The sequence below is a fragment of the Arvicanthis niloticus genome, chromosome 29 (assembly GCF_011762505.2).
Source record: "Arvicanthis niloticus isolate mArvNil1 chromosome 29, mArvNil1.pat.X, whole genome shotgun sequence".
NCBI lineage: Eukaryota > Metazoa > Chordata > Mammalia > Rodentia > Muridae > Arvicanthis > Arvicanthis niloticus.
In genome coordinates this window covers 20,898,621-21,186,978 of record NC_133437.1, presented here as the reverse complement: position 1 = coordinate 21,186,978, position 288,358 = coordinate 20,898,621, and the positions used below count along the sequence as shown (strand labels likewise).

Below are 288,358 nucleotides of genomic sequence, written 5' to 3'. Positions count from 1 at the left end.
AAGGACAAAGGCCTGTTAAGTCTTCCAGAACTGTCTGGCCATGAAAGATAAAAAGTATACAAGGACATCCTTAGAAGAACAGAGATATATCCAAATGAGTAATGGGCCATCTGGTGTTCTTCTACCCTTCCCCCTTTTGGGCCCACTCAGCCTATACAGCCTGCTGATGTTCAAAAATGTAAAACAACCAATCATGTGTACCCACGTAAAAATCTCCCACTTCCCCCACCCCTTGCCTATAAAAATTCCTAATCCTGTGAGCCTCGGGGTCAGTCCCTCTACCTCCTATGTGAGATATGGAGATATGGGCTGGCCCAGAGCTCTGATATTAAACTGCCTCATGTGTTTGCAGCAAGCTGGTCTCTCGTGAGTTTTTGGGTGGGCACCATCCTGAGACTTGAGTAGGAATCCCCCTTTGAGATTTTTCAGAAGCAGGAGTATTATTGTAAATCTGAGAACAGCCAGAATTGTGTAGCAAGACTGTTTCTCAAAACAACAGCAACAAACAAGCAAATCTCAGTTAATATACAATTAAAAACAATCACCCACAAAACTTGCACGATAAGCATGGTCTCTGAGACACAAAAGTTTCATTGCATTTGGTGCTTGGCAACTTGCTGTAATATGGCTCTCAGAGATATTTTGAATCTTGAACATCCTCCAAAAGTCCACTAGGGGTTGTAGACTATATCTCTCCTGTCTACTGTCTGTGTATCACATGTGTGCAATGCATATGGAGGCCAGAAGATGGTGTTGGGTTCCCTAGAATTGGAGTTATAGATGGTTGTGAAGCACCATGTGGGTGATGGGAATTGAACCTAGGTCCCCTGGAAGAGCAGCCAGTGATTTTCACTCTTTCAAGCCCTCTGCACTTAAGAGTTTCAAACAATGTTAAAATTGTGGACAACTTTTGAACTTTGGCTATATGTATTTTGCATTATGATAATGGCCACAAGCCCCTGGGGTTAAGGGCATGGAGTGTGGTTTGAACAAAATGTCCCCCGTAGGCTCACGCATTTGAACACTTGTTCACAGTTGGGGGTGCTTTTTGGGGAGGTTTAGACGGTGTAGCCTCGCTGGAGGAAATATGTCGCTGCTGGTGAGCTTTGAGTGTTTAAAGCCTTTGGCCACTTCCAGGTCACTCTCTGCTTCATCCGTGTGATTGAGAATAAGAGCCCTCATTTTGCTGCCTCCAGCTGCCAAGCCTGCTGCTTGCTGTCAAGGCTTTCCCTCCATGATGAACTCTCATCCCTCTGGAATCTAAGCCAAAATAAACTTGTTCCATAAGTTGCTTTTTGTCCATGGTGTTTGAGCACAGCAACACAGAGGAAACTGAGGCACCTGGTGTCATAAAGGTCGAAAGAAACAGTTAAACAAGGCCATTATACTGAACTGGACAAAGAACAGTAGGTTGTGAAGAAGCCACTGAACCGTGGGAAGAACTAAAAGAGTAACAGTTCTCGAACAAGGGCTGCACACAGTTCTCTTGGTATCAGTATCATCCTTGGTGATTAAAGTTCCTTTTTTTTTTTTTTCCAGTATAGGGAGAGTGGCTTTCGAATTGGAATGAAGCCGCAACAAAGTTCAAGATGACCTTCTCACATCTACTGTTTCTGATGTGTTTAAAAACGTAAGTTGTTGACATGTCAGAAAAACATATTTTCCTCATCCAGTGGCAGTTTCTCCCAACCACCTGCAGCCCCAAGGGCTCAGGGTACCAGAGTGCCATGCCTTGGAGTTTCAAATTCTGAGCTCAATCCTCCTCCTCCTCCACCTTCTCCTCCTCCACCTTCTCCTCCTCCTTCTCTTCCTCCTCCTCCTATTCCTCCTCCTCCTCCACCTCCTCCTCCTCCTCCTTCTTGAAATTTGTTTATTTTTTATTTTATGTGCATGTGTGTTTTTCTGCATGTATATATGTAGACCATGTGCATGCCCAGTCCATGGATGGAAGCAGAGGGCGTAGGAAGCTATAGACTGTTCTGAGTTGCCGTGTGGGTTCTGGGAATTGGACTGGGATCCTTGTAAGAGTAGAAAGAATTCTTAACCACTGAGCCATCTCTTCAGACCCAACACTTAAATGTATCGAGGTCCACTTTAAAACCTTGTGTTATTTTTTATACAAATTTAAAAATATAAACTTTAGCCAGCCATGGTGGCACACATTTTTAATCCCCAGCTCTCAGGAGGCAGAGGAAGGTGGATCTCTGTGGGTGTGAGGCCAGCCTGGTCTACATAACAAGTCCCAGCTCAGCCAATGCTCCATAAAGAGACCCTATCTCAAAAGTAAATAAGTAAATAATAACAACAAAAAAAAAGAAAACTCAGAAACTCTAAGCCTTAAAAAAATGTAATTTTTAATGACACATACTTCCTTTGAGGCAGAGAAAAGAAATATCAAAGATAAAAAACAAAGGCTGAAATATTTTAAGGAATCTTGAAAAAAATTGAAAGCATATAAAAAAGAATTGACAAACTTAATTAATTAATTTTTTTCCACGAGACGTGGTGGGAGGAGGTGGGCGGGAGCGGGCGGGATTCGAATGCGCGCACCAAGAGATGCGGGCCCTCTGCGGGCGGATGCCTTAAGGGCTGAGCCACCGCGGTTCGCTTTAATTTATTTTCAAATCATTGAAAAATCTAAGAATTTCAGAAGCTAGAATAAGATCTGGAAGACAAAGGCGACACCACAGAGGATGGAGGGAACTGGTAGTCCCAGGGTGCCCATCAACCCAGGAGGGACGGTGAGCTACTTGTAAGTCACGTTTATCGGTCTTGATCAGTATTAAAGTAAAAGAAAAAGTAAATACGCAAAAGGAGGATGAGAATCAGAATGGGAACCAAACACAGTTGGAGATCTGTGTCAAGCATGTGAAGGGGGAGTGGTGAGCCGCCACGTGTCAATCAACAGACAGCCCGCTCAGAGCTGGGGTCGGAAATGTGTCATTATCAGGGGAAGAAGCTGAAATCACACAGAGGGGACCATCAGAGACCAGAGCAAAGAGCTAATATAGACTGGAGCCCCTCCCAGATGGCGATAGTCACCCATTCAAATGGGAAGAAGAAGGCACCATTATAAGTACTCAGAACTTATGCTCAGATACCAAATGGCCATGGCAGGCTAATGGAGGTGTTTTGATCCTTGGCCCGCAGAATGCACCACGAATACTTCAGAGCCTCTTTATGCATCCTCCTTCTAAGATGCTCTCCTGCCAGCGGCTTCCCACGGGCAACTTCCAATTCTGGCAACAGTTGAAATGTTTTGTCTGGGCTTCTTATGCCTTGCAACCTTGACTGAAAACAACCTTAGGTTTAAAACCATAAATGGGTCATCCCCTAGGCTCAGCAGTTCTCTGATAATCCAACTGAGATTAAATCCCAGTGTTTAATAAAACCCAGTGTCTTATTAAAATGCACATAGCAAAAACATATGGGCTGTTGTAGATATATAGAAACACTCAGGTGAGCTACAGGGCAGAGGTCAGTGTGAGTGTAAATCACTGAGTCCTGGAGACCTCAGGTCACAGGCTGTAATCAGAGGTCCACCCTGCTGCTGTTACTAATTAATGACCAGGCCTCAGACCGCTGGCCATGTGTCAGCTATCACCCTGAGAGAGTGGCATGGCTGGGGCCAGGTGAGAAGGACAAAACGGTAAGAGTGACAGTCATCACTGTGCTACAGGTGAACTGGCCGTGGGTCTCTAAGTCACTGCAGAAAAAGAAAAGGAGACATACAAAATTCTTGTCTTCCTCAGCTTCTTCTTCATGCAAGAGCACAGGAAGGGAAGATGAGCTTTAAAAAGTACTCAAACGTGGTATTAGCCCTGTGGGGCCACAGACGGAGAGCAAATGCATTTATCTAGCGGAAATAAAAGCAGTTCAGACAGCTGAGAGTGAGACTTGGCAGCAGAGGCCTCCTTTGCAAGCTCATTTTCCTTCCTTATCTCCTTCCTGCTGGTGAGTGGGCACAGGGGAGCCCGGCTGTTGCTTGTCAAGCTCCAAATCTTGCATGTTTCTTCCCAGCATCTCTCTGTCTGGGGACACATGTACCCCGTCCTCCATTGCACTTCCAGTTCTGGGGAGGGATGCAAACTGCAGAAGCGTCTAGCATTCCTGTACAGCTCTGAGCCTGGGTAGGAAGGAGAAAGAGAGTCTACAATTCCAATGGGTGCCAGGAACCACAGATAGCACCTACCCAAATATATATATATTCTGGTTTCTTTATACATATTTTTTATATATGTGCAAAAGCTCAATTTGTAAAACAAACACGGTAAGATATTAACAACAGCTAAACAGAACAGTTATAATGATAGAAGGAGGGTCCACATTCTCTCTCTCTCTCTCTCTCTCTCTCTCTCAATATTTTGTACTCTGCTCACCTGGGCCTCCCATGGTGCTATGCTATGCAGTATCTGTGTGATGAGGTAAATGACTTAGTAATTGTGATGTAACATTAGAGTATTATTGGCCTTCTGATGTGACATCAAACTTATAAACTGTCTCTCTCTGTGTCTCAAACTATACATTTGGCCATGTGTAACTGAAACCATGGAGAAGAAAATGGAGGGTAAGGGCTGAGAGCCTCTGGGAATCGTGCCTTTCCCATCCCCCCCCCCCCCCACTATACACAGACACAGCTTTCTGATTCAAAATCGATGTCAGAAAAGGGCTAGGCTCCATAGTTCTTGACCTATGGGTCATAGGGGTCACATATCAGAAACCCTGCATATCAGCTGTTGACATTACAATTAATCAAAGTAGTAAAATTACAGTTAAGGAGTAGCAACTAAAATAATTTTACAGCTGGAGGCCACCACAACAAGAGGATTGTATCAGAGAGTCACAGAAGGGTTGACAACCACTGAGTTTCTGCTGTCTGGCCTCCGAAGTCCTTGTTTGTCATATCACTGAGTTAGAGAATTTAGAATATAAGGAATCTTAACTTGGACAGAAGCTGGATGTTTGTAAGACACATATGAAATAAAGATCAAATTCCCGTGGGGTTAAAGAACTTGGCAGTTCATACACTTTCCTGTTTGAAACATACACTTCCTGTTTGTTAGTGGTGATTTTAGTAGGTATGGTTATCTAACCCCTCCGCCCCCATTCCATCTAAGAGTTTATTCTCTTCTGTTCTTGGGCTTAAGTGAGCTACTGAACCAAAGATGAACTGACAAACTTCAGGGCACCTTAGTAACTGCACCCACAACTGCATTTACCAGGCATCCTTGTTGTCTGAGAGCACAGAACCAGCAGTCAGGGACGCTGCCTGCCCTCACTAGCGAGAAAGGCCCACAGGAGCCCAGGGCTGCAGCTAAAGTGCACACGCAGCATCCTGCTGGCCAGAGCTTCCGAGAGCTTCCAGAGCTCCGAGAACTCTTAGGTCTCAAGATGCTTTTCTCTGCAAACTGATCATTGCTGAGGTCAAATGGTTTCATCACGCGCAGGAACTCAGACACTGCACCACAAATAGAAGGTACTCTGAAACCTAGGCAGGAACTTCAAACACCACAAACCCCAGAACCAGGACGAGGGCAGCACCTGCAGAGTCCTTCCCCTGATAAAATACACTCTGAGGTCAGTGTGGTTCTGGCAGTTCGGAATGTGCCACCAACTTCCCCCAAATCCACGGCGACTCTGAGAGTGTTCCACGGGAAAACTGAAGATTTCCAGAGACCAAAACCATTTGCTCCGTGGATCTGCGTGAAGAACTAAATTCCTCGTGCATGCCGGCCCAAGCGGCCATAGTGGGAGGGGTACCAGGAGGCAGGCACCCTGATGATGAAAGGTGGCTGTTGGATTCCAAGGGTGGTTGCCTAATTGTTAGTTGGAGCTGAGGTAAAGAAACAGTAGGACACCGTGGGGGCTGAAAACACTGTGGAAGCCTGCTGCTTTCTGTCACTGTGGGCTTCTGGGCCACTTCGTTCTTTCTGTTCATTTTCCTTATCTATAAAAAGCCAATGTTAATGCACCCAGTTCTTGAAGCGACAGGTAACTGTACTATGGTGTTATCAACTCAAAGGGCCACTGGGTGATCTTTTAAAGAGATGGTTATAAACAGGAAAAGGCTGGTGACTGTTTAACAGACAAGCTCTCTGGAGAGTGAGCTCTGTGTATACTGCTGGCTGATTTCATGGGTCACATATTCCCTCCTTGGCTGAGAGCAGGCTACTAACGGGAATGCATCTGTCCTTTACCACCATTCTAATATGAAGCGCAGAAGGGAGAAAGTGGTTGCAGTTGGCACTGGAGAGCTGTGGCTGGCACACTACAGGTGACAGCGCACGGATGCTAAATGAGAGATACCTATGAAATGGGCATGGTGAGGGGACTGAAATGGAGACCAGGTCTGAAGAACCACTAAGTAGACAGAGACTTGAGAACTTAGTGACAGAGGATCTCTGGAACAAGCTGGCTGTCTAGACTAGCTGAATTTTCAAGGTTTGGAATCAATATCCAAGTGAAGGGCTACTAAGGAAGACACTGGTACCAATCTCTGGCCTCTACATGCATGAGTACCTGTATGCATGCACACTTGCACACACATGTCCACACACACATAAACATGCACAGATACATACGCCCACATCGCACACATTTGCTTGCAGAAAAAGAGAAAACGTGCAACCAATCAGAAGCAGACAACACACATAATTCTAATACTGAGGATTTCCCCAGTGAGATAAGCAGATAAAAAGCCAGTAAGTATGTCTTTACTTCTGTTTTGTTTTTGGCAGTGGGAGGCCTTTGAATCACTGGCTTTGGGGTTCCATTCTTGTAGGGTTGCTCGGTGCCCTTCCTACGGCTCCCAGCTGTGTGTGTTTGGTACTAGCAGTATCGAGGAGGCAGGTCTCCTGACAGTGCCATCCTCAGAGTTCATCCTAAGTTGTGTTGATGGCTGGCATGAGGACAGAGAGGACCAGGCCCTGGGCACTTCCTGCTCTGTCTTGAAGCCCATCCCCTTTGTCCTGTTGGGCCATGGCAATTCCAGAAAGATCAAGGATGGCAGGACAGAGATGGCAGTTACAGGGTTTGCCAGGGGTGCTTTGCAAACAGATCGGCCATGATAAGGAGGGATAACCAGCGCCTGTGGTTGGATTGAACCTGCTGGTTTTCCTTTTCCATCTTACCTCGCTGTTGATTCTTGGCTTGAGAAATATGATTTGGCTCAGATCCTGCTGGCCTTCTGCAAGCATACAATGTAAGTGATGTGATCCCTTTATCACTCCTGTTACCTGCCGGTCTCTCACTAGGCCTTGGAAACAATAAAGTGTTACGAAAAAGCTGCTTCTCTGTCTCAGTACACACAAGTGTTCCTTTGGTTTCGGGTGTCATTGTCCACACCGTCTAAGAAAGGTCTGTCAGTGAGACACTGTTTACTTGTTGACTGACGGCTTTCCCCCTTCTATCCTCTTTTCCTAGTCACTCCAAGTGGATGAGTCTGATCTGAATGACCTGGTCCCTTTACTAAGTTTACCAAAATAATTTCCAAAAGACTACATTATTTTTTTCTCCTATAACTGTAAATTTTTAGCTCTTTGAAGATGGAGGGTATCAGGAATTCTCTGGATGATGTGTTTACTCTTGTTTGTTTGTTTGTTTTTGTTTGTTTTTCGAGACAGGGTTTCTCTGTGTAGCCCTGGCTGTCCTGGAACTCACTCTGTAGACCAGGCTGGCCTCGAACTCAGAAATCCGCCTGCCTCTGCCTCCCAAGTGCTGGGATTAAAGGCATGCGCCACCACCGCCCGGCGGATGTGTTTACTCTTAAGGACATCAAACTCACCCTTGACTGAAGAAATTCTATGTACTGCCTGGCAAGTCCATTTGCATAAGATTAAATCACTTTCTGTAGCTTGTGTTTAGAGAGACCATCTCAACCCATTGCCAGGGACAGGCAATGCCAGGTGAGGAGGATGGTAGAAACTGGGAGACATAATGATTTTACCTGTCAGCCATAGGGTACCAGATATTTGGTCAGCCACTATTCAGAGTTTTATTTTTTTTTTAAATTACATTTAGTGTGTGTGTGTGTGAACACACATAACACAGTGTGTGTAGAGGCCCAAAGACCTGTAGCTTTCTTTTCCTACCATGTGGGTCCCAGGGATCAAACCCAAACCATCAAGATTGGCAGAGGTGCCTCTTTACTTGCTGTCCCTGTTCTGAGGCCTCTGTGACCATGTTTTTGAATGGGTTTAACAGTTAACTTAAAAATCCAAGTAAAGCAGGGGACCCTAATGTGGGTTCCCACTGTGTTTAGCCCTGAATAGGGCAAACAGTTGGCTCTCCCCCGAATAGGAGGGAATTCTTCCCTTTTTTGGGGCTCCTTTTCAGATGGGCTATCACTATATATATATATATATATATATATATATATATATAATTTGGATAGCTTTAGTCAGGGTTTCTATTGCTGTGACCAAAACTAACTTGTTTACATTTCCACATCAGAGTCCAACATGTAAGAGTAGAAACTCAGGGCAGGAACCTGGAGGGAGGTACTGAGGCAGAGGCCATGGGGGAGTGCTGCTTACTGGCTTACCCCCAAGCACAGGCACCACCCGCCCCCTATAGGATGGGCCCACCCACATCAATTAAAAGAGAACTTTTGAAATAGGCCGAAACTAATAATAATAACAGGGCCCTTTCCCTAACCTAAATAGTTAAAAGTGCCTGCCAGCAGGCTTGGGCCCATTTAATTAGTTACAGAGGAGGTGGAGTTACAAGACAAAGGCCTGTTAAGAACATCCCAGAAACTGACTGGCCAAGGGAAGAACTACACCCTGCCCCCATGGTATGGCCTGCTAGTGTTCAAAAAAGTAAAACAACCAATCCTGTGCGCCCGCGCGAAAGTTCGCTTTTTCCCCACCCCGCCCATATATAAGCGCTAGACCCCTGAGCCACGGGGTCAGTCCCTCTATCCCCTATGTGAGATATGGGGATATGGGCTGGCCCAGAGCTCTGATTTAATAAACCACCTCATGTGCTTTACAGCAAGACGGGGTCTCTCGTGTGTCCTTTGGGTGCGTGCTATCCTGTGACTTAAGTGGACCTCCCTTCTGGGGAGTCCTGGACCTTTCACAATCACTAATTTAAAAGTGCACGAAGAGCTTGCTGGTTGGACAATCTAGTGGGGGCACTTTCTCAATTGAGATTTGCTTTTCCCAAATGACTATCTAGTGTCAAGTTGGTGTAAAAGTTGCCAGCGCAGACTTGAACTGAAACATCAGCCATCTTGGGTCTCAAGCCTGTTGGTTTTCAGAGTAACACTCCGCCATCCACTGTCCTGGGTCTCCTTCTTGCACTGGTAGCCACAGAAGCCAACCTTATAATCTGTCTCACCCCTTCCCCCACATGATGCACTTGCATAGGTGATGAGACCATGTGGAGGAGCTGAGGAATCCCCAGGTTAAGAGCTTGCTGAACAAGCTCTTTATGGTATACCACACAGTTCTGTACATACATAACACTTATACATAACACTTGATAACGGCAATAAATGACTGTGTTAATGGTTTGCGTAGTTACCGTGCTATATCTTTATTGTTACTTAATTATACTTATTTAAAACATTGTTTGAAATCCTACACTTGGAAGCCTGAGGCAGATAGAGTGTAAATTCTAGGGCACCTGGGCTATGTAACAATAGCCTGCCTAAAAAAGAGAGAGAGAGAGAGAAAATAAAGAGGAAAAGAGTGGGAGGGAAGGGAGGACAGGTGCACCGATTTCTCTCAATCTCTGCCTTACCGTGGGTTTTCTGTTTAGATGCGTTTAGCTACTCAGATACTCTCTGCTGTGTAACAATTGCAGTATCTAGGGCAATCACATGCTGACATCTCTGTGCCACCTGGGCTTGTATAAGTACACTCTGTGATGTTCACACGATGTCAAAATGGACTAACAAGTTTTTCTTCATTCATTTTTAAGGCAGAGTCTTATAGTATAGATCAGATTGGCCTGGAATTCACTCTGCAGTGTAAGCGATCCTCCTGTTCCAGCTTCACAAGTGCAGGAATTACAGGCAATGCATCTCTCTCTCTGTCTGTCTCTCTCTTTTTCTGTCTGTCTGTCTGTCTGTCTCTCTCCCTCTCTCCCCCTCTCCCTCTCCCTCCCTCTCTCTCTCTCTCTCTCTCTGTGTATGTGTGTGTATATACACCACATATTCTAGGGAACTCTGATTCAATAGCAGCGCTGGTTCATCACACCTCACTTGAATGGGTCAAAGTTCCTGGAAATCTTGACTTATAAAAAAATACTTCTTTCTGGATAACTTCTAGAACTCCATTCTTTCCCTTTAAGTCCCAAACTTCGATTGGCTTGGTCATTTTCTCTACTCTCAGAAGACAGACTGGAGGCAGGGGGAAAGAAACAACAGAGTTGGTCTAGAACAGTCAGTTTCTCATCTGGGTGATGTACCTTGTGCCTGAGGTGAATGGCTTTCTGAATGGCAGAGTATAGGCAAGCGTGCGTCCTCTGACTCTGGACTAAACACTCAAAAAGGCACCGTTGGGCTCTAGGATCTGGTGACGTCGTCTACCTTGCCTCCTCCTCTTCTTAGCTGATGGCTTGGACTCAGCCATCCTTGACTCATTTCTAACATGAAGATAAGAAGATCCATCTTATGAGTTACTAGGATGACATCTTGAGAATAGAAATAAAATAGTCTAGCACCTAGTACATATTATGTGCAGGTTATTATTGTTAACTGCCAATAGTAGTAGTCATTCTGTTTATCCTGACCTTTATTTGACATTTGATTGTCTAGATTTCGTTATTTTATGCTAATTAACCTTTCCTTTAGACTCAGGGCAGCTGCAGATTTGATAGTCACCATGTCTATGTGTCATAAGGTCTTAAACTGAAAGTCTAGTAGAAACCAGCAGCTTGCATGGCCTGGGGAGTTTATCAAGACCATAGGGTTCAGGATACATGTAGACATTAATATTGTCTTATGATATGACCCAAGATGACAAAGTGGCAAAGAGTACAGGGTTAGGGACAGATGCCCTGTGACTCCACTGTAATTTAACCTTGGTGAAATTCATCTGGCCACCTGTGTCAGTTATGTTCGTGTTGCTGTGATCATAATGCCTGTCTGGATGACTAAAGGACACGATTTATTTTGTGTCACAGTTTCAGGTGATTTCAGCCCCATCCTGGGAAGGAAAGACATGGCCGCACGGTTCCACTCTTAGTGGCAGGAACAGGAAGCAGAGGCTCCTCCCACCAGAGTGGATGAGGAAGATAGATTGTGGACCAGAACCAGGGCTAATAATCTTCAAAGCCAGGATCCCAATGACCTTCGTACAGCAGAGAGCCACCATTCCCAAAGATTCCATAGCTGTGTCACCAACCAAATGTTCAAAACATGGGCGGATGGGCAGATATTGTAGGTTCAAACCTTACCACCCACATAGTAAAAATCAGAATTATGGAAGGATTCTGAATGGCAGAACTGGAGTTGGAGAGGACTTGGGGTAGTAATAAAAGTTCTTGGACATTCTGTGGCACTGGTCTTTGACACCCCAACTTTACCTGCCTTCTAGCCAAGTTCTCTCAATGTGTCTCAGTGTCTTCTACTCCAGCCAGTGGGCCCTGGCTAGGCTGGAATGAATACCAGGGAAGAAGCTTGGTCAGGAGCTAACCATCTGTGCTACTAAAATGACTGTGTTGCAGAAAAATATGAGTTCAGAGTTTTGCTCCCAACAGCCTTCTCAGGTGACCACTTACATGAGTCATAGAACCTGACTATACTGGGTCCTAAGTCAATGCAGAATGAGGCGTCCCAAACTTGCCTCATGGAAGACATGGAGAAGGGAAGTCTTACTCAGAAAGGAGGGGCAAGTCATTTTTAGACAAGCATGGTACATTTACCAGATTGGGTCACTATACAAGATTGCTAACACATTTGTGACTGCTCAGGGGCAATTCATTTGGAATGTCTAAGCACAGAGGATCCCCTGGGAATTTGAGTATCCTTAAAAACTATGGTCCCTGGAGGACAGAAAGCTGCCGGATCTGAAAAATGAAGCCTGTATTTTCCAAAAGGCCATATCTGGGAACCAATTTAGAATTTGGACTACAGTCATTTGAGGGAAAAGAACTATTTTTAATCTGATCCACTGTTTAGTCTTTGACAAAAAGAACGCATGTCTTAACCACCCTCAGTTTAGGAAAAAGAGTCACATTCTGGCTTAACAGGTTTAATAATTGGGAACACTGAGGCCGTATCTTTGAAAGTAGTGGTGGGTGGGTTGGTCGGTTGGTTGGTTGGTTGGTTGGGGAGTGAGTTGTTTGATTGGCTGATGATTGTTTGGCGGGTGGGTGAGTGAGTTGTTTGATTGGTTGGGCGGGTGGGTTGCTTGGTTGTTTGGTGGCTGGGGTGATTTGATTGGTTGGTTGGCTGGCTGGTGGTGGGTTGTTTGTGCCTTAGAATGTGTTCAGGTATGTACAATGCAGCCTACGAAGAACATCGAACGTTAAAAGGATTCCTGGTAAGAACAGAAGCAAGGAACTGTTCTGGAGACCACATTCTACAGAGACCACCTCATATAGAACAGAGGGCTGGGACCACGGAGGTTCCCCAGAGGGCTTTAGCAAGGATGACCATGCAGAAAAGACCGCAAAGCTTCTCCTCCACTCCTGAGGACCAGACTGTGGACATCAAGTGGAAATTATGGAGAAGGGAACTTTTCAGATAAATATAAACTAATGTCATCATTAAAAAGTAATCTCTGACCCAGAATTCCTCCCGTGGAGAAAATGCTCACGCCAGGGCAATTGCCTTGGTAAGTTCAGCTTGTGTTGGAGAGACCGCTGCAGTAGGAACGTGGCCAGGACTTAGAGAGTAAGAGGTGATGTGGGGCACATTTCAAAAGGCAAGAGGGGGCATTTTACATTTGGGTTTGTGCTTGTGTGTGTGTGTGGTTTTGTTAGAGAACAATAAAAAGTGGGGGAAGGGTGTAACCACCGGCTTTTCCACTCTCGACCTAGTTCCCCAAATAATGACTCAGAGGCTATTTATATGTGAACAAATGCCTAGGCAGTGAGCTTTGGCTTATCCCCTGACTAACTCTCAACTCAGTATCTCATTTATTCTAACCTGAGTTCGGGCACATGGTTGGTTTCTTCTCCTCAGTTTTATACATCTGACCTCCTCACAGTCCTGATGGTGAATCTCCCTCCTCTGAGTATCTCCCAGGGTTCCTCCCCACCCCCTCTCTCTGCCAGATGTCCCACTTTCTAGTCCTGCCTCAGCTTACTGGCCATCAGTTTTTTATTGATAGGCAATTCTTTCATACAGTGTATAGGAGATTATCCTTTCAGAAGGGAGGGAGAAAAACCATTAAGAAGTTGGAAGCGGGAAGGGGCAGTCATGGTGGCCTCTTTGTGACAGAAGGTACAGATCTGAAAGGACAGAACACTTCTCTCTGTGCACTCCTTTGTCAGTGTATATTTTTAAGTTCCAGGCTGAGCTAGATAGAAGGGACAATACAATGAGCAGAGGAGATGCAGTAATGGTCACTCTGGTTCGTATACACTGCAGCAGGACGACCAGATGCACACACGAATACATAGGTGTAGTTTGCAGGAAACAATTTGTGGTAAAACAGAGACAAGTGGGATGATCCCAGGTCTACTTTTGATTGGGAAACAGAATAAATTGAGTGGCTCATCACCACCTGTGTCTGTGGTTGGCTAAGAAGGTGAAGCCTTGCGGGCAGATGCAAAGCTTCACTACACTTTGCCATTTCTAGGATTAGAATCAACCTCCTCAAAAGGGCTGTACCTACATCTGGTCAATTAAATGTAGCGTTGAGTTGGCTTACAGCTCAGTGGTGGAGTGCTTACTTAGCATGTGATGCCTCAGGCTTATCCTCAACCAACCAACTAACCAATCAGCCAACCCACCCACCCACCTACTCACCAACCAACCAATCCATCACCCACCAACCAACCAATCAACCAACTCACCCACCCACCCACCAACCAACCCACTAACCAACCAACCAACCAACCAACCAACCAACTTATTCACCCACCAACCAATCAAACAACCTACCCACTCTCTCATCCAACCACCCACCCACCAACCAAACAACCAATCAAAAAACCCACCCACCCAGCTATCACCAAACAAACAAACAACAAACCATCTACCCAACAACCAACCAACCAATGGATTTTCCTCTCTAGAAGGTTCTCCAGGTACATCAAACACTTGTCGCTGAGGGGAGATTAAATTAATTGCATGTTTTTTTATGGCTAGCTTGCTGTCCGGATTTATTTGGAGACTATTTTTTTTAAATGTAAATTTCCAACTTAGCTAGGCTGTCAGGCCAGTAAGTTCCAGGACCGGCTAGTTCCACCCTACAGAGCTGGGGTTTCAGACAGCATGGCTTTTACTCATTGACTCCTGTCCTCAGGCGTGTGCAGCAGGCACTTTGCCAACTGAGCCATCACTCCATCGTGAGAATAAAGAGCCTTCTATGTCATTATTAGAGAATCACCTGGTGACTATAACTGCCTATGGTTTCATTTTATGGGTCGTAAGATCGATGACATTTGTTTCTGCTGTTGCAATCACTCCTGCAATTAAACGTCATTACCATCTACTTACTGGTATTCATTCTAAGAGTGTGTTTGGCACAAGTTCCTATGGAATTTTGAAGATGTTTTAAACACTACCAATCTATATTTGTGTCATTAATTATATACAAAACTTCCTAGTCAGGCATATTCGTTCATGTCTAAAATCCTAGCATTTTGGAGGATGAATGACCGTAAGTTCAAAGCCACCCTTGGCAACATAGTGAGACCCTATCTCACGAGGGTTCTAGGGACTGAAATCAGGTTGCAGCCCCTTTCAGGCCCCCAGTGTATGTACGTGTCTTACTACTTATACATACTTCCTTTAGAGTCTGCATAGATGTCTTAGTTTAGCCTTCTCAAATACTTGAGATTTCTCTGCAGGCACAAACATAAAAAAGGGGTGTGCCCATGTGTGTGAGCACGTGGGCATGTGTGTGTGTGTGTTTTGTGCACTGTGTATTTAAATGCTGATTTCTGCACCCAGAGACCTGGTTGTGATCCAGACTTTGGAACTGACATTATTATGAATCACCTCCTGACTCAGTATTTTGTAAAACATTCTTCTCTGTCATCCTCTGATTGGTCAAGAAAGAGCTGAACATGGGATAGCTGAGCAGAAGAGGGTAAGGTGGGACTTCTGAGCCCAGAGAGAGGGAGAGGGTGTCAGTTTGGGGACCTGGGGAGTTGCCATCAGGACACGGGTGAAGAAGGAGGTGGTAGAGACTAGGATGGCAGGTAACAATGGGACACGTGGCTGGGAAGTAGGTCAGGTCAGCACAGACGGGTTTGAATAGCTCAGAATCTGCCCAGCTATACTACCTGAAGCTTACTAATAAACATAAAGGTCTTCCTGTCATTATTCAGAGCACGGGTGGGCATAGAAAAGTCTGTACTGGTACGTATGTGTTTCTATGTGTGTATATACCTGAGTGCATGCTTGTGTGTATGTGTCTGTGTGAGTGCACATGTGTGTCTTCGTGCATGTATGTCTGCATGTGTGCACATGTGTGTGTGTGCCTATCACTGTTTGTTCTTAGTTTTGGAGTCTTTACCACAACATCCACTTTAGGGGAAAAAATCTTATAGGTAGGAAAAGTGTGATCATGTGTAGCCACCCACGGCCACAAGTAAACTGGGTACACCTGAAAGGGGGGCTGGGAATTGAAGGGGGAAGGAGGGCAAGAAGAGATGAGGCCAAGACAAAGTTCTCTGATCAAGGCTTTAATGTTCAGCTCTCAATTTAAAGGAGAAGACCCAACCCACAACCCCTCCTGGTTTCAGATGGGTGGGATAATCCATAGTCCGGTCCAGGTCACGGCCAGAGATGTCTCAAGGCAAGCCCAGGGGCAGTTCTGCTTCTGTGTTCCGGGCAGCCAAGATGGGTAACTCCACCTAGATCCTGTCACTTGACCTTGTTGTGGTAAACAAGGTCTCTCAGGCCTGCTCATGGTGGGGGGAAGGGTATAATCATGAAGGAGTTGTTTCCATGAAAGTCTAAGTTAAATAGTTCAGAAATGTACAAAACCACCCTAAGGATATGGCAGAATTTGGTGTGGACAGCTGGAGTTCTGGGGGCAGTTTTACAGATATGTAGGAACAGGTTTTTATAATTTCTTTCCCTATCAAAGAACACAAGATGGGTGACTTACAGAAGTAGAAGTGATAAAATGATAAATAGAACCTTGTTGATTTTTAATCTACTGGCTTGAATAGTTTCCAGAATAAAGGATAAGCCATGGGGAGGAAAGAAAGGCTGGGTTGCTTGCAGGCCATCAGTGGCAAGGCAAAGTCACTTGAAGGGGATCGGTGGCCTTACCACAGAAGGTGCACTTGGGAGTCTTTAGCAGATAGGGGAGGGAAGGCCTGCTATCAGAGACAAGCACAGAAACACTCAGGACAAAGTCATTTGTTGCCAGTTTTACCGGTCAGACCTGTACAACATCACTGGTCGATGTAAAGCAAATGAAGTCTTGCAAGGACACAAAACTCAGCACCAGTAGCTGGTCACCACGTTTGGAAGGTTGGAAAATGGTCACCAAACCCACCTGAAGGACCACTTGTGACTGTTTCAAATGAGAAGAGTCTCCCTGTTGTGGGTCCTTGTGAGATTTGACTTCTGGTTCTCCAGGTGCTAAGAGGCTCTCAGCGTGGAGGGGAAGTGAATGGTCTGCCTGCCAGCCTTCCTGTCTGACATCCCATTTCATTGATTGGCCTGAGTGCTCGGTGCCACTTCCCCACCGAGGAAACAGTAAATGTGTTTACCCATCCTCTCACTCTCCAGCTCTGTCAGACACGGCGCACTGTCTCAGTTCTAATTGGAAGTGAGCTCCGGGAGACGAAGCGATAATCTAATTTATTGGTTTTGCTTTTCCGGTTGCCTTTCTGAGAAGATCCATCACAGGGCGGCACAGTGAAAGCTGCTGATGAGAAGGAAACAGAGGTGAGAATGAGATTCCAGGCCAGGCTGAGGTACCATGTGAGGGGCGTCGCCCTGTCCTGATCCCACTGGTGGAACTTGAGTGGTTGCTGCTCCATATGCCTGTGGTGACTGACGGCCACATTAAGACTAGTTAATGAAGAAGCTATGACTCTGGAAGGGCTATGGTGAGGGGTGGATAAAACTGGAAGATTTTCCTTACTCATACATAGCCTCCCTTAGCGTCTCCCATAGTTTTCTGAAAAGCCTTTGGTCCATATATTATTTCCTGCTATACAGATACAGATTCATGCTCCTTTAGCCTCTCTTCTACGGTTACAGTCCCTCGCTGAGGGAGTCAGGGCAGGAACGCAGGTAGGACCCACGAGGAATACTGTTTGCTGGCCTGTTCAGACTCATGCTTAGTTAGTTTTTTTTTAATTTTTATTATTTTTTTTATTTTTTATTTTATTTTATTTTTTTATTTTAATATGTTGAAGGGACATCTGGGTATGGAATGGTGCGGACCACAGTGGATTGGATCCTCCTATGTCAATTAACAAAACATTCCCCTGGACATTTCCACAGACCCGTCTGACCTGGGAAATCCTTCAGTGGAGACTCCCTTCTCAGATGGCACTAGACTCGTTTCAAGTCGATAATAATTAAAGCTAACTGGGTCAGTGGTCATAGATAAGACAGAGAAAGCCAGGTGGCTTTGTTCTGGTGGCTAATATAGTGACACATTTTCAGCTTATGACAGACAGTGTGACTGTCCAGAGTCGTTTCGCCTAACCTCGGGAATCATAGAGAAGACCTCATGCTGAGCGATACTCATGCTGAGCGATACAGTGACCAACGCTGAGGCATCCTGGATAACTCAGCCACCCCAGGGCAACTGCCCTCGGAGTACTACCTTTCCCACAGATACGCTCCACTGCGTTAGCACCTGAGATTCAGAGGCTGGGCTGAGTGGGTGGGATCACTCAGCCAATCCTTGCTCAGACAACAAGAAGCACTCGGTGGAGCAGCTTGCCTGTTTCCCTTTGGACTTGTCTTGTGGGGGCTACATGTTACACCTGAGTTCTCAGGAAGAGCAGCCAGTGTCCTTAACCACTGAGCTATCTTTGCAGACCCGGAAGAATCTCTGTTAAACCACCTTTGCCGCGGCAGGAAGTTTTCCTGAGAATGGATCTCCTGCTGTTTTGTCATGATGAGAGACTAGGTGTTTGACAGAGTCCTTGGTAGGTGAACAGATGTGGAGAGGGGTCATGGCCAGGAGATAAAGGTAGCAAAGCCTCAAGATGGCTTCTCCCTCTCCTCCTCATATGAGGCAGAAGCCTGGCAGCTTAAAACAAAAGCACTTTGGGCTGATGAACCAGCTCACCCAGTTCAAGGCTGGATCAGGACATGTTACACAACAGTTGTGGGCCAATCCGACATCCCATCTTTCTTCAAACTGATCAACCTCAGCACTTGTCATAGACTTTAAGAACCCTTAGTCCTTGAGGAGAAACTGGATTTTTACGATTTTAGACTCTGCCCCCCTGCTCTGTGGATGATCTGGTCTTTTTCTGTGTCTGCTGCATGTGTGAGCATTTCCTCACCACCAAAAACCACCTTTCTTCTGTGGCTGCTCCTGTCTGATCCTGTCTACGCTGTATGAGACTTCTCCACGGTTACATGCTATGCTTGAGATCTGTCCTGCCTTTTAATTGTCTAACTGGCAGAGAAAATGAAGCTGATCAAATGGTAACAATGAGACAAAGGTGTCACAGCCCCATTGAGAAGTGATTTAATATCTAAGGGGCATCTGACTCTCCTCACTTAATGCACCTTTGAGAGGCAGGCCAAGTTTGTCTTTAACTATTAACCCGTATTTTCTTTTTAATATTCACACACACATACATACAAATAAATAAACAAATAAACATAGGAACATATGTGTTCACAGGTCAGAGGACGACTTGTGGAAGCTGGTTCTCTCCTCCCATCATGTGGGTTCTGGAGATCAAACTCAGGTTGTCAGGCTTGGCAGCAACTACCTTGTCTTAGTTGGGGTTTCAGTTGTTGTGAACAGACACCATGACCATGGCAACTCTTATGAAGGACAACATTTAGTTGGGGCTGGCTTACTGTTTCAGAGGTTCAGTCAGTTATCACCATGTGGGAAGCATGGCATCATGCAGGAAGACATGGTGCTGGAGCAGCTGGGAGGTCTACATCTGGATTGGCAGGCAGCAGGAAGAGAGAGAAACACTGGGCCTGGCTTAAGGTTCTGGAACATCAAAGCCTACCCCCAGTGACATACTTCCTTTAATATGGCCATACCCACTCTAACAAGGCTGTACTTTTTTTTTTTTTTTTTTTCTGAGACAGGGTTTCTCTGTATAGCCCTGGCTGTTCTGGAACTCTGTAGACCAGGCTGGCCTCGAATTCAGAAATCCACCTGCCTCTGCCTCCCAAGTGCTGGGATTAAAGGCATGCGCCACTACCGCCCAGCTAAGGCTGTACCTCTTAATCCTTTCAAATAATGTCACTCCCCATAAGCCTATAGAGGCCAGTTCCATTCTGACTACCATACATCTTTACCCACTAAGCCATCTCACCAGTCCAAGTTTGTCTTTTTTAGGTGTTTAAAAAAGAGCATTCCTTTCCCTGACATCTCTAAAGGCTAATGTAAAAGCAGTTGCTCTTTTCTGGAAAGTTAACACCTAAATACCCAAGTGCCTGAAGGCTCTGCCAGAGGTACAAACACGAAATATCAAGCACTTTCTAGAAATATGCTTCTCTCCCCAGCTACAGAAAGTGTTTGCTTTGTCTGGAAGTCATGATAGCAATCCTGGAAGGTCTCATCCACCTGCTGAAACCTCTTCATGGAAGACCTTAGCAACAAACAAACAGGATCTTCAAGTTACCTTAGCAACAAATGGGGTCTTCAAGTTACCTTAGCAACAAGCAGGATCTCCAAGTTACCTTAGCAACAAATGAGGGTCTTTAGGTTACCTTAGCAACAAACAGTAGTCTTTAGGTTACCTTAGCAACAAATGAGAGTCTTCTGGTTATTTTAGCAACAAACAGGGTCTACAGGTTAACTTAATAACAAATGGAGTCTTCATGTTAACAGTGTCAAACAGGATCTCCAAGTTGCCTTAGCAACAAACAGGGTCTCCAAGTTACCCATCACCTCTGAGAGGACTGAGCAGAATAAATATATTGATGGATACTCAGCTGTGCTTCTTATTTTAAAATGTTATTTTTGTGGTTTTTGAGAGAGAGAGAGAGAGAGAGAGAGAGAGAGAGAGAGAGAGAAAGAGAAAGTTGTCCGGTGGGGAGGGGGTGGGAAGGATCTGGGAGGAGATGGAAGAGGGGAAATGTCATGAAAATAGATTGTATGAAATTATTTTTAATTAAAAAAAAAAGAGAAATCTTCTCTAAATTTAGGTAGAGAAATAGATATTGCCTGGCTGGTGTCTGCTGACTGGTTTAATCTTACTTAGAAGCCAGGTACTCCACATAGAGGCCTCGTTGGTTTGAAGTCCAGCATATCTAACTTCAGGGATTCTCTTTTTGCCAACAAACACACTGCACATTTTTCAGATCTCTCTGCTCTTCTCTCTGCTTTGCGTTCTCATGAAGCTCACAGACACAGCAGTCACACCACAACAGAAGGCCATGCTGCTACCGGAGATTTCTTCTACCAAGCGAGTCAGTTCATTAGTTTGTAATTTACTCTGGCTCTCATTTCCAGGAAGAATGGATGCAGTCAGATTCTGCAGTCCTTATTCTGTTCTGAAACATCCCAAGTACAGTGCCCACTGTGCACATTGTCTGTCTACCACACTCCCGCCCGAATGGCATGGTTAGCGTTGTTTACAGCATCCTAAGCCTTCTCTACAGAATTCCCACCAACCCGTCCTGAAAGTCCATGATCCAATCAGTCAAGTTTACCAAAGCAATGGTCTCATTTCTTGGTACCAAATTTTTAAATATTAGCTACTGTTCTTGTTGCTGTGACCAAATACATGACAAGAAGCAGCTTTATGGAGGAAATACTTATTTGGGCTCTTGGTTTAAGGGGATACAGTCATTGTTGTGGGAAAGGCATGGGAGCAGGAGAAGCTCATGGTTGGTGCAGCAGAAATCTGCTCCTATCCAGGCAAATCAGGAAGCAGAAGAGGAGGCAGGAAGTAAAGATGAGTTATAAGCCTCAAGCCCTGTCTAGCAACCCATTCTCTCCAGCTAGGTCCTTCCTCTAAAGGCTCTTACAACTTCCTCAAACACCACCACTAGATGGGGGGAGGGGGGAATGAATGTTTGTGCATACAAGGGTCACAGGAGATTTCATATTCAAATCATAATAGAGGTTTTTCAAGAGGAAGATTGATATTCCAGTCACTTCACTGAGTTCTGTTTTTAGTCAAAATGAGATAAGAGATAGGATTTGTTGTTGTTGTTGTTAAAATAAACATAAGGACAAATTACAGGAAATGATAGTTTAAAAAAAAGACACCAAGGCATCAGATAGTGAACACCAGTGATGCCAAAGGAGCTGTTGGGGGGGGGGGGGGGGGGGGGGGGAAGGGTGAGCCCCGTGCTCCCCTGTGTCACTGCCTGATAGTCCCCAAGCTATGAGAAAAAGGGAATCCACTCAGAGCCCCCAGGACTTCCTGCAGTTCTGCATCAGAGACCAAGAGTTTAAAGAGACAGAGGCAAGGGCAGTTTCCAGGACAGAGTAAGTCCCAGAGAAGGGGCTGCTACAGGGAAAGAATGGTGGACTGCCGTGGGTGACAGAATGCTGTGGACGGCTCTCCTTGGGTTTTGGCTAACCCGCAAAGCAAGTTTGCAAAGCACCAGAGGGCAGGAAGAGAGTCTTCCAGATGGATCACAGTGTGCTGTTTGATTACGACAGAATTAAAATAGAAATTAATAACAAAAAGCTCTGGAAAGTCCCTCAAATGTTTGGGAACTAAATACTCACTCATAATAAAAGACTTTTCAAAGAAACATTTAAATAGTTTAAAGAACACACAGAGAGGATACAATGAAAACAGATCGGATACTGTGTAATGTCACTCAAACATTACCTGTAAGAAATTCACAGCACCAAACATCTATATTACCAAAAAAGAAAGTTCTTAAAGTAGATGTCTCAGCTTCTGTTTGGATTCAAGGTGCACTACCCCCAAAGTATAATAACGGGAGGTGTAAATATACCACCCCCAAGTACTCTCCTCTGATAAATTGTGAGCAGATTATTTTGAGAGACTGAAGTAACCAGTATCTCTGAAAAGCAGTGTCCCCTCCTCCACTGGCTCATGCATTTGAATGCTTGGTCTGCAGCTGGTGTAGCTTGGGAAGCCTCTGCTACACTCACGTTGTGGGGCTTGCTAGAGGAAGTGTGTCACCTAGGGCGGACTTTGGGGGTCCGCCCAAAACCTCCCTCCACTCTTATATCTCTCGCTGTTTCTGGATTGCAGATGATGTCGTCTTCCCTCAGCTTCCTGTTCTGCGGTCCTGGTAACCACCACGACATCCTTGTCACTGTGGACTCCTTTTGGAACCATTACCCCAAATAAACTCTTCCATAAGTTGTCTTTGGCCATGGTGTTTTATCTCAGCAAGAGAGAGGTAACTGATATGCTTACGGGAGAGTTTAGAGCGTCCTGTTCTTCACTGTTACAGATACGGGTAGAAGTCGGCGCACAGACATAAAGCTTTTCTCCTTTTCGGTATCTAGGAGTAGGCTGGCTGGACGGCACACCTCCCCTGAACTGTTTCTGCCATTTCACACCACGGGCAAGCAGTTGCTTTAGAGCTCCTGTTCCCCTTCTTTCTCGCGAGCCTAAAGCTGCTGAGCCGTCTCACCAGCTCTCTTTGAAAGAAAACTCCATTTCCATGAATTGAAACAGAAACCCAAAGAAGTGGAGTGACTTGCTGGTGTCCATCACCCTAAAGCCTAAAGCCTAAGTGCCGACTACCACAGCTGACGCATCCCAGTGTCCCCCAGAGGCATGCTTTATCAGTTTTTAACTGCTAACTTTTATTTCTCTCAGATAGAAGAGAGAACATGCGCAGAGTGGAATTTAATGCTTACGAGTGGAATTACCTACAGGGACTCTTGTATGTTTTATAAATGAGAAAGCAGAGCCAGAGGGCAGATACAAGAAGGGGTATTTTCTCTCAGAGTCACAAAGCCAACGTTAAACATTGATTTCTTGGAGAAAAAAAAAAATCCCTATTTGCTGTAAATAATTCTCGGATATATGAGTTATTTAATATCTGTCCTTTAAAGTCAATCACTGGCCCTCCGCATGTGTGCATGCCTGGAATATCAATCTTACTGTCCTTCCTAGAGCCTGCTAAAATAAAGTGCAAATTTTCAGTCATTTTGTGTTAACTGTCAGTTTTTAAAAATAACATGGCTTTTTAAAAATATATAACTGAAAATTGAATTTGTTTTTAGGTTAGGCTTACTCATGAGGGACTGAAGGGTTCTTTTAATTTCTGTAATTTTCCCATCTTTGAGCAACAGCCAAGCAATGAAAATTCTAGCTGAGGCACAGAATGAAAGTTAGTGTCACCGAGTCAAGGTAATGGGAGCCTTCCCAGTTCCACATGCTATTAATAGCCTATGAGTTAAACAAAGGTTAAAGATTCTTTAAAAAGTGTTACTGATGCTGCCAAAGCATGGCAGAAAGACGTGATTTGGGATCATCGCGACAGGTGCAGCCTGTTACAATGCATCTTGCATCTCTAGCGGAAGAGGGAGGTTGGGTTCAATATGAACCAATAGCAATTGTGACCAAGGAGCATGACGGGTGTCGGCAAATGGAGGAAGAAATGTAAGGGATAGGTGGAGGGACTCTAGCAAAACTGACTTGACAGATTCTTGGTGAAGACAGACATTTCCTGGGGAACATGGAAGATGAGGCAGCTGATTCACTACAGAGCATGCGCAGATGTCAAGCGGGCGAGATTTTGTTACTCGACTACCTGGCTCTTTGCAAACCCTGGATTTTTCCAAGAAGTGCTCATATTGGTGAAGAGTTTCATAAGCTTGGTGATAATCTGATGAAGATTCTGTCAGAACTTATCTTTTAGCAGGGCTCTGTGAGGGGTATCCCCAAACTTACCACATCAGACAGTGAACCGGGATCCCACGGGGAGCAGGTCATACAAATATGAGCTGTTTTTTGAATGTCACTCCACTAGTCCATGGAAGAGGAACGCAGGTGCCAGATGTCTTCATGATTTTGTTTGTATTTTGATTTTTTTTTCCCTGAGAGTTCATCAAGATTACATTACAAAGTCTTTTCTTCCTGTCCACACTGGAGTCTAGGGGAATTTTGTTCCAGCCACTGATTGTCCACCAAGCTTATTCTTTGTCTTATTTACTACCACCAAGAATGCCCTACAGTCCTGCGCTTCCGCATTCTATAAGAGTAGTGTTTGTGTGACCACCTACCCTTTCTTGGGATTTCCAACGTTGCATGGCTTCTATGCATGTGTGGACATTAATGCACGGCTATGTTTTCCTCTCCTTAATCTTCTTATTGTCTCTCTCGGTAGATCCCTGCCGGCACTTTAATTATTGCATTATGTTAACATCAGTGTCCCCGAGGCCATCCATGTGGTAGAAACAGACTGTAACAGTCTGTCACTGTGTGCATATCCTACCTGCGTCCTCAGGAATAGCTTGATGTTGGTCCCATATCAGGGTAGTATGGTTTTATGTTTCTGTTTTTATTTTTTATTTTGAGATTAGGCATTAACACGCATGCTGGTCAGAATATCAGGCAGCACCTAGAAAGTACAAGTCTATGTTTTAAATATAGCTGAGTTGATGACAGGGATTCATCTAGAATATAAAATGAAGATACAACATTTCCTCTTCGCTCACTGGCTAGCTCTGAGGATTTAAACCCTGATGAACATTTAATTACATTCAACATTTCTCAGGCTCCAACTCTGTGTTGATGTCTAACTACACGGTAGCTGGTGGTAGACTTACCTGACTTTCTTTACAGGCATATCTGGTACATGAAATTCCTAGGGCTACCCTAAGAACATGAGCTACTGGGTAGCTCAAGACAAAAGCAATGTATTCTTCCATAGTCTTGAAGGCTGGAAGTCTGCAATCATAAAGCACCAGGAGGGCCAGCCCCCCCCCCCCCCCGAGTCTGGGTAATATCCTCTCTTGCTTCATGACTCCAGATAAACACAAATGCAATTAGTCTCAACTAATTGTACTTACAATGACTGTGTTTCCAATTGAGTTTATATTCTGAGTTTCTAAGGAATACAATTTTGATCTATTATTTCTTGGTGCATAATTCACCCCATCATAACAGGCAAGCAGCCTGCTTCACGCGATGCATAAACAGTGAGTGTGTTGGAACCTACCAGAGCCTCCAAACCCAAGCTCACCTATATGGCTATATGTAATCAGGCTGGATGGCTCTGAACTCTGGATCTGGAACTCACCTTAGCCAGTCAAGAAGGAGGAGCCCAGGACTTCAAAAAGGCCTAAGATCAAACATAATTATCTCTTGTTTTGGCTGAAGATTTAAGCAAAACAATTCATAAGCTACAAATGTCAGGGGTTAGACTTTTTTTTTTTCTAGTCTGCTATAGGGCTTGAGGCATGATTTTCTAGTCCTAGGATGATATCATACCCAAGAATAAGATGCTAGTATTTATCCAACTATATAAGTATTGACATGCCAGAAATTGTCACTGCCTCCTAGACACTACCAGTGAAGGAGATGGCTGGCATAGAACCAGACGGAATTCTCCTTTCAATTCTGGCATAGAGGGGGATTAAATTTTTACTGTCTTTTCTGGGATTTATGCTTTTGATATGATGTGTTCTCCAAAAGGCTTGTGTATTAAAGGCTTAGCTCCTCCCTGGTCAGTTGTTGAGAGGTGATTTGGATTGTGAGGGCTATGCCCTAATCAATGGAGTAGTCCACCAATAGATCAGAACATGAACTTGCCTACTGGTCGGTTGTAGAAACTGTAGAACTGTAGAAGATAGGGAGGAAGTAGGTCACTAAGAGGGTGTGTGGTGATTTTCTTCAAAGAGTATACCTTGTGCCAGCCCCCTGGCCTCCATAAGGTAAAGGACTCTGTTCTACCACACATGCATGCAGTGGTTTTCTCTCTCACCACAAGCCTAGACATCGTGGTGGCAATTGGCCATGAAATGAAACTTCTAAAAACACAGGTTAAAACTGAACTTTCTCTTGGGTATTTTTCACAGCAGGGTCTAATTGCCCTTAGTAAATATTGGTGTAGCTGTCATAGTTTGGGAGCTAGTTATTTGAACTATGTATTTGTTTGGGGTGGGGTGGGGCAGGGAGTAGTCCTGGTGACTGTGCTGCCCTGAGTCACCAGGATACAGACACAGGCTAGTAGAAGCAGGTTCTCTCTCTCTCTCTCTCTCTCTCTCTCTCTCTCTCTCTCTCTCTCTCTCCTGGGTGGGTCTCGCTCCATCCCTCTGCCAATAGCTTTTTAGTGTGATGTTCATGACTACAGTGATCAGCATCTTTGCCTTTTGCTCAGACTTATGAGTAAACACCCAAAGGACCATGGAGAGTGGCCCAGGGTGGGCATTCTCTTAGATACTCAGAAGCCTATAATGCATTTCTAATGAGAAGACAATACGTTAAATATTTTTTTTTCTGGTTAAAACAACATGGCAGTAGGGCGGTGGTGGCGCTCACCTTTAATCCCAGCACTTGGGAGGCAGAGGCAGGCAGATTTCTGAGTTCAAGGTCAGCCTGGTCTACAGAGTGAGTTCCAAGACAGCCAGGGCTACACAGAGAAACTCTGTCTCAAAAACAAACAGACAGACAAACAAACAAACAAACAAACAACATAGCATGTCAGCTATCATTGTGGTTTTATGGGAGAACAAAATATACTTAGTATCGATGAGTTTGGGCAGATTTTCTTTAAAAAAAAAAAAAAAACTGGTCCATTTCACTTGGATTGTCAAGTGTGTGAGCCTAGTACCCAGTCCATCATTTTATTTAAAAATTCAATAGAAGCTCTCAAAGGTTCAAGAATAAAAATTTTGAGTAGTTGAACAAAAAAGACAAAAAAGGAAGAAAAAACAAAATCATTACCGGTTTTGATTAAGAGAATAAGGTCTTTCAATTAAAAGTATCTGTGGAAAAAGAGAATAGGAAAAAATGGAATAAAAGCTGTCATGTAAAAGGGGACTGGAGAGATTTCTCAGTGGTTAAGGGCTGCTCTGGTTGCTCTTCCAGAGATCCTGAATTCAGTTCCCAGCAACCACATGATGATTCAAAAGCATCTGCACTAGGATCTGATGCCTTCCTCTGTCGTGTAAGCATACATGCAAATAGAGCACACACACACACACACACACACACACACACCTTTAAAAAGATAGCTGTAGGAGGAAATTAAGTTTACCAAATGGAGGCTCATGTGAGCCTGTAGAATCGAAAGGATCACTGACTGTTCAGCTCTAGAAATCAAAAGAAAAAGATCCATGTAAGGTGCATCACGACAAAATTGTAGAGTGGCTGGATAAAAGCTAAGACCCCCAAAATGACAAAAACATCAGGAAGCTGTTCAGAGCACTGGCTGCTCTTGCAGGGGACAAGGATTCCGTTCCCAGAATCCACCTGATCGCTCACAACTGTTCCAGTTCTTGGGGATTCAATACCTTCTTCTGGCCTCCACAGGCACCAGGAATGCAAGTGTCATAGCAACATAGGAAGCTATAGGACAAATGCCAAATGCCTTGTGACTGATGGTCATAAACCTCTCTGTGGGAGGGGTTGTTGGAGGACTGAAACAAAGTGAAAAGAACCAGGGCCTGGGAGCAGAGCTGAACTCCTGCCGTCCGATAAAAGTTCCGGGGGTTCGAAACTCATGCTCAACCAAACACCCAGCTGCTTCTTACAGCCCCACTGCCCTACAGTAAACAGGCAGCTTTTGCAGAAATCTACCAGCCCGAGTAGTCATAGACCTTGTAAATAGGCAGCCTTGGTGGATAGCACCAACTTAGATAAGGACAAGTGAATCATAGGCAGAGTCATAGTGACCTGACCCCTGAACCTTCACCCAGCTGAGACCCTGTTCTGAAAGATATCTGTACTCCCCCTAAACACCCATGCTCCTGTGTCATCCCCTTCCCCACATCCTGCCTTTTTGTGTTTATAACCCCTGTGTGAAAAAGTAAAAATTATGATTTGATAATAAGATACAGAAAACAAACAAACAAACAAACAAAAAATTACATCCTAACACAATGTAACAACTATTTAAATAGTACATACATTGCATTTTATATGCATAATCTATAGATTACTTAAAGCATCTAAGAAGATAACTGTCAATAGATCCAAATATTTCGCCATTTTATGAAGGGATTTCATATATGCAGAGTTTAGTGTTTCTGGGAGTGCTGGAATCAATCATCCACAGACATGCAGAAGGAGGAGAACTGTCTCATTGATAGTTTAAAGGGTTTTGTTTAGCATGTTATTAGAAGTTAAACATGAAGGGTGGAGATGCCACAAATGGATGATGGCTCAGTCCCCACCATTGCCTAGAACAACCCTTTAAACACTAACAAGAAGGAACCAAGACGTGCTGAAGATGGTTTAAAGTGGGTTGTGGGAGGTCTTTGGGCAGTAGCATTTTTAAAACTCGTATCTATTTGTTTTTATTCATGTATTATTTGATTTAAAAAGTAAGACATATTAAAGATCAAAAGGCCTAGAAATGTAAGGTCACAGACACCGAAGACTCTCCTTATCTCCCACGGGATGCAATGTAACCCTCCCACGTGCTCTGACCCCATAGGGCTCAGACATTACAAGGTCATCCCAGGTCTACAGCATTGTCTTTCTACCCTGTAGATCTGGACCAGTGACAAGGGATGCTGGATGCTAAGTCTCGGGGAACTGTGTGTGTTTGTGGAACTGTACCAGAAGGTCAATTAAGTCATTTACAGGGCAAAACACCGCTGTCCAGGATGCTGGGAAATTCTTAGTAGCAAGTCGGAGGATTTCTCTTAATAAGAGAACATACTTCAGAAATACAATTACAGTTAGAGGGTTGCTTGATACAGAGGGAATCAAGACAGAGAAGAGCCTTGTAGAGTCGTTAGCACTGTTTCAACCAGACCACAATAGTCTGGGGAGGGAGTGGCTCCTTTAATAGTTCCCAAAGATGAGCAAATGTTTTCTATAAAGATATTCAATATTTGCAGCTTTGGAGGCTGTCTCTGGCAACCATTGACTATGAACCCTGTTATTTATCACAGACTGGGCACAGATGGTACGTCCTAAACAAATATGGTTTTCAGAGAAGCCTTTCTGGGTACTGTGTACCCAGGGTGAGTGCTGGCGGCCAGAGCTCTACACCCTGTGCAGTCTGGAGCCAAAGTCCACCTTTAACTTCCTTTCTCTAGATTTCGTCATTCTACAGTATTTTTAGAAATATTTATTTTTGAAAGTTTTATGTGTGTGTGTGTGCCTGAGTATCTGCATGCGTACCATGTGTGTGCAGGTGGCCGAAGAGGCTAGCGGAGGGGCGTCAGATCCCCCGGAACCAGAATTACAGTCAGTTGTAAACCACCATGTGGGTGCTGGAACTGAACCTGATTTTTGGAAAAGGCAGAAGGTGCTCTTAAATGCTGAGCCGTCAATCTACCCTCCCTCCATTATATATGTGTATAATGTGTGTATATATGCACACATTATATATGTGTATATATATACATATATATGTGTATGTATATATACATATATATGTATATATATGTGTATATATATGTGTGTATATATATCATACCTTCAGACTCAGAGACAATAATCCGTCAGATCTTAGTTCTAAATGGCAACATTTGGGTTAAAGAAAGAAAAATATTTTACAGCCCATATTACAGCCCATATAGTGGCCGAGCCTCTGGATTCACCCTGTGTGGAAACATATGTAGGGGATTTCTCAGACCAGTGATGAACTTAAGTTCTTGTGCCTTTTCAGAGAGTAGGGATTCCTCTCTCCCTCCCTTCTTTCCTGGTCACAAGCTTCTGTATTTTCAGTCATCATTACCATATCGTCTTTGTGTTTACTATAGACCAGTGGTTCCCAATCTGTGGGTCACAACCCTTTTGGGGGTCAAATGACCAACATTCTCACAGTGGTCACATATCAGATATCCTTCATATCAGATATTTACATTATGATTTATAACAACAGCAAAATCACAATTATGAAGTAGCAATGAAATAATTTTATGGTCACTACAACATGAGGAATCATATGAAAGGGTCATCTCATTAGGAAGGTTGAGAACCTCTGCTATAGATGTTATATAAAGTGGTACCCAGCTCTTTAGGAAGACACCCAGATAGACACATGGTGTTGGTACCCAGCATTCGTTTGCTGCATGTAGGAGGAAAAGGGTCCCTGGAGGAGCATCCCTGTGTGGAGCTGGGCTGCACCGCAGAGCAGCACTGAGACAGACAAGGTATTGTCTATCTGTACATCCTTGAGTGTCTGTGCCAACAGGTGCTAAATGCTCCTCAGGCTGAACCTCACCCTCACAAGAGGATGTACACTGCTTCTAGGTAATAAATTAAAGTGCTTCCATTATCCTCTAAGCATCAAAGGAGTCCATGTTCAAAGCAGGCAAGCGTTCAGAGCCAGGGTTTATGGCTGGATATCATACCGGTGGTAATTGCTTGCTTCTCATTATTTCTCAGGAGCCTCAGTATTGATTCCATGAGCCTGCTTGCCTGGGATTTTATCCTGGGATCACCCAGGATATGTTTTTGAAGCACTTACTCCCTTTCACATCATATTGATCCAGAGACCTGGCCTCTTGCATATATGTCCAGCTCCAATAAGAGGCATAAATCTGAGGGAGAAGCAGGTGGTCCAAGTGCTTATTAATGAGCCAGATACTCTGAGCAAGTGAAGTTTGTTCACTAAAAAGATAGATGTTTAAAACCTCCTACCTGTCAGGCATTGTTCTCAGTGATTGGAATCTTGCACTTAGCAGAGCAACAACTACGAACATATACTTTATTTTGATGAAGTTTAGGTTATATGATAAGAAATGCAGGATCACACAAAATAGACAAATAGAGTTAATTTGTAATAAGAACTATGGAGAGAAACAAAGTGGGCCAGAGGCTGAGGCTGTTAGAAGTCGAATGCCTGCTGGGTCAGTTAGACACGGTGGTCAGCGATGGCTATAGGGGTGAATGCCATTGGTGCTGGGACTTAAATACAGTGAAGACGGGGCATGTGGGTGTAAAAAAATACGAGGGGATTGGGGGTGGGGGTGGATTGCATTTCTGGCAGACAGAAGAGTGACCACAAATGCCCCAAGCACACAAGTCTCTCTCAGTTGCACCCTCAGGAGTTAATACATGAAGGTCACTGAAAGAGATATGGAAAAATTAATGCCATTTCACTGAAGAATATATATTACTTAAGATCCCCAGAGGAGCAGGGTACTACGTCACCCTGGGCCACACAGGAGAAGCAGGAACATGGGTCCAGAGATTTTTATTGGGATTTTTTTTTTTTTTTTTTTTTTTTTTTGTAAGAAAGGCAAGGCAAGATTCCAGTGTAGCACCATATATCCATTGTTCTAACCCTCAGGAGATGGAGGCACAAGAATCTTAGTTTTAAAACTGCTGGATTATATATAGTGAGTTCAAGGTCACTGGGCTACATAGTGAAATTCTGCCTCTCCCCCAACCCTCACCAGAAATGTCAAGGCTGACAGGGGAAATGACTTAGGGTTGGTTGCCTAGTACCTGGCCACAGGTGGTTTAGTATGGGGAGAATATTTATGTTAGACAAGATGGTATATGATACGTGTATTAGCCAGCTTTCCATTACTACAATAAAATGTCATAATAAATATGTATTAATATATTATACATGCTTACTATAAAATATAATAAAATAATCAACTTATAAAGAGAGAGGGCTTCAGTTCAGAGATTCCAGCCCATTATCAAATAAATGAACTTGCTGTTTCTGGTCCTGTGGTGAGGCAACAAATCAAGGTGGCGAGCTCATGAGATCAAAGCTCCTCATCTAGTGGACAGGAAGTGAGCCAGGAGAGGTAGGGGAGGGGTCAGTGAGGAGAGGTAGGGGAGGGGTCAGCGAAGAGAGGTAGGGGAGGGGTCAGCGAGGAGAGGTAGGGGAGGGGTCAGCGGGGAGAGGTAGGGGAGGGGTCAGTGAGGAGAGGTAAGGGAGGGGTCAGTGGGGAGAGGTAGGGGAGGGGTCAGTGAGGAGAGGTAGGGGAGGGGTCAGCATCCTGGTATCCCCAGGAGAGCAGGTTTCCAATGATCAAGGAGATTTCCCACTAAGTTTGGAGATGGTTTCTTTCCTTCTGTTTTCTTTTGTATAGAGGATTGAACGCAGGGAATCTGGTTTCCAGAGGGAACTGGAAACTGTTTTGCCCATTATGCTGGCCCTGTGGTGGTAGATGCCTAGTGGACAAACACAGACGCTGTGGACATGGGGAACTCAATCACCTACGGTATTGCAGATCACATTACAATTCCCACTGTGTAAGACTGGCTAGACCAGGGAGAGATAGGCTTGTCTGCTCACTGTAGAACGAGTCACCAGGTTCAACGACTAGCATGTAGTTTTTGTTAAGATTCCCACCTGCTTCCCGCCTTCTGCCATGCTCCACACCTATGACAGATTGTATACCTTATTAGGTTTTCTCTAATGAATCTGTTGCTCTACAGGTTATACTTTCTACTGGGCTTTGTTACTCTTCCAAAAGAAATAACAAAACTTCTAAGAAAAGACATTCTGAAAAATGACTCTTATTGGCCAAAATGTCAAAGAGAGCCTATTCATTTCTCTTTGTTACTAAACTTTCATTTACTAGAAAGAGGTCTCATGAGATCCATGCTTACTCACACACACACACACACACACACACACACACACACACACACACACACACGAGCAAATTAAGGTTTATTCTGTGACTCTACAGATGCTTTTAAAATTTGTATTTATTTATTTTGTGTGCACATGTATGTATGTGTGTGTGTGGAGGCCAGAGAACAGCTTTCAGGACTTGGTTCTATCTTTCTACCATGTGGGCATTGGGGATCAATTTCTGGGCACCGGGCTCATCAGAAATGGCCTTTACCCATGAGCCAGCTGGCACATCGCTTTAAATCACTGCCTTCCTCTCTGGTCCCCGGCCTTACATTCATCTTAGAATGTAAAACACAACTAAACCTTAAAGGCGTCCATAATGTTTAACAACTTCACAGTTTAAAAGACCAAAATCCATGCCTCATCTTAGGTCAAGGCAATCTCTTAACTGTAAGCTCCTGTAAAATCAAAAACAAGTTGTATGCTTCTAATTCACAATGGCACAGAATAATCACTCCTATAACAGAATAATTAGGGCACAGTCAAGATGATTAGACCAAATGTCTCATCTGCTTTTCTATTGCTGTAATAAAACACCATGACCAAGGCAACTTATAAAAGACAGTGTTTAATTGGTTTCCGGTGTCATGACAATGTTTTGTGAGGCAATGCCACAACCTAGACCATAAAGACATAGTTGGATTTATAGAACAGTTTTCATTACTATGCATAAAAAACAAAATGTAAATGTTTTTATTTGTAATATTCACAAAAACCCATTACTGCATTTCAGAGAGTTATACTACCTAGCACGCAGGAGTCACGCTCATGGTCCTGCTTGTTACTAAGAATGTCTTTGTACTAGTGTTTTGATGTAAAAATATGTAGTTGTATAGGGAGTCATTGGGTGAAACCAGGAAGAGACCTAAATATAATGGCAAGTGGGCATGGGTCATGTGAAATCTGAAGTGGTACAAGGTCTAAGTGACCATGCCAGGAAAGGAGGAGGGTCGTGGGAGGCTGGAAGGCTGAAGAGAATTCGAGGAGCCTCAGGCAGTTGAGATATTAACCATGCTGGGTTGAGGCCATCACACAGACGGAGAGGCAGGCAGATGCAGGAAAGCACCCAGACACAAGTCAGAACAGTTGAGCTGTGTGGATGCAGACACTCACACCTACAGAAAGAAGTACATACATAGGCAGGCTGGTGAAGGTGAAGGCCAAAGGCCTTGGGCCTGGGAAAAGTATTCATTACTTATGCACAGAGTATATGAATATATATATATATATATATATATATATATATATATATATATATATATGTACACACACATATATATACATATGTGTATATATATTGAATACACACACACACACACACACACATATATATATATATATATATATATATATATATATATATATATATCCCATTCTCAGTCATTTTGTACTGACACATAATCCCCTGGATATTCAGAGTTAGCCGTCTTGGTCCATGCTGGATATCCATATCAGCACCATATTGTCTAAACATGAACTGGCCTTTACTGCTCTCTGTTCTGTATGACATGACACCTCTTGTTTGGTTCTGTTGACATTTCTTCCCCTATTTTGAATTTAGGTTCTATACATTACATTGCTTTCTTCTCCACTGTTTCTAAGGCATGATGTTATCACATACTCGTGTGTGCTCAGGTTTGAAGACCGGCTAGTATGGACAGCAGTATGACGCCTTTCCCATTGTGGAAATTCACTGTGGGTCTGAGGAACAAAATGGTGACAAGATAGCCAGAACCTAAATGTGACACACTTTGCCAGCGATGCCTGATTAAAAGTTAAGGGTATGTGTGTTTCCATCAGGTAAAAGGATTACCTGACTTTAATTACAATTTTGGAATATAAAGAGGTTGAAGTCTTGAATAATTCCAATGTCATCTTTTTATTCTGTCCTGCCATAAAACTTCCATGTCCACATTTTTGCTTTTTGTTGTTGTTGTTGAGACAGGGTCTCATGTAGCCTAGGCTGGCCTTGAACTTGCTCCATACCTGGGAAAGCCTTGAACTCCTGATCTTCCTGCCTCCGTCTCATTAATTCTAGGATTACAGGCAGGTTCTCCAGAGTATCCATGTTCATGGTTTTAAATAACTAATGAGATTCCAGCTAATGCAAACATTGCAGGCATTGAGAGAAACTCAAGGAGGGAGGGGAGGAGAGCTTTGGGGCCTACATTCTAAACACCCTCAGATGCCCAGTGATTTCTGCTTAAACCAGTGGTTCTCAACCTGTGGGTCATCACCCCTATGAGAGTCAAATGACCCTTTCTCAGGGCTTACCTAAGCCAATACAGATATCTATATTACGATCGATAACAGTAGCAAAATTACAGTTATAAGGTAGCAACTAAAATACTTTTATGGTTGGGGGTCACCACAACATGAGGAGCTGTTTTCAAAGGTCTCAGCATTAGGAAGGGTGAGAATCACAGCGTAACCACATCTGCCACTCTAGTGAGAAGGGAGGCCAGGACTTGCATGTTGGTGACATTGTTATTTAGACTGAGACTAGGAAGTCAGGGAGAATGGAACTAGTGGCCACAAGAATGTTATCTTTTACCATTGACATATGACATTGTCATTTATGAACACGTGAGGTCATAGGTTGGACACATTGCTAGGTCGCTTTTAGAAAGGAGTCAGTTTATCAATGTTAAACCATTGAGAGCAGTATTCCAAAGCAGCTCTTCAGTAACCATGCATTAAGATACTGTCTTTGGGTTTTCAGATGAAATCTACATCCCTACTTTAGACAAATGTCTTTAATTATTTTTAGAAACAAAATAGCTATTTATCAGAATAAGCAAATTGACACTCTATTTCACAGGTCGGAGACTATAGTTGACAGACATCGATCAAGTGTACTATGTAGCTTCCAGACATGGTGATTTGTAATATATGAAAAGCAAGCAATTTGAAAATCCATTCTTTCCAGGATTGTACTTTGACTCTTAGAAATTAATAATCAGAAAGTAATAATTAAAAAGGCGAAGCTATATTTGCAAAACTGTTCACTCACATTACTGTTATCCATGGCAGCAAAGAAGGAGGGTGGTTTATAGTCCAAATAACCCACGATAACAGAGAGCCTCAATGAATTATGTCATACCATGATACAGCCGTAAAGACCATAAAGCCATGTGGCAAAGTTCTGTCAATATATGGGCAGTGGGAAGGGACATCAGAGGGCTTATTACGTGCAAGTGTCAGATTAGAAGAGCTTTCAGAGAACTAGTGATTTCACTAGCATGTTAGAACTATGGTCATAAGGTGTTTAAGTTACTCACACACACACAGAGTTGCTATGGCAACAGCACAGGTTTACTCAGGTCTCCGCCCCAGCTTCTTTTCTGCACCATTCACTCTGAGGCTCTCTCAGAAAGGCATCTTTGCTGGTGGGAATTCTGCAGGGCTAAGGTTGGCAGAGTGGCATTTCTGAGGTTCCCAAGTGCTAACCTGGGCCGCCTCTTTGGTCACATCTCTGAAGAAAAGATCAAGGTATTATGTAGAACATAAGATATCTTCTAACCATGTTAGATATCTTCTAACCCAGTTATCTTCTATTTGCTTGTGCCAGGCTTTCCTCTTAGCTGGGGTCAGGAAACTATAATTTGCTAAGTGGATGTGGATTTATGGGCAGCAAAGAGAACAAAAATGTATGGAGCTTTCCATAGGGGTCCAATCTAATAGTGCTTTTTCGTTGTGTATTTGAGATAAGGTCTCACCATCCAGTGGCCAGGCTGGCCACAGAAACTTGCAATCCTCCCACCTCTACCTTCTGAGTGCTGAGAATACAGATGGGCATCACCACTGCTAGTTTAGAGCTGACATATGATCCTGTACCCACCCAAGACCAAACACACCCAAGGTTTCCTGGAGTTCTGATGGCTGTCATGGCTCAATTTGGCAAGAGCTGGACACACCCTTAGGGGCAGAAAATGCTAATTTCTATTATGTTGATGATTCCTGAAATGATCTTACTTGTTGAAAAGGTTCCTGATCTATGTACAGGATATACATATATACACATATCTATATATGCAGATAAGGTAGGTGTGTTTCTACTATAGCATTAGGAAAGGTATTTTCCTATCATCAAAGTCTGGCAGTTACCAGCAGGTGCCCAGCCCTATTTCAGCATGACCTTTCAACAAAGAACTCTTCCAAGAGAGAAAATAACATTTTCCAAGGATTAAAGGGATAAAAAGTAGATAAAAATTCCTCTTGGGAATTTCCAGAAGGTTATCAGGCATACAAGATAATCTTAGAAACCTAGATAATTAGTCTTGGAAGAGAGGTCAAGGTGAAGACTGGTGACAGGCCAGTCCCAGAGATTCTGCGACTTCATCAAAGCAAGAATCTTGAGCCCCATTCCCGTTCTATACTCTGAGAGAGAGCATTCCAGTGAAATGGACTCTGATCACTAGGCCACTTCTACAAACAAGAACTTCAGGGGAGGCCAGCACATCCAGAGACAAAGTCCAAGCTGTTTCATTTGAGGAGAACATTTTATTTTGCAACGCTGAAGAATGAACATAATTTAAACAATAAACCACTATTTAAAACTCATACATGGGAAATTTGTTACTAAAACAGTAAGGGACAAGGAAAACACAATAAAGGAGCTGTAGAGAGTGACAAGGAAAACCCAAGACATTATACCATCGACAAAAACAATGTGTACACTTAATAATCCACTTCATATTATGCACTTAAGCCCGTATACATTCACATTCTGGAGGCCAAGAGGAAGCTTCACCTTTCAACTTATTCTACGTGTATGAGTGTTTTGCCTGCGTGTATGTCCGTTTACCGAGTGTGTGCCTGTGCCTGCAGAGACCAGAAGAGGACATCAGCTCTCCTTGAACTGGAGTTACAGATGGTTGTGAGTTGCCATGAGGATTTTGGGAATTGAACTTGGATACTCTGGAAGAGTAACCAGTACTCTTAACTGCTAAGGCATTTTTCTAGCCCTAAAATCTTTACCGTTCAATGAGATTTGTTAAAATTTAAAATAAGAAAGACAAAAAAATAACAATACTGGCTTTTCGATACACATGGTGTCTACGGTACAGTAGATTGCCCACAGCTTTCATTTTTTCTTCTAACATTTACATATAATTTGTAAACTCTCATCTTAAGTAAATTATAGAGTCTAAATGCAATAAATACTACCCAAAGAACAGTTATTAAACAGTGTTGTACATTCTGAGACTGAGGGAGGGCTCATAGCAAATGGTTTTTGCCAGAATGAATTCTAAAGACTAGCAGGACCCTGCAGGATCCCCAAGGCCAGAGCCAGTGCTTTGGAGAGCTCCCTGAAATACAAGCAGCTCACATTTCGAAGTCCAGAGAAACATGTCCATGGGGAAAGGAAGGCAATACCACTTGTTCTGCCGATCGTCCACTTGAAAACAGCAGGGCAGCATGCGGCAACTTGAGACAGTTCCTAACAGACAGAGACAAGGTCCTTTCTCTGCAGAAAGGCAGAGGACAAGGCAGATGCTACCTGCATATAGCCCCACAGTTTATTTGATGACCAAAGTCATAAAGACATTAAAAAAAAAAAAAGACCTTGTGAGTTTGACCCTGCATGGTAATCAAAGTTCCTCTAATCCTCAGTCCTCATCTAACCCGTTCAACTAGCATGTGAATACACTGTTGGCTGTAGAAGAAACTCCAAATGCCCTGACAGGGTTTTTTCTCACACTGGAATCTGATGGCAGAGTTTCCTGTGACTGCGGCCTCCTGTTGGGCTTCAAAGGCTTGTCTTTAAGCCTCACAATGGACTTGGGAACTGTGTTTATCTTATACTCTCACCAAACTTATAGTTCAAAATTTGTTTCCCCTTCATGTGACATTTCCCTTGAATCTCATAAAAAGTTTCCGAGGAAACCACCACATGCTTGGTGCAGAGAGAACGGAAGCCCATGGAGACCAATATGATGGTTTCTTTAGGACTCACCCACTGACAGACCTGGGCAGCTTCTCTGTAAACAACTCCCCAAACCTGTAATACATCTGTGGGCAGGTGCGCATGTGCAAAGCCTCTGTGTGTGTGTATGTGTGTGTGTGTGTGTGTGTGTGTGTGAACATTCGAGCATGAACGTGCATGCATGTACACATGTGTATGTGTGTGTACACAGATGGGTGTAGGTACCATTGGAGGCTGGAAGGTGGCACTGGATTCCCTACAGCTGGAGTTACAGGCAGCTGGGAGCCACCTGGTGTGGGCGCTGGGAACGGAACTTGGGTCTTCTGTAAGAGCAGCACACGTTCCTAACTGCTGAGCTACCCTGCGGTCCCTCTATAACTTATCATCTCTAGACTTGGTAACCAAAGCATCCAAAGGGTATTGAAAGAGGTGCAAGTGAGTTAAAGAACGGAGCCACAGGACAGTTAGTGCTATGAACCATTAAATACGCTAAGTGCATGGCACACGCAGAGCACACAAACGTAAAATGGTATTTACGTACTTCAGTCTTTCAACTAATCTGATTTTGGCCTCGATGACTACATAATTAAGTAGTTATTGGGGCTCATGTCAAAACACAAGGAATTTTTACCTGAGTTCCACCTGTGTCTCATCCCAGAGACAGTATAAGGCTGCAGCCTGTTCTCAGGGCTCTGGCAGCACAATACACAATACATCCGGTCCCAGTCTGCCTCGGCCCCTCCCCCATCTCTGTGTGTATGTAAAATGATTCTACGTGTGAACATTTGTAAAATAAGGGTAATAATATTCCCTTTGGTGCTCAGTTGAGAAACTGTTGTGCTGACATAGATGATGCAGTAAGAAAGCTGTAAAATCTGAGCCGTATCAAACCTGTACTGTTGTAGTTGTTTTAGTCTGTCTCTTTACACATTGGCTTCTGTTTTCTAAATGTTGTTTTCCAAGCTGTTGTATATTTGGATGGCAGAACAATTTGTAAGACAAATACTTTTTTTTTTTAAAAAAAAAATGTGCATTATTAAAATGTTCTAAGTGAAGCTAATTGTCAACTTTATTAAAGAGGATTGCTTTGTGCCCCCACCTAGTGTAAAATGAATTCAGATCATTACAATCTTAAAAAAAAAAAAAAAAAAAAAAAAAAAAAGCCATTCATGACACTACTGTATAACAAATGCAAAGCTGAATAGAGCTGGGCGTTCCTCTTCCCAGTCCACCCCCAGCTGCCCCCTCTACTTCTCAATCAATCAAACCCTACAAACACCACACCACCAGCACTCCTTCTGCCCTGAATCAGAGAAGTGAGGCACCGAAAGGTAAATTATACTTTGGCAAGCAGACGATCGGACAATTCTTTGAGCTTCTCTGAGGTAGTGGAATCTCTCCTCCTGATACTCTAACAGAAACGTCTGTCTCAGTGGCTGAACTGAGAAAAGGGGAGGGCTGGCTTCAGACTCCCATGCTTTTCAGAGGGAGTGGCTCGTGTGATTAACACACACTCCAAAGTCGCCTTCGGTAGCACAGAAGTAAGAAACAGACAGTTACCACGTTAGGAAGATAAACGCTGTCTCCCAAGGGCACAAGTCATTGCAACTTAGATTTAACTCCTTCATGTATTCTGATAAAGTGCCTGGTGCACTGTTAGGTGTTCAATAAATGTGATATCACGGAGCATTTAGCATCTCTGATTCAGCAAGACGACAAGTGAATCCGGCACTTAAACACCAGCCAACTGTGGGCTGGAAGTCCAGGCATGGAAATCTGTAGAAGTTTCAACCTTGGAAACTATTAAATTCAGATGCTGTTGGGCAAAGCATGTGTGCACAATTCTCTCTCACTTAACTCTTTGTAACAGATACCCTCAGGCCCCTAGTCATCTTAAGATGTGTGGCTTTGGGGTTTCCCTTTGTAATGAACTTCTCTGAAGAGAAAGCAATCAACTTTCTCTGTTGTTCTTCAAGCTTTTCTGCCAGACATTTAATCAAGACAGGGTCTACTTTAGAATCAAACTTATTAGCAAACCAGTGCCCTTCCTTGATGAGCCACCGTAATTCTGCAGCTCCATAAATGCACACACTTCGAAGGTGAGAGCCAGTGCAGTTGGGGTAAAAAAGACCTTCGTAGTAACTCCATTTGACCAGGCGGGTCTTACTCTGCAGGTCAGACACGTCCTGGGATGACCTGGAAACTCCTCCTGGGATTCCTGGTATCCTGATTAAGGTGGCCCAAAAGTGTTCATCAGGAGAGTATGTATCTTTAGACCAGGCAAAAAAGTCTTCAACGAGGGAGCTGTTGAAAATATATTTAACAAATGCTTGACTTAAAACAAAATAGGCACTGCCTACAAAGACCTCAATGTTATGAGGGGGTGCCCCCTTGGAGATGTTTGTCTTTATCGGCAGCTTCATATATTCATAAGGCACCTGTCTGAGCTCATGGTGATAGGTGAACCTCTCCATCTTACTGCTGGGAGGCCTCACTGTCTCTAACATATTCCTTCCTTGGAGTTTTTTCAGCTCTGTCACTAATTCAAAATTTGACTTTAGGGGAAAGTCTTGCCCACATAGGTTGATGACATACTTCCACTGAACGGAAGACTTGAGAAGATCTGATAAGCAATTCCAGTCAGCTTGGAGCCGGGAAATGTGAGCGTACTCCACAGCCTCTAATTTGGAAGCGATGAAGATGTTGGAGAAGCACTTAGCTAGGTTGTTCATGGCAGCTTTGAACGAGTCTGGTGACTTCAGGTCGTAATGGATACAGTAAAGGTTGTGCCGGTTGTAAATAGCACGGATTAGCCGCTCAACCATGATGGCGTCTTTGTGGACGACCAGGGAGTAGGCTATGGGGAAGTCCTCCTCCTCTCTAGAAACCAGCTTCTCGTGGTACTGTCTTAGGGTCTGATAGACGTCACAGTCACTTGTCATCGCCACGACATCACTGTCCTCCAAGTCGATGATTTTCCGCCTTCTGATTTCCAGACTCTTGCCGATTTCCAAAGGCTCGTGCTCGTAGACCCCTGAGCAGTTAACTTCATCCCTGGCTGCATCCTCTGTCTCAGGAAACCTGTTCCTTACAAATGGGGAGGTACTTAGGGAGTATTCGACCAGGTAAATGTCTCTCTGAGGGAAGAGGAGTCTGTCCACATTTAGAAGCTTTAACAAGGAGAACAGCCATAGGGTTAAGAGGAGGATGAAGAGTTTCTGCTGGAGAGTGTGTTTAAAGCAATATCTGAATATCTTCATTCTGCAGAGGAGACAGGGATAGTAACTGTTAATTATCTGATACAAAGAGAAAAATCAATTCAGATTATCCAAAGTTTTACTGGGCAGCACCTACTGCACACCCCACAGAGTGCTGAATGCAAAGATATAGGAAGCGAAGTCCTTGAACAAATACTGAAATGCTGAAATAAAAACAGAGTAAGCCGTGGCACCTTGCGATAGTCAGTGTTAAGTAATGGTAGCTCACTTTGAGAGATGTTGGTTATAAAACATAGGAGATAATAATAACAATCACAGTTGTTTCCTAGTATGGTTGAGGGCTGGTCCCAGGACCTCCAGGAGATGACCAAGATCCACAGATGCCTGCGTTCCTGACATAAAATGGCTTAATATTTGCATATAACCTTTATATCATGTCCTATCTTCCCCTTCTGTTTCTGGGTAATTTATAATACTACTGTACTACTCACACAATACTTGTCTGCATGGATTTATTATAGCACCCGAGGCGGGGAAAATTCAAGTTTTGTTTCTAGGAACTTCCCAGAAGTTTGTTTTTCAGGTTTTTCAAATGAGAGTTTTGCTGAATTTGCAGACAAGTAACCCACAGGTGCAGAAGGCTGGCTACACAATGTGTCACTTGCAGTCTGCATTAGTCTTAGTGTATGTGAGGGACAGTGACTGTGGTTTGGGCAGAAGAGAACTAGGTGACCAAGATGTCCTCAGAAATGCACTTGAGGTCCCCCAAATCATCTAACTTTGGCTTCAGATGCTTCTCCGGTGGAGGCCTGAAGTCTGTCCAGCACTCATTAAGAGTAGAGTTATAAAAACGTCCTTGGGCTTACAGTGTGTGGCCTTGCCTGTGGAAAAGTCAGTGTTCCACAGCTTGAAACAAGAAACCTTGGCCTTGAGCCTCAGTGGCCAAGACTCACTCTGGGTTTGACAGAGCAAAAGCAAAGACCCAACAGTGTACCAAGACCCCTGAACTGGGGCTGCCATTCAACAAAGGTGGGGTGTGGACCTGGCAGCGGGGTGGAGAAGGCAGGTCACATGGAGCGGCCCAGGTCTGCCCACACTGAGCTGAGGGCCTTGAGGATCCTCACCTGGAAACGTCCACCAGGGAACCAGAAAGGCCACCACTCAAGCTTGGGTGAGAGGCAATGGCTGCAGAAAAAATGTCAGCAACATAAACGTGGAACTGCAAATCCTGATGCTTGGGTGAGGACGGAGAAGATGGTGGTGAGCTGAGAAAAGCACACCAGGCAACTACAGAGGGTAGGCTGAGATGTGAGGGTCGGCTGAGATGTGAGGGTCGGCTGAGATGTGAGGGTCGGCTGAGATGTGAGGGTCGGCTGAGATGTGAGGGTCGGCTGAGATATGAGGGTCGGCTGAGATGTTAGGGTCGGCTGAGATGTTAGGGTCGGCTGAGATGTTAGGGTCGGCTGAGATGTGGTCTCAGGGAATAAGATTTGGCAGCACAGGCCAAGGGCGCCATGCCACAGGCTTAGACGCCTGAGCATTCATGTACAGAGGCACTGAGATAAAACAAGGGATGAGAAGTCCACTTCAAGCACACTTTATAGGTCAGGGATCTTAACGGACATCAGTTATCTGTCCCTGTTTTAGTGGGAAGACATTTAAGAAGACCAACACAAGGTTCCTGGAGTCCTTGGGCCATGGTTAACCTAATTTCACATTCACATAAAGAGATAAGGGCCAGCTCTGCCCCTTGCCAGGGCCTCAGCATGCCATCCCTTCCCTTCACGGGTCCCCAGCCCTGGGCTTGGAGAGTCTGAGCTGTTAGGAAGTCAGGACTAGCTGCTCCAAACAGGCCAGTCCCAGAGGACTGCACTAGAGTAGGGGAGGCGCTGGGAGAAGCCCTCTGGAACAGGCTGTGACTCCCTGCTCTGGCTTATTCTGGGGAGGGACAAAGGTGAGTTTCAAAAGACAAAGGGGAGGTGCTGGGACAGCCCAGGCCTGACCCCGAACATCTATCCTGCTCCCAAGGATCTTTTAGGAGGAAAGATTGTCTGGCTGGGGGCGGCCTTTGATTTGAAAGAAGTACCTTCCAGTAGGAGTATCCTGTCCCAAGTCACAATAAAGACACCCGACCTATCCCCAGCACAGCCCTTTAGCTAAAAGCATCCCAGTGTTGGGAAAGGCAAAGTTGGGTGGCCAGGAAAGGGGGGCAGAAGGTGAATACAATCAAAGCACATTGTATAAAATTCACAAAGAACAAGGAAGGGGGTTGCAAAAGTGGAATAAAAAAAAAAAAAAAAAAACAACGGAAAGGAGGCAGGTGGCATGCCCTCTGGTTTTAGTGAGTTCCTGCCAATTACTAAACAGGGGTGTTGGCCTCCTTCCAAGCTGCTGGCCACGCTGAGAAATCAGTTCTGTATCCTGGGTATTACAGAGGGGAAGCTCCCTCAGGAGGTCCCAGACTAAAATCTCCAGCCTTACATGGCACCCTTGTACCTATACACTGGGTTCTGCAGAGACCAGCATGGCCCAAAGAACCACAAGCTTCATGGGTGAAGGTGGCCAGGACAACACCTACAAATTATAGCCCCTTCTATCTTCCTGTCGCCTGCACTGTAGACCTGAGGAAATTCCTGCCACCTCAGGCACAGAGGATGTAAAAGAACCCTGAGGCCCCACACAGGTCAGAAGGGTAGGCTAGGCTAAGCTGGACCTCAAGCTGGCCACACTGTTCCTAGGAGTCCAGCCTATCTCCTCCTGTAAACACGCCAGTGGCTACTTTTCTCTCTAGGCTTATGGGCAGGCAAGCAGTCTGCTGTCTGGGAGTATATAACAGTTACATTATCAATGGCTTCCAATAGAAGAAGGGGATCTCCCCTCTCACCTGGGTGGACTGCGAAGTTGCTTTGGGGAGTCTAGACCACACAGACACAGGTTCCTAGCTATGACAATCACGCCGGAAGAAGATAGTTAAGGCAAGGTTTGACAGCTATAGCTCACACAAATAAGGTCTATAACGATTCAAGCAAAGACCATTCCTCACTAAAGCCCCAACAAGGAAGACACAAGCACTTCCCTATCCACGCTCTTCCCAGGTCTCCCAGGCATCCTAGAGCTCCGAGACAGCAACAATGAATGCCAAGATCCACAGCGACTGAGTGCCGATACCCGCACGCAGGGCCAACGGCAGCAGTCGCCAGCAGCTGTACAACCATCTTTTAAGTCCAGGGCCATCAGAGCAAGAGGGTGCCCCTTTTTCCAGAGAAGAAAGGGGACCTGTAAATCAGGAATAAAAGTACGAAGACTGGGGAGAAAATTAATGAAATTAATTTTCATTAATTAATGAAATTAATTAATTAATTTTCATTAATTAATTAATTCATAAATTAATTAATAAAATTGAGTTTCAGCTGAAGGCTGATGGGATGGCTCACTGGTGAAGAGCACTAGCCGCTCTTCCGGAGGGTGCAGGTAGATTCCTACCACCCATTTGGAAGCTTACAACTCTCTGTTACTCCATGTCCAGAGGATCCAATGTCCTCTTTGGGCCTCAGAGGGCACTGCACACATGTGATGCACAGACCTACATGTAGGAAAAACACCCATACACATAAAATAAAGATAAAATCTCAAAAAAGAAAAAAAAAAAAGAATTTCACCTGTATAGTGCACTCTGGGAACTTACAGAGCTTGCCAGACACTGGAGAGAAAGAGATGGAAGTGGTGGGCTTTAGGATGCCACAGAGCTGGGCTTGAGGACCCTGGAAGAACACTCAGTAGCTGTGTCTAGGTGACCTCTCTGAAGGTCAGTGTTTTATTCAATATGGGATTCAGAAAGCCAGTCTCTCTCCCCCCCCACCTAGTGCCCGGCATCTTAAATTGTATGCTGCATATGAGGTCACATAGCTGATTATGGAGTTCATGAAAAATTTAGTTACAATAAAAGATTTATGAAACCTTCCCTTACTTATAAGGCCCTTTCTTACCCATGGCTAGCTTGCTTAACACATCCTGAAACTTTTTCAGTGCACTAATTATACAGGATTCACTGAGTTTATCTATCTTAAAAGATTGACTTCTACTTTGTATATATATATATATATATATATATATATATATATATATATATATATATATATGAATAGGGTTATGTACACAGGAATGCCAAGTGCCCACAGAGGCCAGAAGAGGGCCCGCATCTCTTGGAGCTGGAGTTACAAGAAGTTGTGAGCAGCCTGATGGTGGGTTCTGGGAACTGAACTCAGGTTCTCTGCAAGGGCAGTATTTGCTCTTAACCACGGAGCCATCTTACTCCAAACTAGCTTTTAAATAGAGAATCTGTAAGGTTTAAAGCTAGGTTTTATGTAGACAATGTTAAGAACATGGCTGTCCTAGCCCTCTTCTGATCAAGATAGGAGGTAGCAATGTTCTGAGGACGGATGGCAAGCACTTCTTTAAGCCCAGACTTGTTTATTGCCTTTGTTTTCTAGCACTGGAGATGCAGCCCAGGACCTCAGGTAAGCTAGGCCCAGCTCTACTGCGTCCAGCTCCACTGCCCATCTTCCCACTCTACCCCTCAAGCCTCAGTACAAATCCAGTATTTTACAATCAGTGCCTGACAGCCTCCATCCCGAACTCTGTGCTAACTTAATAGCACTGTTGTGGACATGGACTTACTCAGAACGCTGTTCCAACTCAGTCCCTTCAATAGACTAATGAGTTGGTAACTGCCGATGTCTCTTATGAGAGAAGAGACTGTGGTACATGAGACAAATAAACTCTTACCCAAGAGCAAGGGCAGAAATCTCTCCTTAGGGAGACTTCTCCATGATGGTGAGCCCGAAGCTTCATGGGGCCCTACCAGCACCTCCCTGGGTATTTTTCCTTTAGTGTGTTCAAGTCCTGGCAGGTGAGCAGGGATGCCTGATCCTCATGAGTAATGAGCTTTCTTCTTACTCCAAGTCTTTCCAACTTTAAATTCATTTTTACCAGGGTCTCAATTTAAAAAGAAAATCTGCAAAAACCTTAAACTGTTCAAGGTTCTGATGTGAAAAATGCTGGAGCTTGGCGCCAGAAAGTCTTGCTCTCAGACCTCCTACTGTACAGCCTCCTGTGTAACCCCATTGCTTGGCTATACGAAGAAAAATTCTCCATATTTCCCATAATGGTTTAGGTCTTGACTGATGCTCCCATTAGAAGTCTTACATAACTGTATTGAAACAGAGACAAATGAATTCCACTCATGACAAACCATACCAGTCTGAGAAAGAATCTGCATTGGAGAATTAACCTATGGGGTCCTAGGTGATTTGTCACATTTCCCTCCAAGGCCCCAGGCCCAGGTCAATCAATGGGCTGACTGAGAGATAAACCAATATTCAGCAGTAGGATCCTTCAGAGGAGGAGGAACAAGCTAATTTTAGGGATCCAGTCACCAGTGATGCCTGGCTCACAGCTTGTCGCTATGCAGTTGGGGCTGAGAATTCCTAAATATTTTAGAAAACTTTCTGGATGTTCCCTTGAGGCAGAGAGCATTCCCTCAAGGCACCCACCCTTGTTTTATTATGTGTCAACTTGAAAAATAGGATATGAAAAGCTTATTAACTTGGGAATGTCAGAATATTTTTCTAAAGCCTTACAAAGGAGAGTCATTATTTATCACATAAGGACAGGAATATAAAGATGAATATACTAAAAAGAGAAACAAAAATGAATAAAAACCCAAATCTCCTCCTAGACAGAGGGACCCTGATGGCCAGTAGCTGTAGAAGCTATTTTGCTACCACAGAACCCAGCCTCAGTGAGACCACGGATTCTCCATGAAGGCTTGCTCATGTGCAAACACAGAAACATTCTGGCCTGGGACCATTAGGTGGGAGGGTGACTCAGCTCTGGTGTAGTTCCGTAACGCCTCCACAGTACCACAAGAGCTGTGCTAAAGAGTCTAAAGAGTCAGCAGACAAGGTTCTCCATGGACTTTCACTCTTTGTTCTAGTCTAGAAGGAATATTGTCGAGGCAAATAGCTGTCACAGTGTGAAGCAGGTAAACACAGCACCTATATGAAATACAAGAGCCTCATGGCCAGGCTGATAATGCAATGTGAAGACAGCCAGCCCTGGAGAGGCAAGTAATTACAGTCTTTACAAGGAAAAGACAAGGGGTTTTCATTCTCATTCATAAAACAAACAAACAACAAAACAACCAAACTCAAAAAGTCAGAGAAGCTGGTAGTGAAAAACAGAGCTCGCACTGCGGTGCTCCATACCTTAGCAAGACCTTCCATGGACAGCATGTCCTTCATGCCCGCCTCTTAACGGCAGCCTCACTGTGCAGGCTCTGTCCTACACAACATTCTATGTGACCAGTCCCAGTCTCACCCGACTCTGTAAAATGTTAAAGGCTCACTGACAGCGGCAAACATGCTTCCCAACAGAACACCACCACTATTTAAATAAAAGAGTTCCTTCTTCTAGGTCCTTTCCTGTTGGGCCTTGGATGAGGTAACTCCATTTAACCTGTTACCTTCAGTCACGTAGGACACAGGTAGAGGGCGTGATTAACAAGTCTCTACCTCCAGAGATTTAAATATTAATGAATTATCAAAAGGCCAGGGGCGTAGCTAATTAAGTTATTCCCTCCCCTTTTTCCTTCCCTATAAAATGAGACTCCCCTGGCCTTTGGCGGGGGAAGCGCGTGCCACTTATATCCATTTACCATGTCATGAACAATAAAGCTTTGGAAAACCGGACTCCACGTGTCGCCTGATCTGCCACTGCCAGGTTCCCAGCCTTTGGAAACTTGAGCCATCCACCACCAGCCCGCTGAGGTTGTATCAATGTGGGATCCTCCGCTGGCGGCGTGGGAAGCCCGCCCGGGACCCTGATGCCAGACCACCGCGGGACCGGCTGCCGGACTCCCTCCCCCCACCCCCCTGTGAGATTTCTTCCCCACACTTTCCACCAACACTTAGTTACACCTACAATCCCCAAAGAACTAAATGTAGAGTCTTAAACCCGAAAGGGGTTTAATGGTGACTAGGTTCACAGCCCTCCCTGAAAGAAGCCAGAGCTTCACGTCAGTCCTGGGAATGTTGGGAACACATTTTCTCCATTACATATGTGTCTTAGTCTGCTCCTGTTGCTATGACAAAATACCATAAAATGGGGAGTTTATCGATAACAGAATGTTTCTCATGGTCCTGAAAGCTGGGAAGCCATGATCAAAGTTCAGACTCACATCTAGTGATGACACTTTACTGTTGTGCTCTCCCATGGCAGAGTCAGAAGGGCGCACATGTGGGAGTTGTGAACAGCTTCCCCACACCTCTTACAAGGTCACTAATTTTGTGTGACACTGCCCTAAGGCGTTACTAGCCTCCTATACCTCTTAATTCTATCACATTGGCAGTTAAGTTTCAACATGACTTTAGGAAGGACACATTCAGATTTTAGAGATATACATCCAGCCAATTGTTGTCCATCAAGGGACTCAATAGTGGGTAGGATCCCCAGTCCCTTATAAGGGTTCTTCATGGTGGCATCCAGCACAACCTGGGTCCCTATTCCTCGCTACTAAGATAGTTTTGACCAAAGTCAACAAAATTCTCCATGTTGTCAGTATTGCACGATATTTGGTCATATTGTGAACCCCAAGTCTGTGAACTGGGAAAATATTGTTGTGGTATGGTTCAGCCCTAGCGCACACCTTTAACTCAAGAGCTTTCTGTAAACAAGAGCTAAATAAAGTCAAAGATGGGTCAAGAGGCAGATGGCTGCTTAACCATCTGACAGGCAGTGAACATAAGAAAACCTAGGAAAGAGAAGGAGGGTCTTTGAGTTGAAGGGTATTTAAGACAGCGTGGAGAAGGAGCCTTTTCCTTCTGTGATGTCGGTGAAGCAGGAAGGTCAGTTAGGCGCTTTCTCTATCTCTCTCTAGAAGGTTTTCACCCCAGCGTCTGACTCCTGAGTCTGCATGGGTAAAATGGAACAGTTGGGATTTTGTTTTTTTAAAACAATATGTTGGAATCCCTGGAGACACCTTTGTCCCTTCTTATTGGTCTAGAATGTCAGTATTATTTGCCTTTTCTTTTCTTTTTTTTTTTTCTTTTTGGTTTTTCGAGACAGGGTTTCTCTGTGTAGTCCTGGCTGTCCTGGAACTCACTCTGTAGACCAGGCTAGCCTCGAACTCAAAAATCTGCCTGCCTCTGCCTCCCAAGTGCTGGGATTAAAGGCGTGTGCCACCACCGCCTGGCTAATTTGCCTTTTCTTACTTATACTATTCAGAAAATCATTATTCCTGTTTTTCAAGATGAGAAAATGAGTCACAGGAAATATGTAATGTACTTTAGTTTGTAATATATAGAAGCGCCAGGAATTTCAACTATGGCCCATTTATCATCATCCACAGCTCAGCCCCGCCCTTCCAGTCTCTCAGTGATCTGAAGGCACCCAGAGTCATGAATGATGTTACAAGGATGTACTAAGCCTGCTTAAGAAATACTAAGTTACACAAAGTAGAATTTAGTTAATGGAACACCCCTGGTTTTCTTATCAGGAAAAGCTAATTCTGCCTTGGCTAACAGCCGTGTGGGAAAAACATCCCTGGTCTGTTGTTGGTGGAACAATATTTTACATTTTAAATCTCTCCATTCATCCAAAAAACCCCAAACTTTCAGATTTCTGTCCCCGTGAAACATGTTTAATTGCTCCAAGACTAACCTGGACCATGTAACTGTATAAGGTGACGGCGGTTTCTGTTCAGGGCTGGCTCCTTTCTGTGCATTAGCCAGAGACAGATGTGTGCTTATATTAAAGAGTCTTTATTAATCTCTAGGTGGTGGAGAGGTTTCATACTGGGAAGGCATACTAACCCTATACTGTAGGAATATGGGTCCATACCCAAAATGAATTTCTGAGCCATACCCCATTTCCCGCTCTGTCGGGGCCACTCCAATCCAAGCCACATCAACTTCGGCTGCATGAGAAACAGTCTCCCACACAGTTCCCTTGTTTTTTTCTAGTCCATTCCTTAGGAGTAAATAAGCCACGGCCCTCCACACCTGCTCCCTATTGGCCAAACCCTTCCATGAGAACGAATCAGCAGCCTTTTTTGTGCAAGCACGACTTGTCCTTCCACGCTCTCATGAGCTCTGGGTGACTCCGGTCTTCTGAAGCCTTCTAGAGAACTCCAGTCTCTTCTTGGCCTCAGGATCTGTGTTCTGGTTGCTCCTCAATGTGAGCTACTTTTCCCTAGACCCTGGCCTGCTAGGGTTCTCAAGCTGTAGAAAACAAAGATTCCATTTCCTTGTGTTCTCTCTGATTACCCTTTTCAGCTCTCTCCAGCCTACCCACACTCCTGTCCTCTAACCCCTGCTCCCAGGGGTTAATGGCTCCCAGCCATTGCCACAGCCCATTTGTGCTGGTTTATAATCCGTCTTCAGATAGGAACACGAGGTCCTGGATGGGTTACTCTTCCATCTCCAGCACCAAGCACATTCATTCCTGGTACACTGCAGTTGTTTGGCCGTACAACGCCAAAAGACCCACATTCAAGTCTGGGTCTGCTATCTAAAGCTTCCCCAAGAGACCAGCATGGTATTAATCACGGGCAAGTCTTTATGCCCCAAGTATTAAGCAGGATAATAGTCTTTCTGTCCTACAATGCTATCGTGACGACCCCATGACACAACGCCTGTGAAAGACCTATAGGAGAAAGAGGGTGGTCTGCAAATGTCAGGTTTTAGGACCGCCATAAGAAGAATGGTTTCCTGGGGAAACCCAGAGCCAATTCTTTGTTCGTTTTTATTTTCCCCTGTACTTAACATTCTAAATCATTATTCATTCTTTACTCTTTTGGCAACATTGTTTTTGTTGACAGTAATCTTCAACTGAAGGCTTGGAATTCTCCCTGGGGGCTTCAGAGTTATGAAGACCCAGACCTTCCCCGATTGTGAGAGACAGGAAGATCGTTGCTGTAGTTAATGTTTAGAGGTGGTTCCTCATTTCTTTTGAAAGAATGTGTGCCAAAGAATCTCACCCAAAGGTGCCTGGGAGTACACTTAACCCCTCACCAGCAGAGGCCCAGCAGCACCAGTGCCCCATGTGGCAGTGCCAGTGCCAGATGTTCTGTGTAGCTAGCAGAAGCTACAGACCTCTCCTCTCAGTGCCCAATCTTTTAGGGGTGACTCTCTGTGGTGGCTCTGTATTGATCTCAGTTTGGAAATGTCACTCCAAAGGAGCACAGAACCAGCAAAGCCATCCTGAGGTTTTTACAGCCATGTGAACACAGAAAACATCCCCAGCCAGGGTCTTTGCAGAACCCTGTCACAAAGCTCATATGTCCAGTGACACTGTCTCAGCATGGTTAACTAGGCTCTATTTGAGGCCAGGGTGTGTTACTACTGACAGGTTTCTTGCTCAGTAGTTTGCTTCAGAATGAGTATATGAAGGGTCTGACTGTTATCTTTTAAAAATAGTTACTCTACCTGCAAAACAGCAAGAACAGAGGCCTCAATGGAAACACAGGACATGAAAGTCACTCTCCACACTGATTCTTTAGATCTATTCTGCCTGCAGTGCCTTTTTCAGAGTCTTTTGGGTCTAGGGAGAGTTACAAGGTGTGTAAGATTACATGGGAAATATGTGACTCCTATCAAGACGCTTTGACCAGACCGAGTGGTCCCTCAAGGTCATGCGAAATCTGGGTCATAGCAGCGTAACAAAGGTGCACAGAAATCAGCTGCTGTTCTGCAGTTACAGCAATCTGGGCGGTCAGCTTGACTCTTGGTTTCCTCTTATGTCTCAAGGTAAGGAGCAGAAGAAGCTGCTTACCACCCAGCCAGCAAGGTCACCTCGATGCCAAGAACTCTAGCAGGAGCTAAGATGCCAGAGACCACGAAGCCAGTGAAATTTCCAGTTCTTAACACTTGAGACCCTTATGAAGTAAAATGTTGAGTTTTTCTCTAAATATTTTTTTAGAAAGGATTCCCCAAATACCTATGCCCTCAAATGTCAGTTGGATGGCAGCCTGCATGCCATGCTATGCCTGCCTGGCACAAAAGACTGAAGAAGAGGGGCTGGTCAAAACCCAGACCTTCGCCCTGAGTTTCTTTCTTTCCTCACCTTCTGTCCTCCTCACTGAGGTTAGGAACAATGAAAACCAAGCTGCCTTTGAAGTTCCATGTTCTAACCTTAAAATGTGGGTCAAAATTTGTTGCTGCTGCTGCTGCTGCTGCTGCTGCTGCTGCTGTTGTGAATGTATGCATTCTTGCATGTGCATGCAAAGGCCACAGGATAGCAGGTGTTCTCCATGGGTCTGATTGTAACTGATTTGATGCAGGATCTCTCACTGAAATGGAAGCCTGCTATTTCAACTAATGCTGGCCATTGAGCACTGGGGTCCAGCTCTCTGTGCCGCCCAGTGCTGGTTACAGGTGCATACAGTCATGCCTGGCTTATTTGGTTTCACATGAATAGTGGGGATTTGAACTCAGGTCCTCAGGTCTACCTGCTCTTACCCACTTAGCCACCCACCCCAAGCCCTTGTCTATTTTTTTTTTTAAATGAACTTTACTGTGTCAGAAAGAAAAGACCTTTCCTCATCCAAGGTGTGCAGATGTGAGCCTCTCTGTCCCCATAGATCTCTGGAAGCATTTATTTTGGTATCATAGAGTCAACTCCATATTTTACTCCCCTAAATTACCTCCTTAAAGACTCTGCAGCCAGCTGAAGATGTGTGAATAACTCATTTCCACGTGTGCATTTATGCCCTTAAATAACGGTATGGTGGAGGAAGGTGTGTGTGTGCACATGTGTGTGTATACACTTGTGCTGCTGCACATGTGCAAATGAGTATTGTAAATATGCATGGGGTGTCTGTGCATGTTACATGTGGCACACACACATGCACACACACAGACATGTGAGCGTACACACATATCCCCCCAATACAACCCCCCCAATACACACACACACACACACACACACACACACACACACACACACACGTGTAGGCATGTGCCAAGGCTCATACGGCAGCAAGGCTTGGGCCTCTGCCATTTCTGACAATGATTCCCTGATTCATATCTTTTTGTTCCCAAGCTTTCTTTATAATGCAGTTATTTACAGGCATAAATGCACATGTGAAAACCTGTATGTGTGTCATGCACACATGTGCATAGACATTCACACACACATACTCCCAGGCATTTGCACATATGCATATGCACAGAGGCAGACACGTGTGTGCACACACATACCTCCACACGCACACATGTGTGTGCTAAGGTGGGCACCTCTGTCATGATTGCACGGTTCAGCCAAAGATCTGCTGGCTTAAAATATGCAAACTGCCCTGAAATCCTGTACATAAGTTCCATAAATACTAAGTTCAAATCCAGGAACTCAAAACTAAGTGGGGAGGGATAGAAGAAAATCCACGGTGCGTGGGTCAGTATGGCCAAGATAGAAAGTTCCAAAGCAGAGCTTTTAACCTTTGCAGACGCCCAATCCAGAAAATCCCATGGCAACTGTGCAACAGGCATCCCTGGCAAGGCAGCACGGGAACCACAGTTCCCACAGGTTACAGCAGGCTGTAACACACAGGTGACATGGTAGAGAAACACAAGGCTTGCTTAGCCTACTGAATGTTTAAGCATGTAGTTGTACACAAAGCAGAAGCCAACACCCCGAGCAGATTTCCTGACAGACAGTGATGTGGTCAGTGCCACAACAGAGACATGATAACATTCAGAGCCAGCACAATAGGGAAGACTCTGGCAGGCCGCCAAACCCTCAACAGTTATCCCCCCTTCTTCTCTCAGAGTGTCCCTTTACTGCTGGCCACAGAAATGGACAACTCTGAAAACATTCTTCCTACCTCTCATATAGAAGAGCCAGTGTTGTAAAGAATCTGAGGTTGGGGGGAACATGGTCCTCAGCAGGAAGAATGCCTTGCTTCTCCCATTTTCTCTCTTCTATCTTTCTGCTTGGAACTCTAGCAAGATGCTAAAGCCATTCTGACAGAGATAGTATAGACCAAGAGACGACTGGTCTCTCAGTCTCCAGCTCCTCAAGCCTCTGAGCCGACAGTAGCAGAGACACCCCTGAGCTTTGGCTAGATGAGAAATACAAGCCCTCACACATTTAGGAAACTTGCACTCTGAAAGATGAACACAGGAAGAGGGTAACGATGCTTCTTCTCTCTTTCTCAAATGAACTTTAAACGAGGTCGAAGTGAGAACTTGCTCAGCAGCACGGTCCTGTAGATAGTCAAGTGCAAAAATATGTCTCAAATATGCTGAACTTCTCATCCGTCTAAATTTGGAGGTAGATGGAGGCTTTAGGTAAACATCTGAAGGAAGACAGCCTGCAAGATTTACCAAATTAACTCCAGCGCTGGCAAGAACTGCAGTTGGCTGCCGAGGCTTCCTTAAACACCCGCCAGCACAGGGCGAGCCGGCTCTGTATGGCTGTTAGTCACTGGTAATAGTCCACACAGTGTCCAGCATCACCCAGTATGTGGGCTCCCTTCTTGAGAGGTTCTTATCTCACAGGGACTTTCAAGGCAGGTTTTCAATAAAAGATGTGAGTACCAGGTGGCTCAAGAATACTCCGAGTAGTATTCTTGTACACCCCTCTTCCCTCTGGCCCCGTCTCCCAATTTGCCACATATTTTGCCCCCTCCAGTTGACCTTGGGCACATCCTATAAGCTTGAAATTGAGAACTAGTGCTTCTAATCTGAGCCCCAAGTCTACCACCAATGAGATGTCCTGATGACCTGGCCTCTACCTTCTGGTCTAGGAAGAGCAATTCGAACTCTGACTCCTATGGTGGTGAAACACGTAGTTGAATTAATGCCCTGAGCATGCTGTGGCAGGACAATTAGAAAGCTGGTTGTCAGTTCATGTACACACACACACACAGACACAGACACCAAACACACACACACACTACACTAAATGTAATAATTTTTAAAAGATATCCTTTTTTCTAATTATGGTGGTAATATAAAGGGAACACAAGATGTAACCACTTTAATCTTTTAAAAATATAAATTTATATGTATTAACTGTCTATATCAATGGGGCTTCCACAAGTACGTGACTTCCACACATACACTGAGCATGCAAGGGTCACTTTAGCTGTCCCCAAGAGTCTGTGTCTGTAGCATTAAAGACTCTCATGTCACTGTGATCAGCACTATCTGTTTTCTGAACTGGGTCTTTGCCAGCTGGACTCTGTTCTGATAACAGCTACTGATAACAGCTCCCAGTTCTGCTGTATGCCCAGCCCATGGCAACTGTGACTTTGACTACTCAGGAATCCACACAATAGGAGTCACACAGTATTTGCCCAGTGTTTGGCCTACTGTAACATCTCCGTGACTCATCCATATTGTAGCACGTGCCAAAACTTTATGGCTGCATAATGTTCCACTGTGGGATATGCCATATTTGGCTAACTCGTTCCTTTGTCAGTAAATATTTGGGTGTGCTCCCATGTTGCTGTGAACTAGTAACTTGATGGGAGCATAGATAAGTTGTGTTACTGCCTCACTTCTTTAGAATATATACTTTATTCTCTGCTTATTCTAAGGGAATTTTTAATCAATGAGAATTTAGAATTTTATGCCATGCGTTTTGATTTATTTACCCCTGCCCCAGATCCATCCTCACCTACTTGTCCAGATTTTGCATCTAAAAAAAAAAAAAAAAAAAAAAACCCATCAAGTCCCCTATGTGCTGCTCATATATTCCTGGATCAGTGGTTTCCCACTGCAGTGTGGTAGAATTACCAGGGGCCACGCTCTTAAAACTAACCTTCCCTCGCCTGGCAGTAACCCACTGCAAATCGCTACTCTAGTTCTTCAAGAAACAAGAACTATCATTGCCCACCCATCCATCCGAGATATACGTGCTGTGTGTCGTCCACATGGCTGGAAGCACTATGTAGACACACTGACCACTGTGTCGCCTTGAGGAAACTGACATGGAATTGAGGTCCTCAGTTACTAATGGGCAGGGTTCTCCAGAAAACCAGAAGATGCACATGCACATGTGCACACACACACACTCATACACACACACACACATATGCACACACAACCAGACACACACACACTATATAAAAGGTGTATAAAATTGCCACACACAGTAGGGGTGGAGTTAACGACGGCTATTTACACGTTAGAGAGGCAGACAGCCTAGGAGCTTCCCAGTCCTGCAAACTGAGCCCTTCAACAGTCCGGGTCTGGCACTGAAGCTGGATGCTCCCTAGAGAGCCACTAGTATAGCATTCACATTAGAACGCCCAGGAAGCTGGGGTCTGACAACAACAGATGCAGCACAAGAGCGGTACTTATTTGGAAATAGGAACAGACAGAGGGACCCTTTCTCTGGGAGGCTCAATGGAAAGGTGTTGTCCACCCTGAAAATACATCGTTGCCCCAAAGGTCAGTCCTCTCTGGAGACACCATTTCCCCAGTTCAGACAACCTCCTTAATTCAGTCCAGCGGTTGATGAGGACCAGTTGTCACAGTGTGTAGAGAGACAATGTCTTAGACAAGTGGGTAGCTAGCACTTGCAAATGTCTCTTTCGTGGTTTGGCGGTTTGAATATGCTTGTCCCAGGGAAGGGAACTATTATGAGGTGTGGCCTTGTTGGTGTGGAAGAGATGTGTCACTGTGGTGGTGGGCTTCAAGGTCCTCCTCTTAGCTGCCTGGGGGACAGTTCTTTCCTGGCTGCAGTTGGATCAAAATGCAGAACTCTCAGCTCCTTCTCCAGCGCCGTGCCTGCCTGGATGCTGCCATGCTTCCTGCCTTGATCATAATGGGCTGAACCTCTGAACCTGTAAGCCAGCTCCAATTAAATGTTGACCTGTATAAAAGTTGCCTCAGTCATGGTGTCTGTTCACAGCAATGGAAACCCTAACTAAGACACCTGGATTTCTTTTCTTGCTATGGTGGTGGCTTTCTTACGATCCTTTCTTAGGCTCTCTTGTCCCATCCCACACTCTTTCCTTCAGCTGTGCAAACTCCTTACCATTCCAGCCATGGCCCTCCTGCGGCCTAACTCGTGGCCATTCTGTGTATCATCCCACATCTTTCTCCTGACCCATCTGCTGCAAGTCTCTGAATCTGGCAGCTGAGGGAAGGCAGGATGACGGCTGGGAAGGCGACTGCAGAAGAAGCCTGGTGGGCCATCGTGACTACACAGAGCCAGGTCCTCACTCTGCCGAGGTGGAGTGTGGGGGTGGATGGACTTGCCCTGGTCTTTCAGATATTCATACAGGCGAGTGACAGGATGGGAGAAGAGTCTGGTGCTCTTTTTGTGCCATTGCTACGGGCCCTCCAGAGTGTTCCTCCACCGCCACTGCCATGTGCTGCCCAGTCCTGGGCCCTCTCCATCTTGGAGGACACCAGGAGAAGTGGAAAGGCTTACTGACCCTTGGAGACAAACCTAAGCTGTGTATATATTTCTGGGATGGACGACTATACCAAACTCTTCTAGCCACCGAACAAGGCTGCTCTCTCAGTATAGGCTTGGGCTCAGAGCAAGATCCCTGCTGCCTCTGTGCAGCACTAGAAAGAGTTAACTTCAACAAGTACATTAGCTGCAATCCATTTTAGAGCTTCACAAGGCAAGGCAAGGCAGAGAATTCCAGGCTTTAATGAGCAGCTCAGCCCATCAGGAGTCTGACCCTTAGTGACTCATGCTGCATTGCACAGACAGCCAATTCCATGGAGACTTAACTCACACTAGAAAACTTATTCCTCAGCAAAGTAACGACACCTCTGCCTAACCAGATAAGAGCCCTGCACAGACATCTATCTGATAAGCACACTGACACTGACACGCTGCCTTGAGTAGAACTCCCTACAACTGCAGCCCCCACAATGCCCTTGGGCAGGTGGTTTACCTTGCTGGAGCTATACTAGATGGATTTAATAAAGTCTGGTTCTGTCCTTTGTTTTGCCTTGATTTCTTTTACTACCTACATGTCACCACAGTTCCTACGAAGCATAACCCATCCGAGACGAGACGGGCTGATGGGCCATGCCTAAACACAATTAGATCTTGATCACATTTAGTCTCCCCTTACTAGATTAGAAGAAATGAACCCTGGGTAGCAGAGAAAGTGACAAGCAAAGTCACAGTGGAGTGGAGTGTATTCATGTTCAGGACACAATATGCTGCCATTAAACATGTCACCCCCCCCCTTTTTTTTTTTTTTTTTTTTGACCTAATACACTTGGCAATCAGAAGAGCAAGATCGCTCTAGCCCTCACATCCTTGAAAGCAGGAGACGGGGCTGAAGAGGCAGCTCAGGGGTAAGAGCATTGGTTGTTCTTGCAGAGGATCTGGGTTCAGTTCCTGGCACCTACATGGTGGTGTATAAGCACCCGTAACTACAGTTGAGGGATCTGGATCCCTCTTCTGGCCTCTGTGAGCATCGGGCATGTGTGCGGTGCATATACGTGCAAGTCGGCATACACAACACAAAATAAAGATTACTCCATTCTTTTTTAATTAAGAGACAATGTCTTCACACAAAATGAGCAAGTACCCTGCGTATTATGGAAACTACAAAGCTTGTAGTGCTTGCCTTGTTCTTCTTGGTCTTTTTCCTTCTCCACCCACCTGAGGCCAAGTCTCTTGCCTGTGTCCCATTTTCATAGCGTTCCATCGAATACACCTCTAGTCTTTATTTTCTTATGAGAACTCCCCTGTCCCTAAGACTCATTGCATCTACCCATAGGCTACTAATCATTCTTAGAGAGATGGCATCAATCTTTAGGTCCTGCAATTAACCCTAAGAGAATAGAGGTGACAGCCCCCTCCTCCCACCCCGCACAGGAGACTCCAGCAGGAAATGAGGCAGAGAGGAATTTTAATGTGCAAATTTTACTTCCTGAATTCACTTTTGTGATTCTACACCATCCCTCCCCCACAGGCCCCAAGCCAAGGATACAAACACCCCCAAGAGAAGCAAGGAACCCTCACTGGTGGTTGCTGACCACTGTGACCAGAGGCTGCTTGCTCGGACAGGATTACATAAGCAGGGCTGATATTAAAAGAAGACTTTTAGAATAGCAGAGACTCAAAGGCGACCACTGCCAGGAACCACTGACCAGGGTCATTCTCATGCTGGCTCCACAGGGCTACAAAAGAGGCTCCAGTTTTGTGCCTCATTAGCTTCGAGAAGGGCCACTAACAAAGAAACTCACATGTCATTAATTCATTGGCCTGGACCTTAATGACCCAACTGGCCAAATAGTTTTGTCACACTTGGATCCGGGATGATGACATCTAAATTCAGAGTGAACGCATTGGCCCCAAACATCAACTGCACGCCCACCACTGACCAATGCTCACTGCAGGGCATCCCTGGAGAAAGGTTCTTCGTTTTGGCTGACAGCACTTGGCAAGAGTCACTGTTCAGAAGGAAGTTGCCAAAGGAGAAAAAAGGAAAAGGCAGCAGTACAAAGCCACCCTGCCCTGGATGGCTGAGAACCACAGGACTGCAGAAGGCTGAGGCCCTAAGAGATCTGAGGGAGCATTTATCCTGAGGTTAGACCTAGCCACAAGGAAGGGACAGCTGACAACTTAAGGAGTGGCTCTGTGTCTCTCAGTACACCCCTCCCCAAGGATGGTAAGGGAGGGATCTGAGGCAGCCTGGCATGAAGATGGTGACCCTCGTGAGGGAAACTGTGAGGTGAGGGACCAATGAGCAAAGCCATCAAGAGAAACAAACGCTGCTCTGAGGATCTAGAGAATGAATGAGAGCTGCTGGCTGGCCCGCATCTCCAGAGGTTCTCACACAGGCCCCTGGGCTGGCCGTCTCAGAAGCAGCACTTCTAAGTTCCCAGGTGACACTGAAGCAGCTGGTCTAGGGACATACAGGAACACTGCTCCAACCAACAAAACTATCAGCTGTTTCTTGGGCTTATTTTCTTTATCACTCTAATTAATTATCTATTTAATGAATTAACTTATTTATACAGTTTCATATACTCTAGGCTAGCCTTGAACTGACTACATGGCTACAGATTACCTTGAACTGGTCATCTTCCAACTTTTATATGCTAGGATTGCATTCGTGCACCATGCGGGCTGCCTGGTTTTTGATACCCTGTATTTCTAATATTTGCCTAAGGCATAATGGCCTGTTTTCGAGTAAATCCAAATTTGGGGGGAATTAGTTTTAAAATTTTATATGTGTTTTTTGTTTGTTTGTTTGTTTGTTTGTTTTGAGACAGTTTCTCTGTGTAGCTCTGGCTGGCCTGGAATTCACTTTGTAGACCAGGCTGCCCTCAAACTCAGAGATCCACCTGTCTCTGCTTCCCAAGTGCAGGGACTAAAGGCGTGCGCCATCAGACCCAGCAAAATCCTCACACATTTGTATGTAAGATTATACATTTTCTAAAAATTCAGACTGCTTAGTAGAGGTCCAGTCTTTCCCTTCTGACCACCGTAGGCTCTGCTCAGCCTCTTAAAGCTGCTCTCTGGCATTTTATATAACCGAGCTCCTCACTGCACTTCTGTTTTCCTATATTTTCTCACTGTGTGCTCAGCAGAACAAAGTGGCCCGCTTTTATCAAATGATATCTGGCTTCCCTACCTTCTGAAGAGTAAATACAGATCTAACCCTGTCCTCCTCCACCTCCTGTCTATTAGGACAGGACAGGACAGGACAGGACAGGACAGGACAGGACAGGACAGCTGCATTTAATTCCTGATTACTCTTGTTTTTCTCTTATCTTTGAAGTTTCAGACTTTAGGCCCTAGTAGGAAAATTACCAGTATAAGGGAATGCATATCAAATGACACGCAAAGCAATGCAAATTAACACGTTTAAAAAAAAACAAACAACTGGGCTTGGGCCAAGTTTGCAGCCTCACTAAAGCCGATGCTACCTGTTCTGTCACCACACACTCTGGCAAGCGGTAGATCCTGTGCTGCTTTCATTCTTTCCTTCTTTCTCTCTCCTCCTCCTCTCCCTTCTCTTCCTCTTCAATTATTCTAAACTATTCTGAATCTATGTAGCCCAAGCTGGTTATGAATCCTCCTGCCTCAGCCTCTTGAGCCTTGGAATTCCAGATGAGTGTACCACGTATGGCTTCTTAGAGTCTCTTATTTTGGTTAGTCTCCAGGCACAGTCAGCATTTGACAGACATGCTAGGGAGAGCAGCCCTTACTCAGAAGTTATCCAAAGTAACACGGCTTTAAACTTGCTTCTTGTTGGTTCTATGGGCTTTGCCATCTCAACATTCTCTAGGTCTCAGATTATGTATTTGGAAATGATAGATATGACACCACAGAAATTATATTATTATTATATTCAAATCAATAGCATAGGGCTTAGTGTTTGCTATATGTCAGGCAACACCACACACACACACACACACACACACACACACACACACACACGCATCTATATACATAGAAACATGAAATCCTTGCAAACAGCCCACTCGGAAGAAGAGCCCTTAGCTGTAGGGTCGCTTCAGAGACCAGGTCAAGTTACAAAGGCCAGGCAACCTGAGCTGGGACTCAAGCATTGGAAGTAGCAGAGCCAAGAAACAAGCTGTCAGAGCCTTGTCCCTAATCAAAGTGCAACTGATATCACCCTCTGTATTCCTGACATCGCTAAACTTGTGTCATCTACAAAGTAAAACTCAAACTGCAGCCATACTCAAAACACTATCTGTAAGGCATTGACATCAAATTACCACCACCAACAACAAACTTTTTTTTTTTGACTTGCTATCCTGAGGGAGGGATTTCTGCTCTTCTGGTTGTCTTCTCCTTCCACAGCTCCTCCGGCTCCGTGTCATTCACTTTTAAATAGCCATAAAAGGACATTCCTCCAGCTTCCTCTCACCCTGAAAGCAGCCACCAGGCCTGGCCACCACCTCTGGAAGCTCTGCCCTATGATCTACTTTCCCACCTCCTAATCTCCATCCCTCCTCTTTCACCCTTCACACCTCACCCCTACTGCAGGTGGCAGGCAGCTTTGGAAAAGCATCGGAGCTGATCTATTGGCCAGAGGGACCACACTTCTCCCTGGGTGCCTCAAGGGCTGCTTAGACTAAACCCAACATGTCCTTCTTCCTGGAACGGGCTCCATCTCTACTGCTCCGACTCCAGTGCTCCCTGTTTCTGGGAATAGCAGCACCCACACTTACGGAACCTTTCTGCACTCATGTCCTCTGCAAAATGATTTCCACGTCATGACGCCAGTCTATGCACCAACTCATCTCTGCTCAGACCCAGCCTTGTATACTCTATGCCATTCTCCGGTCAGCAGCCAAGGTGAGTGCTTATTGTTTGAGCTCAAGAGATTCTCCTACACCAGCCTCCCAATAGCTAGGCCTGGGAGCCTCGTGCACCTGTACCTGGCTTTTTTTTTTTTTTTTTTTTTAAATTACAACCACATGAGGATACTCACTGGTGTGAAGCTGTTTCAAAGGCCCACCCACGCCATGTCACTGGCTCCACCTCCAACCATTCCTCAGTAACACCTTCTCCATTGTCCTCTCAGGCTCGGAGTGTGGGACCTGGCCCTGACTGCTTCTGTTCTCTGCTCTTAGCACAGGCCAGTCTCTTTACTCCCCAAATCCCTCAGTTTAAACTGTCCCTATTAACCCTTAGCCCACCTTCCGTTTTTTTTAGTAAAGGGCTTGCACCCCAAAAAGGTGAGCTTCGGCCCATCTGTGCCCCGCAGCAAGGGCGCAGCTCACTGTAACCACATAACACATTGGTTTGCCCAGTTGACTTTTGGACCCCGGGTTGCTCAATTTTATTGTCTCCAGGTGGTGCTCCTGCTGCACAAATCTAAGGACAATCTCTGAAGCTTATTCAACTGAACTCACACTATGTAGTGCTAATGATAAGCCCCAGGGAACCCGGTCACTCCCATCACCTGTGGGTCAGGGCAGAAAAGGCAGTGTCATTCAGCCTCCCCAGCCCCTACTGAAAGTTTATTCCACAACCATTTTCAGCCGGCCTTACCCGCATATGCAGCGCATATGCAGTGTTTAGCTAATGACTCTAGTCCTGGCCTCTCAAAGGAAAGAGTATACACCTTCCCAAGAGAGTTCTCCTTCCGGTCTTCCCAGTGCCACACACCTCTGCCCATCTCTCTAATACCAGTAAAAGATAATTCAGCAACACTCAAGCCCAGCGTTTCTCATAGATCTGGACACTTATTAAGTGCAATACAGACAGTTCTCCTCAATAACTCACTTTTAAAGACCTTACTTCTTCCAGGCACTATTAACAAAAGCTGCCAAAACAGACTATTAGTTTCTAGATTTAGGCTTAATAAATAACAAGGGCATGCTTTATGGGTTTAAAATTTTTAAAAAGCGCTTTCTCTGACTGAGAAGTCATACAAGAGACTCAGTATTATTCCAGCTCTTTTACACTTCTTCTTTATTGCTCTTAAGTTTTAAACGTTAAACAAAGGTGTGGGGTATGGACCCCCAAAGTGGTATCATCCCTCCACCTGCCCAGCACTGGATACTACTCTACCTGGAAGCTTGGCGCTTTCATTTTCACCCCACGCTCACCTTGGAGGCACGCCCACGTCTGTAAGGGGTTTCTGCGGTCCCTTCCCTTGGGCTGGGATTCCCCTGAGTTTCCCAGCCTCCAGGGGGAGATGCCACCACTTCACAGCGGGGGACGGCTTCTGGCGAGCTCTGCGGCAGGAAAACTCGACCTTAAAACGCAAGAAGCTTGTCCCTGCAGAGGCCACGGGCTGGGACACACGACCTGAAGCTTGACTCTCCCAGGACTTCTGTCCTCGCCACTCTCTAGAGAAATCCCGCGTGGAGCCGAAGCCAGGGAGGGCTCTCACGCGGGCTCCGGGAACTTTGCGGGGCCCCACTCACAGCTGCGGCTACTGCGTGGGGCTGCGAAGCGGCGGCATCTGCTGGGCGCTCACTGCGGTCGCCCTGACGTCCTCTCCACCTCCCGGGGACCCGTGGGCTCTGCTGCCAAGAAGCCTAGATCCAATTAGTTCCGGATCGCGCCGCCCCCGCCCCCGCCCCCGCCCCAGCCCCATAGCTACTGGGACTCGGCTTGCAAGTTTTCCCCCGAGGGAAAGCAAAAGTGGCGGGCGGGAGAGGGGTCGCACGCGGCCACCCAGCGCCCCTCCTTGCCTACATGGCCAAGCCGACCTACCGGGGAACTGGGAATCCGGGGCGCGAGGTCCCCGCCGCTGCGATACACGCGCCGCCCCGAAGTCGTTCTCCCTCGGCCGGGAGTGGGACAGCACCGAGTGCGGCCGGTGATGCTGGAGGATGGAGGGGCGCGCCACCGTGCTCCCGCAGGGAGTCCCCGCACCGCGCTGGAGACCGAAGTTTCGTGGCGCGAACGCCGGTAGGTCGCGCGGCTCTCCGCCCGGCTACCCGTTTCTCTGCAGCTGCCCCGCCCGCAAGACACAACCATGCATCGGAGGAAAAGGATTGCTAAGTGATTTGCCCAAAGTACTCGAGAGGGCGGTGACAAAGCAACTCACGTCTGTTATTCCCGGCTGTCCCCCGCACGCCAGGCTCGCGGGCGCCAGGACTCACTGTTGGTCCGATGCAGCGGGTTCTCCAGGGCCAGCATCCGCCTGAGTTGCCTGGCGAGGCGTTATCAGCGGCGTAGGAAGGTGTGTTGCAGACTAATTAGGGTACAAAGTTGTATTTTTAATCAGTGCCTACATGCGGAATGCGCTTCTTTTTCCCCTCCAGCGGGGGTGAGGGTGGCAGGGAGTGATGCTGCATCCGGCCGGGCCGGAGTTCTCAGACTGCTGGAAAAAAGATACACGCCCATTAAACCAACTGGGCAGCATCTGACTCCAGGGGTCCTTGTTAAAGAGCCTTGTGTGTTTGCTTACGTAAAGCAGGCACTGTAGGTGTGTAAGTGCTTCACCCCAAAGTATCTTCCGAGTGGGTGGGAGTGGGAGACTGTTCCTGGAATCTGCCTGCAGAAAAAGAGTAGCACTAAGCAAGTCAGTCGCAGTTGACTTGTTCTTTACTGTTCATCTTTTAAAAATGGACTGGAAGGCTATAGGATTCTTGGCCGGTTGTTGAGGAGCAGGGAGCCCCAGTTTCCCTACATTGGCTTTAACAAGTGTCCATTGTGCAAGTGTCTTCATGCCCATTTTACACACTTATTGAGAGGCAAGTAGGGGCTGGCTTTGCCCACATCTCCTTTCCAGTGGGATCTCTACTCTCTGGAAATGTCATTAAATTAGCTCCATAATTCACCTAAGATGGGATCATCTACACACGAGGTGGAGAAGAAAACCAATGTTTTGAATCATCCTCCATGCTGTGCACTGTTCTAAGGATTAATGCAGTATAAACAGACCCCCGAAGAACCTAGGCCAAAGGGTCTGGAATTCATAGGAACCAGCAGCCATCATGAGCCCCAGCTTACGTCAAGGGAGCCTCCAGTTATCTCAAGCAAGGCAGACTGGGAAACATCCACACCTTCCCTTCCACACATGTCTGCTTTATTATTTTGAACATAACAAAATGGATCTCCACCACTACACTTCCTCAGTTGAGGCTCCTTGTAGGACTGTCAAGTGACAATCAAAATTAGCCATTATCCTTTTAGAAAATATCACCGACCTCATGATCTTGGGTCATTCTTATCTCTACTCAGATTATGCCCAGGTTGTCTTTCTCTCCGTCAATGGTCAGTGACTGTCCTTGTTCTCTTAAAGCCACGCAGTTTCTCCAGATCTTCTGAAAGTAAGTTGCTCAAGGCCAGATTGTGACCCCCCCAAGGAGCATCCCTTCAGTATGGCTCTCATATGCAGCATCCCTACAAATGAGGTGCCGTAACAATCCACAAGTGTTTTATAGGAGGGGTGTGACTCCTCTGAAGTTCTAGGTGGAGAATCCTCTGCCTCCTGGTGGCCAGCCATCCTTGTGGTGCTTGGATTCCAGCTATGTCACTCCTGTGGTGCCTCCCCTATGCTCTGCCCTTCTTTCCTCTTCTTTCCGAATTCCTCTTTGCTTTAAGGGTAGCAGGCATTGGATTTAGAGCCCACTCTAACCCAGTATTACCCCATGTTAACTGGATTGTATCTGCGGGTTCTCTTTCCAAGTGATGGGTCACTTACAGGGTTCTAGTGGCCTTGAAGTTGGGAAAATGCTAACCTGGTACGATTTCCAAAAAGTTAATGATATACTGCGTGAACTGAGGATGCGGAGAGGTATAAACTCAAGTGCCTGCTGCCTTCGAAGAAGCTGGCTACAAATGTCGGCCTTGCACTAACATACATAACCAAGAAAGGAATATTAAGAGCCAAGGAATTGGGGTCAGATGGCTGTCCATGGGCCAGATAAGAGCTGTGGACAGTGGCTGGGCACCTCGCTAGGGGATCTTATCCTAAAGCAGTAGTGGTCCAAGCATATCCTCCAAGGAAAGAAGCAAAACAGTCAAGGGAGGATATTGGTAAGTTTTGTAAAACGTGGTATGATGTGGCAGGAGAGGGGCCTTAGCAGCCTCAAGGTGAGGCATCCCTCCCCACTCCACCCCCACCCCCCACCCCACCAGGTACCAGTCATATGACTGGCCTAGTATAAAATGAAGTTTATTTGGGGCATGAGAAGGGAGTAGAGGCAGAGAAAGAGGGGACAGAAAAGGTCAGAGAAGGAGAGAGAGGGGTCAGAGAACAAGGGAGAGATCAGTCTTTTTATAGCAAGCCAGGGTCTTGTACTTGGCCATTGCTAGGTAACTGTGGGGCGGAGCCTAGAAGAATTGCTAACATGCTAACATATATGCCTGTCAGCAGGCCACACCTGAAGTGTTTCCAGAAGGCAGAGGCTGACGGAATCCAAGCATTTACCATACCACATGTAAGAACACCATGAATTACTCCCTGCCACAACAGCTTGTCAGAGCATTTAGTGTCGGGTCCGAAGGAACTTCCAATTCCCCATACTCCAAAGGCAGCTGAAATATCCAGAAATGAACTCAACCTCGACTATAGGGTTTCTGGTGGTTGTGAAGCCAGTTCCTGCCCATCAGAGGGAGTCATTTCCTTTACCTCCAACAAAGGGACACGCGGCTCTCCAATTAGCATATAGCTGAGGTGCCTACCAGCAGATCAAGGCCCATGCTAGCCTCCAGGCTTCGGGGTCTTTTTGCACAAGTACTTGTTCTAGTTTTCTTTCTCATTGTTTTAATTTATTTCTCTCTCATACAATACATTGGGACCACGGTTTCCCCTCCCTCCATTCTCACTCCAGCCTCTTCTCTCCCCCAGATCCACTCCTCCTCCAAATCCCTTCAGACAAAAAAGCAGGCCTCTCAGGGATATCAACTGAACACGACATACTTGTTATGCATTTGAGAGTCCACTTCCAGCTCAGAGGTTTCTCTCGCACCAGCTACTCACCCCACACCATACACAACCCCTGCTCTCCTCAGTATGCTGTTCTCTGCTCTCTATTCTCCATCTGTGGCAATCCTCCCTTCTCTCTCTCACACAGCCCCGGCCTTGCCCAATCTACCTTGTTTTCTCTCTGCTCTGGATTCTTCCAGATGTCTCCAGCTGTTCTCTCCTATTTATAATACAACTCTAACCATATCATGGAGTGGTCATGTCGGCAGCTTTTGCTGCACCCCCTTGCATATGTTAAGCATGCACTTGACCCTTCAGGCTAAGAGTGCAGCTCAGTGGTAGAGTGTTTGCTTAGACTCACAAGGTCCTGGGTTCAATCCCCAGGACAGGGGTGGGGGGGTGGGGGGGTACCCTCAGTACTTTGATCTTTCAAAATGTCCTGAGTATCACCAGAGAGAGAGTAATACCATGCCTTATGATTAAGCAGCCTGAAGCTTAAAGGAGTTTCATAACTTGGTTAAAACACAGACTGGTCATAGAGTTAGTAGATGGCACCATTCTTGAGATTGCTTGTTCAGGAACTGTGCCACACTTCCCTGCCCACACAGAATGATATTGTTTTTCCACCACTGACAGCACTGCTCTCCCCCTGAGGAAAGTACCCAAGGAAAACACAGCCTCCTTAAAGTGGTACTAGTTCCAGCTGAGGAATAAAACGGGCCTTCCTAGATACCTGAACAGGCTTCACCTAAGTGTATTGGAGACTCTCCATTGACATTCCGAGACTTGACCGAATGGTTTTTGCAGAATTTAGCTAGTTACCTTAAGGAAATAGGGGCCAAAGGCACACAGAGACAAGGGTTAGAACGTGAGCAAGGAGGATGAGAAAATAAGTACCTTTCAGCAGCTCCACGTGATCTTTCTGAATCTTCAGCCCACTATCAGAGGATCACCATGTCTTGTAATCCAGGGTCCCAAGGCTCAAAGGAGTCAGCTGACCAGCCCCACTTGAATTCCAGATGAGTCAGATCAGAGGTGGTATCAAACATACTGGTCTGGACAATTCTTGTTCAGGGCCCTCTACTGGTCAGGATGATGGGAAGTCCCCCAGAACTCAGTGTTCACATCTCAGTGTCTAACCTAACCAAGGTGAAGCAGCACTTATACAACCAGATCTTGGCAACTTTTGAAGATTTTGTGGGGTGAGAATCTGCAACTATGACAAGCAGCTGTAGATAAGCAGAAAGTCTAGCCTTAGGTTGAGGGTCTCACATGTTTTTATGTTTTCCTGGATTTTTCTTTATTTATTGATCTGAGCAACAAGCTGATGGAACATTTTAGCAAAGAGACATAGCAGAAAGTCTAAGTCTCTTCTGGGGAAGTGTAGGAAAATAAGGGTAGGGGTGACTCCATTGGGGGCTGGAAGATCTTGCCCTGTATATGGATTGAAGGGCTCCGTTTAAACCATTCTACTTGGCTTCTAAGGGCAAGGACTCCATGTGGATAGGGGTTTTCTGGGTTTGCACTGTTGAGAACATATCTTTTGTGCATAGAGCTGGCATCTTGCAAACTTGGCCAATATTTTCTTTAACTATTTCATTTTGTCACCAGTATATTTCTTTTGGACACACACACACACACACACACACACACACACACACAGACTTCTGGTTTGTTCTGTTGGCTCATTTCACAGCAGTTATTGTGTCAGCCGAAGTGACAGAGAAGCTCTGTTGTGCAATGATAGGTGACTGGCTAGGTTCACCTACTAGCCTTACCACTTGACTTGCCTCACAAGTCCCCTGCCTTCAGCTTTGAAGGACATGACCCAACTTGAGATCACAGACAAACCATCCAGACGTCATGGAACTTTAAGGTGTTTTGTGCTGAAAACACAAATATCAACTGCTTTTGCCACTTACAAATACTTTATTGACATTATAGCATCTTAAGTGTGCACCTGCTGGTCTTCCCTTAACACTCCTAGAAAAGGAGGGCTGGGCTTACAGCTCAGTTGATAAGCGTGTTTACTGGCATGCACCCCATCACCACATAAACGGGGGGGGGGCGAGGGGGAGATGCTGTGGCACATGTGTAATGTCAGCATTTGGGAGGTGGAGGAAGGAGGATCAGATATTCAAGGTCATGGCGATTTCAAGGTCAGCCTATCTCAAAAGCAAAACAAAAACCTCCTGGTAAAGTAGTAATAAATGAAAGAATATACACTTCCAGGTATGTCTAAGGAGTTTAGTAGTTAACCACAGTCCCTGTACTTGGGGATTGAATGCACTCAGACAAACTGACTTGGCATGGCCTCCAATGCTGATCCTCTTATTTAGGTAGTAAAGAATTAAGACTTGAGAACACTCTGGATTCAACTGGATGAAATCACAGTTCTTGGCTTTTACATGCTTAAGAATAAGGTTCCTTCTGTAAAATAGGCTTTAACATGTAAACAGGAAAAACAAAGCAACAACAAAAAGAACCAGGATCAGAATCCAAAAATACATTTTCGGTTAGCTAAGGGCTGTTCGCTCGCAATAGATAAAAAGTCCAAAGTCCCTTGCAAGCCAGGGCCTGTGGCTCATGCAGTTATTCAAAGCAGCAAGATAGTTCTCCTATGCAAAATTAGCTCAGTCATATTTAGAGCCTTCCAGGGAAAATAAAGAACCTTAATAATAGATACCAATGTGTTTATATTAGAACTGGTCAGCTGGACTGCTGCATTTCCTTGGCTACCAGAGAGAATCCGTTTGCCCTACCACAGTGAGCAAATTGACTTCTTTAAAATGTGTAGGTAGCAGGAGCCTGAGTCACCATCATGAGGCTGACACTGTTCCAATAGCTTAATATACATTCTGAAGTAGGTAACCGGCTGAGAGAGAGAAAAAAATACACAGCATCTACTCCAAAGCCAGACTCCTAGTTTTGATTTCTATCTCTGCCACTTGGTAACTGCTCTGTAACTCTGGGCCAAGTTACCTCATCCTTTCCTCAGATCACTCATCTTAAAATGAATGATAGCTTTTCCTAGTACATCTGGTGTGGTGAGGTTTGCATGTATTATACATCAGAAGTGCTTGTGATGACAACTGGGATGGGTTATTGAAGACATTAGTTCTTATTCTGGCCCCTTACACATACTACCTACTTCACTTCTTTTTCTTTCCTTCTTCCCTCCCCTTTCTTGTCCTTACCTGTTTCCTGACTGACCCTGTGGGTGATTTGTGCCTGCTGTCCTACACGTGGGCATGCAATTCTTTCAGCAAATGAAGGCAATGCCATGTCTCCAGAGTAACCTACTGAGGAATGGCAGGTGATTCACCATGGCCAAAGAAAAAACAACTTTCTTTAAGCAATTAAAAACAAATTTATTTAAGTGTAAGAGAAATGCCCACACCCATGCATTGTGGGCGCCTGCTGAAGAAACCCAGAGACACTCCAGGGGTGGGGAGAAGACACCCAGAGGTGCCATGTGGTGCCTTTGAGAGGCTTGCCCACCCACCGGCAGGGGAGCCACTACCTTGGACATGTGTGTGTTGGAGAGCTGGGAGAGAAGTGGAATGGTTTGAGCACTATGAAGAGAGACACAAGGGTGGAAAGGAATAGCCTGATGTAAGCAACCTGGGTTGCCTGTGGTCATGATGAGGTGTTTGACTGTGTTGCCACTGAGGGCCATAACTCAGTACATGTCCCTGCAACAGGAGGGTTTGTATTGATTTCCATGGCCCATGTTACCACAAAAGGCCATGCAGATATCTCCAGTCTGGGCCACATTGATGTCTGAGGGCTATGGAGAGCTGACCATGTCCCTTGCTTGGGCAGCATGGGAGAGCTGGCCCCAAGGGTGTGAGAGAAGAGCTTGTCCCACTCCTGACTGGATCCTGCACTTAGGAGAATGGGCCTTACACCTCACCTGGGCAGCATAGGAGAGCTGGCCCTGCAGGTGTGGGCATGGGAAAGCTGTCCCCACTCCTATTTGAATTAGTGCTGGAGAGCTGGCCATGGTGGCATGAGTGCTTGCCTGATGCCACAGACAGCTGTCCTCACCCCTCGCCTGGGCAAAGCAGGCCCTGGTGGTTTGGGCAAAGGAGAGCTGGTGGGCTGAAAACCACAGCTATCTCCAGGCTCAGATCAGGACTTAGAGTTGGCCTACTTCAACATCTATGCCATCTCTGAACTGCTGGAGCACACAAAGGGGCCCATCCTGCAGAACCAAGGCTGCAGGACCTCCATGACACAGGGCAATAAAAGGATGTCTCAGAAGAGTCCCAGTGAGGACACAGTATTTGAGAGTGTAGCAGAAGCCAGAGTTCTTGAACCAGACCAATGACTCACTGCAATTAACATATGCTAGTAAAACTGTCTGGGCAAAAGGGTGTGTGACATACCATAAGACACTGCAGCTTCCACAGTGAGATTTTTTTTAATGTTTTTTTTTTCTTTTTTCTTTTTTTTTTTTTGGGGGGGGGTGGCAAGGTTGTAGTGGCAGAGAGTGGATATGGTGGGGGAAAGATGAGTGGGACTGAGGTACATGATGCGAAATTCATAGAGAATCAAAACATATTAGAAAATGTGTTTCTGTGTGTTTGAGTGTGTGAGCACATGTCATGAGAGGATGATCTGTGGTACTCTGCTTTCTCCATCCCGAGCCTCTAACTCAGGTTGCCAGGCTTGTTGCCAAGCACATTTCCCTGCTGAGCCATCTTGCCAGACTGTAACACAACTTTCTTGTGAATGGAAGTGTTTAGGAAAGCTACTTCCCCAAAGAAGTCCATTGGAAGAAAGCTATCTCATTTCTAATGATATTCTTCATACTGTAAAATCCCTGCGGGGCATGGAGACGAAGCAATGGCAGCACTGCTCAACTGAAGTATAGCCTTTGCTAAGTCCCTGTGTCTTGGCATGTCAAAGTGACACTGAAGCCATTCTTTAGTAAGATTTTATGTTACTGACCTCAAAGCACTGTATGTAATTGACAGGAATCTGTAAGCATTTACTGTACTTGAGGTACTTAATAGGAAACACTAACTATAGAGCCACGGACTAGACTCTTAATACGGTTTTTTTAAATGCTTCAGGGAGACAAACTATGAAAACTAAAGTTAGGAATAGCAGGCACCAAATATTAAGGGCTTGAATTGAGAGGACCTGATGAGGCAACATAAGAGGTCATATATGAGGGTGGCCTCATTTATAACTATATGATAAAAGGTATGAGAACTATAAACGAGTAGGGCAGAGAGGTATAGGGAGTGAGGGAAGCCCTCAGTGAAGCTTTGAGCAAATGTGTGCTGTTGACATAGCCGGCTGTGTCGAGGACCCCAGAGTCCATGAATCATGGAAAAATGACAAAACCTCCCTGCCACCTGGGGGTGAGGGTCAGAAGGAAATGGCAGGGACTGTGTATTACACTGGGTATAGCTTGAGCACATATCACCTCAAAGTCCCCCTCCCCCACAGTGACATGTTTCCTCCAACAAGGTCCTACCTCCTGATAGTGCCATTCCTTATGGGTGGGGCATTCAAATACATGAGTCTATGGGGCCCATACTTATCCAAACCACCACAATACCAAGAAACCCCACGTCCTTGTCTGGCTTTGCAATAACCCTGCCTCTCTGTTCAACTCTGTACAATAAACATGCTGAGCTTCTTGGATGCTGGAACGTTCCCACCCATGAGCTCAGACCACCCGATCCCAGCTTTTCTGTATTTCTTCATTAACTCACTACCCTGAGTTAGATCCACGTCCCAGAAACCATACTGGACGAAGCAGAGAGAGGATGTTATAGGTGGGGAAATGGTGTAAAGAAGGGACAGGGTGTCAGGTTGCATTCATTTGCTAGATCACCGTAATGAAAACCCCACATACTAGGTGGCTTTAAACAGAGACATCCTCAAGATTCGGGTTTACAGTTATTATCACTGTGGTTTATTCCCTGCTGTGGCCGTTTGCTTGTAGATGAACGCCTATCACTGTATTCCTACATCTCTTTTGTCCCTATGTGTCCAAGCCTCCACTTTTCTGATTCAGGAAGACCGAGTCATACAGAGCCTGCTGTTTTAATGACTTTATCTTGACTTAACCAAGGCCTTTATCTTTCTTTAAAGGCCCTATCTTCCAAATATACTCATAATTGAGAAACTGGAGATTAGAAATTTAACACATAAATTTTGAGGGACACAATTCAGTTCATAACAGGGACCAAGAAATATGTTTAGGAGTTATGAGATTACTGGAAGATAATATTAGGAGTAGACAAGTAATTAAACTTTTTGGCCTAGATTTTGTTGTGAGGTATCCACCAGAGAAGACCAATTGGACATGAGTTCAAGCCAACAGAAAGCCTTTATTAGCCAGCTTGTAACTATTGGATTCGTGGCACCTAAGTGCAGTCCCAAGTCTTTCTGAGGGTGGATTTTTAAGCACAAATTCATAACCTGCCTTGACGTATCTCAGTTAGCAAGAACAGTTAGCTAGAAGTGAAACTTCAGAAGCTATAAAGCAACGTTAGTACATTTAGGGGCTTTTTGAGAGCTATGGACTTTGAATGGATTAGGTCTTTGTTTTTGTTTCGGCAGATGTTCCTACCTATGCAGTGGGTTCCAAGGCCTGATGGGATTTTCTATCACACTGTCAGTCCTGCTAAGGTCTGGAGACCTGTTACAGTCTCACTTTTGTAGTAGCAAAGGGGACAGTGTAGGTATTTGAAAACAAGTAGGTAGTAGTATGCCACGGTGCTCAACCAACAAGTAAGCTACAGTAAGCTTCAGGAACTGGCCAGAATTGCTGTTGTATAACCAGTCTGCCCTGGTACTGATGAGGGTTGAACTGAGGAGAATGAAGGACTCAGGCCAATGGGTCATAAAAATACTTGTACATCAATTCTTGTTGTACAGCAGTGTTCATAAAGGCAGGTGCCCAACAACAGATGGGTAAAGAAATGTGGTGCACAGAAACAACAAAATTGTTCTCAGATACAAAGAGCGAAGTTATGCCATTGCTGGTGAATGATTTAAGTAAAGAACGCTAAGGAAACCATGCCAGTCTCAGGAACAGACACCTTGTTTTCTCTCATGAATAGTTCCCATATTTCAAATAGGTAAAATCATGCATGTATATATGAAACTAGAGGCAAGACTGTCTAGGAAAAAGGGGACTAATGGGAGAGGGGAAGTGGATGAAAGGGTAAGAGGTGCATACGAGGGAATATACTCAATGTGTAATATATGCTTGTATGAAAATATCCTCATGTAATACAGCACCACATATTACAGTGAATACATGCAGAGCATTTAAAAAAACTAGTTTCACAGAGAGGACACAAAAGTCAAGTAGATTGGATCAATGGACATTCTTCAAGGTCCTGTGTGTGGCTGAGGGTCAGAAGCTTAAAAGGTTCACTGAGAACTCAGAATAGACAAGCATCTTATAAATACCTTCCAGACTGCCCGGAGATCTTAGAGAAGAACCATGGCAGAGCAGCTCTCTCTAGCTTTGGCTGGAACAGCCTTCCTTTCTTCTCAATTGCCCAGATCTGTAACCCTAATCCCCCAAAGTCAGCTCTCAACTATATATTCTAAAGATATTTTCTAAATATTTTATACATTTGAAGTAAGACATCCAAATACTCAAAGCCAATACCATATTCCCCACAGAAAATGTTCTACTGATTGAAAATGTTAGACCACTACTTTGTGTGTATTGGTGTTTTGTCTACATGCATGCCCGTGTGTATGCATGCCCAGTGCCCACAGAGGCCAGAGGAGGGCACTGAGTTTCCTGGAACTGGAACTGTAGATAGAGGGCTGTGAGCTGCACATGGGTACTAGGTCTCTGCTGAACCATCTCTCCAGCCTCCTAGTGATTTGTATTGCCATTTTCACCTTTCTACACAATAACAGACAAGTGACAGAATAAGGATGTGAGACCAAAGCTTACTTGGGAGTCAGAGATAATGGAGGATAAGAATAATTCAGTTATCAAAACATTAAGGAGTTTGAGAAAACTGACAAAGCTCTTGAGTATCTTACAAATGCTCATGACAGTGTGTAGAAGTAAATGGTTCAACGTTCGAAAGCAGTCAGCCCCAGTCAACACGTGGTTAGCTCTCTGTTCTAAGATTTAGCACTACCTATACTAATCTTATATAAAACTCAATTTCCATTGTAATTTTACAGTTTTTATTTTAAGCTACATATCAGAGTAAGTGGGGGAAAACATTCCAGGGACTCTCCAGGGATACTTACCTGTTAATTGTGTGTGTGTGTGTCTTCACTTCCCTAACAGGAACTGTCACTCACACACAGGTAGAAGTACTGAATGTAAGATTAGTTTTAAGTTGATGACAATAAAAGTAAAGTGGGAGACTCAATACAGTTTTATTCAGAAGTGCCTTGATTTCAGAGGCAAAAAGCACGAAACTGACCATAGCAGTTTTCTTATCACAGTAAATAACTCACAGTGCAGGTTCAAATATGCCCGCCATACAAGATGGAGATGAAGGGCTGATGATTCTAACAACAAATGCTAAACAAGCTACCAAGAAAGCAAGGCTTCAGAACGTTAGCTTCTTACACTCCACATAGAACTTCCAATGCTGCTCCATTACATGGCATGGCAGAAGCTCTTGATCGCTGATTAGAAGTATTTCTTTTATCTGTAGATAATGAGGGATGGTTTGTATTGACTCTCTGGAAGTGCCTGCTAAAATATGCATCAAAATTAAAACAAGCCTTTTATAATGTAAGATTTAAACAGTCATTTCATATCCTAGGATCCACTCAGTCCATATCAGAGCACACTTGATAGGTTTTCTGACCAGGACATTCAACACTCTGTGCCTGAGACAAACCTATAGACCAAGAACTGGCTGAGTTCTGAGAGAGAGAGAGAGAGAGAGAGAGAGAGAGAGAGAGAGAGAGAGAGAGAGAGAGAGAGAGAGAGAGAAAGAGAGAGAGAGAGAGAGAGAACGAGAAAGAGAGAGAACTGGGTGGGATGGGGGAGAAGGGATGTACAAAGGAGAGAACTGTTTGTAGTTTACAATTATAGAAGAAAAGCATGAAGAAAGCTTCTAAAGGTGGTTGAGTTAAGGCATACCATATAGGCCATTAATGTTATCCATATCCTATGGATATAAATGTTTCATGAAATAAGGTATTTTAAGGGCAGGGGTAGTTTCAATGACCAGACCTATTTATATTTCCCACAATAACTTGCCTCTCTATGACTATTCGTTTCACCTTACTTGGCTTATGTTCTTTGGGCTACTTATTCTCAACTTCTTGATTCATTTACATCTGTGTCAGTTAGTAGGCACTGACCCACTGATAGGAACACATCCATTCAGAGGGAGGTGAGAGGCAATGAGATTTCAGTTGAATCTTTGGGGAAAGTCACAGTAAATCTTCCTTCCTAAGCCCTGAATCAATAAGCAAACAGCCGTGGGTAGTGAGGGCTATTAGGAAGGAACTAAAATGTGGAAGTGGGAAATGCAGTGGCCTTTTCCCTTTCTTTAAAGACGGAGTTTCATGCATCTCAGCCTAGCACCAAATTCATTATAAAACAGAGGATGGCCCTCCACTTCTGAATCCCCTGTCCTAAACCTCTTCAGTGGTAGGATTACAGACATGCATCACTATACCAGGTTCATGGGATTAGAATGTAGAAGCTGGAAGAGGAGAAACTTTATGTTTAGTTATGCTGTTTGAATCTTAGAAAAAGCCTTAGATCCTTCCCCGGCCTTTATTGACATGCAGATATCAATAAAATGCCATTTTCAGTGTTTTAAGTTAGTCTGAGTGGACTTTCAACTGTAATATACAGAATGGGGTAATCACATAGTCAGTAAAGCACTCACTTGATTGCAACCATAAAGAACTAAGTTTAATTTCTCAGAACTCAGGGAGAAAAAAACAGAGAAGAAAGAAAGAAAGAAAGAGAGAGAGAGAGAGAGAGAGAGAGAGAGAGGGAGGGAGGGAGGGAGGGAGGGAGGGAGGAAGGAAGGAAGGAAAGAGGGAAGGAAGGAAGGAGAAAACAGCAGGATAGAGGGTAGTGGTATATCTTTGCACTCCCAGCACAGAGGAGGCACTAACGCTAGGTGGGTCCCTAGGGCTCACTGGCCACCCAACCTAGCTTTCTTGACAAGTTCTGGGCCAATGAGACCTTACTTCAAAAAACAAAGCAAAATCAAAAACAAGGTAGATTGCACATGGAGAACAGTCCAGGTTGTCAACTCCACCACACGTGTATGCACACGTACATATGCACATTCCTAAGCACACGCAAGCCTGTGACTGTAATTGAATACTTTTTACATTTTGAAATATATAGCTTAAATAAAAATATATTTAAATAAAATATATTTTATTTAAATATATTTATAATATATATTTCCACATATAAACATATCCCCGTATTAACTGCAGAGGGCAAAAGTACTTGTACACACAGAAAAGCACTGGAGAAGCCAGGAAAGTTACACTGGCAAGCATCCGTCAAAGGAATGAGATGTTTAACCTGTCCTCCTGGAATGCTGGGAACGGTTGTAGTTTCAAACTGGTGATTTTTTATTGTCTGATGAGCCAGGCTCTGCCTCTGTTCTCAGAATTTATGTTTTACTTATCCCAGACCCGTTCTCCCTAAACCTTGAGCACTACGACTGGGCCATAAAATTCAACTTGTGAGAGATGTCACTTGTACTTTACAACAGCCCAAGTGACTTGTATCCTGACTCCCACAGGGATCATGCTTACCGGCCATTCTGTCTCCCCCATTATCCTGAGCACTGTTTCTAGGTTAGTAAGACCCATCTCCCAGGTGAAGCCGTATGCACTTCGCACAGACAAAAGAGCTTCAACAGGAATATCTCTTAAGCTTTGTAGCACTCACGGGGCTGAGTTAATTGTTAACAAAACTTCTTTCTAAAATTTTGCTATACTTAAATTTGGCAAAAATTATATAAGCTGACATGAGACTCTCAAGGTCTTGGCCCAGCACTGGTGATCTGAGCTTCATTCTTCCCTCACCCAGACTGTTTCCCCACAGTTAATAGCTGTGTTCGAGTTTTTCAAAGCTCTTGAACTGAACTGATGGCCTTTGGTAATCCTTCTGTTTCAACATCCTAAGTATTTGGGACTGTGGACACGTATCACCACACCCTGTTTTAAAAAGCAAGGTGTTCCACAAATGTTAGGGGTAGGAGAGATTGCTCAGGCAAACCCCACAACAACAAGGCTCGCACTACCCGTCTTTCTTTACCTCCGTAAGACACTGCACTTACTTTGGTTATGTTCTGAGTGCTTAATCTCTCTGTGACAGTTTCTGAATTACATGTTACATGTCCAAATACTTCTGTAGGACTGTTCCTTGTAAGCAAAGTGCCGAGGCTGAGGGTGTGTGCATACTGCACATCTCAGACACGTGTGCCAGGGTCCACTGAAAGCCCTCCTCTACACTGCCAGCATGTGAACGCCTATGATGATGCCTAGTTTCCCGTCCACATTTACTGACACTGCACGGCACACATTTTCACAAGCACTCCCACTCTGGCTATACAAGATAAAGCCACTGTTCTCATCGATACCTTCCTGATTACTACCTAGCATGCACGTCTTGCATACAGACTTACTGCCCTTTACAATATCTAGACCTAAGAGTTACCTATTAAAGAGTGTGTTGGCAATGATGTATCAGTTAGCAGCCCAGAGTATGGTGTTGATTAGGTCAGGAATTTAATCTGTATATGGATCAAAATTCTTCTTTCAAACTGTATTCTATTCCTCAGCTCACTGGGCATGAGAGTCCAATGCTCAGTTAACTCTGGTGCTCCAGTAGGGGAAGTTTGTTGTATGTCTTGCTAACCAGAGACTCACAGAAGCTTCACTACAGGACAGTTTCTGAGAATCTCTGTCTATAGTTCCTATTCTACGGAAACTAAAATAAAAAGGATTTTTACCTGTTTATTTTGAAGTAAGATCTCATTATATTGTTCAGGCTGATCTTGAACTTAGGGTTCAATTGAGATTCCTGCCTTAGTCTGCCAAGTAGCTGGGATTATGGACATGAACTACTCACAACCGGTTTATAATAGGTTCTGAGATGCTTCATTGCTATTACTATGTACTGGTGAATGCTTTGATAATAGCACATACATAATTACTTAGCAGTGCACAGAAATAAATGCTAGGAGCAGATTTAGGTTTTCATTATTGGTTCCTACAATATTATGTAAAACCACAAAGTCAAATCCACAAGTCCTGCAGAGGAGTCAGGCCAAGACTCATTTACAGACTCAAGTTCTTCACAACTGGTCCAACTTGTAACATCCTAGGCTTGTTTGTTTGTTTATTTATTTTTAAAATTCAGTTCTTAGAAAGGCCTACAGCTTCAATTTTCAGTGTAAAATTCCTTGTAATTTGTGAAATTATCCAACATAATTTACTGTGTCTAAACTTTTATTTTCTCTGTATACAGTGTATGAACTAATATGAAATGCTCGCCACAGGCTCATAGTTTGACTAGTTGGTTGAAAGCTGGTAGTGACAGCCTGCAATGCTGTAGATACATCAGTGGGTGACTATGGTGAGAAGTCCTTGGGCATGTGTTATCCCTGAGGGCAGGTCCTTGGGCATGTGTTATCCCTGAGGGCAGGTCCTTGGGCATGTGTTATCCCTGAGGGTAGGTCCTTGGGCATGTGTTATCCCTGAGGGCAGGTCCTTGGGCATGTGTTATCCCTGAGGGCAGGTCCTTGGGTATGTGTTATCCCTGGTCACCTCCTCTCCTCCTTGTTGTTTTCTGCTCACCAAAAATTAACATTTCTTGCAACGTGGTGTTTTTGCTAAAACAAGGGAATCAAATAACCATAGACTTTGAGACCGAATCAAAAGAAAACTTTCCTTTCCTGAGTTGTTTCTTTCAGGTATATTAATTCAGTGACATTAAAAGCAACTGACACATTTTACTGCCTAAAAAGGACTTTTGGCAGAAATCATCGGTTACTTTTTGGCCCTTTCTTCTGTCAGCTGACCAAACCCTTGCTGTATCTTTAGGTAAGCTCATGACCCCACATTGTAATATATCTAGCCATCACACTTGAACGCTAGTCATCAGGCTGGAAAGCGGGAGGAACACTTAGGTCCTGTGCCTAAAGTCTCACCCAGAACTACGGCATACATTTCATTGGCTAGAATTTAGTCAAATGCCACACATAGCTTCAAGGAAAGTTTTCCATATAACATATTGGCAAGTGTTACAGTGATGTTCTAAAATGTCTCGGACAATATTCTTTTTTAATATGATTAGCTTAATGCTGACGTAGTTTGAATACCTTGGTACTATACTGGCAGGAGACATAAATATGTATAAAAAACCATCTCCACTGTTTTGAGACAAGATCTCATTATGTAGTCCAGCCTGGTTTTGAGTTTGCAATCCTCAAACTCAAGTTTCCTAAGTGCTGGAATTATAGGTATGCACCATTATATCTGGCTTGAAGAAGTCTTAAAATGGCCAGATTAAAAACTCTAAGTCATATTATTTTGGTGATTAAGATTCTCCTGATACTATGAGTCAAATATGATACATGTATACATGCATGCATATGACATGTATACATGCATGTGACATGTATACATGCATGCATGTGACATTAAGGAAGCTGCTGTTTGTTGTTTAAAGTGTTATAGATGTCATCTGATTTTGTAAGTTTAGGAAAAATGATGAACAAAGCTGAATAGACTTCATGCTTTCTTCTCACGAAGAGGGAGAGAGACTGTGACAGTGAATGTGAGCACTCTCTAATTTCTGGCTGAGAAACAGGAAAGGGCTACTACCTTTATCTACTGCACAATTAGAAGCAGCAATCCTAGATGAAAGAGATGATACTAACTGGGCAGGCAAGATGGGCCAGTAGGTAAAGGTGCTGAGTCTGAGCACCTGAATCTGATCCTCTCAGTCACAGGGAAGATGGACTGAACTGTGCTGCAAGTTGCCCACTGACCGCCATATGCACACTGTGGCATGCATGTATGTGCACACACATGATGAATAAATGTTTTAAAAGAGGTAATATTAATTAACTAATGTTGCATTTATCATTTGTTGAATTCCTTACCTCAAATTCTATTATAGTCTTTGAGCTTTTGACATTCCTATGAATTAAGGCCATTGAACTAAATACAATTTTAAAACAGAGTCCTTGGGATCATATTCATGCTTATATTAATTTACTCATACATCCAGTGGATATTATTTAGTAGATATTTATTGGAAACTATGGTATGGTAAACACTGGAGATTGTAGGAAATAAGACCTATAAAATTTCTGAACTCAAAGACCTCTTCAACCTCTTACAAGTATAAAAGCAGTTATTTGTAGGGAATGATAGGTACAGGGCCTAACGTTCTATCTGAAGTGTTAAACTCTATGTACACTTCTAAAAGGTACAAAATCAGTCTCGGCTTTCCCTCTTCCAGATTTTCTTTTCTTTTTCTTTATATATATAAAATTTCTTTAAAATACATTTCAGATTTTATCCCCTTACTCCATTCCCCCCACCACCCAGGAATCTCCTATCCCATCCCCCCTCCTGCCTCCACAAGGGTGTGCCCCCACCTACCCTCCCCTCCCCACTCCCCAGATTTTATTTTCTTAAACACCAGTTGACTTGGCTTTTATACTGAGTCACAACACACTTCTAAAATTAAAGGCAAGGAATGTTAGTTTTTCTAGATTAAATATTGCTTTGCTCATACCTAAATACATGGCCTTTCTATCAGTAACAAGTATAAATTGCTTTCTTTTTTCCATATTTTTATTGGTTAATTTATTTATTTACATTTCAAACATTATCCCCCTTCCCATTTTCCCCTTTACAAACCCTCTGCCTCAATGAGGGTCCTCCCCCACCTGCCCACCCACTCCTACCTCAGCGCCCTAGCATTTCCCTACACTGGGTCATTGAGCCTCCACAGGACCAAAATTCCCACTTTTCTGCCTCTATCTGAAAAACACTCTTCAAAGCCTTGTCACTGGAAACATAGGAGGACAGATTTTGCTTATGATCTGAGGTAGGCTCATGAAGCCCCCACAAGGGTTGGTCTGGTCTTCTCTACAACGTCCTGTCTTTATTTCCTAACTTATTGTGATTTGAAAGGGAGGAGAAAGATTCTCTCATGAATGCTTCTCTTGTAGTTGGGTTAAGGTATTTTATATTTTTCTAATTTATACCATTAGCTACCCTAAAACAGGGACATACTAATCCTAATCACCAAAGCTCAAAGGAAACTGCCACAGCAGCCTATAGAGCATGCCAGCAAGGGTCCCTGTGGGTTTATAGGCTTACACCAGGTAGCAAAAAGTTGGATGGCACCTGGTACCTCTATAACTTTTAAATTAGCATACAATCATTGAAGGTATCTGAAGGAAAGAAAAATCAGGATTTTTGGAGGGGAAAAGCTTTCATGACAGAAGGAAGAATATACAGCTCTTCTTTGACTTCCAGTTAGAAACTAGGAGGTGAATGGATTGCTAGACTTTCCTGGAAATGGTGATGGGCATGATGTATGTTTATATGTGGGGTAGGGTAGACGGGTGGAGAGAGGGGGAGGGAAGACGAGAAAGCACATGCACAAGAGAGACATGGGTATGGACATAGCACTTTCACCCTTAAGGAGTTCTGAAATTATCTTTTGCATAAGAAATGAAATACTACTACTCATCCAAGATATACAGTCAGAATGTGATATGAGTCATTAAAAATGTTGACATTACTAGGCCTGACTCCATGGTTTGATTAAATGGATCTACTGTCATCAGGGTGAGTGTGCTGGTTATTTTCTGTCTACTTGACAAAAACTAGAGTCACCTCAAAAGAAAGAACCTCAGCTGAGAAATTACTTCCGTTACACTGGCCTGGAGGCATGTCTTAGGGCACTTTCTTCATTGTTCACTGATGTGGGAGGGTCTTGCCCACTGTGAACCATGCCCCTTGTGGGGCATGGTGGTCTGAGACTGTATAAGAAAGCAAGCTGAGGCCAGGCAGTGGTGGTGCACGCCTTTAATCCCAGCACTTGGGAGGCAGAGGCAGACGGATTTCCGAGTTCGAGGTCAGCCTGGTCTACAGAGTAAGTTCCAGGACAACCAGGGCTATCCAGAGAAACCTTGTCTCAAAAAGCAAAAAAAAAAAAAAAAAAAAAAAGCAGGCTGAGCCAGTTATGGGAAACAAGCCAGTAAACTTCCTCTTTGGTCTCTTTTTCAGTTCTTGCCTCTAGGTTTTTGTCTTGGGTTGCCTGGTAGAGGACTAAGCTGAACTAAACTAAACTAAACTAAACCAAACCAAATCCTTTCCTCTCCTGTACTGCTTTTGCTCATTATTTTAATCACTGCAGCAGAGAAGCAAATTAGAACAATTTAGAACCAAACACCATGAATTACTGTAAGAACTCCTAGTTTCTTAAGCCTTTAACTTCCCCATGTTCACTGATCTGATCTCCCACACCAAGATTCTCCCAAATGATGAAAGCTGTCATTACAAAACTGGAAGAAGGTATCTACTATGATGAAGGTACTTGTCTTAGTTGGGTTTCTATTGCTGTGATAAAACACCATGACCAAAATGCAAGTTGGGGAGGAAAGGGTTTGTTTGGCTTACACGTCCACAGCACAGTTCATCATTCAAGGAAGTCAGGACAGGAACTCAAGCACAACAGGAACCTGGAGGCAGGAGCTAAGGCAGAGGCCATGGAGAGGTGATGCTTATTGGCTTGCTTCTCATGGCTTGTTCAGCTTGTTTTCTTATAAAACCCAGGACCACCAGCCCAAGGATATCACCACATAAAATGGGCTGGGTCATCCCCCATCAATTGCTAATTAAGAATGTGCCCTACAGGCTTGTTAACAGCATGATTTTATGGAGGCATTTTTTTTTCTCAATTGAGGATCCCTCTTCTCAGATGACTTTTGCTTGTGTCAAATTTACACAAGAGTATCCAGCCCAGTATTTTTTTGAGACAGGATCCTAAGCAGTTCAGGTGGATTAAGCATAAGTCAGGAAAGAGAAGTAGTTGGAATTATGGAGCTCTAGTCCTGGTAGGACAACAGGAGTCCTGTTTGGTTCCTGACCTTACTCATCACAGTATCATCATTTTCTGGGTAGCACCCTCTGCCTAGATCGTCACTAACTGGCATGGGAGATACACTGGGATATAAGGAGGAGTACTGTAACAGTGGAGGGAAAGAAATGTTGGTTATATTTGATTTTCAGGATTGTGTTGACTTGACAATCAAGTCAAGATGTGACATTTATGAGGCCAAATCTTTAGGTTTTTCAGGATAATATTATTTCCATTTCATAAGGAGTATTAGCTTAATAAGCAAAGATTCATTTTGGTGCAAATTTTCAGAAAATATATGAACATACCAAGTCTTTGTGTGATACTTATAAACCATTCAGTGATTTTAGAATAAATTCAGATAAAGGAATTAGCGATAAAAGATGATATCATTTAAAATTCCCTAGAAACAACTGTGTCTAGGACAGTAAGACAACATAACTATTACTGAGAACATGGAGAACTTGGAATCTATCATCACTGTGGGGATGTAAAGTGGTCCTGATGCTGTGGAACAGTCCAGGCATTCTTCACAAGAATAAAACCCAGAGTCACTTTACAGCAAACCAATTCCATTCCTAGCTGTGCAGCCACAAGAACCTAGGACATGGACTCAGACACTGAAATGTGTGTGCATGCTCATCAACAGCACTGTTCACAGTATCCCTGAAGTGGGAACAGCTCATGTGCCCAAATGCTGAATAAATAAGTTGTGGCACTCTCTTAGAACAGATTATTATTCAGCCAGGAAAAGGAACAAGGTACAAGCACATGCTACGATATGGATAATCCTCAAAACCACTGTGCTGGTAACAGGAGGCCCTGAGGCTACAGTGCATTATCTCACTTCTATGACATATTTAGAAGAACACATCCATCCAGAGAGAAAGAAACTCCTGGGGACTGTGGAAACTATAGGATGGGGAGCAATAGCTGATGACTACAGAATTCTTTGGAAGTCAAAACAGCATTCTGAAGCTACACAGTAGTGTTGCACAACACTGAGAATATACTAAATGCCACCGGACTCTTATGTTAACATGGTTAATTATAATGACCAATTATGAATTTTACCTAATTGGGGGAAAAAGAAGCTAGTTCTTTCTCGTTAGGCTTGGGTCCACCTGCCCAACAAGTAAGCAGTAGGTCTGGGGCCACACTCACCTGAGAGGCAAGGCTGCTGTTGCTGAGGTGTGTTACATGGTTCTGCAGAAATAGGCGCTTCTTCAGAAACATACTTCAGAAGTTCCTTCCCAAGGTATGTTACCTGTCATTTAAAAAGCATACATTTTGTAAGAGGCAAATATACTTATTTTCTAAAAAATTGATTTTTATAAACAATTTGCTTAATAAAACTGCAGACCACAGCCATGTCTAACCTGCCACCTTTATTTTTATAAAAGTATTTTGTTGGAATACAGTTATATTCATCTACTTAACATGTCTGACTGCTTTGGGGCTAGAGGAGGATTAAGTTCTTGTGACAGAAATCATGTATCAGTGACATCCAAACTAATTTACTATCGGCACCTGTACAGAAAAACCTCTACGTCTTTGTTTCCCATTACTGCCACACACCCAACAACTGTTAATCTAGTACCTGCTGCTTTGTAACTTAAAAATGAACATTACAACAAAAGTAAGGCATACAAGCAGTAGCACTTTTCAAGAAATGACATATCTAACAAGTCACATCGATCACCTAATATTTAGATCTGTATATAAAAATTTAAAAGTGTGCTTATGAATTTAGATACTATTATCAGCTCAAAATCTCACAGCTTAAAAATAAAAGCTATCTTCTCTCAGCTACAGACATTCTAATAAAACATTCCCAGGGGATAGGTCCATGTGGACAATGTGTCAAGTTTCTTTAGAGCATCTTTTTGTAACCTCTAAATGTAAGGATGATACCCACAATCGGCTCCTGTTTCTCACAGCATTTGTCTCACTAAAATGATGTAATGTGTCTTGCTTCCATTAAATCATGAGCTTTCTGGGAACATGATCTGTGCCACACACATTTTTTATATCCTTAGATGTCACCGACTGCCTGTCATTATGGAATGAAAGACTTGGAAGTCCAGCTCCTAAGTAAGGCTCTTAAATTCCATGTTGCAGTTTGTGTGTTTTTATCTTAAAGAATTACCCCCAGCTTATTAAGCTAGGATTGAAAGAGATAACATCCAAAAAACAGTTGACACAGTTGTCTAGTATATTCTGAGTATTTAATAAATTCTTGCTAAACTGAACAGAGTGACCAAGTAATAGGAAATCTGTAAGATGAAGGCACCCTTTGGGCTCAAATCATAGACCAAAGTCTGAAGGAAAAAATGGGGTATAAGTAGGCTTCTCCAGTGTGCCAATCCCTTCTTCCTTGTCACAGAATGGAAAGGCCCCTAAATATTATCTGTCAGTTTCCAAAGAACCAACATTAGAAATGATGGGTTTGTATATGTTGTCTTTAAAGAGTGCAGGCTAAGTATGGTTGTGCTTGTACCTCAGATTTCACCACCATATTTCTACCAGGAAGTGCTGGGTAATTTTAAGGTGGTAACTACTGTAAGGTGGTGTAAGTAAATCATTGGAAGTGATTTGCACACACAGCTTTAATATACTGGACTGGATGTAACACACCTATTTATCCTATTATCCAGGCCTTCAGAGGCAGAGGAGAAGGATCACCATCAAGTTCAAAGACGGTCTGGCCTACATAATGGTTTTCAGTCCAGCCTAGGTTACAGAGTGAGAGATTGTTTAAACACACAAACACACACTCCCACGCAATGAAAAGCAATTAGAAAACACACTGAGTTAAAAAATCTATTTTTAAAAACAGTACATCATACATTTTATACATATTAAATAAACTAGATCTTGTGGTTCTTCAAACATTCCTGACCGGATAGAGGAGTTAATAAAGACAGAACATAACAAGCATTGACACAAGTGGTCTGAGACTTGCTGGTTGATTTCTCTTTAATAACAACTTGTGTAATCTCTATTTATAAAATACTTGTCCATCTAAGCCCACCAGATCCTTTTAAGACCAAGACAAAGTATGCTTCATTACAATGTAAGTGCCACAAAACAGAGCTTTATAAATTTATTTCATGTGTATGAGTCTTTTGCCTGTGTGTTTGTGTGTGTTTGTGTGTATGTGAGTGTGTCAGTATGTGACAGTGTGTGTGTTTTGTGTGAGTGTGTGTTTGTGTGTGTGTACTTACGTAAGGCACCACTTTTGAGCTCATACCTTCAAAAGTTAGAGGAGGAACATTGGATCCCCTGGACCTGTAATCACAGACTGTTGTGAGCTAGCCTGTAAATGCTAAGAACAGCCAGTGTGCTCTTAACTGCTGACCCATCTCTCCAGTCTTCAAACAAGATTTTTTTAAAGCTGTAAATCTTTTCTTTTTAAAGCCCTGAATTTTAAAAATCATTTTATTGCAACAAACTTACAAATAAAAAAACCACATAGCTAGATTATGGGAACCACTCAAACAAACATTTGTCTAGTTCCAAACTCTATGTACCTCAGTAAACTTCCGTACATTCAGAATGGCCGTTCTGAATAAAGGAACTTTGCTCAGGGTTTCAAGCTTTCACTATCAGTTAGATTTCCATGGGCTTATCCACAACAATAAAGGAAGTAAAACCCTTTGATGTAGTTGAAATTAGAAAAATCAGCTTTATAACATCTTTTACAACTCATGTACCCTTTTGCTTGCATCCTATAGCATCACTGAAGATTACGCTATTTTAGTCTCTTGGGATAGCATTTTTTTTCCTTTCTGAGTCTGGTTGAGCTCAAATAATATGTATATTCCAAGTCTATCAACTTTGCTGCCAATTTCCTAATTCATTTGTCTTTCCAGGTGAATAAAACTCCCTTTTGTATAAGTACCACATTTCCATTATTGAGTCATTTGTTGATTGTCTTGTGAGATAATTCCACTTGCTTGCTATCATAAGTCATGGAGCAGTAAACATGAATATACAAGTATCTCTACCAGTGGAGAGTGCTCAGAGCAGAGGCCCAGAAGATAGCTGGGATGTATGGCATTCTTTTAATTTTTTGAGGAACCTCCAAATTGATTTCCACAATGGCTGTATTAACTTGAACTCTCACCAGCAGAGAATAAGATTCCTCTTTCTTACCTCCTCTCCAAGATTGACTGTCAGATTTCTTGATAACAGTATTCTGATGGAGTAAGGCAGCATCTCAAAGTAGTTGATTTGAGATTTCCTGATGATTAGGGATGTCAAATACTTTTTAAAAGACAGTACTGGTCATTTGTGTTTCTTCTTTTGAAAACTGTGTTTATTTCACGAGTCCATTTGTTAACCGACAGTTTGAAGGTTTTGCTTCAGTGTTTCTTGCCTACCCCAATGTCTTGAAGAGCATGCTCTATGTTTTCCTCTAATAGTTTCTGCATTTCAGGTGTTAAATTAAGATTTTTAAAAATTCATTTCAAATTGACTTCTGTACCAGGTGAAAGATATGTGCCTAATTTCATTAGATATGTATCTAATCCAGTTTTGTTAATATCATACATTGAACAGACATTTTTCCCACTGCATGTTTTGACTCAGTTAACAAAAATTAGATGGCCATAACTTTGTTTGTGTCAAAGTTTATTTTAAATAAGGAAGTAAACAAAGGGAAGAAAGGTGAAGAGAGACGTAAAGCTCAAGGAGATGTGGCTGCTGGCTTGAAGGATGTTTGGGAATTCTTATACTAGTGCTGCCATTTACCAAATAAGTCTGTCTGTCTGTCTGTCTATCTACCTACCTACCTACCAACTGACCGGCCCTCTCTTTAAATTGCCTGGGCTGTTCCAGAACTCCCTAAGTAGGCCAGTCTGGCCTTGAAGTCACAGAGATTTACCTGCATGTGCCTCTTGAGTGCTGGGATTAAAGGTGTGCACCACCTCTTAGTAGGGACCAATCAAGTCTTTAGGTTGCTCAACACTATCCCTTACCCAGCCTCCAAATCTAGAGGATATATTCAAAGCAATAGATGAGTAATTCTGCAGCACAAAAATGCAAGAAATGTAAAATGGAAGAGAAAATGCTCATCCCCCAATATTAACTGGTCAACCACAGGACTTCAACATTATTCAAATAGTAAAATGCCACAAAATTCCAAAAATTTTCTGGTAAGAATGGTCAATGATTTGCAGAAAAACAAAACATGAATTAATCTAGCACCTAAATAGAAAATTCAGCAACATAAAGAAAAATGTTAGAAACACAGATGAGCAATGTAGCAAGGACACTGATATTTTGAAAAGAAACAAAGAAAAATAGAAACACTGCACATTAAAACTCCAATAAATTTGACAGAAAAATATAGTACAAAGTGTTAGCAATAGATTTGAACAAACAGAACAAGCATGAGGGGAGAGATTGGATGGGAGGAAATGGAGGGTGGACTTGATCAAACATATTATAAGCTGCCCCCTCTGCACTACATTGCCTGGAGGTCTGCTAAAGCAACCAGGTGAGATCCCAACACTCCAATTCCCTGCCCACTGGGTCACCCAGCAAGCACAGAAACCGTGAGGTCTGCCTAGTCCCTTCTGTGCTCCATCTTCTGGTCCACACCTCCAGCCATCATGGACCATCAGCTCTGCCTGCATCCCTGGAAGCCTGTTGCCAGCAGGGACTTTCAGCTCTGCTTGAATCACCAGAGGTCTATTGCTATCCAGGACAACCAGTTCTATCTCCAATTCCAGGGGCCTGCTGCTATAACCAGCTCTGCCTGTAGTCCCAGAGGCTTGCTGACATCAAGGACTACCAGCTCTGCCAATACCAGGAACAACTAGATGGCTAAAGGCCAGTGTAAGAACACAATCACTAAAAGCCAGGTCAATATGGCACCACCAGAACACAGCAATACTACAACAGCTAAGCCCCGGATATCTTAACACACCCAAGGGGCAAGAAAACAACCTAAAATCTAATCTTATGAAGAAGACAGAGGCCTTTAATGAGGAAATGAATAAATATCTTAACTAAATACAGGAAAATACAATCAACTGTGTAGAGGTTCTTAAAGAGGAAGCAAATACATATAAAGAGATACAGGAAAATATAATCAAACAGGTAAAGGAAATGAATAAAACTGGTCAAGGCCTGCAAGTTGAAATAAAAACAATAAAGAAAACATAAACTGAGGCAATTTTGGAGATAGAAAACCTAGGAAAGAGAACAGGAACTACAGAGACAAGCATCACCAACAGAATACAAGAGATGTAAGAAAGAATCTCAGGCTTAGAAGATACAATAGAAGAAATTGATACATTGGTCAAAAAAATGCTAAATCTAAGAAGTTTTTATCACAAAAGATCTAGAAAATTGGGGGCACTGTGAAAACACCAAACCTAACAATAAAAGGGATAGAAGAACATTCCTAGCTCAAAGGTCCAGAAAATATTTTCAACAAAATCATAGAAGAAAAATTTCCTTACCAAAAGAAAGAGATGCCTATAAACATATAAAAATCTTGCAAAACTTCACATAGACTGGACCAGAAAAGAAAATCTTCTGGCCACATAATAATCAAAACACTAAATGTACAGAACAAAGAACATTAAAAGCTGCAAGGGAGAAAAGCCAAGTAATATATAAAGTCAGACTTACCAGAATTACACTTGACTTCTCAAGACGCTAAAAGCCAGAAGGGCCTAGGCGAAGTGTTGCAGACCCTAAGAGACCACAGATGTCAGCCCAGACTACTTTATCCAGCAAAACTTTCAATCACCATAAATGAAGAAAACAAGATATTCTATGACAAGATCAATTTAAATAATATCTTTCCACTAAGCCAGCCCTACAGAGCACACTAGAAGGAAACTCCACCCAAGAAAACAAATTTCACACTAGCAAAACCAAAAGATGAGAATGAATCCCTCTTCCTATCCCCCCCCCCACTATCACAAACATCAAAATAACAGGAACTAGTAATCATTGGTCATTAATATCTCTTAACATTGATGGACTAAATTCCCCAATAAAAATACACAGGCTAACAGAGTTGATTCATAAACAGGATCCATCATTCTGTTGCATATAAGAAAGATATCTTAGCAACAAAGATACATACAATCTCAGAGAAAAGGGCAGGGAAAAGGTTTTCCCAGCAAATGGACCCAAGAAACAAGCTAGAGTAGCCATTCTAATATTTAGTATTTAAGATAAGATAATATCTAATATCTAAAATAGTTGTTCAAGCAAAAATAACCAAAATATTGGGGAAGGACATTTCATACTCTTCAAAGGAAAAATCCACCAGATGACATCTCAATGTACATCTATGCCCTAAATGCAAGAGAACTCACATTCATAAAAGAAACATTACTAAAGTTAAAATCACACATCAAACCCCACAGATTACTAGGGGGAGACTTCAACACCCCACTCTTACCAATAGACAGATCATTGAAACAGAAACTAAACAGAGAAATAATGAAACTAAGAGACATTATAAATCAAATGGACCTAACAGATATCTACAGAATATTTCACCCAAACACAAAAGAATCTATCTTCTTCTCAGCATCTAATAGAACCTTCTCCAAATTTGACCACATGGGCACAAAGCAAATCCCAACAGATAAAAGAAGACTGAAGTAACCCCTTGTATCTTATTGGATCATCATGGATTAAAGCTAGACTTCAACAACAACAGAAACAATAGAAAGCCTACAAGCTCCAGGAAAATGAAAAATTATCTTCTCAATGACTACTGGGTAAAAGAAGAAATTAAAGACTTCAAGAATTCAATGAAAATGAAGGCAAAACAATACCCAAACCTACAGGACACAATGAAAGAAGTGTCAAAAGGAAAGTGAAGTGGAAATTTATGGTTTTTTTTTTTTTCAATGACTCAGTTATGTCACATGATGTTTTTCTGGAAGCTGCCTTGTGAGAGGGCATGTGATGTTTTTGCTGAAAACAGATACTCGAGAGGACAAGTGATGTTTAGAAAGAATCTAAATAGAACCCCACAAGAGGATGCTCTTGCACTGCTACACTGTGAAATACTTTGCTGGATTTCACTTTGTAGAAAGAAATTTCTCATGGTAATCTAGCTGATTCTGGCTGCTTCTGTGGAATCAGCAGAACCTTGCTGTTTCTGCTAGATAGTGCTGTTGCTACTGATTCGTATCTGGTGTTTGCTATTGAACTTGTTATCCTGACAATGATGAGTGGAATTGCCCTGAAGAACTACTTCTAAACAGGTCCACAACTTCCTTTGCCTATTAACCTTTTTTTCTCCCCTGCTTCTGATCAGTTGGCTAGAAGGGAGGTCAAAGCATTTAAGAACCTGAAATAAAGTAGGTTTTGAAAAATCTAAGCTTACAGGAAAGTTGATAGCACTCAGTGCCTTCATAAAGAAACTGGAGGGATCTCATACTAGCAACCTAACAGCACATCTGAAAGTTCAAGAATAAAAAGAAGCAAACCACCCAAGAGGAGTAGATGGCAGGAAATAATCAAATTCAGGGCTAAAATCAATCAATAGAAACAAAGAGAACATACAAAGAATCAATGAAGCCAAGAGCTGGTTCTTTGAGAAAATCAAGAAGATAGACAAACCCTTAGCTAAGCTAATTAAAAGGCAGAGAGATAATATTCAAATTAATGAAATCAGAAATGAAAGGTGTACTAACAGACACTGAGGAAATCCAGAGTCATTCGGTCTTACTTCAAAAGCCTGGACTCCACAACATTGGAAAATCTAAAAGGAACGGACAATTTTCTGGATGGACTCCACTTACCAAAGTTAAATCAAGATTAGATAAACAGTCTAAATAGTCCTACAACCCCTAAGGAAATAGAAGCAGTAATTAAACGTCTCTAAACAAACGAACAGCCCGGGCCAGATGGTTTTAGTGAAGAATTCTAGAAGATTTCAAAAAAGAGCTAAGACCAATACTCCTCAAACTATTCCACAAAATAGAAACAGAAGGAACACTGCCAAACTCATTCTATGAGGCCATAGTTGCCCTGATATCTAAACCATAAAGAGACTCACAAAGAAAGAGAATTTCAGATCAATTTCCCTTAGGAACATTGATGCAAAAATACTCAATGAAATACTCGCAAACCAAATCCAAGAACACATCAAAGACATCATCCAAAATGATCAACTAGGCTTCATCCCAGGGATGAGGGATAGTTCAATGTACAAAAATCCATCAATGTAATCCACCATATAAACAAACTGAAAGACCCCCCCCATATGATTATCTCAGTAGATGTTTAAAAAGCCTTTGACAAAATCTAACACCCCTTCATATTAAAAGTCTTGGAGAGATCAGGGATACAAGGAGTGTACTTGAACATAATAAAAGTAATATACAGCAAGCTGATATCCAACATCAAACTAAATGGAGAGAAACTTAAAGTGATTCCATTAAAATCAGGGACTAGACAAGGCTGCCCACTCTCTCCCTATCTATTCAATATAGTATTTGAAGTTCTAGCCAGAGTAACAAGACAACTAAAGGAGATCAAGAAGATACAAATAGGAAAAGAAGTCAAAGTATCATTACTTGCAAGTGATATGATAGTATAAATAAGAGAACCCCAAAATTCTACCAGAGAACTCCTAAAGCTGATAAACAGTTCCAGCAAAGTGGTTGGATACAAAATTAACTCAAAACAAAACCAGTATCCCTCCTTTATGTAAATGATAAATAGGCTAGGAAATAAATTATGGAAACAACACACTTTACAATAGTCACAAATAATTTAAATTACCTTGGTGTAACTCTAACCAAGCAAGTGAAAGACCTGTATGACAAGAACTTCAAGTCTCTGAAGAAAGAAACTGATAACAGTATCAGAAGATAGAAAGATCTCCCATGCTCATGGATCAGTAGGTAGGATTAACATAGTGAAAAAGGCCATCTTATAAGCAGAAGCAATCTACAGATTCAATTCTATCCCCATCAAAATTCCAACTCAATTCTTAACAGATTGTGAAAGAACAATTCTCAATTTCATATGGAAAAACAACAAACCCAGGATAGCTAAAACAATCCTGTCCAATAAAAGAACCTGCAGAGGTACCACAATCTCTGATTTCAAGCTGTCCTTCAGAGCAATAGTAATAAAAAATTGCATGCTATTGGTACAAAAACAGAAAGGTTGATCAATGTAATTGAATCAGAGACCCAGAAATAAACCCACACACCCACGGACACTTGATTTTTAACAAAGAAGCCAAAACCATACAATGGAAAAAAAAAAAAAAAAGCATCTTCAAGAAACAATGCTAGTTTAACTAGATGTCTGCATGTACAAGAATGAAAATAGATCCATACTTACATTTCTGGACAAAACTCAAGTGGATCAAAGACCTCAACATAAAAGCAGATATATAAAATCTAACAGAAGAAAAAGTGGGGAATAGCCTTGAATGCATTGGTACGGGCGACAACATACTGAACTGCTCAGGCAGTAAGATCAACAATTAATAATCGGACCTTATGAAACCTGAAAAGCTTCTGTATGGCCAAGGACACCATCAACAGGAAAAAATTATAGCTTACAAATTGGGAAAAGATATTCAATAACCCTACATGGATTACATGGATGGAGATAGAGGGCTAATACCCAAAATCTCTGAAGAATTTAAGAAATTAGACACCAACAACCCAAATACCCCAATTACAAAATTGGGCACAGAACTAAACAGAAAATTCTCAACAGAGGAATCTCTAATGGCAGAGAAACACTTAAAGAAATGTTTAGGGCTGGAGAGATGGCTCAGTGGTTAAGAGCACTGACTGCTCTTCCAGAGGTCCTGAGTTCAATTCCCAGCAACCACATGGTGGCTCACAACCATCTGTAATGGTTGAGGGAATGGCCACCCAATACTGGCCCAAGTTTAGAGCCATCCTACAGGCAAGCACCAATCCTTGACACTATTAATGATACTCTGCTATGCTTGCAGATAGGAGTCTAGCAGAATTGTCTTCTGAGAGGCTCCACCCAGAAGCTGACCAACATAGATATAGACACCCACAGCTAAACATTAGAAGGGGTCCAGGAAGTCTTCTAAGAGTTGGCAGATGGACTGAGGGACCTGAAAGGGATAGGGACTCCACAAGAAAACCAACAGTCAACTAACCCGGATCCCTGGGGGCTCCCAAAGATGGAACCACCAACCAAAGAGCATATATGGCTACATCTAGGGCCCCTGCACATAAGTAGCAGATGTGCAACTTGGTCTTCATGTGAGTCCCCCAGTTGTTGTGGAGACAACTGGAGCAGGGGGGCTGTCCTTGATTCTGTTGCCTGCCTGTAGATCCTGTTCCCCTAATTGGGGACTGAGTCTTCTGAATGCTGACATCCATATGTCACCATGTTTGAATTCACTCCATTTTTGCTGTCTTCAGAAAAGCCACTTGTAGTGAAAACTGTCTTACGAAACCCATTTCTTTGTATCAGGACTTAACAAACAAGTAAAAAGGCCCAAGTCATTGTCAGTGTTGGCTAATAATAACCTGCCCATGGACGATCAAATTACTGGCTTTAAGAAGCAAGTCTAGTAAATTTTCAGTATCCCAACAGAGAAGAGGATAATTGGTTTTTTTTTTTTTTTTATTTAGGGGTGGGGAAAAAGGTAAAAAACAGACAAACCAAAAAACCCCCAAACCAACCAACCAACCAACCAACAAACAAGACATAGAAAGGTTTCTTTTTAGGTTCACTGTAGTACAAAAGACTTTTCAAGAAAACATTTCTTAGATAAAATATTTTAGGAGGTTCAAAATACAGGGCAGAAATCCCATCAAAGTATAATTATGATTCTCTAGGGAAATGATGATGTAGGTGAAGTCCACTTCCAAAACCAAACCCGCTCACCATCCCAGTGCCCATGTTCCCAACACTTTAGCAAGAGGCAGGAGAAAGCCTCATAGTATGCCTTCCTTCCCTTGTCTGATGTGCTCCAGTAGAAGCAGTTCACTGCAGATCCATGAACACACTGTGAGATAAACTGACTGAGGGAGTCCATCCAATTTGTTATTTCTTTCTGTGACCTTGACCCAAACTTCTAAGCCTTGATAGTCCTAATCATGGTGGATGGAGGAATGTGTTTATAAAACAAATTCATTTTCTCTCCTTCCTACCTCCCTCTCCCTCTCTGTATGCATATTTATGTGTGTGTGTAAGCACACATATATACATGTATGTATGTTGGCCATGGAAAGCATAGAGAAAACTCAATGATAAATCAATTACAGTAAGATGGTTACGAAAGCAGTGAAATCAAAATGGGCTTGCAATTCAGAAGCCAGGACTGAGCAGGAGGCTGCTCAGTCTAAGAGGTCTACATGAAAAGCAGAAAAAGAACTCTTTGAGTGACTTGACATTAGTGCCATGCTCAAAAATGAAAGTGTAATATAATGCCGTAAGCCTTAGGATTCTTGTCCATTCCTTTTGTACTTAGGGGAATGTTTGGGCTTTATTTTATTAGAATAATAACAACATAGCTACTTCAATGATCCTGAATTTTCCATATGGATTCATAAACCTAAAATTGCTTCAAAGAAAAAAAAGAGGTGCATAGGTGCACTGAAGTTTCTGACAGTAGATAAAAAACAAGAATCAGTGCAGTCAACTGTACTACATGCCCTCAGGAATTCTGGGAAATAGATATGTAGAAAAGGAGACATGGCTTACCACAGCAGACACATTCAGGGATACAAACCAAACCAGCAATCTTTCAAATTTCTTTTAGAGATGTTTGACACTGAAAAAAAGTTAAATTTAAAAATAACTCACCTTATTCCAAGCATAATTCCAGGTCACGTAATTGCCACCTCCAAGGAGATCCTTGAGCCAGCTGACTGGGCTCTGGTAAATCCGACCATTTTCTACCTTAAGTTTACCACTCAGTAAAACACTGGCTTTGTGGGTAGTCTCCTGAAGTGAAAAACAGTGTAGGGTAAGCAAATGCTGAACTGTGTGAACTTCTGTTTCTGGCCATAACATAACACCTGATGATCCCTATCCAACACCATGCAAACAAACAAACAAACAAACAGCAACAAAAACCCCCAAACAACAACCTCAAAGCTAATAAAATTAACAAAATATATAGAGCAATGTTTTGTAAGATGCTGAGTATCAGGCAAAACAACTACACTGAACACTGAGATGTAAGACCTTAATGTGGGGCGGCTTCCACCGCCTCAGCCCACTGCCCCATATCCAGATCACAGAGGAAGAAAGGGAATCTAGGTGACAACCTAGAGTTAAAGAGGCCAGAGCAGGACAGCACTGCAGTGTTGTAAGAGAAATCTTCAGCTCTTCACAGGGTCTTCTTGAAGGACTCAGCTAAGTAGTGATTGATGTTTATAGAAGAGGACAGTATCAAATTGGCTTAGAATGGAAAACAAAAGATCCACATGAAAGAATTAGAGGTAATGAATGATACCTAGCATTCTCATTGGACAGGAACTAATGCTTTTTCTTCACCATAAAACTAGAAAAACCTCAAGATTAAGGGTATCATCAAAAAATTTCATCAAAAACTTGATTCATAAGAAAAAAGTAACTACTCCTAAATTTGACACTGCTCCAACAAAACTTTAAAAATACTCAAAGGGTCAAAGAGTTTCTAAGCAACCTAACTGTAATTAACAACAAATTCTCCAAATAATGTAAAAATATAAAAATATCCAGCATTCACAAAACAAGTTTCAATATGGGATCCGATAAAAATAAACAGGTGTAAATTCAACATTAATAACAACATTAACTTGTTTAAATAACTCATCAAAAGGCAGGTATTGTCAGTCTAGGTTAAATAAATAAGACACAACTACATAATATTTAAAAAAGACAAGCCATATTAAAAGACATGAATGAATTGAAAATTAAAAGATGAATAAGTGTCTCATACCAACAAAAGCTCAAGAATAATGGAACAGCTATATTAATATCAGAAATACTTTAAACCTCAAATTACTAGCAATAGAGAGACATTATATACTGCTGAGAGGGTTACTATATCAGGCAGACAGAACAACTATAGACACACATGTGCTTAAATTCAAAAGAGCTCCAAAACACAGGAAGCAAAACTTAAGGCAAAAACAGACAGATCAATAAAAATGGATGTTGGGGATTTCAATGTCTTACATTTAACAAGGAGGTATAAAGATCAAATAGGCAGAATACCAATTAGAGAGATTATACTCAACTTTTATAAAGTTGAACACTAGACTTAGCAAGAATATACAGAAATCTCTACCTAAGTGGGTTATAGGTAAAAACCTATAATTTCAGTACTCGAGAGGCTGAGGAAGAGGACTGTGAGTTTAAGACTAGCCTCAGCTAAAATAAAAATAGTAAGATCGTGTGTTAAAAACACCAAAGGATGGAGAACCACTCCCCTTCTGCCTCTGGCCTGGATACCGGTGGCTTGAGCAGTCTCCTAGCCGATCTGCTCCCCTCTGGAAACTGAGTTCGGAGCCACCCTAGGGAGGGCACGGATCACAGAGCAGAAGGTAGGAGAACCCGCCCACAGCCCTAGGCCTTAGAAGCACATCTGGCAGTAGAGAGCCTCCCAGAGGGCACCTGGCTGCCAGACCCTGCCCCTGCAGAGAACCACTTCCTGGTGGCTGGTGGCTCAAGCAGTCTCCCAGCCGATCTGCTCCCTTCTGGAAACTGAGTTCGGAGGCACAGACCGCAGAGCTACAGGCATCCTAGAGAGGACACGGCCCACAGAGCAGCAGAGCAGGGGACACCATATCCAGAAGCATCCTAGAGGAGCAACTACATTCAGAACAGCAAACACCTAGCTGGTCTACCACTGTGGAGACTCCATATCCTGAAATACCCTAGAAGAGCCACTGAACCCAGAGCAGCTGGAGCTCAGGATCATAGAGTCATCCATACCCCGAGGAGTTCTGATACAACCAAGATAACTGGAAAGGCAGACTCCAGTCAGAACCAGTGAGTGAGAGTAGAACTACAGCTAACCAAATGGCTAAAGGCAAGCGCAGGAATGTAAACAACAGAAACCAAAGCTACTTGGCATCACCAGAACCCAGTTCCCCCATCATAACAAGTCCTGAATACCACAGCACACCAGAAAAGCAGGACACAGAATTAAAATCACTTCTCATGATGATGTTAGAGGACTTTAAGAAGGTCATAAATAACACTCTCAAAGAATTTGAGGAGAACACAGGTAAACAGGTAGAAGCCCTTAAAGAAATGCAAGAAAACACAACCAAACAGATGAAGGAATTAAACAAAACTGTCCAGGATCTAAAAATGGAAGTAGAAGCAATAAAGAAATCTCAAAAGGCGACTACTCTGGAGATAGAAAACCTAAGAAAAAGACCAGAGGTCATAGATACAAGCATTACCAACAGAATACTAGAGATAGAAGAGAGAATCTCATGTGCAGAAGACACCCTGGAAAACATTGACACAACTGTCAAAGAAAATGCAAAATGCAAAAAGCTACTAACCCAAAACATACAGGAAATCCGGGACACAATGAGAAGACTAAACCTAAGGATAATAGGTATAGATGAGGGTGAAGACTCCCAACTTAAAGGGCCAGTAAATATCTTCAACAAAATTACAGAGGAAAACTTCCCTAACCTAAAGAAAGAGATGTCCTTAAATATACAAGAAGCCTATAGAACCCCAAATAGACTAGACCAGAAAAGAAATACCTCTCGTCACATAATAATCAAAACATCAAATATACAAGACAAAGAAAAAATACTAAAAGCAGTAAGGGAAAAAGGTAAAGTAACATATAAAGGCAGACCTATAAGAATTACACCAGACTTCTCACCAGAGACTATAAAAGCCAGAAGATCCTGGACTGATATCATACAGAACCTAAGAGAACACAAATGCCAGCCCAGACTACTACACCCAGTAAAACTCTCAATCAATATTGATGGAGAAACCAAATTATTCCATGACAAATCCAAATTTACACAATATCTTACCACAAATCCAGCCCTGCAAAGGATAATTGGTGGAAAATTCCAACACAAAGAGGGAAACTACAACCTAGAAAAAGCAAGAAAGTAATCTAACAACCCTAAAAGAAGGTAGCTATACAAACATAACACAACCGCCAATAACAAAAATAACAGAAAACAACATTCATTTTTCCTCAATATCTCTTAATATCAATGGACTCAATTCTCCAACAAAAAGACATAGACTACCAGATTGGATACATAAACAGGACCCAACATTTTGCTGCATACAGGAAGCACACCTTTGTGAAAAAGAGAGACACTACCTCAGAGTAAAGGTTGGAAAACAATCTTCCAAGCAAATGGTCCCAAGAAACAAGCTGGAATAGCAATTTTAGTATCAAACAAAATCGTTTTTCAACCAAAAGTAATCAAAAAAGATAAAGAAGGACACTTCATATTCATCAAAGGAAAAATGTACCAAGAGGAACTTGCAATTCTGAAATCTATGCTCCAAATGCAAGGGCACCCACATACATAAAAGAAACTTTACTAAAGCTTAAAGCATACATTGCACCTCACACAATAATAGTGGGAGATTTCAACACCCCACTCTCAGCTATGGACAGATTGTGGAAACAGAAACTAAACAGAGACACAATGAAACTAACAGAAGTGATGAACCAATTGGACTTAACTGACATCTATAGAACATTCCATCCTAAAACAAAAGAATATACTTTTTTCTCAGCACCTCATGGTACCTTCTCCAAAATAGACCATATAATTGGTCACAAAACAGGCCTCAACAGATACAAAAAGATTGAAATAATCCCTTGTACCCTATCAGACCACCATGGACTAAGACTTGTCTTTGACTTGGACAGAAACAACGGAAAGCCCACATACATGTGGAAACTGAACAATGCTCTACTCAATGATAACTTGGTCAAGGAAGAAATAAAGAAAGAAATTAAAGACTTTTTAGACTTAAATGAAAATGAGGACACATCATATCAAAATTTGTGGGACTCCATGAAAGCAGTACTAAGAGGAAAACTCATAGCTCTAAGTGCCCACAAAAAGAAAACGGAAAGAACGTACATTAATAAATTGACAGCACACCTGAAAGAGTTAGAACAAAAAGAAGCTAATATACCCAAGAGGAGTAGACGGCAGGAAATAATCAAACTCAGGGCTGAAATCAACCAAGTTGAAACAAAAAGAATTATAAAAAATATCAACAAAACCAGGAGCTGGTTCTTTGAGAAAATCAACAAGATAGACAAACCCTTAGCCAGACTAACCAAAGGGCACAGAGACAGTACTCAAATTAATAAAATCAGAACTGAAAAGGGAGACATAACAACAGAAACAGAGGAAATTTAAAAAAATTGTCAGATCCTACTACAAAGGCCTATACTCAACAAAATTGGAAAATCTGGATGAAATGGACATTTTTCTAGATAGATACCAGGTACCAAAGTTAAAGGAGGAGCAGATAAATCATCTAAACAGTCACATAACCCCTAAAGAAATAGAAGCAGTCATTAAAAATCTCCCACCAAAAAAAGTCCGGGACCAGATGGTTTTAGTGCAGAATTCTATCAGACCTTCCAGGAAGACCTAATACCAATTCTCTTCAAACTATTCCACAGAATAGAAACAGAAGGAAAAATACCCAATTTGTTCTATGAAGCTACAATTACGCTCATACCTAAGCCTCACAAAGACCCAACAAAGAAGGAGAACTACAGACCAATCTCTCTTATGAATATCGAAGCAAAAATACTCAATAAAATTCTCGAAAACCGAATCCAAGAACACATCAAAGCAATCATCCATCGTGATCACATAGGCTTTATTCCAGGAATGCAGGGATGGTTCAATATTCGGAAATCCATCAATGTAATCCACTACATAAATAAACTCAAAGAAAAAAACCACATGATCATCTCACTAGATGCTGAGAAAGCATTTGACAAAATACAACATCCCTTCATGTTAAAAGTCTTGGAAAGATTAGGAATTCAAGGTCCATACCTAAACATAGTAAAAGCAATATACAGCAAGCCAGTAGCCAACATCAAACTAAATGGAGAGAAACTTGAAGCAATCCCACTAAGATCAGGGACCAGACAAGGCTGCCCACTCTCACTCTACCTATTCAATATAGTACTGGAAGTCCTAGCTAGAGTGATTAGACAACAAAAGGAAGTCAAAGGGCTATAAGTAGGAGAGGAAGAAGTCAAAATTTCACTATTTGCAGATGATATGATAGTATACTTAAGTGACCCTAAAACTTCCACCAGAGAACTCCTAAAGCTGATAAACAACTTCAGTAAAGTGGCTGGATATAAAATCAACTCAAACAAATCAGTAGCCTTCCTATACTCAAAAGATAAACAGGCTGAGAAAGAAATTAGGGAAATGACACCCTTCACAATAGTCACAAATAATATAAAATATCTTGGAGTGAATCTAACTAAGCAAGTGAAAGATCTGTATGACAAGAACTTCAAGTCTCTGAAGAAAGAAATAGAAGAAGATCTCAGAAGATGGAAAGATCTCCCATGCTCCTGGATTGGCAGGATTAATATAGTAAAAATGGCCATCTTGCCAAAAGCAATCTATAGATTCAATGCAATCCCCATTAAAATTCCAAATCAATTCTTCATAGAGATAGAAAGAGCAATTTGCAAATTTATTTGGAACAACAAAAAACCCAGGATAGCAAGAACTATTCTCAACAACAAGAGAACTTCTAGGGGAATCACCATCCCTGACCTCAACCTATACTACAGGGCAATAGTAATAAAAACTGCATGGTATTAGTACAGAAACAGGCAGGAAGATCAATGGAATAGAATTGAAGATCCAGAAATGAGCCCACATACCTATGGTCACTTGATCTTTGACCAAGGAGCTAAAACCATCCAGTGGAAAAAGGACAGCATCTTCAGCAAATGGCGTTGGTTCAACTGGAGGTCAACATGTAGAAGGATGCAAATCAATCCATTCATATCTCCTTGTACAAAGCTCAAATCCAAGTGGATAAAAGAGCTTCACTTAAAACCAGATACACTGAAACTAATAGAAGAGAAGTTGGGGAAGACCCTCGAATACCTAGGCACAGGGGAAAAGTTCCTGAACAGAACATCAATGGCTTATGCTCTAAGATCAAGATTGACAAATGGGGCGGCATCAAATTGCAAAGCTTCTGTAAAGCAAAGGACATTGTCAATAAGACAAATCGGCAACCAACAGATTGGGAAAAGATCCTAACCAATCCTACATCTGATAGAGGGCTAATATCCAAGATATACAAAGAACTCAAGAAATTATACTCCAGACAACCATATAACCCTATTAAAAATGGGGTACAGAGCTAAACAAAGAATTCTCAACAGAGGAAACTTGAATGGCTGAGAAGCACCTTAAGAAATGCTCCATATCCTTAGTCATCAGGGAAATGCAAATCAAAACAACCCTGAGATACCACCTCACACCAATCAGAATGGCTAAGATCAAAAACTCAGGTGATGGTAGATGCTGTCGAGGATGTGGAGAAAGAGGAATACTCCTCCATTGTTGGTGGGATTGCAAGCTGGTACAACCACTCTGGAAATCAGTCTGGCGGTTCCTCAGAAAACTGGACATAGCATTACCTGAGGATCCAGCTATACCACTCCTGGGCATATACCCAGAAGATGCTCCAACATATAATAAAGACATATGCTCCACTATGTTCATAGCAGCCTTATTTATAATAGCCAGAAGCTGGAAAGAACCAAGATGTCCCTCAACAGAGGAATGGATACAAAAAATGTGGTACATCTACACAATGGAGTATTACTCAGCTATTAAAAATGAATGAATTCGAGAAATTTTTAGGTAAATGGATGGATCTAGAAATTATCATCTTGAATGAGTTAACCCAATCACAAAAGAACACAAATGGTATTTACTCACTGTTAAGCGGATGTTAGCCCAAAAGCTAGGATTAGCAAAGACTTAACCAGCAGACCACATGAAGCTCATGAAGAAGGAAGACCAAGAGGGGATGACTCAGTTCTACTTAGAACAAATAACAAAAATGCTCAAGGGAGCAAATATGGAAACAAAACACGGGACAGAAACTGAAGGATAATTTAGTATAAAATTTAATTAAAATTGTGGATTACATCATTTGAGAAATGAAATCTATGAAGCCACAAAATCATGTGCAGTCACAATAAAGATACCTAAGTCCCACCATCACAACCCCACAACTGCAACTACTTAATAAACTCACTAACTTTGCTTTAAGAAAAACCTGTCAGAATTCTATGAGAAAAAAATCATTGTCATTTTGAGTTGGACAATTTTTTTTTCAGTTTCATTCTGAATATAAGGTTTTTTTTTTTTTTTTTACATTTTAAATTGAAATATAATTACATCATTTCCTCCCTCCAACCTCGTCCCTGTCCTCTCCCTCCATCTTCTTCCACGTCTCCTCCCTTTATTCCCTCTCAGATTCATGGCTTTGTTTTCTTACATGTATATGAATGATAACTAATCTTCATTGTCAACCTGATGACATCTGGAATCAACTAAAACCCAAGATAATGGACATGCCTGTGAGGGGTTTTCTTAATTTGATTAAGATTTAAAAAATCTTACCAACTCATCCTAATCAAGTTATTATTTAATTAAAAATAATTTGAGGTAGGAAGACCCACTCTGGCCACACCCTCTAATGGCAGCGCACATGAAGGACAGGAAGGAGCTTTAATTCTGCCTGCTTGCTTTCACTGTAACTGGGAAGTTTGTCTCTTCCTCTATTGCTGCGGGAAGTATTAAATCCAACTTCCTCAGGACTCCAAAGTAGACTGAAAACCACAAGTTCTCCAGAAATCCTCTGGAACGCAAGCACAAGATTGGGACTGCAGAGACATCAAGTTTAGCGGACTGAACAACTACTGAATTTCTGGCCTTTTCATTATAAGGCAGCCATTGCTGGACTATCTGGACTGCATCCTGTAGATCAGTCTAATAAATCCCTTTAATGTAATTTCATCAGTTCTACACCTCTCAAGAACCCTTAGTACTACAAATGTATAAATATATAAATGCAACCCGCTGAATCTGTTTAGTGTTGCTTTTAAGTACACAATTTCAGTGCTGACCATTTGGTACCAATTGCGGGGACTCATTCTTGGGAAGACTAATCTCCCTGTTTGCAAACTGATAAGTCACTCTGGAAATCAGAGTATTTTAAAAAGCTAAAAGTAAATCTACCATCTGACCCAGTTATACTACTTCTTGGCATATACTCAAAGGACTGCACTTCCTGCTCCACAGACACTTGCTCAGCCTTGAGCAGAACTGCTCTACTCACACTAGCTAGGGAACGGAAACCGCAGACGCGTGCTTCATCTGATTAATGCAAATGAAAATGTGGTACACATACTGTGGAATACTATTCAGCTACAGAAAGAAATTAAATCGTGAAACTTGCAGATAAATATATACAACTAGAAAATACTGAGTGAGGTAACTCAGACCCAGAAACACAGACAAACATTACACGTTCTTTCTCATTGGTGGTTTCTAGCTTTAAATCTTTACAAGTGAATATATAACCAGAGTAACTGCAGAAACCAGAAAAGTAAAAAAAGGACCATGGGGAGGGCTTGCTAGAGAGGGAATAGCAGGATATAAGTTATATGAAGAAGAAATATAGACAATTGGGAGGTGGCCTTTAGTTAGGAAGCAGGGAGGGAGGTCAATACAGAAAGGAGTGGGAACGGATCTCTCTCTCTCTCTCTCTCTCTCTCTCTCTCTCTCTCTCTCTCTCTCTCACACACACACACACACACACACACACACACACACAGATACACAGACACACAAACACACAGACACACACCCTTTGAATGAAGCCTCTTTTGGTCAGGGAAGTTCAAGAGATTCCCTAAACAACACAGACTATTGTTCCCCTTAGTGTCTCCAAGAGGTAGAAGGTTATGTCCCTAAAACACCATGTACTTTGGACACAGGACTTGGAAGATTTGACCTGGATCTGACCTGAAAGCATCTTTGCTGAAGGCTAGCTTTCAGAGAGAAGGTGCTATGCAGGCTGACAAGGCAAGAAAACAACCAACGGTCCTACCTAGCTGTGATGTTTATGAATCACAAAATGACCAACCCTGAAAGATGCTCCTAAAGGTGCAAATGGCAGCAATACCTTGGCACTAATCGAGAGCTGCCGGACAACAGGAGCCAAACCACGCTGGCACTGGAAACTTAACTGACTACTGAGACCACTAAGGCCATGGATCTCAGACGAGAACCTACTTACACAAACAATTCTTAAGTATCATACTTGAAGCAATCCTACTAAAATCAGGGACTAGACAAGGATGTTCACTCTCCCCACATCTATTCAACATAGTACTCAAAGGTCTAGCCAGAGCAGTGAGACAACAAAAAGAGATCAAGGGGATACAAATTGGCAAAGAAGAAGTAAAGGTATCACTATTTGTAGATGACATGACAGTATATATAAGTGACCCCAAAAATTCTATGAGAGAACTTCTACAGCTGATAAACAACTTCAGCAAAGTGGCTGGATATAAAATTAACTCAAACAAATCAGCAGCCTTCCTCTACTGAAAGAATAAATGGGCTGAGAAAGAAATTAGGAAAACAACACTCTTCACAACAGTCACAAATAACATAAAATATCTTGGTGTGACTCTAACCAAGCAAGTGAAAGATTTGTATGACAAGAACTCCAAATCCCTGAAGAAAGAAATTGAAGACCTCAGAAGATGGAAAGATCTCCCATGTTCATGGATTAGCAGGATTAATGTAGTAAAAATGGCCATCTTGCTGAAAGCAATCTATAGGTTCAATGCAATCACCATCAAAATTCCAACTCAATTCTTCATAGAGTTAGAGCAATTTGCAAATTCATTTGGAATAACAAAAAACCCAGGATAGCAAAAACTATTCTTAACAATGAAAAAACTTCCAGGGGAATCACCATCCCTGACCTCAAGCTGTACTACAGAGCAATAGTGATAAAAACTGCATGGTATTGGTACAGAGACAGGCAGGAAGATCAATGGAATAGAACTGAAGACCCAGAAATGAACCCACACACTTATGGCCACTTGATCTTTGACAAAGAAGCTAAAATCATACAACGGAGAAATGACAGCATTTTCAACAAAATGTGCTGGTTCAACTAGAGGTCAGTATGTAGAAGAATGCAAATTGATCCATTCTTATCTCCTTGTACAAAGCTCAAGTCCAAGTGGATCAAAGACCTCAATATATAACCAGATACACTGAATCTAATAGAAGAGAAAGTGGGAAAGAATCTTGAATTCATTGGCAGGGGAAATTTCCTAAACAAAACTCTAATGGCTCATGAGCTCTAAGATCAAGAATTGATAAATGAGACCTCATGAAACTGGAAAACTTCTGTAAGGCAAAGGACACGGTCATTAGGACAAATTGGCAACTTACAGATTGGGAAAAAATCCTCACTAACACCAATCTGATAAAGGGTTACTATCCAAAATATATAACAACTCAAAAAACTAACCACCAAGAAACCAAACAACCCAATTAAAAAAAAATGGGGCAGAGAACAAAACAGAATTCACAACAGAGGAATCTCAAATGGCTGAGCACTTAAAGAAATGTTTAAAGTCCCTAGTGATCAGGAAAATGCAAATCAAAATGACCCTGAGATTCCACCTTACATCAATCAGAATGGCTAAGATCAAAAAATCAGGTGACAACACATGTTGGCGAGGATGTGGAGAAAGAGAAACACTCCTCCATTGCTGGTGGGATTGCAAACTGGTACAACCACTCTGGAAATCAATTTGGAGATTCCTCAGAAAATTGAAAACAGATGTACCTGAAGATCCAGCTATACCACTCTTAGGAATATACCCAAAAGATGCTCCACCCACCATGCCATAGGGGCAAGTGTTCCACTATTTTCATATTTGTGATATTTCTTATTTGTGATAGCCAGAAGCTGGAAACAACTCAGATGTCCCACAGTGGAAGATTGGGTACAGAAAATGTGGGTCATTTATAAATAGAATACTACACAGCTATTAAGAATGAGGACATCCTGAGTTTTGCAAGCAAATGGATGAAACTAGAAAATATCATCCTGAGTGAGGTAACTTAGACCCAAAAGGACATACATGATATGTACTCACTAATAAGCAGATATTAGCTAAAAAACTACAGAATACCCAGAATACAATCCACAGAACTCAAAAAGGTTAACAAGTCGAAGGGCTCAAGTGCAGATGCTTCAATCCCACTTGGGAGGGAGAAGAAAGCAATCACAGGATGGGGGAGGGAGGGAGGTACCTGGGTGTGAAAGGGGGCAGGGAGGGGAAGAGGGGAAAATGATCAGCTATTGGGGAGGGGGAAACAGGACTGAAGCCCTGAAGGCCAGCAGAAAGAATGGAGACAGGCAATCTCGGGAGGTAAGAGGTGGGGGGAATCCTCCAGAATGCACCAGAGACCTGGGAGGTGAAAGTCTCTCAGGACTCAAAGGGAGGGACCTCAGATGAAATGCCCTATAATGAAGAGAGGGAACATGTAGAGTCCACCTCCAGCAGAAAGACAGGGCATCAAGTGGAGGGATGGGGTTGCCATCCCACAGTTGAAAACTCTGACCCAGAATTGTTCTTGTCTGAAAGAACTGCAGAGACAAAAGTGGAGAAGCGCCTGAGGAAGAGGAGGTTCATCCAGGCCCAAAGTGGGATCCAGCTCAAGGGGAGGTCCCAAGGCCTGACACTGTTACTGAGGCTATGGAACACTCACAGAAAGGGCCTATCATGACTGCCCTCCAAAAGACCCAACAAGCAGCTGAAAGAGTCAGATGCAGGTATTTACACCCAACCAATGGACAGAAGCTGCTGACCCCTGTGGTTGAATTAGGGAAAAGTTGGAAAAAGCTTAGGAGGAGGGTGACCCTGTTTGAAGGACTAGCAGTCTTAACTAACTTGAACCCGAGATCTCTCAAACACTGGACCACCAACCAGGAAGCATACTCCAGCTGGTATGAGGCCCCCAACACATATACAGCAGAGGACTGCCTGGTCTAGACTCAGTCAGAGAAGATGCACCTAACTCTCAAGAGACTGGAGGCCTCAGGGAGTGGGGAGGTCTAGTGGGGTTGGGGGGGTGTCAGGTGAGGACATCCTCAAGGAGATGGGGGGGGGTAGGTATGGGATGAGGAACGGTCAGAAGGTAGAATGGGAGGGGTATAAAATCTGGACTGTAAAAAAATATTAAATAAAATTTTTAAAAAAAAGAAAAAAGAAAAATGAGCAATGGATCTGCACCAACCAATACCTGAACCAAAAAGTAAATATGGATGGGCAATAGCACAAGAAAATATGTTCAATATCATTAATTTTGAACATGCAAATTAAAACCACAAGATGAAGCAGGGTGAACATGCACACGCATGCACGCGCGCGTGCGTGCGTGCACGCACACACACACACACACACACACACACACACAAACACACACACACAATACACCCTAACACACACACACACACACACACACACACACACACACACAACCTAACACACACTACATCCACACTATCTGTTAGCAAGGCCATACTAAGCACTGGTGATAAAGTGGAGCAACTAAACTTTCATGCACAAATGGTGCCTGCGTCAGATTTTATAAATAACTTTGGCAATTTCCTTAAAGGTTAAATGTATACCTAGCTTAGGATTCAGTAACTCTGTTCATAAGTATTTACCCAAGAAAAATGAAAGTCCATCTCATACCAAAACTTGCATAAGAAAATTCATACCAGCTTTATATGTCATAGCCAACAGCTGGAAACAACATAAATATTTATGAGTTCTTGTCCAGACTTCTTTCAATGACAGACTATTCTAGAAGTATGAGCCAAATAAACCCTTTCCTCTCTAACTTGCCTTCCTAACTTGAGTTTGGTCAAGGTGTTTTGTCCACATCAATAGAAACCCTGACTAAGACACTATGGTATCACATAAAACAAACCACTACCTAGAAATTAAAAGGGAATGAAAAAGGTGCATCTTAAATAATTAGACTACAAGAAAAGAGTGGACAAAAATTACTATGTAAAGTATGATTCCCACAATTCAAATTCTTAGAGATGCAAATTAGAAGCACAAAGCACAACAGCAATTGTCTGAGGCAGGGGAAGAAGAGACAGATATAAAGCAGGCCCCAAGAAGCATGGGGAGCAGATGGAGAGTATTGTTTGTGGACAGAATTTCATAGGTACATACATGTGTCAGATTTGTCAGATAGTATACTTTGAATATACACAGTGTACTGTATACAAATTATACCCCACTATACTCTACCTAAGATTTATTAAGCTGACCTAGACAAGTAGCCACAACTGTCAAAACCAGAATAACTATAACTAATCTGCTAAAAATTGATGTGCTCTGGTTAATGTAGTTATTACTTATCAAACTGGTTCTCAAGAAAACTACAACATTGAAAGAAATGAGATCAAACCATAATGTGATCCCAGAACTGTAATTTTAAACTTTAATATTAAATTGTTTTGTTCTTAGCTTGTAAGTAAAGCTTCTGAAGTAAGTCTTTGTCTAGGAATGAGAAGAGTAGGAAACAGCCATTCAGGTTAAATTCTGGTTAGGCAGGGTTGATTTCTCAAAGAGCAGTCCAAAGCAAAGAAGCATATTCAAAGACTTGGTAATCTTTTTCATGCTAAATTCCTCTTTCAAAAAGTAAGAAGAAACTAAAATTTTTTTTTAATAGGTACATCTAACAGAATTTTTTCTCACCATCCACTTTTATGCATATATTATATTTTTATTTGCGTTTCTTACTGAAATTTCAAGTGTGGCCTTAAACTGAGCCTTTATGGCAGAAAAATGAACATATACCTGGGAATGGCTTAGCAGTGTTGAACCTGGTTTGGAACTAATAACAACAATTTCCTATCTTTGCTCATAAATTCTTCCTGCTACAGTATAATTGATTGTAGTTGTGAACCAAAGGTGCTTATGAGTAAATTCTATCAGGGCAAACAAGACTAGGATATGGCTTTTCTTCTTAAGGATTTAATAGGTATATCCCTCCATTCAGAAAGCACAGCCACGTCCTATTTCCTATATGTCTACACTATGCTAGACCAACACTACTTATAAAATCTGCAAGACTTTAAAGAAAAAAAATACCTGTGTTTTAAATTCCAGAATGTTATTTCCTGGATTAATTTTTCCAAGTACTATCAAGTCTTTGAGCTGCACAGTTTTCTTTCTGGGAGTCGTGTTGTGGTGTGGAGCCCTTTTGGTAGAATGCTGCTGGGCAGACATAGAGGAAGGAGAGATCTGAATACTATCTGTATGTGAGACAACAGAAGCTGACTTGTTAAGACATGGCATTGTCTGATGCACAGTATAGGTGTCTAAGACAGCAATGGCCTGAGCCAGAGGCTCTGATGTTCCCTCAGATGGTTGTTGGGAAGCTGTTTTCTGCTTTCTTCTTTTTGGATTACAACGGAAAAGCTCTTGATTCTGAGAAACAGCTGGTAGACAAGCATCATTTTGGGAAAATATACTTTTATCTTCTGAAATATTTATAGTGCCAGTTAGTACAGAACTATCACATCCATAGCCTTTTACTGTAGTTTCTGTAAAAATATTTTCTGCTGGTGAATTTTCTGCTTGAGGAATAAGAGCAGTAGGTTGGGATGATGACATAATTTTCTCAGTGTCCTCTGGGGGTTTGGATCTTAATAACCCACCCAAGGCACAATCCTGGACATTTTGTTTAGAATTTGTGTCATTTCCAGAGAATTCTTTTCTTCTTATTGCCTGTGCACTTAAGCAAATGTTAATATTCTGGCTGTCACTCTGTGGTTCCGGAGACAATGGTACTTCTTGCATGCTTCTGTATGCATGATTGACAGGAGCAAGTGAGCCTGACTGGGCATGTGCTGAGTTTCCCATACTAGGAGGCTCTTGGCTCTTCTTGTCACTAGAGATGTCTGAGTTACATGGCGGCTTCCTTAAACTAACACCAGATGATGGTGTGGTATTCTTATAGGTTTGAATTTTCAGTCTTATCTTTTTCTGTTTTTTTGCAACAACTAAAAGACTCTTTTGTCTTGTGGCCAGGTTAGCCAGTTGTTCTCTCAGGGGCCCATGCTTAAATGACTCCATAGACACCCTATAAGTAAAAGAAAAAAATATTAACATAGAAGATATTCTTCACAGACTGTTGTTTATAAAAGATACTCCTTCCCTCTCCTAATGTGCATCATCTTTAAGTATAATAAAATCTATATTTGAGATACATTTTCCCTTATAAGGAAACTGACACTTATTTGAGTTTGACTTTAAGACATTTTTAAATTTACTTCTTTTACTATTTTATGTATATGAGTATTTTGCCTGAATGATGTATGTGCACCACATGCATGCCTGGTGCCAGAGATCCTAAGGCGGCTTTGGATGCCCTGGATTAGAGTTACAGATGGTTGTGAGTCAGCATGTAAGTACTGGGAATTGAACCCCTATCCTCTGAAAGTGCAACAAGTGCTCCTAGCCTCTGAGACAGCTCTGCGGCTCCAGATGGCCTTTTATTAAAAACAGAATATAACATTATTTCAGTGAACTTAAAAATGAAAACAGAACTTGGGTAATCTACAGTATACTGGATGGCAGGTAGTGACTGGCAGCTGAGTAAGTACTACTGTTACTAAATTTTCACTTTATCTGGTTTAAAGAAGAAATGGTTCGTTTAAAATTACAAATGGGAGTAAGCTTTACTCGGGTTCCCTAATTATAGAGTACAAGATTGTTTTTTGAATAATAATACTTCAGTGAGACCTGAAAATATAGTTAATTCATTTGTATTCTGACTCTGTCTTGAGGCATTTTCAAGTTGAGAAAAATCTCCCAGACAAAATACTAACCCAAGCATCTCCAACTCCAAGATCTCAGAATCTTAAAGACTAAGCTAGAGGAAGAGACTCATCACACCTGCACATTTGTCTTTTGGTTAAGGACGAGTTCTTGGATTCACTGGCTCTGAAACTTTTTGGCCTTAGAACCTATACATACTCTTGAGGAACCAAACAGTTTTTGTTTGTACAGGTGATATCTACCACTACTTATTATTTTAGAATTAAAACAGCAAAATTCTAAAGAAGGATATAATATATAGATAATAATAAAAACACTAAATGTACAGAACAACAATGAAAAAGGATATTAAAAGCTACAAGGGAAAAAGACCAAGTAACATACAAAAGCAGAATCATTAGAAAAACACTTGACTTCTCAATGGAGACTCTAAAAGCCAGGAGGACCTAGACAAACGTTCTATAAACTCTGAGAGACCATAGGTGCCAGTCCAGACTACATGCAGCAAAAATATTAGTTATAATTAATGGAGAAAGAAATATATTGCAGAAGAGAGCCAAATTTAAGCAATTTCTTGTAGGAGGAGCTAAGGTGGGAGGAGTAAAGAGAGGAAGAGGAGGAGGAAGGAGAGGAAGAGAAGGAAGAAGAGGAGCTAGGAGAGAGAGAGAGGGGGACATGGAGGCTGATGTTCTCTTGTATATAGCAGTCAAAGGTAGTTGGTATATCTAGGTTGGGTATTGGATTACACCTCTGATTGTAAGGGTATCTTGTTATTGATCAGTACTAAATATATAAGGCTTTGGATAATCTAAGCATTAGAGTCTCATCTGTACTGAGCCCAGGTGGTTGGCAGGATGGTCCAGGCACTGACCAGCCTTGTGGAGACATCGTGGAAGATAGTCAGAACCATCTTCCACACTGGCATCTTGTGGGTGGCAGGGCTAGTGTCTCTGGTTGGCTGTTTCTAGCTGCGGCACGCACGTGGCCTCTGGCTACTGAACATAGCGGCTGAGCCAGGCAGAGCCGCTGCAGCTTAGATAGTCGGCTTTGCTGGCAGCCATTTTTAAAATAATTACTTCAACAAAGTGGGCAACCAAGTTCAGGCACAAATTCACTAGAAATTTAAGTCTATTCACCTGAGAGTAGAAGTGGTATTTTTTTTTTTAAAAAAAGGAAGTGAGTGAGTGATTGGCGCTGATAGGAGTCATGTGACTTCAGCTCAGGACCTGTGAACAAAAAACTGTTGGCAGACAGGTCCTCTGCTGAGAGAAAATGTAGCTGCTCTGAGCCAAGATAGTCAAATAAATAAGCCTCCGTTGTGGAGGTTTCTGACCATGGCGGCTGTTTTAGGCAGAGCTGCTGCAGCTTAGATAGTTAGTATGACCGAGGCCATTTTAAAATAATTACTACAACAATTTTCAGCTACCATTCTAGCTCAAAAAGGCAGTAGAAGGAAAACTTCAGTTTAAAGAGGTTACCATAGTCAAAAAGACACACCAGAATAGTGAGTGAAGAAGAATAATGAATTCATACCATAACAAGAAAATGACAGGAATCAATAAACACTGCTTATCAGTAACTCTCAATATCACTGGTATCAATTCCTCAATAAAAAGACAGACTAATAGGCTGGACTAGAGAACAGGATGTGTCCTGCTGTACCCATGAGACACTATACAACCAAGGACAGACCTCACCTAGGATAAAAAGATAAAAAAAAAAAAAAAGGTATTCCAAGCAAATAGAACAAAGAAGCAGGAGGATGTTGCTATTTTAACATTTGACAAAATAAACTTCACACCAAAATTAATCAGAAGAGATTTAGGACACTGCACACTCATAGAAAAATAATGCACCAAGAGAATACTGCTATTGAAAACATTCATACATCAAATACAAGGGCACCCAACGGTATACAAGAAGCACTACTATACGTAAAAATCACATTTACCCTCACAAAGTGATTTGGCTGACTTTAATACGCTCTTACCAATAGACAGGTCACCCAGACAAAAAGCTAACTAGAGAAATGCTAACATCAAATAACATCACAAATCAGGCAGATCTAGCACATATCTACAGAACATTTCACCAAAAACACAGAATATATTTTCTTCTCAGTAGCTCATGGAATTTTCTCCAAAGTTGACCACATACTTGGACACAAGCAAGTCTCAAAAGATGTAAGAAAATTGAAGTATTCTATCTGATCATTGTTGATTAAGCTGGATATCATCAACAGAAAATATAAATATTCATGGAAAATGAGCAACTCACCACTTAATGAAACACAGGTCAAGACAGAAATCAGAAAAATTAAAAATACTTATTTGCCTTCAAGTTTTATGATGTCTTTGTTTCTAATAGGTGAGTAGGATTCCATTGTGTAGATGTACCTCATTGTCTTTATTCTTCAGTTGAGGGACATTTAGGTTGTTTCTAGTTTCTGGCTATTATGAATAAAACTGCTATGAACAGAGTTGACCAAGTGTCCTTGTTGTGTAGTGTGACATCTCTGAGTAAGGTAACCCAGGCCCAGAAAGACATGCCTAGTACATACTCACTTATAAGTGGACATTAGCCATGAAGTACAGGATAACCATGCTACAATCCACAGACCCAAAGAAACTAAGTAACAAGGAGGGTCCAAGGGAGGATGCTTGATTCTCACTCAGAAAGGGAAACAAAACAGACATTTAAGGTGGACAGAGAGAGGATGGAAGATAGGGTGAGGATGGTAACTAGGATGGGATTCAGGTGTGAGAGACGGGAAACAGGAGAGGAGAGGAGAGGAGAGGAGAGGAGAGGAGAGGAGAGGAGAGGAGAGGAGAGGAGAGGAGAGGAGAGGAGAGAGAGAACAAACAAAAATTGGTGGGGTACATCTCTGGTACTAGCTGAAGACCTAGGATGGAGGAGGCTCCTGGGAGTCAACAGAGGTGACCCTAGGTGAGACTACCAGCAGTGGGGGATATGGAGACTGAAGTGGTCATTTCCTGTAGCCAGGCAGGTCTTCTAGTGGAGGAGAGGGATACCAACCCTTCAGTGAAACTTTCAACCCAAAATTTGTCCTGCCTACAAGATGTGCAGGGATAAAGATAGAGCAGAGACTGAGGAAATGGCCAACCACTGACTGGCCCAACTTGAGAGACCAATCCCATGGGAGAGAGCTGACCTCTAACACTTTTGATACTCTGCTATTCTTGCAGATAGGAGCCTAGCATAACTGTCTCCTTAGAGGCTTCATCCTATAGTGGATGGAAACAGATGCAGATACCCACAGCTGAATATTAGGCAGAGCTGTGGGTGGGGGTTGGGGTTTGTGTGGAAGAGTGAGGGATAGGATTGAACAGTTGGAGGGTTCAAAGACACCCCCAAGAAGACCTACAGAGACTGAACCACCAACCAAAGAGCACTATAGGCCCACTATACATTTGTAGCAGATGTGCAGCTTGGTCTTCATGTGGGTCCCCTAACAATTAGAGTGAGGGCCGTCTCCAGCTCTGTTGCCTGGCATTGGATCCCCTTCCCCTAGCTGGACTGCCTAGGAGGGTCTCATTGTGAGAGGATGTGCTTATTCCTGCTGTGACTTGATGTTCCAAGGCAGGGTGGTACCCAAGGGGAGTTCTCCTTCTCTGAGGAGAAGGGAAAGGGGTAATTCAGGAGGAATTTGGAGATGGGACTGGGAGGAGAGGGAGGTGGGACTGCTATCGAGATGTAAAGTGAATAAATTAATGGCAAAAAAAAAAAGAAAAATTAAAAAACATTTTAGAATAGAATGAGAATACAAAAACAATATACCCAGACAAATGGGACATAACAAAGGCAGTTTTAAGAGACAAATTCATAGCTCTAAGTGCCTACATCAAAAACATTAGAAAGACCTCATATTAGCAAATAAATGACTCACCTGAAAACTCTAGAAAAACAACAACAACAACAACAACAACAAAAACCCAACAGCCTAAAAGACTAGATGGCAAGAAATAATCAAACTTGAGGCTGAAATCAATAAAATAGAAACAAAAAAGAGCAATATTTTTTAAAAAAAAATCAATGAAATGTAGCATTAATTCTTTGAGAAAATCAACAAGATTGACAAACTATTCGCCAAATTAACTAACAGAGAGGAAATCCAAATTAATAAAATTACAGATGAAAAGAGGATACACTTAAAAATCTATAATGCACCAAGTTAGAAAAAAAGAAATAGATTAATTTCTTTTGGTATATATGACATACCAAAGTTATCAGCCACCATGTGGTTGCTGGGAATTGAACTCAGGAGCCCTAGAAGAATAGGCAGTACTCTTAACTTCTGAACATACCAGGCAACATACCAAAGTTAAATCAGATAAAATCAGTAATTTAAAAAGGCCTACAATTCCTAGCGAAATAGAAGTAGTAATTAAAAGTCTCCCAACCACACATATACCAAAAGGCCAGTGCCAGACAGATTAGGTGAAGAATTCTACCAGATCTTCAGAGAATTAATGCCAACACTCCCTAAATGACTGCACAAAATAGAAACGGAAGAAAAAGTTCCTAATTTTTTTTTTTTTAATGAGACCACTATTATAAGGATATCAAGATCACACAAAGGCCCAATAAAAAGAAAAAAATTATAAACCAATATACCATATGAACATGAACACCCCTTCATGATAAAAATTCCTATAGAGTCTAGGGATACAAAAAACATACCTCAATACAATGAAGGCAATTTATAGTAAACCCATAGCCAAAATTAACAAACAGAGAGAAACTCAAGCATTTCCATTAAACTGAGGGACAAGACAAGGATGTCCACTCTCTCCATACCTACTTAATACAGTGTTTGAAGTCTTAACTAGAGCAGTAAGACAACAGAAGGCGATCCAGGGGCTATGAATAGGCAAGGAAGAAGTAGTACCTTTAATCAAAGTATCTTTATTTGCAGATGATACATAATAGACCCTAAAAAAATCCATCAGGAAACGTCTACAGCTGATACTTTTAGTTAAGTAGCAGGATACAAAATTAATACAAATCAGTAGCTTTCCTATACTCAAATGACAAACAGACTGAGGAAAAAAAAAAACAGAGAAACAGCATCTTTCACATTAGCATATAGGAAAAAAGTCTTGGGGTAACTCTACCCAGCAAGTGAAATACTTGCATGAAAAAAAGTTTAAGACACTGAAGAAGACACTAAAAGATTCAAAGATTTCTCATGCTCACAGATTGGTATCTTTGATATTATAAAAATGGCCATTCAACCATAAATATTCAACACATTCAACACGATCTCTATCAAAATTTCAATATAATTCTTCACAGAAATTTAAAAAAATCAACTTCATATGGAAACAGAGAAAACTCAAGATAATTAAAATAGTCCTAAATAATAAAAAAAACCCTGCTAGCATTAGCACCACCCCAAATTTCAAGTTATACTACAGAGCTATAATAACAAAAGAACATGGCATTGGCAAAAACAGACACTTTGTCAATGGACTTGAACTAAAGATCCAGATGTAAGTCTACATATTCATGAACGCCCGATTTTAACCAAGAAGACAAAAATACTGAAGAAAAGACAGTATCCTCAGCAAATGGTGCTGTCAAACTCGATGGCTGCATGTAGAAGAGAAAAAAATAGATCCATTATCTAGCCAGCGGCCTAAAACTCAACTCCAGATGCCTCAAAGACCTCTGCATAAAACCAGGTGCCCCAAATCTGCTATAGGAGAATGTGGGGAATAGGCTTGAACTTGGTATAGGAAAGAACTTCCTGAACAGGACACCAATTTGCATAGGCATTAAGATCAACAATCAATAATTCATGAAGCTGAAAATCTTCTGTAAGGCAAAAGACACCATCATTCAGGCAAAGCAGCAGCCTATAGGATGGGAAAATATCTTTACTAATTATATATCCTATAAAAGTTAGCATTCAAAATTTAAAAGAACTAAAAAAAACCTAAACATCAAGAGAATAAATTATTTAAAATGGGGCACAAAAATAAATAGTTCTCAAAAGATGAAGCATTAGTGGTTGAGAAACACTTAAAGAAATGTTCAACATCCTTAACATTGGGGAAATGTACAGTAAAACTACTTTGAGATTTCACCTTATACCAGTTAGAACGACCAAGATCAATACAGTGTGCTAGTGAAGATATGGAGAAAGGGGAACACTTATCCATTGCTGGTGGGAGTGCAAACTTACACAGCTACTATGGAAGTCAGTGTGGTGGTTTTTCAGGAAGCTGGAAGTTGATCTACCTCAAGATATACCTTGAGTTCCAGCTATACTACTCGCGGGCATATACCCCAAAGAGTCTACACCCACAGAGTCATTTGTTCATCCACGTTCATCGCTGTTCTATTTATAACAGCCAGAAACTAGAAAGAGCCTAGATGTCCATCAACTGAAAAATGAGAACGTTGTACTATACATTACAAATTGAATATTACTCAACTATTAAGAAAAGTGAAATTTGCAGGTAAATAGATGGAATTAGAAAAAAAATAATTGTGAGTCAAGTAACCCAGACTCCCTCCAAAATAAATATTGTATATTTTCTCTTACATGTGGATATTATCTTCCAGGCCTTTGATAATATGTGTTCTACAATCCAAATAAGCACAGAGGTTAGGTACCTGGTAAGGAACTAGGGCTAAGAAGAACATTTCCCAAGGAAGGGGAAACAACATGTCATTATGGAGAGAGAAATGGGAAACCAGAATAGGTGACTTAAACAGGGAGGAGAATGGAAGAGAAGTATAAGGAGGGAACATGGGGAGGGACAAGTAACAGTAAAAGCAATCTGAAAATCCATATAGAAAACTACCACCATAAAAGCTTCTTAAAATATACACACATAGACAAAAGGAAACTAAATGGGGTCACCAAAGAACAGGGGATACAACTAGATATCTTATGCTAGTAAGTAAAACCTCCAGTGTCAGGAATAGGTTAATGACTTGTTGAATCACTGGCCAAAGAGGACCCAATGGAAACTCCCAAATACACAGGCTATTGTCATTGTCAAGGATACTGTTTATTTTCTACAACCTGAAGGTAAGGCCCTGATGCTGAGGATACCACTTACTTATGTCATGGAACACAAAGAAGTTGAACTGGTATCTGAACAGAAACGTCACCCCTACTGACTAGTGTATTTGGTACTGGAAGGTACTGTGGACACCACCAGAGGAGGAAAGTAATTATTAGTATGTCCCAGTTACAATCCCTGTAACCTACAACAGTGACATGCTTATAAAACACACTGGTGCAATAGTGGCACAAATATGATGGGAGTAACCACCAACTCTCTGATTGGATTTAAGGACCATTCTAGGAGATGGAACCCTACCTGATCCTGCTAAAGCATGACTAGACAAGTCACGGGCCAAGAGGAAAACCCAATACCATCACTCTGCTAAAGGACATAGTGACAAAATGACTCCTAACAACACACTCCTTTGAGTGAGTAAGGGAGGGAGGGAGGGAGGGAGGGAGTGTATGCCTCACTCAGCCCTCAGAGAAGCTTCTTCTTGCAGCAGATAGAAGCTAATACAGAGACCCACAACTAGACAATGCAGAGAGTGATAGACTTTGGGGGCACAAAGTCCTGGAAAGAATTTGGAGACTTTGGCAGCATGAACAGGACCCATACAGGTTCAAGCAAAATGGGGGTTCCAGTACTGAGGTGGGGAAGTGGACAGGGGCTCCCACCTGGAGCCAAGAAGCTATCTACAAAGAGGAAAAAAAAAAATCTGTTTTCTCCAGTGAAATCTCACTGGCCATATTAACCACATTTCAGGGCAGACCCCAAGCACAGACAAAATGACTCATTTTGCTCTGTTTGGGCATTTGTGTGTGTTTCTTGGGTTTTGTTTTTTAAGGGTACTTGAGAGAGAATGAACATAAAATTGGGTGGGTAGGATCTGGGAAGAATTGGGGTAGGGGAAAAAGTTGATGAAAATGTACAGTATGAAAAATGTCAATAAAAATAAAACAAGAAATACTACACAATTAATTCAACAAGTGGGTATTTGTATACATAGCTAAAAGCAATTAAGCCAGTATGACATATAAAAAAATGAAAATAAAAGATTTATAACTAAAGTTTTAAGAGCTGATTTTTAATAAGTCCAGAAAAGGTGGATATATAATAAATGTCAAATGGTTATAAGGTAAAACATGTAAATAAAATATTTAGAAATTTTGAACATAAAGAGGACATTCAAGAGAAACTAATTTTAAAATACGCTCAAAGGAAAAAAGCTACAGAATATTTTCTGAAAAAGTCACAAGAAATATATTATCAATATATTAGCATCATACAGTTCATTAATGGCATTAAGAAATTAGAAGTACCAGGCCTCTGATCCGGGAGACAGGCGGAAGGCGGATCAGAGGCCTGGTACAGATCTGCGCCCGGTCCGCTCCTGGGTGGACACTGGACTCCTCCAGAGACAACCCAGAGGGTTCACTGAACCCAGAGCGGTAGGTAAGAAGACCCACACAGCGCCCTACGCCCACAGCTGAGTGTGGGGAGCGCTCAGATTCCAGCAGAAACCCAACCCCCCGCCCCTGCGGAGTGGCTCTCCCTTTCCACCTCTCTCCTGGATCAGAGGCCTGGTGCACACCCGTGCTCGGTCAGCTCCTGGTTGGACGCCGGACTCCTCTCGAGACAACCTAGAGGATCCACTGAACCCAGAGTGATAGAGGGTCCTCTGAATCTAGAGCAGCAGAGGTACTACTGAACTCAGAGTGGCAGAGGAACAACTGAACTCAGAGCAACAGACAACATATCCCAAGACATCCTAGAGGAACCACTGCACTCAGAGCAGTGGAAGCCTTATCCTGAGACATCCTAGAGGAGACACTGCACTTGGAGGAGTGGGCACCTGTTCCTGAGACATCCTAGAGGAGACATTGCACCCAGAACAGCAGACACCTAGCTGGTTTGCTACCCTGGAGGCACCACATCCTAAGGCATCCTAGAGGTACCACTGTACTCAGAGTAGCAGGAGAAGATCACAGAGACATCTGGACCCCAAGGAGATCAGACACAAGCAAGATAACTGGAAAGACAGGCTTCAGTCAGACAGCGAGTACAGGCAGCACTAGAGTCAACCAGATGGCGAAAGGCAAGCACAAGAATGTAAGCAACAGAATCCAAAGTTACATGGCATCATCAGAACACAGTTCCCCCATCATAGCAAGCCCTGAACACCCCATCACACCGGAAAAGCAGGATTCAGAATTAAAATCACTTCTCATGATGATGATAGAGGACTTTAAGAAAAAGATAAATAACACTCTCAAAGAATTTAAGGAGAACACTGGTAGACAGATAGAAGCCTTTAAAGAGGAAACACAAAAATCCCTTAAGGAATTGCAAGAAAACACAACCAAACAGAAGAAGGAATTAAACAAAACCATCCAAGATCTAAAATTGAAAGTAAAAACAATAAAGAAATCACAAAGGGACAATACCCTGGAGATAGAAAACCTAAAAAAAAGATCAGGAGTCATAGACACAAGTATCACCAACAGAATACAAGAGATAGAAGAGAGAATCTCATGTGCAGAAGATACCATGGAAAACATTGACGCAACTGTCAAAGAAAATGCAAAATACAAAAAGCTACTAACCCAAAACATACAGGAAACCCAAGACTCAATGAGAAGGCCAAACCTAAGGATAATAGGTATAGATGGGGAAGACTCCCAACTTAAAGGACCAGTAAATATCCTCAACAAAATTATAGAGGAAAACTTCCCTAACCTAAAGAAAGAGATGTCCATAAATATACAACAAGCCTACAGAACTCCAAATAGTTTAGACAAGAAAAGAAATACTTCCCGCCACATAATAATCAAAACACCAAATGTACAAGACAAAGAAAAAATACTAAAAGCAGTAAGGGAAAAAGGTAAAGTAACATATAAAGGCAGACCTATAAGAATTACACCAGACTTCTCACCAGAGACCATAAAAGCCAGAAGATCCTGGACCCATATCATACAGACCCTAAGAGAACACAAATGCCAGCCCAGACTACTATACCCAGCAAAACTCTCAATCAATATTGATGGAGAAGCCAAAATATTCCATGACAAATCCAAATTTACACAGTATCTTACCACAAATCCAGCACTTCAAAGGATAATTGGTGGAAAACTCCAACACAAGGAGGGAAACTACAACCTAGAAAAAGCAAGAAAGTAATCTTCCAACAACCCTAAAAGAAGGTAGCTATACAAACATTTCTCCACTGCCAATAACAAAAATAACAGGAAACAACATTCATTTTTCCTTAATATCTCTTAATATCAATGGACTCAACTCTCCAATAAAAAGACATAGACTATCAGACTGGATACATAAACAGGACCCAACAATTTGCTGTATACAGGAAATGCACCTTTGTGAAAAAGACAGACACTACCTCAGAGTAAAAGGTTGGAAAACAATCTTCCAAGCAAATGGTCCCAAGAAACAAGCTGGAATAGTGATTCTAACATCAAATAAAATCGTTTTTCAACCAAAAGTAATCAAAAAAGATAAAGAAGGACACTTCATATTCATCAAAGGAAAAATGTACCAAGAGGAACTCGAAATTCTGAACATCTATGCCCCAAATGCAAGGGTACCCACATACATAAAAGAAACTTTACTAAAGCTTAAAGCATACATTGCACCTCACACAATAATAGTGGGAGATTTCAACACCCCACTCTCAGCTATGGACAGATTGTGGAAACAGAAACTAAACAGAGACACAATGAAACTAACAGAAGTTATGGACCAATTGGACTTAACTGACATCTACAGAACATTTCATCCTAAAACAAAAGAATATTCCTTTTTTTCAGCACCTCATGGTACTTCTCCAAAATAGACCATATAACTTTTCACAAAACAGGCCTCAACAGATACAAAAAGATTGAAATAATCCCTTGTACCCTATCAGACCACCATGGACTAAGACTCGTTTTTGACATGGACAAAAACGACAGAAAGCCCACATACACGTGGAAACTGAACAATGTTCTACTCAATGATAACTTGGTTAAGGAAGAAATAAAGAAAGAAATTAAAGACTTTTTAGAATTAAATGAAAATGGGGACACATCATATCAAAACTTGTGGGACTCCATGAAAGCAGTGCTAAGAGGAAAACTCATAGCTCTAAGTGCCCACAAAAAGAAAGTGGAAAGAGCATGCATTAACAACTTGACAGCAAACCTGAAAGCGTTAGAACAAAAAGAAGCTAATATACCCAAGAGGAGTAGACGGCAGGAAATAATCAAACTCAGGGCTGAAATCAACCAAGTTGAAACAGAAAGAATTATAAAAAATATCAACAAAACCAGGAGCTGGTTCTTTGAGAAAATCAACAAGATAGACAAACCCTTAGCCAGACTAACCAAAGGGTGCAGAGACAGTACTCAAATTAATAAAATCAGAACTGAAAAGGGAGACATAACAACAGAAACAGAAGAAATTTAAAAAATCATCAGATCCTACTACAAAGGCCTATACTCAACAAAATTGGAAAATCTGGATAAAATGGACAATTTTCTAGATAGATACCAGGTACCAAAGTTAAACGAGGAGCAGATAAACCATCTAAACAGTCACATAACCCCTAAAGAAATAGAAGCAGTTATTAAAAATCTGCCCACCAAAAAAGTCCGGGGCCAGATGGTTTTAGTGCAGAATTCTATCAGACCTTCCAGGAAGACCTAATACCAATTCTCTCCAAACTGTTCCACAGAATAAAGCGGGGCAGTGGTGGTGCATGCCTTTAATCCCAGCACTTGGGAGGCAGAGGCAGGTGGATTTCTGAGTTCGAGGCTAGCCTGGTCTACAGAGTAAGTTCCAGGACAGCCAGGACTACTCAGAGTAACCCTGTCTCAAAAAAACAAATAAAAAAAAGAAAAAAAAAAGAATAAAAACAGAAGGAACAATACCCAATTCGTTCTATGAAGCTACAATTATGCTCATACCTAAGCCTCCCAAAGACCCAACAAAGAAAGAGAAATACAGACCAATCTCTCTTATGAATATTGATGCAAAAATACTCAATAAAATTCTCACAAACTGAATCCAAGAACACATCAAAGCAATCATCCATCATGATCAAGTAGGCTTTATCCCAGGAATGCAGGGATGGTTCAATATTCAGAAATCCATCAACGTAATCCACTACATAAATAAACTCAAAGAAAAAAAACACATGATCATCTCACTAGATGCTGAGAAAGCATTTGAAAAAATTCAACATCCCTTCATGTTAAAAGTCTTGGAAAGATCAGGAATTCAAGGCCCATACCTAAACATAGTAAAAGCAATATACAGCAAGCCAGTGGCCAACATCAAATTAAATGGAGAGAAACTTGAAGCAATCCCACTAAGATCAGGGACCAGACAAGGCTGCCCACTCTCTTCCTACCTATTCAATATAGTACTAGAAGTCTTAGCCAGAGCGATTAGACAACAAAAGGAAGTCAAAGGGATACAAATAGGAAGAGAAGAAGTCAAAATTTCACTATTTGCAGATGATATGATAGTATACTTAGGTGACCCTAAAACTTCCACCAGAGAACTCCTAAAGCTGATAAACAACTTCAGTAAAGTGGCTGGATATAAAATCAAATCAAACAAATCAGTAGCCTTTCTCTACTCAAAGGATAAACAGGCTGAGAAAGAAATTAGGGAAATGACACCCTTCACAATAGTTACAAATAATATAAAGTATCTCGGAGTGAATCTAACCAAGCAAGTGAAAGATATGTATGACAAGAACTTCAAGTCTCTGAAGAAAGAAATCAAAGCAGATCTCAGAAGATGGAAAGATCTCCCATGCTCCTGGATTGGCAGGATTAATTTAGTAAAAATGGTCATCTTGTCAAAAACAATCTATAGATTCAATGCAATCCCCATTAAAATTCCAAATCAATTCTTCATAGAGATAGAAAGAGCAATTTGCAAATTTATTTGGAACAACAAAAAACCCAGGATAGCGAGAACTATTCTCAACAACAGAACTTCTGGGGGAATCACCATCCCTGACCTCAACCTATACTACAGGGCAATAGTAATAAAAACTGCATGGTATTGGTACAGAAACAGGCAGGAAGATCAATGGAATAGAATTGAAGATCCAGAAATGAGCCCACATACCTATGGTCACTTGATCTTTGACAAAGGAGCTAAAACCATCCAGTGGAAAAGGGACAGCATTTTCAGCAAATGGTGCTGGTTCAACTGGAGGTCAACATGTAGAAGGATGCAAATCAATCCATTCATATCTCCTTGTACAAAGCTCAAATCCAAGTGGATAAAAGACCTTCACTTAAGACCAGATGCACTGAAACTAATAGAAGAGAAGGTGGGGGAAGACCCTCGAATACCTAGGCACAGGGGAAAAGTTCCTGAACAGAACATCAATGGCTTATGCTCTAAGATCAAGAATCGACAAATGGGACCTCATCAAATTGCAGAGCTTCTGTAAGGCAAAGGACACTGTCAACAAGATAAAACGGCAATTATACCCCAGACAACCAAATAACCCTATTAAAAAATGGGGTACAGAGCTAAACAAAGAATTCTCAACAGAGGAAACTCGAATGGCTGAGAAGCACCTTAAGAAATGCTCAACATCCTTAGTGATCAGGGAAATACAAATCAAAACAATCCTGAGATACCACCTCACACCAGTCAGAATGGTTAAGATCAAAAACTCAGGTGATAGTAGATGCTGGTGAGGATGCGGAGAAAGAGGAACACTCCTCCATTGTTGGTGGGATTTCAAGCTGGTACAACCACTCTGGAAATCAGTCTGGCGGTTCCTCAGAAAATTGGACATAGCATTAACTGAGGATCCAGCTATACCACTCCTGGGCATATACCCAGAAGATGCTCCAACATATAATAAGGACATATACTCCACTATGTTCATAGCAGCCTTATTTATAATAGCCAGAAACTGGAAAGAACCAAGATGTCCCTCAACAGAGGAATGGATACAAAAAATGTGGTACATTTACACAATGGAGTATTACTCAGCTATTAAAAATAATGAATTCGAGAAATTCTTAGGTAAATGGATAGATCTAGAAATTATCATCCTGAGTGAGTTAACCCAATCACAAAAGAACACACATGGTATTTACTCACTGTTAAGCAGATGTTAGCCCAAAAGCTTGGAATAGCGAAGACTCAACACATGAAGTTCATGAAGAAGGAAGACCAAGAGGGGATGCCTCAGTTCTACTTAGAACGAGTAACAAAAATACTCAAGGGAGCAAATATGTCAACAAAACATGGGACAGAAACTGAAGGAGGGGCCATCAGGAGACCATTCCACCTGGGTATCCATCCCATGCACAGTCACCTAAGCTAGACACTGATGTGGATGGCTGGAAGTCCATGCTATCAAGAACATGATATAGCTGTCTCCTTAGAGGTCTGCCAAAGACTAACACATTCAGAGGACGATGCTCACAGTTAACCACTGATATGATCAAGGGTTTCCCAATGGAGAACTTAGAGAGAAGACTGAAGGAGCAGAAAGGGTTTGTGACCCCAGGAGGAAAGCAACAATACCTAAGAACCAGAGCCCCCCAGGGTCTAAACCACCAGCCTGGGAGCACATAGGGAGGGACCCATGACTCCAGGAAGAGATGAAGTAAGGAGAGGAGAAGATGAAGGAGAGGAGAAGCTAGGTGATGAGAGAGAGAAAGAGATCGAAAGAGAGAGGGGCATGAAGGCAGATGTTCACGTGTCTCCACCAGTCAAAGATAGTTGATATATCTAGGTTGGGTATTGGGTTACACTTCTGATTGAGCATTATGAAACTTATAAAGCCTTTGATTAACATTTTAAAAAATTGTATAAAAGCAAAAAGGAAAGGGGGGCATGGGATGGGGGTTTTCTAGGGAGGGGAAATGGGGAAAGGGGATGGCATCTGAAATGTAAATAAAATACCCAATTAAAAAAAAGAAATTAGGAGTACACAAAACCACAAAAGCAACTAACTTATTGGTCGACTCTGAATGACAGTTGTGATAAAAGTTCATGCATGCGTCAATCTGATAGGAACACTGCAGTGGTGAGTAGAGACAGGGGCTGTTAGGTGTGAGATGAAAGCTGAAAGGGGTGGAAAGCCATGAAGGAAGGGCATTAAACAGAATGCAGTACAGAGAAAAAGAAAATGACACATGAAAGCTCATAAAATCCAAAACTTCTGTCCAGCAGAGGAAACTAAGTGAAGAGGCAGCTCAGAAAATGAGAAATTTCTGCCATCTACACATCCATCAGAGGATATGTTCTACAATATACAGGAAATAAATAAACTAAGCATCAAGACAACAACCCAGAGCTTGACATGGTCGCGCACGCCTTTAATCCGACACTCAGGAGGAGAGTTAGATGGATCTCTGAGTTTGAGGCCAGCCTGGTCTATAGAGTGAGTTCCAGGAAGACCAGGGTCACACAGGGAAACCATGGGGTCGGGGGGAGAGGGGTGTCAAAAAAAAAAAAAAAAAGAAAACAGTTTAAGATGTGCCATGTGTTAGAACAGAGAATACTCAACAGAAGAAAGAAATGAAATGACTAATAATCATTTAAAAGAATGTTCAACATCATCAGCTATCAGGTGATGCAAATTAGTTACGCTAGATTCCATCTCACCCTAGTCAGAATAACAATCTTCCAAAGTGACAACAAAAACAGGAGAAGATGAAGGGAACGGGGAGCCTGAATGCACTACTGTTGGGAGTGAATCTGGTACAAGCTGTGGAAATCAGTGAGGAGGTACCTCAGAAGCTAGAAGTCAGACAGAGAAACCATACTGTCAGTCTTATGCAGCATGCAGAGAATACATTTAATAAGAAATTTCAAAAAATAAATGTTTAGAAAACTAGAAATACCACACAGCTTTCAGTGACTGTAACAAATCCTTGAATTTTATTTGGGGGGGGGGATCATGCTTTCGGAGGGTTCAGTCATTGCTAGCTTACTGCTCTATATCTCATGTTGTGAGACATCATGATAATAGTATGTGACAAAAGAAAGCTGTTTACTTCATGGTCAAGATGCAAAAAGTGGAAGGAGAAGCTAGGGTTTCATTAACTCTTCTGGTGTTTGTCTCGCAACAACTGGAAAACTTCCATTGGACCCCACTTTAATATTTACACCACCTCCAACACTGCCAAGCTGGAAACCAAGCTTTTAATACACAGGCCTTTGGGAAATATTCCAAGTCTAATCTCTGGCATCATAATAATTGAATTAAGTCCTTTCCCTACTCACCTGTATTTTTTAGCTAGATCATCCCTTTCTGTTTTCTGCTGAGCAAGTATATTATCCATAACTTCTTTTATCTCTAACATCTTTTCAATGTATTGTTCTAGAAACACAGTGATAAAATAAAAGGTCAGGTAATTGAAGACTGGAAAATGCTGCATCTATTCACATAAATTTAGACTTATTGTCCTTTATTTTTTGAGATGGGGCTTAAATCTTCACTATTAGCCCAGCGGTGGTGTCGCACGCCTTTAATCCAAGCACTTGGGAGGCAGAGGCAGGTGGATTTCTGAGTTCGAGGCCAGCCTGGTCTACAGAGTGAGTTCCAGGACAGCCAGGGCTACACAGAGAAACCCTGTCTCGAAAAACAAAACAAACAAACAAACAAAACAAAACAACCTCACTATTCCTGCCCACTTTCCAATATAAGTGGCCCAGATACTTAAATCAAAGCTTAATTACATCATCCTAATGAAATGCCTGAGGTACTCAGATAAGAACACTGTACCAAGAAAGAACAGTCCATCTTAAATTCTAATTATGCTATCCCATTGACCTAGGTCTAGGGGCTGGGATTCATCTGCTCTAACTCTATGATCAGCTTTCTTTTCTTCTTGTCTGTGGTGGTGTATATTTGTAACGTATGCACATGTCTGTCTATGTGTAGACAAATGCATGTACCACACACAGGCATGTGGCATCCAGGCCTGTGCAGCAGTTCTGAGGCGTCTCACAGGCTCCCCACCTTATTTTCTGAAATACAATTCCTCACTGAAACTAAAGCTCATTATTTTGGCCAAAATGATTGGACATTTATTTTCCTTAGAGAAAAATGTTACCCACTGTAATTTAATCTTTTTGACACTAGTTTTCAAAAGTATATCAACTTCACAAAACAAGGTGTTCTCAAGTGGTCCTAGAGCAAAGCATATATGGTGAAAGGACAAGATGTTCAGAATTTACAGATGTAAGTGGTGCATGATATCAATATATCAGTTTTATTATTTCCAGAACAAAGAACATGATATCTAAAAAGAAAATAATAAGCATTTACACCTTTCAAATTAAGATGGAAAGCAACTTTCTTTCTAGTCTCTGCAAAAAGACTGAGTTTACCCATCAGCCTCAGTTTAACATTGTTTAAACTAAAGAGCAAAGTCCCATCATTCTTTGTTAATTCTTCAAGTATTTAATTTTTCTTCAAAGTTTCGAAGATAATTCCACTAACTCCTTTTTAATTTTTAAAATTTGCTTCTGTATGTTTGTTTTTATGTATGTTTTTATGTATGTTTGCTGACCATGAAAGAGGAGAAAACTATCCTGGGTCTATGTCTTCTTATCTCATGCATGCTTCATGGTCTATGCCTGCCTGAGCACACACATGTACACCACTACACCCACACACATGCACACTCATGCACACTCTCTGCTTTTAGCTATTCTGAATGTTGAAATAAGAAGTACATATTTACCTTCATCTTCAGGGTTTCTTATTTCAAACTTTAATAAATTTTCTTGTTTTTCTTCTATATCTTGTAGAATGGCACTGATGGTCTGATGCTGCCAGATAGAAATGTCAAGGATTCCATTATAAGAGGGAAGATATGCATTTGATAGTCTGACAAATACAAAGAATATGCAGCTTAAAATTTCATCTCTCAGTGTTCTCAAAATGCATTCATGTTTTATGTGACTTTAACTGAATGAATGTTGAAGATGTATAAAGATTGATTTAAATGTACGTTGCCTTATATAGTGATCTATTGAAAAACAGAAGAAAAGGAGTAACCATACAAGAAACTTTAACTTCTGACTTCATTTGAAACTGTAAGATGGGAGGAAAAAACCTCACATATACTATTTCATGACCACATATGCAAAGTTTACTTTAAGACTGTATGATTATCGCTGCACATTATTAAAATCCTATGCACAACTCTAGAAATATGAAACACTACCCTCAGAAAGCACATAAAGGGGCTTCACTGGGCTGCTCTGTGCCCTTGGCACTGCTAAGTTTCCTACCGGAAGTGCACTCCTAGTTTCTGTTCCTTCTTTTAAGGAGTGCTTCAGAGGCAGAGTCCCTGTGCGAGCTCCTGGCTCCACTTCTTCCCAGCTTACTGACTGCTGCAAGTTAGTTTCCCTCTTGTGCCCGAGCCAAGAGAAAATACTCATGTAAAATGTTCAGAACAGCACTAGTATAAGGTATTGTTCTATAAAATCCATCTCAAACATAAAACCTCTGCCTAACATAATCCCTACTGACTTATCTTTCAGTAAATTCATAATTTTACAGCCATATAATGCTTTTTACAAAATATTTCTTCAATTCTTATAAGCAGGAACATGTGTTTTATTTTTGTGTATGCTTTCCAAAATGATGCAAGCATAACTCTCATGCAATAAATGATTAATGGACTAATATCTATCTTCTCATAAATTCTTAATATATATTTATTATTTTAATTATATGTCAAAGCCTAGAAAAATGTTTTACATTTATTTAGTGTGTATGTACACACTGGAAGACAGAAGACAAGTTTTGGAAGTTGGTTCTTTCCTACCATCTGGATTCTAGGGCTGGAACTCAGGTCGTCATGCTTGGTGGCACGTGCCTTTACCTGGTGAGCTGTCTTATTAGAGGTGGCAAAGCAACCTTTGTACTGCCATTTATTAAACGTATCATAGTAAAAATACAAAATATGAAACTGCAAAACAAATAAAAATCCAAGGCCTATCTATTCACATAGTAAATCACTTATGATTACAAAAGCAAAAAGAAGGTCCATATTTGTGCTCAGGCTAAACCTCTACCTTTAGATTCCACTAAAGATACTACTTTTGTGTCAACTTTCCTGTCTCGCTTATATTGTAGATCTTGATTATATACGTATAGATCTTCAACAATGGACTATGGCATATTCAAAATTATATTGAAGATGGTACCTTACTTAAGTTTGTGTCTAATAAACTTAGTAGTTTTTAACTGAAAATATCACCTATCAAATCAACCTATCCATATGTAAATGATATTTATTGAGCGATACTGAAGTCCACCACAAATTCTAACATTAGATGTTGGGACTCAAGGCAGTTAAGCCAGTAACATTGCTGTCCTCTATGTGGGCTCTAGAGTCTTCTATGAACTGCATATCCTCCAGTGTGAATGAAGATATAACAGGACGGTAGCAGCGTCTGCAGGAAAGGTATTCAAAGGCTCAAGGAGGCTAGAAAGGACAGTGGCTAATGTGTACTTCCTTGGTCAGTGCGGACAACTGAGAGTTAATCACACATCATATCTTCTTGACTCATTTTGTTCAACTGACACTGTCATGAAAACACATGTTCAATCCATGCCCATATCCGTGTGATTTGAAGGGATGGTATTCTCCAGGCTGAAGAAGGAATGGACCTCATCACCACTTACTGCACATGTCACCTACCGCAGGAAGGCTCTCACTCCTCATCGCTTTATACGAGGGGACAGGAGAACTAACTGCTTTGTCATTGTCACAGATAAACTGCTTATATCTTTTTGGCTGAACAGCAGGAAATTTTACTAAAAAAATAAATTAGAAAAATAAAATTAGAAAATAAGAATGTTCAAAAGCGTCTTCTTTTATCAGTTTTAATTGAAAAGGATGAAAAGAATAAGATTACAATTATTGTTTTAATGCTAGGTGCTTCTCATTATTATTAACTATGACAACATTTTATGAGCACTTATCACATACTAGATTATTTGCTGGTGTATCATTTTATTTAATATTAAAATATCCACAAAAACCTCTTGAAATAGGTAGTTAGGAGAACTGAAATGTCAAGAGTTCAGGAAACTTGGCACACAGTAATTCTGAAACTAGATGTTGTAATCTGAATCCAAGCACACACTGGTAATGCCTGTGGCTCACTGCTCTGTAGCTCTTTGGTCGTTTTCCCCTTTGCCCATATTATCACTTGCTCTACGTTCCCAGCCCTCTGAGCACATGACTAAATATACATTCAGCAATCAGTAGATACAGGAGTCCCAGGGTCCAAATGCCAAGATTCCCCAGTGTGCTAAACTCAGTCAAATTATAGAGTCGAATCTTCAAGTACGGCTGTAGAAGAGGAGAGAAAACTCCATGGGGCTCCAAGAAAGAGAAGAGTTTTAGCAGTCCTGACCCTGATCTACATGTGATCTAGATCACTAATAGTTACATATTGAGTATTTTTGGTTGTGACCAGTCACAATGAAATTCATCCACCTGTGAAAACCAACAGCTGGTGATAAGCACATTAAGCTAGAAGAGATCGCTCCTGTCTCCTCCACTCTCCACATCAAGAGCAGACGCATTCCTGAGTGTCTTCTGAGTCAAGGTTCAATCATGAGGAAAAGCAAAACAATCAATTCTCTTTAAACACTTTATAAAGTAGAAAGTATTTCAAAATATTTGATAAATTTTTGCCTAGCTATACATTTTCTTGAAACATTCTTCTTACTATGAATCTAATAACTTCAGGAAACATTCACTATACATTTTAACAGAATGAAATCTTAGCTGCAAAGACTTCAGTATAATGTTACCCTTTTCCTGTCCTTCCACAGATAAATCACCAGCTTGGTTTCAATTATATCTCTATGTCAAAACAAAGGTAGGGAGATTAATGTTCGATTAGCAGATGGTATATGTTTCACCTCAGTAACTCCAATCCAATAGCACCTTCCAGGCTTGGTGTCACAGCTTAGTAACAATAGAGGTTTCCTAAGAGTCGCAATCCCTGGGCTGGATCCCTCACACTACACTATGTCTCCAGGTTCATGGGAATTGTGGGAGAGAAAACGTATCTATGGGAGGGATGATTTCAAACGTGTAAGACTTGACAATGGGTAAACCTGCCTGTCACTGAAACACTCTATTGCCCCTTTCTCTTTGTTGCTCACATAGCACACATCACAGCTCATCCGTCCTGAGCCACTAGCACTCACAACTTGCTCACACTTTCCTTGTATCCACAGAGTTTCTCCCTGACTTCCTCTTCCCACACACAGGTTCTATATACCTTTCAATCCTCAACATCCACACACTTTCTAAATCTCCAACTTCTCCCAGAATTGAACACTACTACTTTATACCCTCTGGGCAATACAAATGTTAAGAGCTGCCCACTACCCATTGTTATTTAGACAATATATTACAGTTATGGTGCCACTTATCTCCACATAGACAGGTACTCCATACTCAGCAACGTTTTAGTTTGCATTTTTCAGCTTTAAGATGGATCGAGAGTAATGCACATTTTGTAGAAACCTATGTGGATTTAGGGGCCTCCCCTAGCAGTCAGTATCTGCTGATCCTCTCCCTTGATGTACAGGCTATAGACCGCAACTTCCGGTCAGCCAAGCAACCCTAAAGTGAACAACTGGTGCTCTTCAGGGTTCTATGTTATTAGGCTGTGTCCAATGGCCAGTTGGTGTCTTCCAGCTGGTGCAAGAACACAGAAGTACATAACCTCCAGAAGGTTCCATAACCATCCGAACAGGAGGTTTCTAGAGGACGAGTAACAATAGATGGAACCCTCCAGTGGACCATAGCAGAGTTCATGGACTCAGAGACTGGGCTTCCAAAAAAACTAAAACATTCAGGCATTAGGTAAGTGCCTGACTGCATTGCCCCTCAGGGAAATTTCTATACAAAGTAAAATATTTAAAATATTTTTAGATAAAACATTATGACAATCTCATTAAAATAGCATCCTTTGTATTAAAAAATTTAAAAGGTTGTAAAGGAAAAATTAATATTAATATATGATCTGTGATTTTTATTATATTTAGAGATTTATTTTTATTTTATGTATATAGATGTTTTGCCTCCATATATGTCACTGTGCCCAGTACATGCAGTGCCTGCAAAGGTCTAAAGAGCACCAGAGACCATGGAACTGGAGTTATTGATCACTGTGAGCCATCATGTGAGTGCTGGGAATCAAACCTGGGTCCTCTGGAAGACCAGCTAGAACTTTTAACTGCTGAGCCATTGCTCTAGCCCCTAAATCAAATGGTAAAATACTAATTTCTAAAAATCATGCATTTTTATGAGCTTAATAACAGAGGGAAACACCAACCCCCCAGTTAGGAAATAACACTATACTATATATGCGAAGATTTTACTTTGCTAAGCAGAGACATATTCCTGTATAAATAGAAAGCAATACTGATATGCATACCCAGAACTGCAGAGTTCCTCTCAACAGCACCATAGGATTTTAGTAGTTCTTTCATTTTTTCATCACCTGCTTCATCCAAAGCAGTCCTCTGCTTCTCATCTTTCTGACTAGGGTTTGCTCCATGTTCTAGGAGTATTTCAGCTGCCTGAAAAGTAATTTTTCAAAGTTATATCTACATATATCTGCTTTTACCTTAAAACATCACCACTAAGCACATATCTTCAAGGTATGGACAAGAAACATTTTGACTAAATTTGATACAGTAACAGTAACTTTGATTGGGCTTGACTGACCCCAGAGAACACACAAAATAGCATTACCCATAGCATGCTGCTTCCCTGGTAGAGTGGCACAGATAATGCCACTTCTAGTCACTTCTGCCCAGAATTATTTCTGTATCAGCTATTCCCAAAAAGTAGCTGCAAACCATGTGCCCTTGCTGAATATCTGAGCCACAGTGAAAATGACTAAGTAACAGAATTCTTTATTAAATTAATTCAAATAGTAAAATGTGGCTCACAGCTACTGTACTGGACAGCACAGGTATACATAGTACAGATTCAGTCATTTGTGTGAAAATGTGAAGTCGCTGATACAGTCCCATTGCACAGCTCCACCGGCAGGGGGATGGAGTAAAGAAGATGGTAAGCCTTGCTTCTAGACTACATACAGTACATTTATACTGCAAGTTACCAACCCACTGTAGTTAATGAAGCTCTATTTGGTTGAGCATTTCAGGTAAATTAATCTACCAACCTAATATCCATTCTAAAATTCTCTCTATAAAAAAGCATACTCTGGTAGTTATGACCGTGATATCAAAGATGGTGACAGTGCTTACAATGATCTATTCTAACCCCATCATTTTACAGAAAAAAACGAATGACCAAGCATTTCAAACATAAGTAAGGTTATTCTGAGTTACTCAAAGTTGGGTGTTAGAAGGGCTAGAGAATTGGCTCAGTGGATAATGGTGCTTGCTGCTAAGCCTAGCAACCTGAGTTTGATACCTAGAATCCACATGGTAGAAGAAAATCTACTACAGGTTATCTCTGAACTTCTATGCATGCCATGGGCACCCCACATGTGCCCACACATACATGCCCCACCACAAATGAATGTAATAAAAATTAAACTAAATTAAACAAGAAGTTGCATGTTAACATGGAGGTGGATCACAACTGGTTGTAGCTCTAGTTCCAAGGAATCCAGCACATCTTCTGATCTCAAGAGGCTCCTGCACACATGTGGCACACAAATACACTCAAGCACACACACATATAAGATAAAATAAAAAATAAAGTTAGAAGTTTATAATTTAACAAAATTAAGAACAGCTAACAATTAGAATATATTATAAGTGAATCAGGCCAAGAGCCAGAGATCCTACTTGCACAGAGAAGCCAGAGATTCCAAACTATGGAAACATCTGATAGCAAAAATATGATCAGAATTTGAGTAAAATGGATACATACTATGTGATGATATATTTTATCTTTCTGCTTATACAAAGATATAGAGACAACAGAGACATTTAAAAGTCACTGAGCCAATAGAAATTACTATTTATCATAAATATGACTTAGGAAATACAGCTTCTAATCTGAGTCATGTTCTTTTATTTTACTCACTTCTTTGAAGATTTTTTTTTTAAATTTTCATAGTCTAACTTACCAGAGTCAGTAATTAAAGCTCATGCCTATTAGATTCTATTTAAGAAATGTTTGCCTATTTAAAACATCATGAAATTCTCTTCTGTTTTCCTTTAAGAGGTTCTCTTAATGAACTCTTTCAGGCCCATGATCCATTTTAAGTTATTTTTTATATATAGTAAAAAAAATTCTAAAATTTGCAAATAAAAACCTAAAAATTTCAACTCTATCTAACTCACCTTTGTATCACTGTCAAAAATCAACTGATCAGATATAAGGGTCTATTTCTACATGCTGCTTTCTGTCTAATTTGTATACAAAGCTCAGTGGTCCTTAATTGGGGTGGGGTTTTTCCCCACAGGATATATTCAGCAGAATGTATTCATCAATGTGTGGAGACACTCTGGTTCTCCCAGGCAGAGGCTGTGGAAGCTGCTGGCACTGAGTAGGTAGAGATCAGCAGTGCGGTTAAACATACTGTTTTTGTACATGGTAGCACTCCACAACAAAGGAATATTCAGTTCCAAATGTCAGTGGTGCTTTTGTTGAGATGTGCTGGCCCAATGTGCTTTCCTTTATTATTACAGGTATAGAATAAGTATCTACAACTCTATAAATGGTAGGAACTATCTAAGATTGCATTTTCAAAACTGCCTCAACTATTTCACACTCTTTTCGGTTCCATATAAATTTCAAAACCAGCTTATTAATTTCTATTAAAATCTCTGTTGAGATTTTGAATTTCACTGAATATATATGCTAATTTAGTAAGAACAAACTTATAAGCAATAGTAAGTATTTTAAATCCATGGACACTGTTTATCTTTCCAAATAATCAGGCATTTTCTATGTTTACAGTCTGTTAATTTGATAAATTACATTGACTTTCAAACAGACTAATCTCATATCCCTGATATAAATTGCTTGGTCATGTTATAGTTGTATACATTTTTAGAGTCAACATTTAATTTTAACAATTTTTCCATTACAGTCTGTTAATTTGATAAATTACATTGACTTTCAAACAGACTAATCGCATATCCCTGATATAAATTCTGTTTGGTCATGTTAAAGTTGTATCCATTATATTTTAACAACATTATATATCAATATAATGTGTCAACATTATATTTTAACAATTTTTCCAAATAAGTTCTTTTTATTAGCTTAAGTTTGTTTAATTATAACTTAATTGTATTTAAAATACAGCATTACTTTTTATAAGAGACATTTCTCTATTAAAATTATGTTTTAATTTTTAGGTATGTCTATTATAGTTTCAGACAAGTTCTTGTTCATTGGGCTTAGAATTTTATTGCTTTCCTAATTTTAAAATTGTAATTCAATTTTTTAGTTACAATACAAAATAATGGGTTTCATTATGAAATTTTCATGCATGTATATTTTTGAGCCTTGCTCTTACACACACACACACACACACACACACACACACTTCCTTTCCTCATCCCTCCTCCTCTCTGGTTGGTTTCCTTCTTGCCCTAATGGTCCCACATATATACAATAAAATCTAGATTCTGGATATGAGAGAAAATATGATTATTTTTATTTCTTTCCCACGACCTTCCTTTGTTCCCTCTTCCTTCCTCTCTTAACAAGTCTTCTCTCCTTTGACCTTTTACTTTCACGTGCTAGGTATATATGTACACACATATACACATATATGCAAACACATATACAATCATGTATATCATATATATATTAAATCTAGAGTCTATATATGACATAAAAGATGCAGTATTTATCCTTCTGAATGTGGCAGTTTCTATTTTTCTGCCAACAACATCTCATTCTTTGCAGCTGACTAAAATTCCACTGGGTGTATATAGCACATCATCTCTATCCCTCCTCCATGGATGAATATGCAGGCTGCTTTCCTCTTTTGCTTTGTTGAACCATGTGCTTTCTGCCATTATTCTATACACCACATGCCTAAAGCAATAGAGCCAATCAACCACAGACTAAATCACTGATACCATGAACCAAATATAAAAATTTTCTCTTTATAAGGTAATTTATTCAAGTATGTATTACAGTTACACAAAGCTGACTATCAGAGACTGGATCATTTATATTGGAAATTATAATTAGTAAGGCTGGGTTTATTCATTTACTTGTGTTTTTTGACACAGGGTCTTAGCTGAAGAGAAACAGAACTGCATATAACTAAATACCAGAGCACTCTGGGATAGCACAGTCTGCCTTCCTCTACCTCTGCACACATTCTCTCACTCCCTCTTTATCTTCCTTTCAATAACAGGTAGATGAAGGGATCAGGAGTCACCATGCCTTGGTGCTTATTCAATGATACTTTTTTTTTTTTTTTTTTTTTCGAGACAGGGTTTCTCTGTGTAGTCCTGGCTGTCCTGGAACTCAGTCTGTAGACCAGGCTGGCCTCGAACTCAGAAATCCGCCTGCCTCTGCCTCCCAAATGCTGGGATTAAAGGCGTGCGCCACCACCGCCCGGCTTCAATGATACATTTTTAACTTGTCACATATTTCTTCAAGTAAATAATTTTATTACATGAATTTTACAATAGACTGTTTCAATTCTCACAACCCACTTATTTTGGCCACTCTTACCTTTCATTTTACTTGAATACATGAGTCCCACAGTACAAATTTATTTTCTTCCAAGCATTTAACTTTTTCTTTTGAAGATAATTACGTGAAATTCTTTAAGTCTATATAATTATCACATCTAGAATTTTGTTGGGAGCCGACTTTAGTAGAAAGCGGCTAGATCAACTTTGCAGCCATCTGGAACCATATACTCTGATGAAAGACTTGGTTGTCAAAAGCCTGTAACAGCTGAAGCACACTCTGATAAATATATTGTTTATCCCACATAGCTTGTTTTGCTGTTTAGTGACCTCAGCTGTATGGTGCACATGGTAAAGTGTTTTCACCTGTGTTCTCCTGCTTGTGTATATAAATACCTCAGAATTCCCTTCAATAGGAGAGACTTGATCACACCCTGTCTGGTCTTCATTCTTCGCGTCGCTTGCCCCAAGAGCCCCACTCTCTCTCTTGACCAGAGCACTTAGCTCAACTAAAGCGTTGAGGCAGAAGCGTTGAGGAAGAGTACGGGTTCTCAACAGAATTTCATCCTTTATAATCTAAGTCTCCTTGTAGTACAGTCTTTCTTCCGACTAAAGAACTCTGACATTAGGAAATTATTTTATTGTGCGTATATGGGTATTTTGCTGCTTATTATTTTTATGTGTATTAGCATTTTGTTCTCTATACACCATGAGTATGCAGTGCCCTCAGAGAACATCTGAGCATCTGAAGGTGGAGTTACAGATAGCTGTGAGCTGCCATGTGGTGCTCAGATCCTTTGGAAGTTAGAGTCAGTGCTCTTAACCACTGAGCCATTCAAAATATACAGTATTTTGAATGCAACAAATTAGGAAATGAATTATTAGCCCTTGTTTATTCAAAAGGTCTGTGTTCCATATTAACTGATTTAAAAATTAGGATAGGGTGCAGACATGGCTCAGCCATTAAAAGACTAGGTCCACATCCAAAACGATTAAAGTAAAATACACTTCCATCCATAACCCAGTTCTAAAGGATCCGATGCTCTCTTCTGGCCTCCTTGGGTACTACATGTATATGATGCACAGACACATGCAGGGAAAACACTAATACTCATAAAATAAATACAATCTCAAAAAGGGAGGGTGGTAATAAGGATTCCTGTGGTACTCTTGCCAGCCACTTTAGCTCAGTCAGTAAACTATAGATCCACTGAGAAAGTTTGTCTCAAAACTAAAATGGAGAGTGAATGAGAAGGAAACTTGCTGTTGACCTACCTCTGGGTTCCATAGGTATGCAAATTCGCTTACACATAGACCTACACACACACACACACACATACAAAAAAAAAAACAATAAAAATACTGGGTACTAAGTCACTTTAAATAGCTTCACTAAGCAGAAACACTGGATATATATTTGTACTTTTGTTTAGGAAGAGAAAGATGTCTTGTGAGGAACAGAACATAAGACGATATACTCACACAGATATCACCATATTCCACCTGTCTTTTTCTTTTATGGTTCATAGCTATATCATTAATATAGTGATGTGATTAATCTTAGATATGACTATAACTATATACTAAGTTCTATAAGTTTTTTAAAAATATATCTCCAGTTGTCCAATAAAAATACTAATGATTGAATTAATTTTTTTAAATGTACTCTTTTTATTTTTAGGATAATAGTCTAAAATTGATTTCTCCACTATTAAATGTTGAAATTTGTTTATGCAGCTGAGAATATCACCATGTATTATTTATACCCATAACAATAATCCCCCATCCAGTTAATCGATCAGATAATAAGTTTTTCCCACTCAGTTACAACCCACCAATTTGTGCTACTAGCCAGATCTTGTAAAACAACATTTTCTTAAGAATTTGTTTATTCTTTCTTATTCTTAAATACATGAAAGTCCAAAGAGTTCCTCAAAAGAACCCTTCTTACCTTGGTCTTAATGTTAGTCCATGTCCCCTATCTCTGTAACTATAAATTCAGTAGCATAAGACTGTACTTAGGCTGAAATAGCATGGGAAAATTTATAGTTATTACTGTGCTCTTAAAGCTATACACATATAAATAACTATTCAAGAGAGTTTCAAAAAATCTAGTGTCCGTGTCCATGTACAGGTATGTGTGTGTACATGTAGATATGGTTGAGTGTGAGGGCACATGTGTGCATGTGAATATGAAGGCCAGAGGTCATCCTCGGATGTCATTCATTGGAAGTCTTGGACCTTGCTTTTTGAGACAGGGTCTCTGGTCTCTGAGACATGGACAGTGGAGTCTGGTGTGTCCTGATTAGGCCAGGGAGTCTGGACAGTGGGCCCTAGAGAACTGCCTACTTCCACTTCCTCAACATTGGGTTTTTCCTTATGTGAGTTCTAGGGATGGAACTCAGGCCCTCATGTTTGTCTTCTGAGTCATGACCTCAGCCCTATGTTATTTTTTATACTATGATTAATACTAAGATTCCTCCTCCCTAGATTCATTAAAAAGAAAAGAGGAAGAAAAAAAGGAGGAGGAAAAAGGATATTGGTGATGAGTTCTGGGACAGGAGAGATGACTCAGTGGTTAAGAGCACTGGCTACTCTTTTAGGAAGATCCAGGTAGGATTCCAACCAACCACAGGGCAGTTAACAACCATCTGTTAACTCCTGTTCCAAGGAATCTGATGTCCTCTTCTGGCCTCTGAGGGTACTGCATGGATGTGGTACACACATTAAATGCAGGCAAAACACACAACACACACACACACACACACACACACACACACAATAATGATGATGATGATGATAATAATATTAATAATTTTCTTTTTAAAACCTAGAAACAAAACTCTTGAGTTTAAAGTTCAACATTTGAAATAGCGTATTATTGAGACAATGGCTTTTTAGTTTCCTGTGCATGTTTACTGAACAACTGCTTGGTAGAGAAAAGGAAACAACAACATACGTCCAAAGAGGAATTACTTCATGCTTCTCCTCACAACTCTTGAGAACGTGTAGGTTAAAAAGAATGCCTCAGGTGGGCGTTGGGCTCATGTGTCTCCCAGCAGGCAGGCAGTTGAGACAGAAGCATTCTAAGTTTGAGGCCAGCAATGGTTGCACATTAAGATCTTGTCTCAAAAATCAAAATATCTATCACGTGAATCATCATTAATATTAGACCTTTTGTTTTTTTAAAACAATTTATTTTTTAAAGATTTATTTATTTATGTAAATGAGTATACTGTAGTTGTCTTCAGACACACCAGAAAAAGGTGTCAGATCACATTGCAGATGGTTGTGTGACACCACATGGTGGCTGGGAATTGAACTCAGAACCTTTGGAAGAGCAGTGTTCTTAACCACTGAGCCATCTCTCCAGCCCAGACCTTTTGTGGAAATCATTTTAGACAATTAAAAATGAGATTCATAGAATGTTTTCTTCTGACTTACATGACATATGACAGACAATGGAAAAATAATTCATTAACATATGTACTGATTCTCTAATTCCCACACAATATTGTATTTCCACTCATAATTTTAGCAGGCTTTAAGATTGTTCATTAGTATAAACAATCACTTTAGTTCTCACTTTAAATATTTTCATTTTTTTCACTCATTTTCCTAAGAAAATAGAAATCTAATTTGACAAGCACCATTACCTTTAAATGATTCCCTGCAGAAGCACCATGTAAAGGCAAAATTCCATGTATATTTTCACAGTTTACATTTGCACCAGCTTTTAGTAACTCTACAATTACATCATCAAATCCCCCACTAGATGCCTTGTGAAGGGGTGTCCAACCTGAAAAAGAAGAGAGAATAAAGCTGCTCCGTAACTATTAAGAGGCATGCAGCATCTTTATTTTGAGGGTGAACTTATTATGTTGGTGAACTCAGTAACTTTATTAAAATACATGTAAATGTACTAAGTATTGAATAAGAAATAACTTTAGAAGCATTGTTTCAAAACATATGAGCTTCATTTTGGGAAAAAGGGTAATGTCTTCCTAAATACTGTTGATAAAGGTGCCAAACCAGAAAGCGGGTAAATGCTCATCATTCCAGCTCAGTTTTGATAATATCTAGCTTTCATATCTCAGATCTGTGCTGCTACATTCCTATTTAAAGTGGCACCTGACTCAGTAAACCTTTGACTTTTCCTCTTTATGTACACAAGATTATTTTCTGTATAAGCATAATGCCACAAAAATGATTTTTGAAATAGGTTTAGAATAAGAAAGACAAAACAGGAAAAGAGGGCGTCACATAAAGGGAGCAGAGAGTAGGCAGCAGTTGGGACATTTTGCATTTCCTTCTGAGTCAGAGAATGGGATTAGAGCTTCCCAGGAGGAGCCGAACTCCCTGCCCTTCTCACTCTGTGCAGCCTTCTGAACGTCCTCAATTATAAGAACTGTTTCAAAGGAGACAGGCATTGAAACAATGACAAATCTTATTATTCACCAAACTAAAATGTGGTATAAAAATACAGTTCAAACTTAGCTAAGTATCACCCAGTATCAAAATTAGGGGCAAAAGGAAAAAAAAAAACAGTATTTCGGTGAGTTCAAATTAAAAAAACAAACAAACAATTAAAAGGACCCAAACCTTCATTGTCTTTTAGATTCACATCTGCTCCAGATTCTATCAGCACTTTCACTAGGGAAATATTTCCTCCTCTTGAAGCCACATGGAGCCGGCTTTCTCCTTTGGCATTCCTCTTATTGAGTCCACCTGTGTTCACTTCTGTAATTATGTCAAGAAAATCTGAGCCTTATTTTCTGCAAAATGCTCATTGTTTATAAAGGACCTTTTGGATTCTATTTTCTTTCATAGAAAATTCAGTACAAAATCAACTTCCAAAGAGCCCCCTTCTAAAGTCTTTTCTTTGCAGTGTACGTTAGAGAGATTAAGTTGGAACTAAAAACAATGAACAGGCCATGGTTTTCTCATTTCCTCCCCATATTCTGCCACATTACAGTAACTTTTTTGTTGTTTTTTTGTTATTTTTTTTTTAACTATCAAAGAAAATACAGAAGAACTGAGGGTAGACTTGAACAATTTTGGGTAAGGGGAATTGGAATGTCACTGCTAAAAAGTGAAATGCCTCAGCAGAATGTGGGATGTGCCAGTTCAAGTGTCGGCAGGAAGAATCATGGGAAAAAGCCTACCTGATCCCAAGCAGTGAGCACCTGGGGTCATCAGTTATGTTTGGACACAGGAAAACTGACTGAAAGCTGATATAAAGTTGGGACTCTGAGTTCCCTTTTCCAACTCAAATTGAATGGCAACCACTCACTTTATCTTATACTAAAACCCTCCTGAAACCCAGGAACCAAGAGGGTTGTTTTCTGCATGAACCTCATTAGAGAAGATAGAGACTGACAAGAAGGCAAAACAGAGGGCTAGGGCAAGGATCAGAAGAACACCCATCACACCAACAGCGTGAGCACTACCGAGTGAGTCCTTCACAAATGCAGACTCTCCAGCTCACAGCTATTCTAGAGAGCAAACCCTAAAGAATTCCAACTTCTGATGCTTGTGGTTTATGTACTCTTCTACCACTTGAATACTTCAACACTGAGTGAATTTAACTTCTTTGGTTAGGTCACTGCAGATTACAACACTTGCTATCTACCCACAGACTCATTTTCTTACCTTCAGCTTGTATTTCCTGAAGGCAAAACAGCTATATTGGAGAAGTCCATTCAGCAACAAATTTAAGACCACCAGTCCATAGGCACTGAGGCCTTTAGTACAATCACATCCAAGAACTGATCTCTGCAGTCACATGATCTTAAAGCCCTCCCTAGTCCAGCCTTTAGGTGAGAGCCAGTCCCAAATAACGCCTATATTGAAACCTATTAAAATTACTGTTAAAGAACCTGGTGAATTAGTGCTCAATTCCTGATCTACTGAAGACAAATGTGCATGTTGCTTTTAAGAACTATTAAGTTTGTGATAATCTGTTCTTAACAACAGAGGCAGCTAGTATACTTAACTGAAGCAGAGTCTGAGGGTAGGACTAGGCAATCTGTATTTTAACAAGCTAACCAGGTGATGCTGACACAAGCTAAGGTTAGAGAACCACAGGATTAAGTATGATACACTTCCTGCTCCATTTATTAAATACCAGCCACCTAACATGTTAAGGTACCAGATAAAAGAGTATTGTCTATAAAATGGATTCTTGAGTTAACATGAATTACAATACCTTCAGGGCTATTTTCTTGTGTGCGCATGTGTGTGTTTGTGTTGCATGCAAGCTGGTGTGCAGATGTGCACAAGTGGACATATGCCTACAGTACAGAGCGGGACACTGGGTATTTGCCTCTAACAGTTTTTGCCTTCTCGCCTTTACAGGGTTTCTCATCAAACAACTGGTTAGACTGGCTGACCAGTAAGTTCTTGGGATCTGCATCTCTATGCTTAATGACAGGATTACAGACAGGTGAGGTCATGCTCAGTTTTTACACTGGTGCTGGTGCTTCAACTCACGTATCAATGCTTGCAAAGCATGTGCTCTTACTGAGGTATGTACGCACATCCCCATTCTTTAACAGACAATGTCCTAATGACATTCAGACAAAAATAAAACATAGTATTTTTTGTACACTCATTATTCTATACTGGAAAAATACAAAGAGAAAGACAGAGGGAGGGAGGGAGAGAGAGAGAGAGAGAGAGAGAGAGAGAGAGAGAGAGAGAGAGAGAGACTAAATTATTAAGTACAAAGCATTCAAGGGCATTCAAACTGAAAATCCAAAGTGAAAAATCTCTTTCAACAGTTCTTACTGTAGATGGTACAAGTTCTATTACCTTGTTCATGGTGTATACAAACACAGAAAAGAAGGTATCAACCAGTGGTGATGCCTATGGACTGACTACAACACTGACCAGAAAGGCAAAATATCCTTGAAGGTACAATAGTGATACTTCTATCCTGGTGGTAACCAAGAGCTGTCTAATTGGACTTAAGGTCCACTCAATAGAAGGGGTTCATATCTAGTACTGTAAACCTAGACAACTAACCATGACTGGTGAGGCCATAGACCTAGAGGTTAACCTACTATGGCCACTTTCTCAAACTATTATAAACCCTGTCATCTTTAATTTATTGTTATACTCATAGGTTAGTGTAGCTTTCACCCCTCATCAAAGAAGCTCCTTTTTGCAGCAGACAGAAACTATGCCTGATCAAAATATAAAGAGCAAATGACATATCTACAATACAATTCCAATATCTAAGGTCCAGGGAATAGCACAGAAGAGGGAGAAAAAAGACTGTAAGAGCCAGAGAACCAGGACCTTCCTATGTGTGACACAGAAGCTCCATCCATGAAATCTCCATAATATGGTTACCTAAACAAGAGCAATACTAGGTATCCTTATAGGTTATGTTTATATATTTATTTGCCACATATGAAGTAACAATAATTAGTAAAAAGAAGTCATGAATTCAAGAGGAAGGTATATGGGAAGGACTGGAGGGAGAATGATATAATACAATAAAGATGTAAAATCTTAAACATTAAAAAATTGAAGTAAAAATTATTCAGTGTTACTATTGCTTTACATTTTTACAACATTTAACTGAAATTTTAAAAGAATATGGCACAAATTCTAAGGATACAGATGGTACTATTATACTAAACATCTCCTTAAGACTTGGAGTAGTCTGAAGGGGCGTTACTATTAGTAAGTCCTCTGCCTTCCTTTCTTGTCCTTTGTAGCAGTGCGCCATAAACATTTTTACTTAATGACCCATTTCTGCCAAAGAAATGTTTGGATGATCTGGTATACAGATGAACCAATCAATTACAGATAACTCATAGAGATTATTTTTAAATAATATTTTGGTATACATATAAATCTGCATTAACTAAAGATGAAATCAAATTTGTATATTAAGGAGATATATATATTTGTTATATAAAAATTATATAACAAATTATATCTCTGCTGAGTATTTTACACTGTAGGATGTATGGCATCTTTAACATTTGTGATAGTTAAGAGTCATTCTCAACTTGACAGGATCTAGAATTATATAGGAGACAAGCTTCTGGGCATGTCTGTTAAGGGAATTTCTAGATTGAATTAATTAAGGCGAGGAGAGCTATTCTAATATTATTTCATGAGCTGGAATCTGGGTAGGATAGGAGAAAGCAAGCAGAGTACCAGCATGTATAGCTTTCTGCTTCCTTACTGTGGATACAATGTGACCAGCTGCCTCATGCTTGTTTTGCTATGCCTTCCTCTACTATGATAGATATAGATGATAGATAGATAGATATAAATAGATGATAAATGGATGGACAAGATATATCTTTATCTTTGAACTATAAGCCCAGAAAATTGTTCCACCTTTAAGTTGCATCTCTATAGGTATTAGTTCAACAATTAGAATATTAACTAGTATAACAAATTTTCAGAGCTGATTGATATTTCAATGTTATATTCATCAATACAAAGAATGCTACTTCACATAAATAAAAAGTACAAATGGCCATCTAGAAATTGTTGGAAGTTCTGTCCTAATCCCAAGTCAAAATTCATTCAGTTGTTTCTTTTATGCAAGTCAAGTCAGCAATTCAAACAGCAATTTTTCAGATCAAACAGTCTAATACAATACAATTTAAAGATACACTAAATTAATACTTAGTACACGTTGAGTACTTATGGTAGGAAATTATTGTCTTCATTTATCATAATTAAACCATTACATTTCTATAAGAATAATGAACTTTGTATGTGTAGTAAGAAGAAAAAAACCAAAACACTGGAATTCATACTATACAACAGTGTCAAATCTGACCTGTCAGACATTGCTCACTGCCTCTCTGTGGCATGAAGGGATGGAGAACATGTACGGGTTAAAGACAAAAGGCATGTTTTGTGCTCAGAACTAAGGCTGCACTGAACTTGCATGGCATAACACCTTCAAGTAACACCTTCAATTCATTAACCTTTAATTTCAGGCATGTGACTCTTTTGAGGTACCAGCCCAGGTATAAAAGTGTGCTTCACAGATTTGTGAAGCTTTATCAACTACCCTCCATCTAGATCTACTTTATGCAGTACAGCATCTATATATCCTTTCCCTTTTTATGCTGTTTTCTATAGGGTGTCACTAGGTGGCCTGGACAGCTGGAACTCAGTGTATAGAACTGTATCCCCTGCAACTCAGAGATAACTGCCACTACATTTTCAGCATCTAAAAACTCTGTATTATTCTCTGTGTGTCCTTTTTTTTTTTTTTTTTTTTTTTTTTTTTTTTTTTTTTACTTAAAAAAATAGGAAATATTCTTGAATTCTGTTTCTTCTGGGTGTCTCTGATCTAAGTAGTTTACTTTGATATCTTTCATACTGGAGCATTTCATAAATAGCTGTTGATTTTTCTATTTAAATGAGGGAAAGTAAAATGAGAATCAAAAATCTGTGCCTGGAAGGAGGAGGTCAGTAGAACTGAGGGCAAGGTTAAATTCACTGCTGCCATGGTTGGGAGACAAACTAGTATAACAGAACAAGGGAACCTCCTGATGTCAACACCTATAATTCTCAATCCCCTGTTCGAGTTGCCTACAGTTTGGAGGAATGGCATGCATACACAAAGTCACACTTAAATATAATTAAGTGCTAGCAGGGATGTATGGTGGTTTCTTGGGTCAGCTCTAAAAACTTATAAGCTAGTTGGGTTTAAACAACAGAAATGTATTTTGCTACCTGAAATCTCAAATGCAGACACCACCAGTAGGGATGTGCACTGGAAGCTTTAGGGTACAGATCTTCCCTGTCTCTTCCAGGGGCTGGTGGCTGTTGACTTCTTTGGCTTCACCAGCTTGAGGCTACATGAACTCCTTTATTCTATCTTCTATGTCTCAAATTCCTCTCTATCTTTCTATTATAAAGAAACTTCCTTAGATTTAGGTTTCTTCTAGATAATTGAGAATGGTCTCCTGCAAAGACCATAATTTGATTATTTATGTAAATATTCATTTTCTAAAGAATATTCAATTGTTTACCACAGAGGTGTTATTCACAAGTTCCAGAGAAATAGACTCCTTATGAAAGGACTATCATACACTCCACTGTAGGAAGCATGACTATAAAGGTCTTCAATTTATATAAATGGAGAAATTTGGGCTCACACAGAAAATGCCTTATCCAGTATCTTCTCTCCCTTATAACTACACATAAATTGACTTTTTTAGTGCTTAATATTTAATCTGAGGTGATATGGGTTGTTGTTCATCACAGGATTAGTTCTAAGAAGCACCAAAGGAGAATTAGCTCATTAGACAAATATAAGACAGCTGATTAATGGCAAAAAATAGTGTCCATGTTTCTTTAATATTCCTTAAATTAAAAGGGCAAAATGTGTGTGTCTTAAGAATCAGAGAGTTATACAATTCTAATCCTCCCAGCAAATATTCTTGATGATTGTGTTGTTTATCTACTCTAATGTAAGAAACCGAAAGCCACAGACAGCGATATGACAAAACAGTATCTGGAGACTACTGGGTATTCTCAAGTGGAGCTTAACAACGAACGTAACTGAATTAATCTCATGGCTAAATGAATGTGCTCCAGCAGAAACAACAAACAAAACTCCCCACTAGTCTAACTAAACGTTTAAAAATTATTTGAAGTACAGTTGATAACAAGGCTTAATTACAAAACTTTGATATAAACATTTATACAAACCTTGGCTGCAGGAAGCTTTCAAGGAACTTTTTCTTTTTCTGAAATTCTTGTCTTTTTTGTGATCTTCGATATCACAAGGACTGTGAGTTTCAGAGTCCATGTTTTCCCTTTTCTCCTCACAACCTTTTAAAGTTCTTTCAGCTGTGCCAGCATCATTAGTTAACTCTGCATCTGAAACACAACCATATTATAGATTTGCAGCTCCTTTTACTGCTGGTATGACAAGAATATAAAACTGTTCTTCCAGAGTTTTGGTTTCAAGAACTACTTATGAGGAGCCCTTAAAACACTTCTACAGATCATAGCCCAGATGATAGAGCATAGGCCTCTTAATTGCAAGTCAAGCACAAACACCTACTATGCTTATCAGCTTCCCAAGTCATGACCCACATGATGGCCTCGTGCTTTTCAGCTGGGCTAAAGGATAAATAGGATTCAGTTGTAAATTTCAACAGAGGGAGATCTATAAGAAATGTACAAATTGAGAAATATTGATACCTGATTTATGAACAATTTCCCTCTCCTTTCCTTGGCTAAGTTGTGAGGAATTGGCCAATTCTTTGTTCACACTGTCAGTGGAATAAAAATCTCTATTCTGCATGGGCTCATTTCCTGGAAGGGCTTCTCCGCTGTTCTCAGCTTTAGTTATGCCTATTACTTGAGAATGAACAGCTGTTGGTAGAGAGCTACTTGAAGAACCTGGGCTTTGACCTTTCTTGGGATGATCCCTGTCAGTGTCTCGCTTCTTTTCCACATTAGGTATATCAGCTTGATTGACTAAAAGACTTGAGTCTCTGTGGGCTAGAAAATCCTGGGATCCTTTTAATAGCTCCACCTCAACAGACAATGGTGAAAGTTTCTGTGTTGAAGGTGGTCTTGTACAAGATATAGAACTTTGCTCAGTCTTGCTATATGTGTGATCAAAAGTTCCATGTATACACTTTTTATAATTTGGAATATGTTGTGCAGAAATTAATGTACTACTTGAATCACAAGAATTAACAGGTTCCTCTTGAGGGTGTATAGTTAGGGTACCAACTTTTAGGTCATTTTCTTGTGAAAAATAGTTTTCAGAAGATAGAAGCTGTTGAGAATCTACTTCTTTATCTGTCATTATCTCTTTGTGATGACAGTGGCCCATGCCCTCTTTTGGAGATGCTATGGACTTGTCGGAGGTGTGGCTATTTCTGTCAGCAAAGCTTCCCCTTATGAAGGAGAGGAAAGAATCTTCCCATTTATTAATCATCTTCTTACCTTTTTCATCTGAGGTATTGTTTCCAGGGGACTTATATGGGCCACTGTATTGATCTTGGTTAGCATGAGGTTGTTGATCTGTAGTTACAGGTAATAATTTTATTTCTTTATATGATGAAAGTTCAGAGACAGAAGCGGTTTCAGTTTGATCAATGGACCCTAAGAACTGCGTTTCCTGACTATCTGATGGATCCAGGACGTGAGTATCTGACTTTCTGGAAACCAAACAAGCCTCATTGTTCCCAATGCCATTTTCCAAGCTTGATAGAGTTGGGGCAGAAAGTTCACACGACTCTTCTGGAAGGTCCCTGACAGTCTGGACAGCATGCTGCTGCTGAGTGAGTAATTCATTCATTCTCCTCAAAGAATAAATAGCTATTTCCGGACTTAAATTGTAGTCTTGATCATCGATTTGAGTCTTTTTTTGTTGTAGATTTTTTTGTCCTTTAGTTTTAGACACATTAGTTTGGCTACCTTTCACACTGTTTAGATTACTCCTTCTGAATCCTGTATAGTCCATTTGGTTAATAGTTGACTGCCAAGGCTTGGAATTGCCAAATTTTGTGGTATTGAAGTTTTCCTGGCAATGTTCAAATACATATTCTTTATTCATAAATAAATTGTTGCTTCCTTTATTGATTTCTAAATGTCCTGGTTCTTGCCTATTAAAAATTTCATCACAAATAAACTCAGTATAGTTATTAGAATTTAATTTTGGTTTCTATAAAAGAAAGAAAAACAAACAAAAACATGGTTAGCTTTAATTCCAGCTGCAGATCTATGGATCGATCTGCATGAGATCTACGTAAGACACTGTAAAGGGAGCGTTACAGAAATATTTTCAAGACATTATCGTCTTCCAACTATCACACAGCAAAAGAAGTCACTTCCTTTGCCATCTAGAAGAAATATAGATAAGGCAGTGGAAGTTAAGATTTTAAAACCCAAGAAGATGACTTCTATAATGGGCTCTCTGGAAACCTGACTGTAAGATGCTAAGAGTAAAGCAAGAGCATCGCTTCTGACTGGCCATGACTCTACACCAGGTGAAGAGTGGCCTCCCACACTAGCAAATCTGTACCAGTCCCCATAAAGAGCAACAGAAAGGAAACGGCTTATAGTATGTTCCCCTAGAATATTCACTTACTTAAGTACTTCTCAGACTAAGAACCTTCTGCTATCTCATGCAATTATTTAAAGCGCCTTAAACCAAAAGTGAACTCACTACCTGATCATGTTTCCCAGTCTTTCTTTCCCTCTGGTAACCTATAGAAATAACCAGCAGGTACAGACCTACAAAAGCATTCATTACTAAATACAGTTATACCTTGTTCTGAAACATATCTTCTACATGTGCTGTGTCAGTATTGTTCCTTTGAGCTGCAAACAAAACAAGAAAATAAAGAGAAACAGTTTCCAGTAGTTATACTTTAGACTTCTAGCCCTGAATTTTTTTGGCATGAAAAAAAGAAAAACAAAAAACAAAAAACAACAACAAAAAAAACCACCTGGAGTGTGTGGCCAGCAGGTTTGTACTCAGGCCTGAAGATGTGAAGTCAAGCCCTAGATCCCACAGGTAGCAGGACTAATTTCCCAGAGGTGTCCTTTCCCTTCTACATATCCACCTAGCATGCTCACACCTGGGCTCACATACATGAACACACATAAACACACAGGCATACTCAAAGTAAATAATTTTAAAATAGAGGGAATATGTGAAATCATGAAAACATTTTAAATTAAAGTTGGCACACACAGCATGACTATATAGTTTCCAATATTTATTCTAAGCTTAGAGGAAGAGTGCCGACCTAAGATACAAACGCGCTTTCATTTGATCAGCTTGGGGAGGGGTGCCGACCTAAGATACAAACGCGCTTTCATTTGATCACTAGCATTTCAAATCAAAGTTGAAACAAAGCCCCCTTCAACTAAAATTTAAAAACAAATGTCTTCTACAAGTATATATATTTCTTAAGACAAAAATTCCCATTATGTTGGAAAATAGAATGCTAATTAATGACAGAATTCAAATGTTCTGGCTTCAGAAATAGTCAAACCACCTGCTGAAGCAGACAAAATTGATACATTCTCTCACAAAGAAAGAATGAAGTCCAAGTCCTAAGGAGAAAGAGTAGAAATTCCTTTGCATGAAGGAAATTCTTCATGAATTAGGCAGCACTCTTTTGGCTCTGGGTTAGAGAACTGGGAATTAGATTAGAGGAGGAGAAATAGTGATCAAGGTTCCAGGATTTGGAGAAAGTTAGAATTCTTGAGAAAACACTGCCAGGAAAGAAAAAAGTCTCTTTTATTACAAAATAAAGAAGTCAAGTAAGTAAGTACATCATCAAAGCAAATTTTATACTTGATAAACTTTTGATTCTAGCTGATATTTATTTGCAATTTTTATATGCCTTGAAATGACTGTTTTACGCATCTATGTCAATATGCTTTTATCAAGTTATTGCTTGTCTCTTCTAATGTGATTAGGTTTCTAAGAGTGAGCTCTGCTCTAAAGAACTTGATTTGCTGCTTTGTGGCTGTTAGGAATCAGTGAAAGCAGCCCCAGGTCATATGTCTATAGTCCCAGACACTGAGGAGGCTGAGGCAGGATGATGGCTTGAACTCATGGGCTCAAGAACAATCTAAGTAATATAAATCACATTTTAAAAATTCAGTAATGTTTTCTCTTTATTATTATAAAAATGAGACATGTTGGTCTAGGTCTCAGGCCATAGTCAATAGCACTTAAATAATTACATGCCCTAAACATTTTTTGATCCATTTTTTTAAAGGGAAAAGTTTTAAATTAAAATTGTAGACATAAAATTCTGGTGGAAACATCCTCTTGGATATGGGGAAAGAGGAATGGGATGAGGAACTGTTGGAGGGTGGACTGGGAAGGGGATAATGACTAGACTGCAAAAAATATTAAAGAATGATAATAATTTTAAAAAGAAAAAATTTTTAAAAGGCTATAATGTAATGGAAAAATAATAAAATACATCTATAAAGAAGAATCAATCTCATGACCAAGAATCATAATGGTATGTATGTGTGTGTGTATATCTCTCTATATAAACACACACATATATATGTGTATATATATGTATATATATGTGTGTATATATATAATCCCCTTATATACACTCAACATTAATCAGAAAAACTGCCTTATATTAAATATGATCCAGTTGGGAAGGAAGTATGCTTTCAATATTATGGGAAACAACTTAGATCAAGAAAAGAGCTTTCCTAGCAGAGTTATCAAAAGGCTTCTAATAACAATCACTAAACATGATGTTTTGAAGAAGCCCGAGTACTGCCATTTTAATAATGTAGTCTCACAGGATCTAGTCATTTCTTTATCACATTCTTCACTATAATTGTTTGCAACCCATTTATTTTAAATTCATTTTGAATTATTAGGTGTTATGTATGTAATTCGTACATAATGTATAGTAAGCCATGAATAAAAGAATAAATCAAAGAGAGGGAGGGAAAAAAGAAAAAAGGAGGAAAGAAGGAGGGAGGGAGGAATGAAGGGAGTAAGTAAGTTTCTACAGAAAACAGATTCTTTCAAAGATGGTGGTGCTCAGTGTTTGGTTGTCCAGCACGTGTCTGCTGGGCAGCACTCTGAAGTGAGACTACAGATCCTGGCTGCCTGGGTCACTGGAACTGCCTTTCCTCCTCATCTTTTCCAAAGCCTGGATCCTCAGCTTTTCTTTTCATTACTGCGCTATTCTGCCAAAACCCCTCCATTTTTAGCCTTAAAATAATTGTCTACCATGAAAGAATTCTTACAGAAAAACTGTTATGCTATCACAGAACTGATACAACAAGCATAGTTGCCTTTCTCGCCTCCAGAGAGAGGCAGAGCTTTAGCAGAGATTAGATTCCCACTGTCAGTTTAAGATTCCTTCAGATTAGAGAGAAAGGAATTGTACTAGAAGAATTCTCACATTCATTTTCCTGTACACAAAGAGAAATTCTGAAAAGATAAGCTTTAGTTACTAAAGGTAATAATACTCAATATCTTCGAGAGAATTATCTCTTGGAAATTTTTTAAATTAAAATTGTAGGTTAAGAACCAAGAGGCAGTGCTGAAGAGATGGCTCAGTGGTTAAGGGCACTGACTGCTTTTCCAGAGGTCCTGAGTTCAATTCCCAGCAACCACATGGTGGATCATGGCCATCTGTAATGGGATCTGGTGCCCTCTTCTGGTGTGTCTGAAGAGAGCAATGGTGTACTCATATGCATAAAATAAATAAATAAATCTTAAAAAAAAAAAAAAAAAAAGAAAGAAAGAAAGAAAAGAAAAGAACTAAGAGGCAACTCTGGGTTAAGGTAATTGCTACCAAGCAAGAAGTTTAGTTCAATCCCTAGGACACAAATGATAGAAGGAGGGAGTCAATTCCCATAGGTTGTCTGACCTCCACACACACATGCTATGGTACATGTGTCCATGAACACATACAATAAACAAACAACTAAATGTAATAAAACACATAGAAATGGGAGTGCTGGTTGAGAAAACTGGGTGTTCAGGTACATCTTCTGAGTGGAAACACAGTTTTTGTTTCAGGCACGCTATTCAAAATGTATTTGCCCAATGGATACTGTGTACAAAGCCAATTCTATATTCATAAGGAGATAAAGATTCCTTTCTTCATGGAGCTTAGATTCTATATAAAGATGACATAAATAAAACAATATATAAAGAGCCTCCTGTGCCAGCACATTATGTGCTACAGAGAAAGCCTCAGTAGAACAATGTAAGCAGTACTAGAATGAATGCAAATATTCCAAAATAAATATAAAAACAAAATCTTCTCTCCTTGAGTGTGGGTGAACTTAGTGACTCATTTCATTTATGTATTGTTCACAAAGAAAACATAGTAAAAGTTATTGCATAAGATAATATTATGAAAAGAATGGAAGGCCAACTCCCTTTAGCCAAGGAATGTTATAATGTTACCCCCAAAAAATCTCATGGATACATTAAGGAGAGTATAAAAATACGTCATGAGCCTGGAGGTGGTGACAACACAGCTTTAATCTCAGAATTTAGGAGGCAGAGGCAGGCTTTGAGTTCAAGCCAAGCCTCATCTACAGAGCAAGTTCTAGGACAGCTGGGATGACTCAAAGAAGCCCTGTCTCGGGGGGGGGGGGGGAGTGAGGAGGAAGGGAGGAAGGGAGAGAGACAGACAGACAGACAGACAAGACAGACAGACAGACAGACAGACAGACAGACACAGAGAGCACAAACAAAATGCCATGTATTTAAAGTATTTTAAAATAATATTTTATTGATAATCACAGATCAAATTATCTTGTCATCCAACTTGATAGTATAACAAATAGAAAATCAAATTATGTCCATAAGAAAAGCCTCTTAGGGAATAGATAATGGATACACACACACACACACACACACACACACATTTTTCCATCCACATCACTAAGGTGGCTAGAACTAATTGTAATTTCTATCATACCAAAAATCTGTTGGAAATAAAGCAGCAACTTGTAAACAGTTTCATATTTGTGTATTTATTATTTATGTATTATTTTTTGTGGTAGGGTCTCGCTATACAACACTGGCTGTCCTGGAACTCACTATATAGAACACAAACAAACCTCAAACTCAGAGATCTGCTTGTCTCTGCCTCCCAAGTGTTGGGATTAAAGGTGTGCACCACTACACCTGGTCTGCAAAAGGGTTCTTACCTATTTACAATGCCACAGCTGGAGGAAAACCAGGATCTTTCTTTTTCTTTTAGGGTTCTTTTCTTATGTACAATTGCAAACACGCAGTGAGTTTTAATAAAAGAGTGGAACAAAGAAATCATTGAATGTACTTTTTCAAAAGTTGTAGGAGGAATGAATTCAGTTCCCACAATTCTAAGTTCAGTTTCTGTAATTCTATCAACATGAGAAACTATAACAGAGACTTCAGTCTTACCTGATAGGTGACATTTTGTATGTTGAGGAATATATCTCATAAGGAGATTCTCCATAAATGAATCTTTGGCCTCATCCAAAGCACACCTTCCATAGTCACATTTAAGTAATGGATCAGCTCCATTCATAAGAAGTAATTCTGCCACCTAGCAAAAGATTGTTCATGTAACAGAGCCAGACAAAGGGTATATTATTATAAATGTGCTAGCACATAACTTTAAACACCACCAAACACTCAGTTCCAAAACACTGGGGTTATCTGTAAAATCTCTGCCCAATAAGCATAAGTGGTAACTGTACTAAGTCATAATTTGTTTAAATAGAAATCCTTATTCTTATAAAGAACTAAAAAGAAACGAGAAAAGGGGAGAAAAGAGAAGAAAGGAGAAAGAAAGGAGAAAGAAAGGAGAAGTAGTGGCGTGCTTTGTGAGGAAATGCTGGTTTACTTTGTCTTCCTCCCTAAAGCCTACAACTTTGGTCTCATCCTGAGACAAATGGCAGATAATGATTCCCTAGAATTGGAAGACTTGGGGGTCAAAAAGAAGTGCCAGTTAAAAAAAAATAAAGGTTTTTCTTTAGTATTAAAAACATATAGAAAAACATAACACAGTGATAGTTACCAAATTTGTTACTAGACCAAATCCAGTTAATTGTACACTTAATGAGTCAATTTTATCACATATCAATTATGTCAATAAATATGATTTTAAAATGAATCCTACTAGTTTTTCTTCACAAATATTTTTCCTAATATTTTACTTCAAAAACTTTCAATCATGCAAAACACTGAAACAGGAATGCAATGGAAGTCTGGCATGTTGGCACACACCTTTAATCCCAGCATTCAGGAGGTAGAGGCAGGGGGATCTTTGAGTTTGAGGCTACCCTGGTCTACACAATGAGTTCCAGGACAATCAGGGCTATGTAGAAAAACCCTGGGTCAAAAACAAACAAATAAACAAGAATACAATGGACACATATATCCTTTTTTGATCAAAAATGGATATTCCCCCACTTCATATATATGTATAAGTCCAACCAGAAATGAATAGCTTTTAAAATAAGTGGTTGTAAACACAGTGACATTTCACCTCTAAGTATTTAAGCGTGATCTTCTAAGAACTCTCACATGACCATGATTGTAGTGTTACATGGCTTAGAAAATAACCAACCACATATCGCTAGTATCATTCATCCAGTATCTAGTGCATATGCATTCATGTGCTCCAAAGTGTCCCAAAACACATGTTCCAACAGCGGCTCACACATCCCTTTCCACTTCTTTTTCTTTTAAGTACTCACTTTTTTGTAATGATTACATTTGTTCTTACAGATGTCCTGATAAGTTCATCTTAAAGTGATGAAAACACTCAATATCTTATAGTGATGAAAACACTTAACTATTCTATGATTCCTTAAACTGAAAGTTTGCTTAGATGGAGTGATTTGAGATATGTGATCTATAGCTAATATTTTATATGTTTCATACTTTTATCTTTAGCTGTGAGGCAGAAGGGTGCACGGTGCCTGTAATTATTAAACATGAATTCAATAAAAGAAAAGAAAAAAAACCAAGTCCTAGAACCTTAATTTACAAAGACAGAAGGACTATAGTAACAGCCTGTTCAGCCTACACATACATGGTTTCAGAGTATCAGAAATAATGGCGCAATGAGACTCACATAAACATTCTAAGTGACACAGATGATGGCAGCAGCAGCACTGCTGACCATCCTTGGAGACAGAGATGACCACAGTGCAGTAACATTCCTGGCACTAGACACTGTCACTAACCCCAAGCTTCTGCTAATGTTACTCATTACTACTACTGTAATCATCTAAAGATTTGATTTCAAGTGGTCTGTTCTGACTCCATTTTGTATTCTTAGCTCTCAGCCCACTACCTCCCGCTTCCCTCAACAGACCCACCTGTCTTGGTAACACATCTGAGCTTTTTATGGCCTTGACCATGGTCCAGATGTATTCACCAAAAATAATACGTACATTATGTCTAAAATAACTACGATGCTCTGCCAAGAATGAATGTTTCAAGGTTATTCTGAACCTCATCTAAGTTGGATGTAAATGATGGTCTTCGTGGGTTCTCCTTTAAAAACTCTGCACCCCTGAGCATGGACTCCAAGAAACTCTTCAGAGACACGAGTTTGCTCTGGGTCTGGCCATCAATAAAAAAAAAAAAAAAAAAAAACTTAAACCTTTTAATTAGCTTAATCAGCATGCATGTCAACAAATATCTCATGTGGGTCATTACAGTCTATACAATAAAAAAAAAAAAGAGGTAACATGAAGGAGAAAAACAAATCCTTTAAAAATTACTAAGAATCAGCAATATGACGAGCCTTTTAAAAAACTACAATGGTGTCTTAGGGTTTCCATTGCTGTGAAGAGACACCATGACAAAGGTAACTTTTATAAAGGACATTTAATTGGGGCAGCTTACACTTACAGAGGTTCAGTCCATTATCATTATGGCAGGAAGCATGGCAGCATGCAGGGAGACATGATGCAGGAGAAGCAGACATTTTGATCCAACTACAGCAAGAAAAGGACTGTCTCCCAGGCAACTAGAAAGAAGGTCTCAAAGTCCACCCCTATAGTAACACACTTCCTCTAACAAGGATATACCTTCTCCAATAAGGCTACACCCCCTAACAGTGCTACTTTCCATGGGCCAGGCATATTCAAACCACCACAAATGGGGATTTAATGATAGCTATAAAGACAGAGCAATAGTAGTATGAAGTTTACACATAAGCCAGTCATAGGAGGAAGCCACAGAATTTATATCTGGATCTTCACATGTTGTTCAGATAAAAACTCCAGATAGAAACTTTGAAGGGTGACAAATTAAGAAAACTTTCCCTGAATGTTCTTACTATTTTAAACCTATATTTGGATTGTCTATTCAATAACTGATGCTACAAAAAAAAAATCACCTCAATGTTTAGTGGCTTAACCTAACAGTGAAGACTTACAATCTCAGAGTATCTGAATCAGGAATTTGAGAGTGGCCTGGGTAGTCGGGCTGTTGGCTGGATATATAGTCATATAAACCTTGACTGGGACTGAAGGATGTTTTTCTAAAATGTCTGGGTAACCTGTTTATAGGCAGAAGCAATAATCACTGCCAAGTGGGCTGCTCCAAACAGCTGCTTATGTAATAGCCTTCTCTAGTCAGTGAGTCAAGAGAGAATCATAAGAAAGTTACAGCATCTTAACATAATCATAGAAACCACATATTGCCATTACTGCCATGTCTTGTGTGCTAGAAGCAGGTCATTAAAAATAATGACTAATAATGGTAATCCTTCATTCCTTGGAGGGGCACTGGGAATCTTCTGAGGGAATATTAAAGAATTTGTGGACTTATCTTAAAACTTTCCTATGGATTTTTACCATCTGTCATCTTAGTTTTGAACACTGACAGCAGTTTTACTTATAATAGCCAAATCCACAATTCAGGTAAACTTGGAGTGGAATATTACTCAGGAATAAAGACTTATCAACTATTTAACAAAATACAACATGAATGAATGCTAAAAAGCATTATGTTATGTTTTAAAAGGGGAACATAAAAGAAAATATACTGTCTGACATTCGGAAAAAGTTAGAACTAAATAATAGTAATCAGATAAACAATTGTGAAAGACTCAGTTGGGAGAAAGGACATTGGTTGGCAGCCATCTTTGAAAAAAGGGTGAAGGACAGGGACTGCCATACTGTCCCTCTTTGAACCATTAAACTATATCCCATGTGGAATTCCCTTTCCCCAGTTTTCTACAAATGGTGTATATTATCAAAATAAGCAAAACTCTAAATTCTCCTTAAGTACTATGAATAAATATGCCTATGACTCCCATAAGCCTCTTCCACCTCTCTCTGGTATTTGTTCTAAAAATATGAAGAAAAGATTGTGCCACAGTCAGCTGATTAAATCCTTTTCTTATCCTAGAAGTTTTAAACCCAGAAATAACTTTTTTAAAAAAAGATAATTTCACCGGCTATTTATTTTTTAAATTGGGTATTATATTTACATTTCAGATTTTATCCCCTTACCCCACTTCCTCCCACCACCTAGAAGGTAGCTTCAGAGAGTGGGGTGTAGCTCAATGGTACAGTTCTTTATTAGCATGGCCAAGGCCCTAGATTGGATGCATAACATTACAAAAAGGAGGAGGAAGAAGAGGAAGAGGAGGAAGGAGAGAAGGAGGAAAAAGAGGAAGAGGCAGCAAAGAAGCAGAGGAAGAAGGGAGGAAGAAGACAAGAAGGGCAAAAAGGAAGAGCAGGAGGATGTGAAACAGACATCTTCAGCAATATCTTAATCCTTTACTATAGTTCCTGGAGTTTCTGAAATAAACCACAAATACTAGAATCATTATCTTGCTTAATATTTTCACTTACTACAATGAATTTTTTTTTTTTTTTTTTTTTTTGGTATTTGGCTTTAAACAATGGTATAACCACACAGGTGATTACGACTAACTCTTGGGATTCACCTGGCCTGTGATGATTTTGAACGTTCCACTAGAGTCCATGAGGCTATATTGGTTTTCTAGTAGCCAATCACTGAACACTGAACATCACTGTGATACTTTATAGAAAAAAATTCTTTGAAAATCTTTGTATCATTGTTTGAAGAGCTTTAAAGGAATACTCAGTGAAAACATACTACATAACAAAAAATGTTCTGTCTGGTTATATATAAATAGTATGCTAAAATGACATGTTTCTCTAATCTAAGCTATATAGTAGGCTGAGGCAGGAAGATCCCTTGAGCTAAGGAGCTCAAGGCCAGCCTGGACAATAATATCAAGACTGTATTTCAAACAAACAAGTAAAAAAAAAATCACTGAAAAAGTATAAAATGGCTTTTACCATATTGGTCATAATGATAAGTATCACAAAGTAAATTTTATTACAAATTCAGAGTATTCATGAGTAAATGAATCAAAATTGAAACTTGCTTTCCTATTGTATAGTAACAGGGATTGTCTGTATACACATTGTGTATACTCTATAAACAAAAACAGTAAAGTACCTTGTAATGGCTGTTCTTCACTGCATCATGCAGGGGAGTAATCTGGTATTTTCCTTTGGCATTCACATCTGCTCCACCCTTTAATAGTTCACTTACTGTTCCATAGTATCCTCCTACACTAGCTTCATGAAGTGCTGTCCACCCTATTATACAAGAAAGACATTTTGTATTTGATATCTTAATAGTATTTCAAGCCTTCTCTTTTAAAAAAGCAAAACAATTCTAGGAGCCTGAGAGTTGCCTCAGTGGTCAAGATCACATATACCACTCTTGCAGAAGACTTGGGTTTGGTTCCCAGCACTCACACTGAGCAGCTCACAGCTCCCTATAACACTAGTTCTCAGGAGTCCACTGCCCTCATCTGGTCTTTATGAGCATTTAACACCTACATGCATTTACCATTTGCACAGACACACACACATATACAATAAAAACTAATATGTATTTTTAAACTAATTTTAGATAGTTTCTTTAAAAGTAGTCTAATTACATAAAATCATATAACATCTCTATAAGAGAATTTTATATTATTTAGTGGATTCAAGGATGGTTGGGAATGTGGCTGAGTTTATATTGTGTGCCTGGCATGCACAATGACCTGGGTTCAAGCTCTGATACTACATAAAGCCAGACATGGTTGTGGATGTCTGTAATCCCTGAACATGGGAGGTAAGGACAAAGGAATATAAAGTTTCAAAGTCACCCTCTGATACATAATGAGTTTGAGGCCAAACTGATACATGAAAGTATTAAGTCTTAAGAGGGAGGGGGAGGAGAGAAGAAAAGAAAAGAAGAAAATAAAATTCTTAACCCTCAACTCTGCTATGGCAAAATATTAAGAGGAGAAAAAATACCTTATTTTTATATATTTACTTTTATTTTTAATTATGTATGTGTACTTATCTCTATGTGGGTATGCACATGTGAATACTGTGCCCATAGAAATCAAAGGCACTAAATATACCTGGACCTTAAGTTATAGGTGGTTATGAACTGCCTGACTTGGGTGCTAGGAATTGAACTTGGGTCCTCTGTAAGAGCAACATGTACTCTTAACTATTAAAGTCACTTTTCCAACCCAAGAAAGCAAGTATTTCCCAAGATGGCAAATATTTTAAAGCATTCTTAATTTTACAAAATAAAAACAATCCTTACAGGTCAATTATCAACTAATAGAGAATATTGGTTATAGGCTACTTTCTGCAGGAAGAGAGAAAAGGCTTTACTTCTAATCCAATGTATAACTATTAAAGTATCTCATCCAGCAGACCATACATGTGAGTTAAATGTGAGTTAAGAGGCATATTTTCCTGCTTACATATAAAATAACTATCTATATTTATAGTAATTCAACTAACAAACCACATAGCACATCTTTATATAAATGTCATCTTCTTTGTTAGTCAGAGGTAATACTATGCTATTGGTAATTATCAAACTCTAATAAGTCATCTAATAAATTCAATAAAATCCAAAAACTCATGTTAAAAATCATACTTAACTTACACCTTAGGTCTCAATCTAGCACTGACATTTTACGCTAGAAATTTTGTTTTTGTTGAATTTTCTGACCTCAGTCTCTTAGACTGAAGAGATATCTCCTATTTCAGTAATAATTATTAATGTTTGCAATGACCATAGTTAAGCAATTGTCCTTGTAGGATGATGGAACATCTTTTGGGTATATGCCCAGGAGTGAGACTTTTAGTATTCCCAGGCAAGAAATGCAGGGAGAGAGAAGAAAGGGCATAGGACGGCCCACACTGGGAAGGTGAAAAAGAGTGAGAGGGCCAAAAAGAAGATACAAAAAGAAAGCAACCTCAAGAAAGGTCCATGGACAACAAAGATAAAATATAGATTTAGTAAGTATTAACTCAGGATTATTAGTGTGCTAGCCATGTGAAGCTTCAGGAGTGGCCTAGCCATTGAGCTAGCTTAGGGCATAGTAAAAATAAGCTGGTGTGTGTGTATGTGTGTGTGTGTGTGTCGTATGTGTGTTTCTTTCATTCGTGAATCCAGAGGAGGCACATGTACCCACCTGGAATCTGTTTTAAATATCAAGCATTACAGATGGTGTTCCAACCTGGGGCAAGAACTTTTAAAAATTAATTAGAAAATAGGTGCTGTGATGTGATGTTAGCAGGCTGAGGGTTTTGCCTGAGCCATGTGGTTCTAGAACTAGAACAAAGAGCTTGAACTCAGAGGTGCTAGGAACACCTGCTGTGCAAACAGGCTGCTGAGAAGGGAGACAGAGGCAGACAAGAGAGACTGCTTACCTCCAACAAGTAGATAATCAAAGAATAGAGATGAATGACTTTTTTAAGGATAGAAGGGAGTATAGTGGTAATTGTTTAAGTGCTTTTAAGTACTTAAAGTAGAAGGGAAGTTAATTGAAGTTAAACACATAGAAAAGAATGCTAATTCAAGTTATATAAAGAGAAAAGTGATATGTATATATATCCACATATATATTAATCTTAATAGAATAGAATGAATAAGAGAAATGCTTTAAACATTTTTGAAAAGGTCTATGCCAGGGCAAGCAGCTGGATTCTTTGAACATGTCTGCATGGAAATTTCGGGATTGCTTAGCCTGGTATGACAAATTACTAGCCTAAAACAGGCTCATACAGAAATATAGAAAGGAATTTAATTAAAGTTAAATACATAGGAAAGGTTGTTAATTCAAGTTATATAAAGAGAAAGGGGACATATATACCGACAGAGATATTAATTTCCATAAAAGAAAGAATTTAAGTATACATAGCTGAATAAATAATTTGAGGCTTTTAATCTTAAATTGTAGGTCAAGAGCAGGGGATAAGTAGAAAAAAACTTATCTTCCACAGATAGTAGAAACTTTCTTAATTTGAGAAAAGTGACATACATGCCCACAGGTATATTAATCTCCATAGAAGAAAGAATTTAAGTAAACAGATGAATAAATAACATAGGCCTTAATCTGATGAGGTAGGGGAGCACAGCTCAACAGGTAATAGTATTTGTTTAGATTGCTTTAATTGCTTAGAATTGTTTTAGTTATCAAAATGTGTGTGGTTTTAAGTTTTGTGATTATGATCTTAAAAATCACCTGGGAGAGAGGCAAAGCTACTAAATTGAATCAATCTATACCTTTGATGATGTCCGGTTGCTCAACCAAGGACATAGTATTTTGGGAGAGAGGCTGTGTGTGTTAACCGAAAGACATAAAGGCTTTGGACCCCTTCTAGAGAGTGACATGGATCAGATATGACAGGGGAAGACCATCCTGAAGATCTTGACTACAGAAAAGAAAACTTCGAGAAAAATCAACCTGACAGGTGACTTGATCTGAGCAGGCCCGAACGCCTTGGCTCCCTGCAATCTACTACAGGAGCTAGAAGAATGGAGAGCCTGCTGAGCTAGCCTTGACACCTTCGGCTACTATCTCCTCACCCAGACCCTGGGCTGAACCGAGAAGAGACTCTGGGGGGTCCCCTTTATATGTGAAAGCAAAATATTAAACTTCGGGCCTTGATCAGAATACGTTGTCTTGGCCCCATGCTTCTCTTGCCCTCCATTCCCCTTTTATTCCCAGCCTTCCTCTCAGGTGAACCCGGTTACTGTAGCCGATGGTGGCTACAGCTGAGTCCTTGACATGGGAACAGGCCAGTAACTGGCTTAGACATAAAAATGTCCCTACACAAAACCTCAGCTAAAGTGAGACAAATAAATCTTGTTGGTGAGGAATCCTTAAGATTTTTCATGCCATCCACTATATGGCATACATGAAGATTTATAACAATTGGAATTGATCAAATTAACTCATAAAAAATAGTTGTCTTTCACCTGCTCAAATAAGGAGCAAAAAATTCATCCTTAACTGATCTGTACATCGTTCATAATCCATACAAGTATCTTAATAGTACTAAAATTCTGGTTGTGAGATTCATAAAAAATGCAGTTTTGGCACAGCTTATCCTTGTGGATGCTGATATGACCTGCTGTTCCAGCTCCTGCCTCCTGAAGCTGTTTCCAGAGAATTGCTTCCAGAACAGCTTCAGGAATGGCTGGTGATTCCAGATGACCTTGTTTCATTCAAACTTTCAGACAGATCCAGTCAAATACTTCAGTCAAGCTCTAAGTCTTCTAAGCATACAGAGACTGGATAACAGATACTAAAGCTAGCTTTCTTGAGTCTAACCAGCTTTTCTAATTTTCCTGCTCCTCCCTACCTCTTTAAAGAATTTTTCATTGCCTCTATTCAGCAGGAAGAAGTTGTGAAGAGTCGTCATCTTGATCCCTTGGGTTTGGATATCTGGTTATAGTTATTTTATAAGTTATAGATAGGTTGTCATTTAAAGAGATAATTTGGAAATGGTCATAATTTTGAACATGGAGGAAATATATGGGATAGATTATTAAGTTTATTCTTGAAGAAACATAACCATAATCCTTCATTGATAGAAATCTTTATAATTGATGCAAAATTGAAGTTATAACTTCTTACATTGGTACAGAATTTATATATTGAAATAGATTTAATGTTTTAATTGGTATAAATTTTTGCATATTGATACAAAATTTGAAATATTGCTACTCTTAGATAGATACTGTGCCTATACAACTCATTTAAGAATACAAGGCTTCAACTCAGTTATTACAAACTGTTTAGGATGATTAAGTAACACAAGTTAAGGGCCAGATTGTAAACTTATGGTTATATTAGATTCTGATCTAACTATAATAACATGTTTTCAATATTACTTAAATAGAAATAGTTAAGAGTACTTAAGGCTTAACAGTTCAGATATACCTTACATAGATAGATAGCCTTCAAAAACATCAGAAATACAGAGAATATGATATTTAATGTTATTTCATTACTAAAGATCACTTGACTATGAGACATTTCTGCTCCTGACAGTACCCCGTTTAGAGTTTAAAGAAAATACTGAGCATCATTACCTCCAGGTAAAGGTGCTTATTGTGGTAACATGGCCACTGATTAGAAACTGCCCTAATTCATCTTCAGACAAAGAATACTGTACAGGAAAGGACACACATGCAGGATAGTCGACAGCTTAGCTCTGCCAGATGGTTCTGGGCCAGAAGGCTGAAGACAGATGCTCCAACATTATATGACATTAAGGGACTATCCAGCAGCTAGTTGTCTCTCCAAATTGTATAATTTGGGAAGCTTTGTTTTTATGCTTCCTATATATTCAGGTAATATTTATTCTTTGATCTCTGATGGGGTTGAAGACTAGTTATAGTCTCATAATTAAACTTAAGTTTAACATTGAGGAAGGTGATACGGTTTTGAAAGGATGATTTTCAGATAGTAATGCAAGTTAAAATCAAAACATAATTCAGGCATAGAACTGTAGACTCTTTCAGTTAGGACAGATGATAGAATAAGTATCTAAATAACAAAATTGATGGACTGGATTTGAGAGCTGTTGAGCAAGCAGTAAATGTAACTGAGCAACTAAGCTGAGGGCAGATTTAGGGATGTTGAGCTAGGAATGAAGGCAAGGGCAAGGTAGCCATGAAAAACATAGACAAGCCCAGCCTCAGAGTCAATAAGCCAGTTTAAAATGAGCTAATGTTAACCTCTAAAAACTCAATAAAAAACTGGAGTACAAAAGAATTTGAGGAAATTCGAATAGCCAAGAAGCAATTAAAGAAATGCTCAAAGTCCCTAGTCATCAGGGAAAAGCAAGTCAAAACAACCCTGATATTCCATCTTACACAAATCAGAATGGCTAAGATCAAAAACTCAGGTGATAGCACATGTTGGCGAGGATGTGGAGAAAGAACACTCCTCCTTTGCTGGTGGGATTACAACCTGGTGCAGCCACTCTGGAAATCCATCTGGAGGTTCCTTAGGAAACTGGAAATAGATCTACCTGAAGACCTAGCTATACCACTCTTGAGCATATACCCAAAAGACACCCCACCATGCCACAGGGGCACATGTTCCATTATGCTTATAGTGGCCTTATTTGTGATAGGCAGAAGCTGGAGACAACTCAGATGTTCCACAATGGAAGAATGGATACAGAAAATGTGGTTCATTTACACAACGTAATTCAGCTATTAAAAATGAAGACATCATGAATTTTGCAGGCAAGTGGATGGAACTAGAAAATATTATCCTGAGTGAGGTAACTCAGACACAAAATGACATGTATGCTATGTACTCACTAATAAGTGGATAGTAGCCAAAAAAGTACAGAATACCCAGGATACAAGCCACAGAACTCAAGAAGGTTAACAAGCTGAAGGGCTCAAGTGAGAATGCCTGAATCCCACTTGAGGGGGAGAAATAAGCAATCATGGGGGTTGAGGGTCAGAGGGAGAGAGGAGATGGGTGGGAGAGGAGACAAGGAGGGGAAGAGGGAAACATGATCAGGTATGGGGGGGGGGAGGACTGAAGCCCTGAGAGTCAGCAGAAAGAATGGAAACAGGCAACTTTGGGAGGTAGGAAGTAAAGGGACCCTCCAGAATGTACCAGTGACCTGGGAAGTGAGAGACTCAAGGGAGGAGGGACCTTAGATGAAATGCCCAACAGTGGGGAGAGGGAACAGTCAAAAACTCTGACCCAGAATTGTTCCTGTCTAAAAAAACTGCAGGGACAAAAACGGAGAAGAGACTAAGGGAAAGGAGGTTCAGTGACTGGCCCAAATTGGCATCCAGCTCAAGGCAAGGCTCCAAGGCTTGACTTTATTCCTGTGTGCTTACAGACAGGAGCCTAGCGTGACCGTCCTCCGAGAGGTCCAACAAGCTGCTGACTAAGACAGATGCAGATAGTTACACCCAATCATTGGACCACTGTGAAGTTAGGGACCACTGTGGTTGAATTAGGGAAAAACTGGAAGAAGCTGAGGAGGAGGGTGACCCCATAGGAAGACCAGCAGTCTCAACTGACCTGGATCCCGAGATCTCTCAGACACTGAGCAGCACACACTAACTGATATGAGGCCCCCTACACATATAAAGCAGAGGACTGCCTGGTCTGGCCTCAGTGAGAGAAGATGCACCTAACTCTAGAGATACTTGAAGCCCTAGGGAATGAGGAGGTCTGATGGGGTGAGGGGTGGGAAGGTGGGGTGGGGACATCCTCCTGGAGACAGGGGAGGAGGAATGGGATGAGAAACTGTTGGGGGCAAACCAGGAGTGGGTAACAACTGGACTATAAAAAAGATTTAATAATAATAATAATGATAATAATAAGATGTACATTTGGAAAAGAAAAAAATGAGCTAATATGTGTGTCTTTTATCTCCTGTGTTTGCGACTCACTGGGAATTTAAACCGATGTAGACAAAACTTTACATTATACTGGACACTTACTGTATATCATACCTCATAGTTTACATGACTGGCATAATAATGTTTAGTGTATATTGAAAAGAAAAGGCCTTTTAGTAGACAAAGGGGTGGGGGATATAGCGGCTTGTGTTCTCATGCTAATCAGGTTACCCCAAAACCTGTTTGCAGTGTCCTGCACATAGGCTAAAGGAAGCCTCCCCACAGTTGGCTCTGGTTGAGAAATAAAGATGCCAGCAACCAATGGCTGGGCATAGAGACAGAGGCTGGACTTTTAGGATTCCTGGGCAATAAATGCAGAGAGAAAGGGCATAGGATGGACTACACTGGGAAGGTGCAGGAGGGTGAGAAAGCCTAAATGTAGGTGCAAGAGAAAAGAGACCCCAAGAAGGGTCCATGGACAACAAAGATAAAATATAGATTTAGTAAGTATTTACCTGGAAATATTGGAGGGGAATGTGTGAGCCACATGGAGGTTGAGGAATGGCCCAGTCATTGAGCTAGCTTAAGACATATTAAAAATAAGCTGGTTGTGTGTGTGTGTGCATATGTGTATGTGTGTGTATTGTGTGTTTCTTTTACTCATGAATCCAGAGCCCTTGGGTGGGTGCAGAGGAGGCACTTGCTGACAGGAGCCTGATATGGCTGTTCTTTGAGATGTTCTACCAGCACCTGACCAATACAGATGCAGATACTCATAGCCAACCATCAGACTGAGCCCAAGGACCCCAATGGAAGAGCTAGGAGAAGGACTGAAGGAGCTGAAGGTGATTGCAACTCCATATGAAGAACAACAATATCGACTAACTGGACCACCCAGAGCTCATAGGGACTAAATCACAAACCAAAGAGTACACAGGGAGGAAGCCAGGACTCCAGATAAATATGTAGCAGAGGATGGCCTTATCTGACATCAGTCAGAGGGGAGGGAGGCTTTATGCCCCAGTGTAGGGGCATGCTAGAGAGCTGAGGCAGGAGTGGATGGAGGAGCACCCTCATAGAGGCAAATGGGAGGGGAGAGGAGATGAGCTGGGGGTCTCTGTAGGTATAACCGGGAAGAGGGATATCATTTGAAATGTAAACGAATAAAATGCTTAACTATAAAAAAAGAAATAAAAACTAAATTAATTTAAAAGCAAACCCCGAGAGGTACCTTGCCTGGGTATAAAACTGTAATTCAGGTTTCAAGCAATACACAAATACCAACAAACCCTTCATCCTTGCTGCCAGAATAGTGTACTCACCCGATCAAAGTGAGCCAACCGCAGATCGACCCATTATACTGTTTTCAAAAGTGACATGCAGCTTTCCTATGCTGCCGTGAACAGCCATATCCAGAAGCACCACTAACAAACACTGCCTACGACATCTACATTCCTAAACACAATGTAGGTAATTCCACTTTTAGTTTTAAGGTATCCTAAACTGATTTATATAGTGTTGTGCTAATAGTTCCTGTTTCATAAGCATAAAAATAACTGGGTCAATTTGCTAAACTACAGATGTCTATGTTAACACACACACATACACACACACACACACACACACACACACACACACACACACACACACGGGGCGGGGGGGAGGTGTCCAGGCAGGCAGGCAGACAGATAGACAGACAGAGACAGGTTGCATTTTTAAGCAAATACTATAGGTAATTTCTGATAAAAATGGCTTGCAAACTACCCTTGTGGAAACACTGCTCTCTCTGACTGAAGAATATGACAGCAAGGAATAAAAACAGGTATGTACGATATAAAGTAGAAGGGAAAATGAATAATAAGAATTCAAAAGGCCTAGAAAATAAAATAAGGATAAGTAATTCATAAAGGTCATGAAGTACTTGGGGCAGTGAGGTAATTGGCTGAAGACACAGAAGGTACAACCAGCAAGGATGGCAGTGACACAAGAAAAAAGACAATAAAAAATAAATTAAGACATAATTGGGAAATCCATAAAGCCAAACCTGGCTGCGTCAAGAGCTATGCTTGAACTGCAGAAACAGTAAGTACAGAAGAAAGAACTAAAATCTCTTAAAATTAAGAGAGTAAATGGTCCTGCAAGTAGATGAGTAAGGTTTACAGAATCCTGGTTATTAATCTGAGTGTAAGATTTAAGGACTAGAGACATGATTCAGCAGGTAAAGATGCTGCTAATGACCCAAGTTCAATCCTAGGGTCTCACACAGTAGGAGAAAAATAACAGCCACGATTTTCCCTCTGATGTCTACTTATTTGCTGCTACAAGTGAAGTGTGCACATGCGTTATTTTATATGCACATGTGCCCACACTCATGCATATATACACACTGAATCAATATATAAATCTAATAAAAAACTTTCAAACTATCGTTGAACTATGACTACATTGCAAACCCAGGCCTTATTATTCTGCTGGAGGAGCATCTTCTTGACCATGGGCTGTACTATTCCATCACTCATGACTACAGAGTTTGTACTGTTTAATAAATAGAAAAATCCATAAAAAATAAGGACAGTATAAATACTCCAAAACATGCCGAGTCTGGCCCAATGTGCTCAGTTCACTAACACACAAGTATCTTTCCAGTCACTCTTATTCTTAGCCCACTGCTATTCAGTGCACCCACACACGTAGCATGTAAGATTATCTCCAGAAGGAAGGCTGCACTACAGCCAGCCACAAGGAAGGACTGTTTTCTTTCTGAGCAACCTATCCACCCTCTACTTTATAATCTATCTATTTCTCTGGCCATTACTCCTTCTGTATCCATGCCATTATTATGGATTTTCCCTTGAGATTTAGTTAACATCAGTCTCTCCCAGTTTTGATCTCATCTTACCTCCATTCATGGTTAAGTTTCATACGAGGCCTGGCCTTGCAGCGCTAGCCTCAGGAACCACCCCTCCTTCTGTAGAACTTGACATCTTTAATAAGAAATGTAATATTCTTCCAGCTCTCATCTCATTCTGTTCCTTGGGAGGTACTGGAGAGCTAGATAATTACTGGAGAGCGTGCTGCCTTTGGCTCACTTTGTCACTCTCTTACCTGGGTGATTCACCTAAGATTACAAATGGCTCTCCGGACAACTGTGGACGGGTGAGGACCCTCACTTACCAGCATAACTCGGCTGATTGACATTTCCGCCATTTGTTATGCAACGGTGAACTAAATCAACATCATTATGGAGAGCAGCTTTATATACTAAATTCTCTCCAAAGACGTTTCTCCGGTTTATGGTACTACGACTTAGTTTATTCATCTCTTTTGTCTCTAAAATAAGAGAAAGAACAAAGATGCACACCTTTAATCATAGCACTCAGGAGACAGAGGCAGACAAAATTTCTGAGTTCAAGGGCAGCCTGGTCTACAGAGTAAGTTCCAGGACAGCCAGGACTATACAGAGAAACCCCATCTTGAAAACTAACAAGCAAAACAACAACAAATTTGGATGGAACAGAATACGGTAAATCTAGTCAATATTAGAAGTGGTTGTATTATGTTATTAAAGAGTATTTTATTCATTAGTCTTATTGTAATGTCATCTAAATATAAAATATTTAAAGATGTGTTAGTTTTTAAATATAGTAAACTAAAACTCCTGATGCATAACATATATTAATAAAAACCTTATAAAAGTGCTCACAAAAGATGACAGATTTTCCTAAAAATTCTGGGAAAATAATTATTTAAATCTAGAATTATTTAATATCTGCTCTATTATCTAGCTGCACATCCCCAAAGGACCTTAGTTACCAAGATGGTAGAGCACTTGAAAAGTGGTCAGAATACTGGAGGCATGTCTTCATGTCTGCAAAGGGCACAGTGGGACCCTCTCTTCTGCTTCCAGCCCACGATATAAAACAGATGTGTTCCACCAGGTGCTCCTGCTATGGTGTGCTGCCTCATCATGGGTCTAATCATTCATGGACTGTACCCTCCAAATCTATGGGCCAAAACAATCCTTTTTTTCTATAGGCTATTATCTTACAAATCTACTAAAGTGATACATTATCACACTTAATGTTACTGTACAACATGTCTTATAAGACTATCTCTGTGCCACGAGGAAGATAGAAAAACTAACCCCAGGAACAGAATAGCTAAATTTTATAATTGCTAAATTATCTTTCTGGTGTTTTATTTGTACTTATATGGGTGTTTTGCCACCATGTATGTGTGTGTACCACTTATGTGCCTGGTATCTACAGAGGCTAGAAGAGAGAACTGGATCCTGAGACTGGAGTTACAGACAACTGTAAACTGACTTATGGGTGCTAGGAATGTAATCTGGGTCCTCTGGAAGTGCAGTCAGTATTCTTAACCACTCAGCCATCTCTCTGGCCTTGTTAAATTTTCTCTTTAATGACAACAACTAACCTCAGATTAAGGAAAGAATGATGATCTCCATTTTTGCAATAGTTTTTATTTACTAAGTCATGATAGACATGTTTAAAATCATTTCCAATGACACAAAACAACTACTAATTCTCAACTGTGCCTCTTAGAATACTAAAACTAACTCTTACCATGTATTCTTCAAACCCAGTCATTGCTTGGGGATGACACTCAATGGATTTCCTGATTTCAAGAAACTTTCAATGATAGCTTTTCTAATTTTGATCTAGTTAACTGCTCTGCCCACTCCACCCCATATAAGAACATGATAATGAAGAAGCAGAAATGGTCACAGTCCTGTAACACAGCAGGAAGAAAAGCTGAAAAAGAACTACAAGCTCCAAGCTAGCTTAAATTTACAGCACATTCCAGACCATCCTGTGCTACCTAGCAAGGCCCTGTTTGAAAATCAAAACAAGCAAACAAACAAACAAAAAAAAACCTTATAAAGGTAAGTGACTACTAGAAGAGTTTGGTCTTAATTAAAAATTAATCTAAAATTAATTTCATTAATTTGCCTTTTATTTTGCTGCCTCTATTAGGAATTAGTGTAAGAGAGGGAAATAATAGAGAAAGAAAGACTAAAAACACCAACCTAATTGCTAACATTAGAGACTACTGTACTGTTCTTACATTGAAATATAAACATCCTTCCACATATAATATGTATGGCTACACTGGCCAGTAGGTTAGCAGAACCACACAGTTCCAGGTTCAGTAAAAATGTAAGGACCAATAGGAAAAAATATGCACCATTAGCCTTTGGTTTTTATGTGTATACACACATACCTGCATAGACACATGCACATATGCATATACTCCCATATAAACACAAAGGAACCTCATCCAATAAGGCTGGGATAAAAAAATTAATAAGTAAAAAATTGCCAACTCTCATACTGGACTAGGAGATTTTTGCATGTATCTTCCAGATGGCATTTTATTTCCTTGATCTATTTCCCATTCCTGATGCAAACATTATGCTGCTACTACTACTATAGCTACATAATTCTTCAAGTCTGATCATGTTAGCTCTCAAACTTTATTTTCAATCATTTTGCTGTTGCAGGTCCTTTGTATTTGAAAACAAATAGACTCATAGTAATTTAATGAAAGGAAAGGAAATGAGGGAGGGGAGTGAAGGGGCCAGGAGAGAGGGCTGGAAAGATGGTTCTGTCAGCCAGGTTAATTTTGGCTTACAGATCTAGAGGTAACAAGCTTTTATTATAGATTCTATCAAATTTGTGACATAGATGAATGTGGTGTTGTAACTAATACACTCTTCTTTCTAATACTATAGTATTTTTGTTTTTCTACATAATAATTAGCTAGAACTTCACAATGTTCAAATGAAGAGGTGAGAATAGATATTTTTATTAGTGGTATTAGAGGGTATCCTGTTATTTTATTTTATATAACTTGCCATAAGTTAAGTCATTTGGGAAGACGGAATCTCAGTCAAGAACATGCACACACCAGATTGCCCTATGAGCAAGTCTGCAGGACATCTTCTTGACTGATGATTGATGTAGGGGGGGGGGTCTAGCTCACTGTGGATGATGCCCTTGGGTAGGTGGTATTGAACTACATAAGAAAGCAGGCTAAACACATCATGGGAACAAGAAACTAAGCAGCATTTTCTCAAGGCTTCTGCTTCAGTTCTGCTTATGATTCTGAGTTCCTGCCTTGTCCCTTGGTAAAAGATTGTGGCCTGAGAATTATAACGTAAGAAAACAAAGCAAAACAAGACTAAAAGCCTTCTCTCCCCAAGCTGCTTTTAGTCATAGTGCTTTGTCCCAACAAAAGAAATTCGAACCAAGACAAGGGGAAAACATTTATTATTTCATCAATGAATACAATAGTTCATACGATTTTTGTAGGTACCCATTGTCAGGTTGGGGAAACTCTCATTTATCCATCCATCTTTACTAGAATTTTTAACTAGAAGAGAATTATGTTACCAAATGCCTTTTTTACATTTGTTGAAATAATTTATATAGTTTTTCCTTTTGAGACTGTTAACATAGTAATTTGCAGTGAGTAATTCTTAAACTTAAAGCCAGTATCAGTAGTAAAAATTTTTAGGTATTAGAATTTTTTTAAATTGGATATTTTCTAGGTCTCCCCTCTGGAAATATCTAATCCCATTCCCTCTTTCCCAGGTTCTATGAGGGTATTCCCCCACCCATTTACCCACTTCCACCTTCTTGCCCTAGCATTCCCCTACATTGGGGCATCAAACCACCACTGGACCAAGGGCTACTCCTTCCACTGATGTCCAACAAGGCCATCCTCTGCCACATACCGGCCAGAGGCATGGGTCCCTCCATGTGTACTCTTTGGTTGGTAGTCCAGTTCCCAGGAGCTTTGGGGGGGTCTGGCCAGTTGACACTGATGCTCCCCCCATGGGGCTGCAAATCCTTTCAGCTCCTTCAGTCCCTTCTCCAACTCCTCCATCTGGGACCCCATGCTCAGTCCAATGGTTGACTTCGAGCATCTGCCTCTGTATTTGTCAGGCCCTGGCAGAGCCTCTCAGGAGACAGCCATATCAGGCTTCTATCAGCAAGCACTTCCCAACACCCACAATAGCACTGTATATGGGATGGATCTCCAGGTGAGGCAGTCTCTGATGGCCTTTCATTTAATATCTGCTCCACATTTTGTCTCCATATTTCATCCTGTGAATATTTTGTTCCCCCTTCCAAGAAGCACTGAAGCATCCAACATTGGTCTTCTTTCTTCTTGAGCTTTGTATGGTCTGTGAATTGTATCTTGGGTATTCTGAGATTTTGGGTTCATATCCACCGACCAGTGAGTACATACCATGTGTGTTCTTTTGTAACTGGGTTACTTCATTAAGGATGAAATTCCATCCATTTACCTGGAAATTTCATGAAGTCATTGTTTTTAATAGCTAAGTAGTATTCCATTGTGTAAATGTACCATATTTTCTTTATCCATTCCTCTGTTGAAGGACATCTGAGTTGCTTCCAGCTTATGGCTATTATAAATAAGGCAACTATGAACATAGTGGAGCATGTGTCCTTATTACATGTTGGAGCATCTTCTGGGTAAACGCCCAGGAGTGGTATAGCTGGGTCCTCAGGTAGTACAATGTCCAATTTTCTGAGAAACTGCCACACTGATTTCCAGAGCGGTTGTAACAGCTTGCAATCACACCAGCAATGGAGGAGTGTTCCTCTTTTTTCTACATCTTTGCCAGCATCTGCTGTCACATGAGTTTCTTAACTTGGCCATTCTGATTGGTGTGAGGTAGAATCTCAAGGTCATTTTGATTTGCATTTCCCTGATGACTAAGGATGTTGAACATTTTTTTTTTTTTAGGTGCTTTTTGACCATTTGAGTTTCCTCCATTGAGAATTTTCTGCTTAGGTCTGTTCCCCATTTTTTAATAGGATTATTTGGTTCTCTGGAGTCTAACTTCTTGAGTTCTTTGTATATACTGGATATTAGCCCTCTTTGTATATATTGATATTAGCCCTCTTATCAGATGTAGGGTTGGTAAAGATCTTTTCTCAATCTATTGGTTGCTGTTTTGTCCTATTGACTATGTCCTTTGCATTACAGAAACTCTACAATTTTATGAGGTCTCATTAGTTGTTTCTTGATCTTAGAGCATAAACCATTGGTGTTCTGTTCAGGAACTTTTCCCCTGTGCCCATGTGTTGGAGATTCTTCTCCACTTTCTCTTCTATTAGTTTCTGTGTATCTGGTCTTACGTGGAGGTCCTTGATCCACTTGGACTTGAGCTTTATACAAGGAGGTAAGAATGGATCGATTTGCATTCTTATACAAGTTGACCACCAGTTGAACCTGCCCCATTTGTTGAAAATACTGTCTTCTTTCCATGGGATGGTTTTAGTTTGTCAAAGATCAAGTGACCATAGGTGTGTTGGATTCATTTCTCGGTCTTCAATTTTATTCCATTGATCTACCTGCGTTATCTCTATACCAATACCATGCAGTTTTTATCACTTCTGCTCTGTAGTATAGCTTGAGGTCAGGGTGAGAATAGTTTTAGCTATCCTAGGTTTTTTGCCATTCCAAATGAATTTGCAAATTGCTCTTTCTAACTCTATGAAGAATTGAGTGGGAATTTTGATGAGGATTGCACTGAATCTGTAGACTGCTTTCAGTAAGATGGCCATTTTTACTATATTAATCCTGCCAGTTTATGAGCATGGGAGATCTTTCTATTTTCTGAGGTCTTCTTCAATTTCTTTCTTCAGAAACTTGAAGTTCTGGTCATACAGATCTTGTATTTGCTTGGTTAGAGTCACACCAAGGGTATTTTATATTATTATATTGTGACTATTGTAAAGGGTGTCATTTCCCTAATTTCTTTCTCAGCCTGTTTATCCTTTGAGTAGAGATTTGTTTGAGTTAATTTTATATCCAGCCACTTTGCTGAAGTTGTTTATCAGGTTTAGGAGTTCTCTGGTGGGACTTTTTGGGTCACTTAAGTATACTCTCATATCATCTGCAAATAGTGATATTTTGACTTCTTTCCAATTTGTATTCCTTTGACCTCCTTTTGTTTTTTAATTGCTCTAGCTAGAACTCAAGTACTATATTGGATAGGGAGAGAGGGGACAGCCTTGTCTACTCCCTGATTTTAGTTTCTCTCTATTTAGTTGGTGTTGGCTACTGGTTTGTTATACATTCCTTTTACTAAGTTTAGGTATGGCCCTTGAATTCCTTATCTTTCCAAGATGTTAAACATGAAGGGATATTGAATTTGGTCAAACGCCTTTTTCAGCATCTAATAAAATGATGGTTTGTTTTTTTCCCTGAGGTTGTTTATATAGTGGATTATGTTGATTTCTGTATATTGAACCATCCCTGAATCCCTGGGATGACGCCTACTTGATCACGGTGAATGACCATTTTGATGTGTTCTTGGATTCGGTTTGCAAGAATTTTATTGGGTATTTTTGCATTGATATTCATTAGGGAAACTGATCTGAAGTTCTCTTTCTTTGTTGGGTCTTTGTGTGGTTTTGGTATGAGTGTAACTGTGGCTTCATAGAACAAATTAGGTAGTGCTCCTTCTTCTATTTTGTGGAATAGTTTGAAGAGTATTGGTGTTAGGTCTTCTTTGAAGGTCTGATAAAATTCTGCACTAAAAGCTGGTCTTGGGCTTTTTTTAGTTGGGAGACTTTTAATGAGTGCTTCCATTTCTTTAGGGGGTATGGTACTATTTAGATGGTTTATCTGATCCTGATTTAATTTTAGTACCTGATATCTGTCTAGAAAATTGTCCATTTCATCCAGATTTTCCAGTTTTGTTGAGTATAGGTTTTTGTAGTAGGGTCTGATGATTTTTTTTTTTTTTTGAATTTCCTCAGTTTCTGTTGTTATATCTTCCTTTACATTTCTGATTTTGCTAACTTAGATACTGTATCTGTGTCCTCTGGTTAGTCCGTGTAAGGGTTCATCTATGGTGATTTTCTCAAAGAATCAGCTCCTGGTCTTGGTGATACTTTGTATAGTTCTTTTTGTTTTTACTTGGTTGATTTCAGCCCTTTGATTATTTCCTGCCTTTTACTCCTTTTGCCTGTGTTTGCATCTTTTTATTCTAGAGCTTTCAGGTGTGCAGTTAAGCTGATAATGTATCCTCTCTCCAGTTTCTCTTTGTAGACACTGAGAGCTATGAGTTTTCCTCTTAGCACTGATTTCATTGTGTCCCATAAATTTTGAGTATGTTGTGCCTTCCTTTTCATCAAATTCTAATGAGTCTTTTATTTCTTTCTTCATTTCTTCCTTGACCAAGTTATCATTGAGTACAACATTGTTCAGCTCACATGCGTATGTGGGCTGTTGTTTTTGTTGTTATTAAAGACCAGCCTCAGTCCATGGTGATCTGATAGGATGCAAGAGATTATTTCAATCCTCTTGTATCTGTTGAGGCCTGTTTTTTGATGGACTATATGGTCAATTCTGGAGAAGGTACCATGAGGTGCTGAGAAGAAGGTGTATTATTTTGTTTGAGAATGAAATGTTCTATAGATATTTGTTAAATCCATTTGGTTCATACCTTCTGTTAGTTTCACTGTGTCTATGTTTAGTTTCTGTTTCAATGATCTGTCCATTGCTGAGAGTGGGGTGTTGAAGTCTCCCACTATTATTGTGTGAGGTGCAATGTATGATTTGAGCTTTAGTAAAGTTTCTTTTATGAATGTGGGTGCCCTTGTATTTGGAGCACAGATGTCAGAATTGAGAGTTCATCTTGGTAGATCTTTTTCTTTAATGAGTATAAAGTGTCCTTCCTTTTTGATAACTTTCTTTGAAAGCCAATTCTATTCATTATTAGAATAGCTACTCCAGCTTATTTCTTAGGACCATTTGCTTGAAAAACTGTTTTCCAGCCCTTTAGTCTGAGGTAGTGTCTGTCTTTGTCACTGAGGTGGGTTTCCTGTATTCAGCAAAATGCTGAGTCCTATTTATGTATCCAGTCTGTTAGTCTATGCCTTTTTATTGGGGAATTGTGTGCATTTATGTTAAGAGGTATTAAGGAAAAGTGATTGTTGCTTCCTGTTATTTCTGTTGTTAGAGGTGGAATTATGTCTGTGTGGCTATCTTCTTTTGGATTTGTGGAAAGATTACTTTCTTGCTTTTTCTACAGTGTAGTTTCCCTTCTTGTGTTAGTGTTTTTGATCTACTATCCTTTGTATGACTAGATTTGCGGAAAGATATTGTGTAAATTTGGTTTTGTCATAGAATATCTTGCTTTCTCCATCTATGGTAATTGTGTTTTGTTGGTTATAGTAGCCTGGGCTGACATTTGTGTTCTCTTGTGGTCTGTATGACATCTTCCCAGGATCTTCTAGCTTGACTATGAATAGTCTCTGGTGAGAAGTCTGGTGTAATTCTGATAGGTCTGCCATTGACTTTTTCCTCTTAATGCTTTTAATATATTTTCTTTCTTTTGTGCATTTGGTGTTTTGAGTATGTGATGAGAGAAATTTCTTTTCTGGTCCAGCCTATTTGAAGTTCTGTAGGCTTCTTGTATGTTCACAGGCATCTCTTTCTTTAGGTTAGGGAAGTTTTCTTCTATAATTTTGTTGAAGATATTTACTGGCCCTTTAAGTTGGGAATGTTCACTCTATACCTATTAATCTTAGGTTTGGTCTTCTCATTATGTCCTGGATTTCCTGGATGTTTTGTGTTAGGAGCTTTTTGCATTTTGCATTTTCTTTGATTATTTTATCAATATTTTCTCTGGTATCTTCTGCACCTGAGAATTTCTCTTCTATCTCTTGTATTTTGTTGGTGATGCTTGCATCTATGACTCCTGATCTCTTTCCTAGGATTTCTATCTCCAGGGTTATCTCCCTTCATGATTTTATTGTTTCCATTTCCATTTTTAGATACTGGATGGTTTTGTTCAATTCCTTCACCTGTTTGGTTGTATTTTCCCATAATTCTTTAAGGCATTTTTGTGTAGCCTCTTTAAGGTCTTCTACCTTTTTAACTGTGTTCTCCTGCATTTCTTTAAGAAAGTTATTTATGGCCGGGTGGTGGTGGCGCACGCCCTTAATCCCAGCACTTGGGAGGCAGGCAGAGGCAGGTGGATTTCTGAGTTCGAGGCCAGCCTGGTCTACAGAGTGAGTTCCAGGACAGCCAGGGCTATACAGAGAAACTATTCCAAAAGGGCCACATTTCCTAATCCTTCTAATCTTTTCAAGCACTTTTCATCTCTGGTGACTAAACATTCAAATATATGATCCTATGAGGACCACTCTTATTCAAACCACTGCAGTACTGAAAATTAAATTCAGGTCCTGGTATTTGTATGGCAATTACTTTACTGACTGAGCTAATGCTTCAGCTCCCCACTGAGCCCCCAACCTACTTTTAATAGAGGTCCTATGCACTTATGAAGTAACTGAGAGAGAAGAAAGCTTCCAAATCTAATTTTCCAATCTAAAGTTCCAAATCTAATTGAGAACCAGTTCCTTGTTTCCATTTGTTCAAGTCTCCTTTTAATCCCTCAGAAGGAAAAATCCTCTTCTTATGGGTATGACATGTTTATTGTAGTAAGTGATATTTACCTTCTTTTGATAGCACTATAATTATTATAAATATATATATGTATATATATATTACATTGTTTATCCAGTTAATATATAAGATGAAATATACTATTTGGAGAGGGTTTTTTTGGTTTATTCAATTTGTCTATATTTTATTGTGAAATAATTCAGATTATCAAAAAAAGTATGTAAAGAGACTAATGTTCTAAGAATATAGCCAAGTGGTAGAGTGTTTGCCTAGTAAGTGTGAAGCCCTGAATTTGATCTGAGTAGAAAAGAAAAATAAGCAAAGGAAATAATGTTAATATTTTGCCACAACTTTAAATCATTTTTATCTATCCTATCTGTTTGTCCATTCCTCCCTCTGTCCATCCACCCATGAACTCAACCACTCACCTATCTGTCTGTTCGTTTGTCCATCCCTCCATCATCTGCTATGTACAGATAGATGGGATGGTAGTGTGTTAATTATTATACAATATACCTTTTATCACTAATACTTAAGAAGTATTTTCTAATAAAATAATCATTCTCTTATACAATCAAGAGTATTATTTTCAAATCCAAAAAAACTCAAAACAGATGCAATCTATAGTCCATGTTTCAAGTTTGTCAACTCAACTATTACTTTTAACCAGCGTTTCTATGTTATTTTATTGTAACAAATTTTAGTTCAATATTATGGGTTATATAGAAACAGAACTTGTTAATTAATAATTTGGTCTCTTCTTTTCTCTACTAGTATTTTTGGTATGCACTGTCAGTCTTTTGCTGTGTTAGCCATACTCACAAATGTAAAAGTACCCTCTAGCTGCTTTCCACAGTACAAAGTATGAAAAATACTCCCACCCTGGAAGCCGTTAAGCTCAATCCCACTTATGCTACAGCATCACTGAAACTGTTAACTCATCAGTAAAGCTGAGATTATATTGTATATTGCTCTTATTCAGTTCTGTTTCTATAAGCTATTTAAAGAAATGAAATATTTAAAACATGTCTCACCATTCTTTATTCTAAGTTGGCCATTGTTCCTTATCTGTTCATTCTTTAATCTTGATGAATGCATATTCTTCCTTTTACTGTCAATCATTAAAACAGAATCCTTGATTTTTTTTTTTAAAAAATGGACTCATTAAATAACTGCAATGTTTTCTACAAGCACTCATGGAAAATCACATGAAATTTTAACAAAAAATTGAAACCTCAAAGATAGTTACTGAGTTATTCTCAACTGATAAAACAACTTACACATGGAGGTAGAACCTAAGTAAGCTGTAGATAATTCTGAGAGACAGCCCATAGCAGGCTCTTAGTTCCATTACATTAGGTGTAGCTACTTACAAATGTGGGGATTCTGAGCCCTATCCTTTACTCTCCAAGAAGGCATGTCACTATACATTGTATTCACCTTGTAAGGAAAAGAGGCAGGTCCTCTATAGGGGTGTGAGGAGTAAAGGGACTTGCTGTGTAATAGGGCACTAATTAAAACTACAAAATAAAAACCAGCAACACAAAAATGCTTTTTACTTAAGAGTAAGTTGACACTGCCTCTAACATCCTCCAGCACCCAATTACTGATTAGATTTGTAGCATATCTGGTGAAAAAGATATAATTCACTAGCATACCTGAAATTCTCAGTTGTAAATATGCTATTTATTCGATCCTTACAGCTAAGTGCCTTTGATAAAATCCTTTTTGGGTTCTTCAATATAACATCTGTATACACCACATCTCTGCTTGCTTTCAGCTTTTCCAGTCTAGATGATCTTCTTAGTACATGAGGTGTTTCCTGGGTAGAGGTGTTTTTCATGGGATCCGAATTTTCCTTTTTGTTTAGTTGCTCATAAGAGGTGGCATTTTCATGAGACAATATTTGTAATCTAAATGGTTTTGGGTCTTCTATATTCTATAAAGATATATACCCATAAATAGTTACAACATTAAAAGAAAAAGTTAAATTTATCTTCTCCTCTATTAATTTATAAGCATATATGAAGACAATGAAAAATCTATAGTCGTATTTTAAAAGAACATAGATTGTAAGCTTATAAAAACATAAGCAGCTAGTCTTGGTGACACAGCACTTGGAAAACTAAGGCAAGAGAATGTTAAGTTTAAGAGCAGCTTGGACTTCATAGGGAGACCTGGGGCAATGGAAAGAAAGAAAAAAATCAAAGACTTTAAAATCACTTTCATCGATATTAAACTTTAAATTTCGAAGGAAAATATTAGGTCCCTTTGGTGCTTAATTTGGTAGAAAATAAGTCATATAGAATATGACACCTATATAAGAACATAACAAAGACCAGATTAATAGTCTGTGTGCTTCCTTGACAGAAGCAAAGACATTTAAAGGGACAAAGTGATACATAACTTCCATATTTCAAAGCTCAATGGTATGTCATGAATTCTTCTAATTTCTCCTTGAAAACCTACTATCGATCTAACGTCTATGAAGATATTTACATTTTACATGTACCTCATAAACCTTGAGCTCATTTATGTATCCAGATGCAAAGCTTCTCAAATAAAGTACTGAACATTTTAATCACAGCTGAGTAAGAGTATTTGATGTGATTTGTTCTACATAAATTTCCTTTTTACTATTTAAAATGTTTCTCATCTTACACTTGAAGACTTGCTAAAAATTGTGTTTACTTTACCAATATTAATCATATTTTCTATATTTTAGTCATAGTCCTTATATTAGAACAAGGAAATGTCTAATCATCTTTATCTCCTTAATTAATGTTTGTTTTCATTTCTTAATCCTATAGTGTCTATCTGAGAAGTGACAGCCAGACTACATTGTTATTACTCCAGGTTTATATGCTGCAACAAAAACTCATCTTCTCTAAATCTTCCTGGGTATGTACATGGAATATTCTGTTAATAGCTAAGAGGAAATAAAGGGAATCTAAGTTTATATTATTATTAATTGATTAAATTATATTTATATAATACATTTATATATCATTTCATAAAAGGTTTCAAAGTGCTAAATTTCTTCACACTAAAAATATGAGCAACATATTTAAAAATAAGTTGCAATGTATCTTGTATTATATTGTGTCATTTCAATAAAATAAAGTTACATGGAACAGAAGTCATTGAAGATGCACCAAACTGTTATAAATGTTTAAAGAGTAAATCTATAGAAGATTTTTGTTACTATACTGTTAAACAGTCTTGCAATGCACGATATGTTCTTTTTGGTTTTGATTGATCTGAGACTGGGTGTTACTACAGCTCCATGCTGGCCTTGAACTCCTGCTGTTGACCCTGCTTCTTCAGCCTCTCTAATTACAAGTATGTACCACCATACTTGCCTTTAAGTAATTTTCTAATAATGAGAATACAAACTGTCAACACGAAAAGGAAACTTGGCACCTGTCACACATCTACAACGCCTCCAGGCATAACACTGTAGGAATTCTAAAACCACAAGCTATGGCATTTTACTCGTATTCCATATAGGGCTTAAAGAAGGTTTAATTCTTCCCTCCACATTTAGTAGCCCAAATTACTCCCAATTACAGGTCTCAGTATCTACTTCATACTCAGGTAAATATAGTGGTATTCTAAACAAAGAGAAATTTCTGGTAAGAAATTCTTTCCTATTATACTAAAAAATTAATGGTATGCCTTCTTATGGAAGTTGGGGAGAAAATAATTTTAACTTAACTCCTTGTAAACTCTACCCAGTACTTCTAAATGGGACAATCTATATATGAAAGTTATCTTTCACCAATATCTTCTAGATGTTGGTAATTGGTGAGATGTTTAAAATTTAATACATTAAAGATTATTACAGGTCACTACAAAAATTAGCTTCAGATATTTATATTTTATATAACCATCTGTCCTACTGATAGATGGTTGTTCTACAACCTGGATAATCTGAACTATTTAAATAATTAGTAAGGCAGCAAATTCACCTGTGCTATCTGTGTACAATCTTCATCAATATGAGACATGGTGGACTGCACTTCTAAACATCCATTTCCACCACTAACACTGCTGCTTTTCTCTTGTCCTTGACAGATGGGTGCCACATTAGCACCTGGCAATGTGTTAACAGTTGCCAGCAATTTAGCTGGCAATGCAGCATCAGCCTTGTTTTCTAGTACATCTCTATCATGTGCTGACAAGGCATCCAAAGGGTCAGATACAGAACTCAATGTGTTCAACAACTCTTGAAGATTGAAGTCATTCATTTTTTCAAGCAGCCTTTCCTCTTGGGTACATTCTGGTGATTCTAGTAACTTTTCTAAAGTAGACACAAATGTTTCAAGAGAGCTTTCTTCATCTTTGGTTTCTTTAGATGTCATGGTCTGTGTTACTTCCTTTCCAGGCTCAGAAAACATGTTTGGTACCGCTAAGGTCTTCACTGGCTCTGTTAATTTCTCCTTTAACGCAAGCAAATCAGATGCAGTAAGAGAAGTCCCTGAGAGAAGACTAACTTCAGGGGAATCTGAGTTTTCACTTAGTTCCTGTGAGTTACATAAAACAAAGCAATATTTAAAATTAAAGTTAGATTTAGAGCTCATTTTGATATTAATTTATTTTTACCAACTTTTGACTTCATCTGTATTATTTCCCTGTATGAAATTAATAATGCCTAAATACATGGCAAACTATTCAACCAAGAGTGGTTAAATGGACCAAGAGCAACATTGGCTGGATCACAGAAGACAAATAATCTCTTCAACAAAGCTTTAATTATCTGTTCCAACAAAAGAGACAGATGTTCTAGTTAGTTAAATTAACAAATGACCTCAATATTTCACAGCTTAAGTAATGCTATAAAACTCTCACCAAATATTTCTATCAGTCATAAAATTATAAAATTGATACCACTTCACCTTCTGAATGAATGTGCAAATGTGAAATGAGAAAAGAACGGGAAATCAGAAAGGAAAATAGAAGAAATGAAGATGCAAGTGTACATAATTTTATAAATCCTGATTCTAAATTAACAAGCCAAGGTTCTGTTTTAAACAACAAAAACATACAACACAGCTCTCCCAGGGAGTTATTTTCAAGAGCAATACCCTAACAGGTTGCATTTGTTCTTACAAAGCTTTGAATGTCCAATATTAAAATTACTTTTAAAGTTGCTATCCTAATTAGCTACTATGTTCCTCAGGAAAACAATGTACTTTATAGGTATTGAAATTTATGGTTTTCAATCACTTTGGCTGTCCTCCCACAACATCTCTGGCAGTATGCATTATCATCTCCTAAGACTGCTAATAATTTGTTCTAAGTTGAACAAAAGAAGTAAAAAAATTAATATATTCTATGTAGTACCATTTTATCCCATGTCTATAGCATACAGAACCTAATAAGATATCTTTATTTATCTGTAATGCTAACTATAATTTTCTTTAAGATAAGAAATCTAAGAAATGATTCCTACTCATAATTTGAGTCACATCTCAAGGGTTCCCTGCTATTTAGTCATTTCATATTTTTAAAATCCAAGACACTAAGGTGTACCAGGAACAATATGTAACAGTAACCTTCATGGAAGGGGGCGCAATAAAGGGTTTTTACTAGTTTTTCTGAAAATATTTTGGTGAGAGAAAATTAATCAAGTTTCTTTGTACAAATTTTTCAAAACATGTAAAGATCTAAGATACAATGCTCTCCAAAGGTTTTAAAAGTTTTTTTTTTTTCTAGATGATCTGTTGGGAAATATTGATATAACCTGTGAAAAATATCAGAGAAGAAGCAATTACTTTTTAGAAGAAGCAATTTTACCAGTTACCTGCCACGGATCCAAAGGAAAGGAAACTTGAAGGATGAATGAATGAGTTGTGAAGAAGGGAAATAATAACAACATACATTTATTCAAACACAATAAGGTGCCAGGCCAGAAGTCATTGCTCCTGGCTCTCACAGTAACTCTTTGAAACATCTATTTGTCAGTACTTTTTGAAGCCACATTCACTCAAAATGTTATCCCTACTTCCCTGCCCTCTGGCTTGAAAGTTCAGCAAAAAAGCTTGGTAACTGGAGGCACACTGAGATGATGTAGCCAGATAAGATAGGGTGTGCCTGGGAGGGCCAAAGCTACTTGGTATCTTGAAAAAGGATTTGAGTTCACTGTGGGCAGAGCCAATTCACAGCTCCAAGTAGAAAACAAAGACAAAGCAGGCCCTTGAAAAACATTAGCAACAAGACAATGAGAATGCAAGCCTTAAATATTAGAGAAATGAGGTTAACCTTAAAAACAAAAAGGTTATGCATCATCATCTGGGCACACAAATAATCTAAACAAAGTATAAGAGACTTGTCATAGTGGGTAAGGAACACACATCAGAAAATTACCAAAATTATTAAAGATCAGGAAGAATATAGACATGAACAAATTTTTAGGCAAACTTTCTCCTTGCAAGGAATATCTTTCAGGGCACCAGAAGGCACCATACAAGGTTACAAGGCAGGGAAGGAACTACTAATCCTACCCAGCAATGACAGCTATGAACTACAACAATGACCAGCATGGCACAGCAGTCCTACGGCATTCATACACTGGTGGCAACCAATAGCTCTCTAGTTGGATATAAGACCTGTTCAACAAGAGTTCTAGACAAATATCCAGAGCTAATGAGTTATGGATCTTAAACAAGACACTACATGTGCCACTTCACTAAACCAGCATAATTCCTAAAATTTTGATATTAAAATTTTAAGTGTAATTTTCACCCCTCATCAAAAATTTCTCTTTGCAACAAAAGGAGAAAAATTACAGAAAAACAAAACTGATTAAAATGTGGAGAACAAGAGATTGTGTAAACCTAATCCCAATCAATAGATCTACATGCTAACAGCTGCACTTAAGGCTCAGGGATCATTGCAGAAGAGAGGGAAGAAAGATTATAAAGGTAGAAAATCAAAAGTTTCCTGTGAGATTGTCTCCTAGGAATGTCAGAGAGGCTACTCCCAGAAAGTCTCACTGAGAAGATCTGAGCAATGATGACGGCACTGAGCATGTTAACATGGAAGGAGATAGTTTGTGGGTTCTCAGCACTAAACAAGGAACTACAGACAACTGGGAAATGCAAGAGAGGAAGAAATGGTCTTCCCTAGGGAGTCAGCTCTGAGGTCATACACATTCTGGTAACATTACACAAACCGAGCAATAGAAACACATACACAGGAACTCATACATACCTATGACTTTGAACTTTGAATTTCTGACCCTTCTGAGAGTTGGGGATTATAGGCCTACATATATGCAGGGTAAAAACAATTTTTTAAAAAGGCCATGAATTTGAGAGAGAGCAAGTAGAGTGCATGGGGGAGGTTGGAGGCAGGAAAGGGTAGGAGAAATGATGTAATTATATTATAGTTTCAAATATATTATAGCCGAATAGTGGGAGTGCATGCCTTTAATCCCAGCACTCTGGGGGCAGAGGTAAGTGGATCAAAGCCACTCTGGTCTACAGAGCAAAGTCTAGGACATCCAGGGCTATAAAGAAAGATCCTGTATCAACATCCCCCCCCCCCAAAAAAAAACGTACAAAAAGCAATAGATTTCTAGCTATTAATGTGATCTAGTCCTAGAAGAGAGTCTAAATCCACTTGAAACTTTAATCAAGATGGTTTTTAAAAATCTAAATTCACAATCTACAAAGCCAATCTTGGTTACATAAACCAACCTTTTCTGAATGTGGCAAATCTTCACAATTTTCAGCTTCAGGCCCTAGAACAGAACAATATGTATTTATTCAACCTTTATTAAAACACAAAGTATACTCTCTTTGATCAGCACTTTCTAGCAATAAAACTTGAGCTTTCTTAAATACTTCAACAGATATATCAAGCATGTTATAAATAAATTTGTTGATATAAACTTATTGTTTAGAAAATAATAAAACTCTCCACTTCTTGGGCTAGTGATATAGCAAAACTGGTAGACTGCTTGCCCTGGATTCTATGCCTGGGACTCCACGAACCCTTAACCTGGGAGTAGTGGTGCAGCCCAGGCCTATAACCCAGCACTGAGGAGAGAGGTCCGAAGTCTGAAGTCATCCTAGGCTACACAATGAGATCAAGACTAACCAGGGTTCTATCAGACACTTTGGTTCTTTATTTCAAAGAGGAAGGGGAGGAGTGGGAAATTATGTGGTGTTGGAACAGGGTCCATGGATGAATGGAATTGGAGTTGTGCAAAGAAAATTCTGAGTGCTTATGAGAAAACTCCAAGAAAACAAGACAAGAGTCTTGTGAACTTGAAAAGAGTCATGTTTCTTCAAAAAATGAACATGGAATTGTTCTTGGAACCTGCTTTCTAGTTCCTCCCAGGTGTCGTGGATGGAAGTGAGTTTAGTTTAGATTATTCATTATAATTGGCTATTGATATTTGTTTATATTCCTCTATGGAAAAACATGTTTTGCCATATGAAACTTGTTCTTGTGATTATATATAGTTTGAACTCATGAGAACTTTACTCATGTGACCTGTCTTAATCCTCGGGGTATAAACTATCTGATACTCTGAATAACATTGGCTATTGCATGAGACTTTAGTCTGCCTCATTTTTAGGCTTCACTCTCCCAGGTCTAACGGCCAATTAGAGTGATAAACAATGTGAATCCAACCAGAATTGTAACTATTTGGAATTAGTTTAGCTAAAACCAAACCTCTCTATTTCTGTTGGATTATAATTATAGAGGGAGGATTTATAACTAGTTTCTTAGAGTTACCATTTCCTCTATGGTAGGTAATAGAGCGTAAATGAATTCTAGCTATCTGGAGTTAAATGTGAATACCTCATGTGGGGGCAAAAGGAATTAGGGGATCACACCCAACCCCCACCAAATCCACCCAGCATTGACCCTCTAGTGGCACTAGATACTGTGGTTAGAGTGTAAGTCTTACAGCTCTGAGGGGAAAGGTATCCTGGCAATCAGAAGCCAAGGAATACCACAAAGTCACACTGTACAACAAACCCCACATAAGAGATTTACTGGAAAAGACACAAGAGGGAGACTGGCTGCCTCTGCTTGTGAGCTCAGGCTCTTTGACAACAGCACTGTTTGCTTCATCATCACCAACACCACTAAGCTAGTCAGAACTGGAGACATCACCACCTTCATCAACAACCATATTCACAGCAATAGCATCAATGAATGAAGCAATCATACCAACAACTACAATAACAAATAAACCAAGAGTTAAGTATGATATTGTAATTACATTACTTTAGATGGATTCCTACCAGAATACTGGGTCCATGAACACTTCATTCAAAACCTTACATATACCACAAATGCATTCTATGCTCAATGTTCTCACAGTAAAGCTATTGGCAATACAGTTTGGCACAGTTGTTGTGATGAATGAAGAACGGTAACACCCATCCATTTTACACCAATTCTGCAAGCTGTAGTCACCAATGACCAGGAGAAAGCTGAAAACACCAATTTTAAGAAAAGAAGCCCACTGAAATGCCATTTAACACAGAAATATCACAAAAGCATTAGCCATATACAACTTTCACTGGAGAATATTATCTCTTACATCATCCTTCCATTTTACAATGAAGAACAAGAAGAGAATAAGATTTAAAATGACAGACGTAGAAGACTCCATGTTTGACTATAAAATAGCAGCAAACAAAAATTCCTTTCGGCATTCTTCACCCCATACACATGGCAGATTAACCCTGTGTTTGGCTATAAGTACAATAAAACTACTCAGAGCACAAATGAAATTGCATATGATTATAAAGATTAGAATCAGAATGAGGAGCCAGGTTACTTGACTGAGGTAATGTCAACACCAATCACAACAAACCAGTGTGAACCCATGATTTTGCATAACTATACCTTTGACCCACACAATGATAGAAGAACACCATGGAAACATTTTTTCTCTCTTGGAATACAATGCCACCACCATATGGATTCAAATGCCCAAATTCACTTTTTAGACTATACCAACAACTGAACAGGCCAAATGTGACTGTATTGTTGTTTGGCTGAGTCTCCCAACCTACTCTACTATGGTAGATTGGCTATATGAAATAGCTAGCTACCTGATATGGAAGGCAGAAAATTGTTGGGATAATCCACTCCCATGCATTGTAAGGTATTCCTCTGTATTCTCAATTGTTAATTGCTGGGCTTGCAGGATTGATCTGTTTCCTCACCTGCCCCAAAAGAAAGGCAAACTGCTCTGGGGAAGGTCACCTAGTCCCTAATGCAGACTGGATGAGTAAGGAGTTTGACTTTTTGCATAAGAAAGAGCTGGCAGCTGGAGCTGGGGCAGAAGGACCCGCAAAAGACCAGGCAGGGCAGAGGCAGAGAGAAAGGAGGTAGAACAATGAGAGCCACTTGGAGAGACGCAATGTCAGAAGTTGGGTTAATTTAGAAGACTTAGACAATACTGAGACTGCCTCAGCAAACAGGCCAACAGCCTTATATTATACAGATGTCTCCATGTCTTTATTATTAAACCTCATGCATGTTCCCAAAAGACCCACAATAGAAAATGATTTATTTCAACCTATGATGACTGGCTGAACATTGAAGTACTAGAGACAAAACATTACAGATTTCCATTGATCATAACCGACCTAATGCCACAACTCTTTGCATCTTACGATAATGAAGTCCCACCACCCGGGGAGACACCAGGCACTCTGCATGGTACTCTACAGAACTCAGATTATATAGCCAGTCATATTTTGTATAGACACAGCCTATATACTACCACAATTTTTGATGCAAAAAGGCTCAGCCCCCATCACAGAATCTCTGGGATGGGTATTAACCAACACAAATCGGATTAACATATTGACTACTGTCACCTCTTGCATATGGGACAACTTCTCAATGCTTCCTGCCATGATGCTAATGGACTAACCCTCTGAAACTATAGTCAGACCTAATTAAATGTCTTCTTTTATAAGAGTTGACTTGGTCATGGTGTCTCTTCACAGCAATAAAATCCTAAGACAGAAGTTAACTATGAAATTTACTGGACTCTTATTTGCTCTTTCCATTAATAAAAGAAGAAATACCTGGCCCTGATCATGACTCACATGCTCCTACTGACCAAGTTAGGATGATGTTCTAGTAGCTCAGGTTCTACAGCTCCAAACCTGCTATGCCCCCTTTTGCTCTGCAACATTTTGCTTGAAAGCAATTGTACCACTTCTTATTTCTGAATGTGTTTTTCAACTTGGTGCATACCAAACATAAAGAAAATATGAATTTGGGAAAATATGTATATGCCACAACAATATCCTGTGATCGATCTCTATTGCTTTGATCATTTTTGCTTAATAACTGTATGTTTTAGTGCCTGAGATTTATTTTCCTGCATTTGTTTAATCAATGTTTGGAATATTTGTTGTATGATTTCTTCTTTACCTATTATAGCCAGAATTTGCAAATTGCTGTGAAATTGTTAATAACTCTTATATGTGGTCCTCATTGGTACTGTGTATGCCTCAGGGAGCAGGGAGTGTAAAGAGCATAATAAAAATGCCTTTTAGGCATGTAAAAATAGCATAATCAGGAACCCCACTATACACCCAAGGCTGCACCTGATAACTAGAACCCAGTGACATCACTTACTCAAAATAACCAGACACAGCCCTAGAACCCCATGATACCCTTTGGACAGTATATAAGCAGAGACCAAGAGGAATGGTCTGCTTTCCATATCTCCATACCTTGATCTGCAGCCAATGAGTTGTTTTCTGATAGTTTAAGCTTCAAAAGGATTTTTTTTGTAACTTTTTATTTTTCTCCAGAATATCATCTATGAAGTTGTACTTGGTCAATGTTAGAAAAATTTCTCTTGTTACTATGTATTGACTTAAGAATATTAGTGTAAAGTCACCCCTTCCTTCTATTAGCACATGATAATATAGGTCCTTTAAAACTTTTACTTCTAATAATAGAAGAATCTGAATGGCAAAGTCTCCTTAATTGTCTTTCAATTATCTGTTACCTTGAGGCATTAAGATTCATTTCTTACATGATTTCATGTGTCCCACTGGTAATATGTAAGTGGTCCTTCCCTTTCTTGGCGTAATTCTTACTTTCTCCAAGGGTACCTGACTTACTCAGTTCTCTTCTTTTTCTACTTACAGTGACAAAAATATATTACACTTTATGAACATACTTAATAAATAAAGTGGTCTGGAGTGTAGTTCAATGCCTGGTCAGCATATATGAGGCTCTGAATTCAATCCCTAAATATTAAAAGATGAAAAAGAAAACAGCATGTGTATTAATAGGTCCCTACTGTCACAGAAACTTTAAAGTGCCTTAGTATAATCACTCTTGTATTCAGACAGCCATTTGTATATTTAATGTTTTTAAGTATTATTAAGAACTCCAGAAAATTACTTCCATGCACTAAAATTTACTGGTTTTCCCCTGTATTTAAGTTGTCATAGCATAGCTAATAGAAGCAAGAACAGATTAAGCTTTTATTCTTTCAGCTTTTAGCAATGGCATCCTTCAGACATGACTGTTGTCTTCATGCTTTAAGACAGGAAAGTGACCCTGTATTTAACATTCATACAGCACTTATCCAGCATTCAACACACGTTTATTAGAAACTTGAAAAAGTAACATAGATTAAAAACTAGGTACTAGAAATACCTGTTTGGGTAGGTAGTAGCAAAAATAGTAATATAGTAATATAAAGTACAAGTTTATAAATGTTAACAGTATTTTTTTTTTTATCATGTCCTTGTACCTGGTCCTTATAATACAAGGTATCATTTGTTGAGGGTTTGTTTTGTGCTTACATGGAAATTCACAAGTCCACTGCAGGTCCCTGACATCAGTTGGATTTTTGATGGGTCAATAAAGAGCCAGTGGCCAATGGCTGGGCAGAGTGAAAGAGGTGGGACTTTTAGGATTCCTGGGCAAGAAATGCAGGGGAGGAGAAGGGATTTGGTCATGAGAGGGGAGTAGGACGGGCCAGAAGGAAACAGGGCAGCAAAGATAAAATAGAGATTAGAAAGTGTTCACTCAGGAATATCGGAGGGGAGTGTGTGCTAGCCACGGGGAGGTTTGGAAGTGTCCAAACATTAAGATAGCTAGGCATATTAAAATCTAAAGCTCATGGGCAGGTGTGGTACACCTGATGGGAGCACAGAGCGACTTAACAATTCACTACTACAATCACAGACCACACTATGCATATTTACTCCACTGTGAAACTGTAGGCAAAATATCACTAGCAAGATACCTCAATATCAAAGGGAAAAAATGGCTAAATGGGTCTAGGTGAGGCATACATAAATTTAAATAAGGTCATGAACAGACAAAGCAATTATTATTTTCAAATATACTTCCTCAAAATCAAAAGTGAAGAGTATACATTTATAACAATACATACAGGCTGCAACTGCCCTGTTTCTCCAATGGGCAGTCTACACACAATTAAAGGTGAGCAAAAACTTGATTTCAAACTTAAACACAAACCTAACTGTAAATAAAGCCATATTTAATGAGGTCTTCTACTCTTTTTTTCTTACTCATTTATTTATTTGTTTATTCATTCATTCATTTATTTGTTTTTATTCACTTTACATCCTGCTTTCTGCCCCCCTCCTGGTCACTCCCTCCCATAATCCTTCCCTCCCTCCCCTTCTCCTCTGAAAGCATGGGCCCCACCTGGGTAACAGCCCCCACAATTGGCCCATCAAGTCTCTGCAAGGCTAGGCACATCCTCTCCCACTGAGGCCAGACAAGGAAATCCAGCTAGAAGAACATAACCCACACACAGACAACAGCTTTTGGGGTAGCCCCTCTCCGCCCACTCCAGTTGTTTGGGGACCTACATGAAGGACATCTACTCTTAAAGACTCTCGTACGTATTGATGTTCATGAAAGCTTACCTCCAGTGTTTTGGTGACTCCATGAAACTTCAGGGTAAGGAAATGACCCAGTGAATGCTGGGAATTCTTTTCTAGGTCTAAAAAAAAATAAATGAACTAATTAACAAAAATACTTTTAAATGCAAAGAAAACAATTTTGGTTACATCATTCTAATGACTGTCTACCAAATAAGGGTGACAAACTTAAGAGAAAATTGTTCTATCTTCAAATGATGGTGTGGCATTAGAGTTTTGATATAAGTGGATGTCATGTGAGAAATTTCTCAGCTATTACTTCCTACTTTTGTATTTCATAGCAAATATAAAGGGGGAGTAAAAATATTGAAAGAGGATTAAAACTAAATAAACGTCATGTCTAATCTGTAATTTTGACCCTCTATTTTGGAGTAATTAAAAACTGACTGAAAAAAAGCAATCAGCCTGCCATTTTATTTCTTCATAGCAATTTATTGCATAAATACAAAAATCATTTTCCTGTTTAAAATAAAAAAAAATCCTCTTGGTTCAGGTGTTTTAACAATAGTTTTAATGTGTTAGGCATTGTTATTTAGATCCTATGCAAGAATAAAACATAGAATATTTTCTCTTGTCTAGAAGTGACCAACAGAAATTAGGTTGAAAATGTTGATTAAGCCTTTCAAACAGAATGATAATTTCTGTGAAGCCAATAGGAAATAATGCCATACTTGAGAAGAATAAAATGACTGTAAACAAGATAAATCCACAGGTTTTAATCAACAAACAAACTTCCTTCTCTAATGTCAAGAATTGTATTAAGAGTATTAAGACATACTCTGAATAAACAAAGGCCTCTTTTAAATATTAAAAATAGTTAAGATAAGCAAGATCACAAACAAGATAAATGTCCAATTTAGAAGAGTAATTCAACAAATTATAACTTATACAATAAAATATTATATCCTTCAAAGCACTTTAATTGCATAACATGGTAAATAATTTTGTGTACATCATTTAAAACAATCCAAATAAACAGATACCATTTTATTTGTAAAATAAAAAAGTTATACTAAAGAATTAACAATATAAGAAAGTAACTATGATAAATTGTTTATTTAAAATTTAAAAACATATCTATAAAATAATCTCATCTATGAAAATTTAAAACATGCATAGATATGTATAGATATGGATATATATATATATGTAAAACATAAAATTAGATGCTCCAAGATGATTCCCTAAGTTTTAAATTACTTCATATATTAGTCTTGCTTACTTTTTTCTTTTTCTTTTTTTTTTTTTTTTTTTTTTGGTTTTTTTCGAGACAGGGTTTCTCTGTGTAGTCCTGGCTGTCCTGGAACTCACTTTGTAGACCAGGCTAGCCTCGAACTCAGAAATCCGCTTGCCTCTGCCTCCCAAGTGCTGGGATTAAAGGCGTGCGCCACCACCGCCCAGCTTCTTTTTCATTTTTATACATGAAATTATATTACTAATATTTGGGTAAAATGATAATTTTACAAAAATGGTTCTCAAATGTTTGAATCTTTGCACTCATTCTTTAGGATCTCAAAGAACTTTTGTTTATGTGGCTTATATAGACTTATATTTAAATATAAACATTACAATTTAATATTTATTAAACTTTAAATGACAGTAATAATTTAGAAATATATTGGAATATTTAAATGAAAATTATATTGTCTAAAATGAAAGAAATGAGTAAGAAGAACTGTAACGCTTGGCAGATGGAGGCTCAACAGTTAAAACACTTGGTGCACAAGCTTGATGACCCATGTGTATCCCTAAAATCTATAAGGATTGCTCAGAGAGTGTGGTGGCCTGCCTATGATTATAGCCTCCCAAGGTGGAAACATAGAATCCCCAAAATGAACTGGATACCAAGACTCCCTCCATCAGTGAACTCTGGTTTTGACTGCGAGTCCATGCCTCGATGAATACAGTGAAAGAGTCACTGGGGATGTCTGTAGAGGAATTTTAGTCCTACAACATGGTTCTTCTGATCAAAGCCCAAAACTCTGTAGATCTGTGTGACTCAACTGGAATGCTGACACATCATTAGTATATACTTTTAATCACAAACAGTGACATCTAACTGAAGGGCAGACAAAGTGACAAATTAGAGAAAATTTTGACAAACCGAATCAGAGAGGATGAGTCAAAAACTCAGGAGAAGAGCTATTTAAGAGCAGTACAGGGAGAAAGAGTTCAGTTCTGTCAGTGAGTTGAGAACTGAGGCATTTGGAAATCACTACAGTGATTCCAACAGTGAGTACAGTGCAGTAGAGTTGAGTTCATTCATGAGTTCACAGTAGTTCAGTGTAGGTCAGCAGAGGCAGTTGAAGCCTAAGACTAAGATGGTGCCAAAAGATAAGAAAAAAATTGCCAGAGTTAATTTGAGGCCAAGCAGAGCAATGCAGTGAGAAACTCAGAGAAGCCAGATTTAACCAGTCAGCTTAAAAAAGAGTTTGACCTTGAATGGTGGGGTCATACCAGCCAGGTTTCAGAAAGAGCTAGAAAGGGTGAGCTTATTCAGCAGTAAGCCTCTGAGATAGCAATTAAATCAGACAAATAAAAGTTACTTTTATACCTGACATCAACCACAGGCCTCCATATGCTGGCATACACACATATGCATGAGTACCTATACATGAGCACTCACATGCAAAACCAAACACACACATACACACACATGTGCACATACATAAAATAGAAAAAGAAAGCAAACATTGCAGGGTTTCACATTTCTGTGTGTACACTCGTGCATGCCCATAAGCAGAGGTCAGAGGATGTTGAGTGTTTTCTTCTATCACTCTCCTCCTAAATGTACTGGAAATAGAGTTTCCCTGACCACTGAGCCATTTCCACAGCTCCAGTGTTTCACAGTTTTTTAAAGAAAAATCTCTTTATTGTATGTAAGAGATCTACCACCTTATATATGGTCCTATGTTTATCTGTTTGTTTGAAATACATAACAAAAATCCAGCCTCACAAAGGTATGTACTGCAAATGGAGAAATGTTTTAGCAATTTAGTTTAAATATGCTTGGCCACAAGAGTGGTACTATTTGGAGGTGTGACATTGTTGGAAGAAGTGTGTCACACTGGGTATGGCTTTAAGACTCTCATCCTAGCTGCCTGGAAGACAGTCTTCTCCTAGCAGCCTTCAGATGAAGATATAGAATTCTCAGCTCTTCCTGCACCATGCCTGCCTGGATGCTGCCATGCTCCCACCTTGATGATACTGGACTGAATCTCTGAACCTGAAAACCAGCCTCAATTAAATGTTGGTCTTATAAGAGTTGCCTTGACCGAGGTCTCTGTTCAAAGCAGTAAAACCCTAACTAAGACAGTTGCCTTAAGAAAAATGTGGATAGTCCTTCTGGTCTGTGCCTGAGCACTGAGCAGATCTTGGGCTTCAGTCTGCAACCAATCCCACAAAATCCAGAGGGGGCAGGGCTCCCAGGAGCTCTAACTCCTGCAGTATCTTAGATAAGGAGACAGCAACACCCACGCCAAACAGGGAGTAACTGTATGGGGACCCAGGAATTCACTCCTAGCCTGGGACACTGGTTCATTCCAGTCTGTGCCAGAGCAGATCTTAGGCCTCAGCTCTAACCCCAGCAGCAACACCCAACCCAAACAGTTCTGACACAACCAAGATAATAGGAAAGACAGGCTCCAGTAAGAGACAGGGCAAGTAGCATTAAAAAGATCCACATGGCAAAGGCAAGCGCAAGAACATAAGCATCAGCAACCCAGGGTGATTGGCATCATCAGAACCTAGTTCACCACAACAGAAAGTTCTGAATTCCCCATATCACCAGCAAAGCAAGATTCATATTTAAAATCACTTCTAATGATGATGATAGATGACTTTAAGAAGGACATAAATAACACTCTCAAAGAACTTGAGAAAACAGTTAAACAGATAGAATCCCTTAAAGAGGAAACACAAAAATCCCTTAAAGAATTACAAAAAAACACAACCAAACAAGTGAAGGAATTGAACAAAACCATCCAGGACATAAAAATGGAAGTAGAAACAATAAAGAAATCACAAAGGGAAACTACCCTGGAGATAGAAAACCTAGGAAAGAAATCAGGAGTCATAGACACAAGCATCACCAACAGAATATGAGAGATAAAAGAGAGAATCTCATGTGCAGAAGATACCATAGAAAATATTGACACAACTGTCAAAGAAAACGCAAAGTGCAAAAAGTTCCTAACCCAAAACACCCAGGAAATCCAGAACACAATGAGAAGACCAAACCTAAGGATAATAGGTATAGAAGAGAGTAAAGATTCCCAAGTTAGGGGAGGAATTTGAGGGGGGTGGGGGTGGGGGTAGGTGAAGGCACACCTTTGTGGAGGGAGGCAGGAGGGGGGGATGGAATAGGGGGTTCCTGGGAGGTGGGGGGAATGGGGTAAGGGGATAAAATCTGAAATGTAAATATAACATCCAATAAAAAATATGAAAAAAAAAAAGAAAAAAAAAGATTCCCAATTAAAGGGCCAATAAATAACTTCAACAACATTATAGAAGAAAACTTCCCTAATCTAAAGAACAAGATGCCCATAATCATACAAGCCTACAGAATGCCAAATAGACTAGACTAGAAAAGAAATACCTCCTGTCACATAATACTCAAAACACCAAATGCAGGAAACAAAGAAACAATATTAAGAGCAGAAAGGGGAAAAGGTCAAGTAACTTATAAAATCGGACCTATCAAAAGTATACCAGACTTCTCACCAGAGACTATAAAAGCCAGAAGATCCTGGACAGATGTCATACAGACCCTAAGAGAACACAAATGCCAGCCTAGGCTACCATACCCAGCAAAACTCTCAATTACCATGGATGGAAAAACCAAGATATTCCATGACAAAACCAAATTTACACAATATCTTTCTACAAACCCAGCACTACAAAGGATAATAGAGGTAAAGCTGCAAAACAAGGAGGGAAACTATACCCTAGAAAGAGCAAGAAAGTAATCTTCCAACAAATCCAAAAGAAGATAGCCATACAAACAATGCCACCACTAATAACAAAAATAGCAGGAAGCAACAATCTCCTCTCCTTAATATCTCTTAACATCAATGTACTCAATTCCCCAATAAAAAGACATAGACTGGATATTCAAACAGGACCCAGCATTTTGCTGCATATAGAAAACCCACCTCAGTGACAAAGACAGACACTACCTTATAGTAAAAGCTGGAAAACAATTTTTCAAGCAAATGGTCCTAAAAAAAAAAAAAAGCTGGAGTAACCATTCTAATATTGAATAAAATCGACTTTCAGGTGAAAGCTTTCAAAAAGGATAAGGAAGGACATTTCATACTCATCAAAGGAAAAGTCAACCATCATGAACTCTTAATTCTGAACAGCTATGCGCCAAATGCAAGAGCACCCACTTTCATAAAAGAAACCTTACTAAAGCTCAAAGCATACATTGCACCTCACACAATAATAGTGGGAGACTTCCAAACCCTACTCTCAGCAATAGACAGATCATGGAAACAGAAACTAAACAGAGATACACTGAAACTAACAGAAGTTATGAACCAAATGGATTTAAGAGATTATCTATACAACATTTCATCCTAAAAACAAAAGAATATATCTTTTTCTCAACACCTCATGGTACCTTCTCCAAAACAGACCATATAATTGGTCACAAAACAGGCCTCAACAGATACAAGAAAATTGAAATAATGGCATGCATCCTATCAGATCACTGTGGACTAAGTCTGGTCTTCAATAACGACAAAAACAATGGAAAGCCCACATTCATGTGGAAACTGAACAACATTCTACTCAATGATAATGTGGTCAGGGAATAAATAAAGAAACAAAGACTCATTAGAATTTAATGAAAATGAAGTCACATCATACCAAAACTTATGGAACACAATGAAAGCAGTACTAAGAGGAAAACTCATAGCTCTAAGTGCTTACAAAAAGAAACTGGAGAGAGCATACACTAGCAGCTTGACAACACACCTGAAAGCTCTAGAACAAAAGGAAGCAACACACCAAAGAGGATAGTCAGCAGGAAATCGTCAAACTCCAGGCTGAAATCAACCAAGGAGAAACAAAGAGAACTATACAAAAGATCAATAAAACCAGGAGCTGGCTCTTTGAGAAAATCAACAAGATAGACAAACCCTTAGCCAGACTGATCAGAGGGCAGAGAAACAGTATCCAAATTAATAAAATCAGAACTGAAAAGGGAGACATAACAACAGAAACCGAGGACATTTCAAAAAATCATCAGATCCTACCACAAAAGCCTATACTCAACAAAATTGGAAAATCTGGATGAAATGGACAATTTTCTGGACAAATACCAGTTACAAAAGTTAAATCAGGCCCAGATAAACTATTTAAACAGTCCCACAATCCCGAAAGAAATAGAAGCAGTCATTAAAAGTCTCCCCACCAAAAAAAGTATGGGATCAGATAGTTTTAGTGCAGAGTTCTGTCAGACCTTCAAAGAAGACTTAATACCAATTCTCTATAAACTGTTCCACAAAATAGAAACAAAAGGAACACTACCCAATTTCATTCTATAAAGCCACAATTACAATCATACCTAAACCACACAAAGACCCAACAAAGAAAGAAAACTTCAGACCAATCTCCCTTATAAATATCGATGCAAAAATACTCAATAAAATTCTTGCAAGAACACATCAAAACAATCATGTATCATGATCAAGTAGGCTTTATCCCAGGAATGCAGGGAGGGATGGTTCAATATACGGAAATCCATCAATGTAATCCACTACATAAACAAACTCAAAGAAAAAAACCACATGATTATCTCATTAGATGCTGAGAAACCATTCGACAAAATTCAACATCCCTTCATGGTAAAAGTCTTGGAAATCAGGAATCCAAGGCCCATTCCTAAACATAGTAAAAGCAATATACAGCAAACCAGTAGCCAACATCAAACTAAATGGAGAGAAACTTGAAGCAATTTCGCTAACATCAGGGACTAGACAAGGCTGCCCACTCCCTCCCTACCTATTCAATTATAGTATTGGAAGTCCTAGCCAGAGCAATTAGGCAACAAAAGGAAGTCAAAGGGATACAAATTGGAAAGGAAGAAGTCAAAATTTCACATTTAGAGATGATATGATAGTATACTTAAGTGACCCCAAAACTTCTACCAGAGAACTCCTAAACCTGATAAACAACTTCACCAAAGTGGCTGGATATAAAATTAACTCAAACAAATCACTAGCCTTCTTCTACTCAAAAGATAAACAGGCTGAGAAAGAAATTAGGGAAATGACACCCTTCACAATAGTCACAAATAATATAAAATACCTTGGTATGAATCTAACTAAGCAAGTAAAAGATCTGTATGACAAGAATTTTAAGTCCCTGAAGAAAGAAATCCAGGCAGATCTCAGAAAATGGAAAGATCTCCCATGCTTATGGATTAGAAGGATTAATATAGTAAAATTAGCTATCTTGCCAAGAGCAATATACAGATTTAATGCAATCCCCATCAAAATTACCACTTAATTCTTCACAGAGATAGAAAGAGCAATTCTCAAATTCATCTGGAATAACAAAAAAAACCCACGATAGAGAAGATTATTCTCAACAATAAAAGATCATCTGGGGGAATCACCATCCCTGACTTCAAGCTGTACTACAGGGCAACAGTGATAAAAACTGCATGGTATTGGTACAGAGACAGGCAGGAAGATCAATGGAATAGAATAGGAGACCCAGAAATAAACCCCCATGCCTATGGTCACTTGATCTTTGACAAAGGAGCTAAAACCATCCACTGGTAAAAAGACAGCATTTTCAACAAGTGGCGCTGGTTCAACTGGAAGTCAGCATGTAGAAGAATGCAAATCGACCCATTCTTATCTCCTTGTATGAAGCTCAAGTCCAAGTGGATCAAGGACTTCCACATAAAACCAGACACACTGAAACTAATAGAAGAGAAAATAGGGAAAAAACGTCGAACACATGGGCACAGGGGAAAAGTTCCTGAACAGAACACCAATGGCTTATGCTCTAAGATCACAAATTGACAAATGGGACCTCATAAAACTGCAAAGCTTCTGTAAAGCAAAGAACATCTTCAATATGACAAAGCAGCAACCAACAGACTGGGAAAAGATCTTTACCAATTCTACATCTGATAGAGGGCTAATATCCAAGATATACAAAGAACTCAAGAAATTAGACTCTAGACAATCAAATAACCCTATTTTAAAAATGGGGTACAGAGCTAAACAAAGAATTCTCAACTGAGGAAACTCAAATGGTCCAGAAGCACCTAAAGAAGTGTTCAACATCCTTAGTCATCAGGGAAATGCAAATCAAAACAACCCTGAGATACCACCTCACACCAGTCAGAATGGATAAGATCAAAAACTCAGGTGACAGCAGATGCTGGCAAAGATGTGGAGAAAGAGGAACACTCCTCCATTGTTGGTGGGAATGTAAGCTGGTACAACCACTATGGAAAGCAGTCTGGCGAAACCTCAGAAAATTAAACACAGTATTAGCTGAGGACCCAGCTCTACCACTCCTGGGCATATACCCAAAAGATGCTCCAACATACAACAGGGACACATGCTTCACTATGTTCATAGCAGCCTTATTTATAATAGCCAGAAGCTGGAAACAACCCAGATGTCCTTCAATGGAGCAATGGATACAGAAAATATGATACATTTATACAATGGAGTACTACTCAGCTATTAAAAACAATGAGTTCATGAAATTCTTAGGCAAATGGATAGAACTGGAAAATATTATCCTGAATGAGGTAATCCAATCACAAAAGAACACACATGATATGCATTCACTGATAAGTGGATATTAGCCCAAAAGCTCACAATACCTACAATACAATGCATAGACCATATGAAGCTCAAGAAGAAGAAGGAAAACCAAAGTATGGCTGTCTTGGTCTTTCTTGGAGTATCAAAATACTCAACCAGAGCTCCCAGGGTCTAAACTTCCAGCCTGGGAACACGAGGGGAGGGACTCATGGCTCCAATTGTATATGGGTAGTTGAGGATGGCCTTGTCAGGCATCAGTGGAAGAGGAGGCCCTTGGTCCCTGAAAGTTTGGATGCCTTAGTGTTAGAGAATTTGAGAGCAGAGAGGTGGGAATGGGTAGATGGGTGGAGGCACACCCTCATAAAAATAGGAGGAAGGGGGATAGGATAAGGGGTTTTGGGGGGGGGAATGGGAGAGGGGATAACATTGAAAGGTAAATAAATAAATAAATAAATAAAATATCCAATAATTAAAAAAAAATAATGGAGGTGGCAATTGTAGTTGAACAGTTGAGACTTTTTGTCAACAATTTATTATGGGAATTTCGTATACTCCTCAAAAGACAAGGTACTGTGGAAGAGGCCCATGGAACTTTAAAAAGATTGGTGAGACATGCTGTTGCTGAGACAAAGAATGATGCCGACCTGAGAGCTTGCTGAGTGCCCTGACAAGGGTGACTGGGGAGTTGTATTGGACATATGTTCCTGACCCATCTTTGCTTGCCTATATCCCAGATGGGACAAGCTGCCTTGCCTCAAGTTTTTAGACTTTGTGGGACAGAGAATCAAAAAGAGAAATTATAATGTCTCTTGTAATTTTCTTAAAGGTGACCAGCTATTAGGACTCAATCATGTACTGGTCTAGAAATCAATCCAATATTGGAAATGACAGTCTTCATTTGGAAGGCTGGATCTGGACATTGTCAGAGACATATTTGGAAGTTAGCTGCAGTTCACTATGATGTTATGATAGCAAGAGATAAAGTTGGGACAGGATCTGAATTTCAATCAAGGGTTAGTGCATGTTTTAAGGCTCCTTTAATTGTCAAGTTAAAATTACTTTTGTCTCTTCTACAGCATTTATTGTAAGTTGCATTCACTGTATAATTTCCAATTGTATTAGTGTGTTGAAACCTGGCATGTCTGTTATGGGGGTCTATCAACCAGCTTTTGTCTTACTGCCCCGAGTATTAGAAAACCTTGATTCTCTGAAAAAAAGCTTAAAAGTGCCCGAAGAAGTGAGTTAGGCTTTGAGCAGAAGCAAGAGAGCAGCAGACTTGATTACTGCTGGTATAAAACCTTTAGTTTCATTAATTGCTAGCACCACTGCTTCTGCAATAGCATTGACACAAGGAGTTAAGACAACTATTTTTGTTAACCATCTAGCAAAAAAAATATTATTAATGTATTGAGTATACAAAAGGATTTATATAGGTATCTGGAACAAAAAATGATGCTCTATAACCTATTCAAACTATATAAAGGAGGTTCAGGGTTCAAGAGTTAGCAGCCATCCCAAGTGTCATGACAAATATCACTGGAGTAGTGTTACTTCTAAAGTTTACAATGATTGTCAGTATAATTAGAAAAAAGTTTTAAGACACCTGTAGGGTATTTAGCATAATCCTAACACCTCTCTTGGTGTCTTAACTTTGCATAGTGAGATTATGAATTTAAAGAATGCTGCTCTGTTGAGCTTTGATGCTGCAGATAATCCCGATAAAATTATCCATAGCCTGAGTTCAGTATTTCCATTTTAGTCAAATCTCAGGAATGGTATATATAGCTTGATCAGGCTAGCCCTTCTTGTCCTGGGAATACTTTTATTCCTGCCCATCATGTTAAAGCTTGTCTCTAACTATATCAACAGGCTGGCAGCCAAAGTACATGACTTGAAACTGATAATGGACCCCCAGACAGAGATATTAATTTAACAGGCTGGCAAGCCAAGGACAGGTAAGATTCTGCAGAGCCTTACCAACCTAAGACATAAATGCATTGCTTATCATAATGCATATTCCACGATGGATAAGAAAGGCTTTCTTGTCAGAAAGACCTAAAACAGGCTCAGTCTGGTTTATGCAATAAAAAGAGGGAGATGTAGAGAGCTTTTGGGGCTGCCTGGCAGGAATCTGTCATTGGCCAAGGACAGGGAAATGGGCTGCTTGTAAGGAATCTGACATAGGCCAAGGACAAGGAAATGAACTGTAGGCAGGAATCTGACATTGGGCTGGAACAAAGAAGTAATTTCAGGCAGAAATCTAAAGTCTAGGCTAGAACAAAGAAGAAATTTCAGGTAGGAATCTAAATCTTAGGCTAGAACAAAGAAGTAATTATAGGCAGAAATCTAAATCTTAAGCTAAAACAAAGAAGTAGGCTTCAGGCATGAAATTGACTTTGGGCTAGGACAGGGAAGTATGCTCAGATATTTTGATCATCCTGATAAGCCCTTACAAATAGTGATCACAGGAGTGATCACGGGACTATGTTTATTGTCCTGCATGTTCTTTGATTATCTGGGTTTACTGTCTTCCTTTTTTCTGGACTATTTTCATCTATTGTATTGCTAGTTCCTCAACCTAGAACTGACCTTAATACTTTCATTTAAACAGGAGGAGGAGGGATGGGATAGGGGACTAATGGGTGGGAGAATAGGGAAAGGGGGATGACATCTGAAATGCAAATAAATAAAATATCAAATAAAAAAAAGAAATAAAAAATGTGCATAATGCTTATCACTGAAGGAAATCTTCCATTAAGAATACTTCATAGAGATGCAGAATTAATAAAGAATAAACCTACAAAAAAAGATAAATGTGGATGTTCTTAATAAATGTTCTTAAGACTTAACACATTGGTACAGGAGGGAACTTCCTATAGAATGGAAAAAGATCTTTGCCAACCCTACATCCAATAGAGGGCTAATATCCAAAAGAATTCAAAGAAGTTAATCACTAATAACCTAAATAACCCAATTTTAAAATGGTTAACAAGTTGAAGGATCCAAATGAGGATGCTTCAATCCCACTTGAGACAGAGAAGAAAGCAATCACTGGGGACAGCAGGAGGGAGGGACTTGGGTGAGATAGGGGAAGTAGAGGGGAACAAGATCAGGTATTGGGGGGAGGGGAACAGGAGTGAAGCCCTGAAGACCAACAGAATGAATTGAAAACAGGCAACCTAGGGAGGTGAGAGGTTGGGGGACCCTCTAGAATATACCAGAGACCTGGAAGGTGAGAGACTCTCAGGACTCAAAAGGAGGGACTTTAGATGAAATGCCCAGCAGTGGGGAGAGGGAACTTGTAGAGTCCACCTCCAACAGAAAGACAGGGCATCAAGTGGAAGGATGGGGTTGCCATCCCACAATCAAAAACTTTGACCCAGAATTGTTCCTATCTAAAAGAACTGCAGGGACAAAAATGGAGAAGAAAATGAGGGAAAGGAGGTCCAGTGACCACCTCAAATTGGCATCCAGCTCAAGGCAAGGCTCCAAGGCCTAACACTATTCCTGTGTGCTTACAGACAGGAGCCTAGCATGGCTGCCCTCTGAGAGGCACAACAAGCTGCTGACTAAGTCAGATGCAGATACTTACACCCAACCATTGGACTGAAGTCAGGGACCCCTATGGTTAAACTAGGGAAAGGCTGGAAGAAGCTGAGGAAGAGGGCAACCCCATAGGAAGACCAGCAGTCTCAACTAACATGGACCAACAAGGCAGCATATACTAGCTGATATGAGGCCCCTGACACACATACAGCAAAGGACTGCCTGGTCTGGCCTCAGTGAGAGATGATGCACCTAATCCTCAAGAGACTTGAGACCCAGGGAAGAGGAAGCCTGACAGGCTGGATTGGGGTTTGGGGAGTAGGAACTAGGAAACAGGGGGTGACAGAATGGGAGGAGGAACTTTTGGAGGTCAGACTGGGAGGCGGATAATGACTGGACTGTAAAAATAAAAAATTAAAGATAAAAAAAATGAGGTATAGAATTAAACAGAGAATTCTCAACAGGGGAATCTTGAATTAAAGAAATGTTTAATGTCCTTAATCATCAGGGAAATGCAAGTCAAAACAACTCAGAGAGTCCACCTTATACCCATCAAAATGGCTAAGATCAAAAACTCAAGTGGCAGCACATGCTGGTGAGGATGTGGAGCAAGGGGAACACTCCTCCAGTGCTGGTGGGAGATCAACTTGTACAACCACTCTGAAAATCAATTTGGTAGTTTCTTAGAAAACTGGAAATAGTCCTAGCTTAAGACCAAGGTATACCATTTTTGGGAATATACCCAAAAGATGCTCCACTGTGCCACAGTGACCGTTGCTCAACTATGTTCAAAGCAGCTTTAAAGCCAGAAACTGGAAACAACCTATAAGTCCCTCAAATTAAGAATAAATAAAGAAAACGTAGTTTATTTGCACAATGAAATACTACTTAGCTATTAAAAACAAGGACATCATGAAATCTGCAGGCAAATGAATGAAACTAGAAAGTATCATACTGAGTGAAGTAACCCAGACCCAAAAGGACTTGTAAGTGGACCTTAGCCATAAAGTACAGGATAATCATGCTATAATCCATAGACCAAATGAAGCCAAGTAACAAGGAGAGCCCAAGAGAGGATGGTTGAATCTTTCTCAGAAGGGAAAACAAAATAAATATTGGAGGTCGATGGAAGGAGGGAACTGAGTAGAAGAGGGGATGAGAGAGGAATGGGATGTGTGGGGTGGGAGATCATGTGTAGGACAGTAGGGGAGAGAGAATGGAAATCCACAGAGGCAGGTGTCTCTAGAATGTGCCAGAGACTCAGGATGGGGGAGCCTCTAGGGATGGTATGGAGGTGATTCTAACTGAGACTCCTAGCATTGGGATATATGGAACCAGAAGTGGCTACCTCCCATAGCCAGGCACGACTCCCAATGGAGGGACAGGGACACCAACCCACCCACAAAACTTTCTACCTAAATTCTGTCCTGCCTACAAAAAGTTCAGGGACAGAAATGGAGCAGAGACTGAGGGAATGGCCAACCAATGATTGGAGATCCATCCCATGGGCAAGGACCAAGCCCTGACACTATTAAGGATACTTTGTTATGCTTGAAGATAAAAACCTAGCATAACTGTCCTTTGAGAGGCTTCATCCAGCATCTGATGTAAACAGATACAGAGACCTAGAGCTGAACATTAGAGAAACTCTGGGAGTCTTGTTAAAGAGTTGGGGGCAGGTTTGAGGGATGGAGGGGATAGAGATTCTACAAGAAGATCAACAGAGTCAACTAACCTGGCCCCTTGAAGGGTCCCAGAGACCAAACCACTAGCTGAAGAGCAAGCATGAGCTGAACCTAGGCCCCAGCACATATATAACTGATGTGCAGCTTGGTGTTCATGTGTAATCTCAACACTGGAGGGAGACTGTCCAACTCTGTTGCCTGCCTGTGGATTCTGTTCTCCTAACTGGGCCAATTTGTCTGGCCTAGGTGGAAGAGATGTGTCTAGTCCTGCAATGACTTGATGTCAGTAGGTATGAACAAGATAGGCTGACACCCAGGGGGTGCCTCCTGGGGATGGGGAGAGGGGCTGTTGAGTGGAAAGGACCAGGAGGTGGTAGGGCCTGTGACAGGCACATAAAGTAAATAAATAAAATAAATTAATGGAAGGAAAAAGAATTAAGAAGGTATGCTATTTCTACAAGCAGTAAGATTCCTTTATGTTTAAGAAACGCTTTTCTATCTGTTAATATTTTAGCAGTTATTTAAATAAGTCTAAAAGGCAGAAAGACTAGTATAGGCTTTAATGTAACAAACAGAGTATACAATTAAATTATTCCACAGATCTATGGGATTTACTAAATAGCTACAAGGCCCAGAAAACAAATTAAATTTGAAAGATTAAGTCCAATATTAGCACCCCCAATATCTCTAAAAATTAAACTTTTAACTGTTCCATCCATTCCTCTTATTTCTTAACTTTCTCTCAAACACAGTACTATCAAACCCCTAAAAGAAGGACAGTAAGAAATTTCAATCTTAAGAGCAGAGAGATGCAAAAATTCACCTGAATTTTCAAGTTTAAAAAGAGGAGTAGACAGCAGGAAATTGTCAAACTCAGGGCCAAAATCAACCAAATACAAACAAAGAGAACTATAAAAAGAATCAACAAAACCAAAAACTGGTTCTTTGAGAAAAATCAACAAGATAGATAAACCTCTAGCCAAACTAACTAAAGGACACAGAAAGAGTATCCAAATCAACAAAAATCAGAATGAAAAGGAAGACCAAACAACAGACACTGAGGAAATTCAAAGAATAACAGATCCTACTACAAAAGCCTATACTCAACAAACTGGAAAATCTAGATGAAATGGATGATTTTCTAGACAGATACCCAAGTATGAAAGTTAAATCAAGAGTAGGTAAACTAACTAAACAGGCCCATATCCCCTAAGGAAATAGAAGTCATTAAAAATCTCCCAACTAGAGAACTCCTAGGGCCAGATGGCTTTAGTGTGGAATTCTACCAGACCTTCAAAGGAGAGCTAATACCAACACTCCTCAAACTATTCCATAAAATAGAAACAGAAGGAATACTACCTAATTCACTCTATGAAGCCACAATTACTCTGATACCTAAACCACACAAAGATCCAACAAAGAAAGAGAACTTCAGACCAATTTCCCTTATGAATATCAATGCAAAAATACTCAAAATTCTCATAAATCAAATCCAAGAATACATCAAAACCATCATTCACCACAATCAAGTAGGCTTTATCCCAGGGATGCAAGGTTGGTTCACTATATGAAAATCCATTAACATAGTCCATTATATAAACAAACTCAAAGGAAAAAAAATCACATGATCATCATTAGATGCTGAAAAAGTATTTGACAAAATATAACACCCCTTCATGTTAAAGGTATTGGAGAGATCAGGAATTCAGGGACCATACCTAAGCAAGTTTAAATTTTAAAGCCAAACTTAAGTTTACTTGAGTCAGTCAAAAGATTTCTGTGCACTGAATTCGGGGAAGAGTCAGTGAACCACAGTTTTCCAGTGGGTGAAAATTAATGACATACAACATTATTCCTACCAACTTATCCTTCTATGTTATGTTTGTAACAAAACTAAAGCTCAATGTTTTGGACACTTGCTTATTACACGCTGGGGAATTTCTGATGGCTGAGCATTAAGTAAGCTCATAGTTATTGTGCTAACTTACCTGTGTAATAAACAAGCAATACACATAACATCTTCTCAATATTTCAAGTCAATAAATATTAATATAAATGTTTTCAAAGAAAATAACTTGAACTATGTTAAATACTGATTCAAAAATAACTGTAATACTAAAACAAATAACCTACGTTATTATTTCAAGGAGCTTCAGTTTCTGAAACTGAACTGCAGAAATCAATCTTAAGATCTGCAGCACATCAAAGCTGGCAACCTGGGGGATCTGGGCAGTAGCATTAGCAGAACCACAGGTACCACACACCCTCAAAGCCCATTTCTGATCCAAGGGAAGACCTGCGCTAAGACCTGTGGAATTATAAAGCCACCTAGGAAACTGGCCAATGGAGTGAAGAGAGCCAGTGATACTGGTGTCAGAGACCAACTGCGTATTTTATTAAATGGCTTTGAATTTTTAAAAAGTAAAATGCTTCCTTTTTTTGGAAACAAATCTAAAGATTACAAAGTCCTATACACACAATCTGGAGACACAAAGTAGACGCTGAATGACTCCAGTTGTGGCACCATGGCTTTGACAGCAGATACTAGAAAATGACACTCTGTAGGAGAGGTAGGGAGACTCTGTCATCATCAAGTAGGTGGGTGAGGGCCCAGCTGGAAGTGGGATCTTTAATATAAGGTTTACCTTCCTCTACTCACATCTGTTTTCAGAGATGGTTTTTCAATAACTTGGAGTCCTCCTCAACATGGTCTGTTAGGAAGAGGCCTTGGGGAGCACATACCTTCTCATTGTGATTTTCAATGCATTTGGGACTTTCTTCAGAACCTTCTGATAGCGAGTTCCCAAACATAAGTTGGTAAATACTGTTTAAACAAGCCTTTTAATATAAGCCTTTAATATAAGACTAGCTCCCAAGCTTCTCTCCTTCTGCATAAAGATTTTTCAGAGTTCAAATCATTTTCTTCAAACTGCTGCTCATGACTTCTGTTCTCCAGCTCTACGGGGAACTTGCTCTGGAAGCATTCTGAAATCGGTACAGTCTTTCAGAATGGACCAATTCCCAGACACTGCCAGCACCTGCTGCAGCCTCATAGCATGGACAGGATCTACTGCTCCACCTCCTCAACCCTCCAACAGTGGTTGCACCATCAGTGATAAAATTTTTATAAATGACTTAAATATACAAAGTGAAAGACAATGAACTTTTTGGTCTACACCAAAACTAATTGGGTCATCTTACAATTTGAACAGATCTGTTATCTGGGCATGATTCTATAACATTATGCATTAATCTTTGTCCTGCTTAGCTTTAGATGTCAGTTTACACAACTGAGGCCCTCCTCAACTTGGGGATTATCCAAATCAAACTGGTTAAGGCCATATGTGTGAGAGGTTGTTTAATTGTCTTAACTGATGTAGGAGTGCCCACCTCACTGTGGGCAGAGTCATTTCCAAGGCAGGACGTTCTAGACTGTGTAAGAAAGCTAGCTAGTTATAAACTTGTGAGTGAGCCAAAAAGCAAGGAGCATTTCTTCACGGTTTCTGGTTCAGGTTCCTGGGGTGAATTCCTGCTCCAAATGCCCTCATTGCTCACTTATGATCTGGAAGAGTAAGATAAAATAAACCCTTTCCTTCTCTAAGTTGCTTTTGGTCAAAGTACATTATCATAGTCAACAGAAAGTAACTAGACCAGACTTTTTAGGAAATACTGAGTTATTATGTTATATGAATCTGACATATTTCATTATAAAGTATCAAAAATAATAAAAAAATTTTACTAGTAGTTCTGAGAAGGGAAAATACAGAATAGACATCATGGATGGACAAGGAAAAGGGACTTACGGGGGCGGGGTGGAAAGAGGTGGTGAAGATGTGAACAGGAGGGATCAGGTGGTGGAAGGACAGAGGGAGAGAGTACTGAGAAACAGAATCAGGGCACATGTGGTGGTCTGAATATGCTTGGCCCATGGAAAGTGGCAGTATTATGAAAGTGTGGCCTTGTTGGAATAGATGTTACCTTGTTGGAGGAAATGTGTCACAGGGTGGGCAGGCTTTGATGTCTGATGCTCAGGCTCCAGGCAATGCAGATGACACCCTTCTCCTGGCTGCCTGCGGAAGACAGTCTTCTTCCTGGTTGCCTTCTGTTCAAGATGTAGAACTCAGCTCCTCCAGCACTATGTCTGTCTGCATGCTACCATGCTTCCTGCCATGATGATAATGGACTAAACTTCTAAAATTGCAAGCCAGCCCCAATCAAATGTTGTCTTTTATAATAGTTTCCTTGGCCATGGTGTCACTTCACAGCAATGTAAAGCAGCCTAACAATGGAAACTCCTAGGAATCTATGAGGGTGACCCTAGCTAAGACTCCTAGCAATATGGATGCAGAACTTGAACTGGCCATCTCCTGTAAAAAGGCAAGACTTTTAATGGAGGTACTGGGACACCAACCCAGCTGCAAAACCTTCCACTTACAATATGTGCTACTTATAAGATGTGCAGGAGTAAAGATAGATCAGAAATTGAAAAAATGGCCAATCAATGACTGGTCCAGCTTGAGACCCATGCCATGAGAAGGAACCCACCCTGACACTATTAATGATATTCTTTCTGCTGGATTTGCAGACAGGAGCCTAGCAGAAACGTCATCAGGGAGGCTTGACCTAGCAACTTAAGGAAACAGATGCAGAGACCCACAGCCAAATATTAGGCAGAGCTTGGGGAATCCTGCAGAAGAGGGAGAAGATTGTAGGAGCCAGAAGGGTCAAGGACACCAGAAGAAAGTCTACAGAATCAATTAACCTGGGCCCATAGGGGCTCACAAGAGACTGAACTGACAATCAGAAAGCTCACATAAACTAACTTAGACCCTCTTCACGTATGTAACAGTTGTGTAGTTTGGTCTTCATGTGGGATTCCTAACAGCAGGAGCAAGGGCTGTCACTGACTCTGTTGCCTTTAGAACTCTTTCCCATACTGGGCTGCTTCATCTAGCCTCAATAGGAGAAGATGAGCCTAGTCCTACTGCAATTTGGTATGTCAATGCTGGTTGATATCCATGGGAGACCTTCCCTTTCCTGAAGAGAAAGGAAAGAGGAGTGGATACAGGGAGAGGAATAGTGAGAAAAGGACTGGGAGGAAAGGAAGCAGGGCAAACTGCAATCAGGATATAAAGTTAACTAATTAATTAATTAACTAAAAAGATGTGGGAACAATATAAAAATGTTTACCAGTATTTCCATCAGAAAAACTAAAGTCATCAAGATCAAGGGAAAGGAGTCCACTGAGTTCCACAGAGACAGTACTGGGCAAGTGAGAGCTAGAGAGACACTGGGCAACTATGTGCCTCATGGAGGAAAATCAACAAAACATAGTAAAGAAGATCCTAAGAAGTCAAGAGAAAAAATGTCCTCATATGCATCATTTGTTCAAACTTGCCAAAAGGAACACAAGAAGAAGAACCCTGATGTTTCTGTCAACTTCTCAGAGTTCTGTACAAAGTGCTCAAAGAGGCAGAACACCATGTCTGCTAAAGGAGAGGGGACATTGGAAGACCTGGTAAAGGCTGACAAGGCTCGTTACGAAAAACAAATGAAAACCTTTATCTTCCCCAAAGAAGAGACAAAAAAAGAACTTCGAGGATTCAATGCACTTAAGAGGCCTCTTTTTGTTTTCTTGTTCTGTTCTGAGTACCACCTAAAAATCAAAGACGAACATCCTGGCTGGGTCATTGGTGGTGTTGCAAAACAACAACAACAAAAACCAAAACACCAAAACCCCAAAAAACTAGAAGAGAAGTGGAACAGCACTGCTGCAGGTGACAAGCAGCCCTAAGAAAAGAAGGCTGCCATGCTGAAGAAACTATAAAAAGGATATTGCTGCCTATAGAGAACCTGATGCAGAGAAAAAGAGGGGTCGTCAAGGTGGAAAAGAGCAAGAAAAAAAGTAAAAGGAAGAGAAGGAGGATGAAGAGGATGAGGAAGAATAAGAAGATAAATGTGATGATATGGATAAGTTGGTTCTAGAGCACTTTTGTTCATAAAGTACTTAATCATTCTGTGTACAACTCCTTTTAAGGAAAAACATTGAAATATAAAGCTATGTGAGATTTGTCTTTAAACAGTACAGTGTCACTTTTCACAGAGCTAGCATACTAAATGTGTCCTGGTGGTATTTTCTATAGTCACTAACCTTGCCTAGTCGAGTCTGGGAGTTGTAAACTGACATGAAAATTTAAAGCAGGTTCATTTTGGTGCACTGCATGAATTAATTATATGTGAGGATGGTAGTTGTTTGGTTTTTTTTTGTCTGCTTTTAATCTTCAGCTGTCTCTGATATAGCTAATACAAAGATAATTCTTCTGTTAACTGAATAGAACTCTTTAATTGAAAAAAATATAAATTGTAGTTGTTTTATTGACATTCTGAATGTTTCTAAGTCAATATAATTTTTTATTATTAAAAAAAGAGCAAGGAAAAGGAGGACACATTTTTCTGAAGCTTCTAACTGCAGTGGGTAGTGATTAATGCAGGGACACATCACTGTTCAAAATGCTGGCAATAAGCAACTGTGAGAGCTCAGCCATAGACAGGAAGGACATCTCTATCAACACCCCCACTGAGGCTCAGGGTATATCAAACACTGACATGCTGTCCTTTGGATATGAAATGACTATTGCACACATGAACCCACAGCATAGGTGGGTACCTACATAAAACTTGCACAAGATGAAGACAATTTAAAATTCTAGCATGGAGGGAGGAGGGCTACTGAGTCTTATCCCTATGGAGGGAGGAGGGACTACTGAGTCTTATCCCTATTTGGGGAGCTATAGGTGGTGCTGGCTGCTGGAAGAGAGTCACTTTTGTTTAGGAGTGTGGCCACTGGAAGGCTGCCCATGCCCAGCTGATGACCACAAACACATGAGCACATGGGCAGCACTAATTGCTCTCAGTGGGTTCAAAGTTTTTAAATTATAAGCAGAGGACATGAAACTGGGAGGGAGATGGAGGACTGAGGGTGGGTATGATCAAGACACATTATATACATGCATAAAGTTTTCATGGAACAAATATAAAACCTCGAGTTTTTTCATTAGCAATAATAATTATTAGTTGTTTTACTTGAAATGGCTAGCTTACTTTATTCATTTTAAATACTTTTAATTAAGTTATGCATTTGTGTGTATGTACACATGAGTGCTGATCGCCACAAAGGCAGAGAAGTCGGATCCCTTGGCCCTGTCTTTATAGGCAGTCATGGACAACCCATGACTGGGAACTAAATGTGGCTTCTCTGCAAAAGCAGTATCTTAACCACTGAAACATATAAGTAATTATGAATAACTAGTTTGTCAATTATTCTCTTGAGCTTTTTAAGTGGGTTTTATGACGTTTACAACTAAAGCAACATTCACATTGCACAGAAGTGCTTTATGCCTACAGCAAGTTTTACCACAGAACACTGAAAAGGTGTACACTTAAAAGTAGCCATCTCATAAAAACCAGCAACTTTTCTATCTCATCAGACACATTCTTAAGTAAATTTAGCATCACATCCTTTTACAGTCAGCACACAGCACTAAAAGTACCACGATGACCGCTAGCATTGTTTGGCACTGCTGCCGTGGCTCCTGCTAAGGCCCCTCCTTCAGCATGTCACTTACTACTGCTTGGCACTATTGGTGCAGATGTAAACCCCACGGAAAGGGGAGCAATGTTATATTATTAAGAAAGTAGTTTTCCCAGGTCACCTGAAAGAACCTCAGGAACTACTAGGGAGCCTCAAGCTGTATTTTGAGAACCATTGTTTTTAAAGGACTGAGAGAATATGAAGTTTCATTACTACAACGACTCTACAAGCTCTTCCTTAATGCTATTCTATAAACTCATTTTAAAATAAGATTAGCAGACAGAATCAAGTTAGTTTAATGTAATTTAAGTTTTCATATGAAATTAAATTTATCTTGAATACTTACTTATAAAACCACCTATATTTACCCCTACTAACATTCCAGAACATATAATTTTAAAAATCTCACAAAAACAAAGACTCTGCTGTGAAAACAATAACAAAATAGATACCCTTAAATGTAACTACAAGTCATCATACTTAACTGTAACAGAACTTGATTTTGTGTTGTTTCATCCTGAGGATCCTAAGGGGGGAAAGAGTAGGGTTATTTTGTTTGTTTGTTTTTTCAAACTAAGAAATTATAATCTAATGAAACAAACCAAGAACGTAAAATTTCAGAGATTTCTTACATTAGTGTTTCTTAGCTTTTTTTCATTTTTCAAATATAGTTATATCATATCCCCCTTATCTTTGCTCCTTTTAAACCTTCCCTTATATTCCATAGCTCTTCTAAATTGAGGGTCTCTTCTCTTTTTCATTAATTGTCGTTATGTAAATGCAAGTGTGTGCATGCATGCATATGTGTGAATGTGTACTGTGTGCATGTGTGAGTGTGTATGTAAGTGTGTGTTCCTAAAGATATAACTATAACCTGCTCAGTCTGTATAATGCCACCATTTTGTTTTGAACAACTGATCAGTGTGCTCATTCCTAGGGAAGACTACCTCTCCCACTCTCATCATTCCTCATTTGCCTGTAGTTCTTTGAATAGGGCTGGAGCCTTGTAAGCTTTTTTTATAGTGGAAAATAGAGATAACATGTACCATCGTAGCCACTTTAAAGTGCATAGTTCTAGGGCACTGAGTAACTTACATCTTGTACAGCCATTATCGCCACGAATTTCCAGACCTTTCTCCTCTTAAACTCCTTAGCTGAAATTCTGTGCCTTTAAACACAAATTCCATCTACTCTCACCCATGGCAACCTACTTTCTGTCTCTATGAATCTGGCTTCTCTAGGAATATCCTGCAATAGGAACCACTCAGTGCTGCATTCTTCTCCAGGGGTCCCCTGCCTATGTCTATGATCTATAGATATAGCTTTCTGAAAATAAAGCCACTACTCTTAATGTACAAACATTTTGGCAATCACACTAATAGAATTTTATCTTTTCAAAAAACACACACTCACACATAAATCATGGTATATGAGAACTTCTCTATCTTTTCCAATTAGTGTTCAGTATGTATGTATACATATGTATATAGCTTAAATGAAGTTATGTCACTTAAGCTAATAGTATTCCTCCATATAGTCATAGACTATCTAAATAAAACTCAAATATCAGGCACAAGAAATCTTTGGAGTTATTGGTCAGGGGACTGCAAGAAACTCCTAAAACAATACAAGCTACTGTTGCTATCCTCGTTTGTCTCTTGTGGGCTAAAGGTAAGTCCCTACTGCACTACACAAGACCTAGAGGCTAAGCAGGATCTGAGCTGAAAGCCTTTTCCCTAAGGACAAGCTTTCATAGTATCAGGAGGGGCAATGGAAGCTTTCATTGGGAGGGAAGCAACCAACAGTCCTACCCAGCTGCAATACCTATAAACTGTAATAACCAGCATGGCAGGATAGGCTAAGAGTACAATGGGGGCATTCACATCTTGGGGGTAACAAACAGCTCTCTAACTGAACCTATAGCTCCTTAACAGGAAGGAAACCATGCCTGATAATGAAACCTAGCCAACCACCTAGGGCTTGTGAGTTCGTGGATCTGAAAGGAGAATCTACTACTCCCATTTTGCAAAAACAGTAGAAATCCTAACTACATTCTAAATATCTATCCTTATAACTACAGATAAGTGTGACTTGTCCCTTCAACAGAAGAAAACCATTACAGAAAAGTACAATTGATTAAAATACAGAGAAACAATTGATCGTAGAGTGCCCAGGCACACTTGATACATCTGCAATACTACTCCTACATCTAAGGCTTGAGGAAAATCACAGAAGAAATGACAGGAAGATTTTAAGAGGCAGAGGAGCAGGATAGTTGCTGTGAGATCATATCTCCTAGATATAACAAGGATGTTTCACTCACGACACCTCAACAATACAGGTATCTAAATAAGGCCTGAAGCAGCTCACCAACAGATGTACTAACATGGAAGGGAGAAATCTCATGGGACTCTACCCACAACAAACAACTACAGGTAACTAAGGCAAGCTGAGAAAAGGAGAGACAGTTCTCTCAGGGAAGTGGGAAGTGATGTGTGTACTTTTTATAAATTTTAATAAATTAAAAATAAATCTTTTAATTTAAAAATAAAATGAAATTTTAACTTAAAAAAAAAAAAACACTTGAGATAATACAATTAGAAACATAATATAGCTACCCAAAGGGAACTGAAATAAAATCTCTTCCCCTCTGTTTGATAATTTTTTTATTACTTCAAATAAAATTTGAATAAAAATTTAATAAAATTCAAATTCAAAATTTGAAAAAAAATCATCTTTATCTTCTCCAAATAATATTCAGTGCTATTTGTTGATTATTTAGCCAACAGACATCAAAGTTATCAACATAGGTCCCATGTGTATGTATGTCCTTCTACACAGGGTTTATAAAACCCAAAGATTAGAAGACAAAACTAGCCTCACCCAAGAATCTGTTTACTAAGAATGTACCTATAGGCTTACTGGATACTGAGGCAATTAGAGCGCCTTCTTGTAGTTCTTAGTGTAACTAATAAAACAATTTAAGAATGGACTCAAATGGAAACGTGAGAAAATTTATATTAGCATTTTAAAAAAACAGGGCAGACAAGCTGTAAATCTCAGCAGCTGACAAGAATATGGAAAAGCAGGTAAGGTTATGTATGAGGTAAGTTAGCATGGAGATCAGTCACACAGCATAACGGAGCTTTAGAGAAGTAAGTTCAGAGTGACTGACTGAGTGAGTGAGTGAGTAAGTAAATAAGCCAGCCAGCCAGCCAGCAAACAAGCATACCTAGGCTCTGAAAGAAAAAAGAAGAGAAGAAAAGTTACAACTTTCTAAGTCAGTCAGATCCAGACAAACTGCATGGAACTTCACAAGGGCTGTGCCACAAAGATAATTCTTGGAAGGAAAAGTACAGTATTTCATTAAAGGGATAATTTACTATCCGGCTCACTTCTAGCATGGTTTGAGGTGAGCCCACCCTCCTATTGATGGTCACATGCCAGAGCCTGGCCCAATTTGGGTAAGCTTTTATGTTTTTGTTTGCTTGCTTGCTTGCTTGCTCCCTCCCTTCCTCCCTTCCTCCCTTCTTTCCTTTCTTTCTTTTCTCTTTCTTTCTTTCTTTCTTTCTTGCTTGCTTGCTTGCTTGCTTGCTTGCTTTCTTATTATTTTTTCTTCTAGATAGGGTTTCTCTGTGTAGCCCTAACTGTCCTGAAACTCTCTCTATAGACCAGGCTGGCCTCAAACTCACAGAGATCCGCCTGCCTGTCTGCCTCTCAAGAGCTGGGATTAATAGTGTGCACATACCTACCCACACATACCCCAGCTCTTATATTTTGAGTAGTTTTGAATGTTAGACCTCCTCACAGGCTAGACAAAGAGTTTCCCTATTGGGCCCTACAGAGCCTAGATCAAGGCTATTTTTATCAAGGCTAATATTTCTGCATCTCCACAAATAATTCATTCAAATGCTTATCTTGCCCAGTTCACTTATCTTTATAAAAGGCAGTAAGTTTTCCTGTGGAGGGCAAGTATTCATGATCATTCCTACAAGAAGTAAATATAACGACAACTATCGTTTCCTTTTTTTTTTTTACCTCCCCAAATATTAATTGCACTCAAGAGCTAAAGCCACAAAATACAATGATGGCTGGTGTTACTCATGTATCAGTTAACAAGCTAGAAGAATACATTTCCATCAGTTTTTTCACAACATGCTTCAATTGCTATCTATCTCTTTTATACAGATGACTACACTTTTTTCTTACCCCTACTTCCTCATATTTTGAGCAGGCATTTAAATATTTAGATATCTTGTTTAATTTGTTGAAAGTAAAATGTAAGTAATTCAGTTAACTGAATTAATTTGGAGGATCTAAAAAGAACCAAATCTGTTTTTGTCTTCAAGAAATTATCCTTTACTATGTTAAGTTACTCTTTAGGTACATGATGGATTACTGATATTTGCAGAACTGACCCTGGTGGTGGGGACAAGAGTGCAGGAGAGTTGACTTCACCACTCCTCTGGTGGAAGGTGACAAAGGTGTGAGGGTGATCCCTTCTCACCACCAGCAGCAGTCTGGAGAACTGGCTCTGGGATCATCAGAGTAGGCGAGCTGGACCTGACCCTCACTTGGAACATCCGGCCCTGCACCTCCTCTGGGCAGCACAGATAGTAGAGCTGGCCCTGATAGACGAAGCACAGGTGAGCAGGCCCCAAGGGCAAGAGCACTGAAGAGCTGACCCACTATTCCTCTGTAGTGAATGGTGTGGGTGCTGGGGTGATGCCCACCCTCAGTAATCCTCACCACTGGGGCAGTCAGAAGAACTGGCCCCAGAGTCATAAGAGTAGAAATGTTGGCTGGCCCATTTCCAGCTGCAGCATTGAAAAGAGTGCCCTGTACCTTGCCTAGACAGAACAGTAGGGCTGACACTGGTTGAGACAAAGTGGGTGAGCCAGCCCTGAAGGCAACAGTCCAGGAGAGCTGACATCATCACTCTTTTGACTTGAGGTAACAGGCGTAAGATATCCTCCCCCCCACCCCCTTGGCCCTTACCACCTGCAGCAGTAGGCCCTGAGGTCATGAGAGCAGGTGGGCTGGCCCTGCCCCTTCACTGGCTGTAGCAATCAGAGGAGAGCAGTTCCTGCATCTCATCTAGTCAGCACAGTAGAACTGGCCCTGGTGGAGTGGGCACAGGTAAAAAGGCCCTGAAGGTGACAGCAAGAGAGCTTGCCCAGACACTCATCTGGCATGAAGTGGTGAGTGGATACAGGGATGATGCACTTCCCCTCCTCCTTCACCACCTTCAATAGCTGAGAACTGTTCTGCTCCCTCACTGGCTATAGCACATGGAACAGCAGGCCCTGTACTTTGCCTGGGTAACACTGTGGGGCTGGTCCTGATGGCCAAGTCCCCAGTGAGCCAGCCCTGAGGGTATAGGATCAGGAGAGCTGGCCCAGCCCTTCACAGGCTGCAGCACTTGAAAGACTAGGCCCTGCACCTTAACTGGACAGCACAGTGGAGCTGGCTCAGGAGGCATGGGTGCAGGTGAGCCAGCCCTGAGGACATGAGAGCAGGAGAGATGACCCCGCTTCATGCTGATGGTGACACTGGGTAGCCTAGCCAGAGCACTGCTGGAGAGCTCACCCTGGTGGTGCTGATAAGGGACAGACAGCAAGCTGACAAGCTCAGTTACCAACCAGGCCCAGATCCACAGCTCTGAATTGGCCCACCCCAAAATCTGTATCATCTGTGAATGGCTGGGACACATGAAAGGGCCTGTCCTGCTGTTCCAAAGATGCAGGATCTCCATGACACAGGGCAACAGCAAGTAACTGGGTGGAGTCTGGATGAGGATACGATATTGATGGTGTCACAGAAGCCAGAGCATTTGAACCAGACCAATGGCTCATTGAAATGAACAATATACTCAAAATACTCAACGCAAAAATATTCAATAAAATTCTTGCAAACCGACAAGAATCCATCAAAATGATCATTCACCATGATCAAGTAGGCTTCATCCCAGGGATGCAGGGATGGCTCAATACATGGAAATCTATCAACATAATCCACTATATAAACAAACACAAAGGAAAAAAACACATGATCATCTCAATAGATGCTGAAAAAGCATTTGACAAAAAACAACACCCCTTCACGTTAAAAGTCGTGGAAAGGTCAGGAATTCAAGACACATACCTAAACATAATAAAAGCAATATATAGCAAACCAATAGCCAACCTCAAATTAAATGAAGAGAAACTTGAAGAAATCGCACTAAAATCAGGGACAAGGCTGCCCACTCTCTCAATATTTATTTATTCAATATAGTACTTGAAGTTCTAGCTAGAACAATTAGACAACAAAAGGAGATCAAAGGATACAAATTGGAAAGGAGGAAACCAATATATCACTATTTGCAGATATGATAGTATATTTAAGTGACCCCAAAAAATCCACCAGAGAACTCCTAAACCTGATAAACAACTTCAGCAAAGTGGCTAAATATAAAATTAATTCAAACAAATCAGTAGTCTTCCTCTTCTCAAAGGATAAACAGGCTGAGAAAAAAATTAGGGCAATGACACCCTTCAAAATAGTCACAAATAATATAAAATACCTTGGTGTGAATCTAACCAAGCAAGTGAAAGATCTGTATGACAAGAACTTCAAATCTTGGAAGAAATAAATTGAAGAAACATCTCAGAGGATGGAAAGATCTTCCATGCTATGGATCAGCAGGATTAACATAATAAAAATGGCCATCTTACCAAAAGCAATCTACAGGTTCAATGCAATCTCCATCAAAATTCCAACTTAATTCTTCAGAGATAGAAAGAGCAATTCTCAAATTCAACTGGAATAACAAAAAACCCAGGATAGCAAAAACAATTCTCAACAATAAAAGGACTTCTGGGAGAATCACCATCCCTGACATCAAACTGTACTACAGAGCAATCATGTTGAAAAAAAAAAAAAACCCACATGGTATTAGTAAACATGAAAAGATCTGTCAGTGGAATAGAATTGAAGACCCAAAAATAAACCCACAAACCTAAAGTCACTTGATCTTTGACAAAGAAGCCAAAACTATCCAGTGGAAAAAAGACAGCATTTTTAACAAATGGTGCTGGTTCAACTTGAGGTCGACATGTAGAAGAATGTAAATTGATTCCTTTTTATCTCCTTGTACAAAGCTGAAGACCAAGTAGATCAAGGACTTCCACATAAAACCAGAAATACTGAGTCTAATAGAAGACAAAGTGGGAAAGAGCCTGAAACACATCAGCACAGAAAAAAACTTCCTGAACAAAACACCAATGGCTCTGGCCATTGTCAACAACTGACAAATGGAACCTGATAAAATTGAAAAGCTTCTGTAAGGCAAAGGACACTGTCAATAGGATAAAATGGCAACCCACAGATTGGGAAAAGATCTTTACCAACCCTATATCTGATAGATGGTTAATATCTAAAATATACAAAGAACTCAAGATGTTAGACTACAGAGAACCAAGTAACCCTATTAAAAATGGGGTACAGAGCTAAACAAAGAATTCTCAACTGAGGAATCTTGAATAGCTAAGAAGCACCTAAAGAAATGTTCAACATCCTTAGTCATCAGGGAAATGCAAATCAAATGACCCTGAGATTCTACCTCACATTAAGCAGGATGGCTAAAATAAAAAACTCAGGTGAGAGCAGATACTGGCAAGGATGTGGAGAAAGAGGAACACTTCACCACTGCTGGTGGGATTGCAAGCTGATACAACCACTATGGAAATCAATCTGCAGTTCCTCAAAAAAATTGGAAAACATTCTATCTGAAGACACAGCTATACTATAAATCCTGGCCTTTGATCTCAATACTTGGGAGACAAACACAGAGACAGATAGGTTCCTTGTGGGTTCAAAGCCAGCCTAACCTACAGAACAAATCCAAGTCAGCCCAGGCTACACACACACACACACACACACACACACACAAACACACAAAAACCTGTGTCAATAAATAGTAACTGTTTTAATTATTTTAAATTATCAAAATGAAGGTGGTTATAAGTTTTATGGTTGTGATGTTTTACAAATTCTCTATGAGAGAGGTCAAAATAGAACACACCTAAATAAAAGGGGGCTGTTAAATTAAATTGACCCATACTTTTGATTACTTTGGGCTGCTGGACCAAGGACATGCTATTTTGGGAGAACAGTTCTAAGTCTGTTGACAGGAAAGAAGAAAAGGCTTTGAATTTCTTCCAAAGTAACAAGACTCAGATTTTACAGAGGAAGACACTCCTGAAGATCTTTACTGCAGACAAGAAATCAAGAACACCAAACAAGAGAGGTAACATGATTTGCTAATCCCACTACATGGGAACAAACATGAAACTGGCTGAGACATAAAAATGTCTCTAGCCAGAACTTCAGCTACACACAGACAATGAGTCTTAGTGGCTGCAGAGTCCTAAAGATTCATCTATCGTGCCATCTTTTCATATGATATGAATGGCGATTTATATTATAGTTTGATTATATGATCAAACTAACTTCTAAATACAGTTGTCTTTCAGTTGCTCAAAGACCAGGAAATCATCTTTAATTGATCTGTGCATCCTGCACATTTCATTCAAATATCTTTATAGAATTATGTATTGTTTGTAAGATTTGTATATTGCAGAATGGAAGACTAGGAGGGGCAAGCATGACAGGATTCAGCCTCGAGGATACTGAGATGCTGAGACCTGCTGCTCCAGCTCCATGATTGATCCTGCCTCAAAGTGATGCTATTTCCAAAAATTGCTTCTAGAACAGCTTCTGGAAGGGCTGCTAATCCCAGATGACCTTAGTTCATACAGCCTTTCAGACTGATCCAATCAGGACTTCAGTTAAGCCCCGAAATTAATCAACACATAGACACTGAACAATAAATGAGCTTTCTTTTGACTTAATCATTTTTCCAATTTCCTTTAAGTTGGGGTAGATGGTTTTTGTTATTTTATGAATAACAGATATGTTGTCATGTTAGATGATGATTACAAATAATTATGGTCTTGAACAAGGAGGAAACAAAACAGGGAGCTTAGACTCAGGGATTTATAATTTTCCTTTCCTCTTTTCTATCCTTTGTTTCTTAGATAAGGGTAGGGAGTTAAAAAGAAAAGGGGGAATACAGAAATATTATAAGAAATTAGATAAATAGGGATAGATTACTGAATCTACTCTTAAACCAAAAAACAAGATTATAGTTTGATGCAGAATTGAGGTTACATTTTCTTAAGTTGGTACACAATTTTATATATTTATACAGGTTTCAGGTTTTCATTAATATAAATCTTTGTATATTGATACAAATTTAAGATTATTTTTGTTACAACATAATATATGTATATTTCAACTCTTAGATAGGCATTGTGCTTATATAATTCATTTAAATATACACGGTTTAGTCCCAGTCCTCTTAATAGCTATTACAAACTGTTTAGGATGATTAAGTTAATACCAGTTAATAGTCAGTCAATCAAACTCATGGTCGTGTTAGATTCTACTCTGGATTATCACAGAAATATACATTCTGGGTTGCAGAGATAATAGGTAGATGGAGACAAGCAGTGTTTGCTTGTTCAAATATAATATGAATAAATACATGGTCTTCAAAAATCTCAGTGACTCACAGAATATGGCATTTAAACATAATTTTATTAATATAAGATCTTTTTGAGATTGAGACATGTCAACTCCTTGCACTCCCCATTCAACTTGGAAAAGGATGATGAGCATTGAAAGACCTCCAGATGGAGCTGCTTCATTTGCAGCAAACTAGCCACTGGGCAAAGAAAATTCCTAACTCTATCTGCACACAGAATGCTGTCCAGAAAGGACACACAGATGCAGGGAAGTCGACTGCTAAGCTCTCCCAATACAGGGTAAGCGAGTCCTTCATAATTCCTGCTTCACACAGATATCCTGGGACAGAAGGCTGAAGACAGATGCTCCAACATTACAGAGAATACTGGGGACTGTCCAGGCAGTCAGCCGTCTCTGTCATTTCTATAATCTTTGGAAGCTGTATCCCTGTGCTTCCTGCACACTCAGGTAATATTTATTCCTTCTCAGGTCTCTGATGGGGTTGGAGACTAGATAGTCAAGAGTCTTATTATAAGCTTAAATTGTTTAGTTCTAAGAAGTTTTTTAGGATGATAATACAAGTTAGGATAAAATTTGAGTTAGGTACAAAACTTTAAATACACCAAGATAGGATAGATAATAGAAATTTTTCCTTAATAGCAAAATACTATGGATTAGATATCAAAATGCATTATCATATCTTATAGTTTTCATAATTGTTATAATTGTATTAAATTATATTTGAAAGAAAAGGAGTCTTTTATTGGACTAAAAAGGGGAACTGTAGAGAGAATATCTTGTGTATTGTATGTATGTACCACCTGTTAATTAAACAGCCTATGGCCTATGGCTTAGACAGGAAATAGAGATAGGACATCCAGTAGAGAGAAAGGATTCTGAGCAGAGGTAACTAGCCACATGGCAAAATGTAGGTTAAAATAAATGGGTTATTGTAAGTTATGATTCTAGCCAATAGAGCCTAGCTATATGGTCAAGGTATCTGTAAATATATTTTGAGTCTGAGTCTTATTTCTGGGAACATGGGGCTAGGAAGAAATAGGACCTAACTTCTACAATAAAGATTTTAAAGGTTATTACAAATTTTTGCAAAAATTAATAAGAATGAACTACTGCAAAGCCTGTTTGTCTGTATTTTTAAATTAGCATGGTGTATAGACATCAACCCACAGATCATCCTTCCCAGTTTGTCCTCATCTAAAACAGCTTGTTACACCCGAAACAGGCCTCCTTGGAAGTATAGCTGCTGCCTAGTGTTTGCCCATTTAGGTAGAATTTATTTAGAAGTCTGACTCAAGTTAAAAAATAATTTAAAAAAAACTCTGAAACATCTTTTCAGGTCTTTCCATATTTTTATTTCTGATATATTAAATCCTCAGATAGTTAAATTTTAAAGGCTTCTTTTCATAGCAAAAGCTAGATGAAAGTAGCAACATATGTCAATTTGGAAAATAATTTAATAAACATGCTACAGATGTTTAAATGATTCCATTCATTGTCTACTGTTTACTGTAACCCAAAACAAATGGGGTATAAAGAAAAGTTAAAAGATATTTTTAGTTTTCCAACGAAAAAAATTAAAAACAGGGACAAATATCAAGTATCTGATTTATCTTTCACATCCTAATTTTAAAACAAACATATGGCTAACTCAGTATCTTATGACAATCTTTGGAAGACATATCCACTAACTCAGAAGTATCTAAGGCAATTGCACCCAAATTGTTGATCTTCAGAAATTACCTGAGAGACTCCAACTTTGAATGTGTCTAGGTTCTACCCAGTACAGGTCTGGTAATCTATATTTTTAAAAAAAACTACTCTAAGTACTATGGTAATAAATATTTCAAAGTCATACTCTTTAAAGGTACAAGTGGAAGCCTGGGACAAAGTTGCATAGTAAATGCTTATAAAATAAATAGGAATTTTTTCTTAAGGGTGAGAAACATAATCTACTGCAAAGTACTTACCTAGAGGGTAAGGGCTCAATCTCCAGAACCACAAGGGAAAAGATACAAACATACATACATTACATACACATACATACATACTTATTTCAGTTATAGAAGCTAGATAAAAAGTTATTTTTTTCTTAACTCAGAAATCACAAAAGGAAATGTTAAACAAAGTATTAAAAGCCAAATGTAGTTATTTCAGTTTCAAGGAAGAATATCTAGCATTGAATTTCCTCTTTTTATCAAAAATAATTCATAAAATAAACCTTCCTAGCTGTGGTATTGTAGAAACTTAAAATTAATAAAAAGCTCTGCTGGGTGTTGGTGGTGCACGCCTTTAATCCCAGCACTTGGGAGGCAGAGGCAGGTGGATTTCTGAGTTCGAGGCCAGCCTGGTCTACAGAGTGAGTTCCAGGACAGCCAGGGCTACACAGAGAAACCCTGTCTCGAAAAACCAAAAAAAAAAAAAGGCTCTGATTTTGGTTTTAAACTCAAACATTAACTTCCCCCAAGGACACATCCCGGGAGAAGCACATTTCAAAGGCTCAACAAACATTCCAGAGGAAGAAAGACCCAAGATAAGAGTTTATGAGCCCTTAGCACAGTAAAACCTGGGTAAACAGAAGCTACTTAAACTGAATCTCTGTTTGTTGTAAAAGATAAGGTACAAATTTGAGTTACTTAGCAACCGAGCTTGGGAATGGCTGTTGAAGTCAGCCTTTGTAGTTATTGATTAAGAGGTAAAACTGCCTTTATGAGCCCTGTGAATATTGGTATAAAAATTGCCTCCGACTCTAACTCGGGGCTCTTTTGTCTGTATATAAGGGAGCCCTGGTGCACCATTATCAATAAACCTCATGCGATTGCAGCGAGTCCTGTCCGTGTGTATTTCTGGGGGAGGGTGTCCCTTGGTTTTGGATACTTAGAATCCAATAGTCACCATTGGAACTCCTGCCATTCCTGCTACTGAAACAGAGACTAAAGAGATGGCTCAGTCACTAAGTGCTTGACCTGCAAGCATGAGGGCCTGATTTCTATCCACAGCATCCTCGTAAAAGCCAGGTGCAGTTGTTTGTACCTGTAAGACCAGTGGTGGAGAGGCAGAAACAGGAAGATCCCTGAGGCTTTTTGGCCAGTCGACCTATCAGAATTAGTTAACTCCAGATTTATGAAAGATCTTACCTCAAAAAATATGGTGGCAAAGGACTAAAATACCAGATGTCAACCCTCACATACAAATGCATGTGCATCCCTTTAGACACACACACACACACACACACACACACACACACACACACACCTCTGAGTCAGGTGTAGTGGTTCATGTCTGTAGTCTCAGCACTGAAGAGACAAAGGCAGCTTTCCTACCATGATAGATCTTAGTAACTGTAAAGCAGAATAAATCCTTCCCTTCTTAAATTGCTTGACAGTATTTTGCCCCAGCAAAGAACAGTCTCACTGTTCTTTGAAAACAAAAATTCCCTGCAGTGAGCAACCTTTAGAACTGTTAACAGTCCAATAACAATTCAATAGGCAAAATAGTGCCATGAGAGTCCTAGGTTGACCATCTAGGAAAAACAAAAGAAACAAACAAAAAAAGGCCCCTCCTTTTCAAGTGGAAGAGATGTCTTCCAGAAAACTAAATATAGTTCCCCAATTCCCAGGAGAAAAGACCCTAATAAAAATCCAGACTGCATAAGCCTCCATCCAGGGCTCATTCTCTAGCTTGTTGGTTATTTGTGCCTGGACAACAGCACACTTTTGCTCTGTTCAAGTTTTTCTAATAAATCTCTGTTTGTTTTTAAAAAAGAAAAAGAGAAAAGTAGGCAGAAGCCTGCCCTAAATTCAAGGTCAGTCTGAGCTCTGTAGTGAGTCACAGATAAGCCTGTACTACAAAGTAAAATCCTGTCTTGCAAAACAAACAGGAACATGTATCTTCACTTCCAATTCCTTAAGACTTTAGAGGTAGGTATCCCTAGCTGGCTAGTTTAATCAAGCCAGAGTGCTAACTAATACATGACTTCTCCTAATAATTTTTGCACTAAGGAGAAACAAATAACTATATATACACAAATATGTACTAACACACATAAAACAACAAAAGGCCTTTAATACTATGTATCTCAAATTATACTACAAAGATTGATATTTCTTCACAAATTTTAAAATGAGCTCTGACACAAACTAGAAATGAAAATCCTAATTAGTATATCCTATTTCTAACTTCTTTTCCTTTAACTTTGTCTCCACTGAAAAAAGATAACTGGAAAAAGAGAGAAAAAGAAAATATTTTAAGTCCCCCTCCTGAAACAAATGACCTTCATCAAATTTACAACAATGAAATTAAATGATTGTTTTAAAAAGGTATAATAACCGAACAATGAAAAAGAACCAAAATATGAGTAGACAAACAAACAAACAAACAAACAAACCCAAACCCTTGTAATTAGTAATTTGCCACAGACAGCAGTTCCAGTTTTTGATAGGTATATGTTCAAACCACACTGGCATACCTGTAACACTAGGTCCTCACTAAGAGCCGGCAACACCTTATTTTTATTATTTTGCTCTTGTGAGTCCTTTCTGAGTTTGAGTCCAAGCTGAATCTCAGGAGATTGCATGCCTGTAATGAAATGTAATTAATCAATACCTTTCAATAGCTTTATTATTCTACTTTCAGAAGAATTCAAGAATTTTATAAATACTATAAAATATCCCTAAAAATTATTTGACAGGAGACTAACATTATATATTATTAAGTGGTAGGGTATATGCTTAGCATATATGAAGCCTGGGTTTAAATCCTAGCACAGTCCAAAAAATTATACATCATATTTCCTTAATTGTCACTTTTATATGTCAATATTTTTAAATTATTACATAGTAGGGGTAATGCTGCATTGATAAAAACAATGCTTGATATTTCTTCGCCTCAGGATGAAGGAATACAGTGAGTATGTATAGAAATTTTTATACACTGGTCCTGGGGATATGTCTTGGTAGGTGAATACTTGTCATTTGGTTAAAGCAGCCCTAACTAAAACACACTTTGTCATTCAAAATCAGTTGCCTCGGAAATAACTCTATGATTTCTTCAAAATACACTAATAGCTTAGGATACAAATGTACTAATGGCACAGAAAGTCACACAGATGAATGGCAGTGAAAAACAGACATTTACATAGAAATTTACATTTAAATGCATATAGAATTTAATGTGCCAAGGCCCAGCTAGATGGCTCAGTGGGTAAAGCTGCATCCTGCCAAGCCTGAACACTTAAGTTCAATCCCTAGGACACACATGGTAGAAGGAGTGAACCAACGCCTACAAGTTGTCTTCTGGCTAATACACACACATAGTGTGGCACATGCCTTCCACACACACACACACACATAAGTAAACAACTTATATTAGTTTACTATAACCATAGTGTTTTAAACAAAATGAAATACTCAATAAATTATATTAAGACAATTAGTTTACTTGAAAGAATAAATTAGACACTGACAATATCTAGTAAAAGGTTTTTCTCACCTTTCTGCATTCCATTTATACCAGAATGAAAACAGAACTCAGATCTAAAAGTTGTGTCTTGATTCAAGAGCAACCTTTTGAATGCAAAAAATAAAACAGATTAATTACATATTTCAAAAATAGAGTAACATTTTAACTGTTGTTTTTATAATTTAAATTGCTAAAATTCTCTTATACTACTATAAATATTTATATTTCAAAACACTATTTAAGAAACATATACTTTGGGGAAACTCTACAGGATCCGAAGCCCTGAGCATCTGAGCTATGAACTCTTCAAGTCTCTGATTAAATTTTTAAGATGACCTCCAATAAAACTGCATTGCAAAAAATGGGAAAGAAACAGAATGGAAAGAGTAAAAAAGTTGAAGAGGCAGAGCCTGAAGAATTTGTTGTAAAAAGTACTGGACCGTCGTGTAGTGAATGGGAAGGTAGAGTATTTCCTGAAGTGGAAGGGGTTCACAGATGCTGATAATACTTGGGAATCAGAAGAAAATTTAGATTGTCCCGAATTAATTGAAGCATTTCTTAATTCTTAAAAGCTGGTAAAGAAAAAGATGGTACAAAAAGGAAATCTTTATCTGACAGTGAATCTGATGATAGCAAATCAAAGAAGAGAGATGCTGCTGACAAACCAAGGGGCTTTGCCAGAAGTCTTGATCCTGAACGAATAATTGGTGCCACAGACAGCAGTGGAGAATTAATGTTTCTCATGAAATGGAAGGACTCAGAAGAGGCTGACTTGGTGCTGGCAAAGGAGGCAAATATGAAGTATCCTCAGATTGTCATTGCTTTCTATAAGGAAAGGCTGACTTGGCATTCTTGTCCCGAAGATGAGGCACAATAATTACAAAAAATTACAAAAAAAGTAGTATTCTAATGAAAATCAAGTGTGATATGCTGGTTTTGAAAGTATTGACGGTAGTTGGGGTAGTTTTGGTTTTTGTTCTGCATCAAAGGTACTGATTGCTTTGAGCAAGTGAGAGCTTTCTGTAGCTGCTTCCTTTAACAAAAGAATATTTGATACCATATTGTATTTCCTCAGCTTTGAAGAACAGCTTTTCTTAAACGCTGGGGATATTTTACAGCCATTACTCTGTCTGAATTTATTTTTAACTGGGACAAAAAGGACCATAATGGGTTTTTGTTTGTTTGTTTGTATGCGGTGTATGCATAAAACACAATGACTTGTTTGTTTTGTCTTGTTTTTAATACTTAAAAGAACTGAAGATGAAAACACAAGTTGATGAGATTCCCTTATTGCGAACATTTTTCTGAATCTATAATCTTTCAGATTAAGCAGATTCTGTAATTTATTGGATAGTTTAAAAGCAACCACATCAGAATTGATGTATTATCGCATAAATGTAGTAGTTTATTTACAGAATGTTGTCCATAGCAACTCCACCTTCAGAAAATGGAATTAAACAAAGTAGCAGTGTGATTTAATAAAAAGACTTGGGCCTAGTGTGGTGGCACACGCCCTTAGCCCCAGTGCTCTAGAGGTAGGTCCAGGTCAGCCAGTCTGCCTAAAGGTTCCTCTGGTGAGCCATTCCTTTGTAGAAAGTTAAAATCTGTACTAACAGGTTATTTATTATTCATGGAACCTGTTTGATGTGGAAATAGAATCATGGTTGGAGCTAATGATGGCAATTTAAGCCTGCTGACTAAGAGAACAAAATTTGCAAAGACCAATTAATGACTTGCATGCTTTTTCTTTACCCTGACTAATTCCTTACTGGTAGGATCAATCTTTTCAGTATTTGCCTTCTGGTTCAATGAGCCAGAAAAGTAACTTTGTAGTATTAGAATGTCATCCAACTGTATATTTACTTTATTGTAAATAACGGTGAACAGTGGTCAATAAATAGTTTTATATTCCTTTAAAAAAGAAACATATACTTTAATATAGAATTAATGCAAGAAGAAAAATGTTCACCTAGTCATATTCATTTTTTCAAATATTTTGTCATTATGTTTGATTTAGGGGACAAGGGATAGATAGGAACAGTACTTGATTGCCTTAAGACTGTCTTAGCTATTGCTGTGATAAAATACCATAATCAAATGCAACTTTCACAAGAAAAAATTTATTTTATCATCAAAGGAAGTCAGGGCAGGAACTCAAGCAGGACAGGAACCTCAAGGTAGGATCCAAACCAAAGACCATGGAGGAGTGCCACTTACTGGCTTGCTATGTATGGCTCAGCCTGCTTTCTTATACTGTTAAGGACTACATGCCCAGAGGCGTTGCTGCCCACAATGGGCTTGACCCTCCTACAGTCTTCTAAGGGTGCATCCACATTAATACACACAAGCATATATACAAATGTTTAAGAGATGTCATTTCAAACAGTGAGCACAAAATTCGAGTTTTGAAAAAAAAATCTAGGGGCAAGGAGGACATATGAAGGACTCTTATTACTGTGATTGAATGAAAGCCTTCTAAATTATGAGACAAACTTAAAAATTTCAGTTATCAAAAATCACAGCTGTATGCTATGGCTCATGCCTATAATCTCAGCACTTGGGACACTAACATAGGAGGAATCATGATTATTCAAAGCTAACCTGGGCTAATATATATATATATTACAATATTATATTGTAATATTGGGCTATTACAATGAAGGACTCTTATTACTGTGATTGAATGAAAGCCTTCTAAATTATGAGACAAACTTAAAAATTTCAGTTATCAAAAATCACAGCTGTATGCTATGGCGGATTTCTGAGTTCGAGGCCAGCCTGGTCTACAGAGTGAGTTCCAGGACAGTATTACAATTATATTGTAATATTGGGCTATTATAATATATATATATATATATATATATATATATATATTACAAATATATATATATATATATTACAAATATATATATATTTGTAAAGCCCTAGTCTAAAACATGCAGAGTAAGCAGAAATCTGATCAGAATACTCCTCCACTTAAAACAGCCAGAGCAACAGAGAGAAACCCTGAATCAAAAAACAAAACAAAACCAGAGAGCAGCATCAGTATGCCAGTGAGGTCTACACAGGATGTACATGGTCTAACAATTTCACCAGTTCCCTTTCATCACGCCACGTCTATTCCACAATTCTGAAAGATTTAACTGCTTATACATTCCAAAACACATAACTCAGTGCTCTTCCATCTCTCCATCTGCACCCTTCCACTTCCGTATTCAAGAACACCACCTTCTCTTTCTATGGTTAATTCCTAGACCACCTTTATGCTTCTGATCAGAAGCAAACTCTGACAACGACGCATTATTGTGTGATGTAAAAGTTCCCCTGGGTATCCAACCCCACATCCCTGGACTCCACACAGAAAACTGAAATGCTTCTCCATGCCGAGTTTTCACAAAGGTTATTTCAACCTTTTTTTTTATTATTATTATTATTAAATACGTGTGTCTAACTCTGAGAATACACTCAAAAAGAGCTCTGATAAGATGAAATACCTTTTCTCTTTAAAAATATTTTAATTTATTATTTTTTATGTGCACTGGTGTTTTGTCTGAATGTGTGTCTATGCGATGGTGTCAGTTCCCCTGGAACAGGAGTTACAGACAGTTGTGAGCTGCCATGTGGGTGCTGGGAATTGAATTCGGGTCCTCTGGAAGACCAGTGGCTCTTAACCACTGAGCCATCTCTCTAGCCCCATTCTTTCTTATAACACTTTTCTAGTTAGATACAAACCTGTCTCCCCAGTATAGTTCTTAAATCCTGTGAGGCAGGCAGTGGTGGCGCACGCCTTTACTCCCAGCACTTGGGAGGCAGAGGCAGGCGGATTTCTGAGTTCGAGGCCAGCCTGGTCTACAGAGTGAGTTCCAGGACAGCCAGGACTACGCAGAGAAACCCTGTCTCGAAAAAACCCCAAAAAAAAAAAAAAAAGAAGAAGAAGAAGAAGAGGAGGAGGAGGAGGAGGAGGAGGAGGAGGAGGAGGAGGAGAAGGAGAAGGAGAAGAAGAAGAAGAAGAAGAAGGAAAGAAAGAGAGAGAGAGAGAAATCAATCAATCAAAGAAAGAAAGAGAGAAATCAATCAATCAATCCTGTGAACCACTTCCTAGATCAATGCTTAAGTTTGGGTAAAGTGGTCCTAGTACTTAAGACCCAGTATGAGACATACGACATTTTAAGATGCCATAAAATGACCACCGCCATCATATTGTTTCTAGCTGGGTTTGGGGATCTGACAGCGGTTGCTATTTTTAAATTCCTTGCAAAGCTGTCCCCGAAAGCTCTAATCTCACCTACAAGCTCAGTCCGGTTGGCGGCCATTTCTACTCAAAAACCACCAAAAGCCTAGACCGACAGCGGTGCGAGAGTTCAGTACTCAAGCCCCAATGGCGTTCACCTTCTCCAGGGAAGCTCCTCATCTTCCAGTTCGTTCTCTGTCACCGACCCCTCAATCATCGTCTCATCACTGTCGGAGTCTGAGGCCTGGGCACCTTTCTCCATCTTCGGCCCTCACGCAAGGGTTATTACTCTCTTCCTCTTGTTCCCTCTTGGCAAGCAAAAGGACGCTTCGTGGGAAGGGGGGAACTGAGAATTTACAATAAAATAAAATAAAATAAAATAAAATAAAATAAAAACTAACAAAGGGAAGGCCTCTCTGGGCGCCCAGGACGCCAAAATCTGCACAGGCTGTGCAGCATGGTCGTCGACGCGCCACCAGAGCGCAGCCGAGCACCACACGTCAGTGCTGCGCGCGCAATCCCAGGAACCCGCCAGGCCCAGGCCCCGCCCCCAGTGCGCCGAGGCCCCGCCCCTAGCTCCTGAAGCTCCTCCCCGGCTCCCCCTCCCTACTCACGACTGACCAGGATGTATAAAGACCACAAAGGTAGCCTTGTGAGTCTGCTTTGCTCTGAGATTCTGGTATACCAGGATGTGGTCGGACCCCCAAGGCTGGTTTGCTGCATTTTGCTAATACTTCTGATTCGATTATCTACACCTTCCTGCATGTCCCAGAGGCCCTGGCTCCAGAACATTCTGAAGGCAGAATCTTAGACTCAGCGGGTTTTACAGCCCACCAAGTGGCGTCTTACTTTTTAATCCCTTAAGATAATACGTCCCTAAATGTTCCCCTAAAAGAAATGTTTATCAAAGGTTTTCTGGTCCCCTAATCCAATAGATATACATTTTGTATAATTTTCTCACAACTATAAATTACTCTGAAATACAGATTATAAATGAAAAGAAGTAAAAATGCTTTTCCTCTTTATCAAATGTTAGAACAGTGGTGGTGCCTAGCAACGCCGAAAAATGATTATTTTCTCAGTGACGATCTAGGTTGTTGTTTTTTTTTAAATTCATTTGATGACTTTTAAAAATGTTCCCTCCCTCTCTCCCTCTCTCCCTCTCTCCCTCTCTCCCTCTGTCCCTCTCTCCCTCTCTCCCTCTGTCCCTCTCTCCCTCTCTCCCTCTCTCCCTCTCTCCCTCTGTCCCTCTCTCCCTCTCTCCCTCTCTCCCTCTCTCCCTCTCTCCCTCTCTCCCTCTCTCCCTCTCTCCCTCTCTCCCTCTCTCCCTCTCTCCCTCCCTCCTCCCTGGGATCAAACTTGGGTTATCAAGCTTGGGAAGTACTTTGCCACCCCACTCACCCCCTGAAGTGTCTTTTACAAACTACCTGAAAGTTGTTTATGGTTCTGAAGAGTGACCTTGGGGCCTGCTGTTCTCTAGACAAGTGTCTAACACTCAGCCCTGTCTCCAGAATTCTTTTGACTTTTTAAGTCAAGGTGTCACAGAGTTCCCTAGGCTGGCCTTCATCTAAGTTGTAGCCCAGGTTGGCTTTGAATTTGGCATCCCCCTGCCTCAGTCTTCTGAATTAAAAGCCTGCACTCCCAAGCTGAGCTTTATTTGAAGGTTTTAAAATCAAACTACAATTGTACAAGACATGTAGACAATTCAGCCAATAAAGACTCTGATTGCCTGGTCATGTCCGAAGTCTTAGTTTGTGTGAGCACAATCAGTGATGTCAGTCCAGCCGCACAAGTGTTCAAGAGACACATCACAGAGAGTGTCCATGTGCCATGTGAGGGCTTAAAGAATTTGTGTGTGTGTGTGTGTGTGTGTGTGTGTGTGTGTGTGTGTGTGTGTGTGTTGTCAAGTAAGTGAGTTTTGTAAGAACTAGGCTTTCCTGATGCCCTTTCCACTCCTTTTTGGTTGTTTTTTTTTTTTTTTTTTCCGGGAATAAACTCTTAGCAGAAAACGGCTATCATCTTTGCAGCCATCTGGGGCCATATATTTGCAGGTTGATACTTTTCCACCCTGACAAGAGACTTGTTTTTCTAGCATGATGTTTTTGCAAGCAGCCTACAACAACTGAGCACACGCTGATAAACATCTTGTTTTTCTCAGACATATCCTGGACTTGTTTAGTGTCCCCAGCTGCAAGGCACTTGTGGTAAAGTGTCTCCAGCTGCACTCCCCTGCTTGTGCTTATATACCCATGATTTTCTTTCAGTGAACAAGCCTTGATCAGAAAGCTTTGTCTTGGCTCCATTCTTCGAATCTCTTGCCCCTCCATCCCCACTCTCTTGCAGACCCCCTAGGGCAGAGTCAGTTTTTCTAATGAGAATTAGCAATATTTGAAACACAATGAAGAGGAGGCAGAGACAAACCTCCAGAAGGCCAGTAATATTACAAAGAAAAATAGTAACTGTAAAAATAAAGTTCAGAGTTTCAGTTGCAAGACGAGACAGAATAAGCAAGGCTTCAGTCCAAGAACCTATCCAGCTTCACAGTGCAAGCCGCTTCAGGGAGGGTGAGCTGAGTCAGAGAACTGAACCCTCCCGGGAAAGCCAAGCATTTCAGGGATGATGGGAGCCAGATACCCAAACAGCATCTGGGAAGAAATGGAACCCAGCTTTTTTAAAAATTAGTTTAGATTAAAATTTTTCATTGAAATACATCAAATACACAAAATCTGAGATTCACAATAATTGACTACTCTTAGAAGTCGCTAGGTACTGTTTATTATAAAATTAATAAAGCATCTATTCTGCCTTTCCTGCCGACTATCCTTTCCAATCCTCTATTTTAGGGTAACCATAGTTGATGAAGGGAAAGTATTCTTTATTTATAAAAATATATATTTTATTTTTTTGGAGAAAAGGTCTTGTTAAGAAATAAAATCTGATGGTTCATTTTCAAAGGTGTCTTGAACCAGCGTGTGTCTAGCTACAAATGAACAGAAAACACTAGGCTCCTGTAAATGCCTGTTAGTCTAGTTATTCGGGGTGGCAGCTTGCCTGTGATCCCACTGCTCAGGAGATACAGATAGAGAGAATTCCACCTAGCTTAGCTGAATCAGTGAGCTCTAGATTAAGTGAGAGACCCTGCCTTGGGAAATAAAGTGGAGTAAGGTTAAGGAGGATACCAGACATCAACTTCTAGCTTAACATGAACATACACACACATACACACACACCCTGTGTATGCCCACAGACATGCAAACATACATGCACATGCATGAGTATCACATATATGCACATACATCCACAAAACAAGCAAAAGACCTTTTCTCAAATAAGAAGAAAAAAAAAAAAAAAAACCCACTGGAAGGTAGGTCTGACTAACTGACTGACTTCGGAGAGGGAGATTTAGACCAGGGGGAGGGAAGGGAGAGGAAACTGCAGTCTAGATATAATATATGAGAGAAGAATAAAGAAAAAGAAAACTGGACACCACCACTAAGATAAATAGAATGGCTTTTTTAAATGCTGAAATTTAAAAATAGAAGAGGCCATGATAGACTGTCAGAGAATTAAAGAATAAAATGCAACATTCTGATGAAGCTAATACAGATTTTTGTCAACTAATCTGGAAAGTTTGACAAATTCTCCTTGCTGGTCTGTCCAAGCAAGCAACACTCACTGACAGCCTCGAAGCTGAGAAGTTTGTATTTCTGTCTCTTCTAGTCTCTTTTCTCTCCACAGCTATTTTCCTCACTTTATAGGAAGGACTAATTAAGAAACACATGCATTGTTTTTTTTTTTTAAGACACTAATGCAACTCAGGAAAGAAATATTTATTAAAATATCTTACAGGGTGTTTGTCGACTGACTTATTTAATCTATTTGCTTGGGTGGAAAGACCAACCATGTACAGATGATAACATGATGACTTTAAAATAAGTGTTTTCATATACTCTCAGGAAGAAATTTGATTCTGTGTGTATGTGTGCATGTGTGAGTGTGTGTGTGCGAGCATGCATGCATGTGTGTGTGTGTGAATATCAGCAGTGCCTACCAATGCCTTCCATATGATAACACCCTGCTCTCAGGAATTCATTCCTATACTGTCATTACAGTCACTAACTTTGGTTTTAAAAAACCAAAGAAACATCCGTAAAGTCCATCTTCAATAGAGGGTTCCTTATGAGAGTATCCCACTGACATCGGAGCAGGCTAGCCACAGCTCTACCCATGAACACACAGTTGTGTTACTTTGTTTATAAATGAAGAACAGCGACAGCTCTGGGACTTCATGTAAAAAGGCTCAAGCAAACTCTCCTGAGAATGGTGGCCATAATAGATTAACAAACACAGGTTTTAGCTTTGGATTATAGAGCACATCCATGGCTTGATTTGTGGGTTGCTTAGAAAGGCTAAGCGAATAATAGGGTGTAATAAGACCCTCCACACATAACATTCTACATCCAACCCTGCTGTTGCAGAAAAGCATAATCTTTTCCATATTAGAATAATTTATATATAAACAAATACACAACCTTTAGTGATCAGCTCAGTGTGTGCTTAAGTCATATATTTCTGTATGTATTTCTTAACACAATACATATAAACCTACAGGGATTTTTAGGTAAAGAAAAGCAGTATACAATCATTTTTAGCCTTAAAAATAGAGTTGGTCAAGCATGCCAGAACACACCTATAAATCCAGCACTCAAAAGTAGAGGCAGGGTGGGGTGGTAGCACTGGAGATGACACTGGTTAAAAGCACTTAGAGCTCTCCCTGAGGACCTAAGTTCAGTTCCCAGCATCCACATCAGGCAACTTAAAACCATATATAATTCTACATCTAGTGGTATCTGATGAATCTGGCTTCCTTGGGCACCTGCACTCACAAGCACACCATCACATACGTACACACATAATTAAAATAATAATAATAGCCTTCCTTTCTGCACCAGTGCCCAGAGCAGACTTTGAGAACCAGCTGTGCACCCAATCCCACAAAACCTAAAGGAGGCTATTCACATCCAGGAACTTAGTCACACCAGGATTTCAGGATCCCAGAGGCAGCATGACACCCAGGAGCTCTTGCACCCAGGATTTCAGGATCACAAGCTCAAAAAGGCAACTGGACTCTGCGGAGTTCTGAAGCAACCAAGATTGCGACGCGCTACCTCGCCGATAAGGAGCACGCCACACTCAGGATTCTTCTGACAGCATTTATTGAACAGCTCTTCAAGATGGTGAGGTGGAGGGAAGGACGCCAAGCTCAGAAAGCCCGCTGCTTAAATAGAGCTTTGGGAGACGTGCAGATCCTTCATTGGCTCAAATCTTTCATCCAATTGTCATACTCGGTTTTCGTGCCATGCGCAGGCGCATTCTCAAGTAAAGCTTCCGTGAAGAACCAGGAAGCAGAAGCCTGCGCCATCTTTTAATGGCAAATGCGGCTCCTCACATCTCCCCCTTCCTTATTAAACTGCAACAACAATCGAGGATTGTTAGGTTGCCGATCTAGCCCACCGTTCTACCGATAGGCGTTCAAGGCAGTTAAACAGTACGAGACCCTCCACACCTTTTATCCCGTGCAATGGGAACCTGAGCCACGGGAAGTGTGGAGGACCACCACTAGGATACCTGGTGCAATGGGAACATGAGCCCTCAGGATATCCTATTACGTGATGGTGTCTCATTGTTTAAGCAGATTCAACCAGGCTTGAGGGGATGTTCCCTGCTCCACGGCAAGCAATGCTTGCGTGATCACCACCTTATCCTTTTGATGTTGTTGTTTGAATTTTCAGAGCAACCAGAGGGTAAGCAGCACTCCCCCAAAGATCATGCAGCCAAATAACCCTACCCCCACCCATTCCTTAAAGTAAGAAAAGTATTTATATACACAAGCAGGAGAACACAGGTGAAAACACTTTACCACATGCACCATACAGCTGAGGTCACTAAATAGCAAAACAAGCTATGTGGGATAAACAATATATTTATCAGAGTGTGCTTCAGCTGTTATAGGCTTTTGACAACCAAGTCTTTCATCAGGGTATATGGTTCCAGATGGCTGCAAAGTTGATCTAGCTGCTTTTATCTGTTGCCATACCAAAGCCATCAGTTTGTTGAACAGCATGAACCCGAGAGACAAAAGACTTAATATCTAAACTGTTGATATAAAAGCAACACTCTTTAAGGCAACACACAACTTCCCCTGTTGGAGAAGTGAAAGGTCTAAGCCTTGTACCCACAAATTTATACCAATGAAATCCTTGAATTTTGCATCAGCTTAGTAACAATTATACAGATTAAGACAGCCTAATATTAACCACCTCAGTCCCCAAGTCCAGGGAATTGGGGCGCCGACTCCTCATTAACTTCTTCAAGCTGAACATGGGCGTTGACTTTTAGAAGAGGAATGAGGGGAAGGGTAAATTGATAAGCATCTGAAGTCTGTCTTAACTGCATCCAGCTGAAGTTCAGGGCATCAGTGAACATGCAGGTGATAAGATTCATTCTCCAAAGCTGTGTATTCTGCAATATACAAATCTCAAAACAAGTTTTAGTATCAAGATAATTATTTTGATTCTCTGGAATCTAGTGTTCTGGAGGCCTACCTCTGTCATGTCTGATCCATATAATTCTGGAAGACATAACCACTACCTTAATGACCTCATCAGAAAACACATAGAAAAACCTTTTTTTCCAAATTAACCTTTCCTTAAGCCAGTAACTAGAAAAACCTTTACATTGAGTTTTTATCCAGAAAAATATTATACAACTCAGAATCACACCCATTTTGAAAGTTAAATCAATTAACATTATCATTCTGCTTAGCTCTCTGTCTAGAGCAGCCTTCTATTTATTCCTCGTGTCTTTAAAGCCTTTTTCATCTGTTTTTACTCACTTATTTCTTGCCCCATTTTTGTTACTATAACATTTATCTGTTTGGCTCTCTTGACTCAGAGCAGCCTGCAATTTACTCCTTGCATCTTTAAATCCTTTTTCATCTGTTTCTATTTACTTATTTCTTGCCCCGTTTTTGTTACTATGCAATCACCTTTGTTTCACTTCCGAATTCAACCAGCTCCGTCAGTTGACTGGTTCTCCAGCGCAGGGTGTCTTCCACTGTATCCCGCTTACTGGAGTTCTTGCAGAAAAGTGTCTAGACTCTCCGCGCCGCCAGTTCTGAATCCTCTGCGAGCCAACAGGGTCCTTCCTGACTGGTCAAAACTCCGAGATGTTTGGCTTCATCCCGGGTTTCGGTTCCACTTGCTACGCGCTACCTCGCCGATAAGGTGCACGCCACACTCAGGATTCTTCTGACAGCATTTATTGAACAGCTCTTCAATATGGTGAGGTGGAGGGAAGGACTCCGAGCTCAGAAAGCCCGCTGCTTAAATAGAGCTTTGGGAGACGTGCAGATCCCTCATTGGCTCAAATCTTTCATCCAATTGTCATACTCGGTTTTCACGCCATGTGCAGGCGCATTCTCAAGTAAAGCTTCCGTGAAGAACCAGGAAGCAGAAGCCTGCGCCATCTTTTAATGGCAAATGCGGCTCCTCACACAAGATAACAGGAAAGAAAGGCTCCAGTCAGGGACAGTGAGTGCAGGTAGCACTAGAGATAACCAGATGGCAAAAGGCAAGAAAAGAACATAAACAACAGAAACCAAGGTTACTTGGCAGCATCAGAACCTAGATCTCCCACCTGAGCAAGTCCTGAATACCCCATGACACTGGAAAAGCAAGATTCAGATTTAAAATATCGTCTCATAATGATGATAGAGGACTTTAAGAAGGACATAAATAACCCCTCAAAGAAATATGGATAATAAAGATAAACAGGTAGAAGCCCTTAAAGAGGAAACACAAAAAATCCCTTAAAGAATTACAAAAAAACACAAACAGGTGAAGAAAATGAACAAAACCATCCAGGACATAAAAATGGAAGTAGAAACAATAAAGAAATCACAAAGTGAGGCTACCCTGGAGATAGAAAACCTAGAAAAGAGATCAGGAGTCATAGACACAAGCATCACCAACAGAATATGAGAGATAAAAGAGAGAATCTCATGTGCAGAAGATACCATAGAAAATATTGACACAAATGTCAAAGAAAACGCAAGTGCAAAACGTTCCTAACCCAAAACATCCAGAAATCTAGAACACAATGAGAAGACCAAACCTAAGGATAATAAGTATAGATGAGAGTGAAAATTCCCAAGTTAAAGGGCCAATAAATATCTTCAACAAAATTATAGAAGAAAACTTCCCTAACCTAAAGAAAGAGATGCCTGTGAACATACAAGAAGCCTACAGAACACCAAATAGACTAGACCAGAAAACAAATACTCCCTGTCACATAATAATCAAAACCCCAAATGCACAAAAAAAGAAAGAATATTAAAAGCAGTAATGGGAAACGGTCAAGTAACTTATAAAGGCAGACCTATAAGAATTACACCAGAATTATCACCAGAGATTATGAAAGCTAGAAGATCCTGGGCAGATGTCATACAGACCCTAAGAGAACACAAATGCCAGCCCAGGCTAGTATACCCAGCAAAACTCTCAATTACCATAGATAGAGAAACCAAGATATTTCATGACAAAACCAAGTTTACACAATGTATTTCCACAAATCCAACCCTACAAAGGATAATAGAGGGAAAACTCGACCACAAGGAAGGGAATTATACACTAGAAAAAGCAAGAAAGTAATCTTCTTTCAACAAAACCAAAAGAAGATAACCATACAAACATAATTTCACCTCTAATAACAAAAATAATAAGAAGAAACAATCAGTATTCCTTAATATCTCTTAACATCAATGGACTCAATTCCCCCAATAAAAAGACATAGACCAGCATACTGAATACATAAACAGGACCTAGAATTTTGCTACATACAGGAAATGTATCTCATTGATAAAGACAGACACTACCTCAGAGTAAAAGGCTGGAAAACAATTTTCTAAGCAAATGGTCCCAAGAAACAAGCTGGAGTAGCCATTCTAATATCGAATAAAATGGACTTTCAACCTAAAGTTATCAAAAAAGATGAGGAAAGACACTTCATACTTGTCAAAGTAAAAATCAACCAAGATGACCTCTCAATTCTGAATATCTATGCTCCAAATGCAAGGGCACCCACATTCATAAAAGAAATTTTATTAAAGCTCAAAGCACACATTGCACCTCACACAATAATAGTGGGAAACTTCAATATCCCACTCTCAGCAACGGACAGATCATAGAAACAGAAACTAAACAGACACAGTGAAACTAACAAAAGTTATGAATAAAATGTATTTAACAGATACCTATAGAACATTTCACCCTAAAACAAAAGAATATACCTTCTTCTCAGCACCTCATGCTACCTTCTCCAAAATGGCCCATGTAACTGGTCACAAAACAGGCCTCAACACATACCAGAAAATTAAAATAATCCCATTCATTCTAACAGATCACCACGGACTAAGACTAGTCTTCAATAATGGCAAAAACAACGGAAAGCCCACATACACATGGAAACTGAACAACACTCTACTCAATGATAACTTGGTCAGGGAAGAAAGAAGAATGAAATTAAAGACTTTTTAGAATTTAATGATAATGAAGGCTCGTCATACGGAAACTTGTGGAACACAATGAAAGCAGTGTTAAGAGGAAAACTCATAGCTCTAAGTGCCTACAAAAAGAAACTGGAGAGAGCACACACTAGCAGCTTGACAGCTGACCTGGAAGCTCTAGAATAGAAGTAAATACACCCAAGGGGAAATGAAGACAGGAAATAATCAAACTCAGGGCTGAAATCAACCAAGTAGAAACAAAAAGAACTATACAAAGAATCAACAAAATCAGGAGCTGGTTCTTTGAGAAAAATCAACAAGATAAACACTAGATGCTGAGAAAGCATTTGACAAAATTCAACACCCCTTCATGGTAAAATCTTCGAAAAGATCATGAATCCAACACCCATACCTAAACATAGTAAAAGCAATATACAGCAAACCAGTAGCCAACATCAAACTAAATGGAGAGAAACTTGAAGCAATCACAAAGATCAGGCACTAGACAACACTGCCCACTCTCTTCCTACCTATTCAATACAGTACTGGAAGACCTAGCTAGAGCAATTAGACAACAAAAGGGGGTCAAAGGGATACAAACTTGAAAGGAAGAAGTCAAAGTATCACTGTTTGTAAAACGTCCACCAGAGAACTCCTAAACCTGATAAACAACTTCAGCAAAGTGGCTGGATATAAAATTAACTCAAACAAATCAGTAGCCTTCCTCTACTCAAATTATAAACAGACTCAGAAAGAAATTAGGGAAATGACACCCTTCACAATAGTCACAAATAACATAAAATACCTGGGTGTGAATCTAACCAAGCAAGTGAAAGATCTTTATGACAAGAAGTTCAAGTCCCTGAGGAAAGAAATCGAAAAAGATCTCAGAAGATGGAAAGATCTCCCATGCTCATGGATTGGTAGGATTCATATAGTAAAAAATGGCCATCTTGCAAAAAGCAATTTACAGATTCAATGCAATCCTCATCAAAATTCCAACTCATTTTTTTCATAGTTAGAAAGGTCAATTTGCAAATCCATTTTAATAAGAATGGATCAATTTGCATTCTTCTATAAACTGACCTCCAGTTGAACCAGCAACATTCGTTGAAAATGCTGTCTTCTATTCCCCTATAACAAAACCCAGGATAGTGAAAACTGTTCTCAACAATAGAAGATCTTCTGGGAAATCACCATCCCTGACCTTAAGCTCTACTACAGAGCAATAGTGATAAAAACTGCATGGTATTGATACAGAGACAGGCAGGAATATCAATGGAATAGAATTGAAGACCCAGAGATGAACCCATACACCTATGGTCACTTGACCTTTGACAAATGAGCTAAAACCATCCAGTGAAAAAAAGACAGCATTTTCAACAAATGTTGCTAGTTCAACTGGAGGTCAGCTTGTAGAAAAATGCAAATTGATCCATTCTTATCTCATTGTACAGAGCTCAAGTCCAAGTGGATCAAGGACCTCCACATAAAACCAGTCACACTGAAACTAATAGAAGAGAAAGTCGGGAAGAGTCTCCAATACATGGGCACAGGGGAAAAGTTCCTGAACAGAACACCAGTGGCTTGTGCTCTAAGATCAAGAATTGACAAATGGGACCTCATAAAATTTCAAAACTTCTGTAAGGCAAAGGACACTATCAATAGGACAAAACAGCAACAAACAGACTCGGAAAAGATCTTTACCAATCCTACATCTGATAGAGGGCTAATATCCAATATATACAAAGAACTCAAGAAATTAGATTCCAGACAATCAAATAACCCTATTAAAAATGGGGTGCAGAGCTAAACAAAGAATTCTCAACTGAGGAAATTCGAATGGTCAAAAAGCACCTAAAGAAATGTTCAACATCCTTCGTCATAAGGGAAATGCAAATCAAAGAGATTCCACCTCACACCAGTCAGAATGGCTAAGATCAAAAACTCAGGTGACAGCAGATGCTGGCAAAGATGTGGAGAAAGAGGAACACTCCTCCATTGTTGGTGGGATTGTAAGCTGGTACAACCACTCTGGAAATCAGTCTGGTGCTCCCTCAGAAAACTGGACATAGTATTACCTGAGGGACCAGCTATACTACTCCTAGGCATATACCCAAAAAATTCTCCAACACAAAACAAGGACACCTGTTCCACTATGTTCATAGCAGCCTTATTTATAATAGCTAGAAGCTGGAAACAACCCAGATGTCCTTCAACAGAAAAATCTATACTACATTTACACAATGGAGTACTATTCAGCTATTAAAAAACATGAATTCATGAAATTCTTAAGCTAATAAATGGAGCTAGAACATATCATCCTGAGAGAGGTAACCCAATCACAAACGAACACTCATGGTATGCACTCACTGAAAAGTGGATATTAGCCCAAAAGCTCACAATACCTAAAATACAACACACAGACCACATGAAACTCAAGAAAAAGGAAGACCAAAGTGTAGGTGCTTTGGTCCTTCTTAGAAGGAGTAACAAAATACTCATGGGAACAAAAAAGGAGACAAAGTTTGAAGCAGAGACTGGAGAATGCCTCACCTGGGGATTCATCCCAGGTGCAATCACCAAATGCAAACACTGTTGTTGATGCCAGGAAGTGCATGCCAACAGCAGCCTGATAAACCTGTCTCCTAAAAGGCTCTGCCAGAGCCTGACATATACAGAGGCAGATGCTTGGAGCTAACCATTGAACTGATAACTGGGCCCCCAATGGAGGAGTTAAAGAGACTGAAGGAGCTGAAGGGGCTTGTGGAGCCCCATTGGAGACCAACAATAACAATATCAAAACCAACCAGAGCTCCCAGGGTCTGAAGCGCCAGCCTGGGAACACACATGAAGGTACCCATGTCTCTAGCTGTATATGTAGTGAAGGATGGCCTTGTCGGGTATCAGTGGGAGAGGAGATCCTTGGTTCTGTGAAGGTTGGATGCCCCAGCATGGGGAAATTTTATGGCTGGGAGGTGGGAGTGAGCAGATGAGTGGGGCCATACCCTCATAGAAGTAGGAGTAGGAGGGATGGGATAAGAGGTTTCTGGGGTGGGGGGTGGGGGGTGGAGAAAGGGTATAACATCTGAAATGTAAATAAATAAAATATCCAATAATAATAATAAAAACACAGATAATGGAACTGGCTATTACAGTCTTTTGAGACTTTTTGTAAGCAATTTAATATTACTCATATTACTGGGATTCATTATAATCGTCGAGGACAAGGTATTGTAGAAGGGGTCCATGGAAATTTAAAACAATATCTTCATAAAATAAAAAAGGGAGGTATATCCCCATATAACACAAATTTATTTAAATCATGTTATTTTTATTTTAAATTTTTAAAAAATTTGGATGACACGGAACTTTCTGCTGAGTGTCTATGGCATCCTACAACTAGGCATACTTATGCATAGGTGAAAAGGAAGGATCCACTTACTGGCATATGGCACGATCCCGATCAGGTGTCTAATATGGGGAAGAGGGCATGTTTATGTTTTTTCTGCAGGATGCTGAAGGAGCATGGTGGCTGCCAGAATGATGGCTGAGACATACTGATACCAGGACAAAGATTGATGCTGACATGTGAGCTTGCTGAGTTCCCTGACAATGGTGACTGGGAAGCTGTTTTGGACATATGTTCCTGACCTACCCTTGCTTTTCTACATCCCAGATGAGACAGGCGGTCTTGCCTCAAGTTTTTAGACCTTGTGGAACAGAGAATGAAAAAGAGAAATTATAATGACTCTTGTATTTTTCTTAAATGTGACAAGTTATTTGGACTCAATCACAGACTGGTCTAGAAATCAATCCAATATTGGAAATAACAATCTTCATTTGGAAGGCTGGATCTGGACATTTTCAGAGACATATTTGGAAGTTAGCTGCAGTTCTCTATGATGTTATGTTAGCAGGAGATAAAGTTAGGACAGGATATGGATTTCAAACAAGTGTTAGTACATGTGTTAAGAATCTTTTAATTGTCAAGTTAAAATTACTTTTGTTTCTTCTACAGTATTTAATGTAAGTTGCATTGATTGTACACTTTCTAGTTGTGTTAGTGTGTTGAAACCTGTCATGTCTGTTATGAGGGGTCTATCAACCAGTTTTTGTTTTATTGCCCTGAGTATTACAGAACCTTGGTTTTCTGAAAAAAAGCTTGCAAGTACTGGAAGAAATGAGTCAGGCTTTAAGCAGAAGCAAGAGGGTAGTGGGCTTGATTATTGCTGGTATAACAGCTTTAATTACATTAATTGCTAGCACCACTGCTTCTGCAGTTGCTTTGACACAAGAATTTAAGACAGCTACTTTTGTTAATCATTTAGCAAAACAATGTTACTAATGTGTTGAGTTTACACGAGGATTTATATAGCCGTTTGGACCAATGGATTGATGCTCTTTGTCCTATTCAAATTATTGGAAGGAGGTTCAGAGCTTGAGAGTAAGGAACCATCTCGAGTGCCATATCAAATACCAATGGAGTTGTGTTACTTCTAGCATTTATAATGATAGTCATTATAATTAGGAAAAAGTTTAAAGACACTTGCAGGGTATCTGGCATAAGTTCAGCACCTCTCTGGATGTTTTAACTTTGCATGGTGAGATTATGAATTTAAAGAAGGCTGCTCTGCTGAGCAGATACTGCTGATAAAATTATCCATGGCTTGAGGTCAGTATTTCTATTTTGGTCAAGCTTCAAGAATGGCATATATAGTTTGAGCATGCTAGCCCTTTTTGTCCTGGGAATACTTTTATTCCCGCCCATCGAGTTAAAACTTGTCTTTAACAACATCAATATGCTGGCAGCCAAAGTACAAGGATGGCTTGAACCTAAAAATGGGCCCCCAGACAGAGTTATTAATTTAACAGGCTGGCAAGCCAAGGACAGGTAAGATTCTATACAGAGCCTTACCAATGTAAGACAGAAATGCATTGCTTTTCATAATGCATATTCCACGAAGGGTAACAAAGGCATTCTTGTCAGAATGACCTAAGATAGGCTCAGTCATATTTATGAAATAAAAAAGGGGGAGATGTGAAGAGCTTTTGGGGCTGCTTGGCAAGAATCTAACATTGGCCAAGGACAAGGAAATGGGCTTCAGGCAGGAATCTGACATTAGGCTAGAAGAAAGAAGTAATTGTAAACAGGAATTTAAATCTTAGGCTAGAACAAAGAAGTAATTTCAGGTAGGAATCTAAATTTTAGGTTAGAACAAAGAAGAAGGGTTCAGGGCTGGAGAGATGGCTCAGTGGTTAAAGAGCACTGACTGCACTTCCAGAGGTCCTGAGTTCAAATCCCACCAACCACATGGTGGCTCACAACCATCTGTAATGAGATCTGATGCCCTCTTCTGGTATGTCTGAAGACAGCTACAGTGTACTCATATATAATAAATAAATAAATCTTAAAAAAAAAAAAAAAGAAGTAGGGTTCAAGCATGAAAATGACTTTGGGCTAGGACAAGGAAGTAGTCTCAGATATTTTGGTCATTCTGATAAGCCCTTAGAAACAGTGATCATGGGACTTTGTTTATTGTCTTACTTGTTCCTTGACTGTGTGCATCTATCGTATTGCTAGTTCCTCAACCTAGAACTGAACTTAATACTTGCGTGTAATTAAAATGGTATAAAAGCAATAAATCAATAAATAAATATTTTAAAAATTAAAACACACATACAAACAAACAAAACCATGAAGACTGAGTACAAGTGATAGTTGAAATCATCAGAGCTGGTAGGGTTAAAATTGAACATGTGAAACAAAATAAATAACTAGCCAAGAACAACCAGAAAAATTAAAATAGCATTTATATACTGGAAAAATAATAATCATAAATTGTTCTTTAAAGGTGGACAAAGGTAAATTATAAATAAAAAAATAAAAAATAAATAAATAAATAAATTCAAGGTCACCCCTGGCTACATAGAAAATTTTTACTGAGCCTGGATCACATGAGCCTTGTCTAAATAAAGAAGGAAGAGAAAGGTAAAACTAATAAAAATAAGCAACATAATAAAATCATCAAATGTAATCGTTTCTGGACCAATACCATTGTCAAATAGACAACCTTCAGTATATAACTAAATCAACTGTGTAAATATATTTAAATTAATATAATTGTGTGCCTACTGATACAGGAAAAGAAACAAAACCAAAAGAGCTTAATGACTGTTTTGATGCCAGGCAATGCAATGCAATGGGTTTTTTTTTTTTTTTTTCAATAGTACAGTCATGTGTCATCCAAGGACAGACAGTACTGAGAATGTTCTGCTAGGAGATTGTTTCATCACTTTGCAAACATCATAGAATGTCCTTGTACAATCTGAAATGACACAGGTCAGTCCCTGCACATGGGCTCTTGATGCAATGAAGGCTGAGCAATGAGCAGATGTAAGTGGTGTCTGGCTCCCAGAGAGGTTACCAGCAATTCTCGGTACTCCTTTGCATGAAGGTGCATGAGGTTCTGTCTTCATGAGATAATGGCGTTGTCTCTGTGTCTTTTCTAAGGGAACCAAATATATTAAATTAGAGCCCACGCTACCTTCCTTTAGGCCTCCTTATAACCACAACAAGAGGAAACACTCTGCTTCTCAAAGAGATGTCATCTGAAGTGCTGGGAAGAACACTAAGCAAGCCAGCAGATTGCTCCTTGTTTTAACATGGAAGCACTTAAGCCAAAGTCATGAAGATGCTATTTTCTCAATCCCAGCACTCTGGAGGCAGAGGCTGGCAGATTTCTGTGAGATTGAGAATAGTCTGATCTACACAGTGAAGCACTGTCTCAAAAAAATGTACAGTAACTGATAATATCTAGACATTCATGTTCACTCGCCTGTCATCCGTTGACTCAAGCAGGGCAACTTGTAGACCTAGAGAATCCTTCTGTGTGAATGCACCACACAGATATGCTATTTTGTGCCTTTATATTTTCTATTTTTTTACTGCACTTTTCTACGTTTAGGAACACAAATGCATTGCTTAAAGTAGTCAATACTATCACACACTATACAGGTTTAAGGTCTTGACATACACTGTGGCATAAAAATCTAGGTTTTAGTACAGACACTGTGATATTTGTACAAGGATGAAATAACCTGCAGGTGCTTTTCTTAGTCTGTATCTCCATCATTAAGTCATGTATAGATTGCCCATTGTGGTACAGGCACTAAAAGTCGTAAGGTCAAAACTGGTTCTCAGTGCTCCTAGCAAAGAGTAATGTGAGGTTTCTCTTTTTTCTTTTTAATGGAAGGTCAAAGTTGAAACTTAGTTAATCAGCTACAGGCTAGTTTCATGAGTTAAGATCAAACAGTCAATCAATGTTGGCAGGCCTTGACTGGGACAGATAAAACACAAGGCATGCAATTATGATGACTACAAACCCAACTAACGTGGGCATGATGGTCCAATGAGTCATCCTTCCCTCTAACATTCAATTCACCTACTGGTTTTCTTTTTACCTGGACTGCTTCAGCCTTCCAGCTTGTATGCATTCCCTCTAAAGTAATGCCAGTGTTGTTGGATGGTGCAATACCCCATCTTCCTCTCCGAGAATTGAGATGTTTTATTTCCAGGTTCTCTTCACTCTCGTAATTAAACGCAGCCTCTGACCTGTAGTGGTGAGTGGGAAGGACAGAGAAAGAAAGGCTGGAAAGGCCATGCCGTGGTGCCAGCTTGTGACAAGTGTTAGATTTGAAAGGCGTTTCAATAACAAACGTAACATCATAAAGTCAGTTCTACATATATTTCTTAAAGTCTACAAGCTTATAATTAAGTAAATCATATTAAACATGATTGCAATGTGCATAAACACTCATTAATTTTTAGTTCTTTTGACACATTTTACTTCAGAGTAGAAATAAGGAATCAAGAGGCCATAATGTATAGAACACATCTGCTATATAAATTAAATATAACGTATACTATGACAGACTCTTCTAATGCTGCAGATCCTAGATTTCCCCCTCACAAAGACTCTGTGCTTGGCCAAATTTCAATCCGGCTTCTCAATCCTAGTTCTAGAATATATTCCATTCAAACCTGTAGCTTTCCCAAAGGTCGCTGATAAACCAGCATAGCAAAAAAAAAATCTCCAACCCTAAGTACCTGACTACCATATCTAGTTCCTCTTCCTCCGTCTCCCCGCAGAGATGTCCTATCACACTGGCCTATATATTCAGAAAGAATCCTATTAGGCCTGTTGCATCATCATCATCATCATCACCACCACCATTATCATCATCTCCCTACTCCTACTATTTTAGCCCTTAATAACATTCCATTCACTGAGTCCCCACACCTGGCTACCAATTCCCACTGTCCATACTAAATGCTCATCTGAGCCCAGTTTCTGTTCTCCACTATCAGAACCTGGTACAAAGACTCTGGTGCCTATCAGGAAAAAAAAAAAGAAAAGGTCTTCGTTGCACAATCTCGTAGCAAGTGTGATTAATGATTTTTTTTTTTTAAACACAGTCCACCTCCACCTGGAGACGACTGGCAATCCAACAGTACCAATGAACTGCTGAGTACTTTTATCAGGAGGCATCTGTGTACCTCTGGGATCTGTCATTACTTTCAAGTTGATTCTCTCATAAGTGGTCTTGTAAGAATTTTGGAGGCTTGACTCACCACTGGTCAATAACTGTGGTGACATATACTTCTGTGCATTTCATCTGAGAGGATGTATCCTATTCAAGTGGTTCCTTAATCTTTGGACCACAGAGTATGAAAGTCTATTTCTTCTTTGCTAAGGCCTGTTCACCCTTTGTTGCCTCTAGTCTGTGTTTTACCAGGCTGGCTCCTAGCCTATACCTACTCCATGAGAAACCCTTTTTGCCTGAACAAACTCTCATAGTACACGCTGACCATTCCTCCTGTTCTGTCACCAGAGCCAATCCCTTTGCACTCTTTCATTTTCCCAACTGTGAACCAGATGTCAGCCTTCTGTGACCCTAAGTGCGAAGACCATGTGGCAAGTCTTCAAGAAGTCCCTCTGAAGTGCTTTCTAGATTTAGTCAGCGGAAAGAAGTGAGTCACAACCCACCAGCTGCTCTCTCCAAAGAAGCCATCAAATGATAAGTCGCCTGCATGGTGTCCTTTTCTTTGACATTTAACATCCTGGCTGTGGTGGTGACTGCTGGCCATATAGTATTAAATGCCTATGGGAGGGTTGATACACAATTGATTGTCGAATATTAGCTATTGTTCTCACCTTAGTAAAAACTTTGAGTCTGACATAAGGAGATACTTGTATAAATTCAGGATAAGAAAAGAATCCTTGTGGTCAGCAAGATAACTCTGCTGGTAAAGATGCCTGCTGCTAACACCCACATGGTGCGAGGAGAACTGAGTCCAGCAAGTTGTCCTCTGACCTGCACAAGCATGCACAGGCATGTGCAAGCCTCGTCTGCTAGTAAGTAAGTAAGTAAATTAATTAATAAATGTAAACTTTAAGAAAGAAATATTTCCTGAGACATCAAATTACCACACCGAAAAGATGGAAGTAAAGTGACAAAATTAAGAATTTACACTAATCCAAAGACACAATCTTCTTTTTCAATTACAAGATGCTTAAATCATGTACAGATAGGAAAAGATTAAAATCTAGAATATAAAAAAAAACCCTCAAATGTCAATAAAAAATAGATTAGCGATCCAATTTAGAAGTGTTTACACAGGCATTTTGAAGAAGAAAATAAGACTGGAATCATATTTAAAAAGGAGCAAGGGTGTGGGGCTGGAGAGATGGCTCAGCAGTTGAGGCCACTGGCTGCTCTCCCAGTGGATCCAGGTTCAATTTCTAATACTTATAGTGAGTGACACACAGCTGTCTATAACTCCAGTTCCAGGGCATCTGACACCCTTCTCTGGCCTTTTCCAGGAGCAGGCATGTAAGTGGTGCACAGGTGTTACATGCAGGCAAAACACCTATATACATAAAATCAATTATTTTAAAGGCCCAAGGCTGTAGAGTAACTTAACGCCATCACAAGATGCAATCCCATACTCAGCAGATTTGAAAACACGTAGAACTTAGGAACCACCAGGTTTTCATGAAGAAAAATGCAAGAGGAACTGGTGTGTTTCACTAGGAAGAATCTATGTTGATACAAGCACTGTGAGAACAAGGTTGTCAGTGGTTCCTAAATAAGACACACATCCTGTACTCCAGTAATCCTGCTTCTAAAGAGTTGCCTACACATCATCACCAGGATACACACATAACATTGAATCCAGTTATCTTGCTACAAGGAAATAAGTCTAACTGCTCATTAAGAGAATTCCGACCACTGAATTATTTTTTGTGTAGTCTATCTCATTAACTAAGAAAATGGATGAAGATATCAACATCAGTGAGTTTTAGAAAATGTTTTAACAAAAATCTCAGAAATGCAGGACTCTAAACAGTGTATTACTTAAAACCTATTTGTATATGGCAAAACTTGAACTATAACAAGTTAAAAAAACAAACTTCATGGTAGGAAGTACCTCTCTGGAAGAAGGAGATGAGAAAGCAGTATGCAGAAGACTTCTCAAGGACTCAGAAACTTTGGTGATGCCCATGTCTTGAGCTGTGTAGTACATTATAAGTGTTTGTTTTGAAACTATCTTCATAGCTTACACAAAATGAAGTTATATAGGTATAATATGTAATTACTGTCCTTGCTACACATGTTATTTATGTATCATAAATTTATAATCATTATCAGTATAGAACATATTAACTACTACTACATATCTCTAAATTGTACATAGTATGTATTATATTTACTGATGTATTTTCTATAATACTCTATATAATATGTAGTTTATAATAGTATATGTAATATATTATGCGCAAAACTCCTTAAGAGGTAGTAATGTCGATACTTTTATTGGTTGTAATTTTCTACACTTTCCTAATTGCCTAAAGGTAATGTAAAACAATTGATACTTGATCAATTCCCCTATCAAGTCCTCTAGATAAAATGTCATTCACTGTGTTGCATAAACTATACATATCTTCCTTTCTGTTTTAACTCAGTATCTGCATATAACTATATACATCTTCCTTTATACTTTAACTTCTCATATGACATTCATATATATATATGTGTGTGTATATATATGTATATACGTGTGTATATATTCATATATATGTATATATACGTATATTATATATATATACACACACACATACACATATAAATATGCAAGTCTACTCTCATCCATCCTGGTCCCTTCCCTCCCTTCAAATAGTAATACACCTTCTGATTTCATGGTGTGTGTGTGTGTTTGTGTATGAGAGAGAGAGAGAGAGGGAGAGAGAGAGAGAGAGAGAGAGAGCTTCTAGATTCTACATATGAGAGGAACATGGATAGATGTGATGGTTTGGCTTTCTTGTTCCACCCATTACCCTCTCTTTGTTCTCTTTTTCACTCTGTCCTTTAGATGTCTTCCCCTCCCCCCAAGAACCCCTCTACTTTTCCATTATATGTACATAGATACTTGTATTTATATTCTTTATATAAGAGAAATCATACTTTTTTTTTATAAGTCTGGCTCATTTCATTTAACATGATGATCATAGGTTTTATCCATTTTCCTGCAAATGACATATTCTTACTCTTTATGGCTGCATAAAAGTCCATTGTGTATTTACACTACATTTTCTCTGTCCGGTCATGTGTCAATGGGCATCTAGTCTGGTTTCACATCTTTGCTACAGTGAATGATTCATCAGGTGCTTACTTCCAGTGTAGTTTCTGACGATGTGGGAGAGGTACTCTCTAAAGATTTGTCATTTTTATTTATCTGACAAATAGGTATCAAAATTCTAATAGGACCTTTGTCTATGCCAACATCTCCTCTAAATATTCAGCCATCTTCAGTACTACTTTCATGCTGATTCTGTAGGATGTTTTTTCCTGTGTGTGTGTATGTATGTATAGACTGTAATGTTGGTAATTCCGCTGGATGTACCCTTAAATTCTAATCCAATAATTCAGCAGTCTTAGATAAAACAAACCAAAACAAAAGCAAACCTCCACAACCCATTAGCAGCATCGGTGGTCGTTTCCAGACAAGATATTTTTCTGCATAAAGCAACACTTGAGTGGCCAATCTGAATGACCAGGAGAAAGGTCTCCTTAAGTCTTCAATCAAAGGATTCCTGTGAATAATTTTACACCCACAGGAGTGTGTGTCAGCACCTAAACACGGCTGACTATTTCCTCATACCGTTTGCTATGAATATACACTATTGTTATTACATCATCAGAGAACCTTCACCTTTTGCCTATTTGAGGTACTTGCTTCCTCAGACTTTCTCAGCCCCCTTTAGTGCACTAAATCTGCCCTCTCACTATTATTTTTACTGCACCTTCTGGTTCTACTGGAGGTGGGTGTTTCCTGATTAGGGAGAGAAAGGGAATTCCCAGTCTTTGCTTTAGATAGTTAAAGAACCCTAGTTAAAACCCCTTCTGTCCCCACCAGACCTCTACTTCTTCCTTTTTAAAAAAATTATTTTATTTATTTATATTTCAAATATTGTCCCCCTTTCTGGTCCCCCTCCCAGAGTTCTTCACCCCATCTCCCCTCCCCTTCTAAGAGCATCTCCTCTGAGGCATCAAGCCTCCACAGGACCAAGTGCCTCCCTGCCCACTGAAGCCAGATAAGGCAGTCCTCTGCTACATATGTAGCAGGAGCCACAGACCAGCCCATGTATTCTCTTTGGTTGGTAGTTTTGTCTTTGGGAGCTCTGGGGTGTCTGGTTGGTTGATATTGTTGTTCTTTCTATGGAGTTGCAATCCTTTTCAGCTTCTTCAGTCCTTCCTCTAACTCTTCTATAGGGGTACCTGAGCTCAGTCAAATGGTGTTGCTGTAAAAATCTCCAACCCAAATAAACTCATGCAAAGAAAACACAACTCAATATGAATACAAGCTGTGCGCCTAGATTGGGCAGATCTATTGTAGAGTGAAAAATTATAAGACCACTTTATGAAATATATGTAGACTTTTTCTTTGCCTTTAGACCTGAGCAGAAAAAGTGCAGGTTCCAGAATGCGGAACTGAAAATAAGATTTCAGGCCTTCACTGCCCCGGAACACATTCCGCATGGAGGACATTATCCCTGAATCAGAGGACACTTGCTGGATTACATTCCTCAAGCCTCAGGGAGTAGACCCACCTGTGGGTGGGAAAGCCCAAAGCAGGAAGATAGATTCCTGACCACAAAAAAGATACAAGTCATCTAGGTGGGGCTGTGACTGGAGAAAGTGAGATATATTTAACCTGAAATAGTTGGTAATGACAGGGTAGGGCACAGTGACATGGTAAAACTACATTTTTGAGAAGAATGAATATGCAGAGTAATTTTCACGTGGCTCTAAATCATTTAGGGTGGAGTGGATTCCTCTGAAATGTTCCACTGTTCTTGGTTGCCCCCCCCCCCGAGGTTTTATGTTCAAAATTTGTAAAACAACCAATCATGTGTAAACACACAAAAATTCCTTCCTTTCCCCACCCCATGCTAAAAAAACAAACAAAAAACAAAAACAAAAACAAAAAAAAAACAAAAACAAAAAACAAAAACAAAAAAAAAACTCAGCTTGTTGGCCTTTTGTCAAAATTCTGTTCCTGCGTGGACGAGCAGTTTGACCATTGGCTAGCCAACTCTCCCCAATAAACCTCTGCTGATTGCATCCAGGTATGGTTTCTTGTGATTTTTGGGTGGTCGTGATTTCCTGAGATTTGAGGAAGGGTCTCCAGAGTTTGGGGGTCTTCATTATCACTACTCTATTCCCCAGCTATGAGATCCCTTATAACTTGCAGTTCCTCCAGGCACCACCTGCTTCATTTTCCTCCCACCTCCTCTTCAGTCACCCTCTCTTCTTCCCCCTTCCTTTTTCTCCCTAAAACATTTTAGCTTCACCTTCCCTTCCGCTGCCCAATCACCGACTCTAGCCATTATTTTACAAGTAAAAATGGGGAGAAGGTCACCTGAGTACATGATTTACTCCTCATCCCAGGCAGCCCCTCTTGGGGAAGCAGAATTAGCATCAAAATACAAACAGCACCAGGGCTATCCACAACACAATGGTTGCCTGTGAGTATCTGCATTTGTCTCAGTCTAGTAGAGCCTCTCGAAGGATAGCCATGCCAGGCTCCTGTCTGCAAGCACAACATGAATGGCATCAGTATTAGAGTTGGTTGTGCATGAGATGGATCCCAAGTTAGGGTTATTTCTGGATGGCCTTTTCTTCAGTCTCTGCTCCAAGTTTTTGTCCCTGCCTTTCCTTTAGACAAGAATAATTATAGATCAAAATTTTTGAGATGGCTAGGTGGCCCCATCCTTCAACTGAGGGCCATGTTTATCTACTGGAGGTGGTCTCTTCAGGTTCCATCTCCCCACCATTGGGCATTTCAGCCAAAATCATCCCCATTGGATCCTGGGAGCCTCTCACATCCCTGGTGTTTTCGACTTTCTAGAGGTCCCCCCCCCTACCCCTCCCCACACTGCTGCATATTTCTATGCATTCTTCGGGCCCTCTGGGCTTCTCTCCTGTTTCCCACCATACCTGATTCTGTCCCCCTTTTTTCCTTCCCCTACCCCTTCCACCCAGGTCCCTCCCTTCCTCTGCCTGAGAATTTTCAACTGAGGAATCTCTAGTGGCTGGGAAGCACTTAAAGAAATGTTAAACATTCTTAGTCATTAGGAAAATGCAAATGAAAACGACCCTAAGATTCCACCTTACACCAATTAGAATGGCTAAGATCAAAAACTCAGGTGGCAACAGATGCTGGTGTGGATGTAGAGAAAGAGGAACACTATTCCATTGCTGGTGGGATTGAAAACTGGTATGGCCACTCTGGAAATCAATCTGGGGGTTCCTCAGTAAATTGGAAATAGTTCTACCTGAAGACCCAGTTATACCACTTCTGGGCATATACCCAAAAGATGCTCCAACATACCACAAAGACACATGGTTCACTATGCTCATAGCAGCCTTATTTGTAAGAGCCAGAAGCTGGAAACAACCCAGATGTCCCACAACAGAAGAATGGATACAGAAAATGCGGCTCATATACACAATGGAACGCTACTCAGCTATTAAAAACGAGGACATCATGAATTTTGCAGGCAAATGGATGAAACTAGAAAATATCATCCTGGGTGAGGTAACCCAGACATAAAAGGACATAACATGATATGCACTCACTGATAGTGGATATTAGCCCAAAATTTCAGAATACCTATGATACAACTCACAGACTATATGAAGCTTAACAAGAAGAAAGAACCAAGTGTGGATACTTCAATCTCATTTAGAAGGGGGAGCAAAATAATCAAGGCAGTGTTCTTCTTAAAAGCCACAAGTTCGTTTCTAAAGAGAACCTGAGTATCTGTAAGATATAAGAGAAAGTCCTTTCATCATTATTCCCGAATGAGGAGGGGGTAGCCTGAGAATCAGGTGCTTCTACCTCATAACTTCTTGACCTTCTTAGCATCTTTCTCTAACTCCTCTGTTCCTTAACCTCTCCATCTGCAGTTAGATATGATTGCTCCTGTTCCTGCGACCTCCATAGATTGTTCTCTATAGTTATTTATAAAAATGTTTTTACTTGCAGAAAAATCAATAAAGCTTACATTATAGATAAATTTGGGCCCACAGCTCTGCAAGCAGTGAAGTTCAAGGACAGGCTGCATCATAACATGGTGATAACATGGGTATTAGTCAGGTTTTCATCATCACACACTGTACATGTGAGATTGACAAGCTCGTGCATACAGAAGAGACCCAGGCAAAAGGAAGATGAGATCTGTTATTAACAATCCTCTCTGGAAGTAACCCAACCTTTCACACACTAAACTTCTCCTGAGAGATGGATACTAACCACAACCAAAAGTGGTACCCTATGATTTAGTCTCGGCTGCCTAGATATCTGATAATCCTACCACTTAGAGAAGCTACGCTTAAATGCTCAGTAGTAGGGACAAACTCTTACCAACCATAGGGTGGCATCTTTTTTGCTCTACCCAGATATAAATCATAAGTTGACATGGAGCTTCTCTATGAAGGCAGTCCTGGGTCTTTCATTGCCTGAGGCATAGGGGCTGAACTTACAAACCCAGAGGTTTACAGCATCAAGTCCTGAGAGCTAAAGGCACACTGCACTAGCCTTTAGAAGTCAGAGTTACAGCTTTAGGCACTCAGGTTGGAGACATATAATGCTACACTTTAACCACCAGTTGTTGCAGAAGCAGCTGGCTCTTTTAATGCCTGGGTTCCAGCAGCAGTGAATGGAGCCAGCTGGTAACATGAGGCAGTGTTTACTGGAGTTACAGTTCCTGAATAGGTCTCAAGGGTTTAGACCCTCAGCTCAGATGTTAGCGTTATAGAACTTACAGTCTGGGGTGTTGAGACCCTTTACCTTTGATAGCAGCTATCATTGTGTCTTCTGGGGTCAGAATGTAAGACACTTGACCTTTAAGACATGGCAGTTCCCAGGAACTCGGTTAGTGACCAGAGCCTAGAGTGTCTTATCTTCAGTGATTCACAGCCTTCTTTGTGTCTGCTAAATGTGCTTCCTGCCTCAGTTTCTCTCTGTGCTCCCTGCCTCAGTGGCTCTCTATGCTCCCTGCCTCAGTGGCTCTCTGTGCTCCCTGCCTCAGTGGCTCTCTGTGCTCCCTGCCTCAGTTGCCCTCTGGAGCTCTTCAGCCGCTCTTTTGCTATGATAACCACCTTCACTGCTGCCAACCCTTCATTGCTGTGTCTGTCATCTTCTTGTGTTTCTAGGTCAGCCCACTTTAGTGACATCTACTAATGATAAAGATCACTCAAGAGAAGCTTTTTAATGGGTCTAATGGTGGTACATGCTTGTAATCCAAGCACTGGGGAGGTAGAGACAAGAAGACCAGGAGTTCAAAGTCATTCTTGGATATATCAGAGACTAGCACCGAATAACATCTTGTCTCAACCACATCCCTTCCTACAACCACATAATAATATAATAATGGGCTTAGTATTTTGCAACACCGGGAATGGCAGAGAGAGGTATCTCCTAGCTAACTAGAAAAGTGAGCTGGATGGTCTAATTACACAGCCAGAAAGTGGCAATTATGGTACAGTCATTTGTACAAATAAAAGACTGTTTGAACTAATCACAGACATCCTTTTGGGAATGCTACCCTTCTGACCTGACAGAGACTAGCAATGGCTAATCAGGTTTATCTAGCATTCCCCATATCTCATTCTCCTTAGCATGTGCTCCCCGAGGCAGTCACAGGTTACTTATAGTGGTCATGACTGGGGCATGCCTTCATTCATGCTTGTGATGATAAGGTATCTATCCTCCATAGTGGAGGGGTTTGTCAAAAGGCTCACTCTTAGCAGTTTTATTAATCCACAGAAAGTATTAAAAGGGTTTTTACCTCAAAGACTTGTTGAAAATTAAGAATTAAGTCCCTAGAGAGTTCATCTGGTCTTTTTGTTTATGTGCCTGTGGTCATTCAGGTCATTATTTTTCTAGGTCTGATCCACTGATCATGTGTGCCCAAATTACTGAGTATTTTGTTAAAAATGAAAATGACTGAAACCTCCTCTTAGATCTGTTCAGCTGGCCTCTGGGAAGAGGACAGAGGACTGTACGCATTAAACAGCTGCTCCCCCGGCATGTCATTGGCTACACTAGGCTCTACTCTTTCTTCTCATTCTCTTCTACCTGTAGGGACCAGATTCGATGCCTCACACATACTCTGTTTTGAGCAATCCCTAACCCAAGGCCTGCCAATTTCAGCATGACCTACTTCTACGTCAACATGAGTGTAGGCACCATTAGATGCAAAACTAAGATGTATCTGCAACAGATAGAAGAAGATAGGAAAATTGATCGGGGTAGGGTGGGAGTGGGAGGGTCTATATATGATGTTCTTCTAATTCAAGGTTTGGCTCTCACAGTTTTACACTGAATCCTGGTCATGCCAGACCAAAAAAGTTGGGGAAGTTTTTGTTTTGTTTTGTTTTGTTTTGTTTTGTTTTAAGCAGTGGCTCCAAATAATGAAGATTAATTTTCCCATTTGTTCCGAAATAAATGTACTTACAGATACCCTGATATAATATCCATGCATTTGACAGTTTCAAGGATGGGGTCCTGTGGCAATCCCATGCCCTGAGTCTGAAAGAAATAGTGGTTCAAGTGGTCGGTTTGGAAATATCAACTAATTTTTTTTTTTATTCAAGTAAAAATGTAAGAAATACAGGGCAATCCCAGCCTGAGACCAAAGTAGAAGAGAAGCAATCTCTCTCCCTTTCCTCCCCTATTAAGATACGATGTGACTGCATGTAATTTTGAGTCTTTGAGAGAGGGTGAAGGTAGGGGAGACAGTCGTTCTCTAGAGTGTTTCCATTGAGTTTCTGGTGGATCTTCATCACTGTAGCTTGAATAACCCCTTTAGCCATGTACAAAGATTGGATCTAAAGAAAGCACCTAAAAATATGGAATTAGCTCTTCTCCCTCAATAAATCCTAATTCAGTACCTGGGGGCAGGGGTTGGGGAGAGACGTCCCTTTGTGGTTTTCACAAGCATTCCATGTGACTTTTTTTTTTTTTTTTAAATAATCAAACACTTTAAGAAAATGTGTGGAAAAAAAACTAATGAAGAAAATAGCAATTTAAATAATAACTTCACTTCTACATGTATTCAGGTAAGAGTGAAGGCAAGCGTCCAAGTTTCCATTGCAACATAGATTTGCACATCTGTGAGACGCCTGCGAGTCAGATTTCAGCTTGATAAAGAAAGTAGCATGATGAGGCTGTTTGTACTTGTTTTCATCTGCTATTGGCTAGTGGTGAAACCCACCTTTCCCCAAGTCGCGCCAGGTAGGAGAAAGGCTGATTGGCTTTAGCTAGGAGCACTTCACTTAACTCCCTCTGGTAAACGGTGTGGATTATTCTCTGTCTGTTTGAATCCCTTTCAAGTGATACAGAAAGTCACCTAGGGTGCCTTGATCTGCCTTGGATGGAGACTGAAGGGTCCCGGGACAACCTCGACATTTTCTATTACTACATGGCTGCAATTCAGATTTCCGAGGACGTCTCAGCTTCCTGCTGTTATCTTTACAGATGTGCCAACCACATCTGGCCTGTCTTTCCCACTCGGAGCTATCCTTTCACCTTAGCTGTGCTTTCCAGATTAGGGAGTGGAGGTGAAATCAGTCAGACCTCTGTTCCTTTACCCTTCTCCCACAATTCCTCCGGTGCGATCAAGTTAGCATATTTGCTGACTTCCGAATGACCTCTTTCTAAAAAACTAGAACCTTTCTGACCAAGTTCTAAAGTCCCAATTCCTTAGGCTGAGGGTTTGTTGTTTGTTTGTTTGTTTGTTTGTTTTGCAAATCAAACCTGTCCACTTGAGGCTCCACCCAACAGGGTTGCACTTGAACCTGCAAATCAATCGATCAGCTTAGCTCTCTCGCTCTGGCTCTGGCTCTGCATAGACTATCTTGAAGACACCGAGGCAAACGAGTGCAAACACCGCTTGTTTAAAGGTTGTCGAATGTCTGGATTATAGAAGTTCTAAGATACAGTTACAGATTTATTGAGCACCGACTGACCTGTCAGTTACTTTACACGTATCTTATGACACCGTTGCGAGGTACACTGTTAAGCATATCACGTGGCTTTGCAGATGAGGAAAGGGGCTAAGACAAATTAAGCAACTTGCCCCAAATCAGAGGTAGTAAGGGAGAGGGGACTAGGTTTCCCTAGGGTTAGGAACGGTGACTAAATCCCACTTTGAAGCTCCTGTCTTTAGAAACTCAGTACTGTCAGATTAAGACCTTCAGAAGTGAAAGCGCTCGCTCCGACTGGAACAAAGCAAGTGAGAACTCAGCAGATCACAGTGAACTTTACTGTCTTTTAGGAGAGAAACAGAGAAGAGACTAGAGGACGTTTAAAGGCCGCAGAGACGCATGAAACGTTCTTTTCTGAACCCCAATACCCCATACAATTTTAAAATCTGACACTGCATTGTTTTAGAAATAAGTGCACGGGGTTGTTGAGACGGCTCAGTGATTAAGAGTGCTTGCTGCTGTAGCAGAGCGACAGCGTTCAGTTTGCCACACCCACGCGGTGGCTCAAAACCAGCTGTAACTTCAGTTTCAGGAAAACCAATGCTCTCTTCTAACCTCCTGGGACACCGGGCTTGCATGTGGTGCACATACATGTATGTGAGAAAACGTTCAGACACATAGATACAGAAGCAAAAGAAGCAAAGTTCTGATGTCACCCAAGCAACTTTTATATTTTCTCTAGAAATTCCCTTATTTGGTGACTTAAGAGTGAGCGGTAGAATGTGTCGTGTCAGAGTCTGTAGAGTGGGAAGAAATTGATTCAGGCATCTATCCAGTCCCAGGGTTTTTCTACTGTTTTATTTATAATGTGTTCTTCAGTAGTTTGGGTCATAACATAGTGTCACACACAGTACTGACCTGGTGCTTCCAGTCCTAGCTCTCCCCAGCAGCGTTCTCCCATGATCATTGTCTGACGACTTACTGCCTGTCTGGTTCTATGGGAAAAAAGCCATATCTATTAGATCATGAACTTTACCTTCAAGTCGCCATTTTATCCTCTATGAGTTGAATATTTTTGACTAAAAATATCCGAGAGGACTGTGAGACCAAAACAAATAAGCAAACAAGCAAATAATAACAACAACAACAAAACTTCACAGTGGCATTTGAGGAAGCCCCCCCCTCAAAAAGAAAGTTTTGATTTCTTTAATTATATTCTGAATATTTGAAGAATAAGACTTAGAAATAGGTCAGAAAACTTCAGTTATCACACAAACACCCCTATTGTGTGGTGCTGGGGACCAAACCCAAGGTCTTATGTCAATCAGGCACTTAAGTACAGAGCTATAACCCTAGCTTGGTGCCAGATTTTTCTGGTGATAAAAGTAAGACTGGAAAAAAAAAAAAAAAAAAAAAAAACCCTGCTTATTTCTGCTACCAAAAGAATTCCAAACAAAGAACCAGAGAATTTAAAAGGAGCACCAATGGAACCCACCACACCCAGCCACTCTCCCCAAGCTCTGTCCCAGCAAACATGTGGTTTGGGAAAAACATTATTTATGCTTCAGATGGGTGGTCTCTGCACATATGTAAAGAAGAATTGATTACAGCCAGTTTATGCTTCCTTGTCCTATCAAGTTATTGGGTCATTCCATCTTCCCTGGGAAAAGTCAAGGGGTGGGCTGAAAGACACGTCACACTGATAAAACTGTCTAGACAAGAACATTTCAGAACTGAGGAAAAGCAGTTCTCTCCCCTCTCTACCACCTATTTCAATACAAACACATGTGAAAGTGCATGCAAAAGCTACATGCTTAAAGCAACTTAGTAAACATAATAGAAAAATATGAGAATCATTGTTTTTCTGGGTGATGAGGATAAAAAAAAAGAATCAAAATTTTTTATATTTTTTTCTCATAAGAGAATAGAGATGAGAATTATTTTCCTTTGTAGAAACAAATTGGTAGATTTCCACAATCTAACTCTATGATTTAATGTATGGATTATTTAGAGAGGTTGTTGCATGCTGTATATTGACAGATAAAAGCCTCATTCTGTACACCAAATTGTTGAAATAGGGCCTGTCATAAAAGAAACAGACAATATTGACTTCTTTTTAAAATTTTTTTACTTTATTGGATATTTTCTTTATTTATGTTTCAAATGTTATCCTCTTTCCCGGTTTCCCCCTCCTGAAACCCCATATTCCGTTCCCCCTCCCCTGCTTCTATGAGGATGTTCTCCCACCCACCCACCCACTCCCGCTTTCCTGACCTTGAATTCCCCTACACTGGGCATCGAGCCTTCACAGGACCAAGGGCCTCTCATGGATGTCCAACAAGGCCATCCTCTGCTACATATGTGGCTAGAGCCATGGATCCCTCTATGTGTACTCTGTGGTTGGTGGTTTAGTTCCTGGGAGCTCTGGGGAGTCTGGTTGGTTGATATTGTTGTTCTTCCTATAGGGTTGCAAACCCCATCAGCTTCTTCAGTCCTTTCTCTCATTCCTCCATTGGGGAACCTGTGCTCAGTCCAATGGTTAGCTGTGAGCATCCCCTCTGTATATGCCAGGCTCTGGCAGAGCCTCTCAGGAGACAGCTCTATCAGGTTCCTGTCAGCATGCACTTCTTAGCATCCACAACAGTGTCTGGGTTTGGTGACTGTATGTGGGATGGATCCTCAGGTGAGGCAGTCTTTGGACTTCTATGTACATATATAGGTGCCACAAAACAATGTTCACACTAAAAATACTGAAAGCATCGGACATGAGCAGTCTGAGCAGTAATCACACTCTTTAGCCTTTATAATAGTGAGGCATAACCAAGAGCAATTTACTCAAGAGTCTGATAATCAGTATCATTTTTATGAAATGAAACTTGATATTCTGATTATTTGTTGTCTGTCAGTTCCTGACAGTCAACTATTGGCAACAGTTATTCATCACTACTGATGCATGGGAAGGAATGTAGTACCAACCTTTTCATGCTCAGAGTGGTAGACTCTGTTTCTTTCCACTTTTTTTTTTTTAAACATTAGTCTCCTTATATATCCAAAGGCTAGTCTGGAATTCACCATGTCGCCCAGGATAGCCTCAAGCTCATGATCTTTCTTCTTCAACCTTCTGAGTCCTGGAATTACAGGTATTACAGGTGCCAGAGCAGGCACCTAGGCAGACAGTTCAGAATACCCACATTGGTGCTAATGTTCCTGTCCTTGAATATGCCCTCCATGGTATGTGAGTAGAACCTACTTGGAGACTGTTTCCTGGGTGAATTAATGCCAAAGTATAAGCAAGCCACTTTCGCAAGCTGGCTTTGTCCTTACCTATGTAACTTGCCATGCTACTTGCTGTCTCTGATGGCACCAGTGTCCTGTTATGTAATACTCCATGAAAGACTCACATGGCAAGGGATCAAAGAAAGCCTCTGCATGCAGCTGATGAGAAACAAGCCTCAGACAGTTATCAAAGAGAACCCAAACTCTACCAGCAACACAAATGCACAAGTGTCTCCTTCCATCCAAGCCTTGGAATGACTGTATCCAGCTGACACTTTGGTTGAGCTGAAATAAAAGCCATAATACACTTGATACACTTGCAATGACTTTGTCAGTGTGGCTAGCTGCACCCAGTGTAAGATCTCCTTTACAAAGCATTTTCTTATTTCCAACACGGCATATTTTAAGTGAAGTAACAGTTTAGCTGTACGAGTTGGGTGTGAAATTGCTTGTGTTAAAGAATTAAAGACTGGATACAAAGAGCTTAAGTCAGAACCCAGCTTAGAGTAGACATCTCTGAGCAAATCCAAGTCAGGTGACTGCAAACCTCCAAGGACCTATATCAACCAATATAAACACAGACTCATCTTTACAAAAGCACTCTGCCATGGGTAAACACAGTGAATTCTATTATTTACCTGAGATATTTGAATAATATCAATAGGACTCAACTCAATTTGTAATATTCTTAGTTCTTTCTACTCTGTAATTTCTTGCATCCTGAGAAAGTGCCAGAACCCCTTACCCACTTAACTTTTAAATATGTTCTTCAAGCCTGCTCCTGAATAGTTTAAATATTTCCTCACCCTACTGCATCAGTCCCCGCCACTCCCCTTCCTTTTATAACCTTAGCCTCATTGCCAGCCAAGAAACTCATATAATATAAATCTGAGCAATATTTCTATTTTATGCACGTATATTGTATACCAGTCTGTTGGTGATGCTATACAATTTATTAATGTGCCTTTAATCTATGGTCTATTATATAAGGTTGGGTGTGAATTGCTTAACTTTGGAGCACTTCACATTTCAGGTTTTGATATTAAGGATATTCAACCTGTATGCATGAAAGGAATATGCAAATGGCCTAGTAACATATTCCTTTAGGAAAAACTACAGGTATGGTAACCAGGGACCCAATTTGGGTCACTGTAATGGGACAACATCACCTCTCATCTACTCTGAAGACCAAATCTAGTTTATAGCTCAGAACTCCTGGGTAGAAGTATGAGCTAGCTTCCTTTAAGGAAGGAAACTGCAGAAGCACAACCATGGAAACATGTTCTAAGTCTTCCACCAAACCTTTCCCAAAAAGAACTGTGCCCCAAGTGTCAGCACCCAACATCTCTACACAGCTTGATCTCTTATATCCTTCTCTAAGGTCTAGTCCACTGGGTGTCCCTGACCCTTGCCATCCATTCATCCTCCCCAGCCTGCCAGATTACTCTGGGTCCCATATCCAGTGCCCCACCCTAGTATGGCCTCCCTGTCTTGAGCTTCAACTGATCCCTCTGCTTTTGCCAGAACCCTGTCTACCTATCCTCTTCTATCCCACAGGCCCCTCTCACACCATATCCAACCTTTATATTCTATCAGACATACCTTCACACTCTAGGCTTGGAGGAGAGGTACATCTGGTATACCAGACTAGTTCTCTCTGTCCACCTGACTTTATTTCATCCCAGTCATTTTCTAGATCCAACATCTCTAGGCCCGACCTACCCACACATCCTCCCTTCTGCTCCAAATTGCTCTGTCCACACCAGAGTTAGAACCAACAAAAGAAGACCACATGCCCAGATCTCCTTTCAAGAATACCAATAATATGAAAGAGCAAGCTGGTACTTTTTCTCCAATATTTACCTGTCCTGTAGAAATGTTTGCCAGTGAAAATTGCCTAAATGAGCCCCAGGACACAGAATTTAAAAGAACAATCATAAATCTCATCAATGAATTCAGTGAGTTTAAAGAAGACACACACACAAAAATAATGAAGTTAAGGAGGATAAACACCTGAATGACACCAAGAAAACACAAACACAAGGCTGACAGAAATGATGAAGACAACCCAACCCTTTAGAACAGAATTCAATCAGAAGATAGAAACATTGCTGAGGACTCAAACTGAAATGAGGATCCAGTTGAAAAAACCCAATAGCTCAACTAGAAAACTCACAGAAAAGCCTTGTGAATAGACTGAATCAAGCAGAAAATAAAATATCAGATCTCAGTGATAAAGTAGAGGATCTAAACCAAATAACCAAAGAATATGAAGATTTTAAACAGAAAAGGAACATACAGGAAATGTGAGACAGCATGAAAAAAAATTCTAATTATGCACATAGATGAGGGAGAAGAATCCTAAGTCAAGTTCTTCAAGAAAATCATAGAAGAAACTTCCCTAAACTAAGAAAAGACATGTCTGTGCAGATACAGGAAGCACACAGAACACAGAATGACAAGACCAGAAAAAAGTCTCCATAGTATATCATAGTAAAAACACTAAGCATACATAAGAAAGAAAGTATATTGAAAGCTTCAAGAGAAATAACTCAAGTCGCATATAAAGAAAAACCCAACAGAATAAGAGCTGATTTCTCAATGCAAACATTGAAAGGCAGAAAGTAGTTGGAACAATGCATTCCAACTACTATAAGACTATGGTAGGCAGGTTAGACTATTATACCCAGCAAAACTAGCTGCCATAATTGGGAAAAAAAAAAAAAAAAAAAAAAAAAAAAAAAAAAAAAAAAACTTTCCATGAAGGAAACAGACTAAAAAAATGAGTTCAACAAACCAAATCTAAAGAAAGTACAGCAAGCAATATTTTGTCCTGAACAGAAGAATGAGCATAACATAGAGACTATGGAAAGGAATAAGAAACCATGATCATTAAAACATGAAGTACCACTTAGAACACAAACAATACCAAAAGTCAACAACAAATGACCACAACTAACACACACACACTTTAATAATAGGTTTAAATATCCATGACCTCAATTCTCCAGTCAAAAGTCATAGGCTGACTGAATGGATCAAGAAACAAAATTCATGTATCTGTATCTACAAGAAACACATCTTAGCTTTAAAGATAGGAAACACCTCTCTTATGTATGCTTAGAACAAAAAAATAGACAAAAGTACTCAAATTAAATGGGAACAGGAAGCAAGAAGGCATCACTGTCCTAATATCTGACACAAATGGACACTTCACTCTGATCAAGGAACAGCTAACCAAGAAGACATTACTATTCTAACACATATGCACCAAACTCTGGGACACTCAGTTTCATTTTTAAAAAGACTGGATTTAAAGATACAGATCAACATTGATACACTAATATTAGTTATTATTGATATACTAATATTAGGTAATTTCAATATTCTATTTTTCCAGTAGACAGATTATCTGAAAAAAATAAATATCAGAATTAATTGACATTGTGCATCAATCATTGGATATCTACAAAATATTCCACCCAAACAATATACATTTCATTCAGCTGCAGGTAAAGCAATAACAATAAACAAACAAACAACAAACAAGCAAGCAAACGAAAAAACCCTACATGTCAATGCCCCTGATGAATATAAACTCAAAAATGCTCAATAAAATGCTTGCAAACAGAAAGAATACAGACATACATCAAAAACATTATTCACCATAACCAAAGTGGCTTTATCCTCAAATGCAATGATGGTTCAACACATTTAAGTCAATAAATGTAACGAACCACACAACGAAACTTCAAGACAAAAGTCACATGTCCATCCCAATAGATGCAGGAAAACTCTTTTACCCAATCTGACATGTCTTCGTGATAAAAGTCCTAGATAGTGTAACTTAGAAGGAACATACATACATATAATAAAAGTTACATATAAGAGGCCCACAGATAGTATCATCCTAAATGGAGAAAAGCTTGTAGCAATCCTACTAAAGTTGAGAGTGAGACAGGGATGTCCACTATCCCCACATCTCTTCCATATTGTGCTCAAGGAACTAGATGGAGCAGTAAGAGAAGGAAGTTGACAGGCTACAAATAGAGACAGAAGTCAAACTATCCCTATTTTCAGATAATATTTAAAAAAAAAAAAACTTCTAGAAATGGTAGACAAATTCAGCAATGTGGCAGGATACAGAATCAATTTGCACAAATCAATAGCTTATCTATGCACCACCAGGTGTCTATCTATATACCAATAGGTGGTGAGGGGCAAGTGGGGAACACATCACCCCTGCATCCAGGCCACCTCATGGAAAATGATGGCAAGGCCAGTTCTCTCAGGCTCTCATCCTCAGGGCCAACTCACTTATGTCCCTGCTACCAGGGTCAGCTCTGCTGTGCTGTCCAGGTGAGGTACAGGACCTGACCTCGTGAGTACTGCAGCTGGTAAAGGGCAGGGCCAGCTCTCCTGACCTCAGGACCCTGTGGGCAGCTTTTCTAATGGTTGGAGGTGGTTAGAGGTGCTGGCGCGCGCGCACACACACACACACACACACACACACACACACACACAAACACGTACACACACACAAGCACACACATGCATGACTGCACATGTTATCATCATCATTGCCGTCATCATATCTGTGACCTTTCTATCAATAGCAGATGAATAACGGGGCTAGCTCTCCCATCCCCATGCCCTCAGGGCCAGCTCACCCACATTTCTACCACCAATGCCAGCTCTACTGTGCTGCCTGGGAAAGGTGCAGGGCCACTCTCCTGAGTACTGCCACTGGTGAAAGATGGGACAAGCTCTCCAGAGTGTCACATCTAATCAGGGATGGAGCCAGTTATGCACAGCCCCTGAACATCCACTTGGACTCTGGTGGCTGCCCCATCAAGGAAAATTCAAGTGTTCTCAAGTGGTAATATGAGCCATGGTCATTGATCATGACCTCTGCAGCTGCATAGCCATAACTCAGACATGGCCCTCAGTGGCAGCTCGGGCTGGGACCTCAGCATGGCTTCATGTGGTAAGGTTCTCACAACAGGATACTCCTATCTACCCTCAAGTCTCCAGTTCCATCTCTCTTCATAATATTCAAGCTGCTTCTCTTCTCTTTCTCTTCCACCTGACTGCCACATGCTTGCACATTGTGATGGCTCTTGTTGCAGGTTGGCCACATGGCTGGTGGGCCTCTGCATGACGTCCTCCATCTATGCTGAGTGACATGACAGCAAGCAGGTATCTATGGCCCATCTGTGCTGTGCGCTGGAGGGCAGGTCTGTGGGTGGCATGGCGATCCGGAGATCTCTATCTGTCTTCCTCCTCCTAGGTTGCCTGGATTTGATCTGATTTGATTTTTGAGTCCCAGGTATAAGACAGCTTTGGCCACCAAGCCAGGAATTAAGCTAGAAATAAAGAACTGCCATCTGCTCTGCCCCTGACTGATATAAGAATGATACCACCAACAAGGTGTTTCTTTGTCCATTGCCAGGAGGGGGACTCCAAACATTTTAATAAAGCTAGTATTACCCTGTTATCAAAACCAGATAAAGATCTAACAAAAAAATAAAAATATTCCAGATGACTCGAGAAATGAAAACTCCTAGTAAAAATACTTGTAAACCATATTCAAGAACACACACACACACACACACAAAAGATCATGATCAAGTAGACTTTATTTGATTTATTTGATTTTTCAACACACATAAATAATAAAAAAATATAATTTATCTTGTATATGGACTTAAGAGCAGAAATCACACGGCCATTTCAGCTGCTGCAGAAAAGATCTCTGGCAAAATTCAATATCCCTTTATGATAAAAGCCCTCCCACTAGGCAGCTATGAGAGGTCATCTCCATGCTGGGCACAGTTTCGCCAGTGGCTGCTGTAAGGCTGCCCGTGTTCCTCCCTGTAACTCCTCATTCACTGCTCTGTAAGGACGAAGAAACCCGTTTGTTCCCTAGGCTAAAATTTTGTAGAATTGTACCTGGGTTTGCCATTAGGACCTGAGAGGAGGTTTACACCTCCTCCTAGTGAAGACATTTTAGTGACAGAGCCCCTAGTGGTCTACAGCTATTGACATGAAAAATGCTTTTTTCTTAACCACTGAGGGCTGCAAGGAATTCTTTGTTCTTGTTTGGCAGGACCTGCAGTACACCTCAGTCTTGCCTCATGGTTATATCCTGTTCTCTGCCAAAATTAGTAGAAATCTTGGTTGTCTTAGATCCCATGAAACCTCACACTGTCCCACCATGCTAATTATTTGTTACCTGGCGCACAGGACACAGACATTCTTTAGGAACCTTGAGAAGGCAGCTTTGACCTGGAGGATGAGTAACATGCTAAGAAGATCTATTTGCTAAATAACTGGGAAGATTTCCATTTAAGATTTTTTTTTTGTCACTATAATTTAAGCTGACTGAGTTTTCAACTGCCCATTTCTACTGGGAATAAAAGACTTATTTAATTTATGGAGCCAAGCTATTTTTAGCATCCTATAGACTGAATTCTGAAGGATACTAAGATAAGAAGCAAGGTACAAGGCTCTTATTTTTCCTGGTTCATCTAGTTTTCTGGGATGTTTTATTTATTTATTTATTTATTTATTTATTTATTTATTTATGGGGATGGAGGGGTGAGTAGAAAGTGTCTTAGTTACTTTTCTATTGCTGTAATAAACACCATAGTCAAAAGCAACTTGAGGAGGAGAGAGTTTATTTCAACTTACTGTTCCACATCACAGTCCATCACTGAGGGAAGTCGGGGCAAAAGTCTGGAGGCAGAAACTAAAGCAGAGACCCAAGGAGAGTACTGCTTACTGCCCTGCTCCTCGTGGCTTTCTCAATCTGCTCTCTTATAAAACTCAGGACCACCAGTCTAGGGGTGACACTGACCACAGTGAGCTGGGTCCTCCCACACTAATTATCAATTAAGAAAATGCCCCGTACGCTTGCCAACAAGCCAGTCTCCTATAGGAATTTTCTCAGTTAAGGTTCCCTCTTCCAAAATGACTCCTTTTGTGTCAAGTTGACATAAAAACTAGTCAGCATAGGGGATGTATGCTTTTTGTACATTATCTGTCACTTTTGAGTAAGTTGTGAAGGTTAACTTGGGTTACCTATGTGAGACTACCTTAGTTAATTGATGTGAGAAGACCTAGTCCACTGTGGGAGACATCATTCCCTAGGAAGAGGGTCTCAAACTATATAAGATGGGACAAATCTATGAGAAGAAGTAAGCAAATAAGCATCCAAGTGTTTGTTTCTCTCTGATTTTAACTGTGGATATAATGCGACTAGCTGTTTTAAATTCCTGTCTTGACTTGCCCTTGATGGTGGACTGTGACCTAGAATTATAAGCCAAAATAAACCTGATGCTCCCCTAAGTTAATTTTCATGGTGTTTTAGGACAACAGGACTGAATCTAAAACATAGGTGATAAATATATTTTACACTACAAGTTTCTCTTTCACTTAGGCCTCATGAACTTGGTGCTAATGACCATGACACTCAAAGTGTCCATTAGAGTCTCTTTCAGGTGCCAAGAGATTTGGAAAACATTTTTGAAAATGAGAAGTAAATCCATGTCCTCTATTGTGTATATGATCCTTTTGAGAAATAGCTTCTTGGCTTGCTACTGGATCCTGCAAAAGGCTAACTGCTTATAGGTCAAGTGATTTTGAAATCTGAGTCTTACCACCAGAAACTAGATGTTATCTTGCCCATAAAAGCTAGGCATACAGCAGCAATCTACCATTAAGTGAAATTACATATAACAGATAGGAGTCAATAAAGTATCACAGCCTAATAAAACTGTAGTCCTGAGTTTCTGGTTGTACTGGGAGCCTCATGTGTTCCAGACTGAGATACTTTACTTGGGGAGATTTTACTTTGAGGTGATGAGATTTAAACCATCACATTAATAATACTTTGCTGATATGATACTCCTAGGCAACTTCAGAAAGGTGGAGAATATATATATATATATATATATATATATATATATATATATATATATATATATATCCCTATCCCCCAGCTCCCACACCACTAAACCTCTAAACTCCCTGGGGCCACCAGTCTCTTGAGGGTTAGGTGCATCTTCTCTGACTGAACCCAGACCTGGTAGTCCTCTGCTGTATGTGTTGGGGATCTTCTACCAGCTGGTATATGCTGCCTGGTTGGTGGTCCAGTGTTTGAGAGATCTTGGGGTTCCAGGTTAATTGAGACTGCTGGTCTTTCTAACCTAGAGATAATGAAGGGGGTCCCACACTTCAGTAAGAACCCAACAATTCCTGACTCTTTAATTTTAGTCTTGTGAGACCCCCAAGGAGAGACTCCAGTTGGACCTGACCCAGACTTCTGACCTATAGAGCTGTGACACAATAAATGAGCTATAAAGTCTGTGTTGGTTTATTATATAGAAACAGAAAATTGATGTAAATTCCTAATGAAATTTGGGGATTTTAATGCAAGAGATCATACAGATGTCAGTCTTAATACTTTATTATCCTTACTTCAGTATTTGTAATGGCAAGGGATGTAGTTAGGTACCAGCTAAATAACATGTAAAAAGAAAAAAAACTATGCCTACATCAGGTTGACAAAGAAGGAGGGAGGGAAGGAAGGGAAGAAGTGAGGGAGGAAGGGAGTAAAGGAGGGAGAGAGGGAGGGAGGAAGGGAAGGAGGGAGTATGGGAGATGAGAGTCAAGTAGCTTAAGAAGACACAGCCAGGGCTGGAGAGATGGCTCAGAGGTTAAGAGCACTCGCTGCTCTTCTAGAGGTCATGAGTTCAATTCCCAGCAACCACATGGTAGCTCACAACCATCTGTAATTGGATTTGATGCTTTCTTCACAATAAATAAATAAATCTTAAAAGAAGAAGAAGAAGAAGAAGAAGAAGAAGAAGAAGAAGAAGAAGAAGAAGAAGAAGAAGAAGAAGAAGAAGAAAGAAGAAGAAGACACAGCCAGTTTCCTGAGAGGACTTGGCCTCCTTCAGACTGCTTCCTGATTCATCTCTTCTCCCTCCTCTGCCAGAGGCAAGCAGGGACTGATAGAATGTTTCATCCAAGGTACTTGTGACCACTAAATACAATACAAACTACCTAATTTATTTCAGAAATGATTATCAACGACATGGTAAGTTAGCCTTCATTAGTAATTTGCTTTCCTTACTCCGTACTATGTTCTTAGGTGTTTTAAAGTTCATTCATCTTACTTATCCTAGTAATTCCTGTTCTAAGCACTCCCTCATCCCTTTGCGATTTGGTCATTTGTTTATTTGTGACAGGACCTCAATCTGTAGCTCAAACTCAGAGTTCACCTGGTAGCCCAGGCTCAAATTTGTAGCGAGGTTCCTGTTTCTGTTTTGGAGTGCTGGGGTTGTAGGTGTGAGTCACCACACAACACTTTCTTTAAATGCTGATATGATAACATTTTCCTGTATTATGATGTCCCTTCTAGTCACCTGACAGCTAACACTGAAGAAAAACATAGGGAAAATAAGAAATGGTCATTCTGATAGCATTATTCTAGGAGGTGGGGCTGACATTACCAGCTTTATAAACTATAGCTGATCTTCCCCAAAGCTCAGAAGCTGCTCAGTTCTGAGTTTCAAATGCCTTGTAGGCTTCCTCTTGTAGAAGCAGATTAGTCTAGTGCAGCAGTTCTCAAGCTGTGGGTCTCTACCCCTTGACAAATTTCTATCTCCAAAAACATTTACATTAAGGTTCATAGGGGGTTGGGGATTTAGCTCAGTGGTAGAGCACTTGCTTACCAAGCACAAGGCCTTGGGTTCTGTCCTCAGCTCTGAAAAAAAAAAAGACAAAAAATGATTCATAACAGTAGCAAAATTATAGTTATGAAGTAGCAACAAAGTAATGTTATGGTTGGGGGTCATGACAACATGAGGAACTGTACTAAAGGGTCACAGCATTAGGAAGGCTGAGAACCATTGGTCTAGTGGATTCTTAAAGGCCTCTTTATCCTTCTAATCATAAATGTAAAATAGGCTTGCATTTTAAAAAATTCATCTATTAGAGAAAGCACAACATGGAAAATGGAAATCTTTCTCAGTTTAGTCACAGATAAATATCAGTAGCAGGTTGGTATACATAGATTAGCTTCCAGTTTTAAATTGAGAAATAGGAACATGCTAAATTTATCCTGTTCTGAAATCTGTGGGAACTGGAATCCCACAGGAGATGAATGAGACTTTTTTTTTTTTGATATTTTATTTATTTACATTTCAGATGTCACCTTCTTTCCCCCATTTCCCTTCCCTAGAACATCCTATCCCAACTCTCCATCTCCTTTTTGCTTTTATACTATTTTAATTACATGCATATATCAAGGTCAGTTCTAGGTTGAGGGTTTAGCAATACAATAGATGCAAATAGTCAAGGAACAAGCAAGACAATAAATACAAATAGTCAAAGAATGAGAATGCATTAAACACAAATCCATGAATACTCCTGTCATTACTATTTCTAAGGGCTTATCAGGATGACCAAAATATCTGAGCCAACTTCCCTGTCCTAGCCCAAAGTCATTTTCATGTCTGAAGCTTAATTTTTTTATTCTAGCCTAATATTTAGATTCCTGCCTGAAATTATTTCTTTGTTCTAGCCCAATGTCAGATTCCTGCCTGAAGCCTACTTCCTTGTCCTTAGCCAATGTCATATGCCTGCCAGCCAGCCCATTTCCTTGTGCTTGGCCCATGTCAGTTTCTTGCCAAACAGCACCAAAAACTCTTCGCCTCTCCCCCTTTTTTATTTCATTAACAAGACTGAGTCTGTCTTAGGTTGTTCTGACAAGAATGCCTTCCTTACCTGTCATGGAATATGCACTTCTGTCTTAGGTTGGTAAGGCTCTGTAAAGAATCTTATCCGTCCTTGGCTTGCCAGCCTGTTAATTTAATAACTCTGTTTGGGGGTCCATTTTCAGGTTCAAGTCATGTACTTTGGCTGCCAACATGTTGATGTTGTTAAAGACAAGCTTTAACACGATGGGCGGGAATAAAAGAATTCCCAGGACAAAAAGGGCTAGCATGATCAAACTATAGATGCTATTCTCTAAGCTTGACCAAAATAAAAATAGTGACCTCAGGCCGTGGGTAATTTTATCAGCAGTATCTACTGAATCAACACTCAGCAGAGCAGCATTCTTGAAATTCATAAGCTCACTATGTAAAGTTAGAACATCCAGAGAGATGTCAGAATTATGCCAAATATACTGCAAGTGTATTTAAACTTTTTCCTAATTATAATGACTACCACTGTAAATTTTAGAACTAACATGAATCTCAATGGTATTTGGCATGACACTTGAGATCTCTCTTTACCCTTAAATTCTGAACCTCCTTCCAATAATTTGAATAGGACAAAGAGCATCAATCCATTGGTCCAAACGCCTATCTAAATCCTCTTGTATACTCAACACATTAGTAACATGTTTTGCTAAATGATTAACAAAAGTAACTGTCTTAACTTCTTGTGTCAAAGTAATTGCAGAAGCAGTGGTGCTAGCAATATGTAATTAAAGCTGTTATACTAGCAATAATCAAGCCCAGTACCCTTTTGCTTCTGCTTAAAGCCTGACTCATTTTTTCCAGTACTTGCAAGCTATTTTTAGAATAACAAGGTTCTGTGATACTCGGGGCACTAAAATCAAAAGCTGGTTGATAGACCTCCATAACTGACATGCTGGATTTCAAAACACAAACATGATTAGAAGGTATATAATCAATGCAACCTACATTAAATACTGTAGAAGAAATAAAAGTAATTTTAACTTGACAATTAAAAGAGCCTTAACACATGTGCTAACACCTGTTTAAAATCCAGATCCTGCCCCAAGTTTATCTTTTGCTAACATAACATCATAGAGAACTGCAGCTAACTTCCAAATATGTCTCTGAAAATGTCCAGAACCAGACTTCCAAATGAAGACTGTTATTTCCAATATTGGATTGATTTCTAGACCAGTCCATGATTGGGTCTGAATAACTGGTCACATTTAAGAACAATACAAGAGTCAGTATAACTTCTCTTTTTCATTCTCTGTTCCACAAGGTCTAAAAACTCGAGTCAAGGCAGCTTGTTCCATCAGGGGTATAGGTAAGCAAGCAATGGTGGATCAGGAACATATGTCCAATACAGCTTTCCAGACACCATTGTCAGGGCACTCAGCAAGCTCACAGGTCAACATCAATCTTTGCCCTGGCATTGGTATGTCTCCTGTCACTCTGGCGGCCACCATGTTCCTTCAGCATCCTGCAGAAAAAAACATAAACATGCCCTCTTCCCCATACTTAATACCTGATTGGGATCATGCCATATGCCAGTAAGTGTATCTTTCCCTTTCACCTAAGCATAAGTATGCCTAGGTGTAGAGTCCCACAGACATTCATCAGAATGTTCCTTTGCCTCCAAATTTTTTTGAATAGAAAATAAAAATAAAAAAATAATTTATTTAAAATAAAAAAGAACATGTTTTAAATAAATTTATGGTATACGGGGATATATCTCCACATTTTTTATTTTATGAAGATATTGTTTTAAAGTTCCATGGGTCCCTTCCACAGTCTCTTGTCCTTGACAATTATAATGAATCCCATTAATATGGGTGATGTTAAATTGCTGCTAAATAATTTCAAATGTTTAACTGCAATACCCAGTTCCATTATCTGTTTTTGTTGTTAGTTTGCTTTTCTTTTTTGTTTTTTTTTTTATTATTGAACACTTTATTTATCTATATTTCAGATGTTATCCCCTTTCCCGATTTCGTCTCCCCAAAACCCCTTATCTCATCTCCCCTCCTCCTATTTCTATGAGGGTTTGCCCCCACCCATGCACACACTCCCACCTCCCCACCCTCAAATTCCCTCTCTCTGGGGCATCCAGCCTTCAAGAGACCAAGGCCTTCCTCTTCCACTGATGCCCAACAAGTCCATCTTCCTCTACATATACAGCTGGAGACATGGGTCCCTCCATATGTGTTCCCAGGCTAGCTGTTTAGACCCTGGGAGCTCTGGTTGGTTGGAATTGTCACTCTCCCCATGGGGCTGCAAACCCCTTCAACTCCTTTGTCTTCTCTCTATCTCCTCCACTGGGGACCCCATGATTAATTCAATGGTTAGCTGTGAGCATCTACCTCTGGAAGAGCCTCTCAGGAGGCTTATCAGGTCTATCAGGTTCCTGTCAGCAGGCACTTCAGGACATCAACAACAGTGTTTGCATATGGTGATGGCATCTGGGAAAGATCTCTAGGTGGGTGATCTCTAGATGGTCCCTCATCCACTTTCTGACCTACACATTGTCTCATATTTGCTTCTGTGAATATTTTCTTATTCCTTTTAAGAAGGACCAAAGCACCCACACTTTGGTCTTTCTTTTTCTTGGGCTTCATATGGTCTGTGAATTATGTTTTGGGTATTGTGAGGTTTGGGGCTAATATCCACTTACCAGTAATTGCATACCATGTGTGTTCTTCTGTGATTGGGTTGCCTCACTCAGGACATTTTCTAGTTCCATCTTTTTGCCTAAAAATTTCATAAATTCATTGTTTTTAGTAGCTGAGTAATACTCCATTGCGTAAATGTACCACATTTTCTATATCCATTCTTCTGTTGAAGGACATCTGGGTTCTTTCCAGCTTCTGGCTATTATAAATAAGGCTGTGTAAGACTCTAGCAAGCAGAGCCTTAGTTTACCAGAGACCCCCTGAGAGAACCACGCAGAGATGAGAGATAGCTACAAAATGCAAGAGGAATTTTTTAATGTTCCAGCATGCTGGGGCCATCTTGCATCCCAAAAGGAGAGGAGACCCTGAACAGCTTGTTTGGCTGACATTTTTACGGTCTCTAGGGGTAGCAGACATTAGGCACAATGTGATTGGCAGAACAGTGACCTTTTAAACTGATTGGTCTTTAGGGAATGAATCAGCAAGGACCTCTTTTGTCTGTGTGCAGCCAATGGTCCATTGTCCATGTGCTCTGGGCCCCCTCCCCACCCAAAAGTCAGTCCCCACCCCCTGTGATCCTAGGAATATCAATTAGCCTCTGCCTTCTGGAGGGGAGGGGCACCCCAAGAGATCTATGATCCCTCCTTTCCAGGAGGGGAGGGGTTCTGGTAGAATTTTCCTCTTCATTCCCCACTTTTCTTTTGTATATGCTTCAATCTTGAAGCTATTGGATAAAAGTAACTAATCAGATTTAAAATGCAAAGGCCAAAAGTCAGAGGCAAGAACAAAATTATCAGTGGTTCTAACAAAGTAGATATCAAGGTAGTCATAGCCATATAATGGTTTCTTTGGCCTTGATCTCTTGAGCTTGAGGGACTTGCTCGGGTGTCTGGCTGCTACTCTGGTATATATCTGGACTGATATGGTCCAGGCCATATCAGGTGTAGGTGTTGGCAGTTGCTCCATCTACTTCAACGGAGGTCAGGATGGTCAACAGCACCAGGAATGGCCCCTTCCACTTTGCTTACTCGCGTGAAACCTCTGGGGTACCTGCGTTATAAAGGGCTCTAAGTCTAGGCCACAATTTCTGGTGGCTGATCTGGAAAGCTTACAATGGAGCCATGTTGGGAGCCGACTTTTAGCAGAAAGTGGCTAGAAAGCAGCTATCCACATGCTATCCATGCCATACATGCCTGCAAGGCACACGTGGTATCTATGCCTGCAAGGCGCACGGTGCACGTGCTATCCATTCCTGTAAGGCTTATGTCATATCCACAAACCTACAAGGCATGTGGCAAAATTGTATAAATACCCCAGATTTCCCTTCAATAAAAGAGACTTGATCAGAACCTCTGTCTTGTCTCCATTCCTTGCGTCTCTTCCCCTTATTTCCACTCTCTCTCTCTAGACCCTGAGCTGAAGACCAGAGCGGCAGTTTGAAGCCAGGCAGTGGTGGCATATGCCTTTAATCCCAGCCTTTGAAAGGCCAAGCCAGGCAGATCGGAGGGGAGCAGGCCGCAACATAGTAACTCTTCAGGCATTATTAAGTCTTTTGTCTCTAGCCAGGCAGAGCCTAGCAGGCCGCAACAGAGCCATAAGATCTTATCAGTCTAAAAAGTCATTTCTGGGGGGTGGGTCAAGAGCTAGGGTCAAAGAAGTAGGGGTCTCACACAGGAAAACTGTTATAGGCTCGGAACATGGCCAGGACAAGGGGCACCATCCAGCCGGTGCCAGTTTCTGAGGGCAATTTAGTTACGGTCCCTTTTTAGGGTTCTGTTAATTCTCTCTACCTGTCCTGAGCTCTGGGGACATAAGCCAAAACAAGCTTATGGAGCAGTCAGTTTTATACCAGCAAACAACAATCCCTTTCAGAACTTAGTCGAGCAACACCAGGAAGAGCAGGACTAGACCTCAGTTCTGCCACCCACACAGTATTAACCCCAGAAATGGGACCTCAGGCTTTACCCACTGGAGTGTTTGGACCACTCTATCCAAATGTGTTTGGCCTGATAGTGGGAAGAAGCAGTATTACTATGCAGGGACTACAAATTTTTCCTGGAGTTATAGACAATGATTATGAAGGTGAGATTAAGGTAATGGCACAGGCAATTCAGAATATAGTCACCATTCCTACAGGAAGGAGGATAGCTCAACTATTGTTACTTCCATTGTTCCCTACTAATCACAAATATAAGAATCCTAAGAGAGGGGATCAAAGTTTTGGTTCCTCTGATGTATACTGGGTACAGCCTATAGTTAAACAAAAACCTATGATGACATTATGGCTGGATGGAAAGGCATTCCAAGGCTTGGTTGACACAGGAGCTGATGTGACTATCCTAAAACAAAGTAATTGGCCTGCCACCTGGCCTCTGACCCCCAACCTTAACCAATCTAAGGGGTATTGGCCAAAGTCAGAATCCACAACAAAGCTCTAAGGTGCTGACATGGAAAGATAAAGAAGGTAATACAGGGAATATACAACCCTATGTCATCCCGGGCCTCCCCATTAATCTCTGGGGCAGAGATCTGTTATCTCAGTTGGGATTGATTATGTGCAGCCCTAATGAAGTAATCATGGCTCAAATGGTAATCTCTAGATTTTCCTCAGGGAAAGGATTAGGAAAAGGTGAAGAAGGGATTACTCATCCTGTTGAGGTCCATGGTAATAGATGTTACTCATGATAATGAATTTGGCAATCAAAAATATATACATGTATGTGTAAATACATACAGTGGTTTCATTTATGCGACATTACAATCTGGAGAAACAAGCAAGCATGTGATCACTCATATGCTTGCTACAATTGCTGTATTGGGTATGTCTAAACAGATAAAGACTAAAAATGGCCCAGGTTATACAAGCTCCAGTTTCCACCAATTCTGTGAAAAATTGGGAATACTACATAAAACAGGTAGTTTGAAAAAATTAAAAGGGGGGAATGGTACCCTACCAAGGGATCCCCCAGAAATATCCTTCATCACATGCTCTTCATTTTAAATTTTTTAACTTCGGATTCTGAAAGAAAATCTGCCACAGATAGATTCTGGCATCCTGGTACCAAAAAGAATTTTGCAACAGTCCTCTGGAAAGACCCATTAACTGGAACCTGGAATGGGCCAGATCCAGTGCTTATCTGGAGAAGAGATTCTGTCTGCATATATTCCCAAATGGCAGATGCCACACACTGGCTGCCAGAGAGACTGATTAAACAAATAGACAACAATAACAAACCCAGGAAGGAGAAACCCCCTGAGAAGCGTAGTTTTTCTTTGCAGGAAACATGAAGATGCTTCTCAATTGCCTTCAAACTGGACCAGATCAACCAGCAAACCTGACTTGGGAAGTCCTCAGTGTGGAAGGAGATATCATCACCCATACCTCCAGAGTGGCTATATTGGACTCTTGTTTCCCCAACTTATGATTTAGTGGGAAACATTGTTTAGACCCAGAGAAAACCCACTACCACAATTACTATAGTTGTTTTTTGGGTTTGAGATTGACTGGAGCAGGAACAGGAACAGGGATTTCCTTACTTGTTTTGTTAAGATCAAAGCTATGATCAGTTCTGTATTTCTATAGACTTAGATTCTGCTATAACACATTTGTAAACAGAAGAGGCTTATACTTTTTACTCCTTGGACAGAGGGAGTTATGTGTTGCCCTTAAAAAAAGAGTGTTGCTGTTATACTGACTATTCAGGCATTGTTAAGTCTCTTGTCTCTCCGGTCTATGCTGTTCAACAAACTGATG

The 288,358-nt window shown here is 40.3% G+C and overlaps 2 protein-coding genes, 1 long non-coding RNA gene, 1 other non-coding gene and 1 pseudogene across 10 annotated transcripts; 1 reads left to right on the top strand and 4 right to left on the bottom strand.

Annotated features, from left to right (window-relative positions):
* Positions 1-37,466: 37,466 nt before the first annotated feature.
* Positions 37,467-65,467, bottom strand: Gcnt4 (glucosaminyl (N-acetyl) transferase 4). Of its 7 annotated transcripts, none has more exons than XM_076927225.1 (3): positions 65,318-65,464; positions 64,667-65,127; positions 37,467-42,173 (listed from the first exon to the last, which is right to left on the bottom strand). In XM_076927225.1, the coding sequence occupies exon 3, from the start codon at positions 42,170-42,172 to the stop codon at positions 40,766-40,768; it is 1,407 nt and encodes a 468-aa protein (XP_076783340.1). In that variant the 5' UTR covers position 42,173; positions 64,667-65,127; positions 65,318-65,464; the 3' UTR covers positions 37,467-40,765. The 7 variants fall into 7 exon arrangements, with proteins under 7 accessions (XP_076783340.1, XP_076783336.1, XP_076783339.1 ...); XM_076927221.1 differs by having other exon boundaries at positions 64,705-65,127; positions 65,318-65,463; XM_076927224.1 differs by having other exon boundaries at positions 64,705-64,833; positions 65,318-65,462.
* An 11,188-nt stretch (positions 65,468-76,655) lies between these two features.
* Positions 76,656-239,282, bottom strand: Ankrd31 (ankyrin repeat domain 31). The gene is made up of 25 exons (XM_076927219.1): positions 238,936-239,282; positions 234,577-234,650; positions 233,555-233,664; positions 219,984-220,024; positions 197,864-197,940; positions 191,651-191,694; positions 187,919-188,473; positions 185,606-185,886; positions 184,982-185,058; positions 174,642-174,797; positions 164,232-164,374; positions 159,174-159,318; positions 154,536-154,588; positions 152,453-153,929; positions 151,955-152,125; positions 145,856-145,993; positions 144,910-145,052; positions 137,041-137,185; positions 134,277-134,392; positions 132,306-132,393; positions 130,840-130,936; positions 112,829-113,822; positions 98,404-98,544; positions 86,764-86,866; positions 76,656-77,190 (listed from the first exon to the last, which is right to left on the bottom strand). The coding sequence occupies exons 1-25, from the start codon at positions 239,037-239,039 to the stop codon at positions 77,045-77,047; spliced, it is 5,619 nt and encodes a 1,872-aa protein (XP_076783334.1). The 5' UTR covers positions 239,040-239,282; the 3' UTR covers positions 76,656-77,044.
* On the top strand, positions 234,878-235,423 carry LOC143440291 (chromobox protein homolog 3 pseudogene; annotated as a pseudogene).
* A 14,858-nt stretch (positions 239,283-254,140) lies between the features above and the next one.
* Positions 254,141-256,720, bottom strand: LOC143440421 (uncharacterized). The gene is made up of 3 exons (XR_013108115.1): positions 256,453-256,720; positions 255,807-255,957; positions 254,141-254,851 (listed from the first exon to the last, which is right to left on the bottom strand). It is a non-coding gene; the product is annotated as an uncharacterized LOC143440421 (long non-coding RNA).
* A 19,774-nt stretch (positions 256,721-276,494) lies between these two features.
* Positions 276,495-276,635, bottom strand: LOC143440513 (small nucleolar RNA SNORA48). Its single transcript, XR_013108165.1, has one exon. It is a non-coding gene; the product is annotated as a small nucleolar RNA SNORA48 (small nucleolar RNA).
* Positions 276,636-288,358: the final 11,723 nt, after the last annotated feature.

Bases quoted from the DNA above. Each gene is read 5' to 3' on its own strand.
- Gcnt4 (XM_076927220.1), bottom strand. From the start codon at position 63,365: ATGACGTGGAAATCATTTTGCAGAGGACATGAGTGCAGAAAGGTTCC. The intron at 42,174-63,318 runs GTAAGTGTGGGT...TCTCCTCTGCAG, and splicing joins CATGAGTGCAGAAAGGTTCC to AATGAAGATATTCAGATATT.
- Ankrd31 (XM_076927219.1), bottom strand. From the start codon at position 239,039: ATGGAGAAAGGTGCCCAGGCCTCAGACTCCGACAGTGATGAGACGATG. The intron at 153,930-154,535 runs GTATAACTGTAT...TTTCTTTTATAG, and splicing joins AAGATATGTTTCAGAACAAG to AAACCAAAATTAAATTCTAA. The intron at 77,191-86,763 runs GTGAGTGTGGCC...ATATTTTAGCAG, and splicing joins ACAGCAGCCTTGCCTCTCAG to GCACTTCCAGAGAGTCAATA.